Here is a 270,914-nt window from a genome sequence, read left to right as displayed (position 1 = left end):
TTCAATGGGCTCCTGCTGGCTTCCTGGTTGCGTTTCCCCGTCCTGGTTTGGGAGCCTCACGCTTCGGGGCCGTGCACATTTCAGAGCGGGACACGGATCCACATGCTAACTGCCACCCGACCCGCACGAGGACCTTAGGACATGCGTCTGATCCCCTCCCATGTGTCAGGGATCTGAGTTGCCGTGTGGTTATTTCTGGTCTGTGTTCTGCAGGGATCTGTGTCTGTTCTCCTCGGCGCTATTGCTCTGCTCCCCGCCTGCTCGCACCTGTCCCCTCCCCTGAGCACCACGACCCTCCCCCCAGAAGGCGGCCTTGACCCCGTCCCGGGCCGGGCCGTGTCCTGCACAGCTGCTGCCTGGCAGTTCCCTCCAATCCGCTCGCATGGTGCCGGCTCACCACTGACCCCTAGGGGAGGGCTCTGCTCTCACTGGCCGCTCTGCACAGGAGCTGGGCAGCCGGAGCCCCTCGCCTGCGCCCCCGGTCGGAACAGGGTTGGGGTGTGGCCTGGATCAGTGCTTCCCGAGTGGCCATCCTTTTCTATCTGAAAAGACGCTTGCTGCCTCTCACGTTGGCTTTTATTTTGGGGTTCACACCACGTGCACATGACAGTCCAGGGCGTTGGTGGGTGAGCAGGCACACGGGGCCTGGCTTGGCGGGGGGCGGCTGTCGGTGGGAGCAGGGAGGGTGTTTGCAGCCGGGGAAAGGCCTGGGCAGGCGGGCTTTTGTTGCCAAGGAGACTCCTGGGGCCTGAACTTGCCCGTGACATACTCGGTCCTGTGTTTTGTTTTGTTTTTGTGGTGTGTGTGTATGTGTGTGTGTGTGTGTTTGTGGGTGTGTGTGTGTGTTTTAAATATATTTTTATTGATTTCAGAGAGGAAGGGAAAGGGAGAGAGAGGCAGAAACATTAATGATGAGAGAGAATCATGGATCGGCTGCCTCCTGACGCCCCACACTGGGGATCGAGCCCGCCACCTGGGCACGAGCCCTGACTGGGAATTGAACTCTGACCTCCTGGTTCATAGGTCAACGCTCACCACTGGGCCACGCCGGCTGGGCAGGACCAGTCCTGTCCTAAAGGCCCTGCCATCACATGGCCCAGGAGAAAGGCCGTGGGCAGCTCGGCCAAGGGCCTCAGGGTCTGCTCCCCGCCGTCAAGGAGGGAATGAGTCCCGGGCGGTGAATGGTAGTGGGCACCCCACCAGGCCACAGTCTCTCCCCTGACTTGGGGGGTCACCTGTGTCCTGGAACCAGACTGTCCACATGTCCTGCAGGGACCCCTCGTGTGCAGGTGACCGGGACGGAGCTGGTCCGTGTGCTCATACCGGCGGCCCCCGGGCAGGGGGCAGAGTGGGGGCCCCCGGAGGAGTGTGGGGGACCTGCAGCCTGGCCCGGGGCCTGCACCAGCCAGCGGGACCCAGGGTGAATGGTACACAGGCTCTTCGCTGGACCAGAGTGAGGGCACGCCCTGTCCTGCCCCCATCTGACCCCGGCCAGGCCCCTGCGTCCTCTTCTCTTCTCCAAAGGCCTGAGCTCGGCCTGTAGAGACCTGAGCAAACACTTCCCTGGTTCCCAACAGCTCAAGCCGCCTCCCTGGTTGGCCCAGCCCCCTCAAGTCTGCCCTGCCTGGGGCTTGGCTGCTGTCCCAGCCACCCCTGAGGGCAGGCCGTCCCTGGGGAGGGCAGGGGCCTGGCTGGGACAAGGGCCAGTTAGCACCCCCAGATGGGCCTCACGGGGACCCAGGTCCCCTTTGTGTGTGTGTGTGTGTGTGAACTTCAGGGAGGGAGAGAGAGAGAGAACATCCATGATGCCCCCGCTAGGGCATGTGCCCTGACCGGAATCAAACCCTGACCTCATGTTCATAGCTCGATGCTCAACCACTGAGCCACACCGGCCGGGCCCACACCCCCTTTCTAATGCAATAACTTTAAAATTTTTTTATTGAATTTCCTGGAGAATACATTCAGGACTTCCTCACCTCCCACCCCCAGGGGAAGGGGGAGACCTGCATGGGCGTCCGTAGGGAGGGCACCCCTCGGCGGGGGAGGTCCAGGCCGACAGGCGCCTGCACGGGCACCTCCACGGGCACAGGAGATGCCCATCTGTCCTCAGCGGCAGCGACTGGCCGTGTGGAGAGACGGAGAGCAGGCAGTCAGTCACGTCCTCCCGCCCTCCAGGCCCCGCACACCCACGGGCGCCGCCCCGAACACCTGCTCCAGGGTCCCTCACGCTGGGCACAGGGTGGACGGCCAGGCAGGCTCTGGAGGGGGCCTGAGTGGCTGCAGGGGAACCGTTTGTTTTTCGATGGTCTTCCTTTTGTCCCCAGGATGCTGCTGTCAGATTTGGCCTTTTACCTCTGATCCTTCCTGCAGGACCTGAGGATGAGGGCTGGGGCACCTGCGGCCTCCCTCCTCCTTCGAAGGGAAGGGCTGTGAGCAGCTGAGGGGCCCAGGCCGTCCCCATCGGGGCCTCCAGGGTGTTTCTAGGCCCAGGAGGGACTCGCCCAAGTGGAGCACTCGCTGGTTCCGGCAGAGGCAGGCCCAGCCCAGCTCCCCATGCAGGGTTCCGGGCTCCAGGTTCTGGGTTCTGGGCTCTGGGTCCTGGGCTCTGGGCTCTGGATTCTGGGTTCTGGGTTCTGGGCTCTGGGTCCTGGGCTCTGGGTTCTGGGCTCTGGGCTCTGGATTCTGGGCTCTGGGTTCTGGGTTCTGGGCTCTGGGCTCCAGGCTCTGGGTTCTGGGCTCTGGGCTCTGGGCTCCGGGCTCTGGGTTCCGGGCTCCGGGCTCTGGGCTCTGGGTTCTGGGTTCTGGGCTCTGGGCTCCGGGCTCCGGGCTCTGGGCTCTGGGTTCTGGGTCCTGGGCTCTGGGCTCTGGATTCTGGGTTCTGGGTCCTGGGGTCTGGGCTCTGGGCTCTGGATTCTGGGTTCTGGGCTCTGGGCTCTGGATTCTGGGCTCTGGGTTCTGGGTTCTGGGCTCTGGGCTCCAGGCTCTGGGTTCTGGGCTCTGGGCTCTGGGCTCCGGGCTCTGGGTTCTGGGCTCTGGGCTCCGGGCTCTGGGTTCCGGGCTACAGGCTCTGGGCTCTGGGCTCTGGGCTCTGGGTTCTGGGTTCTGGGCTCCGGGCTCTGGGTTTAGGGCTCTGGGCTCCGGGCTCCAGGCTCCGGGCTCTGGGCTCCGGGCTCTGGGTTCTGGGCTCGGGGCTCCGGGCTCCGGGCTCTGGGCTCTGGGCTCCGGGCTCCGGGCTCTGGGTTCTGGGCTCTGGGCTCTGGATTCTGGGCTCTGGGCTCTGGATTCTGGGCTCTGGGCTCTGGGCTCTGGATTCTGGGCTCTGGGCTCTGGGTTCTGGGTTCTGGGCTCTGGATTCTGGGTTCTGGGTTCTGGGCTCTGGGTTCTGGGCTCCGGGCTCTGGGCTCTGGGATCTGGATTCTGGCCTCTGGGCTCTAGGCTCCCGGCTCTGCCTGTCTTTGCTGTTCTCACAGCAGGAGGCTCGTCAAGAATGCGGCTGTGTCCCCTGCATTTCCTGCCCAGAGCCTCCAGGGAGAGCAGCTGGACGGAGTCCCCACAAACAGGGCAGACGAGGGAGGGCGGAGGGCGGCCACCTGCTAGCCAAGCCCGTTTCAGAGACAAACACACTCGCCGAGTTCAAGTGCGGACAGATTTTAATCAGTAATAACTCACGCAGGCGGGTGAGGAACCAGCCCGCAGGGAACTCGGCGGTTTGCTGGGAGGGGACAGGGACCAGGGGAACGTGAGGGGCCGAAGGGCCGGGAAGAGAAAGTGACACGGAGGGGGAGGGGCCCTCCGAAACCCATTCGCTGGCAAAACGCAGGTAAATGGGATGTGACGAGAACTCCGAGCTGCTGGTCAAGGTCCCGCTCCCTGATCCCTGATGCCCGGGGCCCAGGGCAGCGCTGGCCGCCAGCGCGCTCCCTCTTCTAGCCGGTCCACAGGAGAGCACCCTCAACAGGAGCCCTGGACGATGTATACTGCTGGGCCCTGGCCGGTGGCTCAGTGGTTACAGCCTCGGCCGGTGCACCCAAGGGTCTCAGGTTCGATTCCCGGTCAAGGGCACATACTTGGCTTGCAGTTCCGGTCCCCAGCCCCGGTCAGGAGAGAGCGGGAGGCAACCAATCGATGTGTCTCTCTCACATGGATGTTTCTCTCCCTCCCTTCCATGCTCTCTAAAAATGGAAAAATATATCCTCGGGTGAGGATTAACTAAAAAAATAAAAATTTATGCCCAGCCAGGGTGGCTCAGTGGTTGAGCATTGACCCATGAACCAGGAGGTCAGGGTTCAATTCCTGGTCAGGGCACAGGCCCAGGTTTCGGGCTCAATCCCCAGTGTGGGGCGTGCAGGAGGCAGTTGACCAATGATTCTCTCTCATCATTGATGGTTCTATCTCTCTCTCCCTCTCCCTTCCTCCCTGAAATCAGTAAAATTATATTTTAAAATAAATAAATAAAAAGGTATGATTTGGGTCTAGTTTCTTAAGAGGCCAGAGAAGAAAAGAGTGGCAGTTCTCCGGTTTGGGGTATTCTCTGACCTCAGGGCTCAGCTGAGCATTTCATGGCCAGAGGGAACCCTTCTTTCCCCGGGGGGGGGGGGGGTGCAGGGTGGTGTCTGCCCTCCTCCCCCCCCTCCTCCCCTCCGCACCCCTCCTTCCCACACTCAGAGAACCAGGCTCCTACAGGAGGAAGTGGGCACTGCCACCTTCCTGGGCACAGGCCTGAGAGAGGCACAGGTGGCTGGGGCGGGGCCAGGGCAGCGGGGAGGTCCTGGTGACGGGCCTGGCTGGGGACAAGCTCGCATCGCCAAGGCCACCGTGAGTGGGCTGGGGGTCAGCGGGCTGGGGGTGGGGGGCGCTGCTGCCCAGGGAGGTGCTGCCCGGAGGGGAGGTGGCCAAGCGTGGTGCCTGCCCCCGGAGCCCAGGTCAGCAGGCACAGCTGGAGACTGGCAGCTGGAGCAGCTGGAACAGCTGGATTCTAGGAGGTGAGAGCTGCTGCCAGCCCCCGTTTGCAGAGAGGGAACCGAGGCTCAGAGTGCGTCCAACTCACCTCGATGCCCCTGTGTGGGGAGGGGGGTGCTTCCGGGACACAACCAGGAACTCTGCTGGATGAGGGGCTGTAAAGGCCTTATCAGGAGAGCAATCTGCTGATGCAGCCGGAGAACCTCAGAGCTCTAACTGCCGGGGCGAGGACGCAGCCCCACCCTCAGGGCACCTCCGCCAGGGCCCCGAATCACCCAGGAGCGGGGAGCCCGCAGCCTGGGCAGGACACGCAGAATTACCCACAGGCGTCCTGCACTCTCCCACGCACCGAGTCCCACAGCGAACCGCAGACTCCCTGGGGCTCGTCCAGTAGCCAATAGGCAGCCAGGGGCCCGGGGCCCACCAGGGGGTGAGCGGGGCCCCACAGGCAGAGTGTGGGGGACGGTGAGCCTGGTCTGGGGACCACAGGCCGTGGGACAAGCCAAGCGTCTGAGATGGAGCCTCCAGGAGGCAAACACAAAACAAGGAGCAGCCCTCACAGCTGAGAGGTGAGCCTGCAGCCAGGACGCAGTCCCCGTGCCCCTCAGAGCCGTGCCCCGGCCGTCACACGGGGGGCTCCCTCCCGCCTTCCCCGCGGGCCAGGCACTGGCTCTGAACAGGAACATGCGGGGACAGTTTGGGGGACCCGGAGCCCCTCAGCCCCGACGGTGAAGCCACCACTATGCATTGTGCGCGGTGAGTCCTTGACCTCTGACTCCCCCGGGAGCCTCGCCGCGGCCTGACCCCGGGCGGTGGCCCTGCCCCCCTTTGGGCTTCTGGCCTGTGCCCTCACTCCCCATAATCCAGTGTTGGCTTCCCAACCCCAGGGTCACACCCGGGGAAGCAGGAAGCGTGAGGTGCCGCCGGAGGCAGTTGGACAAGCAACGTGTCTGCATCCCACACTTCCTTCTGTCCCTGGTCCCGGCTGGACTCCTGACCCCAAGGTGGGGTGGGGTGGGGAGAGGGGGCGGGAGCCGCCGAGCAGCCGTGAATGGCGGCCTCAGAGGACCCGGAATCCGTGGGGAATCCCACAGCTGTGCGGGGGATGGGGTGGCCTGCCTGAGTCCTGGGCTTTTTCTGTTTTGTTTTGTTTATATTTTTATAGATTTCAGAGAGAGGAAGGGAGAGGGGGAGAGAGACAGAGACATCAGTGATGAGAGAGAATCACGGATCGGCTGCCTCCTGCTCGCCCCCCACTGGGGATGGAGCCCAAAACCCGGACCTGTGCCCTGACTGGGAATCAAACCGTGACCTCCTGGTTCACAGGTCGGCATTCAACCTCAGTGTTTAAGGTAATGACATTACAAGTAGAATCTCTGTTCCCCAAGCCTGGCCCTCCCCCCTAAGGTCAGACCCAGGCCTCCTGTCCGTCCCTAAATGGGAGCTTCACCAGAGGAGCCCGGTGAGGTCAGGGTGGGGCAGGCCCGGCAGGAGGGCAGCCGGAATGTGGAGTCGGTTGCCCCACAGTCCAGGCCCTGGTCTGGGGCGCCCCGAGCACATGCAGCCCTGGCCGGCCTCCCCAGGAGCAAGTGCCCCCCAGCCCCTCTGCTGGGCCGTCACCCTCAGGTCCTGCCCACGGCCAGCCCTGCCCAGGGCGAGGGTCAGAGAGGGTCGGGCCCCCGCAGGGCCACCAGCCTCTACTTGGATGCCCCTCCCTCGGGGCCCCTTCTCCTCCAGACTCCCCTCAGCTCCGAGGTGAGGGAACCCCCCAACCGCCCCCCGGATCGACGCTGTGTCCCCTTCCTCCCAAGTCTGGCATCTGAACCCCTCGTGACAGCAGCCCGACTGGGGACGGTCCCCCATTTAGAGACAGTGTCTGGCAGAGGGGGAGCAGAGGGGGAGGGGAGACAGTGGCTGCCGGGGCCTGGGTGTGGACGGGACAGCCCGCCAGGGTGTGTCCCCACGACGACCTCAGAATCCCGAAACCACGCGGTGACACCCCCCCGCCCCCCAGCTGGGCCGGGGCCCACGGACCTGCCCTTGATTTCGAAAGTCCCGGGGGTTCTGCCAGAGACATTCCTGCCGACTGTGGTGGCTTTTGCTCCTCGGTGGCTGGGAATATGGGGAGATCACCCCCACCCCTCACATCATGGAAACCAGAGCCCCCAGCCCCCGGGCCGGCCAGGCAAGACGGGGTCCTGGGTCTGGGGCGGGTCCCCGGGGAGTGAGGGCCGTGGCAGGCCTCAGGGCCCTGAGGGAAGGGGCCTAGGTGGAACCCCTGAGTCCGTCGCTGACCCTCAGGGACCCTGTGGGCTGAGCAGCAGAGCCCCAGGGACCCAGGGACCCCCCGGAGCCCCGGCACCGAGCCTCCTCCTCCCAGCTCCTCAATCAGCATCCCCCCTGCTGAGATCACCCCCACATCACTGCCCCGGGGACCTCGATTCCTCGTCTCCAACACAGTCCCTGCGGTCCTGCCTGTCCCGGGCCCCGGGCCCGGCCTGCGGGTCGGAGGGAGCCTGAGCCCAGAGGGCCCCACGGAGCCTCGCTTACGTCTGAGAAACTAGAACCAGCTGACATGTGGGAGGCATTAGCCCCTGTCCTGCCTGTGGTGTTGCGAAGGCCCCGGGGGAGTGTTCCCTCAGAGAGGTGGCTCTTCTGTGCAAGGGAAGCTGGCAGCGGGCTCGGGGGAGGGGTGAAACTTGAGAAAAAGAGCAATAAACCCCCACCTTCACTCACGACTGGGGAGCAGAGCGGCCGTGAGGCAGGTTCCAGAGGCCCCTTCCTGCTGCCGGTGAGTCGGGGCTCCCGACGGGGCCGGGGCCTCGGCTCCGTGATCCCCGACCTCCGGAGCCACCGGTGGGAGGGTGCGCCTGTGGGCATCCGTTAGTGGGCACCTGCTGTGTACCCAGTGAAGCCTCTGAGCTTGAACTGGGGGAGACAGGCAGGTGAGTGCATCAGGGGCCGGGGAGGGGGGCCCGCTGGCTGGGTTCCGGGGTTCTCCGGCGATGGATGGAGGGCGGCTGGAGCAGGGGTCACCGGTGCCAGGTCAAGGGCTAAGAGGGTGGCTTCTGGGATTGGGGGAGGCAGCGAGATAAGGCCGGAGCCACCTCCTCCCGGGGGGTCCCTAACGGAGGACCCGCCACTGTGCCGGGTTACAGGGCAGCCAGGCTGTGCGGCCACCCGGGAGAGTGGTCAGGGCCGGACCACCAGGAGGGCGTGGGGAAGCCACCAGCCCCTGAGCTGCACATTCATGGGGGTCTGGGCCTCAGCTGGGAAAGCGGGAGGCAGGCTGGGGCCACCTGAAGGCTCAGGTCTGGCTGGGGCCACGTGGGGGCTGCTGGCAAGACCAGCTAAGCAGCCCTGGCCTGTTCAGCTCAGGGGGTAGAGCGTCAGCCTGCGGAACAAAGGGTCCCGGGTTCGATTCCAGTCACGTGCACGTACCTCAGTTGCAGGCTCCTCCCCAGCCGGGGCCCTGGTAGGGGCGCCCGCAGGAGGCAACCCATCGATGTGTCTCTCACATGGATGCTTCTCTCTGTCTCTCCCTCTCTCTCCCACTCCCTCTAAAAATCAATGGAAAAATACCCTCGGGTGAGGATTAAAAACAAACAAGCGAACAAGAAACTAGCTAAGCCAGGTTCCCAGCAGGGTTCCAGGAGGCAGGCCCAGGTGGTGGACAGCTGTCCCTTGGGCCACCGCCTCCCAAGAGGAGGTCGAAGCTGCACTGTCAGGCGAGCCTGTGGGGGCCAGGCCGCTCCCCCCTGAGCCTCACCTCCAGGTGGCAGGTGACCGCGGGGCAGGAATCAGAATCGGAAGCAGAAGCTCAGGAGTCCAGCTCTGGCACCGGCCCCTCGAAGGCGGGCGGCTCGCCCATTTGCACGGAGCTTGAGCGGGCAGCGTGCACAGCCCCGCCAGCTCCGCCAGCTCCCCCGCGGCTGCAGCCACGTTCCTGACCCTGACGCGGAACGGGGAGGGGTGTGACCGCCCAGACCGCCTGCTGCTGCTCGGAGAGGCTGCAAAGGAAACCCCAGGTCACAACAACAAACAAACGCGGAGAGAGTCCAGCCGCAGAGGACAAACCCCCTGAAGCCCACAGCGCTGTCCCCATCACCAGCGGAGCCGCGGGCATCACAGCCACCGCAGCGCACGCAAAAGCAAAACCGCTCTCGGGCGTGACTATAGAATTCCCAGAAGGAGCCGGGAACAGGACAAACGCAGAAGAGCAGCTAAAACAGGAGAGAAAACACGGGAGCCAGCTCGGGAGGGCGGGTCTCCGAGCGAGGGGCAGCGAGGGCCGGGACGGGGACGCCATGCTTCTCTCGAGAAAGGCAGGGCCTCGGGCTGGGACCGAATGCTGGCGGGCGGCAGGGACACAGCCCGGAGCCCAGGCCTGTCTGGGAGGAGCGCAGCCCCAAGGCTGAGGCAAAGCAGAACGTGGACGGCACTGGGCTCCCGCACCCACCACACCCCCTGCACGGAAGCGGAGCTGAGACCTGCAGAGGCCGGACATCACAGGCACCGCTGCCCACGGGGCTGTGGCCAGGGGAGGGTCGGAGCACCAGCCCCAACAAAAGAAGCACAAGAACAGAAAGGGAGGAAGTCTCCAGGTCTGGAGATCACCCGGAAACTGCAAGTTAAAGCACAGAGTTCCAAACACAAAGGCGACCGACAACTCCAGAGTGAACAGAAAACCTACAGCCGGCCGTTGTGGCTCGGGGGGTGAGCGTCGACCTGTGAACCAAGAGATCGAGGTTCGATTCCCGGTCAGGGCACAGGCCTGGGCTGTGGGCTCGATCCCCAGTGGAGGGCGTGCAGGAGGCAGCCGGTCCATGATTCTCTTTCATCATTGATGTTTCTATCTCTCTCTCTCCCTCTGCCTTCCTCTCTGAAATCAATAAAAAAAACATACTTTAAAAAAATACTACTCGTCATGATGACTGAGGTTTCTGGTGCCCCCAGCTGGTACCTCTGGCCGGTGCCTCGCTCTGTCACCCTCGTGCAGCCCAGCGTCCCCTGAGCTGCAGAGCAGGGCAGGCTGACCGAAAGCCATGTCTGTGGTTCGAGAACAGGACGTCATCCTGGGACCTGGGCTTTGGGTGCAGCCTCCGGGGGAACCACTGACAGTCTGGGTTTCTGGCTCACGCCCCGAAATCCAGCCCACGTGCCTGGAGCCTGGGAGGCCAGCAGCTGCAGGCCAGGAGTTGGGGTGCAGACCCTGGCACTGGTGGGTGTGGTGGGAGCAAAGTTCAAGTGCCTTTTCACTCTTGTTTGTAGACCTGAGACGGGCTCCCCGTCCTGGTGCAGGAGGCAACAGCAGCGCAGCCCTGAGCCGACTGCCTCTGAGCTGCCTCTGTCCTTCCGTCTGGATTCTGGCCCCTGCCCAGGGGTCAGCAGCCTCTTACTACCCCTCAGCCTGGTCCAGACAGCAACGCCCAGCCACCTACCCACCCTTGCCAGGAATGTGCTGATTGCTGATAACGCGGCCCCTCCTGGCAACCACTGCCTGACCAAAGGCCTCTGCCTGTCTTCCAGCCTCAGCTCGTCCCCGGGCACAAGGCAGCCAGGCCGGAGCAGCTGTGGGACCAGGGCCCTGGGGACTGCGTCATGTGGACCTGCTGGTGGCTCTGGCCCCTGGTGGCCGTCTGCACCGCTGACCAGTTTCTGGACCAGGCAAAGAGAATTATGCAGACCACACCTGTCATTGACGGGTAAGTGGCCTCCGTGGGCTGGGGCTGGGGAGCTGGGAGCTGGGAGCCGGGAGCCGGGCCATATGCCCCGGACGTGAGGCAGGCACCGTCCTCCCTCTGCCTGGACTCGTTTCTCCAGCTGTAACATGGCCTTGCCCTTTGCTGGCCTTGGTTCTCTGTGGGGTCTCACAGGGCCCCCAAAGGCCTCCACAGATGGGGGCCCATAGGGAATGGAGCAGGAGGCACGTGGTGAGGTCCCTGGGGCACCCAGGGGCCAGGTCCCAGCGCAGAGTGGGTGCTGGGCTGAGGGACATGCGGGCCTGGCCGGGTTTGCTCACGTGGCCTCAGCTTCCTCACCTGACGCTGCAGATGAGGGTGGGGTCCACCACAGGCCCCGGGAGGCCTTGGCCCTCCTCCCTGAGACTCTTCCTCACGCCCCTTTCTTTTCCTGTGACCCCAGCAGGTGTGGGGTCAGCTTGACCTCACTCGACGCTCAGGGGACCCCCCTAGTTCAAGCCCCCAACCAAGTCCCGGCTGTGCCCACGCCTGCCCCCCAGACCCTGGTGCCACCTGTCACTCTTTCTCTGAGGTCACAGCCAGCTTGGCAGCACCCATGCATCTGCCCCTTCCACCCCACTCCTGAGAGCATCGGCATTTCCCCCCGCCCCCCCTCCCTCACTCCCCTCCCCCCCAAATGCTGGGCACCTCGTGAGCGGGACTCCCCGCTTCCTCCAGCCAAAGTCTGTCAGCACCACGGCCAGAGGGATCTAGTCCCGCTCAACCCCGTCCCCACCCGTGGCTGCAGCTGATCCCAGTGGCCTCCAAGGCTCACGCGGTCCCTGCTCGTCCTGCACCCGCACCCCCCTCAGCCCCCCTGAAAGCAGGGACTGGGTCCCGTGAGTGCACCCTGGGGCCTGGCAGTGCGAGCAGAGCCCCACCCCCACCCCCATGTGCTGGCTGCTCACTAACATGCAGGCCTTACTACTGGGCAGAAGCCTCTGCAAGGTACGCAGAGAACACCCGGGGCGGGCGGTTGCAGAGAAGACAGTGAGCTGTGGGGGCCCCAGAGGCGGAGGGGTGCCAGGTGCCCCACTCTGCCTGCCCCTACCCCCGTCCTCCCTCCATCTCCTTCCTGGACCTCGAGTCCCCTGCTCTCCTCTCTGCCTCTGAGGGTCCTGTGCAAGGTGTCGGCACACACGTGCACCCTGCCCTAGAGGCCCGCAGTCTGGCAGGGGCGGGGGAGGGGGGTGCTGCAGGGCGGGGGGGTGCTGCAGGGGCGGGGGGGTGCTGCAGGGCGGGGGGGTGCTGCAGGGGAGGGGGGTGCTGCAGGGTGGGGGGTGCTGCAGGGCGGGGGGGGGTGCTGCAGGGGAGGGGGGTGCTGCAGGGTGGGGGGTGCTGCAGGGCGGGTGGAAGATGCCCACAGCAGGAGCCGGAGGAGTTGTTCCTTCATTCTGGGGGGCTAGGACTAGGCTGACGGAATCAAAACCAATAATAGCCATTGCAGCCTGGCTGGGGTGGCTCAATGGTTGAGTGTCGACCAATGAACCAGGAGGTCAGTTCAATTCTTGGTCAGGGCATGTGCCCGGGTTGTGGGCTGGATCCCCGGTAGGGGGTGTGCAGGAGGCAGTCAATCCATGATTCTCTCTCATCATTGATGCTTCTATCTCTCCCTCTCTCTTCCTCTCTGAAATCAGCAAAAATATATTTTAAAAAAATAGTGGTACCAAAACCGGTTTGGCTCAGTGGATAGAGCGTCGGCCTGCGGACTGAAGGGTCCCGGGTTCGATTCCGGTCAGGGGCATGTGTCTTGGTTGTGGGCACATCCCCAGTGGGAGATGTGCAGGAGGCAGCTGATCGGCGTTTCTCTCTCATCGATGTTTCTAGCTCTCTATACCTCTCCCTTCCTCTCTGTAAAAAAAATCAATAAAATATATTTTTTACAAAAATAGTGGATTGCAGGTCAGAGACCCAAATAAGTAGCTTCAACATTAGAGAAACCCAGAGGGAGTTCTGAGGGTGTTGTTCCATGTGCCAAGAACTTGGTGTGGCCACCAGTCCCCAGGTCCCCTCATGGTTTAAAGTGGCTGCAGCAGCTCCAGCCCTCACATCTGCCTGCCGTCCTGCAGGAATAAAAGGGAAAGGGGAAAACCACGCCGTCTGTCACAGGCAGCTCTGGGGAGCTGTCACAGGGCAGAGTGAGTGACAGGGCCACCCCAGCTACCAGGGAGTGGGAAGTTTCTATTTCCAATGGCCATGCGCCCCGCGTGCCCATGTCACCAAGGAAAAGGGGGAGAGTGGCCACCAGCAGTGCCTCCAGCAACAGCTGCCCGAGGGTGTGTGCTGTTCGGCACTCGGGAGCCTCACCTTCCCTCGAGTGGTCTCGCCGCCGCTGAGGACCGTGCCCAGACCACTAAGCTAAGGAGGCGGGCGGCGGGCCCCAGGCAGAGGGCTGCCCACGGGCGGAGGCAGCCGCCTCCCCCACTTGGGGTTCCAGCGAAGGGCGGAGAGGCTGAGGGGCGGAGGGGAGACAAAGCCTCCCTCGGGGTGGCAGCGGGAGGTGGGGCTGGGGGTCCCCAGGAAAGGAGCGCTGTCCCCTCCAGAGGTCGTGCCCCAGGGACAGCGCCCAGAGCCCGACGCCCCCACCCCTGCAGGGAGGGAGTGGCCTTGCCCACTCGCCACCACTCCGGCAGCCAAGGTGTCTGAGCCCCAGCCCAGTCCCTGTCATGGCCATTAAACTCACCCTTCACAGAACCCCTTGCTCCTCCCCAGAGAGCGGGGGTGCCGCCAGGGCCTGAGGTGGAGCTTGCAGAGGAAGGGGTGGCTGCGGGGGAGGCCCCCAGGACAAAGCCCCCTCCAGGCCCAGGCTGTCCTCACAGCCCCTTGTTACCAGATTAGGATCCAGAGGGCACCTGCCTAGATGTCCCATGTGTACACAGGCACATGTGTGGGTGTGCATGCACGTGTGTGTGGTGTGTGTGAGCATGCATGTGTGTGAGGTGTGTGCGTGCCCGTGTGTGTGTGGTGTGTGTGAGCATGCATGTGTGTGTGGTGTGTGTGAGCATGCATGTGTGTGAGGTGTGTGCGTGCCCGTGTGTGTGTGGTGTGAGCATGCATGTGTGTGAGGTGTGTGTGCGTGCCCGTGTGTGAGGTGTGTGCATGCCCATGTGTGTGGTGTGTGTGAGCATGCATGTGTGTGGTGTGTGTGAGCATTCATGTGTGTGTGGTGTGTGCGTGCCCGTGTGTGTGTAGTGTGACCATGCACGTGTGTGTGTGGTGTGTGTGAGCATGTGTGTGAGGTGTATGCGTGCCCGTGTGTGTGGTGTGTGTGAGCATGCGTGTGAGGTGTGTGTGCGTGCCCATGTGTGTGTGGTGTGAGCATGCATGTGTGTGAGGTGTGTGTGCGTGCCCATGTGTGAGGTGTGTGCATGCCTGTGTGTGTGTGGTGTGAGCATTCATGTGTGTGTGGTGTGTGCGTGCCCGTGTGTGTGTGGTGTGAGCATGCACGTGTGTGTGTGAGCATGCATGTGTGTGAGGTGTATGCGTGCCCATGTGTGTGGTGTGAGCATGCATGTGTGTGAGGTGTGTGTGCGTGCCCGTGTGTGAGGTGTGTGCATGCCTGTGTGTGTGTGGTGTGAGCATGCATGTGTGTGAGGTGTGTGCGTGCCCGTGTGTGTGTGGTGTGAGCATGCGCGCGTGTGTGTGTGCGTGCACTTGCTCAGAGTGACTGGTGGGTCTGGCTGGGCCTGGCGCTCTGCATGCTAATCAGCTCCCGGGGGCCTGTGCGGCTTGCACAGGAGCATGGGGCACCTCAGACGGAAGGCCTATCCATCTAGGGCTCTCAGCCAGGTTACCTGGCTCAGGTGTGCTCCGGGCATGAGTGATCTGCGTCCCCTGGGGCCAGCCTTGGCCCTGGGTGTGTGAGAAGCAGGCATTAGAGAGGGGACAGAGGCCAGGGAGGGAGCTCGGAGCCCCAGGGTCACGTGGCCACCGGGACCTGCCTCCCATCCCTCCTCCTGCCCCTCCAGGCACAACGACCTGCCCTGGCAGCTGCTGCTCAGGTTCAACAATGAGCTTCGGCAGAAGGACGCCAACCTGACCATCCTGACGGGCACGCACACCAACATCCCCAAGCTGAAGGCTGGTTTTGTGGGGGGCCAGGTACCGTCCGGCCCGCCCTGCGCTCACCCATCTTGGGGTCCACCCTCCTCCTCCTTTGGGTCCTGGCCAGTCTCCTTGGGGCCACAGACCTGGAGGGGACAGGCTGTGGGGACGGCTTCCAAGACTGGGGAGGGGGGACCAGACATTCACATGGGGAGGGGGGCGGCCTGCAGCCTCTGGTCCTAGCCCTGCCCTGTGGCCCCCAGTTCTGGTCTGCGTACACGCCCTGCAACACCCAAAACAAAGACGCTGTGAAGAGGACGCTGGAGCAGATTGACGTCATCCACCGCATGTGCCAGATGTACCCTGAGACCTTCCTGTGTGTCACCAGCAGCCAAGGTAGGTGCCGCCGGCCGCCTCCCTGGCCCCACACCACCCTCTAGTGAGCAGAGGCTGCTGGTGCAGCTCGGCCAGCCGTTCGGGTCGGGTGTATGCTCCCCCTGGACGCCCAGGCACACCTGCCACCAGGTGCCCACAGCCCCGGCCGGTTGCCTCTGCTCACAGGCATCCGACAGGCCTTCCGGGAGGGGAAGGTGGCCAGTCTGATCGGGGTGGAGGGCGGCCACTCCATCGACAGCAGCCTGGGCGTCCTGCGGGCTCTCTACCACCTGGGCATGCGGTACCTGACCCTCACGCACAGCTGCAACACGCCCTGGTGAGTGACACCAGGGAGGCCCGGGCGGGGGTGGGCTAGGCTAGAGGGTGGCTGGGGCAAGCCCCCTGTGGGGGGCGGGGGGGCGGGGACCACTGCGCTCCTCCCTCCAGGGCGGACAACTGGCTGGTGGACACCGGGGACCACGATGCCCAGAGCGGCGGCCTGTCGGACGACTTCGGGAAGGTGGGTGGCAGGGGCAGCACCTCGGTTTCCCTCGCTTGCAAAACGGAGCGTCCCGGGCTGAGCATGTAGCTGGAACCCACTGGTCACCGCACTGGCCCCAACCCTCCAGCCAGGGAGTGTTGGACACCTGGCCAGCAGGGGGCCCTGCCCAAACGCCTCCCCCTGCCTGCACCTCTCAGGGGGCAGCGGTCAGCCCCAGAGGCCTGTGCCAATAAAGTGCACCCAGTGCAGCCCGCCTGGCCCATCGCCCCCTGACCGGGGTCCGGCGCTCCCGGCCCCTGAGCCCCGTGTCCCCTCAGAGCGTGGTGAGGGAGATGAACCGGCTGGGCGTCATCATCGATCTGGCCCACGTGTCTGTGGCCACCATGAAGGCCGCGCTGAACCAGTCCCAGGCCCCCGTCATCTTCAGCCACTCCTCCGCCTTCGCGCTGTGCGAGCACCGGCGGAACGTGCCGGACGACGTGCTCCAGCTGGTGGTGAGGGCGGGGGCTCTGCCCCGGGCGGTCCTCCCGGGCTCCCGTGCTGCCCCCAACCCTGTGCCCACGGCTCCTCTCTCTCTGAGCAGAAGCAGACGGGCAGCCTGGTGATGGTGAACTTCTACAATGACTACGTCGCCTGCAAAAGGGAGGCCAACCTGTCTCAAGTGGCAGGTAGGTGGGTGCGAGCAGACGCATGGCTGGGGGCAGGGCGCCTCTCCCGGGACCCACACCAGCTGCCTCCCCCCAGACCACCTGGACCACATCAAGAAGGTGGCGGGAGCCGGAGCCGTGGGCTTTGGTGGGGACTTCGACGGTGTTACAAGGTGAGGACGGAGACGGTTCTGTGTGTGAGCTGGGGGTCGCGACCCCCGGGATCCTGTCAGGAGGGGCTGGAGGAGGGAAGTGTGTCCTGAGGGCCTTCCCAGCACCTCTCGCTCCGAAGGCCATCCCACGGCACCCCCAGTGCCTCAGGATGGGCAGGTGGCTGGGGGCCCAGAACCCCGACCCCTGGCTGCACAGCCTGGTCCTCTCGGCCTTCATCTCAGGCTCCCGGTGGGGCTTGAGGACGTGTCCAAGTACCCAAACCTGGTCGCCGAGCTGCTCAGGAGGCAATGGACGGAGGCGGAGGTCAGGGGCGCCCTGGCTGACAACCTGCTGAGGGTCTTCGAGGCGGTGGAGCAGGTGAGGCTTGTTGGTGCGCCCGCCCTCCCCAGCCCCTCCCCAGCCCCTCCCCAGCCCCCCCAGTCCCCCAGCCCCCCCAGTCCCCCCAGCCCCTCCCAGCCCCCCCAGCCCCTCCCCAGCCCCCCTAGCCCCTCCCCAGCCCCCCCAGCCCCCTCCCCAGCCCCTCCCCACCCCCCTCCCCAGCCCCCTCCCCGGCCGGCAGCAGCAGGCAGCCAACCCTGTCTGTCCCCAGGCCAGCAACCACGCCCGGGACCCCGAGGAGACGCCCATCGAGCAGAATTACCTGGACAGTTCCTGCCGGACGAGCTATGGCTACTCAGCGGCCCCCGGCCTCCACCTCCAGCCCGCGGCCCTGCTGGCCTCCCTCACCCCCCTCCTCCTCGGCCTGCGTCTCCTGTGACAGCCTGGGGACCAAGCCCCGGCACAGGGGTGACTGGCCGTCGGGGCAGCCGACCGCAGGAACTGCTCCCGCGCACAAGGACGGGCCTGTCCTGCGAGGGCCCTGGGATCCCCTGGGCTGTGCACTGAGGGGGGCTCAGGCCGGGCCCAGAGGCCCCTCAATAAAGGCACCAGCCCTTTGCGTCCTGAGGGTGTCATCCTGGAGGGCTCTCCCGCGTCCCGGGCACATCCTGGGAAAGGGCCCCTGGCTGGACGTCCAGGCACAGGAGGCCCGAGTGGTGGTAGGACAGGCCGGGAAGGGCTCGGGTCTGACAGGGGCTTCGCATGGACACCACGAGGGTCTTTAAACACAGCCCAGGCTGCAGTGCCACCGCCCCCCGCCCCGCACTGTACACTCCCACCTATACCCCACTTCCTCCTAATTATGCCTGCACACACATGCATGCACACACCCACACATGCATGCATATACACACCTACATGCACCCACACACACGTGTGCACACACCCACCCATGCATGCATATACACACACCTACATGCACCCACACACGTGCACGCACCCCCTTGGCTCAGCCTCCTGACAGATTGGAGGCGAGGCCAGCAGACGTCTGCGGGGCCACCTGCAGGGGCTCCTCACAGTGAACTTGGTCCTGCCGCCCCACCCCCACCCCCACCCCCACCCCACCCCCCGCCCCGCCCTGGGCAGTCGGGAGGGGAACAGCACCTCCTGCTGGACATTCGGCGCCTGTGTCTTGAGATGAATATTCTCGTGGGTGACAGATCCCGGTGGGCCACCAGGTCAGAGCCCTCTCCAGGCCCGAGAATGTGCCCTCGACAGGGCGGGCTGTGATGCCGGGCGTGGGGCAACCCGACGGGCAGGAATTCCTCTGCTCGGGCGGCCCTGCCCAGCGTGGCCCCGCGACCCTGGCAGCCACCTGGCAGCCGCTATTCGCTCCCCAGCCCCTGGGGGGAGGCGTGAACCCCCCCAGGCCGTGGGAGCAGCTGGGGGTCTCGTGGGCACGGCCCTGCCTCATCCCCAGCTAGCACCTCCCCCGGAGGACCCAAAGTGACCAGAAGGGACATGTGTGGGTATCTGCTCATCACCCCACTACGCCGGGGCTGTTTCTGGGGGGCTGTCAGGCGGTGGGAGGGGACCCTGGCGGCATGAGAAAGGCTATAATACTCGTCCTGAAATAGTCTCAACCACATTATGTTTAAAATTATTTCAAGGTAAAAACCCCAGATTCTGTCTGTCTGGGGCCTGAGAATCCGATTCCCTGGACCCTGCCTGCTGTCCTCCCAGATCCCTCAGCCTCCTGCGTGGGGGGCCGGACGGCCACTGAGGGGCCCACCTAACCCGCCCCCCCAGCCCCAAAGCCACTGAGGCAAACCTGGAGCAACGTCTCAATCAACTTTTATTTACAGTAGCATTATAGGAAAAGGGCACACACGCCCACTGCCTTCCATGAGCCACGGCCTCCCCGCCCCCCACCCGGGTCCCAGAAACCCACAACCTCTGAACCCCCAGCACGTGGGCGCCCCGAAGGGCACAGCCAGGGAGGAGGCAGGAGAACGCCACGTCTCACCCACAGCCCACGGCCCTTCGGCTGCCCAACGCCGCCCACTGCACAGACACCACGGCTCCCACGTCCAGGAAGAAGCAAGCGCAGGAGCCAAGGTGAAGGTGCGAGGAGACTGGACAGCAGGAGCCTCTGGGAAGGGCTGGCCGGCGGTCAGCTGTGCAGAGCCGGCCTGGCCGCACCCACCGCACAGCACCACGCAGCTCCACAGAGGACGCAGACCCAACGCTCCCCCCTGCCGCCTGCTCCTTGTATTTTGGCAAAAAAGAAACCCCAAAAACACAAAAAACCAAACAAACCAAACAGCTTCAGGCAAACAAAGTGAAGGTCAGGGCCGCGGAGAACAGGAAGCGCAGCCGTCTCCTGGCCGTCCTCGCAGGTCATCGGGACGGCCTGCCGCTGTCCTGGACACGCAGCCACAGCGGGGCCCTCCCCCCAAGGGTGGCTCTCTGGGCTATCAGCCACTCTGGCTTCCACGGTCAAGGGTGTGAGCCCCGGCAGAGGGGCCGCTGGAGGAGGCACTGCAGTTTAGTACCAGGAGATGTGATTGTGTGGCTGACGGCTCCTCAGCCAGGCCTGGCACAGACGGGGCTCCAAGGGGTCACCCCACACCCCAGGCCCTCCACAGGCAGGAGAGTGAGGACGTGCCCCAGAGTGGGCACGCCTGGACCTGGGGCCAGCTACCCCAGGGGCTCAGCCAGCAGCAGAGGGCAGGACCAGGCTGGAGGGGACAGGACCCCACCCCTGGACGTTCTGCAAAGGCCGCAGGAGACGTGTTTGCTGGGTGGCCCTCGAGGGCGTCCCCCACACGTCCTGGGGCCTTGCCCGTGTCTGTCTAGGGGTGGGGGAGGCCTGCCCGCTGCTGGGAGGGCTCCAGGTACCGCCTGGCAAGGGGACCCCAACCCCACTGCTGCTGGTCAGCAGCACACCTGCCATCACAGGGCATCCCCGCAGACCGGGGCACAGGGAGCCCACAGACCCTCCAGCTGCTTGGCCCAAAGTCACAGAAACCACCCACGAAAGTCAGAGGTTTGTGCAAACGCCCCCGCCGCCCAGCCTAGGAGGACAGGAGGGTTCCAGGCCCGGCAGGCGAGTGTGGAGAGCAGTGAGGGCTGACGCTGCTGCAGGGTCGGCACGAAGGCGAGAGGCAGGGCACGCGGGCCTGGAGCTGCCTGCGCGGCTCCTAATTCCTCAGGGCGGCCAACCTGCAAAGCACAGCAGCGCTGCCAGGAGGGAAGGCGGCCTCGGCACCCCGCCCGCCCTCTCTCTCCGCCCTCCTCTCCCCGAGTCCGGCTTCTCAGGGCTATTCTAGCTGACACGCAGGAGAGGCGCTGGAAACAGCCATGTGCAACCCTCTGCACTGTGAGCTGTGGACGGGGAGCAACACGCCTGATGCACAGAGCGGACGTGAACCGGGGCAGGGAGAGCTCAGGGCTTGACGCAGAAAGGGTTTCACTGGAACTTAGGAACTTAGGAAGCTGGGCAGGAGCCACCTCCCTCGGTGCCTGCATCGTGCTGTGGGACGGGGTGGGGGTGGGGGTGGGGGTGGGTTCTGAGCTGGGCATCTCCTCAGAAGGACCGGGGCCCCGCAGCCGAAGCCGCATGTCACACTGTCCTCCAGCCGCCGCCAGCCCTTGCCTCACAGGCAGCCGCAGAGCTCGAGCGATCACCCACCTGCGCGACAGCTGGTCCTCCTGGCTGCGCACGGAGCTCTCGCCCACGGCAGACGCGCCTTCGGGCAGCTGGCTGAGCTGGTCCAGCACCTCCAGGCCGTTCTCCTCTGCGATCTGCACGATGAGGCTGTCCACCTGCTCCTGTGGCGTGGTCAGCGTGGTGGCCGAGCTCATGGAGTCCTCCATCACCTGGGGGCCAGGCACTGGGCAGTCAGGCCAAGCCCGGGAGCCCCCACCGCAGCCTCACAGGGGCCCCGGCCACACCACAGCCACCATCTCATTTCCTGCTGGCTCCCCACACCCACTCTCTCCAGCCTCTGGGTGTCACGCAGGGAGTGTTTCCGGCCACCCCACCGGGAGCTCGCTGGCCCCCCTGGCCCAGGGCTCCTGTGCTCGCGCTGTGTGCTGTCGGGACCCTGACAAGGGGTCAGGGACGCGGAGGCGGCGCCGCGGGGGCTCAGTGCAGAGGACACCTGCTAACGCCAGGGAGGGAGCAACGCGTGGCCGCCACGCAAGCCGCCCTCCCGACGCGCTGGCCGCCTGCCTGGAAGGGGCGACCTACCGAGGTGTGCACGTCCAGGTTCTGCACCTGCTGCTCGAACTTGTCCATCACCGCGGACACCTTCTGCAGGTCCATGCTGCTCAGCGCTCGGTCCAGGGCTTTGGTCACCTGCGCCATGTTCTTGGTCACCTGCCCAGGAGGGAGGAGGAAGCAACAGGACTGAGGAGGGGACATCCCACAGGGACAGGCCCGAGCCCTCCTCCACCCAGGCCGGCGAGACCCAGCCCTCCTCCACTCAGGCCGGCGAGACCCAGGCCGGCCGAGCCAGCAGCCCTCGGGCCACACAGGCCGCCCGCAGGCGCCCAGGAGACGCCGCCACCAGTGGACGCGGAGGCCAGCGCGGCCCGCGGGAGAGCCACGGACACCCGGCTCCGGGCTGCGTGCCCTCCTTGGCAGGCACTTGCTGTGCAGGGACCCCCCCGTCCACCCTGCAGACCCAAAGGCCCTGGCATGACCCCTTCCAGCCCCAGCTAGTCCCCTGGACGTGGCCAGCAGAGGGAGCACCCACAGGTAGGAGGCCGGGGCCAGACACTCACCCCCTTCATGGTCACAGCTGTCTGCACCTTGGAGGCCACGGCGTCCACGCGAGACGCCATGCGCAGCCAGTTCACACCTTCGTTCTTCTTGCGAATGGCGTTCTCCGCGTACACACGGGCACACTCCACGTTCTTCTGCTGCAGGGCCTGAAATGTGGGGCGGTGCCCACCTGCTCAGGGGCCTGGCCTGGCCTGGCCTGGGGTGTGGCTGCTGACATGCCCCTTTCACAACCTCGGCAGGGCGGCGAGCTTCATGGAAATGCAGACACCCAGGTCCCCAGCCTGCTCAGGAGCCAGGGTGTCCAGGGCAGGGCCCAGACCAGCCCGCAGTGGGTCAGATGGGAAAGCCCTGGAAACATGCCACCTGTCCCCACCCTCCACTCCCGCGACTCACTCGGCCTCTTCAGCTCCCTCCCGAACCTCTCACCACCCCCCCTCCCCACACACACACACACACACACACACACACACACACACACGAGGGCTGAAGGCGAGGGCGCAGCCGCAGTGCGAAGGGGGCTCTCTGGCCCCCCTCTGCCCTGGGAGCCAGTGTGGGAGAGACGTCCCCCAATCCAACACCCCCATTCAATAGCTGTCACAGAGGCTCCACCAGGACAGCCAGACCCCCTCCGGCCTTTCCTTCTGTCCCTCCCTAGAGAGGCCCCGAGAGCCTCCAGCCCTGTCCTCGCCCCACAGAGGGGCTGCCTCCCCTCTGCCCGGGCTCTGGTGCCCGAGCTTCGCAGGAAAAAGAGGGCTCAGTGCAGGGGTCAGGGGCGACCGCCAGAAGCCCACTTCCTACACCATTTAGAAAAAACTCAAGTTCAGAATGGCAGAAGTGAATAAAAGGCATGGACAGTCAAGGAAAAGCACAGGCGATGCCTCATCTTTCTGCTCTGGATGCCTGGGGGTGGGGGGCAGAAAGGAGCCACTGTGGCCTTAGCTAGCGGCCCCTCCCCTTCCCTGCGTGGAAGCCACAGCCACGAAGAGAAGATGCCGGGAGCCCAGCTGGTGTGGCTCAGGGGTTAAGCGTCAACCTATGAACCAGGAGGTCGCGGTTCGATTCCCGGTCGGGGCACACGCCTGGGTTGCAGGCTCGATCCCGTGTGGGCGTGCAGGAGGCAGTGATCCATGCTTCTCTCTCATCACTGCCGTTTCCATCTCCCTCCCTCTCCCTCCTCTCTGACGTCAATAACATATATTTAAAAAAGAAAGAACAGGAAGAAGACCCAGGAGCAAGGACGGGGGCAGCGCCTCACCTTCTTCACCTTGGCCTGCTCCGCCTTCGAGTCCTTCTCCGCCTTCTTGGCCAGTTTCTCCAGCTGCTTCGCGGTGAACTGAGCAGAGGCGAGAGCCCTGGTCACACGGCAAAGCCCTGCCCCCCTAACGAGGTGCCTTCCACACGCGTGCTTGTGAACAAGTGCCCGCGGCCGCCCACACCGGCCCCCCCGCCCACGGCAAAGCCCGGGTGACGAGCGACACCAGCAGCCGGCGCACATCACGCTGGCCGCCCCGTTGTTCAGAACTAACCAGGATGTTACGGGGGAGGGGCACTGGAGGGAAGAGCGGCAGAGCTTGCCCCGGATTCACCGGAAGTGCACACGGCACCCAGACAGGAGGACACTCAGATGCCCACACGGCCGCCTTCCATGGGATGTTAAAGGACTTGAGGGCACAGCTTTAAAAGCCCAGTGGAACATCAGGGAGGAGCCTCATGCCCAAGTGTTTCTTCAAGATAACACCTCTTTCACGGGTGAGCCCAAGTGGCCCTTGCCCTCAGCTGCCAGCAGGCAACTCAGTAACCCCCTTGTCCTCAGTCGGGCTGAGCCTGGGCAGCGGTCACCAAGTGACAACCTGTCATTTGGTTGCGATTCACACCCACGTCCCCGCTCCCTAACCAGCAGGGCGGGGCTGGGGCCCAGGGCCCTTCGGTACATACCTTCAGCTGGAACAGGGTATCTGCAAAGAGAGGAGACGGTTTGAGGATTTTAAGAAACGTGACGAGCAATACTGCCAGCAAGCAGAGAGGCTCACTGGACCCTCCCGGCACACAGAGCTGGACCAAGCACCGGAGGGGCCGGCACTGCCGAGGGCTTCCGCCCGCGGGGGACACAGGGCCTGGGCGGCCGCAGGGCCTCCTGAGCCTCCGGTCCCTCTCGGCAACCCCAGGATGGCGCCAGCTGACCCCAAGGGTGAGTGTGCGGGCAGCGGGCATGCGGCCCCGGTGAAAACTCAAGGTGGTGGCTGGTAATGAAAGCAACTGCAAAGGTCCCTTGGGATTCCTTCCGGGTTTCATAAGGCCGAGGGCGTGACAGTCTACTTTTTATAAGATGCTCTTTCCCTGAAAGCAAGTGGATGGAAACAGCAGGGTGACGGCTCCTCCGCCGTCCGAGAGCAGAGCCTTCGAATCCGCCCAGGGGCCTCGCCATCCGCCATCCGCCATCCGCCATCCGCCATCCGCCATCCGCACCGAGGAGCCCAGGAGACCCGGGTGTGTTCTTGGCGAACCCGCTCGGCAGCGGACTTGCTCCTGACGCACCGAAGCCCAAGGGCCAGCCGACGCCAGCGGTCTTAAAGCGACGGCAGCGGTTCAACTGCTCTTCGGGGAGGAACCTCAGAGGGTTCACCGCACCACCTCGGCGTGAAGGCGCCCTCAAACCAGGACGGGCAGACCTGTGGCTCTAGGAACCGCAGGGAACCTGGCCCGGCGCCCTGGGCTTAGAGCAGGAGAGCAGGGTGCCCAGGTGCCCAGCGCCGCCCGCCCCCCCCCCCCCCCCATCTAGCTCATCCAGACTCTGAGAGACCAGAACTTTGTGAAGGCGAAACCTCACCCCGAAGAAAGGGCTACGGGCATCACCAGCTCCCTTGGGAACCGCCTGGAGGAGGGAGTGTGTGTTGGGGGGCGGGGGGGGGGCTCCTCTTCTGAGGCCATTTGTACTCAATTCCTTCACACAGAGACGACATGGTTGCTGGCTCTCGCATGTCACAGAGGGGCCAGCCCTGAGCACCCAGCAGAGGTGGCAGCCCCTCCGTCGGCGTGTCCTGGGGGGGCGGGGGCGGCGCAGGCTGCCCCTCAATGTTCCCGCCTGCAGGGGGTCCCGCCCGGGGGCTGCTGGCCTGAGCTTTCCCATCTCTCTTCGCGGGGTTCGGGGCAGTCCTGCTTCCTTGTCCGGGGCCCTAAATGCCGAGTCCCTCTCCGGGACCGGAGTTGGGGGTGAGGAGGGCGGGGATCGAAGCGCGGGCGCCGGGGGATCGGGAGCCGGGGGCCGGGGTCGGAGCGACGGGCATCGGGGGGTCGGGGGGTGAGGTCGGGGCGACGGGCATCGGGGGGTCGGGGGGTGAGGTCGGGGCGACGGGCATCTGGGGGCCGAGGACGAGGCCTGGGGCGCCCGCCTGGCCCGCCCGGCTCCGAAGGGCGGCGGCCTCTTACCGTCCATGGCCAGGCCGGCAGCGGAGCCCTCGCAGAGGCCCTGAGACGGAATCTCCAGGGAGCGTCGAACGGCGGCGGGTGGGAACTTCCGGGTTGTTCCTCACTTCCGGCGGCCGGCCCCTCTCGCGAGAGGACGGAGGCCCGTCCCGCGAGAGGTGGCGTTGCCGTGGCGACCGCGCCGCGCCGCCTGCCCGCGACGTTTGTGAGTCACCGGCGCTGCGCGCCCGCCGAGGAGCTGGTGCCGGCCGGTTGGGCCGCGGGGCGGCGGGCTCACCGATGAGGCTTTGCCGAGCCAACACCCCGGGAAAGGTAAAGGGCCGCCGGCCCGCGTCTCCGGAGCGGGCCGCACCTGCGGGAGCTGGGGGTGCTGGGCGCCCCCCTCCTGCGCCTGAGTCCCGGTGACCGTGCCTCGGGAACCCTTTCTGCCATAGAAATATACGGTTTAGGGAAATGGAGTCGCCCAGGTCTTCATTCTGAGCCAAAGAAGGCAACTGAAGAAGAACGCATGCATTGCCCAAGAGTCAGTCAATCACGTCCAATTAACTGTCCATATATTCCAGGTGAGGAGCAAATGGGGTGCACCCACTCAGGCCCAAAGCCTAAGCAAAGGTCGGTGGACAGTCTTTCCTCTAAGTCTGCAGCGGGCCGCTTTCGGAAGGAAGGGGCCGCCACGCAGCAGGTGCCGGCACGTGGAGTCAAAGGTACGACCCACCCAAAAGGGAACAGAGCCCAGGTTGCAGCTTCAGGGAGTCTGGGGACGGGGTGATCAGGGATCCTGACAACAGGGTGGGCGGGTTTAGGATCTCTGTGTAAGAGGGGACAGGTTCAGTAAAGGCTGGGGGAGTTGCCAAGTGATAGGCGCCTAACAGTCAGGAGGGGCTCAGCACCCAGACACAGTGCTCCCCGCTCCCGTCCCAGCGGGTGGAGGCACTGTCGTTCCTCAACCCCCGAGACTGGGCCGGCAGCTTGGAAGGCTGCCCCAGGCTGGAGCACAGTCACGTGTCAGAAGAACCTCCGTGGGACAAAGGGCTGCAATCGCTTGGCAAGTTTATCCACTTCGTCACAGTCCAGGGTGGGGGTGGGCAGGGGACTGCCTGTCACACCGTCATTTCAGGGAGGTGGAGGGAGGTTGGACACCCTGGCGGTGTGTCTCGGTGGGGGCGTCTTCCTACACACTGGAAGGTTTTGAGTCTGATTTTCGGTCAGGGCACATACGTATGTTGCAGGTTTGATCTCAGGTACGGGAGGCAACTGATCGCTGTTTCTCTCTCTCTCTTACCTTTCCCCTCTCTCTAAAAACTAATCAATAAACATATCCTTGAGGGAGGATTAAAAAAAAAGGTGAGGCTAGAGTTTCAAGAAAGAAAGTGAAGTGTGTGGTTTCTCCAATAATGAGGCATCTCAGCAACAAGGGTCAAGCTACTGACACGCGGGACCCCGAGGGAGTCTCCACAGCCGGGCACCAGGTGCAGGAGCCACACGTAGAGACGATGGTGTTATCATTCCATTTACATGAAACGCCCAGGAAAGGCCAATGTATAGAGGGAAGCCGGGCTGAGGGTGAGAAAGGGGGTGGGCGCAAATGGGAACAAGAGGTCTTAAAACTGGATCGAGGGTTGCCTACCTCTGAAAGTTTGCTAAAAATCATTGAAGAGTATGTTTTATTTTTTTAAAAGTGTATACTTTAAACAGGTAAATGTTATGGTATGTAAATTATACCACAATAAAGCTGTTAAAAAAGAAAGGAAAATTAGTCAGCAGTGTTCAATGCTGCAGAGACATGGCCGCGTGGAATGAGCGTGGCCGGTCTGCCTCGGTGGCCTGCAGGGAGCGAGTGGAGAGTCTGCCAGGAAGAACATGGAACGAGGGCGCACACCCCTGCTTTTCACTTGAGAGGTAGAGACCTTGTGGAAGTCGGAGTCTCTTTAACTAACCTAACACCGTAACAGCTTCAGGGAAAGGGAGAGTTCCAAGTCAAGAATTCTGTGTATTATCCAAGTATTGAAAGTAGTAAGCTCGACTACTATGGGACAGACACCAAAGGGCCTGCTGGCCTGGGCGTGCTGGCCGACGGGGAACAGGCCTGCGGGAGCTGTGGAGCGACGGAACGTTCTGCATCATGTTTGGGTGGTCACACTGGTGGGTGCAACTGTGAAAACTCACCCAGCTGAGCAGTTGCGAACTGTGCATTTTATCTTGTGTGGTTCACACCCCAAAACACCATGGGACATAGGCGAGTCCTGTCTCTGAGAGCCGCACCCAAATTCTTTAGGTCTCACTGGTGTGATGGATGGACATGGAGTCTGAGGTTTGCTGCAAAGTGAAGGTAGATGCACGGCTGCTGGTGTTTCCCCAAGACAAGCCCAGGTCTCCCACCACGAGTTCTGAGTTCCGTGGTGCGTCCGTGACGCTCCTCCGCCTGGATGTGGCCTTGTCCCTCTCCCTAGATCGCTCTTGTAGCCATCAGACTGTGGCCGAGGTGACCTCTGAGGCTGGGCCAGGACAGGCTCATTGGAAGGCTGGCTGGGGGCTGGAGCCCGGAGCCCCGAGCTGCCCCCTGGTGGAGGTGCTGCAGTCAGCAGTCCCATCTCTGAGCCCTCCAGCCAGAGTCAAGCAGAAGCCAGTGTCAGTTAGCAGCCCTGCGAGTGGCCACCTTGAATGTCCTGCAAGGAGAATCATTCCATATGCAATTCTTAATCAACACATATTACTTTAAATATTCTTAACCTTTTAAGTAGTTGTAATATATGAAACACTTGTATAAAACAATGTGAAAAAATAAATTCCCCACTTGAAACTAAATGGAGAATAGGATGACATGAAGTGCCCAGTGCAGGCTGTGGTCACTTGGTTACAATCATCCAGGCTGTCTGCAGGGTTGAAGTTCGAGGGGGCTCTGGACCTGATACCCGGGCTCCAGCATCTCCCTCTGCCATCAGCCTCGGGCAGGTGACTTAAACGTCCTGTGCCTCAGGTCCTTCATCTGTCAACCGTAGGGACTCGAGGACCTGCTTCAGAAGCTGGTCGTGGGGCATTACTCACAGGCTCATTCCCGTGTGGCTAGGCCCGTGAGATGTGGTGGGAACAGGGTAAACGGCCAAGCCGTCCTGGTGCAGGACGTGACGCTGTGAGTGCTGCTGACGCACACACATCTGCGCAGAGACCTCTGCGGTGCTTTACTGGAGGCGTGAAGGGATGTGCCTCCAGCTGCACCCCCAGGGGTCCAGGCAGGGAAGGGCCTTCTGCTTTTTGTAACATTTGACACACTCGGCTTTTCACAAGTTTCATGTATTCCTTGCAAACTTAACAAGTTTAAGAAAATGTGGCCAACATCAGGAGTGTCCGTTTGTGCAGCGTTCTGACTGATAAAGTTCTGTACAGAGAGCTGTTACCAGCGTTAGAATCCTTTGGAAACTGTGCTCCTGAAACTTCACCTGAGGCACACCTGCCTTTTCGAGGTTGTCTCCTGCCTGAGCCTTTGGCAGCCTGGTCTCCACGGCGGATGGCAGAAGTCTCCTTTCATCCTGGAAAGAAGGTGTCTAGGTGAAGCTTTTGAACGTCGGTGCACAGTTCTGTTTCCAACCTCACCTGTTTCTTTGTCCTGAACCACGAATCTAGTCCCTGTGCTTTGGCCGTCACACAGACGTCGTCTGCTTCGCTGCAGACTTACTAAATACCTGGATGTTTCCTTCCTTCTAGAGAAACGTGGGGCAAAGGTAACGTCAGGCAGGAACAAAGTTGTCATTCCACAGATCGTCATCACTTCGGCCTCAAATGAGACTCTCACCTGTTCCATCGGGAGCCAAGAGCAGAGGACCATTCACGAGGAGATGGAATGGGGCCCCTATGCCCGACACAGGAATCCCAGTACAATAGACGCCTATGCTTTACAGACTAAAGAATAAACGACCACCTGAGTCGCTGTCCTTACTCACTGTGCTCTGAGGCTCAGCCGTGATGGCAGAAGGGCCGCCCTGCCCTGTGGAAAGCTGCAGGTGCCCCTTCGGGAGATGACAGTCCCCCTGCCCCACCCGTGACTACCATGGCCTCACCTTCCCCAGGGCTGCTGGCAGCTTGGCTGAGGGCAAGAGTGACTTAAATTAGTTTGAATAAATCCCCTCCCCCGCCCCCGTTGGAACTGGCTGGCTGTGCAGTGATAGACAGACAGCAGGTGGCACCTCTCCCTTCGGTTCAACTCCCACCCATCCACTCCGAAGGAGCATGGGCTGTGTGGTGAGACGGCCCCGCACGTGGAAAGGTGGGGCTCTGAGCACTCCACCTGAAGGTGTCGCATTCCCTGGAGGGCTCGAGGGCTCAAGGGCTCCCGCCTGGCTGCTCCAGGGCATTAAGAATCCAAAAGGAGAATGTGGAAGGGGGGGGGGGGGCAGCCGTGCAGGTGGAACCTGGGAAGTGGCCCTGTCACAGCTGCCCGGGAAGAGGACAGCTGAGCTGGCACTGCCCATCTTTTTGGCTGTGAGGGCTCCCTATGGGGACGGGCCACCCGGGGGACCCCTCAACTGTCCCACCTCACCAGCAGTGCTCAGGTGCAAAGAATGCCCCTCTGGCTGGGCTCACATTTAGTCTGGTGACACTGTTCGCTTCCTTAGTTCCTGGAACGGTCAGCAGGCTCTGCACACAGTTCCTACTTCTCTGTTGATGAGGACTATGTTCTTTTAGTATTAAATAGTACAACTGACTTCCAACCAACTAATTTTGGTATAATCTGAGAAATCTCATATTGACATCGTTTACTAATACGTTATTAGTGTCACTACTTATATTCAATGTGTTTATGCATTCTGATTGTCACAAGTAAATATACAGAAAAATCAAGTCCATCCAAGTGTGGATTTGACCCCATAGGGTCAGGACGACTGCCCTTCTCCATAAAGTTTCTTGCAACCATTAGATTTGTATTATTGGACCTAGAAATTACCCTCCTTCCCCTGCCCTGAGCATCTCAAGTAATCTGAACACTATTTACCATGGTGCTCATTCCAGCCTCATTATTAGCTTATGAATGAATGAAAAAGAGCTGGGCTGCCCCAGGGGGCTAGGTGGAAAGGTGAAGGGAGTGAGGACAGATGGGGGGCCGCTTCGGGACGAACTCCCGAAAATAAGGGCGACGAGCAGACGCTGAGACGGAGGAAGCCGCGGGGCCTCCGGCTGTGCCCGGGGCGAGTGTCCGGGAAGGCGGGACAGGACGCCGCCCGGGCGACACGGAGCGACCCTGACCCCGCGGGACAGGTGCCCCCGCGGAGAAGCCGCCCAGGCGATGGGAGCGCCTCCGGGATCTCATCCCGTTTTTATAAAACGCGCGCTGTACTCCTGGAACTGCTGCGATGTAAGAAAAAAGCTAGAATGAACTGTTCGTTTAACTGGAAATAAGATGATTCCCACGCATTAATTTCCAAGTTGCACAATGTTCCTGACTTACGTTACGTTACTTTAGCGCCGGCAGCACGGCCCCAGCCCAGGCCTCCCGCTCCCGGTCCCTGACGCGCACGGCGCTCCTGACCACCGTCCCCACGGCCCCGTCCGCCCGCCCCAGCCGGACAGTGAGCCCGCCGGGCAGGGCCGGGCACCGCGCCAGGGACCCCAGGACCCACCGCCGCGTGCGGGCCCGTCCTTCCCCGCAGGCCCTGCCCGCCCGCCCTCCGAGCGCCGAAGCCCGGGCCCCGCGGCCCCTCGCGGCCGCTCCTCCACCAGCCGCCGTCGCTCGGCGCCCCAGCCCGGCCAGGCGCCGGGTAGACAGCGAAGCGCGAACCTCCAGAGCCCGAGCGGGTCCTGGGAGCGCAGGTCCTCCGATGCCCTCGGTTCCCTTGGCAACCGTCGCCAGGGGCAACGCCCCGGAAGTGGGGACGCGCCTGCGCCGAGGGAGCCGTCCGCGCCTGCGCCCCGGGGAGCGGGTGCCGCGCTCGGCATGGCGGAGCCGGAGCCGGAGGCGGAGCAGATCCGCCTCAAGTGCGTCCGCCAGGAGGGCTTCTTCACGGTGCCTCCGGAACACAGGGTGCGTCGGGGCGCTCGGGGGAGAGCCGCGCTCGCTGCGGACGGGCGGCGCCGACGAGCCCGGGCCCTCAGTGTCGCGCTAAGGCGCCGCGGTTTCCGGCAGGGCGGGACGGCAGTCCCAGAGTTCCTCGCGGCCGGCGCGGAAGCCGGCGCCCACCCCGGCGAGGAGGGGCGGTCCGGGCTCGGGCGTCCTCACGGGCGTTTTTTAGAGTTTTGCGCCCCGGAGCACCTTGTGTCGGAGGAGGGTTTGCTCGGGGGCGCGGGCCCGGCCCCGCCTCCCTGTCCCGTTGCCGCCGGCACCATGGCCGCCCCTTTGGTGGAGGAGGAGGGGAACCCTGGCGGCGGGACTGTGGTCTCCCTGGCGCCCCGAAAGGCCCCGTCCGCACCCGGGAGGGTCACCCACGGCCCGCGGCGGAGCGGGCGCTGCACCCCCAGCTGCGCCCAGTGGGGGCGCGTCCCCGGCTCGGGGCGCTGGGCGCGGGGAGCTGAGACGCACCCCGATGAGGACGCAGCCGGGTGCACAGCAGGAGGCGGTTCAGGCAGCTGCCCGCCTCTCGGAGGAGCACCTTCCCGGGGGCGGGGGGAGGACCGGAGGGGGTCAGGGGGAGGAGGGGGAGGCGGGCACCGAGGGGCGTCCCCAGTCCCCGTTTGGCCCCCAGGCGTTAGCCAGCGGCGCGTTGGGGGCAAGGCTTGGTCAGGGAAGAGGCGGGGGCCAGGGAGGAGCTGTTGGAGTCCAGTCCTACCCGGGCGCCCTCGGCCCGCCTGTGGTGCACCCCTAGGAGCGTGTGTTGGGGTACCAGCTCTCCCCTAGGACAGAGACCCCAGAATGTGCTTTACTTCCCTCTCCCCTGACCCTCCGGAGGGGCGGCTGTTTAGCACAAGGTGGGCCAAGCACTCGGGTTGGCCAGGACCTAGTCACATGGGCGCACCCAGCTGCAAGGGAGGCTGGGAAACAGCCACCCACGGGGGCTGCAGGCCCCTGCGCCGCCTTTCACAGCTCGGAGGAGGCAGTGAGGCCCGCGTGCAGGGGCGGGAGCCTCTGCCACAGACACATTCCCTGCCGGGTCGGTATTCCTGACGCTTTGCCATCTGCGGAGCACACCGAGGCTGGCGCCGCGCAGTGGACTTGCTGTGGCGATGGGACTGTTTTCTGATTCGTCCAGTTTGGTCCCCATGAGCCACTTGAGGCCGCTGAACACTTACCATGTGGCTAGTGCAGCTGAGGAGGGGAACTTGTCATTTTGGCCACAGCTGGCCGGTGGCTACCTTGTCAGGCAGGCCCACCTGGGCCGTGGGATCGAAGGGCGCGTTGCCTGCCCAGCATCTCGTCCCCCTTTTCTCATCTCACAAGCCCACGTGTGTGGCTACCTTTCTGTCCGGTGAGTGAGACCTCAGTGGTGCAAAGAAAGTGTGAAATAGCCGTCTTCAGTTCCATCCGCTGCCAAATCCTCGCACTACCAGCCTCTCTCTCACAGCTGGGACGGTGCCGGAGCGTGAAGGAGTTCGAGAAGCTGAACCGCATCGGGGAGGGCACCTACGGCATCGTGTGTGAGTGGCCGAGGTGGGAGGCCGGGCCTGGGACCGTCCCACAGAGGCTGTCAGGGCCGGCAGGAGCCGGATGAAAGCCTGTGCAGGTGATTACCCGCCTGGATTGCCGTCAGGCTGCTCCCGGTAACCACGAGTGGCCCGTTGCAGTAGTTAGTGCAGAACTCGCCAAGAGCGCGCAGCAGCCGGACGCCGGTGTGCTTCCTGCTGCTGAGTATCTCACAGGCTGCACAGTGCTCTGCGGAGCCATCTTTGTGCAAAACAAGGCTTCTTTGTAGATAAAGTACCTGATTTGGTGTGAGAACGTGGGAACAACAGAGCTCCAAGCGGTGATCTGCATACCCACTCAGGGAAACTTGGAGGGAGCTCTTTATAACTAGGCACCCTGTGCCCAGGCAGGCGAGGACTCCCCAGGAGCACGTGTCTAGTGGGGCCACGGGTGTTGGGTTGCAACTGGGCTCCTGGTTGTCAAAGAGAAAGGGAGCCCAGGCGTCAGGAAGAGGCCGTGTGGTTCAAGGGTGTGCGCTCGGGGGCGGGTTGCAGTCCACCATGAGTTTCCTCCCAGATCGGGCCCGGGACACCCAGACGGACGAGATTGTCGCCCTGAAGAAAGTGCGGATGGACAAGGAGAAGGATGGTGAGCAGGGCAGGGACACCAGCTCAGAGTGGGCGGGGCAGAAAGGTGCAGGTTGACTGAGGCTCCCTGAGGACTGGACCCCGGTACTGAGAGTGCCCGGCGGCCCTCCGGGAGCATCTGTGTGGTGGTTGGAGGGGCTGGTCTGTGAGGGCCCCAGCTCGTCACCCCCACCCTCTGGGCTGCAGTCCTCCGTCTCCCTCCTCATCTGTCTCAGCTGCCACCCCCCACAGGGCCTTCCCCTCCCCAGGCCCGGAGGCAGCCCCTGTGCGCACACCCCTCACCTCCCTGGATGCGGCGGGGCAGGGCTCTGGGGTGCTCACAGCTGCTGCTTTGCGTCTGACGCAGAAAGGACGACCTCAGTTCTCCCGCGCGAGCACTGGGGCCCTGACTGGAGGGCGGGGCTCGCTGAGGGCAGGGTGCAGGGGTCCTGTCTGTGGTGGGCTTGCTGAGCGTGTCCGGTTGCAGGGGTCCCCATCAGCAGCCTTCGCGAGATCACACTGCTCCTCCGCCTCCGCCACCCGAATATCGTGGAGCTGAAGGAGGTGGTGGTGGGGAACCACCTGGAGAGGTGAGCGTTCTGGCCTCGCACGGCCCTGCCCCGCCCTCTGCCAGCCCCCCACCCCCGGCGAGGAGGTGGAGGTGGCCTGCGTGCTCCCCTTGCTTCTTCCAGCATTTTCCTGGTGATGGGCTACTGTGAGCAGGACCTGGCCAGTCTTCTGGAGAACATGCCAACGCCCTTCTCAGAGGCCCAGGTGCGAGGGTGGGGCCCTGAGGGCTCTTGACAGGTCCTTGTCCAACACATTGGTGCCCGACAGGGCCCGCCCTGACCTCCTGGCCCTCTGCACAGGTCAAGTGCATCGTGCTGCAGGTGCTGCGGGGTCTCCAGTACCTACACCAGAACTTCATCATCCACAGGTGGGGGCTCTGGGGGGCCAGAGGGGGGCAGGTTCTCAGGTGCTGGGATGGCATCAGCCTGGAGGAGTGTGGAGTCTTGGGCATTTGTGCTGTACTGACCCCGGCTTCCAGTGCGCCGCTGTCCAGGGTCTGAGAGGAGCAGGAGCAGACAGGCTCGGTGCAGTGGAGGTTGTCTTGATGCTCCTGGGGAAGCATCAGGACAAAATAACACCTCCTGCTCTGATGGTGTGAGTGAAGTCAAGGCTCTGAGAAGTCCCGCAGTGGAGAGCCTGCCTGGGGTCTTGTGTCACAGGCCAGGAAAGGCCCAGACTTGGGGGGTGGGGGTGAAGGGGGACCATCTGAGCCCAGAGCAGGACTCTGCAGGCAGCAGCTCCCTGTGCCCTGGGGCAGTTTGTGCTGCCCTGGGCGGGGAGCCAGGGCAAGACTGGAAGTTAGATGTGGGCTCGAGGCCTGGCTCTGCCACTTCTCAGATCCTTGAGAGCTTAGGTGTCCAGCTGCCTTTTCTGCCTGCCCTGCTCATTTAATAAGTTCACGCAGGAGATGTGTGGGAGAGCGTTCCGAGTGTTACCTGATGATGACAAGACTACCAGTGGCGGTCACTTCCTGGGACCCTGACGTTCCCTTTCTGTCACAGGGACCTGAAGGTTTCCAACTTGCTCATGACCGATAAGGGTTGCGTGAAGACAGGTGGGTGCGGGTGCTGGCTCTGAGGTAGGTGTCTCTGTGCCTGCCGCCTTGCTGGGGGGCGGGGAGGGCAGATCTGTCCTTATAAGCTCCCTGAAGGCTATGAGCTGGCCCCTCACTGGGTGACACCCCTCCCTCCTGTCTGCCTGCCTCCGTCACAGCGGATTTCGGCCTGGCCCGGGCCTGTGGCGTCCCCGTGAAGCCAATGACGCCCAAGGTGGTCACTCTGTGGTGAGTCCCTGGGCCGGGGTGTGCCCGGTGGGGGCGTGTCGGGGGGTCCCTGCCGGCCTTTGAGCTGCACACACTGGAGGTTGGGTCTGGGGCAGCTCCCGGCAGCAGGACACCCAGCCTGGCTCTGTGTCGGGAAGGCGGTTGCTACCCTGCCTGCAGGACGGGGTGGCCCACGTGGCTGACTGTAGCTGCTCACTGCGTTTCCAGAGGCAGCTCAGGGGCATGGCTAAAGGGAAGACACTGGAGTCGGATGCCTCCTGCCATGTTACTCAGTCCCGTCTATGAGACGGCGGACAGTAGGCCTGCCCGAGGACCCAGTGCTGTCTGGGATGCACTCAGGAGCTGTCCAGCAAGGGCAGCTGTGTCCAGGTGCTGCTCGCGTGGGCAGAGATTCCCAGGAAGGCGGGCTGGGTGGTGTCAGCAGTCCTGCTGCCTGGGACGTCTCGGGCTCCCAGAAAGACTGGTGGCCGGTGGGTGGGCTGCACAGGTTCGCTGTGCCCTGTGGACGCCCTGGAGCACTGGGCGTGAGGTGGGCGCTTCTGTCTGCAGGTACCGAGCCCCGGAGCTGCTGCTGGGCACCACCACGCAGACCACCAGCATCGACATGTGGTGAGGGCGGAGGTCGTGTGGGCGCCGTCTGGGGCGATGGGGCTGGCATCTGCTCCCAGCTCAGGGAGGTGGCCTGCGCCTGGGATCCCCAAGGGAAGCCCCCAGCACTGAGGTCCACGGGAGGCCCTGCCCTGCAGTCACCAGAGGCCTGCTGGGCCCATCTGTGGCCACCCCATGTGACCTCTGGAGCTCCAGCCCGTCCCAGAGCCGCGTCGGGGTGGTGCTAACGGGTGTGTGAGGTGAGGCACTGCTCTGCTCTGCTCTGCAGGGCCATGGGCTGCGTCTTGGCCGAGCTGCTGGCCCACAAGCCCCTTCTCCCGGGCACATCTGAGATCCACCAGGTGGACCTGATCGTACAGCTGCTGGGGACACCCAGTGAGAACATCTGGCCGGTGAGCACCCAGCTTCTGCCCTCCCCCTCCCTGCACCCCTCCTGCCCCCGCTGGGCCTGCCCCTGCAGCTCCGCTCCCATCCGCAGGGCTTCTCCCGGCTGCCACTGGTCAGCCAGTACAGCCTGCGGAAGCAGCCCTACAACAACCTGAAGCACCGGTTCCCGTGGCTTTCAGAGGCCGGCCTGCGCCTGCTGAACCTGCTCTTCATGTACGACCCCAAGAAAAGGTGCTGACCACGGGCGGGGGCACTGCACCGAGCCCTTTGAAGAGGGCTTCTCAGAACACAGGCCGTGCCGCCACCAAGGGTCCCTCCAGACACGCGTGGCGAGCCAGGTGCCCAGTTCTGTGGTCTCTGTCCACTCAGATCACGGAGGCCACTGTGAGGCTCCCATCACTTTCTGGGCCCCAGCCCCCTTCCCACCCACCTTCTGTTGCTGGGAAATGGGAACCAGGGCTGCCGGGTCGGGCAGCTGTTCGGGGGCCCAGCCTGAGCGAGGGGTGCTCACGGCAGACTGTCCCCCAGGGCGACGGCCGGGGACTGCCTGGAGAGCTCCTACTTCAAGGAGAAGCCCCTGCGTGAGTCCCCAGGACCCTCAGGCTCCGTCTGCAGAGCTCCTGGCTGGTGGCCTTTTTCGGGGGGGGGGGGGGGCTTGGGACGGCCTGAGTTCCTCAAGCCCCAGCCTGTGATGTGGGGGTGGGGGGCACTCCCAGCCCAGACCCATCCAGGTGGCCTGCTGGCCCTGCATGGGCAGCCGCTGGACACTGGGCACACATACTGTCTGCAGGTCATAGGGGAGCAGAGGGAGGTGCAGGGGGGCTCCAGGGACCTGAGGTGAATGCCAAGTGCCGCCAGTGCTGACGCCCCCTCCCCACAGCCTGTGAGCCGGAGCTCATGCCCACCTTCCCTCACCACCGCAACAAGCGGGCTGCTCCCGCCGTGTCTGAGAGCCAGAGCAAGCGCTGCAGGCCCTGATGCAAGGCCCCTGCCGGCCAGGCTGACGGCTCCCGAGATCCAGCTGGACCCTTGGCCAGGACTCACCAGCTGCTTCAGCCGACCGCTCTGATTCCTGCCTCCTCACCCACCACTGCCCCCGACAGCAGGGTGTGCACGGTGGGTGATGTGGATGTGGGCACCCTGAGCCGGGCCCCACCTGAGCTGTGGTGGCCACACCTGGGGCCCTACTAGGTTCTGCCTATTGCCCCGCCCTGGGCTCCTAGCAGCTCTGGAAGCACCCACGGGGCTCATCTTGGGGGTGTTGCTGGCTAGGGGTGTGTGGAGGGGTTGGGTGTGGGTTGGACCTGGGTCTGGGCCATGACCACTTGGAGACAACAGAGCAAATGCCCTCCTGGGGGCAGAGCCCCAGGGGAGGGTACGGTTGGTGCTACAGGAACTGAGATAAAAGCTTTCCTGACAGACGCAGGCGGTTCTGTGTCCTTTAATGTGTGGAGGTTCTGTCCTATGACAAGTACTGGGAAAGGGGTGGGGTGGACAGGGGGTGGCACCTGCACCGAGGGCTGTGGCAGGCACAAATGTTTACCATTGCTCCTGGGGTGGGCTTCATGGGAAGTCTAGGGGCTGTGCCCAGAAGTGACTGACAGCCGGTACAGGCTCCATCGGCCCCCACCTGCTGCTGCCTGCTCTCCAGAGCTCGGGCACCGCCTCTCCAGTTTGAGATCAGATCATCTCTCCTCCATCCATGACCCAGCTTCCTGCACAGCTATGACCAGGGCACATGTCCAGCCAGTGCTGGCCTGTGACACCCACAGTGGGGCCAGGTCAGCCACGCACCTGGCAGAGCCCTCTGGACACCTGGTAGGAGGCAACATGTTCCAAATCGGAACTACAGGGAGCATCGGGGGCTCCAGGCAGACCATGGGGCCCATGGTGGGGAGGGGGAGGTCCTTCATGGGGACAGGCTCGGGTGCCTTGACACGGTCAGGTGGGCTAGACCTACGCAGCACGGTCAGGCGTGGGTCTGAGTGGTGGGGTCTGGGTAAGAGGAACTTTCCATGGGAGGCAAGACCCCAGCCACCTGTGGAGCCTGGGCTCTTCTGTCCCGGGCGCAGTGGCCGAGGCTGGGAAGGGACAAGGGCAGAGAAGCACCACGGAAACACTGGGGAAGCCCTTGACCAGGGGCCTGGCTGGGCCTAAGGCCGGGCCCCAGGGCTGTCGTAGAGCAGGGTGTCCACCTCTGCGCGCTGCAGCCACAGGCGCTGGTGGGCGTCGCCAAGCAGCGCCCGGAGCTCATGGCCCATGCGGCAGGCGGGCAGGGCCGCGCAGTGGGCAGTGTGCAGCTGGCGGCAGGTGTCGCAGCAGCGCGTGGGCAGGACGCCAGGGGCCAGGCAGCTGTGCACCTGGTAGCCAGCGGGCTCGGCGATGGGCCTCTGCACGTGCTGGGGGCTGGGGCTCCCAGGGGCTGGGGGCGCAGCCAGGTCCCCGGGCCGACTCAGCAGCTCTCGGCGCAGGGAGAGAAAGGAGAAGGCCTCGGGCTCGGGCTCCTCCTCCTCCAGGGCCCCGTAGGGCGGACTGCGGGGCGGACTGCTGACCCGCTGCAGTGCCTCCCCCTCCTCCATGGGCTCCCAGGCCTCCCCCTGAGGGCCCCACAGTTTGGCACTCTGCTCCCAAGGCAGAGGCCGGTAGGCCGGCTCCACGGAGGGGGAGCCTGGGCCTGGAGAGGGCCCTCCGTACAGGCTGGCATCGTCTGAGTCCGAGTCCGAGTCCTCCTGCAGGTCCCGGTACAGGTCCAGCTGGGCCCGGAAGACGGCAGGGGAGCCGCGGGGGGGCAGGGGCGGCGGCTCCTCTTGGCGGGCCAGTCGCTGCTGCAGCCAGGCCACGCAGGAGGCCACGTCCCCGCTCGCCCGCCGTGCCTGCAGCAGCTCCTCGGCTGGCAGCACACTGGTGCCCAGCTGTGCCAGCACCTCGCCCAGGATCTCACACTCGAGCCGCAGGGCGAAGCAGCCCAGGGCCACCTGCACCAGCTGGTGGGCGGGGGGCAGGGCAGTCACCGTGAGGCAGTGGTCGTCCCTGGGCACGTAGCCCATCTTCTGGAAGCTCTGGATGAGGAGGTCCTCGGACAGCGCACCCTTCAGCACGTGCACGTAGCCCCCTGAGAACGTCTGCAAAGGAGGCCGGTTAGCAGCAGCCCAGCCCGCACTCCGCCCTGGCCACTCGGCCACACCCGCTCCGATGGCAGCCTGGTGCCAGCGACTGGGGCAGCCCCCTCACCACGGTTTAAGAAACGGTTCGGAGGTCAGAACACACTAGAGCCCGCACACTGAGAAATCCACTGCCTTCCGGGCTCCAGGTGGGTAAGTGCTTCATGGACGGCAGGGTTGTGTGCACGACAAGAAAACCCGCTGGGATGGCGACCTGCTGGATCCCTCTGCAGCTCCAAAACCCACAGCCCTGGGACCATGAGCCCTCCTCGGCTCACAGCGGTGCCAGCTCCTCGCAGCCAGGAGGAGGCAGAACCAGACCTCCCCCAGGTCTGCCCAACACCAAGGCCCAGGAGCGCCTCAAGGGCAGGCCTGTTTTCTGCTCTCAGCCTCCCCTGGGCTCTGCACGCCCCCACCCTCCACCCTACCCTCTGAATGGATGAATGAAAGTCCTAGAACCTCAGACCAGCTTGTGTCCTCTGTGAGCAGTGGGTTCCAGAGCTCCTCTCCCCAGAAAGGCTGCCGCTGCCATGACAACTGTGGAGGCCACTCGCCCACGTGCCCAGTGACATCATCACCTCCCTGCACTTCCGAATTAAGCACCAGCGCCTGCCCCCTTCTGCTGGTGGCTGCACATCTACAGGGGCCAGGCCAGCCCCGAGCACAACCGCCCTACCTGGGCCAGGGGTGAGCTAGGCGCATGCCCAGTCTGCCCCCCCTCCCCCAGCCCCTGCCTGCTTTCCCAGGGCACACCCCCCTGGCTTCATTCTCTATCAAGGGGATCAGCCCACATCCTGGAGGAATGAGGGCGACCATGGAAACTCGAGTCCTTCCCGTGGGCTTGTCCTAGGATTTTTATGGCAGCTTTGGGGAGGGCAGTGATGGAAGCTTTCAGGGGCAGGAGCCACCCAGGACGCAGGCACCCTGGGGTGGTCTCCACCCACCCACCCCCTGTTCTCAGCGCTGGGAGTGCCCACGGGCCCTCGGCCCAGAGCTGACCCAACACACGCAGGACCCCTCAGCGCGCTCTGCACCCCGAGACCAGGGGCCGAGGACCCCAGAAACCCCTCACCCCCACGCCTGGTCAAGAAAGCGCCATCCTCGTCGCTGGCGCCCACCTTGATGGTGGTGAACTCCTTCCTCCAGGGCAGCAGGTACAGGTGCACGGCCGCCAGCTCCAGCAGCTCGAAGGCGCGGGCCAGGCCGCGCAGCGCGGGGGCCAGGTCGGCGCGGCCCCACAGGCCGTCGGAGAGCAGCGCCAGCGCGTCGTCCTGCAGCGCCCCGTGCAGGTCGAAGTCCTCCACCAGGATCTGCCAGAGCACCGCGCGCAGCGACGGGTCCCCGCACACGCCCGCGCGCCCGCGGCGCAGCTCGCGCTCCAGGCACTGGCGGTAGTCCTCGGACAGCGAGCTGCTGCCCATCCTGGGGGCGAGGGCCGGGCTGAGGAACCGGGACCCCTGCCCGCAGCTGTGCGCCCAGAGCCCCCACCCAGCACCCACAGGACCCGTCCAGCCCGGGACCCAGTCCTCGCCGGCCGAGCAGCCCGGGTACCTACTGCAACCCCACCTGGGGCCCCACCCGCCCCGCCCCGCCCCGCCCTCCAGCGGAGGCCCCCCCCCCCCCCCCCCGGAACAGAGGGCCCCTCTCCGGTAGCTCTGCGTGAGCTGCAGGCGACCCCTACCTGTCGGTCCCCAGCGGTCCCCGGGCGCCCACCGCTCAGCTCGGCCTCTCCCCCAGCAAAGCGCTTCCGCCCGGAGCCGGCTCCGCCCACCGGCCTCGGCCGTGACGCGCGGGGCGGGCCTTGCTTGAATCAGTCGCCACCGCCTCTGCTAACACCGGCCGGGCGGGGCCTGTCCGTTCCCGCCGGTCCCCGCGGGGCCCGTCCACCTCGAAGCCGGCGCGGGGCACAGCGGACACTCGGTGAACGAGGGCGTCCCAGCGGCGGTCCCACCGGGCAGGGCGCCGGGCTCAGAGGACCGACGGGCCAGGGTGCAGGAGCGCAGGTTCCTCGCGAACCGCCGGCGGGGATCTCCTCTGGCGGGCGGGCCCCGTCGCCCTCCCCGGCGAGGTGAGTGGGCGGTGCGGGCCCGTCGGTCCTGGGCGCTGGTGGGCAGCGGCCTCCAGCCCGCGGGGATCCTGACAGGACGGCGGCCCCGGGTGCCCACGGGCTTGCTGGGCTCAGACCCAGGCCCCTCGCCATAATATGTGGGCGGCGGAGGGACTGCACTCTCCGTGGCTGGTGCGAACCTGCAGAAGCCCTAGAACACGGTCTGGCCCAATAAATGCCACTGTTCCTGTTTTTGTAAGAGCTTTTCCCAAAGAGCCTAGCACTGCGCCCACGACCAGCACCTGCTGTGCTGGGGCCCTGCCCTCCCCCCCCCCCCCCCCCCCCCGGCCTCCAGGGTGCTGGGGGGGGGTGTCCTCCCTCACTGGCAGGTGCTGCCCATGGCTGGGCCCAGACACCTGCCCTCTCCTCTCCGGGAGTCGGAGGTACCACTGCCCCATGTGCTCCCACCTGGAGTACAAAACAGTGTTCTGCCCAGGTGTGACCTCCAACCCTGTTACCCCACCAGGCCCTGCAGAGCATCCTGTCCCAGGGGCCCACCCCAGGCTGTCCCACTCCTGCAAAGAGGGTGTGGGGGGCAGGCCTGGTGTCGTGGATCTCATCGCTCTCTGGGAGTCTGGCTCTTGCTGGTCAGTAGAGTGGGTGCTGTCCTGCCTATGCCTCTGCCCACAAGAGTGGGGAGCAAGCAAGCTACACGGAGGGAGACATCAGTGACTCTTTATTTTCAGCAGGTCAGTGGCTGCTGGGGGCACGGAGAGTCAGAGCAGGCCTCAGCTTCCCACCCACCCAGAGGGGATGTGCAGGGGCAGGAACTTGCCAGGGGGTGTTGGATGCCCACTGCCATGGGCGGGGGGTGGGGGGGTGGCTCAGAGTCGGCAGGCGTGGGCAGGTCCCTCAGGGCCGCCTGGGCCTCCAGGGGAGAGGAGTGGTCGTGTCCAATAAATAAACAGGCAGTTTCAAACCACTGGGCCCCGGCCTCCAGGGCAGGGGCTGACAGGCTCTCTTCTTGATTCAGACAAGAACTGGCTCAGGGAGCTGTCACAGGGGCAGAAGGCCCACGCCCTGGCTCTGCCCTTGTGCCCCACCGGGGAGCCCACAGCTCTCTGGGGAGAGCGAGAGGGCCTCTCGGAGGCCGAAACAGGAAAGAGAAGGGCCTGGCTCAGCTTGGCCCCGTCCTGCCAGGAGCAGCTCCTCGGGCAGATGTAAGGTAGGATGGGGTGGAAGCTGCAGAGCCCGGTGAGATGTCCCATCTCCTCTACTTGCCCAGGGCCCCCCGGGGCAGCAGCTCCACATAGCTCAGGGCGCTCTGCAGGGACGTCAGGCAGTAGCCCCCCTCTCCAATCAGATACCTGTGGGACAGCGTCTGTCACTGAAGGAGGCCCTGGAGTTCTAGAAGGGCACTTGCCCTCAGGGGGCAGGACCAGGGGCTGTCAGGGAGGCTGGGGGGGGGGGCAGCCCACTCCCCAGGCGGATGCTGCTCAGAGCTTGCCCCACTGTCCCCCACCCCCAATCGAGGGGTGTGCTGAGCGAGGGGTGGCAGAGAGAGGCTGGGGGAGGGGTCGTGGGCCATGTGTGCGGTGCCTGCCCGGCTCCCCAGCCCGGGCCCTACCCCTCATGGATGAACTCCTCCAGAGCAGCGCACTCCGACACCAGCTGGGGGAGGCCGCTTCTCAGCACCACGAAGGACAGGATGGGCAGGAGGTCGTCGGCGCCACTGTTGACAGAAGCACGCTGGCCCGAGGCTCCGGGGCCGTGGGGCTGCTCCATCCCCAAACCTCGAAGCCCCAGCTCAGCCCCGGTGAGGTCCCGCGTTTACTGCCGCTCTCTGCACCCATCCGCCCAGAGCACCCAGGAGTAGCTGGGCCAGCCCCAAACAAGCCCCATGGGGGCAGGTGGGGCAGCTTTAACCGCAGAAGCTTGCCCCAGCCGGGGGAGCAGGAGATGGAGGGGAGGCCCAGGTCCCGGGCAGCCTGCTCACGCCTGAAATCACGTGTCACTCAGCTGAGCACGCTGACCCTGACCCTCGGTGAGAGGAGTCTGAGTGAGCTGAGAGGGGAGTGAGGCCCGGGGGGCTCCCCAGAACCTCAACCCAGGGCCCCGTGACCCATGCTCTCTGGGGAGAGCAAGAGGGCGGACTGTGGCTGGCGTCTGATAGGAAGGCCTCTCACACCATGAGCTCCTGCTCGTGGCCTTGCCCCCATGTCCCGTGGGCACCGCACAGCTGCAGGGACACAGGCCGGTGCCCACAGAGACAGCTGTAGGGCTGCAGCCAGGCTAACACTTCCAGTCCTGGAGCTGAGCCACTGCAGGGACTCGCTTGGAAGCCAGATGACAAACTGGGGAAGGGGCCTGTGGAGCCAGCCGAAAGCCCTGCCGACCCTGCACTGAGGCCCAGCACCTGGCCCGGGGGGGGGGGGGGGCACTGGCTCCCACTTTTCTGCCGACCTCACACTCAGCTCTGATTTCTACCTGCCCGTCACCTGCAGGCCCCTGGGTGTGGGGAGGTGCCACAGCCTGCCCACCAGGCTGCAATGATCGGTGCCTTCAGGGTGACCCTGGTCCCAGGGGCAGGGTGGCAGGAGGCAGTGCCCCTGCAGGGGCTATGGGAATGCCAGCCCCAGATGGACAGCAGAGCAGGAGGCTGCAGGCCACAGGCAGGACCAGGCATGAGCGCCCCCGGCTGCAGCACCTGGGGCGAGGGGCAGGGACGATGCAGGAACCCCAGGGCAGGGAGCAGGCTCTTCACTAAGCTCAGGCAGCTTCCCCCAGGTGTGCATGGAGGGACGAAGCACATACATCTGGGGTGAGCAACCCTGAATATCATCAGATTAGCCAGCGGGTCCCTGGCCATCACGCACCCCAGGCCGTGCCCCCCCGGACTCACATGGCGGCCGCGCCAGGCTGTGGTCTCGCCTCGGGTGCAGGCTCCTGGGCCCAGTAGTAGCCCTCAGCACAGGCACAGATGACCCGCAGGGCCCGCACTGCAGCACAGAAGCGAGGTTTGGGGTGAGGGCAGGGGCAGCCAGAAGAGCCCCAGCACTGCCCCACACCCATCGTGTGGGTGATCCCTCCCGTGGGCATCGCGCTCACACCACTCATGTCCCATGGAACACACCCCGTTAGCCAGGAGGAGACCTGCAGCTCAGACAAGGCACACAGGCCCGGTCGCCAGCTGGGACAGGACCATGGCTAGTGTGACCACGCCCCCTCCTCCCACCTCCCCAAGGCTGGTGTGACCAAGCCTCCCCTCACCAAGGCTGGTGACCACGCCCCCTCTCACCAATGCAGTCCAGCTTCTTCTGGGGACAGCACTCCAGGACCAGCAGCCCCAGCTCCTGGGCAGCAACGCCGTAGGGGTAGGTGCCGGCTCCCAAGGCCTCAGGGTCCCGAGGGAGCAGTTTGGGGGGGATGCCAAGGGCTGCTGGGGTTGCATTACTGTAGAGCTCCATGCTCCTGCTCAGGGCAGCCTCCCGGGGGCGGTACACACTCCTGCGGCGGAGAGAGGCCAGGCTCAGCTGCCCAGGGGACCCTGGCCGGGACAGGCAGGGTGGGGCGAGCTGGCCCTGCCCCCAGTCCCAGGAGGGTGGATGTGCCACCACCACGGGCAAAGCTGAGGATGCCTCGGAGTAAAGCACCGTTAGCAGTCACAGCTCTGGCCGGGATGGGGCGGGTGGTGACACACGGGGAACCTGGAGGGGCCTGGGGCTGGGACGCACCTGTAGAGGGCCAGCAGCAGGGGCCAGAGTGGGGAGAAGAAGGGCTCCTCGATGCAGGCCAGGCAGCGGTCCTTGGAGACGGCTGTGTTGAGGCCTTCGAAAGCCAGGAGGGTCAGCGAGAGCAGCCTGTCTGCCAGGACAGAGCCGACACACGGCACTGTGGGCCAGCTGGCAGCCCCGGACGTCACCCAGACGAGTCCCCACCCACCACCTTCTCTGCCTCCCAGAGCCAGCCTCCGTGTGCTGGGGCCACAGTTAGCATCCTGGCTCAGTGGGGAGGGCTGTCTGCCTGGCCCTCTCTCCACTCCCCTCCCATCACCCCCTTCTGTGTCTAAGTGGCCTAGGGTCAGAGCTGGAGTCTGGGCCCTCATCCCTGGGTGCTCACAGGGTCTTACCCAGCCCCACCCCCGAGGGGCCAAGGAAGCAGCCTGGGAAGGAGAGCAGGAAACAGGCTCTTTCGGGGAAGAAGCCTGGAGAAGCTTTAGAAGCAAATCCAAGGACAAGAAATCTGAGGCCCAGAGAGATGGAGCACCCTCCTGGGGAGGAGGGAGACCTGCTCAAAGAGATGGGGAACCACCTGGGAGAGGGGGACCTCCTGGGATGGGGGACTGCCCGGTCCCTTGGAGAGCATGGCCCACAGTGAGAACAGGGCCCTGTCGGGCTTCGGTTCTGGTTCTGAGAAACCCTGACAGCTCCCTCCTTGGGACTGGGAAGTCACTGGCCACCTGGGCCCACCGCAGGGAGCCCACACACTCTGGGGAGGAGCCACCGTCAGCCTCGGGCTGTGCCTGGCAGCCTTGGTCTGGAAGGACGAGGACGTGAGTCCAGCCCAAGAGACAGCAGGGCCACTGGCGGCGAGGCCCTGAGGATGGACCTTCCCAACCACAGACTGCGGGGGGCCAGGCGTGATCCCCGGGCAGCCCAGACACAGCAGGGACTGAGGGAACCGGACCACAGCCAGACCAGCTGCTCCGGAGCCGGGCGGGGGCCTGCCTGCTGGCAGGATGTGTGGCTCAGAGGAAGGTGGAGGGGAGGGCCCTGCAGGACGGGGCTGGCCTGGCTGCCGTCCCAGCAGCTCCCACCGCCCGCCTGTCCTGCGGAGCCCTCACCGACCGCGTTGTGAACGTCCTTCACGATGCTCCTCAGCGGCTCCAGCAGCGGCTCCTCCTTCACCCCTGAGGCCTGAGGGTCAGCCCCCCGCCCAGGGCCCTGGCCCCCCCTCTCTGAAGTGGCCAGGAACTGTTCCAGGTCCTCAAAGGAGCTGTCCTTGCGCACCAGGGGTGAGGGAGACCCCTTAGGGCTGCTGTCTGCCCCTCTGTTGGGGGGCCCGGGCTGGAGTGGGGGCGTGGGGGGACTGGTGGGGGGGCCGGCAGGGGGATGCGGGGCTGGGCTGGGCTCCGGGGGGGACAGCATGCAGTAGAGACTCTGTGAGGGCCGGAGGCGCCGGCTTCCAGGAGCCAGCAGCCCCTCGGCATCAGGGGGCAGGGAGCAGCCGCCGGGGGCTGGGGCGGCCGCGGCGCCCCTGCTCACGACGTGGTACAGCGCCCGGTACACCGCACACTGGAGCTTCTTCAGGAGCTGCGCGATGGGGTGGTCGGGAACGCTGCCAGCACAAGCGGAGGCCGTGGGTTAGAGGGACTGCGGCCCCTGGCTGGCCTCGGACCTGGGGGCTGAGCAGCCCACCCTCCCCACACCCCTCGTCCAACAAGCATCTCGTATTCCTTCCTCCAGAGTCTGGCCCACCCCTTGGAAGAAGCAGAGAAAGGCCCTGAAAGACCACTGGGCAAAGGGGCCTGGGCAGCACGCCCCCGGCCCATGATCACCTCTTCCCCTCCTAGGCCTTCCAGCAGCCAGAGGGCGGGGCCTGAGGACCCTGTACCTGAGCAGGTGGGACACCAGGCTGGTCACCAGTGACAGGTCCCCAGGGCTCCTCTTGAGCTTGGCCTTCCAGTGCTTTGGCCATTCCTGCAGGACAGGAGACCGTGGAGGAGAGCACGGGACCCCCACTAAGGGAGGTCCCTCCTTCCTCCTCCTCCCCCAGCCCAGACAGGGCTGCACCCCAAAAGGCCAGGCCTCCTTGTTGATACCTACCCTGGGGTGCAGTGAAGATCCAATGCCATCAGGCCCAGGGGACCCTGTGTCCCACAAGGGGGCAGAGGGGTAACCCTGACCCCAAGGACCCCCACCCGGAGCCGCAGCCCGTAGCCCAGGCACCTGCCCCCGGGACTCACGTGATCTTGCTCGTACTCCAGGACGGCGGCGTAGAGGGCCCGCTGCTCCCGCTCCTCGGGGGTCAGGGTGACCTGACTGCAGAACCTCCTGGGGAGGAAGGACGGGGCTGGGCCTCGGGCGCTGGGTGCACCCCCGTCCTCCCAGCTGCCCTGAGGCCACGGCTGGACCGACGGGAGGGGACGCACCTGTTGGCGGCCTCCTGGAGCCGCAGCCGTCGCTCCTCCATCTTCCTTTGCAGCTGGCGCAGAGCTAAGGCCGTGCCCGATGCCCTGCGCCTGCGCTAAGCCCGGCCGGACTCAGGGTCCAGTGGGCAGGGCACTGCCTCGGCCCTTCAGGAGGTCTGGGCTAGTGATGGCGCTGGAGGACGGGCACCCACTAGCCAGGAAGGCAGGTGACTTGAAGGATGGGGAGGAGTTCCTTTGCTGGGGGGCAGGACGGTCTTTGCCAAGGGGGGTGTGCGGACCATTCCCCGAGCACATGGCTCTCCCGAAGCTGAAGAAGGTCGTGCCCACACCCTGACCCTGTCAGCTGCTACTCTCTCCCCCTCCTCCTCCCTCAGCTCAAGGTCACATTCCCGATCCCCCCTCTGGACACAGAGGCTGGTGGACAGAAAGGATACAGTCTCCTCCCGGGCCTTGGCGATCACCAGGTTCTCCATCATCTGCCGCTGCAGGGACAGGGTCTAGGAGGGGAGGGGGGAGTAAGGCCTGCTTCCCTCCCCCAGCAACACAGCCTCCCTAGGGCCTGCTCACCAGCGACGTCTTCTGCAGGGCCTGGCTGGGGTCCAGACGGGCCATCCGGGCTTCATAGGCGGCCTTCAGCTTCTGGTTCTGCAGGGAGGCCTCCTCCAGGGGTGTCAGCTCCCTGGAAACGGGACAAGCTGCTGTCCAGGTCCAGGAAGCCCAGCAATGTTCTGGGGACCCGAGAACCCTTCCCAACCCAGCCCTGAGGCCAGGACGTGAGGGAGTAGCCATGGAGTCGGCAGGAAGGGTAAAGGAGGGAGGGTGTCTGGGGGGCCTGGACCACAGCCCCCTGAAATGCGGGCGTCCTGTTGCCAGGAAGCCAGACCTCAGCCCTTGATGCCATTCAGTCATGTGTGTTCGGCAACAACATGAGACTCAAGGCACCACGGCACCGTGAGCAGCCCAGGAAAGGGACAACCACCTCTACTGGAGAACAGCTCCACAGCCCCCACCACCAAAGCTTCGGTCCCACCTCTTCCTGCTTTCCTGGGTGGGGGATGGGGAGAAAGGCTGCCCCGGGGTGGAAGCGTTGGGCCTGGCCCTGCCCCAGAGCCCCAGGTGGACGAGCCAGGGGCCTGGAGCCTCCGGAGCAGCCTGAGGCATGGTGTTCCGTGCCCCCAAGCCCCAGCCGTTCAAGGATCAACTGTAATTTGTTGTTACTGTTATCACGTCATGTTTAACAATAATGGTGGTGTTATAGTTTTCTACTTGATTCTTTATTTGCTAGGTCAGATTTTATAATTTCTTGTTCCTGCAGGTATTTCTTTTCTCTGCAGGTATTGTCTTTTCTTTTTAAAAAAAGATGTTTTTATTGATTTTAGGGAGAGAGGGAGGGAGGAAGAGAGAAACATCGATGAGAGAAAAACACTTATCAGCTGCCTCCTGCATGCCCCCTACTGGGGATCAGGCCCAAATCCCAGGCATATGCCCTGTGACCTCTTGGTGCACAGGCGACACTCAACTGCTGAGCCACACTGGCCAGGGCAACCTGTGGGCATCGTCACACGTGCTTTTCATTTCTAAACACAGAGAGCACGATTGCTTTACAAGCCGTGCCTGATAACTCGATCCGACAGCTTTGTACTCTGTCCCTGCTGTCGTTCCTTCGGTTCCTTACTTCCTTGTGTGCTTGGTGATCTCGGACCCTGTGCCACTTATTTTACGGAAGTTAAAGGAGCTTTTCTCCAAGGACAGTTTGTATGTGTTTCCGCCAGGCACACGGGCATTTCCATCCTGGGACCCATTTCACCTAAACGAACCATGCCACGGTGAGCTCCCTTCGCAGGCCAAACCCAGGCTCCGCTCACCTTCCTTGTGCCCGCGCCCCCCCCCCCTCCGCCCCCATCTTACTTCTTAGAGCTTTGCGACTCCACCACCTGAAGCCTCTGGAAGATCTCTGGCGGCAGGAACGGGAGCAGCTTCCCCCCTTCGTCCGAGTACACCCGGCGGTGTCGGCTGGTAGGCGAGGGGCCAGCAGCCGCCACGGGCATGGCTGGCTTCAGGCAGGCTTTCCCTGTGAGGCACACAGAGCCACAAATTGGCACAGGGCCCCACAGGCCACAGAGGAGACAAACTTAGGGGGATGGCCCTGCTGGAGACCCACCAAGCTTGGCCACCGTCGACTGGGCTCTCTCCAGACACTGCTCTGCCAGCTTCAGCATCTTCAGGGCATCCGGGGGCACGGGCTCGCCAGCGTCTGGGGCACGGACAGGAAGACTGGTTACCATCACTCATTCACTAACCAGATTCTTGCTGAGATAAACACAAGGGCACGTTGACTGTCTCCTAACCTCTGACTCCCAGGCCAGCCCTCCCACCCCTCACCTCTGACCATCGGCCCTCGGGCTCTGAGCAGGGCCAGCCCAGCATCTGACTGACTGTCCCACTGACTCAGCTGGACCGTCAGAGCCTCTCTCTACCCAGCGGGGCCTTTTCTCCTGAGGACGTCACATGCACCCACAGCCCCTCCAGCAGGTGGGCCACCATTCAGGGACCATTTCACAGAGACAACTTCTTCGCCCACTTCCTGGCCTTCGGCTGTGCTCAGCCCACCCTCACCCTCCCTAGGGCTTCCACTCTATAGACTCTCCTACCAGCAGACACTCACTGTAGGAGCTGCCTCCCCACACCCCTGGACACCACCAGCCCAGGTCCTGACCAACCTCCTGCTCCCTTCACAGCCAGCCCCTCAACACACTCCCACTGAAACTGCCCTCACCCCCACGTCTTCCCTAGTCCCAAGTGCTCCCCAACCTCTCAGGGTCTCTCTCCCCCAGGACACCTCCTGGGCTACTGCCCCAAACTCCTCCCAGTCCTTGTCCTGCAGTCCCCAGACCTCTGCTAAGCTCACTGGCTCCCTAGGGCTGCTCTGACTGTGGTGACTCCCACCTCTCCCCAACCAAGGTGCCCTCAAGCAGAATTCTCCCCCTCCAGCAAGTCTGGTGAAGTCCACCTTCAAAGAACATCCCCCAGGCCATCCACTTCCAGGAGGTCTCACCACTGCTGTCCCCACCATGGGGACCTCCTGGAGGCTCTGCCCCCATGCCGGCCTCTCCATGAGCTAACCCTCCTGTGGGAACCACCCCAGCTCCTTGCCTGCCCCTAATGCACGAACCTGCCCCGGCCTGCCTGCCTTTCCTCACACCCAGCACCCACTCTCAGCTCAGGGCTTTTGTTCACCCCTCTGCTGGCAGGCTGCCCCCAGCCTTTGCTCCGGTCACTCCTCCCTGGTCACGTCCTACTCGACTACCCCCCCCCCCATCACATCACAACACGATAGCTCATGCTGACTGAGTGCCCAGCCATTCACCTTCTGCTAATGACCAAGTGGGTAGGACAGGACACCCCCAGGCCTGAAACCCACCAAGGGCTTAGGTGTCCAAAATCTGACCAGCCCAGGAGCAGCAGTGAGGCTGAGAGCTGTACCTTGGGTGGTTTCCACTTCTTCCAGCAGCACCTGGGAGATGTAGTGGATGCTCCTCAGGTATTCTGCATACGCCTCCTGTGCCCCCGGAAGAGAAACGGCAGGGGTCAGGCGGGACAGGCAAAGGCCTCCATCAGGCCGCCTGCCGCCCTGGTGGGGAGCACAGAAACGGTGTCTGTTTATCTCGGAGAGAGCCCTGAGCATCCAGCCCAAGGTGGTCGGCTGATTGGCTGGTCTGCCTGGGGCACCGGTATATCAGTCTTCTCCAGACCCGAAGGGGAAGGTGCCCAGCTGGATCCCCATCCCTTCTCCCTCGCCTTTCTCCCCAGCACAGGCAGGAAGTGGCAGGGGAAGCAACTTTGAGAGTTGCTGTCATTTTCCACGCTAGGCAACAAGTTTCATTTCTGTGCCCTTCATTCGCTGGCTGGCAAATTTTTTTCTTGGGAGGTTAATGAGGGAGTGCTGCTGCAAATCGTAGAATCTGTTTCCGGCTGGGGTTCTGGGCGATCCCTTTCCTGGACCCCACTGCCCGGTACAGGGGATTCTAGAGCATTGCCAGGTTCAAGGGTGTGGGCATCCTGTCCGGCTGCCTGCACGGAGCCCAGGCGGCACTGGGACTCACAGCATGGTGTGTGTGTGTGTGTGTGTGTGTGTGTGTGTGTGTGCGCGCGCGCGCCCGCTGCATCCCAGTCCCCAAATTATTCATGTTTAAGTCCACACCGCAGAGATGAGGATCCAATGGATGCGGGAAGGGTTTCCGACTTGGGGACAGCAGTGGACGGAGGGCCCGGGATGTTTTTCCTGGGCTCGCCCGCAGCCCGCTCCCTCCCGCGCAGCCCGGGCGGCTCGGCCGGCTTTTCCACCCGGCCGCCAGCCTGGCTGACACCCCTCCCGCCACCGGCGGCGGCGACAGGGAGGGCGCAGCACCGAGAGCCGCACTTAACCTTCTCGGATGCCGCCCCGTGGGAATCTGACCACATCCGCAGCGTCTTCCCGGAGAAGCGCACACACGGAGCGGAGCGGCTGGCGGTCTATGCGGAGGCAGCTGCGCGGACCCTGCAGCATCCCCTTTACAAACGCCGGCGCGGCTCCGGTTCCGACTCGTGGGACAGACGGGAAAACGGGGCGGACAGGCCTGGGAGCTGTCCAAGGTCGGAACCGACACCGCGTCCGGCGCCCCGCAGCCGCCGGGGGTCCCGGCCGGCGCCCACCCCGCGGCCCCGCCCTCGCCCACGCCCACTGAGCCGGCCTCTCGTGGGGGCCGGGCCCGCCGCGCCTCGTCGCGCCTCACCCGGGGCCGATTGCCGGAGTCCAGCTCGATGGCCCCGTTGGCCAGCTTCATAGCGCACTGCAACGGCTTCACCGCGCCGTCCCCGGCCGCAGCGGCCATGGCGCCGGGCGGGGAGGCGGTGCTGGCGGCCCAGGGGCGGGGCGAACGGCCTGAAGCCCGGAACGAAGAATGCGAGGGAGCGGGGACCGCCCGAGCCGCGGACCGCCGGAACACACGGGACCGTTTCGGGCGCACTTCCGGCTGCCCCGCCCGCACCGCCTGCCCGGCGTCCAGGGCGGAAGGGGCGGAGCTGGGGGCGGAGCTCGCCAATAACCTCGGCACAAGCGCTGCCGCGACCGCGGGAGCTCCCCCGCGACCCTCACTCCGCGGCTGTGACAGGCCCTCCTGCCGGCCCGCCCCCCGCCACGCCCTTCGCGCCGACCGACACGCCTCCCTCCTCACGCGGCCCTGCCCCTGCGCGCCCCGCCCGTCCCGCCTCCCGGGAGCCGAGCGGAGCCGAGCGGCGGGTCGGGCGGGACGAGCGAGCACAGTCCGGCCGAGCGGCCGAAAGCTCCGGGCCCGAGCAGGACCCGCGGCGCCGAGCAGCCGAGCCGAGCGGGCCCGAGCGCAGCCGGGTGGAGCCGAGCGGAGCCGAGCGGGGCGCAGCGCAGGGGCGGCCGCCATGAAACGGGACCGGCTCGGACGCTTCCTGTCGCCTGGGGCTGCGGGGCCGCGCAGGGGCTCGGGCGGCAGCTGCGGCGGCGGCCGGACCCGGGGCCGCCCCTCCCGCGGCAGGCCGAGCGGGGACGAGGCGCCCGTGGTGGCCGCCCGGCTGGGCTGGGGGCCGGCGCGGGCCTGCGGGGACGCGGGCGAAGACGGCGCCGACGAGGCAGGTGGGTTCCGCCGGCCCGTGACCGCGGCCCGGGCCTCTTCCCGGCGCCCTTGGGCCGCTGGAGGCGGGCGGAGCCTCCCCGGCGCCCGCGCGGGTGCGGTTTCGCAAGCGCCGACCCCGCCTGCCCGCGGAGCCCGCGGTGGCCGCTCAGCCCTGTGGGCGGAGGGGCCTGGCCTTGGCCCCCGTCCGCGCCGCGTCTGCAGCCCGAGGTCCTTGCAGAGCCCCAGCCTCAGCCGCCGCTCGTTCGCTCAGAACCGGTGGGTGCGGCGCGGCGCGGCGAGGGCCGCTGGCCGGGGTCGGTGCCCGCCTGGCCGGGGCCGGTGCCTTCGCCCTCGCTTCGCCCTCGCGTGGCGGACGGACCCCGCCCGGCGGGAGGAGCTGGGAGCCCCCGTCCTTCCACGCTGGTCGCGGGGTGACGCTTCCAGCTCCCTTTAGGAATTTACACGGCTGTGGAGGCGTTCATTTATTTTAAAAACATTCGTTAAGAGTTTTCTTTGGGAAAAAGTTTTTACTGAGCTACCGCTGATATATCACGTTAGCTCCAGATGCGCAGCGTCACTGACATCTGTCAGTGTTGTGACAGGAGCGCCGTGTCCAGTTGACATCCATCATCTCGCAATGGCAGCTCCTTTTTTATGCGGAGAACTTTCAAGCTCTGCTCTCAGCACGTTCCGCGCGCACAGTGCAGCGCCGTGAATTAGTCACCAGGCCGCACACCATTCCTTCTTTAATCGGTGGGAGTTTGTACTTTTTAAAAGGTTGTTTTTTTATTGGCCTCAGAGAGGACGGGGGAGGGAGGGGAGATGGAGACATCGATGCGGCGTTGCCTTGTGCGTATGGCCGACGATGGTGGTCCGGTGCCATCCTTCGCCTGTGGCTTTCCAGTCCCCCCACCGCTGTGTGTGGGCGCCCTGCTCATACACTGATTGACCCTGTGTGCACGCGTTTGTTTCTGGGTCCTCTGTCCTTCCGTTATGTGTCTGTTCTTATGCCAAAGCTACACTGTTTTGACCACTTTCGCTTTGTAATACAGTTTGAAATAAGGAATTGTGATGCCTCCAGCTTTGGCTCTTTGGGGTCTCTTCTGGTTCCGTGTACATTTGAAGATTGTTAGTTTTATTTAGTTAGCAATGCTGTTGGACCTGGCTGGATAGCTCAGTTGGTTCGAGCGTTGTCGTCCTGAAACATTAGGGTTCAGGTTCAGTCCCCCGTCAGGGTGCTTACAGAAGGCAACTGGCCCGATATTTCTCACGTTGATGTTTCTCTCTCCCCCCTCCCCCTTCCTCTCTCTCTAGAATCAATGAAAAATATTTCATCAGGTGAGGATTTAAAAAAAGGAATCAACCAATGAATGTAAAATAAGCAAAACAACAAATCGATGTTTTTCTCTCTCTGCCGTTCCCCCTTTCCTCTCTCAAAATCAGTTTTTACAATGCTATTTGAATTTTGATAGGGATAGTGTTGACTCTTAGATGGCTTTGGGTAGTGTGAACATTTTAACAATAATGAATTCTTCAAGTTCACAGAATACTTTTCTGTTTATTTGTATCTTCAATTTCTTTCATCAGTGTCATAGTTTTCGGTGTTCAGGTCTTCCACCATCTTGGTTAAATTTATTCCTGGGTATTTACTCTTTTTGATGCAATTGGAAATTGGATTGTTTCCTTAATTTCTCTTTCTGATGGTTTGTTCCGACTGGTTTTTGCACATTGACTTTGTATCCTTCACTGTGACCTGACTGGCCACGGGCTCCCCTCCTGGAGCTGTGTCTGGCCTGGCCTGACTCACGGTCTCCTGTGCTTGCCCAGGAACAGGCCGGGCTCTTGCCATGGGGCACTGCCGCCTCTGCCACGGGAAGTTCTCTGCACGGAGCCTCCGCAGCATCTCCGCCCGGGCACCGGGGCAGATCTCAGAGAGACCACCCCCAGGGGAGCGCGTGTTCGTCAGGGACTTCCAGCACCTGCTGGGGGTGGCCGTCCACCAGGACCCAGCTTTGTCTCAGTTCGTCTGCAAGAACTGCCACGCCCAGTTCTACCAGTGCCACGGCCTCCTCCAGTCCTTCCTGCAGAGAGTCAACGTGTCCCCGATGGGCCCCCGGAAGCCCTGCACACAGTAGGGCTCCCTCCTTTGTTCATTTGGGGGTGCTCAGGTTAAGTCCCCGGTGTACTGTGCGGTTCTCGGCACAGGAAGTGCCTGGTGGGAACCTGTGCAGTGGGGGGCCATGGTGCGGTGGCAGTGGACACGTGGAAGCCCCAGAGCGGCTGGTGTGGGAGGTGAGGGCCGAGAAGGCTCTGAGCGTCAGGAGACAGCATGGCGGGGCAGGGCAGCCCCATGTGGGAGAGCCGGTAAAGGGAGCGAGCCTGCCCCCCGCTTGCTGCGGGCCCCACTCACGTCCATGCTGCTCCTTTGCAGGGTGGGTGCCCAGCCCCCAACAGAGGCCGAGGAGGGAGCGTGTTTGGGTGAGTGTCCCCATCCCTGGAGTGTGGGGTATAGGTGGGCTCCCTGGACTGGGTGCTGACCAGCCAGGGGGCTGCTGTCTGTGCCTTTCCTCAGTGGACCTGATCACGTCAAGCCCGGAAGGTCTGCGTGGCCTGGTGGGGTGGGTGCATGGACACGCGGCCAGCTGTGGGGCCCTGCCCAGCCTCCAGAGGACGCTGTCCTCCGAGTACTGCGGTGTCATCCAGGCCGTGTGGGGCTGCGACCAAGGCCACGACTACACCATGGACGCCGACCCCAGCTGCGGGGCTCTCCTGCTGGACAGTGCATTGTCGGTCAAGTGGACGTGGGACAAGGAGACAGCCCCCCGGCTCACCCAGCATCGGAGGTCCAACCCCACTGGGGCTACCCCTCCACGCTCCCAGGGCGGAGCGACCACAGCCTGGGCTGACACGCAGACGCTGCCCAACACGGACGTGGTCCAGCCCCCTTCAGATGGCAGCCCTGTGGGGCCTGGGCCGAGCCCCCTGCCTCAGTCAAGCCTGCCCCCAAGTGGGGCTCCAGGTAGGAGCGTCTCTGGGCTGTCAGACCAGGATTCCTACCCCTGAGCCAGCAGGGCCCTCGCAGGAAGTGGATGTCTGCACGTGTGGGCAGTGGTGGCGGAGTCTTGTGGGCATCTGGCGGCAGGGAGGGCTGAGACCCGGTGCTGGCCGTGCCTGTGAGGCGCACGTCTCTGCTATCCCGCCTCACTGCCTGCTCCGGCCAGGGGACGAGGGAGGAAGAATGGGGCCTTGTTGCAGGGGGTGGGGGAAGAGGACAGCTGTGCCCGAGGCTGTTTTGGGTCATTTCCTGGGCCTCAGCCAGCACCCTAGTGACACCCCAGTGGGACGTGTGGACAGGCTCCTTCGCTGCGTGGTGAGGAGGCCCTTGGGTGGTGCAGTGGCTCAGGGACATCACGTTGGGCCAGGCCGGCTCCTGCCTGTCAGCTGCCATGTGTGCCCGTCTGCAGTGGGCGCTCGGCCACTCGAGTGCGAGTCCTTTCACTAAGTGCCACTCCCAGGATGGCTCGGAGAGGGCGATGCTCAGGCTGGAGGAAGCGGGGACTGTGCGGAGGGCCCTTAGGGCTGCACGGCTCTTTAAACTGTGCACGCGATCCATTCATGACGTGTGAGTCGTCCCCCCTGAAACAGCTGGATCGGAACCTCTGGGGAGGAGGTCGGCAGCTGTGACTGTCGCTGGGTATTGGGTGCTCGGTGCTGCCTGTGCTAGACACGGTGGCCTGTGAGGTTGGCAGTGTGGGGACCTTGTGGGGGATGGAGCTGGGAGGTGGGTGGGATGTGAGGCTGGAGGACCCCAGGCTCACAAGGAAGGCTCTGTCGTCAGGCGGCCATGCCTCCTTGCTGGGAGCCCTGCCTACGCACCAGTTGGTAACAGGAGCCTTGTTCTTTGTTTCTCAGGGCAGTTGGGTGAGAAGCAGCTTCCATCTTCAACCTCGGATGATCGGGTAAAAGACGAGTTCAGTGACCTTTCTGAGGGGTGAGAGAAGAGTGGGTTTAAACAGCCTAAAATTTCTCCTTGGAAAACCAAACTCTACCATCCTAGGGGCTCGCTGTCCATGTCCTGGCCAGGGGTGCTTCCAGGCTTCTCGGTCCTGATTAGGGGCTTCCTGGGTCCCAGAGGGCACCCCGCTGATGCAGCTACCAGGCAGCGGGACCTGCGTGTGCAGAGCTCCTGGGAGGGTCCCGGGGGCACCCTCTGCTGCTGCCCCTGTCTCCTTCAGGCCTTCGTTCTGTGCTGGGCCCATGCTCCTCCAGCAGAGGACGCAGCCTCTGGCCCTGTCGTGGCACGAGTGTGACGGGGGCTGTCTGCTTCTGGCCCCCTGCCGCTGAGCCAGGCACCTCAGACCCTTCCAGCCTGACCCCACTAGCTGTGGCTGGAAGGCAGATGCACCCTTGCCCGTAGAGTAGGACAGTTTCAGTCCAGCTCCAGTGGGGCACCAGTGGCCGAGGTGCCGGAAGAACCCGAGGGTATGTGCTAGAAACACCCCGGGACCAGGCGTGGCCAGGGGTCTTGCAGCCTCGAGCCGTTCTGTCCGACAGGTGGCGGCCGAAGGGGAAGGCCATGGCGAGCCAACAGAGTGAACAGTGACTCATACTTGAGAGCGAAGGTTACAGGCATAGAGCTTTTTCTGGCCTTTGTGACCTTTGAAATGGCTGTCAGCTGACCTATCAGTTGGACAGGTGGTCACAGGGAGAGGGCTGTTCTGAGCGTCCACTACTCAGAAGCCCACCACCTATGGGGTCTTCACACCCGCCTGGGGCCTCCTTGGAGAGGTTCCTTCTGAGTTTGGGGTCCTGATGTGAGGAGAGCATGGAAGGAGATGGGGTAGATATTGGGGGCTTTTAGGTTTCTTTCAGTCTTTTCAGAACTAAAACATGGACTGTGGGGATCTGTATGGTGTCTGCAGGCAGGAAGTCGCATCGGATCTGTCACCCACCCAGAGCTTTGCTAAAGGCTCTCTCTTCTGTCCTAGGGACTTCCTGAGTGAAGACGACAATGACAAGAAGCAGAACACCCAGTCCTCAGATGAGTCCTTTGAGCCTTACCCAGAAAAGAAGTAAGTGGGTCTTGATGCAAGGCCTGGGGCTGGTGTCCATCGGGGAGCTGGATGCTGGTGTCTGTGCTCCCCGCACATGGTGTTTTGGATCAGCCTGCCAAGCCCAGTGCAGTGTGGCTTCTGAGGGAGCTGAGGCCTCCCCAGGACAGCTCTGGGCCCTGGCCTCAGTCTCATTCATGAGGGAGCTGACGTCCAGGTGAGGACGGCAGGAGCCCGTGGGCATGACCCAGCCTCATTTTGGAGCTCTTTGCCTGCCTTGTGCCAGTCCTGCTCACGGCCACACCACCCGGCCAGCCTCTGATTCCTGCTCTAGGTGCTGAGTCTCTGGGGTTGGACTCAGCCCTGCACTTGTTCACAGCTCTGCCTCGGGCACCGATTTCTGTGCCACTTCCTTGTTGGGGAGTTTTTGTGACCTTGTGTTGATCTTCTCTTTTCAAGGACTTGTCTCTGCAGGTAGAACGTAGGGTCCTGGCAGGAAGGGACGATTTTTATTTGTGTCACTTTCTTCCCAACCCTGTGCCCAGGAACCCCCAAACCCCTGCAGTGTCGATGCCCGACATGGGCACTGTCCTTCAGCATTTCACAGCACAGTGAAACAAGCACACACCATCAGCCAAGGAAACGCAGAGACAGATTGAGAAGCAATCACGAGTTCTTTTCCTTGAAGTTCTGACAGGGGTTACGGAGAACAGGACAATAGGCAGCTCTGGGGAGACACCAGTCAGTGTGCAGCCCTGAGGCTCCCCACCCCCATCCCCAGCTGACCCATCCACCTGTGAAACCCACAGGCTCCCTGAAGCCTCCTGCTCTCTGCAAATGTAGTCCAGGGTGGGAGGGAAATGGCAAATTACCTGTCAGTGCAGCCGACAGGTGCCATGCCACTCAGAAGAGGGTAGAGGCCAGTGATTGGGATACGCAGCCAGGTTCAAAGCACAGTTACTTGAGACAAGGAGAGAAGCCTACGCAGTCATCAAAAAGGTTCTTTTAATCTTCTCATTAAAGGGAGGACAACTATTTATAACCCTTCTTTACAATTTGTGGTAACATACACAGTTTGCCATTTTTAAGTTCAGTGGCATTAAGTACGTTCACAATGTTGTGCAACAATCACCACTATTTACAAACTTGTCACCACCCCGAGCAGAACCTCTGTACACATTAAGCAATGACTTCCCTGTCCTCCCCCGGGCCCTGACAACCTCTAGTCTAGTACTGATTCTAAGGACCTCAGTGGATTATAGTTGTCCTTTGTGACTGGCTCCTTTTGAGATTTACCATGTTATAGCCTGAGTCGGAGCTTAACCACATCTTGGGTTGTTTGCACCTTTGGGTTATTGTGAATAATGCTCTGAACGCTGAGGTACAGTCATCCTAATGGGCGGAACCGGCACCGCACTGTTAATTTGCTTTGCATTTATCTAATGATTAGTGATGTTGAGCATCTTTTCACGTTTTTTTTTAAAAAGAAAAAACATCAATTTGTTCTACTTACCTATGCATTCATTGATTGACTTTTGTATGTGCCCTAACTGGGATAGAACCTGTAAACCTGGATTATCAGGACAACACTCTAACCAACTGAGCTACTCGGCCAGCGCCACGTGTATGCTTATATCTTCTTTGGAGAAATGCCCTCCAAGTCCTTTGCCTATATTTTAATTGGGTTGTCTTTTTGCTATTGAGTTATAAGGTAGTTTTTCCTATTCAGTGGGTCATCTATTTTACTCTCTTGGTCGTGTCATTTGGTGTGCAAAAGTTAGGATTTCGAAGTCCAGTTTACCTATTTTTACTTTTGCTGCCTGTGCTTTTGTGTCATTTTTTTTTTTTAAATATATTTTATTGATTTTTTTACAGAGAGGAAGGGAGAGAGATAGAGAGCTAGAAACATCAATGGGAGAGAAACATCGATCAGCCACCTCCTGCACATCTCCTACTGGGGATGTGCCCGCAACCCAGGTACATGCCGTTGACCGGAATCGAACCTGGGACCTTTTAGTCCGCAGGCCAACACTCCATCCACTGAGCCAAACTGGCTTCGGCTTTGTGTCATATTTAAGAAACCATTGCCAAGTCCAGGATCATGAAGACTTACTGCTGTTTTCTTCCAAGAGCTTTATAATTTTAGCTCATATTCCGGCCTTTGATCTGAGTTAACTTTTGTATGTAGCGTACATTAGGGGTAGTTTCTTTCTGCGTGTAGATGTTGTTTCCCAGCACCTTTGTTGGAGACTGTCTTTTCCCTGTAGAGTAATCTGGGCACTCTTGTTGAAAATAGTTGATTGTACTTTTGAGGGTTTATTTCTATCCTCTTAATTCTATTCAGTTGGTCTACGCATCTGTCTTTATGCAAGCACCACAATTTTGATTATTGTAACTTTGTAGCAAATTTTGTATTCAGGAAGTTGAGTCCTCCCATCAGTTTTTCAAAATTGTTTGGCTATTCGGGTCCCTTGAAATTCAACGTGAAATTTTGGATTTTTTTTTCCCTACTAAAAACACCATTGGGATTTAGATAGAGATTAAATCTGTAGTTTGCTTTGGAAGAAGCATTGCCATCTTAATAGTCTTCTAATCCATGAATATGGGATGCCTTTCCACTTATTTAGGCCTTTCATTTCTTTCATCAGTGTTTTGTAGTTTTCAGTGTATAAGTCATTCACTTCTTTGGTTAAGTTTATTCCTTATTTATTATTTTTGATGTGATTACAAATTAATTTTCTTAATTTCCTTTTTGGGTTGTTGTTGTGTAGAAATAGAACTGGTGTTTGTGTGCTGATTTTGCACCCCGCAACTTTGGAACTCTGTAGGGTTCTTTATATATAAAATCATGTCATCTGTGAATAGAGGTAATTTTCCTTCCTAATTTAGATGGCTTTTATTTTTTCTTGCCTAATCTCTCTGACTAGGATATCCAGCATTATATTCTTGATCTCAGAGGGAACTTTTTAGTCTCTAACCATTGAAGATGATGTCAGCTATGGCTAGTCACATATAGCCCCAGGTGCTCCCTTCTATTTCTTTTTCACTCTATTTTAATTATAACATATTTATTGTTGAAAGTATTACAGCTGTTCCCCCCCCCCCTTTTTTAAAGATTTTTTATTTTTAGGAAGGGAGAGGGAGAAAGAGAAATATCAATTTGAGAGCGAAACATTGATGGGCTGCCTCATACACACCCTTAGGCATGTGTCCTGACCAGGAATCAAACCAGCCACCTTTTGGTGCACAAGAAGATGCCCAAATGAGCCACACCAGCCAGAGCTCCCTCCCATTTCTGACCGAGTTCCTTAAATGTCTGGGTCCAAAAAGGAAGACGTGTGTTCTCTAAACTTTTACTAGACCCTTCTGGTCGCGCACCAAGTCCCATGGCCCACTCTGGCCCGTGGCAGAGCTGAATGGGGTGGCAGCTGGTGGAGCACATAGAGCACTCTTCCCAGAGGCAGCACTTGCCCCTCAAGGACTTCTGGTTGCTGTGAGTCTCCCATCAGGGTCCAAAGTTCCACAGCTGCTGGATCTGATCTTTTTTCTAGCTTAATGGTTGTTTTGGTCCAGGGACTGACCCCTAAAGCTTCTGTATTCCACCTTTTTCCATGGCGTCTTGTGTTTGGTTTTGATATTTAGAATAGGGTGTAAGACTGCAGTCCTAAAAACCCACTTCTGTAGTCATTGTCCCTACACTTGGCCCTCCCATGGGGGCAGTACCGGGCATCTGCCTACTGAGTTGTTCTGGCTTTGGTGGCTGAGGGTCCAGTTCAGGGCACCCAGTTAGCACATAGACTGAAGCAGGCTAGCCCTGGAAGCTGAATCATATCGGAGAACATGAAGGAAAGTGAGACCCATGTACAGAGGTCAGACCTATCACTGCATCTGATTTACCTTTTTATTCCCCCCAGAGTCTCTGGTAAAAAGAATGGGAGCAAAGAGGCCAAGAAGCCTGAAGAACCAAAAATCCGAAAGAAGCCTGGCCCGAAGCCGGGCTGGAAGAACAAGCTGCGCTGTGAGAGGTGAGGCTGGGTGTGGGCTGCACGGCCGGGTGGGCGGCCAGGGCGGCAGCTCCATGGTGCCCTGTGTTTTAGGGAGGAGCTGCCCACCATCTACAAGTGCCCATATCAAGGCTGCACAGCTGTGTACCGAGGGGCTGATGGCATGAAGGTAAGGAAGGTGCTACTGAAGCCAGGGCAGGAGTCTGCAGGAGCAGGGGGAGGTGTCAGGCCCAGACTCACCCAAGGGTGCCCGTGAACCTGGGGAAATGGAGATGTGAAGCGACCCCGCCATTGCCATGCTGCGTGGGGGAGGATGCACCGGCCTTTGCTCTGGGAAAGCACCCGTCTTCAGTGAGGGATGGTGGATCTGTCCCTTCCAGGGTGGTGCACAGGGCTCAGAGGCGGCAGGTGCTGTGTGGTGGGTGAGCTGCTGTCCAGGCCCAGCCCAGCACTCAGGGCCTCACTGTTCCCCTGCAGAAGCACATAAAGGAGCACCATGAAGAAGTCCGCGAGAGGCCCTGTCCCCACCCTGGCTGCAACAAGGTGTTCATGATTGACCGCTACCTACAGCGACATGTGAAGCTCATCCACACAGGTGCATCCCTGACCCCCTCATGGGAACAGCCCCAGGGTCCCCATCTTGGCCTCGTGGGTAGTGTGTTGTTCGTGGGCTGCAGTGTTGACAAGTCAGCTCAGTTGGTCAGTGTGGAACTGGCAGCAAAGAAATCCCTGTGCCTTTCTGTGCATGTATTGTGGTGGGTTTTTTAATTTTTTTTAAAAAGTCATGTTTTTGGGATAAGAGGAAGCCACATGCATTGTAGAAATGGTGAGACAAAGGCTCAGATGCAGCCACCACCGTCAGCTCAAGGGCTACCACTTCTCTATGTCACAACCTGGGCTGATACAGATTCATCATTTTCATGGTGTGACCCACACCACCCACGTCAGGAAACACAAGAACCACACATACACCTACTGTCCAGGATCGGATCGGTCGTATAGTTTGACCATTTGGTTTTTGTTCAAGAGTCTAAGAAACTGACTTCCAGGATGGGGGCTCCCCTGGGGGTCCCATGTGGAGTGGCAGTACCTGAGACCTTGTGATGTGGCTCCTCTGAGAATCTGTGCTCAAGTAGGTAGAGGGCCTTCTAAGACGTTTAAGAAAACTGGCTTCCACCGTGCAGTGGATTTAGAGGAAGCTCCAGACATGGGTTGCAGGGCTCCGCTAATGATTTGTATGAAAATTGTCTCTCATCTGAGTAAAGTCAGGTCAGCAAGGTCCCCTGCTTGGGCACTGAGTGTAGAAAGCCCGGAAGGTGGGCCTTCTGGGGCCTGTGCTCACCTGTCTCTCCTCAGAGGTGCGGAACTACATCTGTGATGAGTGTGGACAGACCTTCAAGCAGCGGAAACACCTCCTCGTCCACCAGATGCGGCACTCGGGAGCCAAGCCTCTGCAGTAAGTGTGACCTGGGGTCTCCTGGTGGCCACACAGGCACCCAGATCCTTGCTCACTCCCCCTGTCCCCTAGGTGTGAAGTCTGTGGGTTCCAGTGCCGGCAGCGGGCATCCCTCAAGTACCACATGACCAAACACAAGGCTGAGACTGAGCTGGACTTTGCCTGTGACCAGTGTGGCCGGCGGTTCGAGAAGGCTCACAATCTTAATGTGCATATGTCCATGGTCCACCCTCTGACGCAGACCCAAGACAAGGCCCTGCCCCTGGAGCCATCGCCCAGGACCACAGAGGGTCAGGCTGTGAAGCCTGAGCCCACCTGAGGGTGCTCAGCACCTGAACTCAACAGGTGGTAGGTGGGATGGAAGGACGCCTTTATAGTTCCTCCCATGAGACCTGGAGGCACAGCTTGGCTCACTCTGAGAGACCCCACGCTGGACCTCACCCCTGTGCTGGAAGGTGGGGGCGCAGTGCAAGGCCGAGGTAGCCTTTCTGCATCCATTCTGGGACCAGCAGTTTATTTTCCTATGAACATGGACTTGGGGCCAGACGCAAATTTTAAAGAGTCCCGTTCCTCACGCAAGCAGCCACGGAGGTTTGTAATCCACTTTTTCGTGCAACAAGAGCTCCACGTCATGCTGGTAATAAATTATTTACAAAGGAACAGTGGGTGTGCGGGTCCAGTCAGAGGAGGCAGGGCTCCCGGGAGAGGCCAGTGTCCCGCACGTCCGCTGCCTGCTCAGGAGGGCAGCGCTCACTTCGGGGTCACAGTCTCCACGAGTGGCCAGCAGCTGCAAGAAAACGCCATGCTCAGTGCAGCACAGCCCCAGCACCAAGGCAGGGGGGAGCTGGTGACCGGAGCTGACCAGAAAGTGGCCATGTGTTGGGCCTCCGCATCCTCACACTTGCATAGTGATTTGGATTATACACAAACACCATGGGGAGAAAACACCATGGGGAACACTTAGGCGTTACCTCTGCCATGTTAGAGAAGCTCTTTCTGGAGCACCGAGGTATTGATTGCAGCAGAAAAAGACGAGCTTTTGTTATCAGGCCGACAGGGCAGCCCTAGAGAGAACAGACAGAGCCACAGTCAGGTGCCCACACGTGTGCCAGGAGGGGTCCTCACCTGAGAGCTTGCCACGTGGGCCCGTGGGATGTGCCCTCTGCCCCTTGGGTTGTAGGAGGTGGGCCCGTGGGATGTGCCAATTGCCCAGACAGCCCACCCTTTCACCTGCCTGGCCCTGGAGCTCCTGAGTCCTGCTGGCCAGAGTCGAGAGTACACCTGTCTCCCCGGCTACGAAGAGGCCAAGCAGCCTGAGATACATGTCCACTGCAATGTGCAGGAAGGCATCATTCTGGGTGAGGGCGTCTTCGTCAAAGTAGGAGAGGAGGCTGATGGTGAGACTAGATGTCAGGTGACACCAAGACCTCCCAGAGAAGGACAGTTGGCACAGGAAGTTCCAGGCCATCTCTGCCATCTGGAGGGAGACCCACTGTGGTCTGACCAGAATAGGGAGTTACCTGTAGAAGGCGACTGGCAGCAGCCTGACATGCTGGTCCGGGGCCAGGAGGAGGAGGAGGTGACCCAGGCCGGCATCTACAACCCAAGGGGCTCAGTCAGCCCTGACTGCCGCCCCCCAGGACCGGTGTCTTCAGAGGACCTTGTGTACCTTTGTGGGCCAGGCAGGTGGACCCCCACATGATAGCTCAGTGCCACCCTGGGGTCCTTGGTGCTCCACTAAATTCTTTTACAGGCTTTTGTCCTGATGAAAATGTAGGGTTTATATGCTTTGCAAGAAGATAACCACTTGAAAGTTGCTTCTGAAGGGACTCAAATGTCAAAAGCCACAGTCGGACTCTGCTGGTCAACTGCGCTCCTAGCCAATGGCGGATGACTAGAGACCATTGGCTCTCAGGTCTCAGTGGATTTCCTACCTGTCTCTGTCAACCGAAAGAGCGGCAGCCAGGGCACCTTCCTCTTCTCCAAACACCCCAAGATCTCGGCACAGACGTCCAGAGCCGTCGGGCAGTTGCCAGCCTGTGACCCACAGGAGAGGAAGAATGACTCAGATGGCGGTGGCTGCAGAGCGGAATGTTCTTGCTGGGTTCAGGCTGGGCATGTGGGGAAGAGGGACGACCCTCTTCACAGAAGGGAGCCTTTCCTTGTTACAGAGTGTGTCGCTCAACGCCTCTGATGGAGGGAACGCCGGCAGGAGGAGGTGGCCAGGGACCCTGGGGCCCAAGTGCTGAAGTAAGACATCAAAACAAAGGCCAAGGCCGAGGAGCTCCTACTCCCGTGAGCACAGGACTCCCCCCACCCCCTCCCCACCCCGACCCAGGAGGGCTGGGCCCCCGAGGACCTGCAGCTTCAAGAACCTGGGGAAGAACCCTGACACATGAGGGATAACATACGTGTGGGGTCAGGTATGTCGACAGCAGGCCCATCAAGGAAAAGAAAAACAGGACAACCAGCAGCTGCAAATACAAACAGGGACACTTGCAACGTGAAGTCATCCGTGCTGTCCCCACAGCACAGTCCTAGGTGTGGAACGCAGCATTCCTCACCACCACTTACAGGCCCAGGACACAAACTTTTCCTCTAAGTGGATCTTCTCAGAAAGAAAAATTCCCACGTTTAAGCAGAAATTAATAGTGTAAAATTATTACTGACTGATCATTTTTATGCTCGTCTTTAAACCAGGCTGTTGCCAGGGGTCTCCCTGGCGTGTGAGTCCCCACCACAGGTGGCTTATCTGTGCAGTGAGCCACCAGCTCAGCCTCGTTCCCTGGCTTTGTGTCCAGAAATGTTTGTAAAACTCAGGTGGTAAACCCACAGGCTACATCCCACTTCTCTGACCCTGACCGCAGGCACACCCAGGCTGGATGGCGCCTCTGTGGACCCTGTCCTGTCCCCTTGGTCAGGCCTGTCACCAGGCCTTCCAACAGAACCACCTGAAAACAATCATGGAAGAATCTTATTTATAGGTTTTTTACTTTATTAATCACCAAAAATAGATTGGCTCAGCAACTGATTTAGTTGTCCAGCAGGTGGACACATGCTGAGCTGACAGGTGGCCTCGAGTGCCCTGGCTACAGACGGTCCCACAACTCCCAGTAGGGACATTTCAAGGTGCCAGCCTGGACTCAGAGCACCTGCCCTCCACCTGCCCTGTCTCTCGGCCTGTGCCTAACTGTGGTGCATGTGAACCGAGGGTGTGGAAATGGACACCAGGTTCCACTGGACAGTTGACAGCCCTGCCCGGGGTTGTGATGTGAATAAGAAAAAGATAAATGAAAGCACTTCAAAAATGAAACTAAGATATTCTTTTTATAATAAACTTGAGAGTCAAAGTCTTATGAAATCTTAAACCCAGCAAATTTTACTTTCAAATAAATTGTCAGAATCTCCAAACTTCCCGTCTGTGCTTGGGAAGGCTCAGTCATTAGGTGAGCTCTGAGAAACACCACTGACCAGAACACTGACAGCGGGCGCTAGGGAGGGAGAGAGGAGCTGTCCTTGCCTCTTCCGTGGGGCAGCGCAGCCTCTCCAGGCCTCTCCTCAGACTCCCTCTCCCAGCTTGTTGAATCGCAAAGTGCAGCGCAGCAGCAGAGACCCAGGCCGGGCCCGAGGTGGGGGACACTGTGTCAGGGGACTCTGTGTCGGGGGACAGGAGGCTGGGAAAAAGAGAGATGTGTGTCATCACAGGAGCCTGTCTGTCAAGTCACCACTGAAAACCTAAGGTCCTTGTTCCCAAAACTGTCACAGTGCAGACCCACCCGCCTAGGGTGAGCCATGAGGGGCTCAGAGTCGGCAGAAACAGCCTGCAGAGCCCAAGCCTGTCATGGGCTCATCCTTGGTTTAGGGTCCAGTTTCTGGTTGCAGCATGCCTGTGCCCTGGACACGAGGCGCGGTAGGGCCTGACCAGGGCACTGGTCCCAGTGCCTGAGCTGAGGCCCATGGCCCACAGTCTGCAGCTCGGACCTACTGACTGTGGTGCTGCTCAGAAAGGTTCTGCGGCAGGTGAAAAACAGGCTGGAAATTCATAATGGGGGGGAACGCACCATCTACTCTGTAGAAGGAGGTGGGTGGGCAGGACTTGCCTGCCTTATTTCCTGAGCAGATTTTGAGCACCCCTGACCCTGCAGGGAGACGGGTGCACATCAGGGATAAAAACGCAAGTCACAGAAATGAAAGGCGGCTAAATGGGGACTTGAGATTCCTTCGATGACCTCACAGCACCCCACATCCAGCAGGATACTGGAGACCATTGGCCCAGCAGTCCCAGGAGAGTGGGTCAACCAGGTCACTCAGGCTCAGAAACCTGAGCAGGGTCTAACTGATTACTTAGGCTGAAATCGGTCTTTCCCAAAACATTCCTGAATTCTCACTCAGGGACCTGTCAGATCAGTTCTGCCGCTGGGTCCTAGAGCACCTGCCCACAGGCACCCTGTGAACACCCTAAGGTACCCATGGAGATAACCCAGAGCACTTTCTCCCCATACCCACTGTCAGCACCCACCTGCTGGCAAACTGCCAGGCGTCACGCAGCCTCTGCAGCTCTCGGGGCAGCGGGCTCTGGAAGCACCTCCACCGACAGAGAAGCTCGGGCTCTAGGCGCAGCCACCAGAACTGCCGGAGAGAAAGGTCACAAATCAATAGATCAGGGCCCTGAGGTTGGGGCAAGAGAGGTATGTCCACTCCACCAGCTGACACCACCCCCGGGCCGGCTCACATCTACCCAGCACTTCAGAAGGTCATGGGCAACATCGCGTGCACTCCATCTCAGGAAGGCTCAGAGCCGTTCCGTGGGGCACCCTCATCTGCCTGTGCCAAGGACATGGATTGGAAACCAGAAGCCTTGCCTAAAGAGGTGCCTGTGCGTGGGGTCGGCCACACTGTCCAATAGCTCAGCCAGTTCCCCAATGTCCCCGCTGAGCAACACGGGACAGGTCACCCACTGAGCTACAGGGGAAATGCCACCATTGCCTGTGAAGTAGCTCAAGTTCCACGCTGTTAGTGTCAGAATCCCACCAGAGATGGAGAAGGGAGAGAGAAAGCTGTGTTGTCAGGGTGCTAAGACAGCCAGCAACGGCACCCAAAGGTCCCACCCAAGGCCTCTGGCAGGGGCTGAGGTAGCCTCTGTTCATCCTGAGACAGCAGCCGAGACGGCAGATGCAGCGAACACAAAGTGACACCCACAGGAGAGCACAGGCCGATACCGCCCAACCTCAGCCAAGGCTGAACAGCAGGTGCTGAGCCAATGCCCAGGCACATGCGGGAAGGCTGCTCCTTCACACTTGCGTGTCCATGCTGCCCGAGGCAGGCGCAGGGTGGCAGCCAGGGGACCTGTCACCCCACCTGTGTCCTGACATATTCTCCCTACCCCCACTTCTCCCCAAGTTTTCTCTTGAATTATAGTAACTGGGATGAGATTTTAGTGGGGAACAGACAACACCTCCAGCAGGAGAGCTGGGCCTACCAGAGCAGAGGTTAAAACCAAGGGGCACTCGGTCTGACAGGTGGTCAGGATCTGGTTGGCTGTCAGGGCGGGGTCTCTGCTTCGTGAGCAGGCCTGGAGGAGCCCCTATAGAAGAGAATGTGCCAGAAGTTTAGCGGTTTGCATGTGAACCCAAGCCCTGAAAGACACTGGCTTCCCAGCAGCACCAGACATGAGGCTCCTGCGCGGCCAGGTGGGAGGTAGAGGGAAAGGGAATTACCCTGAAGAAGTGGACGGTAACGTCGTGCGTCAGGGCACCTCCGTGGGAACCCAAGTTTCTCTGCAAAATAGTACAGGTCAGTGAGAGAGCAGCCAGTGGTGGGAAGATGAGGATGGTGTCTGACAGGTGGAGGTGTGAAGACAGCTGCCTGTTCACAGCACCATCATGGACCCTGGAGGGCTGCCCCTGCTCACTGCCTCTCCACACTTCTCTGAGCAACACGATTTCCCCCCAGCCTGCCCGCTCTGGTGCCAACACGGGGTGGGGGGCCTCCAAGTGTCTGGGTACCCAGTGAGGCAGGGGAGCAGCTCTGTGTACTGGATGGAGCCCTAGTTCAATCTCTAGTCATAGCTGTGCTTTTCCAAAAACTAGAAAAATATCTCCGGGGTAGAAGCTGTTCCCTGAAGGGAGCAGGGGGCACGTTTATTTGTCACCTTACTGACCCTCCAAGTAAGATCAGAGGCCCCTACACTGAGCCACCTGCAAAATGGAAGGAAACGGGGCCACCTGGTGGCAACAGTGTGGTCACAGCATCACTCAGAGTCAAAAATGGAAAGGGAGATGCATGGTGAGCGAATGGTTTGCAGCCTTCATGGGTCCAACAAGGCCGAGACGGTCCTCTGGAGGAGGGAGCGAGCCCCCGCCAGCATTCACTGGCCCGTGTTGGTGGTGGGTGAGGGCCTGCACACCCAGCTCCAGCCAACACGCTCCACATCCCACGTGGTCAGGACCCGCCTGTGGCAATTACTAGTAGCTCCAATTGACCACAGACACACTCATGAATTCAGGACCAGCCCTGAGTGACCAGATCGCGCCTCATCCCTGAGTCCCAAGGTCACTTGCATGGCACTTACCAGCTCAGAGTTGACCAAGTGGAAGAACTCAGCGCAGTCAGGGGTGGCTGGTTGTTCTGCCTGGGGGTTGCCGACAAGGACAGACGGAGGGAGTCCGAGGAGGATTCTTGGAGAAGAGGCAGTGCATCAAGGGTGGAGGCATCACCTAACTTTGCTTCTCGAGAACTTAGATCTCAAGGCTGCAAGGACCCTCCCAATTCACTCTTGGAATCAGAGTGTGGTCTGCAGCCCCCATTGTCCCCAGCCTGTGGCTGGCTGAGCACATGAACCCTATGATAGACACTCAAAAGATGTGACCCAAAACCAAAATGTAAGTTACATAAGAAGCAGGGCACCAGTCTGACTAACTGGAGGGTTCCAGCATTTCATTCTCTGAGCACACAAGGTCTTCCTTCTTTTGATATGAGTTCTTTCCAACATTCTGATCCTGGGTCTGAGCAGAAAGCTTTACTCCCAAGTGTTTTCATATCTCCAGGCCCTGCTTCTCCACGGAACCCCAAGAAGCCACCACCACAGCCTGGGGAGCAGGGGGCTGAAAATGAGTGACAGACTCCAGTGTTGTTACCTTTTGTACATGAGTAGCTCCCGCTGTCTCTGAAGTCGGGAAGCCGTGTCCCACCCGCCTGCCAGAGCCTGGAGCCGGCTGCGGAAGATCCTGAAGAGGAAGTGTCCCCGAGATGGAGCACGGCCGTGGGGCGCCACCGGGCCCTGTTCCAGGTCAGCAGCCATCTCCTAGAGAAAAGCAAGGCTGAGACGCGCATGCATTTTCATCTCTGGTTCCAAGTGGTTCTCTGTCCCCAAATGCGAAGGCAGAGAGTCCCTGGGCTTCCTGTCTGCCCCAGTGAGGAGCCTGAAATGTTCTTGGGAGAGAAGTCTCCACAGGGCTCAGGATAAGTGGGATAAAATCATTAGGAAGTTGAAAAACTTTGCAAAAATAAGACTAGCACAACGAACACCTTTACCCAGATTCACCCACAGTTAATGTTTTACTCCATTTGTCATTTGCTCTTACCCTACACATACAGTGTGGGGGCACACATGTGAGGATGAATTACTCAGGTGAGGACTGTATACAGCAGGCACTTGATAAATGCCTCAGTGCACACGCAGTGTCCTTAATATGCTCAGGTGGCTGCAAAGCAGCAGCCACAAACCCCATCTAATTACTGCCCACCTGACATGTGTACTCGGCTGTGTCTGCCCTCTTCAGTCACATCAGTCATGAAGGATGTGGAGAACAAGAGGTCAAGATGAGGGGGGGTCAGGGGAATCAGGTCTCTTTTTTGTGGAATTTTCACTCATTTGTTAGTAAATTTCCCCAGTGCTCTAAACCACAACCTCCATGTTTATCTTTCCATTCCTATTTCCTAAGTCCAGACATTTTGAGAGGCAGCAGGAATGCCACCAGGAAGCATGAAATCCACACACAGAACCCTACAGAACAGACGCTGTGCATTTCTGCAGGCAGGTTCCCAGGTACACGTGGACGAGGAGGCAGGTGGGCTCAGATCCTGACCCTTACGGCCCAGGAAGGGCTGAGGCTGGCAGGCATGGTGAGTACACCTGCTCTCGCTCTCGCTCTCTCCGTGCTGCACAGGAGACAGAGTCCGCTGCCTGCAAGGTGCCAGCTGACCCTGTGACACTCCGTGAACTGTTGATCCTCTGAAGGGATTGACATCACTTCTCAGAGCCCGACACCCAAACAGAACAGCCCAGAGTAAAGCAGAAAGCAGTGGGGTAGCACCTGTGTTATCATCGAAGTTGGAATTTTCTTAATCGCCTCTATTTTCAGAAATGTCCCAAAGCCTGGAGGCGAGGCCAGCATCACAGCTTTGGTTTGTGTTTCCATGATGTGCACCGGACTCGTTCACAGAGGACCTGTCACCCTGCGTCTCAGCCACTGTGTGTGTGATGCGAATTTTCATTCTGCTCAGTTGCCTTAGGACCCATTATGGATATTCATAATAAATAGCTTAGTAACAGAGGCTTAATGCAGTGAACACACTGAATTCTGCACCTTCTAACTCACCTGCAATCTTGAAAAAATATCTCGATTTCCCATGTAGCCACCAAGAACCAAATCAGAATTCTCTGAGTAGTCACAACTCCTTGAACTGAAACAAAAACGCAGTAAAAGCCTCCTGAGTATCTCCTAATTGTGCTGGAGCTCCTGCTTCCCCTGCCTCCAGAGTGGTGTGTGGTCACAGGAACTAACAAACAACAAAATACCAGGAACCCAAACCCAATAACACATAAAAACAGTTATGCACCAGACCCACTGGGACTTATCCCAAGGACACAAGGCTGGTTCAACATCCATAAATCAATTAATATAACACACATCCCATATAACAAAAGGCTAATATGCAAATTGTCCCCTCGACTGGGTGTTCGACCAGGGGGCGGGGCCAGCTGGCCAACCAAATTTGTGCACAGATGGGGGTGGGGGGTGGGGTGAGGAGAGAGGTAGAAGAGGGTAAAGGGGGGACAAATGGTGATGGAGACTTGACTTGGGGTGGAGAACCCGCAATACAACATATAGATATGTACTATAGAACTGTACCCCCGAAACCTACATAATGTTATTAACCAATGTCACCCTGATAAATTCAGTAATAAAGAAAAAAAGATAGTAAAATACTACTCAAATTCATCTACAAAGAGTGCAATCCTTATCAGAATCCTATATCATTTTGTAGAAAGTGGCAAGCTGATGCTAAAACTCAGATGGAATTGCAAAGGACCCAGTCAAAACAGTCAAAACAACCGTGAAAAAGAACAAAGTCAGCCCTGGCTGGTGTGTCTCGGTTGGTTGGGGCATCATCCCATACACCAAAGGGTATGGGTTTGATTCCCCGTCAGGGCACATACCTAGGTTGTGGGTTTGATCCCAGTTGGGGTGCCTACAGGAGGCAACCCATAGATGTTTCTCTCTCTCTCCCCAAAGGTCAATGAATGTGCCCTTAGTTATGGATAAAAAAATTAAGTGGCTTGGTCTATATTTTTTAAAATATATTTTGTTGATTTTTTTACAGAGAGGAAGGGAGAGGGATAGAGAGTTAGAAACATCGATGAGAGAGAAACATCAATCAGCTGCCTCCTGCACACCCCCCACTTGGAATGTGTCCGCAACCATGGTACATGCCCTTGACCGGAATCGAACCTGGGACCTTTCAGTCCACAGGCTGACGCTCTATCCACTGAGCCAAACCAGTCAGGGCGGTCTATATTATTTAAAAAATAAAAATAACAAAGTTAGAGGACTAACATTTCCCAATTTAAAACTTAGTACAAACTATAGTAATCAAAACAGTGTGAGGCTGGCAATAAGGATGGACCTGCAGCTCAACAGAAGAGAGTCCAGGAAAAAAACCCTCACAAGTACAATCGACTGATTTTTGACAAGGGCACCAAGACCATTCGATCAGGAGGAGACACTCTCCCCAACAAAGGTGCTGGGGAACTGGACATCCACAAGCAGAAGAAGAAAGTTGGATTCCTAACATACACCACATACAAAATTTAACTCAAATGGATCAAAGGCCTAACCATAAAAGCTGAAACTGAAAATAGATAACTTGGGCTTCATAAAAATGTAAAACTCTTGCTGAAACCGGTGTGGCTCAGTGGATAGAGCGTCGGCGTGCGGACTGAAAGGTCCCAGGTTCGATTCCGGTCAAGGGCATGTACCTGGGTTGCGGGCACATCCCCAGTAGGAGGTGTGCAGGAGGCAGCTGATCGATGTTTCTAACTCTCTATCTCTCTCCCTTCCTCTCTGTAAAAAATCAATAAAATATATTTAAAAAAAAATGTAAAACTCTTATGCATCAAAGTACTCCACTGAGGAGTGAAAACATGACTTACAGAATGAGAGAAAGTATGTGCAACTCATATGTCTGAAAAGGATCTGGCATCTAGCACATATGAAGAACTCTTACAGCCCAATAAAACAAATAACTCAATTTTAAAATGGGCAAAGGATCTGAACAGACATTTCTCCAAGGAAGATACACTAATGGCCAACAAGCTAATAAAAAGATATTCAACATCATTAGCCATCAAGGAAAAGCAAATCAAAATCATAATGCAATATATCACCAGGATAAATATTATCAAAAAGTCAGGTAACAACAGTGTTGGTGAGAATGTGGGGAAACTGGAGGGAAATAAAAATATTCCTAGAACTACCCAAACTAAAAGATGCTTTCTGGCATCAGCATTCCTGACCTTTGACAGAAGTCCATCAGAACGTTGACAAGGACAGTGCACGCTGTCTCCAGGTCTCCATCGCAGCCCCCTGCAGCGGCGGGCATGGGGACGAAATGCTCACGGATGGCCCACTGGTGGAAGTCCCGCCTGCAAGCACATACCAAGTCTGTGCTGTAATGTCTGCAAGCAGGAGCTCCCATAGTGAGAAATGAACCCCAGTGAGGGGCACAGCAACACGGGTGGGATCAAGGGGTCTGGGGCTACGGAAGGCTCTTGACCACCTATGAAGAACCCCTCAGGGGCCACCCGCACATGCTGAGCTGGGGACAGAGGCTGAGGACTCCTCCCAGGGTGCCTGTGAGCTGCCCCAGATCCACAGCACAGGTATGCAGATGTGGACAGCTGCCCTTGGAAAGGTCTGAGGACAAACTACCAAAAGCACCAAGCCACCAGCACTGCCATCTGTGAAGGAGCCAAACCCGAGCATGAGTGGGCAAGGAGCCATGATCATCTCGTGCTTCTCCTTCTGAAACCTGTGCAGACATAGCTGAGGACGGAAACCCCAGGACAGGTGCAAGTACAGTGTCCACATACGGTGGGCTCAGGGACACTGAATGGCCATGGGCCCTCACACCAGAAAGCTAACCCCTTCTCCTCCTGCTGGAAAGAGGTCAGGAAGGGCACAGACCCCAGGGCACTTGAGCACAGGTGCAAAGCCCTCCCAAAGCTGGCCTGGCACAAGGAAACAAAACCCATTTTGTTGGAAAACGTTGCTGTTTTCATTGCCACAGCCTTTTCCTTTTCTCATTATTTCTGTTAGTTCTGTCCAGAATCTGACATCACAAGACAAGTTTGGGGACAGACATTACTCCATGTGACTGGGGTCTCTGATTTCACAAAGCTCAGTGGGACTCCAGGACCCTGTTCCTTGCCCTCAGCTGCTCCCTTGGGCTCCCGTGCCCTCCCTGACCTCTGTGCCCCCAAACCCATGGGCCCTGTCAGCACCTCACCTGCATGCCCAGAACAACACATTGGACCTCCCAGTGGTCTCAGTAATCAGCCTTCACACCTGATTGACTTCTCTTGGAATCATCCCCTCACAGCCAGCGCTCTGTGGGGCACACGCCCAGCCCTCTGCCTCCTCAATGGGCTGCATGTGCTCTTCCCACATGGACAGTGGACGCAGGGCCAGCAGATACCAGCTGAGCACATGATCGGTCAGGCCCCACCTGGGGAACATGTTTGCTGTCCCGCTGCCCCTTCTCTGGGCACTTGCTCTCACAGCCCTGCCTGGTGCCTTCCGAGAGCATGTCCCTGCCTCTATCCACTGTCTACAGGCCTGTCCCAGGCCACACAGGGGTCAACTCTGTGTGGTGCCTTTGCCAGACCGCCCTGTCAGGAGTGTCAGGGGCGAGGTGCCACATGGGCAGGAGGGTCTCATTTACGAGGCATCCCAGCTGCTAGAACATTCTAGAAGTGTCTAGCAAAGAGCTCAATGTTTCTTGAGTAAAGGAGTGAATGAAATTGTGCTCACAGATATGTTAAACTGAACATTAAGGATATAATGACAAAACTCAAGACTTTAAGACAATGTAGAAAACCATAAAACATGTTGAGGGCAGGACCCGTTGAACACCTACCTTTCTATGTCTGAGAGAGAGTCCACTTCCGGGTGAGTCTCCAGTTCCAGCTGCACCCAGTCTCTGTAAGTTAACTGAGAGGAGCACCAGCTGAGAGGCGGCCACAGCGAGGATGGAGCCCAGGAGCCACAGGCCGTTCCCCAAGAGTCCCACAGGCCAGCCCCTCACGTGGTCAGAGTAACCTCCACCTCACACCTCCCCGCTGGACGGCGGTGCCGGCCCCAGGTCCTGATGAAGAACTGCTCTGTTGCTTTGTTTAACTGCATGGGAAGCTACTAAGACGGGAAAACTGGACTGCTAAGCGGCGCGCTCCAGCACACCGCAGGTGTGAGCAGTGGCCTGTGGCATCTGCAAACCTGAGGCTGCCGCTCAGCAACTCCGGGAAAGAGGTCATTCTTTAGTCCCGGGCGCTGGGTAGCAGCCAATAAACTTAGTAACTGCTTCAAACATTCATCGTGGCATATTTCCTGTTTTCAAATTCCTGGAACAATTTCATACATCAACCCAGACTCATCTCAGAACCTAACACTGCATGTAAAAGAGCACGTCACAGAAACATGCGTACAGCACGTCCCAACAGAGTGAGGGCCAAACCCGGTGACAGGCAGCAGTGCGGTGCTCAGGGCTGCGCTAGCCCAGGGCTTGGAAAGCACCCTGGAGTGCGGGGGAGGCATCTGCTAAGCGTCATTGTTCCTTGCCTTACACACCATCAGGCCTACTCTTGCATAAATGATATAGTTAACAATAAAACTGAAAAATATTTTTCTCTAAAGACCAAAACAAACAGGCAAGTATCCCAGAAATAAATGCAAGTTATGAAAAGGAAGCAGAGATGAGTAACAGGGGCATACTGGCCCAGGGGCCAAGGCTCCCAGGGATTATGCTCAGAGAAGCCCAGCCCCAAACCAAAGCCTGGCAGATGTTTAAGATACATTTTTATCCACTCTTAAAATCTCTGCAAAATATTACTGTTGGGGGAAACTGGGCGGAGTAGAAGGCATCTTTCGACTGGTTTCTTAAACCTCGGTGTGAATCTGCAATGATCCCAGGAACAGTCTCAACCAAAGCCAAGTCTATGCTGCTCCAACGTCACTGGGTCAGGCCCACCCGCCTGCCCACATCCTCAGGCCCCAGATCTGCACCTGCAAACCCGGGCGTTGGGGCGAGGTGAGAAACAAGGGGAGGGACAGTAGGACCTACATGAAACTCCTTCTCCTTCAGTAGTTCCCGGAAGGCCCTCTGTCTCCACAGACAGAGGGCAGCTCGCTGCCAGTCTGCAGACGGCAGGCACAAGGGCCTCCAGGGAAGGCTGGCTGTGTCCTCCACAGAGAGAGGGTATCGGGCTTCTGGGAACAATCTGAGCACAGTGAACTGAAACTGAAGAGAGACAGCAATGCATCTGTGAGACTCAGAACATACTCACGTAGCCTGGCCACATCCAGCAGGCAGCGAAGACCCTGCGTCGCCTGCAGCGTCGCCTTCCCCTGTGGGGCACCCTGGGCATCGTGACCAGTTACATGCAGCACCTCTGTGAGCAGCCTGTATGTAAACCTCGGTGCACACAGGATCGTTTCCCTGGGTGGATGCTTAGAAGCTGAATGGCTGGGTCTGACCTGCCCTTCAGAGGGTGGTGCCATCTTCCCAGGCCTCGGCTGGCACGGCTGTCTTCCCCAGGAAGTGCGCACTGGGCAAGCAAAGCCTACCAGGGGGGTGTTCCTTTGTACCCCTTTGCACCTGAGGAGGTCAGCCGTTTCCCTGTGTTTCTCGTGTAGGCTGCACCATATGGGAATCGGGACTGGACAGTGTGACTGGGGACTTCCTTGCTGGGGCCACTCCTCCTGCTCTTCATTCCATCCTTACATTTTGGCAGCTGGGACTAAGCTCCTCGAAACCAACCACAGGGGCCCAGCTGCTCCCAACACCAATCTACCTGTCAGGCCAGGAGGCTGGGCTTTTAAAGCTCCATTGATCCCAAGGGTGAGCCTGGACTGAGAACCAAGTTTAAACCTCACAAGGGAGGCTCCCTAAATCTCTGCAAAAGGAGCAGCAACCTCACCTGCCTGGCTGACACATAATGTTTCTCACACACTTTAAATTTCTCATCTCCTAACAATCTAAAAAGCATTCACAAGAAGACAGAACTCTCTAGAGGAAATAGATTCTCTGAATGGGAAGGTTCTTACACCCCCTCATTCAACTTGGAACAGGAGGAAAAGGCCGCGTCCAGCCCAAGCAGACAGCCTGATAAACAAGGGGCATGGGCATCGGACTCCTGCATAAAACCGGAGACTCGGGAGGACAGAAGAAAGGAACCTAAGAAACCCACCTTTTTTATTAGGCCTGGAGATAAACAGCTGTACCAAGCATCACATGACTGGGGAGAAAACTTACACAAAGCGTAAGAAATGGTTGCGGTACAAAATCTGAAAATAGAAAATGGAATTGTAACACAGAAATGCGGTCCATGGAAATAAGGGAGAGAGAATTAAGCATGAGTCCTGAGTCCCTGTCCTCAGCCTCCACTCCTGAGCACTGGGGAGTGGCCCCCACGTCATACCCTTAGGGTCTGAGCTCTGTCCCTGCTGCTCGGGGGAGAGAGAGACCAACCAGAAGAGACTCACCCAGGGGCCCAGAGAAAGTCAGGAAGGTGGTGAGGGGTGGGGGAGGGGGATCGGGGCACCTACAGGACTGACTCCCAATGGGGACTGTTTGGTGTTGCCAAAAGCCCATGAGAGGGATGGGGATGGGCAATCTACCTCCAGTGTGGACAACACACACATCAGGTGGGCAGTAGGCAGAGACAGGCTTTCCTGCACTTATCCTTTCTGCTGATTACATCCCTCAGGCCTTTTGTCAACTGTCAGTAAACTACGAACACAGTCCCAGCCAACAGCTCCACTTCAGACCCACCACACAGGACTCCTCAGCACAGGCCAGCCCCTCTCACCCCACCCACCCACCTGCCCCTAGCACCTGCCACCCCGCATGCTGCACGCTGTTGAGTTAGCAGGTGTCCCCACACAGAAGGGTAGGAATGGGCTCAGTGGTGCATGATGGGGCGCGTGGGGTGTACACTGGCCCAGACTTACAGGATGATGGGTCTCAAAGCCCTTTAAGAGTCTACCTTTGGATGGACGGGCTGTTCCACAGGTAGGGGTTTACCCTAGAGAAACAGCTGCCGCAGCTGCTCAGCACAGGGAACCAGGGACCTAACCAGAAGTCAGGACCCTGAGCCAAAATGGAGCAGCTCTGACAGGCCCAAAGGACGTTGAGTGACATGCAAGGGCACCACCGTCTAGTGCCAACATCTTACATGCAGTTTAGTGCAGCATGTGATCCCATTTTTATAAACAAACCAACCAACACTCTCACATAAATACATGGAAACAAGATTCTGGAAGGACAGACACCAAGAGGTTAACCAGTGATTATCTGAGGGGCACATCTGTGACTTGCTAACAGAGGACACAAGTATTGAAGGACCAGGGGGAGAACTCACTTGAGGCAGAAGAGTGAAGACTCCTTGGACCTGCACGTCAGAAGGCTGCTGAAGAACTCAGGGATGGAGAGGCCCCTGGCAGGGACAGGAGGGCCCATGTGAATCTCCGGGAGCGCAGACCTGGACTCGCCGAGGTGGACGGCCAGGGCAGCCAACCCCAGCACGTGCGAGGCACTCAGGCTCGGGCCCTGAAATGGGACGAGAACTAGTTGAGCAGGAGGAAGGGTGCAGAGCCCCCTTCCCAGCTGGAGGGAGGCAGCAGCCCTACCTGGTGACGGAGGAGCTGGCAGAGCCTGGTGAGCACAGCGGGGAGGAGCGAGCGTCCACACGTGGTCGTCACAAAGCGGGCTGCCCAGGAGCCCTGCCTGCAGAGACAATGGCCAGTCCCAGTCCTGCACAGCCCTCCCAGGGTCTGGGGTGCCAACACTCAGGCACAGGAGGTCTCAGCAAGAAGCAGGCAGTTCCCCAAATAGTGGCGTCTCCTGTGCAATGCTCACTCCTGCCCTATCCCCACTGGATAAAGTCAGCATAGACCCCACCAGTAGCCAGAGGACCAGGAACTGATGGCCACGGTCGTCATGGAACCAGGGAGAAGCTCTGCTCCACAAGGGGGCCAACCAGAGCAGCAGGCCACCTGCAGACAAACTGCCCAGATACCTGTCCGGTGGGGCAAAGCTGGAGGCTGCCATTAGGTTCTGACAGAAAGAGGTCAGCAGAAGGTCCACGACCTGGGGAGACACCAGGGGAACCTGCCTGAGTCGGATCTTGTATTGTTTACACACATTTGACAGGTTTACATTCGGAGAGGAAACCCCAAAGCAAACGGGTACAAGAATCCCCACTCCCAAGCCCTGGGAACGTGACAGGCCACGTGCTGTCCCGTACTCTCCTCTGGTGAGACGTTAAGCAGAGAGCAGGCCAGAGAGTGAATATTGTGGACTCTCAGGCCACAGAGGCCTCTGCTGCATGTTCTTTGCGCACACAAGTGGGGTGCTGACCCTGGCACTAAGGACTCTGACCGTCCTGGCTCTACGTACACACTTTATATAGCAGGACAAGGGTGAAGAGAAGGGCTTCGGTTCTCTAGCACAACCCAGCAGGCGCAACAGCTGTGCTCTCTGGCGTCCCACACTCACCTGCTGCTCCCGCAGCTCCAGTTTGGGAGCAAGAGCACTGAGCTGGATCTCCGAGACCTTGGAGCTGCCATCGTCCTCACTGAGGCCCAGGGCAGAGTGCAGCCTTTCAGAAACCACCGCAATCTGAGCAGACAAAACTGCAAATGGCAGAGTCCAGCCAGGTGAACAGGGGTGCGGGGAGGAGGTGCACAGAGGGGCTGATGAGGGTGCAGAAACTACCCAACACTACCCTGACTTCAGCCCAGGGCCAACTCCCTGAAGGCGGCAGCAACTGGGCGTGGAGAGCAGGTGACACGGCTGAGGGGGGTCACCACTCACACTGTACTGCACGTGTGAGGAGGACGCACTCTGTCACCACCACAAACCTCACCACTTATTTAAGTTCTTCATCTGAATCACATACCAACTCCCCCACACGTGACATCTGCTGGAGGCTTGCGTCCCAGCTGTCATCATGTTTGCCGATGGCCAAGAGCCACAGCCTCGGGGCACCAGAGGTTGGGTGGTTGCTGAGTGGGCCAACCATACTGTGTGGAAATGGAACCTCTGCTGCTTTGGAACAAGGCTGACCTAACCTTTCAGCAACCTTGCTAGAGCCTTTGGGTCCTGCCTGGCCCCAAGATCCTCAGATGCCATGTTCTGAAGGCCACGCTCCCACCCCATGGCACACTCAGCAGGATCACAGCTAAGGCCCTGCAGGCACCCAGCAAGCAGAAGAACTAAGATAGTTTTGTTAGTATTTCCTCTGTGAGGCTCTCTCAGGATATTCTTTCCTAGCAGGAATAAAAGGAATTCATAATAGCCCTGGACGAGTGGCTTGGCTGGTTGGAGCATCATCCCATGCACCAAAAGGGTGCAGGTTCCATTCCTGGTCAGGGCACATACCTAGGCTGCAGTTCGATTACCAGTCAGGGCACATACAGGAGGCAACTGATAGATGTTTTTCTCTCTTCTCTCTCTTCCTTCCTCTCTCTAAAAATCAACGAATGTATCCTTAGGTAATGATAAAAATAAAATAAAATAAAATCTGTACAGTTACTAGGTAAAAATATGGCCTACTAATTTTGTTTTAATATATTTTTATTGATTTCAGAAAGGAAGGGAAAGGGAAAGAAGAGAGAGAGAGAGAGAGAGAGAGAGAGAGAGAGAGAGAGAGAGAGACATCAATGATGAGAATCATTGATTGGTTGCTTCCTGCATGCCCACACTGGAGATTGAGCCTGCAACTCAGGCATGTGCCCTGACCAGGAATCAAACTGTGACCTCCTGGTTCATAGATCAACACTCAACCACTGAGCCATGCCGGCGCAAGCTAGCCTACTATTTTGGATTCTGCATTTTCCGTAAGTAAAGTCTGAAAGTTAGGATTTATTTCATAAATTGCTGTGCACCACTGCTAAGTCTGAACTGTCTGGGCTCCAATCCAGAGAAACACTCATAACTCATACAGCAGCAGAGGTTCAGGCGTGAGGAAAAGAAAGAAAACCCCAACCTACTAAAGTCGCCCAGCCTCCTCTCCACCACCTGTCCAACTGGGATACCAAACAGCAGCAGTCACCTTCTGTCAAGGGTCTGTGACAGCTGGAGTGACTGGTCTCCCATCCTATCTAAAGAGGACCACATCCTGATACCAGCCAGCACCAGGGTCAGGCTTAACTACCAAACACTGAACCACAGGAATAAGAACCAGCCACTACCACCTTGAGGGAGTGGACCAGCCACTAAGCCCCATCCATGACCGCACACGGCTCCTGAGCCTGCCCAATGCCCGTCCTCACCATCATACTGGGCGGGGTCTGTCATGGCGGCCCTGAGCTCTTGAAGTGCAGCTGTGAGCAGTCCCAAGGAGCCTTCCACACAGCCAGGTTCCGCCTCCACCTCCATTCCCGGGGCTGCATCTGCGAGACGGGAAAGAGCGGTTCTAACACGTAAGCCATCGGGAAACACATGCAGCTGAATATGGACCTGCTCATTCCCATGGGTTCCCTGCCCAAAACGGGAGGAAACAAAACCCTCCTGCGGCTGGATGCTGTCACATCAAAAATCAAAACATTCATAAACAAGCTGAAGAACAAGCAGGGTCTACCCGCCCCACTGCCACAAGTGCGAAAAGCATGTGCCTAATGAAAAAAGATGAGGCCCAGCCAGTGTGGCTCAGTGGTTGAGCATTGACCCATGAACCAAGAAGTCACTGGTTCAATTCCTGGTCAGGACATATGCTCAGGCTGTGGGCTCAATGCTCAGTAGGGGGCATGCAGGAGATAGTCGATTGATGTTCCTATCTCTCTATCCCTCTCCCTTCCCTTCTCTCTCTCTAAAAAAAAAAAAGAAAGAAAGAAAAAGATAAGAAGCACAGCAAAGGAGGCCGGGCAGGAGACACTCATGAATGACTTATTCCCTGCTTCTCAAACTTCTAAGTTGTTTATCATAGGATGTTAAAAAAAATAAAACAAAGGAAAAAGACAGAATCAGTGTTTTAAAAGCAAAATCAGTTCATTTCTGGTGTCACTGGAGAAAACACGGTGTGCAGCAAGCCTCACAGGTCTCCGGTGACACCAGGAGTCAGAGCCTAAGGCTTCTCCTGATGATTCCATTGCATCAAGTTCTACAGCAGAAGACACTCTGAAAGCCCCCAAAAGTGGGACCTGGGGCTGGGCGAGGAGGACCAGCACCACACATGGCATCCCCAGCAGAGCTGCCGACTCACTGGCCGTAACAGCGGTGAGCTCTGGGACCTTCATTCTTTGTCCGCTTAGAGGCTGGGTGTCCACTGTTATAAGTTATCCAGGCTAGTGAAAGGGGTTTCTGGCTGCGGAGGTGAAACCAGCAAACACAAGCTGCTTCATCAGCGTGGCTCCTGCCCTCTGTCCAATGACATTGCTGAGAAAACAGCCTGACAGCACTGCTGACTGTCAGCCGCCTTATTAGTGGCCAGGTAGGGTGGGCAGGAACACACCGAGTCTGCCCAGCTGCTCCCAGCACAGCCGTCCCACCTCTACATCCTTTCAGATGTGACCTAGGTCCATGTCACTGTTCCCCAGAAGCAGAAAGACCCTCCCCCCGGCCAATCCACCACAGAACTTAACCGCCATCCAAATGGTCAGTCAGAAAGCTGTCCACAGACCAGCCCTACAGCAGGCTTCAGAAACGAGATAGTCCTGGAGCCCGGCTGCTGAGTCTGAGAGGTCACCCGAATTTAAAGCTTGAACCCAGGACAGGCAAGCAGAAGCCTCATCACCCTCAGTGGGGCTACAAACAGCAGAGCGGATATTGTGCGCATGCACTGCTTTAAGAACGTGCTATTTCAGGTACATCAGCATCTCCAGGCTCAGAGCCTGTGAGCTGACAGCATCACATCCTGGTCCATGACTGGGGCTAGTGGTGGGCAGTCTCTGAACCCAGAGCCCTGGCCAGACCCAGCGCGACCTAACCAGACAGCACTGACCAAGGCGCCACTACCACAGCTCATGGCCAAGAACCCTTACTTGTCGGTTTCTTCTCTCCAGCAGCAGAGCAGGCTTGGCGGTAGGTGGAATACAGAGACGAGGGGATTTTATCTGCTCTGGATCAGAACAAAACATTAAAATCAGGTCAACTATAACTCAAGCTAATAATTCCAAAAACTTTAATAAAACAAAAGTATGTGACAGAGTAAATGTAATTACACAACACGGTACATTACGACCCGTTCAGAAAAACCACTCTGCATCACGCCCTCACTGGTGCACAGTGCTGTGTGCTCACATCTGCCAGCAGTGGTTTCACTGGGCACAGAGATTACACATGTTTTTTACTTCTCTCATTCAAGTTTCAGAAACTTACAAATTTTAAAAGGGAACTTATACTACTTTAATTAATACTAACAAAAACACCCAAATGTGATTAAAAACACAAAGAATTAGAGAGTAGGTCCTGTGGTAAGGAGAGAGGCGTTTACAAAGCACGGCTGGCACTGTCTCAGGGCACAGTGCCAAGCCCAGGGACAGTAGCCATGGAGTCACCCTCAGAGGAGCCACAAGGGGCAGCTCAGGTTTGGGACGCATGGACATTGGCATGGCCTGCAGGACAAGAAGCCTCCACATGAGCCATGAGGCAGGAGGGCATCTGACCTTCCAGTGCTGCAAACCATGACGATACAAACAGGAGGAGGACACAGCTGAGCTCCAGAGTGAGGTCCCGTCAGGGGACCTGAAGTGAGGCAGGGAACACAGCCTGGAAAGTAGGAACCCACCACCAACCAATTGGGAAGTGGAAAGCTTTTAGCTTAAGAAATAGAAACCAGCCCAGCTGGTGTGGCTCGGTGGTTGAGCACTGACCCAGGAACCAAAGGTCACTGGTTCAATTCCTGGTCAGGGCACATGCATAGGTTTTGGGCTCGATCCCCAGTGGGGGGCACGCAGGAGGTAGCCAAACAATATTTCCATCTACCCCTCTCCCTTCCTCCCTAAAAACTCAATAAAAGTACTTTTTAAAAAGTAGAAATCAATGCAAACAAAAGAAAATGGAGAAATTCACTGAAAACCCTCAGGCACCACTATCATTACTACTCTGAGAGGGAAGGCAAACACTGCAGCTGTTCAGTAAGAACAGATTGACATAAAAAGAGCGTCTGGTGGCAGAAGTGAAACTCACTAAAGGACAGGCAGGTAAACCTGAAGAAAGAAGAGGGGAAAAAATCCCCAAACACCAGACATGTAAAATATGTCAGAAGAGAAAAAACATCAGAAAAAAATCCAAGAACTCTAATATCTGATATCAAGGGCTCCAAAAAACCACGCCGAGGGCAGCAAGCCTGTAATGAAATAAGCTAAGGTGGAACAATAGTCTGGATTTGCTCCAAAATAACCCAGAAGGGTGGGTAAGTAGGTGAATTGAGGGCTACACATGAAACAAGACTGGCCATTTGTTGATAACTATGAAAGCTGGGTTATACATACTCTTATCTGTAGTTTTCTGTCTTAAATTTCTCATAACAAAAGGTTTTAAAATAGACAAAATTTCTTAGCACTGAAGGACATGGATTTCCAGATTTAAAGGCCCACCATCTGCCCGGTCAAGAAATGAAATCAGACCCACAGCAATCCACATTACTATGAAGTTTCAGAACACAGAGGAAAAATAAGACTACAGGCCTCCAGAGAGAGAAACACAGGGCAGAGAACCAGAAACCATAAGTTTATAACATCTCAACCACAAGAGGCTCAAAGTCAATGGAGGAATATTTTCTAAGACTGAAAGGAAAACAAGCTCCAGCCTAGATTTCTATACTCAACCAAACTATCTGTTGAACTTGAAGGCTCAGTAAGGTGTCAAACTTTTTTTTTTTAATCTCCCATCCATCTTTTTTTTTTTTTTTTTAAAGTAGTGTACTTTTTTTTTATTTTTTTTATTGAGTTTTTACAGAGAGGAAGGGAGAGAGATAGAGAGTTAGAAACATCGATGAGAGAGAAACATCGATCAGCTGCCTCCTGCACATCACCCACCGGGGATGTGCCCGCAACCCAGGTACATGCCCTTGACCGGAATCGAACCCGGGACCCTTCAGTCCGCAGGCCGACACTCTATCCACTGAGCCAAACCGGTTCTGGCGATCCATCCTTTCTTAATGCTAACAATTCAGACTGGAGGAGGTCGGAGGGAGGCTCTGCAAGAGGTGTCTCCAGATGTAACTGTTGGACACTCGACTCTGAATGAGCGGACTCTAGGTCACTGGCAGAATCTGCAGGTGATTCATGATATGTACAAGGAAAATGGGGAAAAGACAAATATGAACTCCAGAGAAAACAAAAGAAAAACAACCCAATTCCTAAGGTCAAATCTGAACAGTGTTTATACAGACAGCCTTCAAAAATGAAAGTAAAAACTGAGTTTTTAAAACTATTATACGAAGGACAGCTAATTGTATTGATGGAAGAAAGGTAAAGACTTTCTTCCACAGTGGATTATCAATTGACATTTCCTGAAATAGAAAAAGTGATAAGCAGCAAAATAAAAATGCTATTTAGATATGGAGAGAAATAAAATCAGCTAAGAGTTGAAAACAGTTGCGTCCAGAAAGAAAGAAGTGGCAGGGAGGGGTGAGTGGTGGCTGTTTTTCTTAAAAATTTCAGAACTATAATTCTTTTTTCTAAACCATATTTAACTTTGACAAAACATTTTTTAAGACTAGAAATAAATGTCAAAAAATTAAGCTATATCACGCAAATGCAAAAAAAGCTGGCATTAATTTTCCTCCTTTCGTGATTTTGTATCAATAACACTACTTAATTGATAGCCACTTGGCCTGGAGGTCAAACCCTCCCTGGTATTAGCTACAACAATCAAGGTTTAACTATAAGACTGCACACAAAGACCACTAGGAGGTGCACCAAGGAAGCATAACAAAATGCGGAGACAAAGAAACAGGACAAAATTGTCAATGGAAGATATAGAGTTCAGAACCACACTTTTAAGGTCTCTCAAGAACTGTTTAGAAGCCGCCGATAAACTTAATGAGATCTACAAGAAAACTAATGAGACCCTCGATGTTATATTGGGGAACCAACTAGAAATTAAGCATACACGGACTGAAATAACGAATATTATACAGACTCCCGACAGCAGACCAGAGGAGCGCAAGAATCAAGTCAAAGATTTGAAATGCGAGGAAGCAAAAAACACCCAACTGGAAAAGCAAAATGAAAAAAGAATCCAAAAATGCGAGGATAGTGTAAGGAGCCTCTGGGACAGCTTCAAGCGTACCAACATCAGAATTATAGGAGTGCCAGTGCCAGAAGATGAGAGAGAGCAAGATATTGAAAACCTATTTGAAGAAATAATGACAGAAAACTTCCCCCACCTGGTGAAAGAAATGGACTTACAGGTCCAAGAAGCACGGAGAACCCCAAACAAAAGGAATCCAAAGAGGACCACACCAAGACACATCATAATTAAAATGCCAAGAGCAAAAGATAAAGAGAGAATCTTAAAAACAGCAAGAGAAAGAAACCCAGTTACCTACAAGGGAATACCCATACGACTGTCAGCTGATTTCTCAACAGAAACTTTGCAGGCCAGAAGGGAGTGGCAAGAAATATTCAAAGTGATGAATACCAAGAACCTACAACCAAGATTACTTTATCCAGCAAAGCTATCATTCAGAATTGAAGGTCAGATAAAGAGCTTCACAGATAAGGAAAAGCTAAAGGAGTTCATCACCACCAAACCAGGATTATATGAAATGCTGAAAGGTATCCTTTAAGAAGAGGAAGAGGAAGAAAAAGGTAAAGATACAAATTATGAACAACAAATATACATCTATCAACAAGTGAATCTAAGAATCAAGTGAATAAATAATCTGATGAACAGAATGAACTGGTGATTATAATAGAATCAGGGACATAGAAAGGGAATGGACTGACCATTCTTGGGGGGGAAAGGGGTGTGGGAGATGCGGGAAGAGACTGGACAATAATCGTGCACCTATGGATGAGGACAGTGGGTGGGGAGTGAGGGCGGAGGGTGGGGCGGGAACTGGGAGGAGGGGAGTTATGGGGGGAAAAAAGAGGAACAAATGTAATAATCTGAACAATAAAGATTTAATTAAAAAAAAAAAAAGAGCTCATAAAACTCAACACCAAACAAATAATCTAATCAAAAAGTGGGCAGAGGACCTGAAAATACACCTCTCCCAAGAAGACATACAACAGCCAATAGATATATGAAAAGATGTTCAACCTCACTGGCAATCAGGGAAATGCAAATTAAAACTACGAGATACCACCGTACACCAGTTAGAGGGCCACTATCAACAAGACAAGCAACAGCAAGTGTTAGAGAGGTTGTGGAAAAAAGGGAACCCTCATTCACTACCAATGGGAATGTAGACTGATACAACTCTATTTACAGTTGAAGAAGAATATGGAGTACTACACGGCCATAAGAAACAATGAAATAGCATTATTTACAACAACACGGATGGACATTGAGAACATTATGCAAAGTGAAATAAGTCAAACAGAGAAAGCTAAGAACTATATGATTTAACTCATATGTGGACTATAAAACTGAAACTTATGTACACAAACAGTAGTGTGGTGATTACCAGAGGGAGGGGGTCAGAGGAGAAAGGCGTCCTAACATGAGGTGACATGAGAAGATCTGACTATGGGTGGTGGGCACATGGTCATATATACAGATTTTGTAAATTAGTAATTCATACACGTAACCTATATGTTCACATAGACTAATGTCACCCCAATAAATTTTAAAATGAAAAAAAATAAATAACACTACTTAATTCCCAGACCAATCAATCTCCTACACGTTCATTGAAAAATGATGCTTAGTGGCGATGCTCAGAATCAAAGAAATTTTTTTTAAAATCTTTTGAGCCAATATTTTATAAATAAAACATACATGTGATAAAACATCTCTACAAAAGAACCAGAATTCTCCGCATTGTCAAAAGCCCTGCTAGAGCCGAACCGGTTTGGCTCAGTGGATAGAGCATCAGCCTGCGGACTCAAGGGTCCCAGGTTCGATTCCGGTCAAGGGCATGTACCTTGGTTGCGGGCACATCCCCAGTGTGGGGCGTGCAGGAGGCAGCTGATCGATGTTTCTCTCTCATCGATGTTTCTAACTCTCTATCCCTCTCCCTTCTTCTCTGTAAAAAATCAATAAAATATATTTAAAAAAAAAAAAAAAAAAAAAAAGCCCTGCTAGAAACAGACTGTCCTTGCGCACCTCTTCAGGGACTCGATGAAGGCCACCCGGGAGTCAGGGGCACTCGGGATCTGCGAGAGGAAACACGAGACTCCAGTGAGAGCCACACAGGAACGGCCTTGCTCTCCGCCACCTCCGTCCCGAGCTCGTGAAGATAGATGTGTACTGACCACTCGAGGCGTGAGCAGGGCGGGCAGAAAGTGGGAGACATAGTAGGGCCTCCTGAATATGCTGCAACACAAAAGAGTGGGCTCAGACAACAGAAGCGTCAGGACGCCTCAGTGAACACAAAACATCAGCTTCCAGAGGGGCACCCGGTGGGCCGTCTCTCATGGCTATGACGTTCCATCACATTTTTAAAGTCCCAGTTCATGCAAAGGGTAGTCATGCTGGTGACCTGTGTCCTGAGGAACCTGGATAACACTGCCCCCCTGGCGTGACCATATTTGGGTCAATCCAAGGCCACAAGGGTCACTTCAAGTTCAATGTGGGCTTTCTCCTTGGAGCTTATCTGGAAATCCCAGAAGTGGGACCACATTTTCAGAAGCAATACCTTAACAAAGCTACCCCACCCTGGTATCAACCAGAATTTAACAACTTTGGGGAATCACATAAAATTCAACACAATTTTGGTATTTGACTACCTATACTAGCTTCACACTGGTCACCAATGAAGTATTAATTAAAACCATCGTCCCTCTGAACAGTGTGGGTTCCACTCAGTCCCACCTGTTGGCTGTTTTGGGGGTGCCCTGTGCTTTTCTAAAGAAAGCGCATGTCACGTCAAGGACCTCGCACCCGCAAGCTGCAAGACCATCGCTGGGACATTTACATTGACTCCTGGGTCTCCCCACAAACACGCCCTCCCTGCTGCTCATGGCTCTGAGAACAGATGAGGGACAAACCCAGCATGGCCCTACCTGGCCTCCATGACGGCAATGGGAATTTTCCCTGTGTGTTCAAACACCTGGAGGGCCTTCTCCACATCCTGGGATGCCTGGCTGTGGGGCTGACTCCGTGGAGGGAGGAAGGAAAAGAACAGGAGACTTAAAAGAAGGCTTGTCATTTGAGCTAAAAGGCGCGGAGTCGATGCGTGGCACACTGGGAATTCAGAACCACAAAAAGGCATAGTGGCTTTCTCTCTGCCCTCAGCAAGTCAGACCAATGAGCAGCCGGTAAGAACACCAGGCCCCTGTGGGAAGCCACTGCCACCCTCCCGTCTCCTTTCTACCTCTCCTCTCTGCTGCCCCCATAGGACAGTCAAGGGCTCCAACTAAACCAGCGATCCTCAACCTGTGGGTCGTGACCCCTTCGGCGGTCAAACGACCCTTTCACAGGGGTCGCCTAAGACCGTCCTGCATATCAGATATTTACATGACGATTCATAAGAGCAGCAACATTAGTTGTGAAGTAGCAACGAAAATAATTTTATGGTTGGGTCACAACATGAGGAACTGTATTTAAAGGGCCAGAAGGTTGAGAACCACTGAACTGAAGGTTTTCAGGTGAGAAGGAGCAGAGATTAAGTTTGATACTAAGGACAGCAGTAAATCATAAACAGAAAAAGGAATTAAGTATTTCATAATATTCACTTTAACAGCATCTGTAACAGTTCTCCGGCAACTCACAACTTTTAAGTAAAATGGTCTTAAAAAAGATAAGCATACCACATGGACACCTGACATGTGTTTTACATACATGCAGTTAACCTCTTTGTCTGTAATTCCTAGAAAAACATGACACCTCCCTGCAGTTTCACAGACACTTTGTCCACTCAGCCCACGTGGACAGTGATCTCCTAAAAGACAACCTTTCCACACACAGTGACTCTGCTGCTTCTGTTCTCAACAGAGAGACGTGACAGAACGAGCACTTGGGGCAACCGTCACGGCCCACCTGCACCAGGCACCCCAGGTCCCAGACAGAAAAGGCTCAAAGGCTCAACCCCATCACAGGAAACAAGAGTGTGCCTGGTGAGCAGGGGGGAGGGACAGGAGGGACGGGGGGCGGGGGGGAAACACCCCGAGGCAGCAGCACCAAGGTGAGTTACCTCTGTGACGTCCCTGGCTGTAGACAAATCCTCATAGAGCCCCATGTTCTCCACAGAAACCTGCAGAGAAGACAGGAGCGAGAATGCTGAGGACCAGATAGGTGTGGGCAGCTGGAGGTCGAGGGGAGGAGGGAAGAGGGGAGGCCAGGACTTGCCTTCAGGTCGGCCAGCCGCGTCTTGGCCAGCGAGATGTAGTCTGTGAGGAGGGAGCGGTACTTGCTGGGGACCAGGGGCGGGTGGAGAATATGCACCTGCAGCAGACGACACAACAGGACATCAGCTTGCCAGCTGTTCCTGACGTTCGGGACGGGAAAGTCAGAGAATTAGCCAAAGACCACGAGGGCAGAAGCTGGGGGAGACACGGACGGAATGGAATCCTGGTGAGGGTTTCCATGTGCTCCTGAAGGTTGCGCCTTCAGAAGTGGGCGGCCAGAGTCCTGCGGGAGGACCCGGGCTCTCTGCACACCTCTCCTCAGATGGAAGGCACCCCTGCCGCTGCCAGTGTCCAAGCTTCTAATCACCAGGCACCTTTCCACCTCAAAAGCCAGGGGTCAAGCATTCAGACAGGCAGGGGAGGCCCTGGAGGCATGAGCAGTGCTCTGGGCTTCACCCTGTGATGGGTACACGGCTTAATCTATTCCTCTACCTATTCTCTCACCTGGATTCTATGAAATCTGAGTTTCTAGGTGCCCAACCCCCCAAAACAAAGGCTGGGTATAGTTATCTAATTAAATAAAAGGCTTACAGAAAACACTTTACTCATGAGATTGATACAGACCTGTTATAAAAACTATGGTTTCCCACGCCCAGACGTAACGACCCCTGGCAGTTTGGGGTATGTCCTTCCAGGTTCTTCTCCTCCAACATAAAAACGTATTGTTCTTGAATATAAAACATGGGTCGTGCAACACTCCAGTTCTCCCCGTCTCAGCTCTCTGAGCTGCTCCAAGGAAGACCTGGGACAGCTCCCTGCATGGCCACCGGCCAGCGGGTGGTTTCTGGCCTTTCACCATCACCAACACTTTCACTGAGGGCATGCCTACACCCTAGCTGTTGGGTTTGCAGTGTTTAACCGGCACCTGCTCAGGAAGACCATCCTTGGACTGAGGAGGACGTGAGCAAAGGCGCCGGCAGCCGGCTTCTCACCTGCAGGTACCGGGGGGCCTCAAAGGGCACGAGGTCAGACAGGAACTTGAAGAGGAAGACCAGTGCCTTCTTGCTGCCGCAGTGGTGGCCCCTCGAGCTCCCAAAGGAGGCCTGGAAGGAGGTGGGTGTGAGGCACGGACAGCACGTGCCCTACTGTCCACGCAGGGACCTGTCAACGCAGCGCCTCAAAAACAGAAAACTGCTACTGGAAAGAGAAACCACAGAGCCAGCTGGTTCATACAATCCTGGAGGTCATGGCGAAGCGTTGGCTAACGTAGGCTGAAACATAACCATGGTGTCTTGTGAACTTCAGAGGCACAATTTACTGCCTAACAAGGACTCTCCTCGGCAAGTTGGGGGACATGCCAACTACCTACTGGGAGCACCAGCAGGTCAGCAAAGGTAACACACCTGGAACCAGTCTGCATAAGATGGGAACACGGGGGGGCCCTCCAGCGCAGCCTGACGCACAACCAGGAACACAGTGACCATGCAGTCCAGGTCGAAGCTCTCAAACGCACGGGCCAGCAAGCAGGTTACCCAGTCTAGGCAAGAATAACCATAGAAATAAAATGCGTATGTTCTGCTGGGGAGTAAGTGCTCCCCTACGACTTGCATACCCAATGCCAATTTCAAGGGACTGGAAACTGATAAGAGGAACCCAAACAGCAACTACGGAAGGCTGACGAGCAGCAGGCAGAGCCCGAGAGGGCACAGTGCACAGGATGCAGGGCACCTTCAGGGCATCTTCGCTGAGATGGGCACCATGATCCTCCTATTTTCCAACAATACTGCGCATACTGCACACAGACACACGCACACTCGCACACCCAGAACGCCCCCGGAAGCGCACCGGTCACCAGCCGCTGGGCTCCAGGGAAGCAGATCACCATTGTGGACACACAGGACAGCACGTGCTGCCAGTTCACCTCATGCGTCTCCAGAACCTCTTGTAAGTGGCCCAGCAGCTCCTCAGGACTCAGGAGCACGAAGAGCTGAAACAAAGTGCCTGGGCTGTCAGAGCAGGGCAGGAGCCAGACCCCACCCCCTTCCTGTAGGCACAACTCAGGGCTGAAAGGGGACCCTGCTGTGTCTCTCCTCGCTGCAGTGGTCAGTACTGGCTGGAACTCCAGAGCTCCGAGGGAGATCTCTATGGCCCTCGTCCTGCCCCGTGACTCACCCTGCGGTACAGGCCGGTGAGCAGAGGGTGGGTCCTGGCGAAGCTCCAGTCCCTTTGCATTTGAACGGCATCAGAGACTTCACCAGGAGGAAGAACAGACAAAAACATCACGTCAGCAATCATCAGAAAGCTGGGTTTTAAAGCCGCAATGTCAAAGAACTACCTTGTTTTAACTTGCATTTTTTCAATTAGTGAAGATCACCATTTCCCTGCTTGTTAACCATTTCTAGGTTATAAAATGTCTCTCTTTGGCCCAGATACCTGCTGGTGATCCTGTATCATATTTGCTGTTTCCTAATCCATCATTTGCACTTGAGTCTGGATGCTTTTAAACTTTAACTGTCAACACACGATCAATGAGGATGCTGTGGAAATGAAAAGGGCTGACACAGGTCCTCGGGGGCAGGACAGCAGCCTGTCAGGAGCGACCGTATCCCACCTGCGGACCCTCCTGGGGATGCACCGAAGCACAGAGCTGGCTCAGCGGGCAGGGTGTGCATTCAGCCACATCACTAAGAGTGAACGCTTGTCACTGGTAGTGACAGCAGCCAAAGGACACTCATTAGGAAAAGATGACATGAATATTAAACACTTAAGAAAACCATGGAACTACATAGAAAAATACTTAAGTTAATGACATATGGAAAAAAAACACCTTGAAATTTAAAAGTATGACTGCATCTTCAAAAATCTATTTAGAAAAAAAACGAGATTCTGTGTTAAAGCTACTTCTACTTTGGTGACGAGAAGGATGAGTTTTTCTTTCCATGCTTCTTTAATTGTAAATTTTATTAATGAGAATGTTATTTTCAAATGAAAGGATGGTTAATGATAAAACGTCCTTCATGATCTCAAGGGTCTGAAGCATTAACAGGGGCCCAGGCTCCTGTCCAGGGAGGCAACGGTCCCCAAACAAACGGGTCTGGAACCCACCTTTCAGCACCGGCTGGTGAGTGAGTATCTGAGTCAGCGTGTGCCTGGAAAACCTCTTTGGAGAATCTGTCGAAATTATACTGCGAAATGTGTGTCCACTGAATCCACTGAACCTGCAAATGGAGCAGAAAGAGGATCTCAAGAAGAGAGATGCCCGCGCTTTCCAGCAGTGACAACCTCCCACAACAATATGCCTCTCGTCAAAGATCTCCTCCACCCTCTCCAGAAGAAAAGAGGAGGCAGGAGAAGCACCTGGTGCAGAGCCCCAGCCCCTACTTCATGGATGCAACATGCCCAGCAGGCTATGCAATCACCACCCTCTTCAGCCAGGCACAAACGGTGGTTTTGTGTGTTGGTGGCTCCACTGTCCTCTTTCAGCCAACAGGAGGAACAGCAAGGCTTACAGAAGGATGCTCCTTCAGAAGGAAGCAGCACTAAAAGCACCCCAAATCAAGATGAATGGGAAACCATCCCAGTAAACACATCTTGAATAAAAAAAATAAAAAGACACCATACTGTCAAGCAAAACAGACCTGGACGCCGAGGCCTCCACTCCCAGCTCAGGGGCTCACAAGCTTGCCCTGTGACCTTGAAATTCTCTCTGCCAGGCCACCATGCCACTGGCTTAAAATGGAACCCAGGGAAGTATAGCTTCCACAAGAGGGAAGTATAGTTTCAAGGAGAGAGAAAACCACAAGCAGGCAACAAAGACCCCTGCCAAGCCAAGGAGAGGGAGGAGGTCAGACAGAAATCAGCAAGGGCTGGGCCTACAGAACCGGGGGGTGGAGGATGGGGAGTGTGTGATGAAGGCCCAGAAATCAGGGGCCTGGGCCCGATGGAGGACTAGGGCCCAGCAAACTGCCAGGGTTACAAAGCCTCGGTATCCCTGTCTGAGGTGGGAATCAGACAGCGGGGTTGTGCCAAGCCTTGCGCAGAGACTGGCACATGTAGGTGGCTCAAACTCACTGTCCCTAAAACCAACAGTGACCTGTGGAAGGGAAAGCAGGGAAAGAAACAGCGATCCCTCAGAGGGAGCAAGACACCACTGACAGGGCAGGAGGGATGAAGGGTGACCAGGGTTGAAGTGGGGCGTGCGCCAAGGTCAGCCCCACTGATTCCTCATGAGAGAAAACCAAGTATTCCAGCAGTTACATGTCCCAGCAGTTCAGCAGTTACATGTGCTGCCCAGGGTCATGAATACGAGGGCACCGGGCAGAGGGAGGACACAGGGGTCCCAGTGTGCCACCCAGACTGTTAGGGAATATCTGATATCTGATTTTACTGTAAGTATTGGCAACTAATTTAAAAATTTAAAAAGAAGCAAACACACTGACGATCATTATTTGATTCCTGGGACATGAGTTTGAGCAATCTAGGCATACTACAAAATTGCATAAAATTTAGAGAACAAAACAGTGTTTTCACTGTTTAAATAAAGCACTGAATTATACAGCACAGTTGAGGACCATGGAATATTTGTGGAGCACCAGAGCAAAAGCATTAGCGTAGAGCAACGCTGAGAAATTCTCTGGGTTTCCCAGGAGAGAGCCAACTTCCAAGGTCAGCCTCGCCCATGTGACTCTGAAGTGAATGCAGACATGTCCAAGCCAGCATGTCTACGTGCAGCTCCCGCCACAGAGAGAGAAAGCCAGCACGACAAAGCCAGGCTTACTGTAGGCTCGGCGGGAGCTGGAGCCAGCTGTGTGCTCCAGAAAGCCCTGCGGGGGGCCGAGAGGGCCACACGAGGGAAAGAGCACGGCAGTGAACCGGTCACTCTGGTGGGAAGAGGGGTGCACCACAACCAGCAGGAGTCTGGGCCTGGAGGAATGAGGGGCCCAGAGAGGGGGTGCCTAGCCTCCTGCCTCATCTCAGAGAAAGCAGGCACACCAGGGGGTTTCCAGTGCTTCCCAGCTGTCATCTCTCCTGACACTGACACGATGGCAGGGGTGAGCTCAGGAGTCACCTGTTGGTATTTAGTGTCTAAAATACCTGGGGCCTCTAACCTAGTGAGCACCGCCCCCAGGATCCCCCAGGAACGTACCAGCACCTCACGGCCTTGTACGCTGAGGACTCCTCCTGCACGCCAGCAGCCAAGGTTTCAAGTGCAACTGATGCCAGAACATGGGAGCAGAAAACAGCACATCATCACAGTCCATTAAAAACAACCCCTGACTGAGTGTTTCTAGATAAGGCAGGCATTTCATCCTTGGTAAGAGCCCCTCACTGCCAAGTTACAGACCTCCCAGGCCACCTAAACCCCCAGAGGGCACAAGGCCTTTAGGGTTCCAAATGCCTCAGTGAAGCCTTTAAAACCAATCAGAATATGTACAGTAGACAATGAAACGTCCCCAAATTCACCCTTAAACATAATCATTCAACAGCTCTGGAGGAGCTGAGCCAGGAGAAAAAGTGAAGGCTAAGTTTATACCAAAGTACAACCAAAAAAGGGATTTTCTGGTACAAGGACTCCACAGGGAGATATATACAAACAGGTAAAATACTTGAAACCGAAAGGCAGAATCTGAGAAAATTCCTGGTAAACAAACTGAGTCCTTTACAGTCTGGGGCACAGAGCAGTGCACTCACAGAGCAGCATTCTCTGCAACACAGCCACAGCAATCTGTGAACACAAAAGGAGTTACCGTGACTCAGTCACATCCGTGAACCACACAAGAAAGGTAGTTGTTACTCTGGAGTCAAATACAAAACTGACTTTTCAAAGAGGAACACTGCTAAGATTTCCTCTTAGGTCCACATATCATCCCAACACCGAGGAGACTAGAAGAGTGAAAGGCAGACTTTGTGGAAGTATCTGTTGTGATGCCCCAGAATGCCCAGGCCCTGGTCACATCCCGCTGAGCCCGGCCCCGATTCCCACGTCTGTACCACCCAGGTGCTGTCCGTGCAGAGTCCTGCTGACACTGTCTGGACTGGAGCTGGGAGAGTGCCCCCTCCCCTCCTCTGAAAGCACAGGCTGCATTCTGGGCCATGAAGACCTTTGCCGCCGAGCACTTTGGGAACCAGAAGACATGGGGAAATGACAACCTGTTCCCACTTCCCACACCTACTGGATGAGGGAGGGACAGTATGGGGGCAACTCATGAGCACAGCAAGGTCAGCCACTGGTCCAGGGATGTCCAAGGAAGGACCCCATGGTGGGTGGAGGTGTAGGGGGGCTTATTCAACAATCCTATAATGCTTCACCTTTGTTTTTCCTCCTACCTGGGGCATCTGTTCAGCCTCCACATTTCTTCTCGGACCTGAGATTTTCTGAAATCCCCTCAAAACAAACATTTGCACAAAATCTGAAAACCACAAAAGCAAAGTATTTACATACACTGCAGTCCCCGAGCAGCCAGGAGGCCAGGAGTCACACAAGATCACCCTCCTCAGGGGCTAGGAGGGCAGACCCTCAGGTAGCTGTGAGGACACCCTTGCTCCTGGCCCTGGGAGCCCTGCAGGTCACTACCCACCAGACGCCACACATAGTACTCACCAGACCCAAGCTAAAGCTCTGACCGAACTAGACTCTTCTTGCCATTTGGTTCAAAAGGAAAACACAGCTGACCCTTGAGCAACACAGGTTTGCACTGTGCTGGTTCACTTATCCACCATTTTTTTCAATAAACATACAGTCAGCATCCAGTCAACCTACCTCAGATCAAATCCGAGCCTGGGAACCCACATATGCACAGGGCCAACCTAAGTTTTCAGATTTCCGGATGGGTGAGGCATTGGTGCACCTAACCTCCATGTTATTCAAGGGTCAACTGTACTTATAATGAATCGAGTTTATATGTAAGGGATTTTATCTTAAAGTAGCTTCCAAGGGTTTCTTGGGGACTTTCAGTCCATCTCTTACACCAACACAAGAACCTTTACAGAAGACCCCAGAAGCATTACATTCTGGAGAATGAGGCAGGAAGGGGACTCAAATCTTCTGGAAAGGTTAGAGTCGAAGAGGGCTAAAATGAAAGATTTTCTACCTAATCTTCAATTTAAACTTAAACTGTCTGGAGCCAGGTTAAGGATTCAGGAATCATAGAGAGTTATAGGAAATCATGTGTGTAGATTTCACTCCTCGGAGATTACTGGCTCCCAGAGCAGCAGGAGAGGGCCCACTCCAAGGGAGAGATGCCCAGGAAAACATGGGTGACCAGCTCATGCCAGTTTGGACTTAGATAAGGATTCCCACCCCAAGTTCCCACTTGGCCTTTCCTGCGCATTTTAAAATAAATTATAGCCGAAACCGGTTTGGCTCAGTGGATGGAGCGTCAGCCTGCGGACTCAAGGGTCCCAGGTTCGATTCCGGTCGGGGGCATGTACCTGGGTTGCGGGCACATCCCCAGTGGGAGATGTGCAGGAGGCAGCTGATTGATGTTTCTCTCTCATCGATGTTTCTAACTCTCTATCCCTCTCCCTTCCTCTCTGTAAAAAAATCAATAAAATATATTTAAATAAATAAATAAATAAATTATAATTAAGCCCCCAAAAAGTTAGCGGCCCCATCCCTAACCACCTTGTAATCGGTGCTCCTACCCTGTTGTTTCCTACAACACGTTCTCTGTGGGGGTGAAACCGAGCCTCAATTAGCATAGCCCTCCTCCAACTGGGATGCTGAAGGACATTCCCTGCCAACCCCCCGTGAGGGCTTGTCCCTCCTCATTCAGCAGGTCATAATCCACAAATACTTAACACACTAGCTATAGGCCCCATAACATCATGGGTCAACAGGCTGACTTACCAAAATTGCCACACAATTCAAGTTAAATGCAACAGGTATGGCCCAAGATGACTTGATGCTAGATTTCCACACAGTGGGTGTAAGGGCCTTTTCTGCATCCCACAGATCTTCATAGCAGAAAACGGACCTAAATGAATCCCCCCACCCCAAGAACCTGCCTGTGATGAACTTACCAGAGAGCATAGCCCTGGTGGTGTTGACGTGCTGACAGGTGTCTTCTGTCTGCTCACACAGGCAGCGCAGGTTCCTGAAGAGCCACGCCACCACCGCCTGCATGTCCGAGTGGCTGGGGACAAGCAGACAGCATACCTGAACCCCTGCCTCACAGCCACCAGGCCATTTTCTTCTCACTCATTTTACTCAGCAGCTTAGGCCACTGAGAATAAGCTAGCAACCACCTGAGCCTTCTGTACCAAGAAGTTAGGGACACCTGCTACTAACATCAAAAATAATAATCTTCAAGTAGTTTACTAATACTTATTTGGAATAGCTTACTATTGTTGGGAAGGGGGGAAGGAAGTTCAGTAATAAGATAATCATACAAATAAAACAGACAGCAGCAATTACAGGCTGTAGGTTGTCACCAAGGGATCAGCCATGCAGCACAATCTGTGTGAGAATCGTGTGGTTTGCAAAGCCCTGATGGGAGAGCCCTCACCTGCCCCGCCTATCACATGTCATCTCCCTGATAACAATGTTTATGTGCTTAGCCACCTGTATATCTTCTATGGGGAACTGGCAACTGAAATCCTTTGTCCACTTTTAATTAGAGCAGTCAGGCCTTCCCCACTTCAAGATTACAAAAACATCCTTCCAGGATTCCCTCCAGTCCTTTTATAATTTCTTTTTTTTTTCCTTCTTTGATTCATCAACAATGTTTTTGGTATAAAGTTCCAACTTAAATCACTGTTTCTCGCTCTCTCTGTCTCTCCCACCTCCATTCGACTCTCTGTAAAAATCAATGGAAAAATATCCTTAGGTGAGAATTAACAACAAAAAGATCCAACTTAAAAATCCAGATGTGGCCCTAGCTGGTTTGGCTTAGTGGATAGAACGTCAGCCTGAAGACAAAAGGGTCCCGGGTTTGATTATGGTCAAGGGCACATGCCCAGGTTGTGGGCTCGATCCCCAGTAGGGGGCGTGCAGGAGGCAGCCGATCTATGATTCTCTCATCATTGATGTTTCTCTCTCTCCACTCTCCCTTCCTCTCTGAAATCAATAAAAATATATTTTAAAAAAATACAGATGTGGCCCACATGTACCACCACCAGTGTTTTAATATGGCATTTTCACCTCTGCTTGGCAATCCCCCAAACAAGATGCCGTTTTTCTTGAGCAGAGGACAAACATGCCGACCCCCAGCCTCCTGCTCGGCTAGGGGAGGAGCAACTGCCTGGCTGCCTAGAGCAGGAAGCTGCCATCTGAGCTTCCCAGTGCTTCTGGCACCTGCTTTCAATCAGTCTCTCTTCCTCTCCCCTAGATCCAGTGGCACTGGGGACACCAATCCAGAGTCTTCTAGGGAGAAAGAAGACACGGGACTGGTCCCCACTTCTTTCCACACTGCTGGTTTGCACAAGCCCATCTCAAGTGTGCTCAGTCGTCTCCCACTGGTCCATCTGCCTCCTGCTTCCAAACTCTGTTCTGCTACTAGTATGCCCTCTCCCACACCCTCCCATCTCCATGGGTTGCACCTTTTTACAAAATCCCCTTTCTGAGGGTTGGTGGGATTTCAGGAGGAAATAAAAGCACTTGCACGCATATATATTAACCATGTTTACCTGAACATCGTGTTAGTTTTTAAAATATTTTATCACATAATATATCTTCTGCAAAGAAAACATTACCAAGCCTGTGCACGATAAGGCTTCAATTAAAATAAAAAGTTCTCTTTAAATAATAAGTTATAGTTGACCCCTGAACAAAACAGGGGTCAAAAATCTGTATATAACTTGATCCCCCAAGTTTAATATAGTCATCACCCCTCAGTATGTGCAGGGGACTGGTTCCAGGACCCCCATCAACACCAAAATCTGCAATGCTCAAGTCCAGTCTGTAAAATGGCAGAACAACACATACAGCTGACCCTCTGCATCAGCAGACTCCCAACTACAGACCAAAATTACTGGTTTTTGTTTGTTTTTTAATATATTTTATTGATTTTTTACAGAGAGGAAGGGAGAGGGATAGAGAGTTAGAAACATCGATGAGAGAGAAACATCGACCAGCTGCCTCCTGCACATCCCCCACTGGGGAAGCGCCCGCAACCCAGGCACATACCCCTGACCGGAATCGAACCTGGGACCTTTCAGTCCGCAGGCCGACGCTCTATCCGCTGAGCCACACCGGCTTTGGCAAATTACTAGTTTTAAACCTCTCAGTTGGCTGAGTCTGAAGATGCAAAACCCATGAGGGGGGGCGGGGGGGGGATTGTGTGTCAGTAGGCCTGCACAGTTCAAACCCATATTCTCCAAAGGTCAGCTGTAATAGTTTCTCCAGGCAATTTTTGGCTCTGATACATGAGACGTACAAGACTAGGTTACAATGTAAATCACGTAGTCTTAAGGTAACATTATATTATCACTACCTTTCCAGTAGCTCCTGGAGGCTCACAATGTTTTGTATTTGAAGCTGCCACACAGCTTCCAACAACAAAGAATCCTGAAAAAAATAACAGCATTGTGAGTCCTTCAGGATGCATTTTCATAGAGTGTTCAGTCTGTGTTCTTAACCACCACGCTCTATTTAAAATCCAAGTGGAATAACAGCATAGCCTAAACTATTTTATCCACTAGTTTTAACACTCACCAAGCCTCAGACACGCCCACTACCATCTTTCCCCTCCTCCTGCCCATCCTCACCACTCGTCCTGCAGGCTCCGCTAGGACCCTGCCCTGTCTCTAGCTTGACCCACTTCTAGACCTTTCTCCACTGTGGCCTACCCAAGATTCCAAAATATAAAGGAACATGCCAATATCTTTTTAGAATCCTTCGTGGCTTCTCACAGCCTTGAGGATAAAGTTCACTCTTGGACATAGCACAGCCCTTTGTGATCTGCCCCCCCCCCTTCTGTCCTCTCCCAGGGAGGCCCTCCCTCCTGCAGCACGGACACACACCATCCCTCAGTCACCCTGCTCCAATCACATCTGTCTCCCAGAAACCACACTCCCACACTTCCTGCACCCCCAGCACTCCTAGGAAGCCCTCGCCAACCATCCAGATACAGTCGCCCCCCTTCTCTGTACCCCATCAACAGTTGCACAGTGTTTGCGGGTACCTCCTTCCCATCCAGCGCATTTACTGAACACTTTCCCCTACTCTCTGCAACTGAGATGCTTGGTGAGATTCCAAAAGCAGCGTAGGGGTCCTGTGGGCTCCCCCCAGACAACAGGACACTGCTTGGAAAAACCCTGGAGTCAGGACTACAGTCTCAGGTTTACCTGTACTTTCCACAATTCTTGACAGAAGGTGAGACGGGAGAACATACTGTGTGCCAGTAAATGCCCAGTGATCTCTAACAGGGAAGACAGTTTCTTCTGAAAAGAGAGGTTAAACCTTTTTTAAAAAATGGGCAAATACCTGAAGCAATATTAAAGAAACATCCCATTTTCCCAACAGCTTAAAAAATAAGAGCAGCACAGTTACCACATCGTGCCGTGCCTTACTCTTTGCCCTGGGTCGAGCAGCACCCCACGGGAGGGCTCCGCGTGCGCCTCACAGATCTGCACAAAGCTGGAGGCCACCGTGTGGCTGGACAGCACTGCCACTGGAACCCCCAGCCGAGAGGCTCGGTCCCGCAAAGCAGAGCCTTAGGAAAACACAAAACGTGGAAGAAAACACTACAGCATCTAAAACAGGAAACTTAAGAGATTAAAACACCTTCTTTTAAGCTGCAGCAGCCCAGAAATCAGCCTTTTGAAGGTCAGAACAGATCTCCAGGGAAAACACAAGTCATCGAGTGAAGATAATTTCATGACTGAAGCAGCTCACGGACAAGCAGAGCAGCCACTGGAGCCTGCAGCTGCATGTACATGCTCGTGTTTTGGCAGAGACATTCTGTTAAGAATGTTATCAACGTTTCCAAAGGAGCACAACAAACTGAGAACCACAGCAGGCTCTTTTCTAATGACTTCAACGTCAAAGACAGACGGGCTCTCGCCAACGGTACAGTGACGTCCGGTGGCAAGCGGGTCTGCTTTCCCAAGGCTGTGCCTCACACCTGTGGGCAGCCCCGGTTCAGGAGTGCTCCATCCTGGGGCTGCTGCCAAGGGGAACCTGGGTGCGGGGTGTGCAGGCAGCCACCAGCCTCTGGTCTGCACTCAATAAAGTGAGAAAGGCCAGGCAGTCTGAAAACACAGGGTGCCTACAAGCACGTTGTTTTCTAAGTGACTTGACTTCCATAGCTAATTTATTAGTTTCAGTGTAGCAGTCACTATCTTTAGCAGGAAAAAAACTAAAAAAGTTCGTGAGTTAAGGGTTTCTATATTTCTGTGGTCAAAGCTAAGAGCTTCTTGTATAAGTTCTCATTCCTTGGTCTAAAGTCCGTAAAAGAAAACTGTGCGGCCGAATTCCGCTCCCTGGAACGATGATGCGTAACTTGTGAAATTCAAACACGACAGGACAGCGAAAAGCAATAAGCGTCCCTGAGCTTGCTGTTTCAGGTCATTTCAATGGAAATCTAAAACAAATCCATCAGTTAACAACCCTGGCTTCCCACCCGCAAATTCCCATGGCTCCCTGAATGGGCACCACTGTCCCCCTTTCCCAGGGACTGGCCCTTCCTCCTGCTTCTGCCCCTCGTGAGGCAAACCCTGCTTTTTTGTTCGTTTGTTTGGGGTTTTTTTAAAATATATTTTTGTTGATTTCAGAGAGGAAGGGAGAGGGAGAGATAGGAGCATCCATGATGAGAGGGAATCACGGATCGGCTGCCTCCTGCGCGCTCCGCGCTGAGGATGGAGCCCACACCCCGGGCTGTGCCCGGATCGGGACTGGAACCCTGACCCTCCAGTCCGCAGGCCGACGCGCTATCCACTGAGCCAACCGGCCAGGGCCCAGGCCCCGTTTTTAAGTAACAGTCGCAGAACACGCCCCACGCAGGGCGCAAACACCCGACCCGACCCGGCGAGGAGCAGCCGCCATCGTGGGTCTGGACCTCCGCTTCCGGGAACACACAGCGGGGGCCTCACAGGGCGCCGGGGCCGCAGAGGGGGCTGTGACTCACCGACCAGCGCGCCCGGGCTGCCGCGGTCCATCCACCCGTCCGTCCCTCGGCTCCGAGGCGGCTCTGCGGGCGCCGGGCCTTCCACCTGGAACCCAGCACAGGGCCTGGCAGCGGGCGCATGCCACCCCCCCCCCCCGTCCCGGAGCGCCCGCCTGCCGCCCTGCGCGCGGGGGCTTTGTTTGCAGAAGCGAAGCTCCCCCATGGTCACTAAGCTCACCCCCGAGAGGGTAAACGCCCCCCGTCTTCTCCTCCCCCGTCAGCACCGAGGGCCTCCTCACCTCCAGCAGCAGCTGGCTCAGGTCCACATGGCGCCTCAGCAGCTGCACGGCGGCCGCCAGCACCTGCGGGCCGCGCTCAGGACCGGGCTTCTGCCTCCGGGCCCTGCCCGCTGCGGGACCCGGTTCGGACAACGGGAAAGCCGGTCAGTGACCCCGCTCAGGCCCGGGTCCCACCGACAACAAGGGCCACGGTCACGGGCGCTCCTGGGCCCGCACCCCCCTCCCACAGCCGCCTGTCCCACCACGGCGACCCGGGGACAGGACGCGGAGGGGCCGGAGAGGGCAGGGGTCGGGGTCACGGGGGCAGCGGTCAGACCGGAGAGGACCGAAGGCCACTCCTGCGCGCAGGCCCCTGACCTCCCCGGGTCGGGCCGGCGGAGGCTCGGGCGGGAAGGGGGGCGGCCCCACACCCACTTACCCAGCAGCTCGGCCCACGTCCTCCTGCGGCCCCCGGACCCGGGGTCTGAGGCGGCGGCCAGCGCTCGGGAACCCGACATGGTGAGCACCGGCAGCCGGCGGCAGCTCCAGACGTCCGGCCCGCGCTGCCTTCCCATTGGCTGAAGGTCCGCGCTGCCTTCCCATTGGCTGAAGGTCCGCGCTGCCTTCCCATTGGCTGGAGGCCCGCGCTGCCCTCCCATTGGCTGGCGGCCAGCTCCTCCTTCCCATTGGATGGCTGACCATTGGCTGGCGGCTTCCAGGCCACACCCCCACCTGGGCGGGGCCTCGTGCGGCAGCCATCTTGGTGGCCGGAGCTGGGCGTGGAGTTGGCGGTGAGCAGGGCATCACCTACGAGGAAAGGGCGGCATCCCTAATGCATTGTTCCTGCAAACAGGACGCACAGCCGGCCATGAAGACACAACCTGACAAACACAAATCCCAAAAGCCGCGCGCGGCGTCCTGCGGACCATGGAGAAATCAGCCCGCGGAGCGCTGCCCGGTACGACCTGCAATGACGGACGTGGTTGGTGTCCCTCCGCCCAAGACGGTAGTGAGACGGCCAGTGACACCAAGGAACTAAATGCTTGATGTCGCTTGACTTTACATTTCAATGGCCACACGTGCCCAGCTCCGGAGTGGACAGCACAGCGCCCTCCTCTGTCCTCAAGCACAGGTCAGACTCCAGAGTAGGGCGCCCTCCCCAGGCGCGGAGCCCCACTGCAGTCTGGCGGCTGGTGCCTTTCCCATTGACGTTGTGCAAAGCTGAAGTTCGTCCGTGTTCTTAGCTGCATGAATACAGGATTTGCATTTAATATTTTTATATGCTTATGTTTTATTTTCTGGATACTGTAGTATGATCTTAAAAGGCCTTTCTGGCTGGGAAGAGACCGCCAATTCTTCAAGGCAGCAAAGGGCCTGGCGGGTGGGCATGCCTGTGATCTGCAAACTGACCAGTCCAAAGCCAGACCCAGGAGGCAACAGTCCTCCCATCGCGGCGCCAGGTGCCAGGCATCTTGGAAGCGCTGCTACAGCCCAAAGACCCCGAAATTATTCAAACTAGCTAATCCTGACTGTTCACCCTGCCCAGCCTTGCCTTTCCCGTGGAAACTCCAAAAGGCAATGACCTAAACCTTCCCCTTGTTCCTGTCCTCTGCCTCCTGGCCACTCTGGTGCTGCCCCACGTGGCCCTAGGACTCATGAATGTAATAAACTCCCCCCACCCCACCCCGAGCCTCTTGTGACCATCTCATCCACAACATTTTCTAAATTAAAGTGAGGGCAGCTTAGGGGTAGAAGGGTTAAGGCCTCCAAGCCTCACCTGGGACTGGGGAGCCAGCCCTGGACCTAGGGCCACGGGCTTCACTGACGAGCCACTCTGGGCTGGCTGGCTCACTCGGGCCGAGAACAAACTAGAAGGCCCATCAGGTAATGACACAGGCTTTCTCATCACCTCAAATGGAAAAGGCTCTTTAATTTGTTGCGACAGATTTTTACCAGTCGTAAGTTCTATGCACACGTGCAAAGACAGGTGAGAGCCTGTTGGAGGGCCGAGGCCTCTGGCCCTTCTGAAAGTGAATCAGAAGCCAGTCCAGTGTCCTGAGTAGGAAAACCCCCAGTTCTTCCAGCCTGTGTGGGTCTTTCTTCCATGTCTCCTTAACTTTCACACAGAACACTTCACTCCTGCCACTTCTGGTCACCGAATATGTGGAGGTTTTCCCCTTAACAAGCAATTCTGACACCAGCCGAGTGCCCTACCATTTAACTCAGTTCGAACACTGTCCACACGGAGACAGATCCCACTGGTTAAGGGCTCAGTCCCATAGGACGGCCCGCACTTCAGAGGCCAATTCTAAGTCTTTTTTAAAAAAATATATTTTATTGATTTTTTACAGAGAGGAAGGGAGAGGGATAGAGAGTTAGAAACATCGATCAGCTGCCTCCTGCACACTCTCCACTGGGGATGTGCCTGAAACCAAGGTACATGCCCTTGACTGGAATCGACCCTGGGACCCTTGAGTCTGCAGGCCGATGCTCTATCCACTGAGCCAAACCGCTCAGGGCCAATTCTAAGTCTTGTGTCCCCAGGTTACCCACAACTTCTGCCTGATTTGGCAACAAATTGGGGAGTCCCACGACCCCTTCCTCGGATTCAATTACTTTGCTAGAGTGACTCACAGAATTCAAGGAAACACGTTTACCAATTTTTTAAACGATAGAGGTGACCGGCCAGATGAAGATACACAGGTCAAGGTCCAGGAGGGTCCCAAGTGCCACAGAGCTGAGATGGGTCACCCCTCGGGGTTGGACATGTCCCCCCAAATGGAAGCTTCCCACCCCAGAGCACAGGACAGGGTGGAGAGCATTCTGCCCTCAGTGTACAAAGGGGACCTGTGTGTTTGTAAGAAGTAGACCACAAAAGACCAGCGACAGGGACTGTATCTGGGGCCAGTGTGCACACATCAAACCACGTCAAATCAGCCAACACAGATTGGTAGTGACTTCTATAACTTCACAGAGATGTCGGCTGTGATGGGAACAGGCATGACTGCAGGCTGTGAGGCCTTAGGACGGCACACTTGAAAGTGTACCACTCATTTTAGCCACCCTGCACTCCCTGTTCAAAACAGACATTCGGACTCTGTAAATGACCTCCAATGTCTTCAACGGGAAGAACACCGTATCCTCTGTATTTTCTCCACTCCCTCCCCATCAGGAACTCCAGGGCGAGCAGCCCCCCTCTCCCACTCGTGCCCACACAGGACGCCCCGTCTGTGGTGGTCGTCTGGGGGTTCCCCTCGTCATCCTGGCCGAGTTCTGGGACCCGTGTCCCGTCCTGTCCGGTGCTCTGTGTCTCCTCTCCCTCCTCACCTTCTCTACCACCCGCCTGGAAACGTTCCCTGGGAGCTGTTCTGGGCTCCCATTCAGACATCGAACACGGCCTGGCTTTATTAGCATCCCTTGGGATTCATGTCCTTTATCATTATCCCAAAATAAACCTAAAGCACAAAAGCTCGGCCTCTCACATTTCAGCTTTTCCTCCCGGACCCCTGAACCATGCCTGGCTGTAAGGAGCCAGACAAAGAGGGCATTCAGGGGCCTCTGAGCCATGGCAACAGGGGCCTGGCCACTCACTCTGCTTGGATCCCTTGGGGGAAGCCGACCTGTTTTTTTTTTTATCTGACGTGGAATCAGCGAGGGGATGAGAGAGAACCTTGGCACCCCACTCTCCACAGCTGAAGCTGTCTGCCTGCATCTAGGGGAGTCCACGGGCTCAAATTGTCTTTGATCTTAAACCCAATTGCCCATGTACTGACTCACTCTGACCTTTGTCTCAGTACACACAGTGCCCTCACTGTGCCACCTTGCATGCTGGAGCCCGGCATTCCCCTCCTAGAATCCTGTAGCTGCCGGTCCACAACGCCCCTGGGATCCAGCCCGATTGATCCTTTTGGCATCCAGGAGCCACCAAACACCAAACACAGAGCATGGGAAAAACCACCAGTGGGTTCCTTCACATGGAGCACCTGTAGCTCTCACCCAGCCCTAGGGAAGGTACTCCGTGTGCGGTTTCCCCCTCAGAATGGGGGGGTTGGGTTGGGTTTTCACTGGTCTTTCCCAGGCATAGGACATCAATGCCCAGGGCTCAGCAAGTATGTGTGACTGGACATCCTACACCATCAGGTGAATATTTGGGGACTGTGTCTGCTAATGTGATAACTTGATAAAAGTGACTCCAGTTTCAAGCACTAAACGTTTCTCTTCTGTCCCCAAGCACAGCCCACTGTGAGGGTCATGTCCGGCCCCTGGGATTTCCTCATGGACTGGAAATGAAGTATGGAGAACACATTTTTAGGCTGCAGGGGATCCCGTAACTGTAGAAACGACCTTGCTCCAAAGCTGTCCAAGCTGAGTTAATGATTGACCTCGATCAATTCTACCGTGCTTCTCAGTCACAGCCGGAAATACACTGTTTATTTCTAAAATCCAAGTGGCATGTTCAAGTTATGGAAGAACTAACATATCCCTAATTCTGATCATACTTCGTGGGCAACTAGCCCCATGTTTTAACCCTAGTGCCATTTTCGACAGGAATAAACCCATTTCCCTCCCTACCAGGTGCCTATGCCGTGCTCCAGGGTAAGAAGCTGGCATCAGCACTCCCCTTGGTGTGCAGCCCAGACAACTGCCAGCTTACACACACAAGTTCCTCATGGCAGAGCCCTCAGTCTGAACAATCACAAATGTGGGCAGTGCTTGGGACCCAGCCAGACGGAAAGGATTATCTCGACTTTGTGACTAGTGGGAGCAACTTATCACTGTGCCCAAAGCTCCCACCAGCCAGCCAGAACCTGGGTATGTCTAGTGGCCAGAGACATGGGCCAATCGGACCGGTTTTCTCTTCCAGTGGAGTCCAGTGTGCCAGGTTGGAATCCCTCTCACCGCCCCACCCTTAGGCCATGCCGGCTTCCCTCTCTCCTTCAGACTACTTCTAGGTCTCCTGTGGTACTTTCTGGGGGAGATGTGTGGGTAAGGGACCTAGGAGGGAAATATAGGGTTGCCAGGCGCATCTAGGGAGCCGACTGATGCTTCTGCTTTCTCCTTTTGATCACAACCAGGAGGACAAACCTTCAGATACCAAGAGATAAGTAAAAACTAATTTTTAAAACCTTTTATTAAAACCCAGTGTTCTAAACCTCACTAGCTGATGTCTTGCAACATGCACAGGGATCCCTAAAAAGTGATCAATGCCAGATCAGAAAGGGTACTGTACCCCTTACACAGGTGACCTCAAGGGCCTCTGGGTCAGCCAGGTGTGACTTGTCACCAGGTCTTTAATGAAGCCCCTGCTCATCAAATGAGATCCTAAAACCATGTGGCCAGGGAAATAGGAGGCCCTTAGAGCAGTGGTTCTCAACCTTGGCTGCACATCAGAATCACCTGGGAATCTTTTTAAAATCCTGATTTCTGGGCCTCATCCTCCGGAAATTCTGTTTCTTTGTTACTAATGTTGTGGCCCCACCCCATAACAAAGAGACAGAATTTCTGGAGGATGAGGCCCAGAAATCAGGATTTTAAAAAGATTCCCAGGTGATTCTAACGTGCAGCCAAGGTTGAGAACCACTGCCTTAGAGGAACAGGGAAGGCACTTTGTGTGGTGCCGAAACCCAGGGCCAAAGGGGAGGTACTTCTTGCTATGACCCAAGCAGCTTCCAGTCACCTTCTCTGTCCAGTCACTCAGTGTGGCAGGTGCCTCATTCAAGGTGCTCCAGACACCCAGGGGGGAGGGTGGCCCGGCCTGCCTGCCGTGGGGCCGGGAGTGCCCCCTCCACCAGAGGTGATGCAGATGGAAGTCTTGACTCCCACGGTGTCGAAAGCAGAAACCACTTGTGGAGCGGGCCCATCAGGAATGAGCTCCCAGTGCAGGGAAGCCAGTGCCCCAGATCACACACTCCTGGCATTGTGTGACAGGCGTCAGGGGGGACTTTCCTTAAACCACCGAGCAGCACTGAGGGGTCCTTACTGTTGCCATCCCAAAGCAGACCTTGAAACTTCTTCCTTCCCTCTATTGACAAGTGTGTGTGTGTGTGTGTGTGTGTGTGTGTGAGAGAGCGAGATTCTTTGCACCCTTTTTTCAGGAGGTAGCATAGGTCCCACCTGACCCCTCTCCCGAGTGCTAACACGGTTATTTTGGCAGCATGTGCTTAGAACTGAAAGTTATCCAGCTGCTGAATGTAGAAACTTTGGGCACAGGCTGTCTTTATCAAACTCCTTTTCATTTTAAGATTGAAACTCCAGATGGCATTATTTGACAGCAGGGCCCCAGGCAACAGCCCACCCCCCACCCCAAGTCTCCTTCAAATGAGATGAAATCACGGCGCTGCTGTGACTGTTCAGAACAACCAGGGAACTTCAGAACCCAGTTTCCCCCGATTCGGAGAGAAATCTCCAGGAATCTGCATGTTGTGTGCTCCCCAGGGAATCCCGGCTGGGACTCACTGCCTTATTGCCATTTATTCTCCAGTTGCATTTGGCTGTTACTCTGACCATGTAAAACTATGGCTGCAGCCCTGGCTGGTTTCCCAATGGTTAGAGCATCTGCCCATGCACCGAAGGGTCAAGGGTTCGACTCCTGGCCAAGTTCACGTACCTAGGTTGCAGGTTCAATCCCCAGCCCCCTCGGGTGCGTGCATGAGGCAACCAATTGATATGTCTCTCACATCGATGTTTCTCTTCCCCATCCCTCCCTCCCTTCCACTCTCTCTAAGAATCAATGGGGGAGTGCGGGGGAGAATATCCTCAGGTGAGGATTAACAAAATACAAAACAAAACAACTCTGGCCGCAGAGGTCTCGGATTGGCCTGGATAAAGCTGCCTGGGTGCCACTCTTCCCACGCGGTGAGTGAGCTGGCGGGGAATGAAGGCACAGTCTCGGTTTGAGGGCGTGCAGCTCACCCACCGGGGACCTGAGACTATTTTTCCTGGAGACAGTGGAGCATTTATCGCAGACTGGGCCGTCTCCCTCGCCCTCATCACGCTAAGGTAACCTCCTGAGGTCACCTTGCCAGCAGGCCCGCCACAAGCGCGCGCGTGTGTATGAGAGTGTGTATGAGTGTGTGTGTGTGTGTGTGTGTGTGTGTGTGTGTGTTGGCAGGATGATTCACAGTCCTCCCGGCTCCCCCGCATTCCAGCGTAAACGCGCCCAGGCCCCGCAATCACTGCAGTGTGTTTGGGGCTGGATGCCGGGCGAGTACGCGAGTGAGAGCCGCGCGTGGGTGCCCGCCGTCTGGCTTTCCCGGGAGCTCCGGGCGGGAAGAACCGCGTCTGGGTGCGCGCCTCCTCTGGGCCGGCCCCGCGCCCCCTACTACCGGCCCCCCCACTCCCGACTCCCCGCCCCGCTCCCTCCCCAGGCCCCTCCCGCCCCGCGCCTCTTCCTCTGCCCTCACCTGCGCCGCGCGCCCGGGGCGGGGCCGCCGGGGATGACAAAGCAGCGGCAGGAGGCGCGGGACCCGCCCCCCGCGCTCGGCGGGTGCGTCGGCCGCTCCGGCGCGGCTGTTATGGAAACCGGCTGGGCGCGCAGGCGGCGATGATGGGGCGGCCATGGCCCGGGCCGGCAGCTCCAGCGTGGACGCGGCGGCCACGGAGCGGGCGGCGGGCGGCGGGCGGCCCGAGCCGTGGGAGCTGTCCCTGGAGGAGGTGCTGAAGGCGTACGAGCAGCCCATCAACGAGGAGCAGGCGTGGGCCGTGTGCTTCCAGGGCTGCCGCGGGCTGCGGGGCGCGCCTGGCGGCCGGCGGCGCATCCGGGACACGGCGGACATCCTCCTGCGCAGGGACGGCTCGGTCGGCGCGAGGCCGGAGCCCGGCGACGCGGGTGAGGCTGGCGGGGGTGTGGCCGGGCCCAGGAGCGCGGAGGGTGGGGAGCGCCGCGGGCATGGGCGGGCGGGCGGGCGGGCATGGGCGGGCGGGCGGGCGGGCTCCTCCTGGGGCTGCGGCGGCGACCCCTCCTCTCTCCCTCCCTCCTTCTCTGCTGGGTCCGCTCTCCCTGTCCCACCCTCTTCTGGACCCGGCGCCCCTTTGGACCCCTCTCTGCTGGATCGGGGGCCCTTCGCCTTCTCTCTGCGCATGGAAGTCCCCTGCGCCTCCCCATGCTTCCCTCTCTCCACCTGCAAGCCTCCCTCCCCCAGTCTAGGGCACCCCCTGCCTTTCCTGGACCCTTCCCCCAACCTGGACCCCCTCTGCTAACTCAGTGCCAGGCGCTTTGTGCGGTTGGGCCTGTTTGCCTCGGAGGAGAGGAACTGGATGGCTGAGCACCTTGCATGGGGCTGAGTTTCCCCACCTGGGCCAGGGCCTTGTCTCAGGCTGTGGCCTCTTCCTCCCGGTGGTTCCTGGTGTGGCATCCACCCTGGGCCTTGGGCCGGAAAGGAACTAAAGTCCTCCTGGGGTCTTTTTCGTTGGTTGGAGGCTGAGAGGAGGAGGGACCGTGCCTCCCTGGATTCCCACCCATTTCCTGGGTTCATTAGAGAGCAGGGAGCATGTGTACAACTTGGGGGACAACTTGTGTAGTTTTTCTGCTCTTAATCATCAATAAGAACCAACAGTTAAGCCCTTGAAAGGTATTTGAAGTCCATTCAGAGTGCTGAATTTGGGTGACTTTTTGCCTCTTTAAAGAAAAAAATTGTTTTCTTCCCTGGGGAACCGGAATACCGGTATGGAGTGTATGATGCTATTACCCGAAGCTGATACCCTGCGGGAAGCACAAAGGCCGCTGTGTGTGCCGGAGGGGCTGGACACTCTCCAGCCCGAGAGCTGTGGGTTTGCAGAGATCCTTACGGGCAGGGCAGCCGCCGTCGAGGCAGAGCCGCTGTCGAAGGGCCGGGGCAAAGCTAGAGGGAAGAGGCAGCTGCTTGTAACAGGGAGGGTCTGCTGAACCCTGCCTGGAATGATGGCTCTATTTCTCCTGGTCCCTGTGCCCTGCTTCCGTCCCCCTCTGCTGTGGGACACTGTGCGCTGCTTTATTCTGCACTGAAAGCGCCGAGTCAGGTGAAGTTTGCCAGGGGAACATTGTAAGCCTTGTCATTCCCATTTTCCTGTCAGGGAGCTGAGGCACAGGCCCACTCACGGTCACACAGAAAGCGGCCGGGCTGGGGTTCAGCACTCAGTCCACTGTCCTCAGAGGTTGGGCTAGGCCCGGCCAGTGTGGCTCAGTGGTTGAGCATCCACCCATGAACCTGGAGGTCACGCTCAGGGCATATGCCCTGGTTGCAGGCTCGATTCCCAGTAGGGGGTGTGCAGGAGGCAGCGATCAATGATTCTCTCTCATCATTGATGTTTCTCTCTCTCCCTTCCTCTCTGACATCAATAAAAACACATTAAAAAAAAAAAGGCTTGGGCTAAGAGCCCGGTGCACCACAGCCTCCTCGCCAGCAGAGCCCTGGGGTTACCTATTCACAAAGATCGTTTCTCCTGCAGCTCTAGTTTCCTTATTAAAACACCACCCCCGTGCCCGCCCCCCCCCCCCCCGAGACAATATAACTCGGGGTCTGGCTCCTGGCACCACAGGACAGGACTGCTGGTCCTGACCCTCTGATTGTAATGATGGGGAAACTGAGGCACAGAGTAGGAGATAGTTTGCCCAAAATCGCAGCAGCTGGTTAGAACGGAGATGCGCCCTGCATCCCTCTAACGGTGAGAGTCACACTGGGTTTCTTATTGGTACTCTCCAAAGTGTACCAAGAGGGCAGGCCTCCAGGGAGTGGTCAGGGACTGTCCATCTCTCCAGCCCCTTCTTCCTGGTCATTGCAGACCCAATAGCATGTCCCGCTGTCTCCATGCTCACAAGTCAACTGGAAATCTGGGCTGGGGTTCAAAGCTCACGAGTGGCCACCTAGGTTGACCTCTATGGGGAGGTACCAGCCCATGCCATCGAGGAGCCCAATTTCATTTTCCAGTCCATACGATCTTTGGTTTCTGATCATAAACATGCCTCATAAAGGTGGAGTCGGTTAGTGACAGGCTGCCTTTTCAAGATTAAGGAAAATGGATCATCTAACTTTCTGTCCTGTTGACCTCTCGTGAATCAGCTGGAACTTTAGACCAACTGCCCGCTGGCCTCCGGGGCCTGAGTGATGATAAGGGAGTGGCCCCGCGGGGAGCTGCGTGGTTATTCCTCGCTGTAAACAGCAATCAGGAGAAGGTCCTCAGGTTAAGTAAATGTTTACAATAATTTTCAAGAAATCAACCACAAAACTTAGCCACCCTGGGGGAACAACTAATAGTGTCTTCACTTGCCCATGGGACCCTTCTCCCCTCGGCTGCATGGGGGAGCCGGGACAATCCCCTTCCTAATCTTTAGTCTGAAGACATCTTCGTAACTGCTTAGAAGCCCCTTTTTTTAAAAGTGGGAAAAGGAAAGCAAGGTGACACGTGGAGTTATTTTAAGAGGCCATTATGGAGCCTCCTGATGGGAAAGGCTTCCTTTTTTATTTTTATTTTTTAATGGAGGCAGGAAGCTTCCTGTGCAGTGCTGTGCTGAGCCATGGCCCCAGGCAAAGCTCGCTTCTTAACCGCAGCAGCTGTCGGAGATCAGGTGGCCCTGGGATGCTTGCAGTGGCACTTGTCCACCTGGTGCAGGGCTTGGCTGTCACCGTGATGTGAGACCCCACCTTCATGGTCTGTATCTGCCAGTGAAACGTACTTCTCTCCAGGCCCTGGGCTCTCCACAGCTGGGTGCCCATCCCCTCCTCTCTTTCCCCTCCCCATACCTTCTCCATTTTCCCCCCGCTAATTTGCACACTGCCCTACTTTTCTGATATTTTTTCTTGTCAGTTTTGATGCTAAAACTTTTTCTGGGCCTCACTCCTCAGCACTTGAGTGCTTCACATGACCTGTCCGCCAGGTCACACCTGCCTTTTCTCATGTGACCTGTCTGCCAGGTCGCACCTGTCCCTCCAGGTCCCTCCTACTCCTTCCTCTCTGCCTGTGGACCTGAGGCGCTGACCCTCAAGCGCTGCAGTCTCCAGGGTAAAGCTGCAGGCAGCTCCCCGTACAACCCGTGCTGTGTGGACGAGGCTTCCAAACCCAGAAACTCAGTCTGCCCTGCACTGGATAGGATATCCCTGTGTCATTAGCTCCATGGGGCTGGGGTTCTCTTGCCACCCTTTACCTCCAGCCAGGGCTCGGCATCTCACCGGTACCCCCACTCCTCCTCCATAAACTGGGGTGATGGTGGAATATGCCTGGGAGGGAAGGACTGTGGAGGGAGCATCAGTAGAGAGTCTGCACCCACCCTGGACTCAGGAAGCACATGTGGACACACGCACACACAGGTACGCACCATATGTGCACATGCACACAGAGACAGACACACACATACACAGTCACAGATACACACTGACACATGCACACACAGACACGGAGACAGACACACAGACATGCACACACAGAGAGACACAGCCACATGCATGAACACACACAGATGTGCACACGCCAATACAAACATTGCACACACAGACACATTCGCACACGCGCGTGCACACAGACACATACATGAACACAAATGTGCACACGCCAATACAAAGATATGCACACAGAGACACATTCTCACACACACGGAGAGAGACAGACACACATACACACACACGTAGAGACAGACACACGCACACATGCATGCTCATGTGCACACTTTTGATGATGTAAAACGTTCTCCATGCAGAGGACACCCGCTCCCCCTCAGAGATGGGCATGGAGGCTGAAGGTGCTGCATGAGCAGCTAGCCAGGTGAGGGCCCCGCTGGCCGCTGTGTGTGTGGGAGTGTGCAGCTCTGGGAAGGGCGCTGGTCTGGGTGTGACCGAGCTGGGTGTATTTGCAGATGGCATTCCCGGTGTAGTCTCACCTCTGAGCAAGCATGACCTCACAGGAAGGCAGTCCCTGGCCAGCTGGGATCTCTGGGAGACATGGGTAACACTGCCTGTGCACCGACGACCCCAGGAGACGCTGAGCCTGCGAGGCCGCCTCAGCCGGGCCCACCCCCACGTGCAAACCTGCCCTGTGCTCCTAGGAGAGGCTTCGACTCCTGAGGAGGGGCCCTTGGGGTTTGGCTCCAGCCCCTCTGCCACCCTCAGGGCCCTGGTCCTCCCACTCTCCCGACCCGGGCATGGTGGCCCCACAGAGGCAGCTGTGTAGCACTGGTTGGTCTGGTTGAGGGATGTAGGCATTTAAGCAGATACTCTAGTGAGTATCACCCACAGGAAGACACTGGGGTTTCGCTCTGATCCTGTTAGACACCTCAGAGGGAGTTGGGCCTCCAGGAAGGCTGCCTGGAGGCGGTGAACAGCAATCCGTCAATCAGCCTGAGGTGAGCCAGGCGTGTGGGGAAGCGCCCCTCACTGTCTCCAGCTCCGTCTGGCACCGCCATCCATCCAGCGTGGGCACTGCTGTCCCCACTGGAGGGCACTGGCATTGTGGCCTCTCCCCAGGGACTGGACAGTGGGAGACGGTGGGATAGGGTGTAAGAGTTCCCTCTGGGTGCGGTAACAAACTACACATATTTACTCCTTGAAACAACACAGGTTCATTCTCTTACCGTCAGAGGTGAGAAATCCAGATGCTCTGCCTTAAGGTCCAATGGTTAGCAACCTCGCTTCCGCTGCTGCCCAGCCCCTGCAGTGTCACAGGCTGTGTGCACAGGGCCTGGGAGGGGGCACGGACAGGCTGCGACAGTGTCCTGCCCACCACGGAGCGGAAAAGCCAGCCGGTGGGAGGGGCACTTCCTCCAGCAGCAGCAACGGCAGCACTGGGTCCAGGAATTATAGTTCCGACGCTTTTGGGGGGCGGTTTTCACGCTGGTGGACGTGCTAAATGCAGGCACACAGATCACGGGCTACCCTGAAGCATCCGTTCCGCCCAGTCTGGAGTGGCCCGAGAATACACATTTCTGACACGTTCCCCCCATGCTGATGCCATGGGGCCCAGGGCCCACTGTGGGACCGCCTGTCTGTGCACAGTCCCTGGGGCCATCCCTTGAGAAGGGGTTCCCCTGCCATTGCTGGGACACCTCCAGCACCAGGATGACTGTCATCAAAGGGGACATGTCAGGGTCTGGGAAGCGAGGCCAGCAGCTGGGGGCGGGGGGTGAATCAGCCAGGTGACCCTGGGCACGTCTCACCCTCTCTGGGCTGCACAGTGGGGCGACAGTGAGGACTAAAGGAGAAGCTCACTTGAGCCGTCCCTAGCCGAGTGGAATGTCAGGCATCGCTTCCGGCTGCTGCCTGTCGGTGTGACCATCGGCGGGTCTCCCTGGGCTCTCCCTGAGAGACGCCGGCAGGTCTTGGGAGCGGAGGGTCTGTAGGAACGGAGGCCCCAGAACTTTGTGAAGATGCAGAGACAGCTGTGGCTGGTGTTGCTCAGTGATTAGAGCATCGGCCCGAGTACCAAAGGGTCACAGGTTGCATTCCCGGTCCGGGCACCCAGGGCACGTACCTGGGATGCAGGTTCAATCCCCGGCCCGGTTGGGGCGTGTGCAGGAGGCAACCAATCGATGTGTCTCTCCCTCGCTCCCTCTCTCTGAAATCAATGGTAAAATCCTCGGGTGAGGATTTAAAAAAAAAAAAGATGCAAGACTGAGCGTGTATTGCTTAGGGCGCTGCCAGCACACATCTCCCAACTCGGTCTCCACTGAACTGACTTGGCTCCTGGGGGTCCTGGGCTCCTGCTCGCGGGGGGAAACCTGTGGGTGACTCTGAGTTCCTGGCGAAGCACGTTGACCTCACCCACCCTGAGGCACTGGCGGAAGTGAAGTGGGGAACACGGGCCACACCACACACACACACAGAGCCTTTGGCCCAGAGAGCTGTTTGCTAAACAAACACACGACTTCCGTGGTTTCGGGCAGGCGTCTTCCCTCCCCGCCTTCGCCAGCTCCTTCCTCGGGAGCGTGCGGGGTCTCGGTGTCCCTTCCCTGAAGCTTCAGTCTGCTTCCTGATGAGGAGCAAGCATGTGTGGGTGCCGGGCGATACCAGGCCCAGGGTGTTTGTTCCGTCTCACACTGACCTGGACGGCGGAGCTCTGCTTTCTAAGAGCAGGCCCAGGAGGCGGCTGCTCAGCGACACAGGTTGTCTGACTCCGCGCTCTGCTCTCCCGCAGACCCCGCTCCGAGCGAGGCGGCGAGGTTGGCTCGCCCCTTCTCACACCCGCACACAGATTTGTTTCTTGACCCCAGTGTGTCAATGCTCCAAGTTCAGAGAGTGTGACCGAACGCAGTCCGAGCCTCCTCGCAGCGGAAGGCCCAGCACACCCCCCCCCCAAACACGGGGTTCCCTCCGCTACTTCCCTTAAAAGGGGGCTCGGCCTGTCTCATTACAACAGACACCTCCCTCTCTTTGGTGGCTGTCCAGGGTCCCCTGGCGGGTGTGGCTGTTAGGGTGGGTGGTCGGCGGGGGCATGCTACCTGGGCGTGCCTTCTACGCTAGCCAGGAGGCCAGCAGGTGCGGTTCTCGGAGGTGTGTGTCTTTGGGGTGTTTGTCATCTCCCACCAGCGCGGAATGGGGGCCAGTCCCACAGCCAGCACGGCCTCGGTCTGTCCCAGGGCCACGCGGCTGCTCCAGGCCTGCGATGTGAAAGGCAGGAGCCTTCTGGGCTGGGAGTCCCCTCTGCTGTGTCGTCTTCGGTAACTGTCAGTATTTAAGGCCCCTGGGGTCCAGCCTCAGGGGGCCCAGGCATAGCCTGCCTCCCCCCAGATGGGTGGGGTCTCCTCCACGCCATTCCCTGACCTGACCCCAAGACTACCAGTCCTGGGCCGGAGTCCCCGGAGGTAGGAGGCCCCCTGCCGTTGCTGGGACAGTGTATCACGCTGGTCCCAACCTCCACGTCCTTGCAGGCCATCTGATCCAGGAAGTGTCTGCCCTCCTTCCCTCTGGTTCTTTGAGTTAGTTTGGCAGGTGTCTTCTCCATCTGCAGGTGAGGAGAGGAGGTCAGAGAGGCAAGACCCCAGGTCAGACCACAGGTGGCAGAGGTGGGTAGGGATCCGGCCTGAACAATGCTTCTTATGCCCCTGCCCCCCCTCCCCCTCCACACACACCCCAGGCTGCAGGGGCCACGGCTGCCAGGTAGCCTCCTCCCGCCACCCACCTGGCGGCAGGTGAAGCACTTCCTCTTGAAGCTGCTCCAGGGAACTCCAGGCTGCAGTCCCCACAGACTCTTCTTCAAACGACACCTTTCATCTCTTCCTACTACGCCGGGATCACTTCAAAGAGAACTCGTGGCTTCTCGATTCCGCCTCACCTGTGACTTCACACAGCGGAACCGGAGAGCCTTCCTTTCTAGTCGGTCTTGGCGAGGGCGTGCTTCCCTCCGGGACGAGAAGCCCTGGCTGGTAGTTACGCCTGCGTATTCTGGGGGGTGAGGTCTCTACACTTTGGGGTCTGGCAGGGTGCGGTGTGGGCGTCCCAGCCCAGCCACTGATTAGTTCTGTGGTCTTGGGTACATTTCTTCACCTACCTGAGCCTCAGTTTCCTCATCTGTGAGGAGGGAGTCATGGCACCAGCCTCCGTCAGGTGGCGATGCCGCTGGAGCCGTAACAAATCACGGGTCCGTTGGGTAGCCAGGGGCTCTGTGTGGAGAGCTGGGCACGGCCTCCATTGCCCCGAACCTCACCGAGGGGCAGCTTGCTCATCCCAACCCGAAGTCCCCCCAAGTTCACAGTTAGATTCCTGAGCACTTACTTTGGTTAACACATGGATTATTTCAGCCATGGATGTAAGCATTAAAATTATTTCCACCAGAGCCCTAGCCAGTTTGGCTCAGTGGATAGAGCGTCGGCCTGTGGACTGAAGGGTCCCAGGTTTGAACCCAGTCAAGGGCATGTACATGGTTGCAGGCTTGACACCCTGCCCTGGTCAGGGCATGTGCAGGAGGCAACAAATCAATGTGTCTCTCTCACATTGATGTTTCTCTCTGTCTCTCCCCCCTCCCCCCCACTCTCTTTAAAAATCGGAGACAGGCTCAGTCAGTGAGGAGCCCTGAAGGCTGGCTGCACCCCCTTCTTGGTCAGGGGGCACCTTTGTTCTGAGTCCGATTTCTCCCTCGGCCTCCACCCCGCCCAGCCGCAGACTTTGACTGGAGCCCAGCACAGCCACAGGGCCACTGGCTCTCACTGGTTCAGCTCCGCTGGTGCTGGGTTTTCTGTTATTTTACTGAATCTGTCCGACACGGAGTCCCTTTATCTTGGCGATCTTCCTGGCGCTTGACGGCATCTTGAAAATATTTGCGTAGTTAGCAGGTTCACTTAGCAGACAGCTTCACGGTTGGTGCGTTTACATCCCCCTCACTCCAGAAGGAATGTCAGGCAGCTGACCTCCGTCTAATGCAGCTCTACCTGCCGAGTTCAGGGAAGGCTGTGGGAGCATTGGGTCCGGTCCCATCCAGCCGGTATCCTGGGAGGCCCTGCGGGGAGAGGGAGAGGAGCGGCTGCAGCTCCCCCTGCACCTCCACTTCCTAGCGGGGACAGCTTGGGGCAAACAAGCCCCCCTCTGCCCCCTGCCCCCGGGTCTCCATCCCAGATCGAGTGGTGACTGATGCCCTTACCCAGCTCGGCAGCCAGGGAGCTCTGCTGTGATTTGGGGGCGTTCGGCTCGGCTCCACACCTGGAGTGGGCAGGGGCTGCCCTGCTGTCCTGGCCCCTCACCTGGGCATCCAGCTCATGGCTGGGTCTTACAGGGTCTTTCCAAATGGCCAAATGGCCATGGCCCTGCCCACTGTGAGCTCCCTGCTGTGGGAACGGAGGGTTTGGGCTGTCTGCTCCCCAGGGGAAGGTGGCTGGGCCCCCGTTCCTCGTTCCTGGGTCGGAGGGGTGAGGCCTGTCCTGACTGCCTGTTCTCTCTTGCAGGGCCCACAATGATGGTGGTGTCACCGGCCAGTTCGGAAGCCCAGGTATTTTCAGAACAATTTTAACGTTTACTTGATACATATTAAAGCGTACGTGCATTGTTTAGTATGAATTAGAAAACATACACCATTGATTTGGGGGACAGGACACAGACACAGTTCTCTAAGGGCTTCATTGAAGGGACCTGAGGAAGAGATTTCCCCAGAGGTTTGGGGGACGGGAGGAGCCCACGTGGGTGGTGTGGGCCCCCGAGCCTCGATGGCCCTAAAGGGAGGGGGAGCCATGATAGCCTACCCCCCTCTCCTTCCACCTCCTGAGAAAGCGAGGGTGGCATGATGTTTGGGGGCCCAGAGAGTCTGGCAGGGTGTGGGTCAGGGGGCCATGGAGGAAAACTGCATGAGCAATGCCCAGGAGCCCCTACACCCCCCCCCCCCCCAGAACTCACACCTCAGCAGTAGGACTTCTCCCTGTGGCCCCCAGTGACCTGCCCCCAGGTAATTTGTCCTGAATTTGATGTTTATCATTCCACTGCCTTTTAAAAACCAGTTTTATGCAAATATACAATCTATTAAACACAGCTTTATACTAAGCGGAGGGGGGTGGTAGCTCAGGCCGAAAGAGGCTGCATCCTCTGTTGTGGAGAATTTAAAAACAATAACAAAACCATCCCAAAGCTGCTGGCAGCTCTCAGTAATGTGGGTTCAGTGAGCAGGTCCGCCCTTGGCTGCGTAAACAGTGTGGCTGGGGCTGCTCTGAGTTCTGTGCTGCCTCCGTACCAGGTGGGCAAAAGTGGGTTTACCGTTGTAAGGACACACAGTTTATCCTTGTGTTATTACTTATTAATTGTTGTATTATTTCCCATACGAACAACTGTAAACCTACCTTGCCCCATCCTGTATAGTTTTCTGGAGTTTGGGGGGGAAAACAACAATCTGTTTTCAAGACTCATCTCCACTGCTTCGCGTGGCTCTCGGGCCCCTTCGCGCCCCATGGTGCTCTGTATAAGGTGCTTATCTGCAGCCCAGGAACAGGGCGCCCCTCAGCCCTCAGCCCTCAGCCGTGTCCCCAGGGCTGTCCCTCCGGTCCACACCGGCCCCTGCAAAGGAGACCTATGGTTATCAATTCTGCAGCTTTTTACAAGGGACTTTAGGGGGTGCCTAATCTGGAGGGTTGTGCGTGGGGCCCACAGGTTAACCTGATACCCACCCAGGAAACGCGGCCAGGGGCACGCTTGTCATGTTGGCCCTGATTTTCACTGCGGCTCCCGGAGCCGACCTGCAGCATCAGCTCCTTCTCTCCGTGGCTCCTTCCATTACTGGGCTGCCCCCCACCCCCACCCCCGCTGGCCCGCCGCCCGCAGGCAGGGCTGGAGGTCCTGGGACTCTGGCTGGCTGCCCAGATTTCTCCTTATGGGAAAGCAAGTGCCTGCCTTCCAGGTGCATGGGGCACAGAGAAGCTTTTAGGAGCAGCTCTCATTTGAGTGCTCTGATGGAGTTAACCCTTCCAGTGACGTGGTGCTAGCGGAGGCCGCCGCCTGGACAGTGAGGGGGAGGCCCCATGGCGGGGCGCTGTGCTGTGTTGGGGTGAGGGCCTTTCTGTTTTGCCTCTGTCTGTCCTGTCCCCTGTGGCAGAGTGGTCCCCATTGGACAGACCTGGTCAGAGCCACCACTAGGGTCAGCAGGGCCCGGGGGTCAGACCCAGAGTGGACAGACATGAAGTTTATTCCTGGCACCTACCTCCAGGCCAGGAAAGACTTGATGGGAATTGGTGTGAGCGGTGGCTTCTGGCCCAGCCGGTGTGGCTCAGTGCTTGAGCATTGACCCATGAACCAAGAGGTCACCGATTCGATTCCCAGTCCGGGCACATGGCCGGGTTTCAGGCTTGGTTCCCAGTAGGGAGCGTGCAGGAGGCAGCCACTCAATGATGTTTCTCTCTCATTGATGTTTCTCTCTCTCTCTCCCTCTCCCTTCCTCTCTCTCTAAAAAATAAATAAATAAATGGTGGCTCCTGCCCACCAAGTCATCCTGAGGGGCACAAGGGGGTCCTCTGGCCTACTGCCCTGGGGGCTCCCCTGGCCAGGGCCCTGCAGTTACCTGTCAGGTGTCAGCAGCCTGTAGGCCTTGGGCTCTACCCTTTGACTCGTGATTCTCGGGTGTGACTCAAGCTGGGTCTGTGACCCCGCCTGCCTAAAGCAGAGGTGAGACAGCCTCCAGGACTGGCTGGGCGGCCGATCCGTGATCCTCTGGGCTGGAGCCTTCCCTTCCACCAGTCCCTGAGCCTGGCTGACCTCCCAGGCACCCTCCGGGTTCAGGGTGCTCTCTAAGGCCAGTCTGCAGGACAGAGAGCCCTGTTCTCGCACCCGTCCCCTGCTCGATGCTGGCGCTCACCGTCTGCCCTCCTTAGCTCAGCTCTGCTCAGCTCCTGGGTGCTGGGTGGTGGGAAGGCAGGAAGTGAGAGGAGAGCCAGGGGGTCCTCTGAGGCCAGATGGTCGGGGAGTGGAAGGTGCCCTGGTGAGGGCCAGGCTCCACCTGCCACCACGCAGCCTCCCTCCAGGCCACGGGCAGACCAGAGTCTCAAGTCCAGCTCGGCCAGCTGCTAGCTGCAGGCAAGGGACCTGGCCTCTGTGCCTCTGTGCCCGCCCTGTGGCACGGGAGGTTACCGGTGCTTTGTTGCAAAGTTAGGTGGCAGCCAGATCAGCACAGTGCCCAGCATAAGCAGAGCTATTGTCCTTTTTTTTTTTTTCAATTGATTTTCTTTAGAGAGAGAGGAAGGAGAGGGATAGATAGATAGAAACATCAATGGTGGAAGAGAATCATTGATTGGCTGCCTCCTGCACACCCCCTACTGGGGATGGAGCCCACAACCCCAATCTGGGCATGTGCCCCGACCAGGAATCCAACCGTGACCTCCTGGTTCATAGGAGGTCAACCTCTGAGCCACACCTTAGCTTACAGATTTTTAATGTGCTAATTGCACTTTAAAAAGCAAAAAGCTTGCCCTAACTGGTTTGGCTCGGTGGATAGAGCGTTGGCCTGTGGCCTGAAGGGTCCCAGGTTCGATTCCAGTCAAGGGCATGTACCTTGGTTGCGGGCACATTCCCAGTAGAGGGTGTGCAGGAGGCAGCTGATTGATGTTTCTCTCTCATCGATGCTTCTAACTCTCTATCCCTCTCCCTTCCTCTCTGTAAAAAACCAGTAAAATATATTTAAAAACAAACAAACAAACAAAAAAACAACAAAAAACAGAAAGCTTTGTGAATCCCAGCTAGGGTCCTGACAGTTATAACCAGTTACAAATACGATTATTTCTTAGGTTTTTCTTTTTCAGGCAAAATTTACACACATTGACATTTACATGCAGTTTAAAATACTTAAATGAGGAGGTCATCTCTTATCAGTTCAAGTGTCAGGCTTTATCATGCAGAGTTAAGGGGTTTATTCCAGCAGCGTGTATCAATAAGCTGGTCTTGCTCAGACTTACAGTGTCTGTCATGTTACATGAAAGGAATAGCACTTAATTAGGATGCCACTGTCTTTTGTAATCGAATTTTTGGGGGTGTACTTTACACTCGAGTTTGACGGGTTCTGACAGATGTGGTTTCACACAAGGACACAGACCTCTTCCATCGCCCGAGCTTCCTGCCCCCCTCCAGCCCCCAGCCCAGCCCGGCTCAGAACCACCGGCCTGCTTTTTGTGGCTACAGAGGAAACTTATCTTGCCTCGAGTTTGACATCAGGGAACCACGCCCGGCGGGGATTTGGGCCGGCCCCCCTCTGCGTGTGGGGTGTGAGGGGCGCAGTGGTCTCTGCTTTCACTCTGAGAAGGGGCCACACTGTGTGCCGTCCACCAGGGGAGACGGTTGGACCCAGGCGTGGGCGCTGTGGGCATCCCAGGACGAGGCGTTGTGGATGCTTGTTCTTCCTTCTCTTGGTTAAACATCTGGGAGACGGGTGGCCGATCACGTGGTAAATGCGTGTTCGGTTGTAAGAGCTGGCCAATGTTTTCCCAGTGGCTGAGCTACTTGGGGGCCAGGGTCTTGTTCTGGCGGCCCCATGGTACACCACCCGTGGAGGACAGGCTGCTTCCATCGCACTGTCAGCCTGTGATCAGGCCCAGCCCCGTCCCTCTCCGGTGGTGCCCTCCCCCCACCCCCCTACTGCCCCTGATGGTCTGGACCCCGTCCCACAGATGGTGCAGTCACTGGGCTTCGCCATCTACCGCGCACTGGACTGGGGCCTGGACGAGAGCGAGGAGCGGGAGCTCAGCCCGCAGCTGGAGCGGCTCATCGACCTGATGGCCAACAGCGACTGCGAGGACGGAGGCTGCAGCGCGGCGGACGAGGGCTACGGGGGCCCGGAGGAGGAGGAGGAGGCGGAGGGCGGCCCCCGCGCCGTGCGCACCTTCACGCAAGCCATGCGGCTGTGCGCCGCGCGCCTGACCGACCCCAGGGGCGCGCAGGCCCACTACCAGGCCGTGTGCCGCGCGCTCTTCGTGGAGACGCTGGAGCTGCGGGCCTTCCTGGCCAGGGTCCGCGAGGCCAAGGAGGTGAGCAGAGAGGCGGGTGGGGAGGGACAGGGTGGACGGAGGCAGGAGGGGGAAGGGGCCAAGGACAGGGTGGGGGACCCCGTGCGCCGGTGGTGAGCAAAAGGGAGGGGTCTCAGGAGGAGGCAGGAGGGGGAGGGGACGGGAGGGATCGAGGGAACGGGAGGCTTGGAGAGGCCTCTCAGTTAGGTATCAGCCTCCTGCCTCCAGCTCACCTGGGCAGGTGCTGTTCCTCCTCAAGATGAGGTGCTAAAGGCAGCCGCTGCTCCCTGCCCCCAGGACCCACAGAGGTGCTGGGGTGCCTGGAGCCTTGGGGCAGAGGGTAACCAAGTCCCGTGTGGTTGTCGCCTGTTTTAGGGAAGAGCGGTTGGAGGCTCGAGCGGCCGTGTCCCTCTCCTAGTCCCAGAGCTCGCACAGGGCCCAGCTGGGCCTCCGCTGGTGGTCTCCCCAGGGCTGCCCTGCCCCTGGGTGGTCTCAGAGTTAGGAGCTGACAGTCTGCCCCTCAACTCTCCGGGTCTTGGAGGAAACTGAAGTGGGGAGCTCGGCTTCCCGTTCACACCTCACAGAGGAGAACGTGGACCCTGGAGAAGTCGGGGGCATGTGCCCCCTTCTCCTGCGAGTGCAGGAGGTATTCTTTCAACGGTGCTGATCCCTGCTTGCACCCTGAGCCCTCACGGGCACTGTCTCTCGTGTCCTCTAACCAAGAAGGGTTCCGGGCAGCTTCCCTGACCCTCTGGCCCGAGCAGGCTCTCAGGGTTGTTCTGACTGGCGGGGCTGGGACCCAGCTCAGGACTAAGCCAGTCGATGAGCCTCTTGGCTTGTCTGCAGCCCATCAATACTCCAAGGGGGGTGGCTCCTCGGCCCCTGCCCGTCTCCCACAGACCATCCCTCCCCACTCCTCCGCTGCATCTTGGAGATGTCCTGCTAACGCTCCAGTTAGTGGGTGCTCAGAAGTCATCGTTCCATGGCTGGGATTGATTTCTGACCCAGAGGACAGACGCTCTTTCTTTTAAAAAGCTCTAGATTTCAAGCAGTTGACCCATGAGAACGTCAGGGAATTGGTGGTGAAGGGAGTGCAAGGCGGTTCTCTCGGGGGTGGGGTGGGGGGCGGGGGGGACACCGGCTGCTCAGGGACAAGTGTGCTGCTCCAGGAAGGATGGGAGACACACCTCTGCCCTTTGCCCACAGGGACCACCAGGTCACACACAGGCCTATTTTTAGAATCACTACCTTGTGCTTCTCAGACCTGACAGCCTTTTCTAGAGCAGTTTGGCAAGTGGCTTGGGGCTAAAGCCAGGGAAACCGGTTCTGTCTTAGTTGGCAGGGGGGGGGGGGGGGGGCTGTGTGCTGAAGGGCAGATTCTTCTCCAGGTGGGGGAGCTGGTGAGAACAGACACCCCAGATGCTGCCAAGACCCAGGACAATGGAGGCAGCAAACCTAGCAGCTTCTTCTCAAATTCTCAGCGTAGTGGTTACCCAACAATCCCTGATGCCCTCCTATGGCCCTGAACATGCTGGTGGCATTTCCCCAGCCCATAAAATACATACCTGACTGTTTTCCAGGACTTGCTGAGTAACTCACCCTCTCACCCATCCATCCATCCATCCATCCATCCATCCATCCATCCATCCATCCATCCATGTATCTATCCACCCACCCACCTGCCCATCATCCATCATTCATCACCCATATACCCATCCATCCATTCATTCATTCAACCAACATTTAAGGCCTAGCATGTGCCACTCTGTGCTAAGGAGACAGGAATACCAACATGAGGAAAAAAACAAAGACAGAAAATGTGGTTCTGGCCTCATGGAGTCACTAGCGCAGACTACCATTGAAGAGGCAGATGAATGCAGAACTGTAGCTGGGTCTGCAGGCGGAGGTGTGGTCGTGGGTGTGCTGAGCGGGTGGGCGGGTGTGGTCCAGGTGAAGAGGCTGAGAAAGGCCTTCCTGGGGACGGGCTGTGAGCTGGGATCTGAGGGAAAATGCTTCCGACGCGGGGGAGCGGCTCCGTGCCCTCTTCGGGGGCCCCACGCCTCGCTGGGGCACGCAGACCAGGCAGGAGAGGCTCTCTGTGGGTGCTGGGCTCTTGTCCCCGCCCTTGCCAAGGAGAAGCTGCCAGGGATGGCGATGGGGCACCAGGTGTCCCATGTGGCTCCGTGGCCGATGGCTTAGTTCTCCCAGATACCTTTCTGCGCCCGAGCCTGGGCCCTAGTCTTGCTGGTGGAATAGTAGCCCGTGTGGTAAAGACAGGCCACAGTGACGGCCCGGCAGGCGCCCACACCCTGAGCTGCCATTTCCCACCTTCTCTTGGACCCACAGATGCTGCAGAAGCTTCGTGAGGACGAGCCACAGGCGGAGCAGCCCCTGGTGGAGCTTGACAACCTGAGGCACACGGACTGGGTAAGACGCGGCTCCCTGACCCGGGACCCCGAGGACCTGTGCCTGGAAGGCCCCGGGAGTCCTGGCCAGGGCTCAGGGCCATTCTCACCTTCTCGGGGCCCAGGCCCGACTCTGGGTCCAGCTCATGCGTGAGCTTCGCCACGGAGTGAAGCTCAAGAAGGTGCAGGAGCAGGAGTTCAACCCGCTGCCCACCGAGTTCCAGCTCACCCCCTTCGAGATGCTGATGCAGGACATCCGCGCCAGGAACTACAAGCTGCGCAAGGTCATGGTGAGCTGGCTGGGCGCCTGCCGCGCCTCCCCTCCCCACCTGTGTGCTGGCCACCGCTGCTGGGCGTCCCGTGGGAGCAGGCAGCCGTGGCCCCGATTCCTAGTGTGACCGGGGGCAGATGCGGAGGCTGCAGGATGGTCCAGTGGAATCCCCTGTGGCCGCTGCCGCTGTCACCCTAAGAATATTCTTGTGACGACCCCGGGAGGTGGTGCCACGGCCCCGTTTTCCCACGAAGAACCCCAGACGCAGGGAAGTGTGGGGCGGCGCCAATGTGGGCACCGTGAGCAGGACCCTGGGCCACACTGACGGCCAGAGGGAGGAGGACATGAGGACCAGGCCCTGAGCCGCCGCCCGCCCCCACAGGTCGATGGGGACATCCCTCCCAGGGTGAAGAAGGACGCCCACGAGCTCATCCTCGACTTCATCCGCTCCAGGCCGCCGCTGAAGCAGGTGCCAGCTCGGTGCCCTCACCTCTGGGCCCCCTTCCCGGACCGGCGGACAGCGTGGCATTTGTGCAGAGGGAGGTGCTGAGGGTTGGTCTCGATGGACGCGTCCCCGGGAGCTCACTGGACACCGTCTGCTCCCCGCTGTGCAGGGCTCCTGGTGGGTCTCCCTAACTGCCCCCTGTGCGGCCACGCCCCTGCAGGTCTCAGAGAGAAGGCTCCGCCCCCTGCCCCAGAAGCAGAGGACCCTGCACGAGAAGATCCTGGAGGAGATCAAGCAGGAGCGGAGGCTGCGCCCCGTGGGGGCCCAGCGCTGGGGTGGCCGGGGTGAGCCAGGGACCCCCTTCCTTGCCGCTCCTCCCCCCTCCCTGCACTCTTCCCCCCTGACATCCTGTCCTGCCCCCGCCACCCGGGTTTGACTCCCCCAGGGTTTGGCTCTCTGCCCTGTATCCTCAACGCCTGCTCCGGGGACGTCAAGTCCACTTCCTGCATCAACCTGTCCGTCGCGGATGCCGGGAGCTGTGCCCAACGCCCACGGCCCCGGGTCCTGCTCAAGGCGCCCACCTTGGCGGAGATGGAGGAGATGAACACGTCTGAGGTCAGACTCACAGGCTCCTGAGAGAGACCAGGGGGGGCAGGAAGTGAGGAGGGGCTGAGCAAGTCCAGGCGCAGCCTCCAGTGTGGGGCGCCCGCTGCTCAGAGCCTCGGGCAGTGCCCTCTGCCGACGCAGGTGTCCTTCCCTGGGCGCGAGCATGGTGGACTCCGGGGTGACAGGGACAGTGGCCTTGCACCCCCACCCCGTTCCCGTAGCACAAGAGGGCTGCCATCCTGGGGCCGGAGGCTGAGCAGCCCCTGGTTGATGTGAAAAGCCAGCGTGTCCCAGCGTGGCTCCTGTCCGTCCTCCCTGCCTCAGGGCCAGGAAGGCCAGGTGGAGGACAGGTCAGTGGGCTCCACCTGACACCAGACCTTCCAGAGGCTGCAGGGAATTGCCTGGTTTGGGGGGCACTTGCCTTCCACTGTCCAGAGGACAGTCAGGCTGGGCAGTGGCTGGAGGACGGCCCTATGGCTTCCATGGACCCGGCAGTACCGCGTGTCTTGTGCCTCAGTCCAGGGACGGGCAGGAGGTGCTGGTGGGCAAAAGGTGAGGGTCAGGCTGGGTCTGGTGTGTCCGCAGGAGGAAGAGTCTCCGTGTGGGGATGTGACCCTGAAGCGGGACCGCTCTTTCTCAGAGCACGACCTTGTCCAGCTGCGGAGTGAAGTGGCCTCTGGCCTGCAGCCGGCCACCCAGCCCCCAGGAGGCTTGGAGCCGTGCCGGGCCCGCGCGGGCAGCATGCACACCTGGCGGCCGAGCACCCAGGAGCAGGGCAAGTGCCGCCTCTCACCCCCTTTCCCTCGCCCTCGCCCTGTCCTGTGGGTACGTGTCCCTTGGCCCACACTGTCTGCACCAGCTCAGGCAGGCGCACCCCACTTTTTTTAACTTGACAACTTACTAACCCATATTCACTGCAAAACCTTTTTAAAAACTAAAAACATGCTCACAAACCCATTACCTACAGGTAATCACTCTTAGTCTATTGGTACACAGAAAGAAAGCTGGGCGGATGGACAGATGACTGTCGGAAGATGGATAGAGGGGTGGACGGATGGGCAGATGGATGGAGAGGGGAGCTGAGTGATAGGTCCTGCTGGCTGTGTTTCTGTCGGTGGGCCTGTGTCCTCAGTGAACCAGACGGGGGCGGGGTGCCTCCTCCTCCTTGTCGGTCAGCACAGACGACAGATCGGTCCTTGTGGCCGTGAGGTTAGTCCCACCCTTGTACAGGCTGTGCTCCACGAAATGCCAGCAGGACAGACATGGCCAGGCCCCTTCGCTGCCCTCGGGGTCACCGTAGCATGTGACGGTCCTCTTTCAGGACAGTCCCATTTGGTAGTTATGACTCACTCTCTGGCGTGAAGAGGTCCAGGCCAGGCCAGGTGACACCTCACTGTCCCCCCAAACTCTGCTCAAAACTCAGACCCCATGGTGGGCTAGCCTGCCTTCTGCGCTTCCTTCCTCCAGTATGAAATGCAGTGGGCGGGGCCCCCAGCAGGAAGGCCCTGTGTGGCCAGCACGTCTGGTTTGCGTGGCCAGCACCGTGGCTGCCGTGGCTCCATCATCGCGTTGGCTCATTCATGGGCTCAGACTCCCTCAAGGATCCCTTGGGCCCCTGCACTGCATGGGCTGTGATGGGGTGACATGCTCTCTCTCTGACCCTCTGCCTGAGGATTCCCGCCTCTGCCATGAAACCACCCACTGGCTCCCGCTGCCCATCTGGCGTCTCCCTCGGCCCCTGGCAGCCCTCCCACACCAGGATTCTGCCGGGTTGTTCTGACGTGGCTTCCAAACTCTTCCTCCAGGTTCCTTCCCTGTGAGCGTCCAGTCCCAGGCTGACCCCAGCTCCCCCCGACCCAGTGACCTGCGCTCAGCGAAGGACAGGCCAGAGGCCTCTGCGGCCGCCGACCCCAGTCACCTGTGGCTGGTGAGTGAGGGGCCTGGCTGTCCAGGGCAGCTGGGTGAGTGCACCCTTCATCCCGACAAGGCTCCAGGCAGAGGGTAGGCATGGTCGGGGTCTGTGGCTGCTCTTTGCTTGGGCCGCCATCTGGGCAGGTTGGTCTCTGCTGCCACCTCCTGGGCCTTGTGAGCACTGCGGCCCCCGCGGAAGGCCCTCGCCAAGGGGCAGCCGCATGTGGAGTCTTGTCCCAGCTCTGTGGTTAGGAAGCAGGAGAAACCCTGTGCCTTGAGGGCTTCGTGAGGCGACAGGGGAGCGTTTTATTGGGGTGAGGCGGTCCTGACTCGGCCTCTAAGATGCTGGCCCTCCCTGCACCTCAGTCTCATCAGGTGAAATTTTGTGACTTGTCTTGTGAAGAGCTACTGGCTGACGTTTGGAGGCCCCCGTTTGGACCTGAGCCGTGGAGTGAGGTTTTATCAAAGGGGCCGCTGGCTGGCATGTGGAGAGATGTCAGGGGTGTGGTCTCTATCACTTACTTGACGTTCTATCAAGAGGCTCAGGGGAGCCCTGGCCAGTTTGGCTCAATGGATAGAGCATCAGCCTGCGGACTAAAGGGTTCCAGGTTCCATTCACAGTCAGGGCACATGCCCGGGTTGCCGGCTAGGTCCCTGATAGGGGACGTGCAGAAGGCAGCCGATCAATGGTTCTCTTCATCATTGATGTTTCTCTCTCTCTCTCCTTTCCTCTCTGAAGTAAATTTTAAAAATATTTTTTAAAAGAGTCTCAAAGGAGAACAGATGTTAAAATGCTTTGAAAAGTGTAAGAGCTGTGTGAAGGCAAGGTAGTGTTGTTCTTAATATTCCCCCGCGACAGGTAATGCTTCCCGAGTTCTGTATGTTACCATTTGCTGTATGGAAACTTGCCCCAGACTCAGCAGCGTAAAACAACGAACATGTACTGTCTCTCTCAGTTGCTGAGGGTCAGGGATCCAGATGTGGCTCAGGGTCCGGCTCAGCCCCTGGGGGGCGTCCGCAGGGCTCGGGTAGACTGAGGCCAGGAGGACGGACGTCAGGGTCCTTGGGGAAGGGCACTTGTAGAGAGGGCCTGAGGGAGCCCCACCCTGGACCCTCCCGCCCCAGGAGTTCAGCCACCCCGTGGAGAGCCTGGCGCTGACCGTGGAGGAGGTGATGGACGTGCGCCGTGTGCTGGTGAAGGCGGAGATGGAGAAGTTCCTGCAGAACAAGGAGCTCTTCAGCAGCCTGAAGAAGGGCAAGGTGAGGGCCCGCACCCCGCCCTGTCCCTTGCCCGCCGGAGCCCTGGGTGGGGGTCTGGGGGGGACAGGACTGGATCCAGTGAGTTTTGGACTAAACTGGGCTCTAACAAGGCCTTTTCTTATAGATCTGCTGCTGTTGCCGAACCAAGTTCCCGCTGTTCTCCTGGCCGTCCACCTGTCTCTTTTGCAAGAGGTGAGCCTTCTGTAAGCACCAGGCTTGGCTGTGAATCACCATGGGAGGCGGGGTGAGAAGGCTCTAGGTCAGCTCTGTCCAGTGGAACTTCCTGTGGTGGTGGGGGTCCTGTCCTGCACCGTGGATATTGCAACTAAGGAACCGAACTTAACATTTTTTATTTTAATTCTAATAGCTAAGGGGTTCCCACTTTCAGCCAAGGTGGGGTAACAGGCACCTTCACAACAAACACAAGAACAAAAACAAAAGCCAAAATATGTGAAGCAATGGCTTTTAAGACAGTGGATATCAGGCAGCAAACAGGAAGAATATGGGTTAGCCCTGTGACTGCCTCAACTGCCGAGAGCTGCTAGGTCATGAGTCAGAAAATGGTTGGCTCCTTGAGCCTAGAGAACCCAGGGAGACCAGGGCTCCAGAGTCCCCCAGCAAGGAGTCCAGAGAGGAGCGAGCTGTCTGGAGAGCAAGCTCAGACATGCAGAAGTATTCAGCAGAGTACTTAGAGTATTCAGCAGAGTATCGATCAGCACATACATGCAAGGAAATGACTGAAGGCTTTTTTTATATGTATTTATTAATTTCAGAGAAGAGGGCAGAGGGAAAGAAATAGAAACATCAATGATGAGAGAGAATCATCCATCGGCTGCCTCCTGCACGCCCCCAACTGGAGATCGAGGCCACAACCGGGCATGTGCCCTTGACCGGAATTGAAGCCGGGACCCTTCAGTCCGCAGGCCGATGTCCTATCCCCTGGCTAGGGCAGGACTGGAGGCTTTGAAAGAATCATCCTAGAGCAGGGATTGGCAAACTATAGCCCATGGGCCAACACAGCCACTGCCTGTTTTGTAAATAGAGTTTTACCGGGACACAGCCACTCCCATTTGTTTACTGATTATTCATTATTTAGTCACACCTAGACATTTACTACATAACCCTTTAAAGGAAAAGTTTACTGACCCTCCCCTAAAGGTTTAAAGGGACAGTTCCATGAATAGTGTCTGCTCCCACCGGCCATGGTGGAAATGTAATTCATGGGCCAGAGTGGGATAATAATTTAAAATTTTTTACTATATATTTTTTATTGATTTCAGAGAGGAAGGAGGAGATAGAAACATCAATGATGAGAGAGAATCATTGATTGGCTGCCTCCTGCACATCCCCCTATTGGGGATCGAGCCCAAAACCTGGGCATGTGCCCTGATTGGGAATCGAACTGCGACCTCCTGGTTCATAGGTCGATGCTCAAACCCTGAGCCTCACTGGCTGGGCATAAAAAATGAATTTGGACAATTTGTACTAATGTGGAGGAGCCCCTGATGCATCTTTATAAAACAGTATTTTTATTGAAGTGTACTTTTTGTTAACATACACTTACATCAGGAGAATGAAGACTGTATTGCTAGCAGGGATCACCTCTGAGGAGTGGGGCTTTAGAGGAGAGGATTCCATCCTCTAAATTACAATTCTTATGTTCACATTTTCACAAGAAAGTGTTTATTTTTGAAGTCAGGTGCGGGGAATGAGATGTCCATCACTGCTTAAAACGGAAGGCCCTCTGGTCGCCTCAGTACTCATTGGACTCCCAAATCTTGCTTCTCTTTTTACTTAGTATTACACCCACAATTGTTCTGCCCCTCTTGGTTCTTCTGTAGAATATCGGGTCTGGAGTGTTCTCATTCCCTCCAGACCCGATATTCTAAAGAAGAACCAATGAGTACGGAAGCGACCAGGGGCCCAGCAGGCGGCCAGGGCAGCTGACCGGCAGGGGTGCTGGTGGGACATCTACGCGGAAGCAGCTGTCCTTCCCGGGCCTCTTCAGCACTGACGCTTTTCCTCTTCCCTTCCAGAGCCGTCTGCACTTCCTGCAGCATAAAGGTGAGGCTCACCTGGGGTCTGAGCAAGGCCTCTAGGCATCCAGGTATTCTGCTGCTTGACAAGGGGTGGTGTGTGTGTGTGTGTGTGTGTGTGGCTGCAGTCTCCTGTCAGATGACACCATTCATCTTTCATCTCTCACCTCCTCCTCCCAGGCAGAATCCATTCCTACCCTTTCCGAGACTGTAGTTTTAAAAGACCCTAGTAGGTGCTTTTTGTTAACATTCCATGTTAGTAGGACAGTGCCAAGAAACCCTTCACTTCCCCTCGAGAGTCCTAGCTTCTGACCCTGCAACTTCCTTGAGTGTGTTTGGAGGCTCTTTATAGCAGTTCAGGTGTCTGCGTACACACGTGTGCACTGAGGTAAGCGGGCAATGACATGTATAAGTGTGTCACCCCGTTACGCCTCAGCCCAGAAACAGGAACCTGCTTAAGAGGGATTTTCATCACCAGTTTTCAGACCCTGACTCTATATCCGGCCACTTGGCCATGGAAAAGTGTCCACCTTGTCCTGCGTTAGGTATTTGCTATACACGGGGCCCGACACTAGACCCTGCATGGTGTAAAACGCACAGTGCCTGCTCCGTGCCTGTATATGGGCAGCCGTGCTGGGTGTGTGGAAGGAGGCAGGTGCCAGGCGGGGGGGGGGGGGGGGGGGGATTGAGAGAGCTGCAGGGGCGAGTGTGCCTAGATTGTCTCTAGGGAAGCCTTTGTCCACCCACAACCCTGTTTGCAGATGAAGATGCCCTCCAAGAAGTTTGCACACATCCCTGTCTACACGCTGGGCTTTGAGAATCCTCAGAGGGTGACAGCTGCCAGAGCCACAGCCACACAGCGGAGAGACGCCTTCCAGTGCGTGCCTTTGCCAACCCTGTGTGTCAGGCAATGCGGTGACGCAGGAGCTGGAGTGGGAGGTGTCCCGTTTCCTGGGACGCCCCAAGGAAACAAGATGCAGACGTCTGGGGGCTGAGTAGCATGAGATGGAAACCATGCTGGGTGGTGAGGGCCCAGGACTCAGGTTCCTCTCGAGGAAGAGCTTTTTCCAGGGTGCACTTCGTTCGGCATGTTCATTCCAAACACCTTGCGTGCCTGATGCAGGGGGAGGGGGTGTGGACGTGGAGAAACGGTGGGGGGCCTCCCTGACGCCCCTGTCCCTCCCTAGGTCCCTGCAGAGGCCCCAGTGGCAGAGTGTGGAGGAGGAGTTCCCTCACATGTACACCCACGGCTGTGTCCTGAAGGACGTCTGCAGCGACTGCACCAGCTTCGTGGCTGACGTGGTGTGCTCCAGCCGCAAGAGCGTGGATGCCCTCAACACCACCCCTCGCCGTGCCCGCCAGACCCAGTCCCTCTACATCCCCAACACCTGGACTCTGGACTTCAAGTGACAGCCCTTGCTACCCCAGGCTACCTGGCCCGAGGCTTTGCAAGGTGGCCAGGCCTCTGGGGAGGAGCCGGGCCAGTTCTGGATGAGGCTGAGCGCTCCCCATCCTGGGGCACAGCTGCTAGCTGCCTCCGGAATGTGCATGTACATATATATATATATATATATATATACATATACATTTATATAACATATACACAGCCGATATATTTATATATGTTTCCTGGCCCCAAGCCCATTTGGGGTCAGGCTTATTTCCAGGATCCTCCCCAGGGAGGCTGTTTCCTCTCAAGACTCCGTGGGTGGAGTGGGGATGGCATAGGATAGAAAGGGGGGCAGGCTGGAGGCAAGGGATGGTGGGGCTCTGGGGAGGACCCTGCCCCTGTGTGTGTGCTCCATCCCTCCTTGGGCAGATGTCCAGGCATGGAAGGGCGTCTTGGTCCACAGGTGAACTAGAGCGTCCCACTTGCATCTGTGCTCCCCTCTCAGGATATGGGCTGTGGGGGCACCTGGGGAGCTTGAGTGGGCCGAGATTCTCCCAGGCAGGTGTCCCAGGGCCACCCCCTTGGAAGCCTGGAGCAAAACTCACTCCCTTCCCGACACCATGCCCTGCAATGCTTTCGGTCTGGTTACCGGGAGGAGCCCTGTAAGTGTGTCTTCACGGCCACTCTGGCCCAATAAAGGTGGTCTCACAATCTCCCGTCTGGGGCGTGGACTAAGGACTACCCAGCCACAGCAGTGGGTGTGTTCTCCAAGCGCAGAAGCTGGGCTGAGGGGCCACCTGTCCCGCATCCCCCGCCGCCCCAGGCAGAGTCAGGATGCCCATCATGAGATGAGGGCATTCAGGCCCACTCCCGTTCTCTACCCTCAACTTCGTAATCTGGCACTTTAGTCCTATGTGGAACCAAGGGCTGCATGTGGGACAGCAGCTTAGCCTGCTGCCTGTCACCGGCCAGCCTGTGGCACCCTTTGTCCTCATCCCCCAGATACCTTGGGGTTCGCAGGGTAGGGGCACCTCCGCCCTGCTCTTCAGGATAATGGCTGGAGGGATACCTGTGCCCTGCCTGCCCGTATGTGCCTGGGAGGCGACTTCTGTTGGCATCCCGCCCTGTGGGTGAGGACATTGCTTCCCTGGGATGTCAACCGAGGTCTACTGGACACCAGGCTCTAATGCCTGCCCCATGGACACGGGTCCTGGAGGCCCCACTTGGGCTGCGCACATCCCTTTAGTAGCTGGATTGCAGGCAGCGGGGATTCTAGGAGACTGGGGAGCTTGAGGCAGCAGCTCTGTGCCAGCTGGTGTGAAGTGTTTCAGATCCAAGTGACCTGCACAGGCTGCCAGACCAGCCAGGCGGTGCAGGCATGCGCGCGCGCACCCGGTCCTGCCTCCCCTTCTCCGTCCTTGCCAGTAGCCTTCCTCAAACGAACTCTGGAACCACAGGCGCGAATGCAAATCCAGATTCTACCTGTGCCCGTTAGAGTCCCGCTTTACCTGTAAAAGGGGACTCGCAGGATGAGGTACTTGGTAGGGTGCTGCCCTGACTCCACAGGGGACCATCGTCCGTCACCCCACTCCCGCTCATCTTGGCCTTGCACTTGGGTGGCAGGGCAGGGGTTCTCAATCCTGCCTGCACACTGTAATTCCCCAGAGAGCTTTAAAAATAACAATGCTGCCCCTCGGGATTGCTTGGCCTGGGCCCTCCATCTTTATTGTAAAAGCCTCCCAGGAGGCTATGACGCACAGGACCAGCTTTCCCAAACCTAGAGGAGCAGGAGGCCACCCGGCGCGGCAACAGCAAAAGGCAAACAGCAGAGCGGATCGGTTTCGGTCGATCCCGCCCGAGGGTGGTCCGTGGGGGTGTCCGGAAGTCCGCAGCTTTGGGGAGCTACTCGGTTGGATGAGCCGATCGCTAACGAGGGGCCCGTCCCGCGGGCAGCCTCGGACTCGGGCCGAGGAGTCACAGGCCGGGCGCGCAGAGCGGGCCGGGCCCTCCCGACCCCCAGCTCTCACCTGCGCGCCCTCAGCGAAACAGGGTGCAGGTCCCGGTGCGGGAGGCTCGGAGCCCGGGCGCCCGCTCCCCCAGCCCTGCCCCACAGCCGTCGCGGACACGTCTCCCGAAGACGCGGAGAAGCCGCGATCCGGGTACGCAACTCGCGCGAGAACACGTCCGGGCTAGCCCGCACCTTCGTAGGTGACACCGGAAAAGAGCGGAAGTTCCGGAGCGCGCAACGCGCAGGCGCGACACGCAGGTCCAGCCAGCCCCGCGCCAGCGCCGTCAGTGCGCAGGCGCGCGGCCGCTCTGCTTACTGCCGGTCTGCTCCCCGTCCCCGCACGTCAGCGGCCGTTGGGTCCTATGTCACGCCGGGCCCTCCGGAGGCTGAGGGGGGAACAGCGCGGACAGGAGCCCCTCGGACCCGGCGACCTCCAGTTTGGCTTCCGTGATGACGATGATGCGGAAGAAGAAGGACCAAAGCGGGGGCCAGGTGGCCGGCGCCCCCGGAGCCCAGGGAAGGAAGGAGTCCGAGTCAACAACCGGTTCGAGCTGGTGAGCCGGGTGGCCTGGGGTGGGGGTGACGGGGGCGCGGTGTGTGAGGCGGGTCTGCGCGGGGCGAGGCCGTGACGTCAGGGGGCGGCGCCACCTGGGGTCCGGGCTGCAGTGGGGAGGGCGGGACGAAGGGAGTGGGCGGTGCATGAAGTCATGGGGGCGGGGCCACGCCCGGTTCCGGCCGCAGCTGGGAGTGGGGCCGTGGTGTCCAGGGGCGGGGCAGTGGGGGTCTGGGCTGCAGCGGAGTGGGCGTGGTCGTCAAGTCGAGGGGCGGGGCATCAGTTGGTGGGCGGGGCTTCCCTTCTCAGAGTCTTGGGGGCGGGGGGGGGTGGGTCCCTTGATTTCGATCTCCACCCCGGCACTTGCAGGGTCTTTACAGACATTCACCTTTACTCCTCACAACGTGGAACATGGTGTGCTGCCTATCGTCGCGTCCCCGCAGCCAGGCGTCCAGCACAGCGTGGTCTCAGTGCTGGCCTCAGGCTGTAATCTTGCATGTGGGAGCCTTATCTTGTTCTTGCTTCCTTGACCTTGTGTGGGCAGGTGACATCTATTTTGCTCACCTGTGTTTCCTGCATCCTACCGGTGCCCAGCATAGGCATAGAGTCTGCACTGTTCTTTCTGTTGAGGTTGAACTTGGCATAGAGGTCGTTACAAATTTGAATTCCTTAAAACACCTCAGTTTCCCAAAAGGGACTCAAAAAATAGGATTTTTTTTAAAGGAAGGGAGCATGACTTCATAATAGGAAGTCAGCACCCACTGTCACCGAGAGGCATTGGTGGCACCGTTAGTTGAATGCTGGGGAAAGGGTAGGTGCCAGTTTGGAGGAAATGTCCACTAGAGGCCTCATTCCAGCTTCCTCCCTTTGCTGCAAGATCTTAACCAGCCCCTGGCGTCCCAGTGCTGCTGCACAAGAGAAGGCGCCCGAGGTAGGAATTGCCGTGTTACTGGTGGAGACAGACCCCGTTTGGTAAAATTCCAGCATCTTCACATCAGGTGCTCTTTTTATGAACAAAGACTTAAGGACTTGCTAGACAGAGAAATGGCGCTCAGAGCGGGAAATAAGTTGTGATGCTCTGGGATTCTGCATTATGCCAGCTCTGAAGACAGGACACCAGGGCCACCTGTGCCCCAGCACTTTCTGTGGCTCATCAACTGAAGGAGCCCTGAACCAGGACTTGTTCAGACGGTTGGCACTGGGGGCTTTGAGGCATAACATGTTCCTGTTCCTCCTCCACAATCTCAGAGTGGCCTTGAAGGTGCCCCCCAGCACCTCCTCTCTGCTCTTGCTACTGACATGCCTCTCAGTACCTCCAGGATGTACTTGTAACGGGATGGTCCGTGACGCCCTCTTCTTTCCTCTCTGTTCCTGCAGATTAACATTGAGGATCTTGAGGAAGGACCTGTGGTGAACGGGGAGAGGTCCGATGGTCTGCGCACAGAAGCTGTGGTGTCGGGGAGCAAAAGAAAGTCCCAGAGTGGAAGTGCCGAGCCCAGGAAGGATGGAGAGGTGGATGACAGGACAGGGTCCCTGGAGCAGGTGTGGGGACAAGGGTGCCCAGCCACACACACTCTGCTGTCATTTTCTGAATTTCGTCGTGTTAATGCCCAGTTGCCCCCAGATTTCCTTGGGAGTTGTGATCAGATGTGCATGAAATCTTGAAGACTGGTGGACGTCACGGGTGCTATATCCGGGGTCCCCTAAACAAGTTTCCACAGTAGGAGATCCTTTTGGGAGAGTCCCCCTGCTCAGCGGTGTGCGCTCTTCATGACTGTGCATCTGGGGCTCAGGCAGGTGGACAGGGCCCTGGGTGGATGTGCCTTGAAGAAATGTGTAGGCCAGGTTAGTTCTGTGTTCTCCATGGCACACGGGAGGGTCCCACCTGACACCTTTTGCTCATTTACTCGACACATGCTTTTGGGAGCCTCCTGGGCTCTAGGGACAAGTCTTTGCCCTCCAGGAGCCTCTGGTCGAGAGGGTGACATGGATGGACTGACAGCTACAGTTGGGGAGACCTGATAAGTGTGGGGGTGGGGCAGACGGACCTAACGGGCAGGGGGGCTTCCCGAGGAGTCTTCACCCTATGATGGGAGGAGAGGCCAGGTGAAGGTGTGACAGGTGTTGAGGCAGAGAGGCATGGGTGTGGGGACTGTGGTGTGGAGCCTGGTCTCCAGGTGGCTGATTGTGGCAGGGAGAGTGGGTGACAAAGTGAATGATGAAAGCAAAACGCTGCTGGGTGGATATCAGAACCCTGTGAGCGTTGTCAGGTCACAAGGACCTCTGAGGTGTGTCAGGAAGAGGTGTGAGAGGAAGGTGGAGGCTGCACGGAGTCAGGAGACTAGTGGGAGGCATTTGTTGTCTGAGAGAAGTCGGTGAGGTCACAGGACATTCATGAAGTGGGAGGGAGGGGACAGCAAGCCTGTGTCCGGTGTTGCTGTGTCCCTCTGCAGCTTCTGCTTTGATTCTCAGGGTTTAAGATCTCATTCTCTCTTTACATTGACTAAGATGTGCTTCTTTTATTAGTCGAATGTGAGTGGCAAACTCCGAAAGAAGAAAAAGAAACAGAAAAATAAGAAAAGTTCTACAGGAGAAACTTCGGTATGTCTGGCTGCTGCCCTGTCGTCTTCTGGCTGTTTCTCAGGGGGCTGTTGGAAGCTGTTTGTTTGCGTATCTGTTTGTGGCAAACCTGTCCTCCAGGTTCTATGGTCACATGATTATGAAGCTTAGATCCCTTGGCCTTTCTCTTCCTATCTGCTCCCAGTTCAGAACGCTCACAGGCCTTAGCTCTGCAGTTGGGCTCCATGCATTCAAGCCTCAGCACAGTCTTTAGGGGAAAATCGGCTTAGCCACTGCGTCCTGTCCTCACACCGCTTTCCCTGCATATCAGCAAGTCCTTGCCCTTCTTGTCCCGTGCCACCCTGTGGGGTTGGTGCCTGCCACGCTTCTTACAGAAAGTCGGGAAGGTTTCTGGGATGTCACCATGTTTTCGAGAGCACAGTTGGCACGGACAGGAAAGCAGGTTGTTTTTATTTGGTATTTCGATTCCTTCCTGCTAGGAGTGTAACGAATTCAGAAGTCAGAGACATGAAAAGGGGAGATTACCTACCAGATTTCGCTTGTTGGTTCGCTCCATTCCGTGAGGGTTAGAGCCCCACTCTGCCTCCGAAACGCTGCTCTTGGGCAGCAGAGCCCTCAGCCTGCTGCACCTGTGCCCTGACCGATACCGGGTACTGAGGTGTAAATGTCCCCGGGAGCCGTGTGTCAGAAAGAATATTTCCATATTGCCCCTGTGCCTCGTTGCCCCTGTGTTTGTTCCGAAAAGAGGTTGTGTCTTTGTGGCTGTTCAGTCAGAATCTCAAGTCCCAGCTCAGTTACCTGAGCAGGTGAGTGCACCTGTGAGACCAGAAATGTAGCCTGTGGTTCAGAATCTTGAGGGCTCTTCTGGCCCTGTGATTCTGTCTGTTCTGCGCTGCTTCTTATGAAGAATCTGTTATATGCCTGTTGTCTTTCAGGAAGCAAACATGATTGCAAATGAGTGCTTCGTAAAAATGAGTCAGTTATTGGCTGTTGTAACATGTAAAATAAAGTGAGGGTGGGGATTAATATGTTGCTGTTTGGGGCCTTTAGGAAAATGGGCTGGAAGACATTGATCGCATCTTGGAGAGGATTGAGGACAGCAGTGGCCCTCACCACCCCAGCCCACCTCCCCTGAGCTCGAGGAAGCACGTCCTGTATGTGGAGCACAGGTACCCTCTCCCGCGCCTGCAGACTGCGTGCCGAGGAAGGTCCTATTGGGAGCAGAAGAAACTAACTGTACTTAAAAGTGATACAAGCGCATGATCAGACATTCAGGAAACAGGACAAGGAGAAAGGGGATAAGGGGAATGCCTCCATTTCCACTTCTAGCTGACAGTGTGGGAACATTATTGACATAAGATGTTTTCCTGGATTGTAGATGCTGGAACCTGTCCCCATGTAGAGGTTGGTCCTGAGTTGGTGGGAATCCCGATGAGTCCAGGTCTTTCCCTGCCCTCACTCGGCGGAGAGTAGTGGCCAGCCTCAGGTCACCGCCTGGGGGCCTTGGTGTTAGGGAAAGCAGGCCCACTCGTCTTGGACACCAGAATAGCTGTTTTCCTCACTGGGTTTTTATGTGACTTTCTAAAATTCTCAGAATTGTTATTAGAACTCAATTTCATTTTTCTTTTAAAATTTTCAATTCTCTAGACACTTAAATCCAGACACAGAACTGAAAAGGTATTTCGGTGCCCGAGCTGTCCTAGGGGAACAAAGGTGAGACCCACACGGGCATGTTCTCAATTAAAGGTGGGGTTCTCAACGCCACAGTGAAAAAACGAGACCCTCAGGGTGCCCCGTTGTGAGGGGCCTGAGGGTGGGTCAGGGAGGAGCTGGAGTGTGGCTGTCTGTGCTGCTGGCTCGGGGCCTCTGTGGCCAACGTTCCAAAACCCTTAACTTCCAGTGTGAACTTCCAGCCTGAACCCTCAGCAGGTTCCTTCTTGCAGCTCAGTCAGCATCACCACTAACATGAAGTTTCGGTTCTAGGACAAGTCTGACCTTTGTTAATTTAACAGTTCTTTTTTTAAAAGAATGTTTTTATTGATTTTTAGATAGGAAGAGAGACGGGGAGAGAGAAACGTGTGTCCCTGTCCTTGTGGCCTCACCCCCTGCCCCCGCCCTGAGGTTTTGCTCCCACAGCCCAGCAGGGGTCGGGCAGTGTAGGTGAACGGTGCCGTGTCCTGTTCTCCGCAGGCCGCGGCAGAGACAGCGCGTGTACCCCAAGTGTACGTGGCTGACGACCCCTAAGAGTACTTGGCCCCGGTACGCCAAGCCAGGTGAGAGGCTTCAGAGGTGCGGGGTTGTGCGTTGGCCGACGCTGGGCACTATTGGTGTCTGAGCCCATTGGGCCAGGTCAGTCCTCTGCAAAGCTATGTGCAGGTGTGTGATCGGGTGCCCGGCGTGTTGCCACCAGTGTTGGGGCACAGATCCCATGCCAACGGTGTGTCTTTTCGACCATGGTTTTGTGTGTGTATGTGTGTGTGTTTATATTTTTCTTGATTTTAGAGAGGAAGGGACAGGGAGAGAGAGATAGAAACATCAATGGTGAGAGAGAATCATGGATCAGCTGCCTCCTGCACACCCACAACTGGGCATCAAGCCCACAACCCCAGCATGTGCCCTGACCAGGAATCGAACCATCACCTCTTGGTTCCTGGGTTGAAGCTCAACCACTGAGCCACATTGGCCAGGCTTGACCATGTTTTAATGCAGCTTTTTATCTTCCTTATTGCTTTTCCCTGTTGGTATTATATCATAGGAAGCAATCAAGTTCATTTTTGAAGTGTCACATTTTATATTTTGTTGCAAACTAGTAAGTACACATAATTGAAAGAAAAATAGCAATCGTGCAGAAAGGCATGGGGTGTGGGTAAGTGTCCTGTCGGGGCCGCTTGGCTACAGGGCCTGGAGGAGCACCTGGGAGCCCTCGGGCCAAGGCGGGGGGTAGGGAAGGGAGGCCCCGAGCATGGGCAGAGATGGGGGGCATCAGCTGTGTGTGCTGCAATAAGTGCCTTAGTGCTAGTAAAGTAAGCCAGGGGTGACCGGGAACCCCTGACCTATTTCATGAAGGCGCTGAAGGGAGATGGGAGTTTCCAGGTTCATCAACAGAAATGACCCTGTACCCCTGAAGTTGAGCACGAGAAGCAGCCAGAAAGGGCATCTGGTCGTGAGTTGCAGTCATGTCTCCTCCATGCCTGCCCGGCCCCTGCACGTTGTCCTGGGTGTTGGTCCTCTGTCCACACTCGGAGGAGAAACGTCTGTAGGAAAAGAGCAGGGAGGGTGCAGGCAGTCAGCAGGCACCTGGGACCACGCTCAGCGGCAGAACCAATGCTTCGATGCGGCAGCTCGCACTCTGCACACAGAGGTTCCTCGCCAAGAGCACCTGAGGAGCCTGCCCTGGTGTCCTCCCCAGGCTTGTCGATGCGGCTGCTGGAGTCCAAGAAAGGCCTGTCCTGCTTTGCATTCGAGCACAGCGAGGAGTACCAGCAGACGCAGCACAAGTTCCTGGCTGCCGTGGAGTCGATGGAGCCCAACAACATCGTGGTGCGTGAGTCCCACAGCAGGACTGGGTCCCGGGAGCCGTGCTCAGGCGCTGCTGCTGGGGCTTGCTGCTCCCCCCCCAGTGTGGGGACCCGGCTGGGGGAGGGTGAAGGTGGAGACACCTGGGCACAGAGTTTTGAACACCGTGTTGAACACTGTTTGGGCTGGAGGATGCCGTGACTCACCCCGTGATGCTTTCCCTGAGGCTCAGATGCCTGAGAGAAACAAGTGCCCGGGGGCTGCCTCCCTTGTCCCTGGAGGCCCCGACCGTAGCCACGGCAGCTTCCCTTCTTGCCTCGAAGGTTCTGCTGCAGACGAGCCCATATCACGTCGACTCACTGCTGCAGCTCAGCGACGCCTGCCGATTCCAGGACGATCAGGAGATGGCGCGAGACCTCGTGGGTAAGAGCTGCTCGCACTGGCCCTGCTGCAGCGCCCACGTCCCCTCCCACAAGTGTCTCAGAGGCTGCGGCATAGATGCCACTCGATAAAGGAACTGGGGTACAAATGGGTTTCCCAGGATATTGTTAAAAGCGTTGGAGTTGTACAGCCTCGTAGATCCTAGACCGGGGGTCCTCAAACTACGGCCCGCGGGCCACATGCAAATACAAATATTGTATTTGTTCCCATTTTGTTTTTTACTTCAAAATAAGATATGTGCAGTGTGCATAGGAATTTGTTCATAGTTGTTTTTTTTTAAACTATAGTCCAGCCCTCCAGCGGTCTGAGGGACAGTGAACTGGCCCCCTGTTTAAAAAGTTTGAGGACCCCTGTCCTAGACCATTTTTGTTACTTAAAAAGAAACCTCAGCTCTTCAGTCACCTCCCAGTCCCCAGCCCCTGGTAACCACCAGTCTGCTTTTTGCCTCTGGATTTGCCTGTTGACGTTTCTGATCATGTCTGTCTGGCTTCTTCATACACCGCAGTGTCTCTCAAGCTGGGTGATGTTCCAGTGGGTAATGGGCCCCATTGGTGTGCCCACCAGCATGTGACACCCTGGGTTGTCCCCACACTGTGGCCCTCGTGAGTGAGCTGCTGGGCCTGTGTGTGAGTTTTGTGAGGACGTGTGTTTGCATTTCTTTGTCTGGAATTGGTGTTGCCAGCTTGGTGATCCCTAGGGTCACGTTGGTGCAGTCACTTCCCCTAAATCCTAGTGACCTGACTCCTTCCAGAGCTTTCCTTGTTGTGAGCCACAGAGGACGGGGTTGCAGCTGCCACACAGTGGCTGTGATGCCCTCCCCTGGTGTTTGTGTGCCCCACAGAGAGAGCGCTGTACAGCATGGAGTGTGCCTTCCACCCCCTGTTCAGCCTCACCAGTGGGACCTGCCGGCTGGACTACCGCAGACCTGAGAACAGGTGAGCCGGCCTCCCCGAAGGGCTTTGCTTGCACTCACTGCTCTTTTTCTTGTGTGTTGGAGCTTTCAAAGGTGACATGAGACCCAGGCAAGGGAGTGGGAGCAGGTGGCGTGAGCTGTCCACAAGGGGTCCCACCAGGTGGCTTGAGCCAGGCATCTCACTGGGTTTAAAGCTTGAATGCAAGAGGGCTGGGGTAACATGTGTTTGTGTTAGAAGTGAGCCTGCTAAGCCACTTCGCCGTGATGGGGTCTGTCACCGTGTTTCCTTGTATCTTTGGGCAAAAGGATCCGTGCCCGAGAGTGTAGGAAGCTTTGCAGTGCCCTGTACGCGGGGGGTGGTTCTGGAGTGAGTAGCTGGAGTTCAGCCAGACCCTGGTGCTCTGCAGTGAGCAGTTGTGTGCATGGGCCCTCTTGTCTTACAGAGACTCTGCCATCCTGACCTTCCACCCCCACTCAGGCCCTGATGGCCACAACAGCCTCCCCGCTGCCCTCACCCTGGTCTTCAGGGCCCTGGCGGGGTGGGCATGCCCTCTGTCCTGGGGCGTTCCCCCGCCCTGGAGGCTGTCCTGAGTCCCAGGCATGCTGACCCACTGCACCGTCTGCACTGGGGACTGCATCTGAGCTTCCTCCACTGCTTGTATTTGTTAGCCTGGCTGCTCCAGTTAAATTCCTAGTTCTTTAAGACAGGCTACAAGATACTCACATTCCAGGCGTTACCCAGGCAGTAGGTGTTGATAAAAATAATGGCCTGCTGGGATCATTGCAGTCACAGACGTGGTGCATCAACATCAGAGCTACTTTGACTGTGGAAATGTGAGGAAAGATGAAGGTTGTAATGACAGATTTTAACTCTCTTCCCATAAGTAATAACTGCAATCCTGCTTTTCACCAATTTTAGGGACTGAGACATAAGATTGTCCTGGGGCCTCACAGACAACCTTCCCGTGGGTGTTGGGGTGCAAAAAAAAAACACCCAAGATAAAGGTTTGAACTAAGAAGCTTGGTTTTATGTAATGGTTGCACATGAAACTCAAACAGCAAGCAGAGCGTCACCTTCTCTGCAGACACAGGAACACTCTCGAACATTCACAGTGATTAGGCCACACAGGAAACGCGACGACGCGGCAGGCGCGAGGGGCCGTGCTGGATGAGGATCCCGGGCGACGTGGCTTTTCCACCTGCTGTCGCTCTGGCTCACGAGGAACTGTCTTGGGTCTAGGAGCTTCTACCTGGCCCTCTACAAGCAGATGAGCTTCCTGGAAAAGCGGGGCTGCCCGCGCACGGCGCTGGAGTACTGCAAGCTCATCCTGAGGTGAGTGTCCAGCTGGGCTGCATGCTCGGGGGCGCAGGCCCGCGACACACGGGGGCCCACTCTGGGTTTTCTCTCCCTCTGCCTCCCTGCTCGCGTGCTGCTTCCGGAAGCCTGGAGCCCGACGAGGACCCCCTGTGCATGCTGCTGCTGGTCGACCACCTGGCCCTGCGGGCACGTGACTACGAGTACCTGATCCGCCTGTTCCAGGAGTGGGAGGTATGTGGGGGCGTGCCGACGGCCTGCACAGTCCTGTCCTCCAGGGACGCTGAGGACACCGTGGCGAAGGTCCCGGGAGACCCCGCCTGCTCTGCTCCGTGTCAGAGGATAGGAGCGCTGAGGAGCCTTCTTGGCTACCAGGTCGACTGTGGGAGTGTCACAGTGCTTGTGCTCAGGTCGCCCGCTTTCACTTCATCACGGCCTCAAACCACAAGCCTCCTGATGCAGGTCATATACTGAGGTTGCTAAGATCTGTGGCTGGAAGGAATCGACTCTTCGTGAAATTGTGAAAGAAAAAGTCACGTTATTTTTGCTGTCATACTTCAAACGACCGTTCTGTTTCACTGCTATTAACCACTCTGCCTGGTGTATAAGTGGAACTTGAGCACAGGTGCTCGTGTGCAGAAGAGAACCGTGCAGGGCTCAGGATAAGGGGAACCACTGTCTGTCGCTTCTGCGAAGGGAAAACCCCCGGAGTGCGGTTGTCATCGCACATTGTGCTCCCTGAGAACTCTGCCTCTGGTCTTCACCTCGTAGGCTCATCGGAACCTGTCCCAGCTCCCAAACTTTGCCTTCTCCGTGCCGTTGGCGTATTTCCTGCTGAGTCAGCAGGCAGACCTCCCAGAACAGGAGCTCAGCTCCGCGAGGGAAAAGGCCTCTCTCTTGGTGCGACAGGCCCTCATCATGTTCCCTGGAGGTGGGTGCGGCCAGGCCTGCCCGTGGCAGTGAAGCTGAGTCTGAGGGGTTGGGTGTTAGGGTGTCTTTTGACGTTGGTAGTTTGAGAAGTTACCTTCGGAAGGAAGGTGGCATTTTCTGAGGGGCAGGAAGTGAGCGCCTGGACTGGGGAAGTGGGGATGGGAGGGGCAGCCAGCCAGCCGGGCTGTGCTTTCTTGTTGCAAAGCTGCTGCTCACCAGTGTGAGGGACTGAGACAGATCATCCTGGGGCCTCCCGGACAAGCTCCCCATGGGCATCGTGTGCAGAGGTCTGCGGGCTCGTCCCTGGGTGCAGTCAGCAGCTTCCCGCACATCCTGAAAGGGAGTGTGGCCTGGGAAAGGAGCACGCTGCTGTACCCCTCCCCCCGGACCCGCGTCCTTACGCCACATGCAGCTTTACAAGGAGGCAGCAGCCAGGATTCCCGCCTCTGGGGCTGATGTTCCAGGGCAGGGAGACAGACAGTGGGATGGTGTGTGAGGTGGTGCCAGAGGGGAGATGGGGCTCTGGGGTGGGAGGAGGCCAAGCTGCTCAGGCTCCCAGCACACTGCACCCTCAGCCACCCCAGCCCTGCATGCACACCTTAGCCTGGCCGTTCTGAATACTGGCTGCCCAGCAGGCTCAGGGAGCCAACCCTCCCATCCATCTGCTGGAGCTGTGGCTCTTAGTGTGGAGGAGGGTGGTCTGCAGCCAGGCCCCCTGCCTGGGGCTGTTGACACACAGCAGGGGTTCTGGTCGGGTTGGAGCCCTGCACCACAGAACTGCCAGCGGTGCCCCTGCTCCCTGGGCTGCAGAGGTCCGTGTCCTTCTGTGAAGCTGCTTCTGTGTCAGAACGGAGCTTGATGCTACTTTAGCCCATTCCTGGGGAGTCACTGGGAAGACGGGGTTCTCCCTTGTGAGGGGGCTGCCGAGGGTGGAGTGTGTGGTCTTTAGGATGAGAACGTCTGGCATCCATGCTTGGGGATCACAGGTGGGTCCCCTTAGATGCAGACGGGGCCCCTGGGAAACAGCAGGACTGAGGACCCTCCTTCAGAGTTGGCTCCTTGTGCGTGAGTACCCCATCCGGCCTCTGCCTCCTCCCGCAGTTCTAATGCCCTTGCTCGAGTGCTGCAGCGTTCGGCCGGATGCCGCCGTCGCCTGTCACCCCTTCTTTGGACCCAATTCCGAAATAAGGTAAAGACTGGAAGACCCCCCAAGGGGCACAGATGTGACATGTGCATAGTACAGGCTGTCTGCATGTCTGCGGGGGCCTGGCCTGTTGGACATGGAGCTGGCAGGGTGTGAGCAACCTGCAGCCCAAAGCACAAGGTTTCCCGATGGGGGGGGGAGGGGGCAGGGCATGGGTGCCTTATGTTCTTTTTGTATTTTTCGTTCCTGTTAAGGAACTCATACTTGGTAATGACCACGTGCGATGTTCAGAAGTGAGCACCTGCGCCCCACCTCTGGGCAGTGGCATATCCCAGTTGGCAGCCCTCTGGGCAGCCTCCGCTCACTTCAGGCTTTGGGCACACCCTGGCTGTGCCCAGTATGTGCCAGCAGGCACCTGGAGGCCTGGACCTGGGTGGGGGGATATGCTTACAGGCCCTGCCTTCCCGCAGCCAGCCCCCTGCGCTGAGCCAGCTGGTGAGCCTGTACCTCGGGCGGTCCCACTTCCTCTGGAAGGAGCCTGCCATCATGAGTTGGCTGGAGGAGAATGTCCGTGAGGTCCTACAGGCAGTGGATGCTGGGGACCCCGCCGTGGAAGAGTGTGAGAACAGGTGAGACTGGGGCTGGGGCAGCTGGACAGCTTTTGGCCTGATGGGTCCACAGGAGAAAAATGAGGGCGCTCTACTCGGCAATCTCGATCGTGAATGTGGGTTTGAGGAGGGCTCCATTCCATGACTGTGCTTTTTCTCCCTGGGCCCAGGCGGAAGGTGATCTACCAGCATGCGCCCAGAAATATCCACCGTCACGTGGTCCTCTCTGAGATCAAAGAAGCTGTTGCTGCCCTGCCCCCGGTAAGGAGCGCGGCTGCAGTGGGAGCTGGGGGAGCTGGGGGAGCTGGCCCCTCCCCTCAGGGCCTCGCAACCTGCAGTCTACTGCTCTGAGCTGCTGACACCCTGGGCAGAGATTGCGGCGTTGTGTGATGGTGATGGTGTGTCCCACCCTCACCCAAAGCCTGGGGCACAGTAAACACAGCTTGGCCGCGGGGGCCACTCCAGCAGAAAGGCCCGACCCAGACCAGAATCTGCTGACAGGCTGTGGAGGGTGGAGCAGAGGCACAGCGCAGGGCTCGGCTGCATCTCCGTTCTCTGTCTCATTCTACAGGATGTGACCACGCAGTCTGTGATGGGCTTTGACCCTCTGCCTCCCTCAGATACCATCTACTCCTACACCAGGCCAGAAAGGTACCTGTCCACCGCTCCTGGTGCCTTTGCATTCTGGCTCTCAGATCAGTGCTTCGGGCCGGGGACTTGCTGCCTCCTCCAGACACAGGCTCTCAGAGCCGAGTGATTTGGGGTCGTGGGTCAGCGTTTCCAGGCATGGGTGCTTTCCCTGTCTTTGTCTGACTAGGAGCATCGCTCTGTCAGGTTCTGTGGCAGGTGCTGCACATACAGTGGGAAGCAGTAAGGACACCTCTGCCCTGGAGGCATGTCCAGTGCAGTGGGGGAAACACGTCAGGTATAGAATCTGGAAACTGCCACCAGGAACTGCTGAGAGTGGAGGGTACACTGAGATTTGGGGTGCCCTAGCCAGGTAAAGAGGTGACATCCGAAGGTAGCGGGGCCAGGAGAAGCAGGGCCACGTCCACAGCTGCTGGGTGTGTGTGGACGGCTCCCTTTCTCCTTCTGGCCTTTAAAGCTGAGGAATTGCCTTGCCCAGAGCCCTCACCATGTCCTAGATCTGGAAGAGGCACCAACAAATGGTCCCACTTAAGGGAGCATGAGCTTTCAGATCTCAAAAGAGCACGTTTTGTAGAAATCCTTCTTTCCTCACCAAAGTATAAGAGTTGGATTGCTTATTCCTAGGTAACAGTTCCCAGTAAACTGCTCCAGTGGAAATTATTGCCAGTGTCACAGGCGCAGGCCGGACCCTTAGCACTGAGGAGTGGCTGTAGGGCTTCAGTGACTCAGCATTGTCCCCCACCCCCAGCCGTGTAGACCCGGAGCTTTCAGAGCAAATTAAGGTCACTGCCGAGCAGCACCTCAGTGTCTCCTAGAGCTGGGTCGGGCACCTCATTTCACCAGGAGGGGCCTTCCCTTAACACTTGCCCTGGAATCGCTTTTTTTTTTTAAAGATATAGTATTTTTACTCATTTCAGAGAGGAAAGGAGAGGGGGGGGAGAGAAAGAGAAACATCAGTGATGAGAGAGAATCGTTGGTCAGCTACCTCCTGCACACCCGTACTGGGGATCGAGTCTGCAACCCAGGCATGTGCCCTTGACCAGAATCAAACCCAGGACCCCTTCAGGCCACAGGCTGAGGCTCTATCCACTGAGTCAAACCGGCTAGGGCCGCCTTTTTTTTTTAATTGTTAGAGAGAAACATCAATGTGAAAGTGAAACATCAGTCACCTGCCTCCTCCACGCACCCCACTAGGAATGGAGCCTGCTGCTATCTGGTCATGTGTCCTGACTGGGAATCAAACTGGCAGCCGTTTAGTGCACAAGGCAACACCCAGCCAACTGAGCCACCCTGGCCAGGGCCGGATCTCTCTATGACCAGTTGCCTAGACTCCCTCGCTTGAGTGCTGAAGAACACTTTGCAACAAAATCTTCGCTGATAAGCAGGGCACCTGGCTATGGTGGGCTATGCTTTCCACTTGGTCCAAGAAGCCAGGCTGTAAAGGGCCAGCCCCTGGCTCTGGAACAGTCTCCCCGTGGCTCTGGGTGCCGGCAGCACCCCCTGAGCTGACTGAGTTGTGGCTGCCTGCCCCTGGGGCTCCAGGCCCCAGCTCAGCCCCGTCTCCAGCTGCTGCCTTTCTGTCTCTGCTTCGTTTCCTCACTGTTCTTTCTCTTTCAGGCTGAGCCCTGTCAGCCATGGGAACACAATCGCCCTCTTCTTTCGGTCACTTCTGCCCAGTTACACCATGGAGGTAGGTGAGCTCACCTGGCCTCTGCTGGCCACCGGGTCAACAGGTCCCTTCAGGTGTGACTGTCCAGAGCCAGCACTGCCAGCAGCAGGGGCACCCAGTCTGCCTAGGAAGCTGGCGTGGCTGCCGATGGGACAGAACACCCCTCAGTCAGCGGGGCTGCTGGATCCCACTCTGGTGGCCTGGCCTTGTTAGGTAGACGCATGTATATGGCTTCCAGGAGCTGCTGCCTCGACAGGCCCTGAGTGAGCTGCGTGGGCGTGCTGGGGCCCAGAGAGCCCTGCTCAGATGGGTCTCATTGCCACAGGGGGAGAGGCAAGAGGACGGAGGGGCCGAGGGCCTGGACCACAACCAGGGCTTGAACAGGCTGATGCTGGCTGTGCGAGACATGATGGCCACCTTTCACTTCCATGACCCAGAGGCTCCGCATGAGGACCACGCCGAGGGGGACGGGGAGTGGGACTGAGCGCACAGCTGCCACGCCCACACTGTACAATTATGTTCCTGATTTGTCTGGTCAGAATTGACCAGCTCCCTGAAGTAAAAATGCCATGTCCGTCTGCCTCCCTGTCTCTCCTGTACACGTGAACGTTATGCCTGCGCATGTGAGCTCTTTCCCAAGCTGGGTCAGTGCCCAGCGTGAGGCAGGGGCCCTGTGTGCTTCTGTCGGCCCTGGGGCAGGTCCAGGGCGGGAGGGCAGGCACCAGGTCCCCGGGCTGGGCACACAGGCGGGTCTTTCCAGTCCGACATAATGTTTTTTATTGGAAAACACTGAGTCAGGGGAACCTGCGAGACGATGGCTCAGGAATGGACGGCAGAGATTGGGGGCATTTGATCTGCAGCATGACCAGAACATGGAGGCAGGCTTGTTGGCAGGTTGGCAGCTGAGAACCACACCAGGCTGCTGAGGATCCAGGGCACTGAGGTTGTGAGCTGGAAGCATCCTGTCTGCAGGGCACCCTCCCGGCCCTGACCTCCCCAAGTTCAAGGGAAACCAGACCACCTTTGAACCAAGACACTGACCCAGCTCTGGGCCAGCCCTTCCTGAGATCCCACTGCGCAAGAGCCACGAGGCAGGCTGCACACTGCACGGCTGTGACCCTACCCCGCTGGTGTGGCTGGCTGGACACATGCACCCCTTCTTGAGCTGTCCGTGCCCCCGTTTCCCTGGAGAGCTCACTCGCATACTGAATGCTCACATGTTGCGTGCCCACTGTGTGCCTCTTGGTGCTGGGGAGACACGGTAACAAGACTGAGGGACTTCCTGTTCTCACAGCCTCCTCACGTGGGAGTCAGGCTCGTCGTCTCGTGGTGGGACGCGCCCTTGTGTCCATTGCCATTCCTCACGCCATCTCCCAGGGGCACCAGAGAGCGAGTGATTCAAATGGCCTCGGGATTATCTGTGATTTCCGTAGACATTTCCCCCATGACTGTAACTAATCACAAAGTTGATTTTTCCCAACTCAGCTGTATCTGCTGTCTCCCTCCCACAGAGTCCCCAACAGGCGAGTGCAGTTAGAACCAATGGGGTCCTGAGGCCTCCCGGAAAGAAGGCTGTGGTCACCTGCCAGCGGCTGCCCAGTCTCATGCCCTTTGAAGTCTCAGGCTGGGGTGGGGGCACTGGCCACCTCAAAGGCCTCATTTATAGAGCCGGATATGATAGCATCCCTGAAATGTGGTGGGCAGGGCCCTGCTCACCCAGCGGGCACCATCAGTGCCCAGGGCTAGAAGGCAGCTCTTGGGGACGTGGAGCTGCAGTGGACCCCTGGGAGGTGTGGCAGGGACCGTGGACCCTCACAGCTGCTGAGACCACCTTCCTGCCACAGCACAGCCTCATGTTCCTATCCTGGGGCCCTCTGGTGTCCTCCACCAAAGGGTGGGAGGGGGTGTGCGGTGGGGCCCGTCCTGTGCTGCTGCCTGTGGAGCTTGGAGAGGCCCGTCATTCCATCCACACCTGGGAAGTGGGGGCTGCCACCTCCAGAAACGCACCTGGTCCCCTTTTGGAAAGTTGTTTGGCTGAGTCTACCAAAGCGGAGATCTGCCTCGGCCACGGAATTCCTGTGTCACCCAGAGGGACACCTGACTGGTCACCAGACACGGGGCAGGAGCGCCCAGCAGCACTGTGATGTGTTGGGAGCTGCCCCGATGACCAGTGTGGTTGGGGCATCTCCACGCTGAGGAGGCACAAACCTGGCTCGGGGCGTCCGCCACCCTGCGTATTTATAAGGTGTGTGCTGTACCTGTGACGTGCTTCAAAAAAGGGGGGGAGAGCTCTGTACCATAAGTTGTGTGCTGGAAGGAGTGATTAATGTCGATAAGTGACATCAGTGTGTGCTCATATGGGCCCGTCAAGCCATCTGGCAGCCAGTGGACGGGAAGGAATGAGCAGGAATATCATAGATACAACTCAAAACACAGACCTGCTCGGCCGGGTATCTCAGTTGGTTAGAGCATCATCCCCATACGCCAAGGTTGTGGGTTCGATCCCCTGGTCAGGGCACGTACAAGAATCACCCAGTATCTGTAATGCTTTCAACAATAAAAATAAAAATTTTAAAAAGCAACCAGTGAATGTCTAAATAAGTGAAACAACAAATTGGTGTTTCTTTCTCTTCCTTCCTCTCTAAAAATCAATTAAAAAGAGAAAAAACACAGACCTCCCCAACTCCCTCCCGGCCCCATCTCCGCCACCAGCCACTTATCTTTCTGGTCGCCTCACTGTCCCCTTCCCCTTCTGCCTCGGCCTCCAGAGCAGGGTTTGTGGTCACAGGTGCCATCTTCAGTGAGGAAGTGCCGGGGTGGCATGAGGCCAGCATGGTGCCCACGGGCACTCTGGGCCCGTGTTCCCACAGCGGCCCCGTGGCTGGAGACTGAGGTCTGTCTGGAAGTGGCTCCTGGCTTGGAGCCTGTGGCATCCTTCCCCAGAGCAAGGGGGCTCCCGGCAGCTCTGTCCGAGGGCCCCCCCCTCAGGATGACACAGCGTATCTTCCAGCCCATGGGCCAGGCTGTCCTCGGGCAGCACTCAGCAAAGGGCCTGGGGGGCCTGGGGATGAGCTGTCCTCAGTGAACATCTAACGGAGCGGGGGTGGACGGCCAAAGGCCAAAGACGCTTCCGGGCAGACAGCACGGGCTGGCCTCAGGAACCGGAGGCTTCCAGGAAGTGGTGTTTGCCTCTCTGGCAGGTCGAGAGGACACCCCACACAGGCACCTGGAGCCGAGGCCTGACTGGGCACTGGCTGGCAGAACACTGGTGATGCCGCAGTGGCTGTGAGCAGGAAGGGGAATGTCGGCTGTGCCCGGAGTTGGCGCCTGGGAAGCCAGACGGCCCTGGGTGCCAGGTACGCCGCCTGGTGGCAGCAGGGGCGCCCAGGGTGCTCTCTGATGAATCCCCGGGCACACGCCCATCATGTGGCACCCCTCAGGAGGAGGGGCTGAGCGGACGATGTGAAGCATGTAGAGAAAGGCTCCATTCTTCCTGGACCGCAGTCCTGCCTGGCCTGGGAGGCAGGAGGCATAGAAATGTGAGGGCCTGAGCGACCACACCCCAGGAGAGAGGTGGGCAGTAGACCGAGGGCCAGAGGGTTGGTGCTGTGGAGCTTGGGGTCCTGGCTGGGAAGTGACCAGATTGGTCGAGAAGCGGGGGCACCTGGGCTAGCATCTGCCAGCCAGGGAGAGGGTGAGTGTGAGAGGGCCCCGGGGGTGCATAGGGCCCCACTGGGGACACCATGAGCTGAGCGGATGCCCGTCGCGGAAGGCCCCTTCCTGCTTCCTGGGGGGACTGACTATGCTGGCACAGGGCCCCCAGAGGAGGCTGCTGGGTATCTTCAACTCCACCTCCCCAGCCACCCCCCACCTCGGGCTGGCCCCCAACCAGACGGGCACCTGGTGCCTGGAGGTGTCTATTCCCAACGGGCTCTTCCTCAGCCTGGGGCTGGTGAGCCTGGTGGAGAACGTGCTGGTGGTGGCCGCCATCGCCAAGAACCGCAACCTGCACTCGCCCATGTACTTCTTCATCTGCTGCCTGGCCATATCGGACCTGCTGGTGAGCGTGAGCAACGTGCTGGGCACAGCCGTTGTGCTGCTGCTGGAGGCGGGCGCGCTGGCGGCCCAGGCCACCGCGGTGCAGCAGCTGGATGACGTCCTGGACGTGTTCATCTGTGGCTCCATGGTGTCCAGCCTCTGCTTCCTGGCTGCCATCGCCGTGGACCGGTACATCTCCATCTTCTATGCGCTGCGCTACCACAGCATCGTGACGCTGCCCCGGGTGTGGCGGGCCATCGCGGGCATCTGGGTGGCCAGCGTCGTCTCCAGCACCCTCTTCATCGCCTACTACGACCACACGGCCGTCCTGCTCTGTCTGGTCAGCTTCTTTGTGGCCCTGCTGGCGCTCATGGCGGTGCTGTATGTCCGCATGCTGGTGCAGGCGTGCCAGCACACCCGCGGCATCGCCCGGCTGCACAAGAGGCAGCGCCCTGCCCCTCAGGGCTTCGGCCTCAAAGGGGCTGCCACTCTCACCACCCTGCTGGGCATCTTCTTCCTCTGCTGGGGCCCCTTCTTCCTGCACCTCTTGCTCATCGTCCTCTGTCCTCAACACCCCACCTGCCACTGCATCTTCAGGAACTTCAACCTCTTCCTGGCCCTTATCATCTGCAACACCATCGTGGACCCGCTCATCTATGCCTTCCGAAGCCCGGAGCTCCGGAAGACGCTCCAAGAGGTGCTGCAGTGCTCCTGGTGAGGGAGGTGCCCGAGGGCTCAGGCCAGGTGCTGGGCAGAGGGGCTGGCAGTCACTTGCCAGAAAGGACGGACTAGATGATCTCCGAAGGTGTGGGCGCACAGACCCTCTGGGCCAGAGAGGCATCAGCAGAAAGTCTCCAGGAGTTGTGGGGGATGCAGGAGGCTGGGGAGATGGGGCCACAGGCACAGGGCAGGCCTGGGCTCCTGGACAGACACAGCCCACTCGGGGAGACATCCACCTGCACCCAGAGATAGGCGAGGACCCACTGTGCCCCCGCCCATGGGGAGGTGAAGTCTGCGGGCTGGCAGAGCGCCGCTCTCTCGATGAGGACCTCAGGAGAAGGGACTGTAATGAGCAGGACCCAGCCTCACAGGGAAGGAGTGAGGTCCTGTCCCCGGCAGAGAGACGTGTCTGCAGGAGCCGTAGTGGGCATGGGGCTGATCTCTTCTCGGGCTCATGGTGCTGGAGAGCTGGGGGCTTGGCCCATTTGTTTGCACCACACATGCCCCTCAGATAGTGCCTGCCACTGCCTGCTCAGGCCGAGGCACAGCCATTAGTTCGAGTCAGTGACCAGCACCCAGGGTCACAGGGCCGGGAAGCATCTGGGAATAAATGGTGTGCTTGGCGCAGCTCCACTGCCATCTACACTGGCTCATTCCAAAGGCGCTTGAAGCTTGAGGGTGGAGGAGCCACGGAGGGGCCTGGTGGGAGTGATGAAGGGGGAGGGGAATATTCCAGAACCCCCGGAGGACCCAGCATGCCTGAAGCCCCAGCCCAGTTGCACCTGCTCTGATGCTGTGTCTGCCTTCTCCGTGTCTGCGAACCCGGCCCCAGGCAGCTGGAGGGCGGAGTCCTGCCCCGGGGCACCTCCATGGAGAGGAGGCTGAATGGTCCAGGCTGCCCTCAGCTGCAGCAGAAGCAGGACCTCTGTGACCCACTGTGACCTTGTTCAGAGCACAGCAGGCCTCACCTGCTCTGGGTCACCCCAGGGGGTCCAAGGTGCAGGGTGGATCAGGACTGGGGTTCTCGTTCCTCCAGCACTTCCAGCCCTGGCAGATATTTGAGGCAAGGCCGCCCAGAATGGGGCGAGGCTGTCCAGTGGTTGCGGGCGGTGTCCCTGGGATTGGTATCTGGGGTGGCCCTTGCTACACGGTGTTGAGGGCCCTTGGGTCCTCCCTGTGCTAAAACCCTGGGCCTCTTTCTGGGGAGCCACTGGTTCCTCCAGACGCTGAGCATGCAGTCAGCCCTATTCCTGGTACAGGCTCAATGGAGGTGAAAGTGATGGCATCAGCCAACTCCCAGGTAGTTCTAGATGCGTCTGCAGCCGCCTGACCAGTCCCCACCTCACCCGTGCTGGCAGCTCCAGCCCTGACTGTTGGCCTTGGTGCTGGGAACTGGTTCCTGGCAGGCCCAGCCTTTGCTGGAAAATGGACAGGATGGTGAGTCAGCCTTGAGCCCTCTGGGGATGGAGGGGGAGCCAGCCTGGTCCGATGCCATTCCACAGGGAGGCCAGCCGGTGACGGGTCCTGGCCTACGGGATGCTGCAAAGCTTCTGCTGCTCAGACAGGGAGGCACAGCTGGCTCCAAGGAAGAGCCAAATGCTCACCAAGGACCCCCTGAATGGGGCAGGGCGGAGCCCCAGTGGCCAGAAGCCAACCACAGGAAGCCACCTCATGGACACTGTGGGGGAGGGGCTTCTCTTAAGAACAAAAGACCCACTTCTAGGCTTGCCAAACTAGGGAGCTTCGGGAGGGCGGAGAGAGGGGCCTGGACATGGCCACACCCCGCCAGGGCCCCCTGGCACACACTTGGGACACAAGTGTGCCCACAAGCTCGCTCAGCCGACTGGGTGCCCTCCTGGAGGATTTGTCCCTGAAACATCAGAAGGACCTGTTCTAAGGCGTCTTCACGTGGTGTCTGAGCCCCGAAGAACAGGAAGCCGTGGGTCTGTGTGTGTTGTGTGAAGGTGTCTGTGTTCAGGGGAGGGGCCCTGCACCTGGTGCACACACAGCTCCTACACGCGCCCCTCCCCCCACTGCCTTGGCCCCACGTGGACCAAGGGTCCAGACCCACAGGTGACATCAGGGAGTAAGAAAGGACTGCACACCCCCACTCTGTCGGCCCCTCGCCTAGTGTGTCCTCATGACAGTTCCCGGCACAATATTCCCTGAGCAGTGCTACCTGCGGGGGGTGGGGGGAGGGGCGCACACAGCAAGGCCCGTGTGTAATCTGCGGCGGCAGCGGGGGCGGAGGGGGTGGCTCCCCCACTGCAGAGGGGGTCAGCGAAACTCGCAGCCACAGCCGCCGCCGCCGCCGCCGCACCCACAGCCACTCCGACTCCGGATTTCTCAGCGCTGCGCTGGCTGTTGGGCCTTTACCTGCCCCCCACCCCCCTCCCCATCCCAGCCCCTACGGGGCCCAGAAGAGCTCAGAGTACCTTGTCGGCCCCTCGTGCACAGACAGGAGCGGGGAGGCGTCCACCTCACCCATTGGGGTGGGAAGAGGGGTCGGTCCCTAAGCGGGTGTGGGGAGGTGAGACCCTCCTGGCAAAGCCGTGGATCGGAGGGGGAGCGGGGCGGGGTCCAAGGACCCAGCGCCTTCTATTGTCCTCCCTGGAGCCCGCCAGCCCCTCCTTTCGGGTGAGCGGGTCCCCAGCCCCGCGCCAGCCGCGCGGAGACGGTGCAGATGCGGCGGCGGCCGTGCCGCAGCGGCGGCGGCGCCCCCATTGGCCGCGCGGTGACGCCGAGGGCGCGGCGGGCGGGGCCGGCCTATAAGAGCGGCGGGCGAGCCGCCCGGCCCGTCAGCTTCCCGCAGTCGCCTGCCGCCGCCATGAGGGAGATCGTGCACATCCAGGCCGGCCAGTGCGGCAACCAGATCGGGGCCAAGGTGAGGCCGCGCCGCCCCGCGCGCCTGCTGCGTCCCCGTCCGAGCCAGCCCCTGGGAGGGAAGCGGGGAGCCCCTGGGAGGGAGGCGGGGAGCACCGCGTACCTCTAGCCGCAGTCGCCCCTGAAAACCGAGAACAAAGTGCCGGGCCGCCCTGACGCCCCCGCGCGCTCCCGGACCCCAGCGGCACCAGGGCCTCGCTGAGCGCAGCGCCATCGCCGCCTCGCGCCCTCCACCCCGGCCCCGCGGAGGCAGCTGGGCGTGGCCCTCACGGGGGTCGCTGCTCAGCCCGGGCTGGACGGCGGGTGGGCTGGTACGAGAGAGGCTCACCTTCCAGGTCCTGACGCCCCCGCCCCCGGAACGCGCGGTCCTCCGAGCAGCTGGAGCCGCCGGGTGCCCCCGATTTGGCTGCGATCACCCTCGGCTGCCCGGCCCCACCCTGTTCTTTGTTGGGTGAGGGTTGGGCCCCGACTCGTGGTGACCTTGGTCCAGGACCAGCCCCTCCCTCAGCTCAGCCCACCGGGGCGACCCCCGAGGGATGGCACCGCCGCGTCTGGGGGTTGGACGTGGGAACAAAGCCGGCCTCCGGGCGTGGGGAGCTCCGCGCCGCGCGGCCCGGCCCGTCCATTGTGAGCCCACCTCTCCGATGTGGGGACTGAGGCGGGAGAGGATGGCAGCACCCAGGAGGCGATGTCAGGTCCCCGAGCCCGGGAGGCCGTCCCGGGCCCAAGGTCACCCCGCCTGGGCGAGACCCAGCCGCGCCGCCCCCGGCTCAGTCCCTGCGGGGCCCAGGGCGGGGCCCAGGCGGCGAGCGCAGCCCGATGCCCGCCCGGGTCCCAGGACCATGAGCGGGAGGAGCGTGGCTTAGTCAGGACCACGGCCAGGGACCCAGCGGGGGAAGTCGTCGAGCGGATTCCCCAAGGAGGCGGGGGTTGGAGGCAGGTCTTGGAAGGAAAGGGGCCCAGGAAAAGCTTCCTCTGGAGGCTGTTGCCATGGAAACGGCGAGAACAAAAAGCTAATTTCTACAGGGCTGGGCACCCACGTGGTTGACATGTAAATTGCAACTTGGGCTCTAGGGTGGAGGCCCTGGATGGGGTCCGGAGGCGGAATCCGAGACTCCCAATCACGGAGGAGACAGCTGTGCTGCCCGGGGCCGAGCTGGGGGAGGAGAGGCCGAGGGGATGGTGGCCTCCAATCAAATCCGAGCTCCAGGGGCCGTCTTGACAGCTGCCGGACCGGGTGGGAGGGGCGGGGGCTCCTTAATGCAGTCACAAGGTCCAGGCCCGCTCCGAACATCTGCTCCTCAGGGGGTCAGGGGTCACGGGGGCGGGGGGAGCGGCCCTGAGTCCCGCCGGGCCTGGGGGCGGGGGAGGGGTCCATGCCCCTCCCTCCACAGCCAGGACAGCCTCCTCTCTGGGGAAGGTGGGGTGCACCTGCCGGCTGCTGGCGACAGTGTCCTCTGCAGACAGCGTTTGCTCATGACTTTTCATTCCTTTCGCATTGATTTTACATTTGTGTTAGTTTTAAATTTAATATTTGATCATTTTAAACACATCGAACAAGAGAGAAGTGCATTTGCGGGAGAGTAATTGTTACTTCCTTTTCGGTCTGCCGCCTCCCTGCCTAGAAAGTCTACAGAGACCAACCCTGGAGAAAGTGCTTAGAGCCCCCGCTCCCCGTACCCCCGCTCCCCCCGGTCCCCCACTTTTCCCCGGTCTCCCACTTCCCCCAGGTCCTCCCATCTGCCCACCACCGGCAGCTGCTGACTGGGGTGGCCTGGGGGCTCCTTTCCTGCCTACCGTCCTGAGTGGAGTCTGGATCAGGCTGCTGGCTCTGGGGAGGGAGTGGGGGGATGGAGGGAATTCGGGGCGATCCGGGACTGGGGGCTCCGCCTCCCCTGAGGTAGTGATGGGGCATCATCAGTCCTGACTGGGACCACTACATGCTGGGCTCCGTGTCAGTTTTACTCGAATCCCCTCCAGGGGGCGGTGACAGGGTGTGGCCCTTCCCCAAGGGCGAGGAAGCCGCGCTCCCGGAACGAGGCAGGAGTTTGCATTTATTACATCAGGATGTTCGGGGTACCCGACCCCCCACAACGGGGGCGAGAAGCCAGAGGCCCTTCCCTCCGCCCCTCCGGAGGCAGGGCCGCCCTGGAGCCTTTGTCTGGGCCCTTTTCTCCGCAGGCCGCTGGGTGGGGCCGCGGAGGGGTGGGGCCCCAAGAACCAACCAAAGGAGAGGTTTCCCGTTTCCTTGTCCCGCCCCCTTCCCTGCGCCTCCCTGATAGGTTACAGTTGGGCTGGTTGGGCGGGGTGGGGGCGGGGGGGGGGAGGTTTGGGGTCTCGGAGGGGCTTAAAGCCCGTGAATCGGCCAGTCCTCGCCGCCCCCCCGCCCCGCCCCCGTGCTGCCCGCCTCCAGCCCCTCATCGGCGCGCAAAGGATCAGCACCTCGGACAGCGCCGCGGGCCCAGGACGACCGGCCAGACTCCAGGCAAAAACGGGGCTGAAATAGGAGCTTGGCCTGGACCCTGGGGTCTGCGGCCACCTGGCCGTTTTCTCACCTGTAGTGACCATAATTATTCCTTATTTAATGTAAAAATTGTACTTTATTATTTATTAAATGTTACATAATCCAATTAGATCTATTTAATATTTTAAATTATAATCTCTATTAGTTTTAATCACAAACGCAGTTATTAACATATTCCCCCCTTAACAAATGGAAACATTGCAGATAAGGCTGTGCCCATGTAACCGCCGCACCCCCCAGGTCCCCCTCCAGCGGGAGTCATGGTTCCAGGCCCTGATCTGTGCACCTAGATCTTTGTGGAAAATATGGCATCTGTCCTGAGATTTGCTTTTACACTCTGTTACTTCTGAGTGTGCCTTTTCCCCAAGGATATGTCTTTTTTTGTTAATCCTCACCTGAGGATATTTTCCCATTGATTTTTAGAGAGAGTGGAAGAGAGAGGGAGAGACAGAGAGAACCGTCCATGTGAGAGAGACACGCCCTTTGGTCTGCAGGCCAGTACTCTGTCCACGGAGCCAGACCGGCTAGGGCCCAAGGACATGTTTTGGAGATCTCTTACCAGTGACAGCCTTTCACTGGGCCACAGGATTCCAAAGCATATGGATATTTCAAAACTATGTTTTCTTTTTATTTAAACTATCCATGCATATGGTTTCACCAATTTAAATAGCATCTAAGACATTTTTAGCTCATCAAAGCCAGCGTTTGCTGAATGCTTTTCTGTCAGGCCTTGTGCTAACCCCTGTGTGTGGGTACTATTATCGTGTCTGCTTCACAGCTGAGAAAGCTAAGGTCTCTCCCCAGAGGTGGGATGACTGGCAGACACTAGCTGGACCTGGGACCCGCCCCCACTCTGCTCCACTCCCTCCTGGAGACCATCAATATGTTGGTGGCCTGGTGACTGGGCCTCCCATTTGCCCTGTTGAAATCATCCCTCCTCTACAGAAGCTGCAGGTGTCCCTGAGGCCAAAGGTTTGGGGTGTCTAAGGGTTGTGGGGACCAGGGCCCTGGGCTCAGCCTATTGGTAATTACAAAATTAACACACACACAAAGTAAAAAGAGGAGAACTTGTCAGTGACAAAAGTACACAACAAGGGGAAGAGGTCGCCTCTGATAACAGTCGCTCTGAATTGCCAAGATGCTTGTATACATTTTACAATAAGGACACTCTTTATACTTTTTAGGTTTTTTAAAATATATTTTTATTGATTTCAGAGAAGCAGGGAGAGGGAGAGAGAGAGCGAGACATCAATGATGAGAGAAAGAATTATTGATCGGCTGCCTCCTGCATGCCCCCATTGGTGATTGAGCTCCCAACCCGGGCATGTGCCCTTGACCGGAATAGAACCTGAGATTCTTCAGTCGGCAGGCCAACGCTCTATCCACTGAGCAACACTGGCTAGGGCTACTCTTCCGGTTTTTAAACAATTTAATCTTTATTATTATTATTTGTGTGTGTGTGTGAAGTTAACATGTGCATGTGACAAAGAACTCCGAAAGAACCAAAGGGCATGCTGTGATCAGAGGTCTCTCCCCCAACCCAGGAACACAGGCCTTGGCACCGTGTCTGTGCGTCTGTCTGAGGCGTCTAAATATAGATACTAGTAAGCACATGCAAACTGATTTGTAATTGATTTTTTAACTGGACAGCCTTTTCACTGTACATGACTCCTATGGAGGGGACTGTTGTTTCTTGATGACTTCACACCCATTCAGCTTCTGAAAGGAACCCTGAGGAGCAAAAGGGAGGGGCACTGGACCAGTGGCCATAGCATATGACCTCCTGCCTGCAGGGCCCACTGGCAGTGCCCCTGGGGGAGGGCAGAGCCCTGTGCAGCGGGCTATTTGTCCTGTGCAGACACACGTGCTCATAATTCCACGCAGCACTCAGGCCTCACCACACACCGTCACCTGCTCCCACAGATCACTCCGCTCTCACAGTGACCTGTTTTCATCATCAGACCCATTAAACAGATGTGGACACTGAGGCACAGAGCATCTTCAGGACCTGCCCAAGGTCACATGGCTAGGAAACGGCGGTCCAGCTCTGAGTCGGGTCCTGGGCTGCTCCCTGCCTGCTGCAGTCGGGGGAGCAGAGTGTGAGACGCACTGTGGGTTCCTGCCCAAGGGGGAGTATGAGCCCCGGGAATTAGGGCTGTGCCAGCGGTGGATGGACAGGCTGGGCGACCCTGGGCACGTCACTCCCCACAGGGGCCCCTGTGTTTCCTGTGGCTAAGGCTGACGGTGTTCCGGACACTGCTGGGCCCTGTCGCTGGATGTCTTCTGCCCTGAGGACACAGCATCTTGGACTCTGTCCGCTTTCTGTGCCTCAGTCTCCTCGTCTGAAAATGGAATAATACCACCCAAAGGGGGTGCTTAGTACTAACTCTGGTCGGCAGGTGCAGAGCTGGTCTGTGTCAGCTGAGTCTCGAACCCCTCTGAGGGCTCTGACCACCGTGGACGTGCAGATGGTGAACGGACATTTTTTACACTTACCTGACAGACGACGGAGCGTCGGGCTCTCCAGAGTCTCCCAGGGGCTATGGCAGGCTTTGGGGCCAAGCCTGCCATGGCCTCTGCTGACCCCGTTTCCCCTGCAGTTCTGGGAGGTCATCAGTGATGAGCACGGAATAGACCCCAGTGGCAACTACGTGGGGGACTCGGACCTGCAGTTGGAGCGCATCAGCGTCTACTACAACGAGGCCTCCTGTGAGCACCCTCCCTCCCTGGGGCCCTGGACCTGCCCTCCCATTGCTGGGCTGGCAGGTGAAGTGGAGCCTGGGACTCACCACAGTGAGACTCAACGTCCTCGGCCACAGACATGTGCACAGTCCAGGGGCAGACAGGTCTGGGCAGGACCTGAAGGTCCCCTCAGAGTCCTCCTGCGGGTCCAGAGCAGGGGCTCCTGGAGGACTCAGGCAGGGGATGCTTAGGGCTGATGTGGGATGATGTCCGTGTCGAACTGAGAAATTTGGTCTGGGCCGTCCAGCGTCAGTCCCCCAGCCCCCATATCACACTTGGTTCCAGCCCTCTGACCCAGAGTCTAAGGGGGGTGGGGACAGGATTTAGAGGAAGGAGGAGCCCTGAGCCTCGGTGATGCCCATCACCCTCTCCCCTCAGCTCACAAATATGTGCCTCGGGCCATCCTCGTGGACCTGGAGCCCGGAACCATGGACAGCGTCCGGTCTGGGGCCTTCGGGCACCTCTTCAGGCCTGACAACTTCATCTTCGGTAAGTTTCCCGTCAGGCAGACCCTTCACCGCAAACCCAGGTCAACGGGAACGAAAGGGCACAGCCCCCCCTTCCACACACTCGCAGGCAGAGCCGACCCCCACTCTGCAGCTGGCACTGGAGGCCCAGAGAGAGGGCTCTGTGCAGGGAACAGAAGTCACTGTGCATTTCAGCCAGAGCTCGTGCAACACAGAACTACGGGGACAGGACCCTGAAGGACTGGTGGCCCCAGAGGCGGGAGCTCACGAGCACAGTGTCCCTGGGACCCAGAGGTGGGGTGATCCTGTGCCCTCGACTCTGGTGGCAGGGCATCCCTCACTTCTGCCTTCCAGAGCTTAGCACCCCAACCGACGGGCACCAGTCCAATCCAGACCTCTGGGCTTGTAGTTGACGCTTCCCGCACTGCCCAGGAGGGTGGGTGGGCTGGAGGGAGGGGCTGATGGGTTCACCCAGGACCCCCAAGCGAGACAGAGCAGCTGCATCTCCAGGTTCTCAGTTTCTGACCAAAGCCCTTCACACGGTGCCGGGCAGCAGGGACCCCCACACAGCACAGCTGGTGGGGAGAGCCACGGGGAGAGGAGGGGTGGGCCCCCACTTTGTGGAGGGAAAGCAGGCACAGGGCTGCCACAGTTGCCCTTTGGGTTGGGACGCTCAGGCACTGGAGGCCTGACCCTGTCGTGTCACCTTCTGACTCCCCACAGGTCAGAGTGGGGCCGGCAACAACTGGGCCAAGGGTCACTACACGGAGGGCGCCGAGCTGGTGGACTCCGTCCTGGACGTGGTGCGGAAGGAGTGTGAGAACTGCGACTGCCTGCAGGGCTTCCAGCTGACGCACTCGCTGGGCGGGGGCACGGGGTCCGGGATGGGCACGCTGCTCATCAGCAAGGTGAGGGAGGAGTACCCCGACCGCATCATGAACACCTTCAGCGTGGTGCCCTCGCCCAAGGTGTCGGACACGGTGGTGGAGCCCTACAACGCCACGCTGTCCATCCACCAGCTGGTGGAGAACACGGACGAGACCTACTGCATCGACAACGAGGCCCTCTACGACATCTGCTTCCGCACCCTCAAGCTGGCCACGCCCACCTACGGGGACCTCAACCACCTGGTGTCGGCCACCATGAGCGGGGTCACCACTTCCCTCCGCTTCCCCGGCCAGCTGAACGCTGACCTGCGCAAGCTGGCGGTGAACATGGTGCCCTTCCCCCGCCTGCACTTCTTCATGCCCGGCTTCGCCCCCCTCACTGCCCGGGGCAGCCAGCAGTACCGGGCCCTGACGGTGCCCGAGCTCACCCAGCAGATGTTCGACGCCAAGAACATGATGGCTGCCTGCGACCCCCGCCACGGCCGCTACCTGACGGTGGCCGCTATCTTCCGCGGCCGCATGTCCATGAAGGAGGTGGACGAGCAGATGCTGGCCATTCAGAGCAAGAACAGCAGCTACTTCGTGGAGTGGATCCCCAACAACGTGAAGGTGGCCGTGTGCGACATCCCGCCCCGGGGGCTCAAGATGTCCTCCACCTTCATCGGCAACAGCACGGCCATCCAGGAGCTGTTCAAGCGCATCTCCGAGCAGTTCACGGCCATGTTCCGGCGCAAGGCCTTCCTGCACTGGTACACGGGCGAGGGCATGGACGAGATGGAGTTCACCGAGGCCGAGAGCAACATGAACGACCTGGTGTCCGAGTACCAGCAGTACCAGGACGCCACGGCCGAGGAAGAGGGGGAGATGTATGAAGACGATGAGGAGGAGTCGGAGGCCCAGGGCCCCAAGTGAGGCAGCCGGGGACCAGGGCCAAGAGGGCTGTCCCCAGAGCCACACAGTCGCTGACGCCGCCCCAGCCTCGCCCCACAGCACATCACCCTAGGCCCCCGAGTGTCTGTCCTTCGTATTTGCAGCACTCCATTCTGTCTTCCCTCCATAGGTCCTTCCCATTTTTGTGTTTCGTTTGTCTCTGCTTTGTCAGCTCTGGGTCTGAAGTCTCATGTGTGTTTTTTTTAACTTGTTTGTGTTCATATTTGGGGGGATACTTAATAAATTTATTGCTGTCAGATTCCCCTCCCTGGTGCTGGAGATTTCTTTTTATTCTGGAGAGTTGGGCCCGAGGATTGAGGAGGGACAGGTGGAACCTGGGGCAGGGCAGGGGCCCTCTGTCTCCCAGGCTGGTGGCTGGGACAGGCCTTTGCTTGGAGCCTGAGGGTATCTCGAGGCACAGCCCCAAGAGGCTCCTGGAAGTGACGGTGGGGAAATGGGCCATGTTTGGATGAAGCGTCATCTCAGAGCCCCAGTCAAGCTCTCCATGATTTGGAAACAATCCCTAGTCCTACAGGTGACGCCCATCCAGAGCTTCCCTCTGGCTCACCTGTGTGCTGTGTCAGAGGCAGGAAGGCCAAGATCCAAGGGAGAGGCCGGAAGGGAGGACTCCAGCACCCCCTGGGAAAAGGCGTGCTGAAGGGTTGGGGCTTGCTGGCAGGGGCTGGGGGGTGGGGGGTTAGGGGCTGGTGGTGGCCACAGCACCCAGCAGGCTGGCAGGGAGTGATGTTGGCCCCTCTGCCCTGAAAAGAAGTGGAAGCCCACCAGGTGCTGAGTGCCCCGGGCCCACGCTGATGGTGTGCAGAGCTGCGCTGGGCCCAGGTACCTCCTCCCTCAGCCCGGGGTGTCACCAAACCCGGCTCCCTCCCAGCAGGAGAGCAGCTGTTCTGTGTGGGGATCTGTGTGGAAGGAGGGAGCCAGCGGGACTGAGGGCCTGATCCAGACAAGGGCACTGAAGCCGGGAAAGGGCCAAGGCTGTGGCTGGAGCCACAGAGAAGCGTGTTCTTGCAACTGACGCTTGGAGACGCCTGCACTGTGCCCGGCGGCTCTGAGACGCTCCCATCTGCTCAGCACCCCACATGAGGCTGCAGGGAGGGGGTGGTCTTGAGCCCTGTGCTGGGTTCTCACCGCCGCATGATGACGGGAACTGGGCAGCAGCAGGGCTCCCCCACAGCCAGGGGGGGCTTCGCAGGCCTGCCAGCCTCCACAAAGTTGGGGCATCCACAGCTCAGGTTCTCAGAGGGTTCTGTGACCTAAAAGGAGTTGAGACACCTGCTCAGGGCGGGCCTCGGGCTTCCCAGCTCCTGACAGCCACAGGAGCTCGTGCTGGGCCCAGGCCACGGCTTCAGGGGCTCCTCGCACGGAACCTTCGCATTATTGTCCGCCTTTCGCTGCAAAGGAATGGAGCTCAGAGGAGTGGGGGCATTTGCTAGCTGCAAATGGCAGAACCAGGTGTTCGGCCCAAGGCTGTGCCTCCCTCGACTTTGCTTTAAATGGCCCCAAAGCACACGTCCCTCCTGAGCACCTGTGCCCACAGAACCTCATTCTGCTCACATCACTCAGTCCCCCCTCCTTCGGCCACCCTGCCTTTGAGGAGCTGGCTCTGAAGCACACACAGAAAGTGGTGAGAGCAGCAGGTGGCCCACGATAAGGGTCCCAAGTGTCAGCTCCTCTATGTATCTGTTCTTCTTCTTCTTTTTTTAAATATATTTTTATTGATTTCAGAGAGGAAGGGAGAGGGAGAGAGAGATAGAAACTTCAACGATGAGAATCACTGATCTGCTGCCTCCTGCACGCCCCCCACTGGGGATGGAGCCCACAACCCGGGCATGTGCCCTGACCAGGAATGGAACCCTGACCTCCTGGCTCCTAGGTCGACGCTCAGTCACTGAGCCCTGCCAGCCGGGCTGTGTCTGTTGTTATTAATGAGGAGAGTTTTTTGCAGGAGCACACGGGCAGGAGGGGCAGGAGAGCCAGCTCAGCAGCTGCTTTGTCTCAGAACCTTCTAGAAGGCCCGACACCACCCAGTGTGGGTGACCCTCTTGCAGGTGATTTGGGTCAGCCACCTCATTCGCTGTTTGTCCAGGTCCACCTGTCCATTGCAGTCCGGGTGAAGGGCCAGGGCGTTCCTACCTGGGCACACTCCAGCCCCAACTCTCTCCGTGCCCTGTGCCCTGTGCCCTCTGCCTGGCCAAGTACAGGGGCTGCTTGGGAGCTAGGAGATGACCTCACGACTGGGTGGGCCTGCCAGACAAATACAGGATGCCCAGCGACACTGGAATTTCAGATAAACAGCACTCCGCCTGGACATGTTCATCTAAGCAATGGCTTCTGAGTTGCTAACTCCAATAATCCCAGACTGGGGGCTCCTGGCAGCACCCTTGGTGGTGAGCTCTTCACTCCGCCACAACCCTGACAGGCAGATGCTTACAGATCCAGCGCAGCTTTCGCTGCAGACAGGCGAAACGGCCCAAAGGCACAGCTGCAAGCAGCAGGGCCACAGCCTGTGGCCAGGTCCCTTCTCCCTGTAGGAAGCTTTCCCAGTTACAAAGAACAAGTCCCTGACCGGGGATCGAACCCACCACCTTTTGGTGGATGGGACGATGCTCTAACCAACGGAGGCACCTGGCCAAGGCAGGTTTACTAAGTTAATTATGGCGATAGTTTCTCAGGTGCCTGCGCATGGCAAAGCTCTCAGATGGAGCACTTCCACGCGTGCAGTTTATTGTGTGCACACGATACTTCAATAAGCTGCTAAGAAAAAGGAGACTTTCAATGCCTCCTATCTCAGCCCAAATCAAAGCCGTGTGTGTACAAATGGCCCCACCTCTCCCATCTCAGTCCTCCCCCTTCCCCTGCAGCCGCACTGACCTGCTTTCTGTTTCACAGGCACAGCAGCCTCTTTCGCTTCCTCGGGCCTTTGCACTTGCACTTTCCCCGTCGGGATCTCCAGACAACTGCTGCTAACACGCGTCTGCGCAGTGCGCCCGGCGCCAGGTGGACATTCCCCCGGCAGGGCCAGCCTCTCCGGACTCTTCTTCCTCCGACCATGTAACCCAGTGCCCCTGTGCTCACTGCTGTAGGCCCAGCAGCAGTGAAGAAAGCAGACAAAACCCTTGCCCACAGCCCTTAGTTTCTGGTGGTGGTGGTGCTGGGGGTGAGTGGGCGGGGAACACTGGCTTCTGCACCACCCGCTCCATCCTCCCGAGCCCCAGCTTCCTCCTCTGTAAAGCGGGTAGGTCGACGGCTCTGAACACCACCTAGGGTCCGGCCGGCAGGTGGACCTGCGCGCCGGGAGCCGCTTGCCCCTCATTCCCTACTCCTTCTTCCTCCGTCTCAACCCCTGGGGTTTAACAAAAAGAAAAAGCACCAGTTTTTTCCAAAGTGTGGATTAGACTAATGCGGCCCCTCCCCGCCCTCGCCTGGCCACACCATCGCCAACCGGCGAGACCAAATATCACCATTTCCCGCGGACGCGGCGAGGGCGGGCGCGCGTGCCATGAGCCTCCGGGCCGCAGGCGGCAGCAGCGGGCGGCGGCCGGATACAGCAGCGCGGAGGGCGGCGGGACACAATGTAGCCGGGGCGGCGGCGGTCAGGTGAGCGGCGGAGGGGGAGCCCGGGAGGGTCGGGGCGGGCGGGGGTGCCGGTGGTGGAGGGACCCGGGGCTCCCGGCCCTCGGGGCCCACTCGGCCTGCCGCGCTCGGAGCTGGGGCGCCCTCTCCCCGACGCGGTCACCGAGGGCGCAGGGGTGCGGGATCGGGGTGCCCGGGAGGGCTCAGACCCGCCGGGTCGGGGCGCCTGCCTTCCGGTCCTCACCGGGCGCGGGGCGTGTTGGTGCTCGGCCGTCCCTCACCCGCCGGGCGGGGTTAGCCCTCCAGACGGGGGTGCCCTCCCCACGGTCACTGCTTCCGGCTGTCAGCACTCGCGGTCCGCGGACCCGTAAGGCCCCAGGGACCCGCATGGCGGTGCCACCCGCCGCGGAGGCCGGGCCGCTCCGAGCCTCAGTTTCCTCGCCTGTCAGATGGGTGGGGCGGTGGCAGGAAACAGACCTGCCCCCCCCCGGGCGCTGGCAGTGCGGGTGCCCGAGCGGATGCCTGTTGTTTGGAGGGAAAGTGGAGGAGGTACCGGTGGGGGGTGGCCACCCCACCGGGCTTCAGGGACAAACAATCCTTAAAGGGACAGTGACCTGCGGCTGCTCCCTGCTGCTCCTCCTGCTGCTCCTGGCAGCCTCCTTCAAGGTGTGAGCAGATGGGATGGATGGGGAGCCTGCCTCTCCAGGAGGAATGCTGGGGACCTGCGGGGTGGAGGTGGGGGGGGGGGGCGGGGGTGATGAGGGCCTGGTGTTCCAGCCACAGGCAGGACATGTCCAGTCACGGTGAGGGCGTCTGAGTCTCAGCCCCCCCCAGCTCCCGGGAGCCCTGGGCCGTATCCCTGGGTTTCCTTTCACTGCTAGTCAGGGAGCCCTCTGCCCCCACGGGAGGGGCGCTCTCCGGAGGAGGCAGGCTCTGGTGGCCGGTTTTCTTTATTCCTCCCAGTCTCTGTTCCTCTGGGAGGCCTGGACTCTGTGGGGTGACCCTGGTGGGCAGGGGGGGGTGGTAGCTGGTATGCCTGGGTCCCTGTGTGAGAACAGCATCTGTCCACCCCTGGCCGCCCAGAGGAAAATATGATTCTCCAACTTGTCAGGAGGGCAATGGAGGCCGAGAGGTGAGGTCACTCCGCTCATGTATCCAGGCCTCTGTGCCAGGCCTGGGGCTGGCACCGCCCACGGAGGTGAGTGAGAGCTTTTTGCAGGGGAGCTAGCTGGCAGCGACGAGAGCTGCTGGGCAGAGCTGAGTTGTTCCTGCCTCTGATTCCTCTCGCCATAGATTTTTACATATGTTTTTGTTGTTGCTTTTAGAGAGAGAGGAAGGGAGCAGTAGAGAGAGAGAGAAAAATATTGATCTGCTGCCTCCCGGCACGTGCCCTGACCCATGGCCAGGGCTCCTCTGGCCATATTTTAGATGCCGTGAGGATTCCAGGCAGAGACCCGGGGGCGGGCTGTCTGTGATGGCAGTGTCCGTCTGATCAGCAGCAATTCTGGACAGCACTTCACCGCCGTGTACAAGTGCTCAGTCCCCCACCCACCTGGGAGGTAGGATGCTCCCTCATTTATTTATGACAAGAAAATGGGGTCACATAGCTCATCACTGGGCGAGGCAGGGTGTCAGTCAGGTCTGTCTGCTTCTCGATGGTGGCAGCCGTGGTGAGTGTCACCCAGTGTCTGCGGGATGCCTACTCCGTGTGACTAGGGTGCTCAGAACTGGATCTAACTGATGCCGTCGGAACAATAACACCACACAGTTGGCACCATTATTAGCCCCATTTAAAACATGAGAACTTGGAAGCAAAGGAAGTGTTAGTGTAAAAAAACCATTGAAACCTGTAAAGAATCTTTGTGAGTTTATTGGAGCCAAACTGTCAACATAGGCCAGGAAGCAGAACCTAAACGGATTGATTGAGATAATGCTCTGGAGAATGGCGGGGTTACATCTGCATTTATACATTCCAATCAAAGGAGGAACATAGGTGGGTTACATGAAATTCATTGGTGATAGATTAAGGAGGAGGGATAAGCAAAGCAGGGAAACCCCTGGGATTGGATAAAAAGTAAAATGATGGACACATACTTAGGTGGGTGCAGGAACAATTAACATGACAAATGAAAGAATCTGCTGCATCTGTCCTGGGCCCAGCACACCTGGCCATGCCCCAGGGGCTCCAGATACAGGGAAATCACAAGGTACCCACCCAGACATCTCAAGGGTGTGTTGTCATAGATGCAAAAAGACAGTAGGCTCAGTGAAGGTAAAGGCTGACCTTGTCAGTGAAGATACCGGCCCAGGACGTAACTGCCCCCCATCACTGCTTTTAATTAAAGTTTAATTTCAGACCGTCCTTTGTGGTGACTTTAGGTCTCTGAGTTTGCAGGACCGCCATGCGGCCTCCCCTGAGCTTGTCAGGTCAGCATGGCCCCTTTCACCCACAGAAGGTTTAGGACACACAGTGAGGCGCTCACGGAGCTGGGATCTGAATAAGGCCAATTTCTGTGATTTCCAGGAGGATGCTGGGGTGATAGGTTAAGATCTGTTCTGGCCACAAAAGACAGAACTCCCCCTCCCAATAGCAGTGCTTGAAACAGGTTTCTTTCTTTCTCATTTTAAGCAAGACCCAGGGTGAGCAACACAGGGCTTCTATGTCACAACCCAAGTGGCTCTTCCAGCTCCACCCCTCACATCTGCATCCCAGACAGCAAGAGGCAGGAAGAGATGGAGAGGGGCACCCCTCCTTTTAAGAACAATTCCCAGAAGTCTCAGGAGAGCTTTCTGTTTACATCCTATTGGTCAGAACATGGTCACATGACAGCATCTAGCTGCTGGGAAATCATGTGATAAGATGAAAACCAGGGTTCCCACCCAAGTCAGTTTGGCTCAGTGGATAGAGCGTCAGCCTGTAGACTGAAGGGTCCCAGGTTCGATTCCGGTCAGAGCACATGCCTGGGTTGCGGGCTCGATCCCCAGTGTGGGGCGTGCAGGAAGCAGCTGATCCGTGATTCTCTTTCATCATTGATGGTTCTCTCCCTTCCTCTCTGAAATCAATACAAATAAAAAAAGTTAAAAAACACACCAGGGTTCCTCACTATCAACATAAAACCAGACCTGTGCTGTTGCTAAAGCAGTAAAAACGTATTTTATTCAGGAGGATGGCAGTAGGGGATAGAAACCTCTGTATGGAATGAACTCCGAATACAGCATTGGCCACTGGATTTATAGCCAGGGGCAGGATGGGGTCAGTGGATGGAAAACTGCTAAGCGGTAAAGTCAAGTGTGCAGGGGATTCTGGCTAAACAGACCTAACATCTCTGAAAGCTGAGGCGGGGGCAGGGGCAGGAGAGGAACGAGGAACCCAATCAGGATGAGGGTGAGGGAGGGACTCTTGCCCAAATGACTGACTGACTTAGCAGGATATTTGCTAAAGCTGATTTCACCAGGAAGGCACAGATGGGCTGGGAGAAGGTCCAGGGCCTGAATGGAGGCTGTTCCAGCAAAGACTCCTCACCAAGGAAGGAGGGTTAGGGTACTTCCCAGGACACTGGCACCTGCCATGGGGGGGGGTCACTGGGCATCAGGGTCTATACACCCTGTGTGAGCTGCTTAAAGCCGTCAGGGAGTAAGAGGGGCTTGAGCCCAGCGCCTGGGCCTCCCCTGTCCTGACCTGGGGCGGACAGTCCGTGGTGCCAGGCTCTGCCCGACTGGAGCTGCCGGCCCACTTTCCACCAGAGGTCGGACAGGAGAACAGGTCCCGGGGGGGTGGGGGTTCCTCACGGTGCGGTGGGCAGGGTGGGGGCGACCCTGGGTAGGGCTGTTCCTCTGGGCTCAGTTCTCTTTCTTGGGGGAGGGCAGGTAAGAATCATGGGATTGTCTTTTTTTTTAAAAAAAAATATATATATATTTTTAATTGATTTCAAAGAGGAATTGAGAGGGAGAGAGAGATAGAAACATCAGTGATTAGAAGGATAGAAACATCAGTGATTAGAAGGAATCATTGATCAGCTGCCTCCTGCACACCCCCTACTGAGGATCGAGCCCGCAGCCTGGGCATGTGCCCTGACTGGACTTGAACCCGGGATCCTACAGTCTTCAGGCTGATGCTCTATCCACTGAGCCGAACAGGCCAGGGCGGATTGTCTTTGGTAGTTAGGAATTACCTCTGACTGTAAACATGTAGAGAAAGCATAGCCCACACCCAGGCACTTAGTACAAATCCTTTTTTTTTCAAACACCCTACTTCCTATAGATCCCTTTCTCCCTGGAGGCTAAGGAATGTGGCCCAGCCAGTTAGGTGTGGGGACCGGGATGTAAACTGCCCCCAGCCACAGCCCCTGCCTCTGTGGGAGCCAGCAGCAGCCCTGTGTGCAGTTTGCTGAGCCCTCAGGAGGGGAAGCAGTGCAGGCAGTGACGTAGGCGCTTCCTGCCTCTTTCCTGGGATCCCAAGGTATGAGGTCACTGACGCAGGCCACGGGGAGTGTCCGCGGGAGCCCAGGCCACGGGGAGGGCCCTGCCCAAGGCCTCGTGCAGGTGGCAGCGATGGCCTGGGCCCGGCATTGGCTCCAGGGGCTCCAGGACTGCGCTCTGGCGGTCGTCACTGAGTTGTGGTCGGGCTGTGATTTGGGGTGGTCCGATGGGGAAGGAGTCCCTGTTTGTGGGCCAGGAGTGAGGAACTGAGTCCTGGTGGGTGTGTGGGTGTCATGGGGGCAGTGAGCCCTCAGTGGGCAGTGAGGGCGGGGCTGGACTAGAACTAAATGAGGAACCTGGGACCTGCAGACCCTGTGCTGGGAGGCCGTCCTGCAGGGCACCCTGGGGTAGGTCAAGTCCTCCTTCTGTCCCTGCCTGTGAGTGTTGGATGTCTTCACTCCTCCTGAGGGGACCACCAGGAGGCCTGGGTGAGGGGCTGAGCTGGTTGGGGACTAGCCGGGGGTGGAGGCTGTGGTGTGTGGGCCTCCAGCCGGACCCCCATGGAGAGTGAGCGAGACCAGGCATCCCCCCGAAACCCCGAAATGCAGAGCGGGGCGGGACGGGTGAGCTGGACGCTGTCTGCTCACCTCTGCCCCTCCTTGCCCTGCCCCGCAGGTGGGATGCTATGGAATATGATGAGAAGTTGGCCCGGTTCCGGCAGGCCCACCTCAACCCCTTCAACAAGCAGCTCAGGGCCGGGCAGCATGAGCAGAGGGCTGGCGAGGAGGCCCCAGACGTCGCTTCAGAAGGTGGGTGCCGGGGGCGGGTGGGCCATGTGACCCTCACAGCAGCGCCCACCCGCCCTTCCTGGTTCCTGCGGTGCGGGGTGCCGGCTTTCCCCCGGAGCTTCCCTCTCTCCACACGTTCCTTTGCAAATGGGACAGGGCTAGGCTCCCCTCAGCACCTCCTGTGGGCTCCCTGAGTCTCAGGGGCCCTTCTGACCCCCAGCTACCCAGCTTTCCACTGGGAAAAGGCAGACTGACTTCTCTCTGTTGCCTTCCACACCTGCACACGCTCACTCCAGAGACCCTGCCTGAGCTGGCCCCTGGGGAGCCGGAGTTCCACTGTGCTGAGCGTGTGATGGATCTCGGTCTGTCTGAGGACCACTTCTCCCGCCCTGTGGTAAGGTCCAGGGTCTGTGTGTGTGTGTGTGGGGGGGGGGAGCGGGGGACCCACTGGTGAGCACCCAAGGCGTAAGGAGCCAGATATTTTCTTGTCCCCTGACCCTCAGGCAGAGGGGTCATGTGCATCTCAGCTAAGGTTCTTTAAATCTGAGGCCCACGGGACACCTAACACCCATCAGCAGAACCAATTCAAGGGCTGGACCTGGGAAATGGGTTTGGGGGCTGCTGTTCTCGTGTAGGGCTGTTCCTCTCCCTACACTTTGGCTTCTTGTGAAGCAAATGTGAGGACTGACTTCATCTGGGCTTCCACGGGCATGCTGCAGGGGGAGGGGGGGAGGGGGAGGCAGGAAGAGAGGGAAACTCCCTGCCCACAACCCCCACCAGCCACCCAGTGGGACGGCCACTCTTGTCTGTTGTAGATTTTGTTGCGTGGTTTGCTTGGTCACTGTGAGGTGCTGGACTTGGGGGGCGGGGCGGGGATGGGGGGACTGAGCCGTCGCTGGGCCTGGCGATTAAGCCAGAGGCCACTTCCTCTCCTTGATGACAGGCGAGTGTCTTTTCCCCAGCTTTAGTGAAATAACATGGCCAGAAAAGCGAGCAAATTTCTTTAGAAATTTAGGAAGTTGTGTTTTGAAAAACATCCTGAATGAGGTCTTCAGAGGCCTGTGGGTAGGCGGGTGCAGCTGGGGGGCAGGTGGTGTGGGGTGGTTCCTGCCTGGGCTGCTACCTTCCCTGGGCCTTGCGCCAGGTCTGCTCTGGGCCTAACTGTCCATGAGGATGGGTCTGGCATGGACGGGAGACCGTGAGCGGCCATGCGACCGGTGTGTCCCCCCAGGGTCTGTTCCTGGCCTCTGACATCCAGCAGCTGCGGCAGGCCATCGAGGAGTGCAAGCAGGTGATCCTGGAGCTGCCCGAGCAGTCAGAGCGGCAGAAGGACGCCGTCGTGCAGCTCATCCACCTGCGGCTGAAGCTCCAGGAACTGAAGGCAGGTGCTGGGCCAGCCCACCGGGGAGGCAGCTGGGACTGAGTGGAAGCCTGGAGGCCTGGGCTGAGGCAGAGGCCAGCCAGAGAGGCAGGTGGAGAGATGGGCTCTCGGTCCATGGGCAGACGCCTTCTCCATCAGTCTGATCTTAAGTGGCCAGTCCTGGGTCATGTGTCCACCCACTGTCACAAGCGGGTGAAGTAAGCCCCCCCTTGAACCACAGGACTCAGATTGGGAGGTGGGGCTTCCTGAAGGTCGGGGTGATGGGTCCTGGCAGCCAAAAACCACATCTCTATAATGTCGTCCTGGATCTGTGCCTCTGGCTTGGCTGCACTGGCCCATGAGTCCCTGGGAATTTGGAAAGTGCTGTACTCATTAGGATGTAGATAAGGCTGTGGTAACAAAGCTGCCAAAATATAGCGGCTTAAAGGACTTAGATGTGTCATTTTACTCTAGAAATGCCATAGGTGGTCCAGGCCCCGTGGCAGGTAATGGTGATGGGGACCCCAGGTCCTCCCTTCCTGTTGCTCTGACAGTCCCTGGGTGGCTACACTCCCATCTGGGCTGCACTGAGTCAGCAGAAAAGAAGGGAGGAAGGGCAGAGAAGGTCATGTCCCTCCTGCTCGCATATCCTTGGCCCGCATATCCTGGTGCAGCACCCAGGTGCAAGGGGTGCTGAAAAGGTGGTCCAGGCCTGACTGATCACAGGGGTGTTCCATTGCTAAAGAGAAAAGTGGTGACATTGGGAGAAATTCCATCTGTTATGAGAGATGCCTGGAAGAAGTAAGTCAAGGGGTGACCTGTGACCCCCGGTTCACCTGTGACCCCTCCCTGGGCTCTCTCCAGGACCCCAATGAAGATGAGCCCAACATCCGAGTCCTCCTGGAGCATCGCTTCTACAAGGAGAAGAGCAAGAGTGTCAAGCAGACGTGCGACAAATGTAACACCATCATCTGGGGGCTCATTCAGACCTGGTACACCTGTACAGGTGGGCAGGGACCCAGACCGGCTCCTCTGGGTGGGCAGTCAGGTCCCCGGGGCAGGGCAGAGACCTCGCAGATGTGCTGCTGTATCTAGTACTCAGGTTCTCGACCATGTGCTTGGTGTTCACTGAGCCCTGGGCATGAATAAGGGTGGAATGAAAAGGCATCATGTGACATTTAAGCAAAAACCGGGAGGTCAGGGACAAGCCAGGTACATGTCTGGGGAAGAAGGTTCCTGCCAGGAGGTGTCCGCAAAGGCCCTGTGGTCTGTGTGTGCAGTGTCTGCAGTGAAGAGCAGGGAGCAGTGTGGCTGCAGCATTGTGTCTGAGGGGAGGTGTGGTCGATGTGGGCTCAGAGGTGTGGGCCCGAGTGAGCTGTGGCCTCAGCAGGTGCTGCACACACTTAAGTTGTAACAGGGTCACTCTGGCTGCTGAGCTGAGCATGGACTAAAGGAGGGATGCAAGGTGGAGGGGGAGGCGGTGGCACTCTGACCAGGGTGGGGCGGTTGGGGTGAGAAGTGGTCACTAGAAGAACAAGCTGAAGGACTAGAAACGGGTGCGTGAGAGAACCATCGGCTTCATAGTGTTCAGTCTCAGCAGGTGGAAGGATGGGGTTTCTGAGGTCTGAGATGGGAACCCTGGGGTGGGTTTGGTGAAGGAGAGCCCGAGTTCCACTCAGAGTGGGTGTAAAGCCCGTTAGGTGTCCAGGTGGGAATGGCAGGTTCAAATCGGAGTTCAGGGGCAGAGTGCACACTCCTTCAGGCCAAGGGACCTGCAGTGAGAAGCTCTTGGATTGGCCTGGGAATCTGAGTAGCCCCTCTGGGGCTCCTGGCGGCTGAAGGTCAGCCTGGGCCGCAGGATCCCCCCGACCTCTAAGAGGCGTATCCCTGGCCCTCCACCCCCAGGGTGTTATTATCGCTGTCACAGCAAGTGCTTGAACCTCATCTCCAAGCCCTGCGTGCGTTCCAAAGTCAGCCACCAAGCCGAGTACGAGCTCAACATCTGCCCAGAGGCGGGGCTGGACAGCCAGGACTACCGGTGTGCCGAGTGCCGGGCGCCCATCTCTCTGCGTGAGTGCCCAGGAAGGGGCAGGTGGAGGCAGCTGTCCTGGGCAGGGTAACAGGCCAACATCTGGATGAGAGCACTGGATACATCAGGTGGCTAAGGCCAGCATGGCTCCTGCAGGTGCCGTCTCTCTCTCTCGGGGAAGCGACCCGGGGCTGCTATGGCACCTTTCCACGTGGTGCAGGCAGACTGGGGTTCCAGCGCAGGTCGCCTAGGAGTGCCGTGCGGCTGGTGGGCCTGCGCTCAGCCTCCCGTGTGCAGCCCTGTTGTCACAGAAAGCCCATGGTCGGCACGCACTGTGTCAGGCCTTGGAGACAGCAGTGTTAATCCACTGGGCCCCCTCTGCAGTCCTGGCGGGCACTCCTGTTATTGTCCCATTTTACTGGTGAGAAAATTGAGGGCAGTGAGACACCCTGAGCTGCCTGATGTCCCACGGCTCTTTCTCCTGTGTGTCGTGGGTTTAGCTGGACCATGGGACCAGCGCCATGTGCGGCAGAAGCCCTGTGCGCATGCGTATGGCTGGGACCCTAAAAGTAGCCGGGACTTGGTAACAACCTACCCCTCTGCAGGGGGTGTGCCCAGCGAGGCGCGGCAGTGTGACTACACGGGCCAGTACTACTGCAGCCACTGCCACTGGAACGACCTGGCTGTCATCCCGGCGCGCGTGGTGCACAACTGGGACTTCGAGCCACGCAAGGTGAGGGTGGGAGGGCTGGGGTGCAGCCCTGGGGTGTGTGAGGGGGCATGGCTCCAGGAGGCCTGGGGGGAGGTGGGAGGGGGCGTGGTCAGTGCTGCCTGGCGGTGGGGCGTGGCTGGGCCTGGGGGGCCGGTGTGTGCTGGAGGGGCCACTCCCTGACGTTCCCCCAGGTGTCCCGCTGCAGCTTGCGTTATTTGGCGCTGATGGTGTCGCGGCCAGTGCTCAGGCTTCGGGAGATCAACCCTCTGCTGTTCAACTACGTGGAGGAGCTGGTGGAGATCCGGGTGAGGGGGGCGGGGGCGGCTACCTGTGTTGTGGGAGCAGAGGAGAGACACACCTGCTGAGGTTACTGGCCCATCAGCTGTCCTCTAGGCCCAGAGGAAATTTGAAAATGTCTAGTAGCCACATTAAAAAAGTAAGAAGAAGCCAGTAAAGTTATTTTGAATGACATATTTATTTCACCCAATATACCAAAAGATTGTTTGAATATAATCACTATACCTTATTAAGACACTAGAGGCCTGGTGCATGAAATTCGTGCATGGGTGGAGTCTCTAGGCCTGGCTGGAGATCTGGGCCTATTGGGGCAGTGGCACCCAGTCTCATTCGGGGCCAGGCGGGCTGGAGCCTGCTGGCTGCCAGCTGCCAGTCAGGGCCTTCCGGCTGCGGGGAGGGACCTGCTGGCAGGGGGGAGGTTGGCTGTGGGAGCACACTGACTACCATGGAGCAGCTCCTGTGTTGAGCATCTGCCCCCTGGTGGTCAGTGTGCGTCATAGCAACTGGTCGTTTCAGTTGTAATGGTCGCTTAGGCTTTTATATATATAGATTACATTCTTTTTATTTTTTCTCCTCCGTCTTTTAATTCCCTGTGCCTTTTACACGTGTGGCAATCTGGTCAGCCCAGCCAGCTCCAGTGTCAGGAGGGACGTGGCTGGTGGGACGGCCGGGAGAGGGGCCAGGCATCTCCCTCGCCCAGTGGTGCCAGGCCCGGAGGTCGTCAGAAAGGATCAGATTGCATTTACAGGGCAGGTGACTCCGGCAGAGCCCAGGCCACCTGGGCTGCGGAGGGCTCTGCATCCCTCTCGGACGTGAGGGTAGAGCCACAGGGTGACGGAGCCTCAGCGTTCTGCCTGGCCTAGAAGCTGTGCTTTGCCCTTGAGCCTGGTGGGAGCACTCACAACAAGGCCCTTCCTGGGGGGTGTCAGGTGACATAACTCCCTCCAGGGCAGCCCCCACCGCCACACAGAAGTGCCAGGGGCAGCCCTGCCCTGGCCTCGGGGCCCACCTGCCTCTCTTGTCCACAGAAGCTGCGCCAGGACATCCTGCTCATGAAGCCATACTTCATCACCTGCAAGGAGGCCATGGAAGCGCGTCTGCTCCTGCAGGTGAGACGCCTGCCCAGGGAGGTGTGAGGGCAGGTGGGAAACAGCCAGACAGAGGAGGACCCGTCACGTGCAGGTCTTTTCAGATGGCTCGGCAATTTGTGTTGGCACAACAGCCTCTAGCAGAGGGTCTTCCACACTGTCCCAGGCAACAGCAGGTCTGTCATGAGCAAACAGGCACTCTACCCAAAATGTTCTCTGATCACACCAGTGTGTAGGGCGCTGTGAGGAGCAGGCAGCGTCCCTGCAGCCTCTGCGTGACTCTCCATGACGGGCCAGGCACAGGCCTGCCGGGCTGGGTGGACCACGAAGCACACTTTTCAAGGCTGCCCTCTTCGTTCCGCCAATATTCACTGAGTGCCTGCTGTGGGCAAACACTGTTGTAGATACTGGGGCGCCTGGCCTCATCTCAGAGGGGGCCCTTCAGAGGGGAAGATAGAAAAATTAGCTGTTCATGAGGTCGGTGAGGTCTGTGGACAAGAGGAGGCAGAGAAGGGGATGGGAATGTTGGGGTCAGGACGGGAGGAAGAGCTGTGTGCCAGGCAGAGGTGGGGTGCACGGGCAGAAGCAAGGTGGCCAGTGTGGCTGGAGGGGCTGACGCCTGTTTCTTCCATGAGCTCCCAGGACCCGGACGGTGGGGGGGCAGGGGGAGGGGCCCTCCTGGGGCTTGGAGTCATGGCTGCTGGCCCCGTAGCTCCAGGACCGGCAGCATTTTGTGGAGAACGATGAGATGTACTCAGTCCAGGACCTCCTGGATGCCCACACTGGCCGCCTGGGATGCTCGCTCACCGAGACCCACACGCTCTTCGCCAAGCACATCAAGCTGGATTGTGAGGTGGGTGCCCCACTGAGGACCAGCCATCTCTCCTCGCCCAGCCCCCAGGGCAGGGAGGGTGGTGCGTCCTGGCTTCAGGTGCCCTCTGGAGCAGCACTGACTTGCTCCCACCCCCACCTCCACCCCCACCCCCAGCGGTGCCAGGCCAAGGGTTTCGTATGTGAGCTCTGCAGAGAGGGTGACGTGCTGTTCCCCTTCGACAGCCACACATCCGTGTGCAGTGACTGCTCCGCCGTCTTCCACAGGTGGGTGTGGCCCCACCCCACCCCCAGCCACAGGGCGAGGGATGGGGGAAGATGTTTGGGGCTTGGTCTTCGCTGCCTGGTTTTCAAAGCCCTTTGCCTTGATCCTGAGACAGGGAGTTAGGCCCTGATGTGTGTGCCTGAATCGCAAGACCCACTGGGACAAGCACCTGTGGGGCTGGGGAGGGCCCAGTGTGAGCCCCAGGCTGTCCTGCTTCCCTATCCCCAGGACTGAGGTGGGCCTCTCGGGGTTAGCATAGGCCATGGTGTCCTAAACCTAGTTCCTGCACTTCTAATGTCCGAGTGATATTTTTTCCAACTTCTCTAGGCTGAAAGAAATACCTAACATTTTGTTCATTAAGTATTTAGGTTAAGCAACGTAAGCATTTATGAACTAAAGACTTGCTGAATGTTTGGGAAAATAATACACATAAATTGGAAGAAAGTATTTTAACTGTTTAAGAAGCATAATTACTAATAATAGGAGTCTGCCTGCTGGGCCCTGCACAGCTTCTCACAGTGGCCTCAGATGGGACAGCGTCCCCCGCTTCTGCCCACACTGGGTGTTTCCTGCCCCTGGCTGTTGGTCATTGCAGCAGCTGACATCACAGCTTTGAGAACTGGGGTTGCTGTCACAGGAAGGGTTCATGTTGAAGCTGTGAAGTCCCTTGAGCTAGCAGTTTGCATGGTGTGTGACATGTCAAATGCTGCTGTGCCCCCTTCAGAAATTTAGCCCATGGGCCCCTGTGCCTCCACAGTGCCTGGGGCAGAGTGCACAGTGGTGATGGGGCAGGTAGGGTTACCGAGACTCGAAGAGATCCAAGCCAGACTGTCCTTGTCAGGCATTGATAGGTGCCAATCACAGGCCCAGCAGGCACTTGTGGTACAAACCCTGCTGTGCCCTTTGGAAGACACTGCCTCAGTTTCCCCAACTATAGAGGGAGCCTGGTTAGGAAGCTGGAGGACTCACTGCTAACATCTTCTATGCAGAGGCCGTGCCCTGTCCCCAGGGTCTGACCCTGTCTGCCTGTCACTGTCCCCAGGGATTGCTACTATGACAACTCCACCACGTGCCCCAAGTGTGCCCGGCTCATGTTGCGGAAGCAGTCTCTCTTCCAGGAGCCTGGTCCGGACGTGGATGCCTAGAGCCACGGGCACCCCTCCCAAGCCTTTCTGGAGCCCACCCTACTGGTCATTGCCAAAGTCAAGGTGTTTCTTGTGCTCTGGACACCCCTGGGATGCTTGCTGGGACGGAGGGCTGTGCCTGGCTGTCCCTGCGTGTGCTGCTGTGAGGGCCAGAGTGTGCCCCTGCCACTGCAGGGCTCCATGGTCAGGGGCGTGGGGGAGGGTTTCCGTCTTCCCCATGGTGAAGAGCCCCCCCATGTCCTTGGAGCCAGGCTGCTGGGTCTTGGCTACCCTAAAAACCCTGGAGGGCTTCCAGGGAGTGGCTAAGACCTGAGGACGCCGGCTGCACACCCTCAGCCTTGGCCTGAGACTCATCTGTAGTGGATGGTTGGGATCTCCCTGGAGGCTCCCATCCCGCACCCCTTGTCTCTTTGGGGTCTCCTGCCTGTTCCTGGCTGAGGCTCTTACAGGTGTCCCCCAAGGGCCTGGCCCTGCCTCTGCGGTTCTCTCCTATAGATTAGAGGTCGACAGGGCCAGTCCAGGGGTTACTGGTTCTTTCTACGCACCATGGAGGGAAGGGGCCATGGCTCTTTCCCCTGGGGGACCAGCTGTGGCTCCTGACTCGGCCTAGCCCGGCTCACTCTGGTGCTCTGAGCTGGGTGGCTGGGGGTCCTGCCTCCAGGTGTGGCTCTGGGAGAGGTTCCAGAGGTTTGAGTGGCATTTCTGGGGACAAGATTTGCCCTGAGATGGTCTGTCCTGCTACAGTGTCTGCGGAGGATCCGGACAGCTCAAGGACCACCAGCCAGGGCCTTGTTAGGGACCCTGAGGTCAAGTGCTGGGAATATTTGCTCCAGTGAGTTCACGCAGGAAGCCTAGAGTCCATGAAGGAAGATGAGCACGAGGTGTGTGACGCCCCATCTGACCAAGGACCCCGGACGGAGGATGAGGCCCACAGCTCTTCATGGAGGAGCTGCAGGCAACCTCGACATTTGCAGGGATGTTTCCTGCATCAGAGACCCTGCCTTTGAGGGGGCGGCCTGGGGGCAGTCTTTCCTGCCCTGCCCTGGACTGTGATTGGCTGTCACGTTCAGGTAGTGGTGGTGGGCAGGGAACACAGCCACTGGGTTCCCCATCACCTTTGACTGGGAAGCCCAAGAGGAGAGGCTGCAGCCAGCAGAAGGGTCAGCTCAGCTTGTTGGCCATTGGCCGACGCAGGGGTGCTGAAGACTGTCATGGGGCGGCTTTAGGCTATCCTCTTGCTGTCTGCTCTGACCTGCCTCTGTGACAGCGAGAAGGGGGTCGACAGCAGGTCCTCAGCCTGCCTCTCTTGTAGGGTTGCAGAGGGTTTAACCAGTTAACTACCACGCGTCCAAAACGGAAGCCAGCCCCACACGCCACAGTATTTTGAATTTAAAAAAATCAATTTGCAATGAATATTATAAAAATAAATATATTACAATTTGAGTGTTCTTGAATATTTTCAGCTGAAAATTCTCACCAAAAAATGATTTTAAAGTTGGTCAGAGCTGCCACTTAGGGAAAACATTTTTTATAGACGCGTGTGGCGTGTGGGGAAGGTCCGCCGCTTGTGTCTGTAGATGCTTACGGCGTACAGGGGTTAAGGGCAGGTGCTCGGATCTGCACCTTTTCACAGCTGCACGTCTGTCTGGGGACAGAAGCCATTCCTGCGTTCATGTGTTAGGGTCAGTGTCCAGAAGAAACGCTAGCATGCTGGCATTTGTCGGACAGAATTGGCTTTTTTAATTTATTTTTTTAGCTCCCTCAATTACCTCCTGCCCTAACACCTCTTCCCCACCTATCCCTTCTGGATGACAAAGTCTCCAGACAGAATCACATGTGGTCTTTCTGAGTCCACAGCACTCTAACAAGAACCCACAGAGGAACCAGTTTGCACAGCCAGCACCTTACAGAGGAGCAACGAGGGGCACCCAGCTGGAACGATGCTGCAGCCACTGTCTTATTAAATCTGTGATCTCTAGACTTTGCTGTGTGTGGTGAATCAAGGACAGGTCAGGGTTTGTTGACAGGCAAACCAATTGTGGGTTCTAGGAAAAGCCTACAACCTGCCCCACCCAATTGAGTCTCATTAATCTGGTTTGGGGAGAAGCACTCTTGATGGGTGATGAGCTCGGGCATGGGTGTCAGACATAGGCCTGAGTGCTCCGATTCCCTTCAGCCTCCATTATCCTATGAGATGGATGAGAATGCGGACTGTCTCGTGGGCTGTTTGGGGGTTAGGAGTCACTGATCACTGAGCGGGGCATGCAGAGAATGCTCAGTGTCCTAATGGAAGGACTGTCTCATTGACCCAGCATCACAAGAACGTCACAGGTCCTGTGTCTGTCACATCTCGTTAGGGCCCACTACAAGGCTCTCACTGAAACTCAAGGCTATTCCCATTACCCTTGGACTACAGGAAACCATACATCCCTACTGCAAGTTATGTCCAAACCGCTGTAGATGTCCATTTTCCTACAGAGATATCATCTGCAGATCTGACCAGGACCTCAAAGGGGCTGTGACCCAGAGAACCTCGGAAATCTCTGCTCATCACCTATGTCCAGTTGCAATCCAGATAAGCTGTCAGCAACCCTATTCCTAAAGGTTTGAACGGCACCTAAGCTACAAATAACTAAAGCTCTACTTTGGATATCAGGGGGAGGATGCAATCTTTTTCCCCTTTCAGGTTATGAAATAGTAATTAACATTTTGACTTTGACTTAGACTTACAGAAACGTTGCAGAAACATTCCCATGTACCTGTCTCCTGGATGGCCTACATGTAAACAATTTGCTCCATTTGGTTCATTCTTTTCTTCTCTGAACCATCTGACTGTAGGTTGCAGAGGATGCCACTTTGCCTCTCAATACTTGTGTATATTCCTCCCAACCAAGGAAATTACCTTATATGGCCTCGGTGCAATTATCGGAAGACAACAAGAAATTAACATTGCTTAAGTTGTCATGCGTTATTTTTTAAAAAGTTACCTTTATCTATTTCTGGACTTTCTAATTCCAGTTCTGACTACTAAAGTGCTTTAATTACAGACCCAATGTGTTTTAATGTCTAGACGTGCTAGTCGCATCATAGGTTTTTTTTTTCATGAGTATTCTAGAATGCAATCTTTTTTCTTTTTTTACAAAAAAATGTTTTTATTGATTTTAGAGAAGAAGGGAGAGGGAGAGAGAGAGAGAAGCATTGATTGGTTGCTTCCCATAGGGCCTGGGACTGATGAACCCAAAACCTGGGAATGTGACCTGACTGGAAATTGAACCAGTGACCCTTCAATGCAAGAGATGACACTCAACCGAGGCACACTGTCCAGGGCTCATGCAAATTTTTTAGAGCACATATTTAAATAAAATTTTAATGACAAAGTTTGATACTCAAGTCTCAAAATTAAAATATCAGAAGTAGGTTTTTCAGGGATGTTAAATCTCTGGAAGCAGAGAGACGTGGCTGAGCCTCATCCATTGAGGTCATTTTGTTGCTTCTGGCTTTACTTTAACTTTTGGTTACACACACTGAAAAACAACCTAAGATAGTTGCTTTAAGCGTCGCTTTTTCTCATTGTACAATTCCCTGTAGCAATTTATGGCACCACTGATGGCTCTCGAAGCTTTCAGTTTCCACTCATCATTGGGACTGCTACTGGTAAGGATCTGTAAGCCAGCCTCAAAATGTGAGAGGGCTGCCGAGAGTTCTCCTGTGGTTAGTTGACGAAGAACCGGTTGAGTGTCTCCTCTCCTGCTGGCTCCTGTTCCAGCTGCATCAGCTCCTCACTAGAGAGAGCTCCTCCTGTGACTGTAGCAACTGGTCCACGTCAGCTCCACAAGCTCTTCAAAAGCCAGAGTCCTGGCAAGGGTCATAATGCTTTTTTTGAAGTTGTGCAATGTTATCTGTTTGGGAAAAATTCTGGAATTGAACACACTGGGGCTACATTTTCTTCCACACACTGTTCATTGTTGCTGGCCTGAGTGCCTCCCAAGCTACTGCAATGTTGTCTACAGCATCCAAGATGTTGTAGTTTCTCCAAAACTCCCTGATCGTAGCTGTATCCTCCCCATCTGTTGCTTCTAGCTGGCATGTGCTCAAAAGTCCTTCTCAGGTAGTGAGCTTTGAAGGTGGAGGCTACGCCTGGACCCATGGGCTGGATGGAGTCAGCTGTACTGTCATGAGGATATTCCGCTCTTACATTATCAGACAGGTCACTCAAACTGACCGGGTGGCATGGTGCATTGTCCAGGATGAGCAATGCTTTGTTGCTTAGGTTATTTTTGGCACAGTATTTTCCAACAGCAGGACGAAAAAAGTACCTGAACCATTCAAGAAAAATGCTCCTGGTTGCCCAGGCCTTTCTGTTTGAGCGCCAAATCACAGGCAGCTTGGGCTTGGAGTACCCCTTCAGCGCCGGGGGTTTTCTGGGTGGTACGCCAGTAAGGGCTTCAACTTCAAGTTGCCACCAGCAGCAGCATCAAGCGGTCTTTGGACGATTGAAATCCCGGCTGAGCTTTTTCCTCCACAGAAAAAAACGTTCCTTCAGGCATTCTCTTCCAATAAAGCCCTATCTCATCGACATTAAAAACTTGCTGGGGGGTGTGCTCACCGTCTTCGATGATGCTTTTCAGCGCTTCCCGGTATGTGTCCCGGGTGCTAGCAGCTGTGCCCTTCATCTGGAAGTGGGGCAAACGATGGCGCTCTTTGAACCTCACAAACCACCCTTTACTGGCACTAAAGGTTTCTTTTGAGAGCTTTCCCCCAGGTCACGCTGTAAGTCATCAAACAAGCTCTTAGCCTTCTCCTGGATCATGGCAACACTCCGCGGCAGGTTCCGCTGGCTCTGGTCTTCCAGCCACAGGCGCAGCCGCCGCTCCATAGCCTCCATGGCTGCACTTCGATGGCGAGTCAACCGAGCGGCCCTTGAGGGAGTAGCTACTTGGGAACTCACTGTTATTTTTTCTTTATTATCTCGGATCGTCGCCACTGTAGAGACAGCAAGGTCCAAAGCCTTTGCGATCTGGCTGAGCTTCTCGCCCACTTCAAGCCGTCGTAACACTTCTAATTTTATGTCCAGGGGAATTGCTTTCCGTTCCCTCTTGGCATTTGGGACGGCCTTTGGGGCCCTTCTCCCGGGCATGATTGCCTCCAGAATGCAGGGAAACCACAGCAGTCCCCGGGGGAGAGGCTTGTGGACCCGGCTCGCTGGCAGGGCTGGCGGAAGGGAACCCGCTGGCGGAGGCGCAGGGGGGCCTCCCGGGGACGTGGGTCACCACAAGGCTGCCCAGCTCGCTGGCCCAGCAACAGGCTGCGCATCCTCGACGCGAAGGCGGCAGCCAGGGCTTTGGGGTCCGTCAGTGTCCAAACCCGGGACTGCACAGCTGCAGGCGCATCCAAACTGGCCGGGGTCTCCGTGTCCAGAGAACAAACAGAAAGTCGTGCCGGGGAGTCACGCTGCGCAGCACCCGCCGAGTCAGCTCCTTCGTTCTGAGGGCTCCCGGGCGCAGTCACACGTGTGCCCGGCACCCCCGCGCGCCGGTCGCAGCGGCCGACGCGGTGGGGCGGGTGGCGTTCGCTTAAGCGGCCGCGGCCCACGGAGGACCCGGAAGTGCGTGTCCTTGTCTGTGCCAGATTCAGAGTCGGTCTAAAGCACTCCTCCCGGCACCGAGTCCGCCTCGTTCGCTGGTTCCTGTGCTCCGCTGTCTGGTAGGGGAAGGCGGCGCTCACGGTCACTCCTTACAGTCAGGCGAGAAGCAGGCTCCTAAAGAGGTCCCGGCGCCGGCTCCGCGGCCTCGCTGCGCATGCGCACAGCTCCCGAGCCTGTCGGCGGCCTCTGCATTGCGCGCGCGCGCCCCCCAGCGGCGTGTGGTCGCGGCTAATGGCGCAGCGGCTGGTGGCGGCCGCTCGCCGAGCTGTGGAGATGCCGCGCGGCCCGGGACCCGGCAGAACGGCCGGGTCTGGCGTCAGAGCCTCCGAAATAGCTGCGCAGGTGAGCGGGGAGGCGCTGCCCGCCGGTTCCGGGAGGCGGGTGACGCCATCGGGGTGCGCCGGCCAGCGCGGGGGACGGGGGCGGCGGTGGATGGTGTTGGGGGGCCAGGATGAGGAGGTGAGAAACGCAGCAAGAGCAGCTTCAGCTCCGCCCCGCTGCCGCCTCGGCTGCCCCTGGTCCTAACCCGTCGCCCTCCGAGCCCCGAGGGCCCTCCACGCTTCTCAGCGGTTCCCACCGCGGGCTCCCTGGGCAACCTCAGCAGGTGCCCCGCCTCCTTTTTTGGCTGCAAAGAGCCCAGGTTGAGCGTCTTGCGTTCGAGTCCCGCTCCTCCCGGCACCGCGCTCCGACGCGAGGGCGTTTCTGCCCGGGCTCCACGGATGTTCTTCCGCCCGATCCGCCTCGCAGAGTTGCTCTCCGCACCGGTGGAGATAATGGGCGCGAAAGAGTTTTGTGAATCGTTAGAGTTTCTAATTCAGCCGCCTCTCGTGGAGCCCTAGGGCCTCGGTGCTGCGCCTCGCAGACTCTCGCTGAGCCCACACCTGGCCTGCAGGTGGGCGCCTTGCAACCTCCAGTCCAAGAGCCGGCCGGCGGCTGCCCGCGCCTTGCAGTTCCCGTCCTCCTGCTCCAGCTCCTCCACTTTTAACTTCTGTGTCGCACCCCTTCCCCTGGCTTAGAATCTGAAATGTTACTCCACGATTAGGTTGTTTTATTTTTTTATTGATACACCCCAGAGGGCAGTAATCACATTGATTCTTTTTTCCCCTAATGCACCTATGTGCAGTTTTTGGGTTTTGATACAAGAAAGATACCTTGATTTCTGATTTTTTTTGGGGGGGCGGGGGCGGTTATGGTGGCTCTTATTGTGATTGTTTTTACTATATTGGCTTTTGACCTACTGTAGCGAAAAACCTAAATTACCTCTCGTTCTTCCCTGGCCGGGTTACTCAGTTGGGTAGAGCGTTGTCCTGACGCACCAAGGTTGCAGGTACGAACTCCAGTCAAGGCACATATAAGAAGCAGCCACTGAATGTGTAAAGAAGTGGAACAACAAATTGATGTCTCCCTCTTTCGCTCAATTAAAATTTTTTTTAATTGTATCTAGTTCTGTCTTTAACTGATGCAGGTATTAGCAGCTTATGGTAAAAACGAGTTTTCCTCTTTGAGGACTGAAGAAACGGTACACAAGAGGGTTTGCTCTCCTTGGCCTGACAAAAACACTAATCTTTGGTTGATCATATATAAATTATGTAGTATCCTTTGGTTTTTAAGTTTCACATAATTTTAGTCTTAGAATTGTGTTTGTTTTTGAGGCTGCAGTAGTTTCAGTTGCCAAAAATGCCTCGGTCAAGAAACGGTGAGTTTTCTTTGACAGCTGCAGCAATAAAAGTATTATATGTCTTTCTGCAGTAAAGTTCCTGTTGGAATAATTTTTAAAAGGGATATTTAAGCAGACAAATAAAGGCAGCAAGCTTACCCCTCGGGCTTGATCCCTGTCCCTGCACACCTGTAAGGGCCACTGTGAGCAAATGCAGTCCAGTTCAGAAGCGAATCCTCTTTCCCATCTTCCTTTCAGTGCCTCCAAGGCAGCTGCTTTCAGCTGCTGGTTCTGCCCACATAACTGCTGTCATTTTCCCAGCGGCTGTTCCAAACCACCCAGAGGTAACTAACTACCTATTATTGGCAGCGCAAGGTTCCCAGGAACCCAGTGCGGCTTCCCCAGTGTCTTCCCCACAGTGTGTGTGTGTGGGGGGGGGTGCGGGGGGTGAACCAGGGAACAGGTGTGTGATGACTCTGATGCTCATGCCTCCCCCCTTTTGCAGCTTCCATATTGAGCCACTCTAAGCTCTTACCATTCTGGCTCACACAGCCCCTCCACATCTTCACAGATTCCATACTCAGTAAAGACGGTGAAAGGAAACTCTTTCAGAAGGAAGCTGCCTCTGTTGGGAGGCGTGGGAACAAACCTCTTTTTCTGCACATCCAAGGACCCACCAGGCTGAGCCTCGTATTTGGAAAGCAGAACTGAGACAGTGTAGAAACCGCAGTTAGCTTGGCGCACACCTGCCCTTCACACAGGCAGCCCTGTGCTCAGTCCTGCAGTGCTTGGTGGGGGCAGCCTCTTGCTCAGTGAGACTAAGTACCTGGTCTTGCTCACTTAGAGGATCTGTGAGCTGGAAACGCTTAGCATGTGACTGAGGGCTGAGTCCTCTCCCCGCCCCCCCTGAATGGTTCCGAGAAGGTCACCTGATGCTGCCTAGGGTATCCCAGAAAGAAGGAGACTTGTGCATAGACACCCTTGAGCTCCAAATGCATTTCCAGGTCTTGGCCTGGAACAGCCATTCTTTAGTGGAGAGCCTATTTGGGAATAAAAGGCTGGAGCATCCCAAAACCTCAGTAGCGATCGTTCAGACACCTCGTTGTTTCCTGTGAGTGTAAACATGAGACATGCTTCCTGCAGAGAAGTCATTGGGAAGTCACGGTCTCCAGAAGGCGATCCCCATTGCGTGCTGACCACGGCTGGCTTGTCACGGGGCCTCCTGGCCTGTGTTGAGTGCATGAGCTCACTGTCTCATAGTTTGCATCCCTTCGCTGTGTCCTTGGGTTGCTTTCCAGAGGGCTTTTCTCCCAGATGGCTGGGTACAGAGGCACAGCAGCCTGTGGGCCACTGGTGCTGCGTCTTTATTCTCACTGGCATCATTCTCCTGTGGTCTCTGCAGCCACGTCGCTGGGTGGTAAGAGTGTTACTGAATGGGCTCTGGATGTAAGACTTCCCTGTGTCGTCAGTAGAAGACTTTCGCTCCTGGTCCTTTTGTGTTTTAGAGCCAGGGTGGGATGTTAGTGCTCTGATGTCTCAAATTCTAATTCCTCTTCTTGAATTAGATCCTGTTTATTAAAATGGAAATAGGTACATACATACCCCAGGTTAAAACTGTCCATGTCAGTAGGAAAACAACCCTTAGATGTATTTGGAGAGTGTTAGCTGTCTTGGGTACAGTTCAGTCTGTGTGGGGAGAACATGTCCGAGGCCCTTGGTAGCTGCTGAGCATCCTGTCAGCACCTCAGCTCTTCTGACTGGGTTTCTCTTCTCTGCTAGGTGGACTGGCTGGGAGTTGTGAACAGTTTGTGGGTCTTATTCTTGCCCCTGGTACATCACCCGAGGTGAGGGCTGGGTTCAAGACTGATTCCAGTTGTTTTAATGTAAAGAGTAGCTTTGTATTTTTCAGAGAAATGCCTCTTTTGATTTACCCCCCCACAGTAACCCCTGTTCATGTGATAGGCATCATTAGCAGCCTTCCAAGCAGACAGGATTGAGTTTGCCAAGTCATATGTGAGGACCACCAGGCGAGGTTTGTGAGGAGAGAAGAATAAAAAGGCAAAAGCAAGCGACAAGGACAGAATATTCTATTTCCGTCTAAAACCTAAGACCCGTGGTTATTGGTCAGGACAGGGGACCCTCCTGTCGTGAGCAGACTCACCTGCAGAACTAGGCTCTGCTTTGCAGGAAGTGGAGTTGGCGAGTGAGGCGGTGGCTGTGGGGAGGGCACCTCACACTGCTCGCATCTCGATTCCACAGAGGTTTGTGTGGTTTAACATCGGCAGCGTTGACACCTTTGAGCGGAACCTGGAGACTGCTCATGTGGATTTGGCATCAAGCCTCCCAACTAGGCGGCAATGGTCTACACCCGGGAGAGTGACGGGCGAGTGACAGGGCTCCAGCACGGGCGCCTGGTTCCGGGCAGAGTGGTGTGGACTTCTTTCTTCAGGCGCGTCCGGCGTCTGCTAATAATTTTTTAAAAATACGTTTTATTGATTTTTTACGGGATAGAGAGCTAGAAGCATCGATGAGAGAGAAACATCGATCAGCTGCCTCCTGCACGCTCCCCACTGGGGATGTGCCCGCAACCCAGGTACATGCCCTTGACCGGAATCGAACCTGGGACCCTTCAGTCCGCAGGCCGACACTCTATCCACTGAGCCACACCGGCTCGGGCATCTGCTAATAATTTTAACGTCTGTAGTAGGAAAATAGTTCGTTAGCTCTGTTTTCATTGAGGAAAGAATTGATCCGGTAGGCTAGAAAAGTGGAACAGTAGGCTGGGCAGGACGCGTCTGTGACAAAGCCGTTCTGGGTCTGCGGGGCGTGCTCCCCGCCCGCCACACGGCCAACCATAGGCGAAGCCCGGCAGGCCCACGTGGGTGGGATGAAAAGCCTTCAGAATTGGGGGAAGGTTTGGTGCCAGGGACAGACTTTGACACTTTTTTGTTGTTGTTAATCTTCACCCAGGGACATTTTCTTCATTGATTTTTAGAACGAGTGTAAAAGAGGGAGGGAAGAAGAGAAGAGATAGAAACATTGATGTGAGAGAGAAACATCCATCAGCTGCCCCTCACACGTGCCCCTACCAGGGTCCAGAGATCAAACCTGCAACCGAGGTACCTGCCCTTGGCCGGGAATTGAACCCGAGATTCTTGGTCTGCTGAGTGACGCTCTAACCACTGAGTAAACCCGGCCAGGGCTTCCCCCATTTTTAAAGAAACCCCTCCCTTTTGTGTATCAGAACAGTTCCAGCCGCTCAGTGGTTGAGTGTGGGCCTATGGAGGTCACGTTTCGATTCCCAGTCAGGGCACATACCTGGATTGTGGGTTGATCCCCAGTGAGGGGCATGTCGGAGGCAGCCGATCAGTGATTCTCTCTCATCATGGATATTTCTTTTTTTTTCTTTCTTTTTTTTTTTAAAAAAAAATATATTTTATTGATTTTTTACAGAGTGGAAGGGAGAGAGAGATAGAAACATCGATGAGAGAGAAACATCGATCATCTGCCTCCTGCACATCTCCTACTGGGGATATGCCCGCAACCCAGGTACATGCCCTTGACCGGAATCGAACCTGGGACCCCTCAGTCCGTAGGCCGACGCTCTATCCACTGAGCCAAACCGGTTTCGGCGATATTTCTATCTCTCCCTCTCCCTTCCGCTCTGAAATCAATAAAAATAAATTATATGAAAAAAGCAGTCCCAGAACTGTTGACTCTCCCTGGCCTGAGGTAATATTTATGGCCTTTCTTCTGATGAGTGGTTTTCTTGGGTTTTCTAGCTCTTTCTTGCAAAGCCTGCTGCCCACCCTTCTCCTGGTTGGCATCCTCTGTGCTGCGAGTAGGGGCGCAATGGGGACTGGGCGTGGCGGATGAGGAAGGGACCTCTTCAGTGCTGGTGAGACCCCGGCCAAGATCCTAAAGAACAGCATCGACATGCGGTTTGCAGATGGAGCTGGTTGCGAAGAAGCCAAATTGGAGAATCCTAAACAGTACCAGGACTTAGGAGCCAAAATTCCAAAGGTATCGATTTCAGAAAACGCAGTACTGCTCCAGCATCACAGAGGTCCCTGTGGTCCAGGGTTGACAGGTAGTTGACAACAGCTTTCTGTGATGCTGATGTATTTTACTAATCACATTAGAGAGTGTAAATAGCATTTGCAGAGTTGAACAGTGACAATCTTCTCACCTGATCGACCTGAGACCACAGTGAGTTATTTTTACACTGTAAGGCAGTGGAACATACCCCTGTGTGGTGTGTTTATTTTTAACTTAATTGCACGTTCTGTGTTGTCTCTCTTCCTGTGAGTTTGGTCCCAGTGGCCATGATCCTCTGTTGAATGTCCTGCATGAACCATGTGTTGGTGACAGTTTTGTTTCTCTGAATTGAAGTGAGGACTTTAAAGCCATCTGAGTGCAGAATCTATGTTTTCATGAATTTTTCTTACCCATTTATAGTTTTCTCACCTGCCCAATTTTTAAAAATTATTTTTATTGATTTCAGAGAGGAAGGGAGAGAGCTACATAGGTAGAAACATCAATGATGAGAGAGAATCACTGATTGACTGCCTCCTGCATGTCCCCTACCAGGGGGGATCGAGCCTGCAACCCGGGCATGTGCCCTTGGCCGGAATTGAACCTGGGACCTTTTGGTCCACTGGCCAACGCTCTATCCACTGAGCCAAACCGGCTAGGGCTCACCTACCCAATTGGACACATTTCTTTTTTCAGCAATAAGCCTTCAAATTAGGTTTTGAAGAAACAACTTTCTTTACTCCTCTTTTATTAGTTTACATAACGTCAACTTATATAATTAAAACAAGTGCAACTCAAACAGGTTTGGGGTCAGATGCAGCCGCCTCTTTGAAGCCCAGGGCCAGCAGGGGGAACAGGCATGGTGTGGGCTTGGGTGTGGCTCAGGGTGTCCTTTAGAGGAAGCTGAGCCTTGGCCATTCTGGCTGCGGGTCTGTCTGCTGGTGCCTTTTTGTGTCATGGACCCTTTGAGGACCGGACAGAAGCTATGAGTCTTTTTTCCAGAAAGAGTTGCATCTCATAAGAAATTGACTCACAGACCTTCAGGTCTTGGGCTCTGGACCAGGCTTCGAGCTCTACTGTGGGCAGTGCCCAGCAGAGACCTTTGAGTAGCCCCAGCTTCACCCACTTGGGCACCACTGTCAGCCTGAGGGTTAGAGGGCAGGAGGTGACATTTCTCTTGGACAGTTTGGTGAGTGTGAGCTGAGAAGCACGTGGTGTGACAGGCGCACAGGCTGATGAGCAGAGAGAAGCCTACAGCTCGCTGGTCAGTGAGTTTGTCCAGCGTGTGAAGACCATTCCGTGGGGAAAGAACAGGCTCTTCAACAAATGGGGCTGGGACAGTCGGATGTTCACACACCAGGAATGAAATTGGACCCTACCACCTTCTATATGTTAACTCACTGTGAAGCTCTTAGAAGGAAACAAGGGGGAAGCTTTCTGACCTCTTTTGGTAATGGTTTCCTAGTTAGTATGATGCTGAAAGTATAAGCAACAAATGAAAAAATAAATTAGACTCCTTCAAAATTAAAATTTTGTGTATCGCCCTAGCCGGTTTGGCTCAGTGGATAGAGCGTTGGCCTGCGGACTGAAGGGTCCCGGGTTTGATTCTGGTCAAGGGCATGTACCTGGGTTGCGGGCACATCCCCAGTGGGGAGCATGCAGGAGGCGGCTGATCAATGTTTCTAACTCTCTATCCCTCTCTCTTCCTCTCTGTAAAAAATCAATAAAATACATTAAAAAAAAATTTTGTGTATCAGTGGACATTGTCTAGTGAGTGAAAGGCCAGCCAACAGACTGGAAGAAAACGCTCGGAAATCATGCCTCTGATAAAGGTATGAGATCCAGAATCTGTAAAGAACTGTCACAAGTCAGCACAATAAAGAACTCAGTCTAAAATGGGCAGAGGATCGGGGCAGACACTTTTTCATGGACACACAAATGGCCAGAAAGCACATGGGAAGGCGCTGAGTGCCGTTCGTCACTAGGAAAGTGCAACTCGAGAGCACGGGGAGGTAGCGCCTCACTCCCACCCGCTGGCTGTAAAGGACGGACAAAAGGGGGAGCTGGCCAGGGTTGGAGACACGCTGTGGGGCGTGCAGTAGTGCAGGTGAGGGAAGCAGTGTGGTGGTTCTCCAAAGAGTAGACTAGTCACCATATGACCCAGCAGTTCCTCGGTATCCATACAGATGTTCATGGCAGCATTCGTCAGAACCGCCCACGTGTCCATCAGCGCGTGATGGATGAACCAGATGTATTATACGTGTAATGGGATGTGCATTTTGTGTTAAATAACTTGCACCTTAATAAGATGTTTAACCAGAAAGCTAGTTAAAAACAGTGGTCATGACAAGGTAGTTCCTGTGTCCTTCAGGTGCTCACCTGCTTTCCCTCTGGTCTCTCGGCTGGAGGCTTTCCTGGGATGAAGCCCGCTGGGCACCAGTGGCAGCCGTCTCTCCTTTCCCGGGTCAGGCGCTGATATTCCAATGTTTGCAATGAAGCAACCCTGATCGCCGCTCACCACCTGAGTCCTTTTGTGCAACAGAAGCACTTTGAGCAGGCCATTGAGAGGGTCATCGGAGGTGAGCAGATGTCCCTTCGGGGGCCCCCACCCTGGGGCGCAGTTCACTTCAGCACACAGAAGCCATGGACTGTTTTCCAAACCAAAATTTGGGACTTTGGGTCCTCCAACAACCTCCGTGTTTTTTCTAGAGCTACGTTTAGAATCTCAAAGAGATGGGACCCTCGGGGCACTGGCGTAGAGGCAGATGTGGGTGCTGCGTGTGGTTGAGAGGAACAGGGTTTCCTGGACGCGTCCTGCTGGGACATGCTCTGTGAGCAGCTGTGCTGTGTGCTGCGTGTGCGAGTGTGTACGTGTGTACGTGTGCGTGCAGGGTCACCGCCTGGCTTTCCATCCTCAGCTCAGCTGCTTGGGAAACTAGTCAGTTGGTTGAAGGTGTCCAGAGTGCCTTCCCAAGGATGGACATCAGGTGTCCACATGGCGAGCAGCTGTCCATGGTCAGGTTAGCAGGCTGGTGTCGCTGATCTGTCCTTGTTGAACTTTTTACTAACGTGTGACATGTTTAGAGAAGCACGTAGAGAAATTCATGCAAGAGTAGGCCTTCCTTCCCCCAGATGCTGGCACCTGGGCTTCCCTCCTGGCCCCGGCTTCGTCTGGAAGGAAGTCTGGTCTAATTAGCATATTACGCGTTATTATTATAGATTGGCAGTTGAGGTGTCCAGAGCCTGGAGCGTAGCGCCTCTTCCCGGGGTTGCGGGCCCAGCGCCTGGCACCCCTACTGCTGCACCCTCCCTCTCCTCTCTGGGCCATCGCGCCCGCCCCCCTTCCCATGAGCTCTGTTGTCAGCTCCTGGGCCTGTGCACAGGACACCTGGCCAGGAACCTTCCAGGGGCTCAGGGTTTGAGGAACCACCTGCCATGCACTTGGCGCCTGTTCTCTCGGCCCTTGATTCACAGGTGAATAAAATGGCTGGGGTTTCAGCCTCATGGTGGCCTCTGCTCACAAGTGGGGCCATCCCTGCCGGCTGCCTCCCTGTGAGGACCTGCTGCTCTGGGCCTGGAGCTCCTGGAAACCTGCTCTTGGCTGGGGGAGGCTCACACAGGAGGGCCAGGCCTCTGTGGGGGCAGGATCTTCACTGTAATGACTAAAGGTCCAGGGCACTTGTCACTGATGGGTGATCCAAATAAGCCGCCCTGAGTGTAGCACAGCAGGCCCCAGGGGCTTAGGCTGGAGAAAACGGAGCCCCCTGGCTCGCACCCTCCCCGCACTGCACTGTGGGACGGCTACAAAGGAAGAGACGGTGGTTGGGCCTTAGGGCTTAGGACGGGTGATGTTTTAATGCCACTGCTGTAATTAGCTCCGCAGCAGCAGGAAGGATGGATGTGTGTGGGGGGAGACCCGGGGTGGTGGTGCAGGCAGGCCACCCTTACAGGATTGGGTTTTAAGGGGCATTCTTGACTGTGCCTGGTCAGTCAATGTCCCCGTGCTGTTGTTGATCATGTGGCAGGAGAGGGAGTCTCCTGCCCCTACGTGGAAGGCAACCACCTGCATTTCTCAGGCCAATTTGCCTGGGGGACCTTCCTCCAACCAAGCACAGTGGGCCCATTGCCCAGGGCTCCTATGGAAGAGCACATTTCAGTGGGGTGTCAGTGGGGAACAGATCAGGGCAGGTTTCCGTGGGAACAAAAAGCAAGCTCACACATTTATTTTAAAACCAATCTTGGACTTGCAATCAGACCAGAAGCCTGTCCTGTCCTTTAGCACATAAAAAGCAGTGTTGGGAGCAGCTGAGCCTGGTGGCCTGATTTGGGGGCCAGGGGCTGTGCCCACGTTCTCCCACACCTCCAACCCCTTGGGCTAGGATGTGCATCGACAGGGTATGGGGGCCGCATGGGCAAGGGACTGGAAGAAGGTGGCCCACCCCCAAGCAGTCTGAGGCATCATGCCGTATTTGGTGTGCTGAGCTAAGGAGGGTGGGCCCGCTGTCTTGCAGGGACCAGGACGAGCAGGGTCTTAGGGCTTGGGAGGAACCCCATTGCTGGCATTGCTCCCTGGGTGGCTGGAAGGGGACAGGATTGAAATAAAGGTGGAAATGTTCAGGATTGACTCTTCCACCCACGTATTTGGCTAGAACCCAGGGGCTTTGCAGAGCGGCAGTCATCTGCTCAGATCCCCCCATCACCCAGCATCCACTCGGGAACCTTGTGACAGATGAGAGCACCAGTCCTGTGGACAGAAGGTTCCAGAAGGCCCAGTCTACTCCTGTCTCATCCCCGGGCATTGTCAGCCCTGATCCAGGGACCAGGAAGGAATTGGACATCAGGCCACTGGGCTGTGCTTGTGCTGGGTGCCTTGAGACCCTGACCTGGCGCCATGTGGGGTGGGCAGAGTCCACGGAGCCGCAATGTCACATTTCCTCTGCCTGGGTCCCGGGGCTGCCTGGCCTAGTTCTCCTTGGGCCTCTCCACCGTGAGAAACGTGTCCACAATCGCTGGCTGCCGCTCAGGGTCGCCGAGGTGCTGCTTCTCGCGGTTCTGCTCTGCCCGGGCCCGAGTCCAGGATGGGGACCGCAGACAGCCGGCCCGGGGCAGTGGGTGCAGGCCTGGTGGGAACACGGGTAGGGTCGGCATGGCCTGGGCCTGCGTCTCTCCTGAAGACCCCGGGCTGGGCCCTGTGTGCGTCCCAACACGTGTCGGCCACACATTGGGATCCCTGGCACTGAGGAAATGTGAGTGCCAGCAACGAGGACGTGTGGGCCTGAACCCCCGACCCCGGGCCCCGCCTGCATGTGGTTTGAGCAGGGAGAGAGCAATGTCCCTGGTCCCACTCACCCCACTGGCTGCCTTGCCGTTTCTGAGGCTTTTGGGGTCTTGGGCCCAGGACAACGCTTCCGTGGGAACCAAAGTGGACACCACGTCAGGCTGCGCTGAGGCGGGGCCAGGTTGGGTGAATGGTACCTCCTCTGTGTTCAGCTTAACTTGTGACTTTTTTAGATTTTTGTTTTTTTTTTAATCCTTACCTGAGGACATTCTCATTCATTTTAGAGGGGAAGGGAGAGAGAGAAACATTGATCAGCTGTCTCTCCCACCCGCCCCAACCAGGCTGGGGATCGAACTCGCAACCTAGGTATGTACCCTGATCAGGAAGGAAACGGTGACCCTTCGGTGTGCTGGACGGTGCTCCAGGCAACTGAGCTCCAACCAACGGGGCTTAACTAGGGAGCCATTTAGTAAATGCTTCCTTCAGGGGGTCTGTGCCTTTGGCCTTTGGTGCTGTTTGAAAAGCAGAACTGAGGAGGGGGAGCAGGAACAGGAGGCACATAGATATGTAGAAGGCAGAAATGTTGAATAAAATGGTGCTGTGGTGCAAATACATAAACACAATTGAGATAAGCTTATTTTTAAAAACGATTTCAGGAAGCAGTGTTTAGTGGTCTCGGGCCCCAGGACCTCCCCCAATGCCCATCGTGTGCCAGTGCCAGCCTCACCTGCTGGTGATTCACCCGTCAGGTTCTCATCATCGGAGTCAGCAAAGACCTCGGCCAGTTCCTGGTCGGACATGTCGGTCAGCTCGGTGAGGTCCAGGAGGTCAAAGTGCACCTCGAGGGAGGACACACTGCTGAGTGGCTCTGGGAGCAGGGGGCGTGTCACTGGCGCAGTCGTCCGTGGGGCCCCCTGCCCCCACGAGGTCCAGGGGAGACCCAGAGCTCTGGGTAAAGCCCAGCACGGCCCCCAACTCTGCTCCCCACACTCAGGACCAAACGCCTTCTGGGGAGCCCTACTTATAGATGCTACAGCTGAGGCCCCGCGAGCCAAAAGCTTGAAAAGCTGTGCTCGCCACACTGGGGGAGTGTGTGGACAGGATGTGGCCCCTGGTCCCCACTCCCCGTAGGTCACAGGTCCCCATGGAACATGCCAGGCAGCTCCCTGTACTTACGCCTCCGTTCTGTGACCTGCAGGAGCCCTGGTGCTGGTATTGGGACTCCCACCTCCTCCTGCTCGGCCACAGGCAAGTGGCCGCTGTCCCCTGTCCCAAGGGCCGGGGCATCCAGGGCAGCCAGAGGCACCTCAATCTCCTTAACTATTTCTGCAAAAGACAGAATGCTTTACCCGCAGGACACAGGCAGGAGGACTTGCAAAGTTGCCTCATGGGTGCTGGGCAGTGAGCAGGGTGCTCAGGGTCGCCTCGGGCCAGGACCCCAGACGAGGTGGGGGCTTCTCTGAGGAGGCTCCTCGTTTTCCATATTTAAGTTTGTTGTGAGGTGAGGGCAGGAGGCCCCTTGAGGGCGGTGCTTGGTGGAGGTGGGACCGCAGGAACACAGGCTCCCACATGTTCCCCTGGGACCCCACAGCCGAGCAGGTAGACTCCAGGGACCGACCCGGGGCCCCCCAGCAGGGCTCTGCGATGCCTCGGGTGGATGCCAGAGTCAGAGTGGATGAAGCCCCAGGAGCAGCTGCGGCCGTCGCGACGAGGGGCCCCACTGGGGCTCTCGGTGCCAACAGCTGCTTGTGAGGGTGGGCCTGTCCTCCCCACTGTGGTTAGCAGCCTGGACGCCACCATGTGGGACATGTGGGTCTGGAGGGTCCCGGCTTACAGCTGCAGAGCTGGGCGGTGCGCCTGACCTCGGGATGGGTACCACCTGTCCTGGATGGGGCTGAGGGAAGGCGTACCTGCTGCCCGCGGGCGGCCTGGCCAGCTTTGCACCCTGCTGCCCTCACGTGGGCAGGCCAGGCTGGACAGGCTCGAGATCCGGTTTCTACCTCTGGTGCCTCAGGAGTGTGGCTTCTGAGCATCCTTAGAGGGTAGAGTTACACCCACCCCTGTCCTGGCCCCCACAGCCTGGCAAGGACACCTTCCCGCCCAGAGGCCATGAGAGATGAGATTCGGATCCTGCTCTGTGCTGGGGGTGTTGGGCCAAGGGAGCCCTTGGGGGCCTTGGTCTGCAGGACACTTTGCTTTGTGTCCTCAAGGGGAGGGTGGCACCGGGTGTAAGTGTCCTGGGGTGTGACACCTGGCCTGTGGGGGGTGACTGGGCTGGAGCCTCTGGCATGATAACTAGTAACAATGCCTCTTGGTTTTCAGACTTGCTCTGTGCCAGGCACTGCCCAGTGCTCTGCTCTCTAACTGGACGTCGCAACCAGCCATGAGGGCGGAGCGCTGAGCGCTGTGCTTTAGAGAGTGGCTCAGCTCCCTGCAGGCACCACACGGGGGACCATGGAGTCTGAGCTCTCGGCCTCCATTCCCAGGTCATGGTGCAGGGCTGGGAGCAGGGGCGGAGGAGGGAGGAGACTCCTGCCTGTGCCCGCAGGGAAGCTGGAATATGTTTCCTGGGCCCGCCCCAGGCGGAAGTGGACTTCTGAACGATGGAAGGATAGAGGCAGGGGTCTGTCCCTCGGTTGCTGGGTGGGGCCCCCTTCTAGCAAGAAAGCATCCATTCATTCATTCTTCAACCCAACAAAGGTTTCCTGAGTGCACACTCTGTGCCGGGGCCATAGCATGAACCAAGTGGATGATCCTACCCTCGAGGACAGGCAGTTCTGTTGGGGGCATGGGTCTGAAGGTGGGTGGGAGCTGCGTCACATCTGAGGGACAGGGCAAGGCCCAGGGGACAGGGGTGGGGTACATCCCGTAGATGCTGACTGCTACTCCGAGGGAGCGAGCTGTGCAGTGCTGGAGGGTCTGCGCTGAGAGGGGCACCCGCTAGTTGCACCTTTAAGGGACGCAGTCCAGGTGGGAAGGATGAAGACGACAGGGGCTAAGATGGGCGCTGGGGGGACCCAGCAGGACCTCAACCAAAGAGCACACTCCTGGCCCATCTAGCAGGGAAGGGGGACTGGGAGCATCCACGTGCCTCTTTACAGAGAGAGGGAGGCAGGAGCCTCGGACAGCCCCTGGGACAGACTCCACAAGCACCGTGGCCTGTGGCACTGACTGTAAGGAGCACATTTTACAAAATTCCAACATCCCAGAAACAGCAAAGTGTCTGTGTGCTGTGGAGTCAATGGCATATAGTGTGTGTCTGGTCTTTTGAGTCATTTTCATCGCCTTTTGGCAGTGCCTGGTCTCTGTGAATCCTGGTGCCCTGATCTGTCTCAAAGCTGTGGGGGAAGAAGATGTAGCTTCTGCCATCAAGGACACTGGTCCTGGGCTAGAAGAATGTGAGGGAAAGGGAGATGAAGAGTTGATGTGCCACTGCAGATGCCAGGGACAGAGCAGCCCAGGAAGGTCAGGGTTGATCTTGTCAGGTAAAGCATGTGGCCATGATGCAAGACAGTCCAGCTGTTAAGTGCGGAGTCACCGCACAGTCCAGCCATTCCACTCTGACGCTCAAACCCGAGAGAACCAAAGCACATGTGCACACAAACACTGTACGCAAATGTTCACAGCGGCACTGAGCGCCACAGAAGGCAAAAGTGAAAGCAAACCCCAATGTCCATCAGTGGATGACGGATGCACAGAATGGGGTCCATCCATCACTGGATACTACTCAGCCACAGAAAGGAACGGCGCTCTGACACCGGCTATCACGTGGATGAACCTTGAAGACATGGTGAGTGCAAGAAGCCAGACACAAAAAGGCCACATATTATGGCACCATTTATGCAGATGTCCGGAACAGGCAAATCCATAGAGTAGAAAAGTAAATCAGAGAAGACACAGAGTAGATTGGTGGGTGGGGTGTGTGTAACTGCTGATGTGTACAGGGTTTCTTTCCTGAAAAGCTAAAATTAGACGTTGGTGATGGTTGTACAACTTTGTGAATACAGATGCTCCCTAACTTATGATGGGGTTATACCCTGATAAACTTGTCGTAAGTTGAAAATATTTTAAGTGTCCCTAGCCAGTGTGGCTCATTGGGTAGAGCATCAGCCTGTGGACTGAAGGCTCCTGGGTTTGATTCTGGTCAGGGGCATGTACCTCAGTTGCAGGCTCCTGGCCCTGGTCGGGGGCATGTGGGAGGCAACCAATTGATGTGTCTCTCTCACATGGGTGATTCCTACCTTCCACTCTCTCTAAAAATCAATGGAAAAAATATCCTCGGGTGAGGATTAAAAGAGAAAAGAAAGTATTGTAATTAAAAAATGCATTTAAGACTCCTAATGTACTGAACATCGTAGCTTAGTCCAGACATCTCAAATGTGCTCAGAAGACCATGTACATTAGCCGACAGCTGCCCAACACCACAAGAGACAGTAGCGTATTGCTAGTCTGGAAAAGACCAAAACTGAAGATTCAAAGTTACAGTTTCCACTGGATGCTTATCACTGATTGCCATCGTAAAGTAAAAAAAATCATTGTTGAACCATTTTAAGTTCAACTTAAGTACTAACAATACTAAATTGGAAACTGTAAAAGGCTGAATTTTAGGACATGTGACTTATATCTCAATTTTTGAAATCGTCAATGGAAACAAAGGTGATTTTTGGCTGGCATTAAAGGGCAAAGCCAGGATGACTTAGGACATGAACCATATACTGTACACCTACTTACTATGTGCCAGGCACCTGGCTCAGGGGCTGGTCTGGGTGTGAGCTCCAGGATCTGGGCTTGCCCTAGTGCACAGTAGGTGCACCATAAATGTTTGTGGAATGACTGAGCCCAAAAACCCATATCCTATTTAATAAAGAGCTAATATGCTAATTAGACCAAACAGCAGAATGACCTTCCAGATGAAGCTGGGAGTTCGAGGGGCTGCGAGGGGGCTGTGAGGGCTGGTTGAGGCTGCGAGGGCCAAGCCCCTTGCATGAATTTCATGCATCGGGCCTCTAGTATATATATATATTTGTCTAAGCGACCATTACGACCAGTTGACTGACTAGTCGACCAGTTGCTATGACACGCACTGACCACCAGGGGGCAGATGCTCAATGCAGGAGCTGCCCCCTGGTGGTCAGGGCCCTCCCACAGCCATCCTCCTGCAGCTGGCCCACCTCCTGTGGTCTCTCCCCCCAGGACTGGACGAGATGGCCCTGATCGCAGGTCAGGCTGAGACCCCATCTGTGCACGAATCCATGCACCGGGCCTCTAGTAGTTAGTAAGAGGCTCTCTGATCTATCAGTCTGATCTCTGGAGGACAAAGGGACACATGTCCCACAGGTCAGACCCACTGCTCTTCCTGGGGCACAGCAGAGCAGGGAGCGCCCTGGCAGGCGTGGGCAGGGTGGTTGCCAGCCTGATGGAGCCACAAGCGGGGGTCATGCAAGCCAGGGCTGAGGCCAGCAGATGTTTCTGATGCCCAGGACACACCCTGTGGGGAGACTGAAGTTGGGGTGCCACAGTCTGCCCCCTCCCCCAGGCCTGATTGCTAATGTGAGTAGAGTAGATAGGGTTACCTTGTGCTATGCCGCTGACCTATTTTCCAGCACAACTGTGCTGAGAACGGCCCAAATTTCAAGTGCCCTTCTGTGTGTCCAGGGCCTTGCCCCAGCATAAACGAGAAAGCCCTCTGTGCGCACCCACGAGCAAACGCAGTAATGAAATGATTAAAAGAATGTCATAAAGAAGGCTGCAGCGAGGGAGAGATGTCACAGAAGTGGGGCACCGGCACCCTATTTCCCCAGCCCTGGTCCCTAGACTCAGTGCCCCTCCTCCTCATCCCGTCCAGGCTCAGCCTCTCTCTTTCCCTGTGGGTGGGCTAGTTTTCCAGAGTCAACAGTTGAGGCCCTTCAGGAAGTACACTACCCACCACAGCCCCTAATCTTTTCAGCTCTGATCTGCACTCTTGGATGATTCAGATATTAATTCACTTAAGTCCTCCGAGATGAGATGAGTGATGCTCTATAAACACCTTATCTTTTCGAGATAATTGCAGAGACAGTTGTGGGTGAAATAATGTGTCTGGGTTTGCTACCAGTGACTGCTGAAGGGAGGGGCTTGGGGGGGTCTGGGTGAGCAGCAGGAGGTGGCAGTCAGGGCTTTCCCACAGTTTTCTCTCCTTGTGTGTGCTCTACACTCTCCACAGTAAAGTTTACAGAAGTTAGTGAACTGAGAGGATGACAGTCACAGCACCCACATGTGACCTACCTGGTGAGACCCCACGGAGTGGACACACCAGCCGCGTGCAGCCAGCCCAGCCCCCCGGCACAGAACAGGCCCCGTAAACACGTCTGTGCACCGATGACTTAATCTTGGGCTTCCAGTAGCTGAGACTCCAAGACTGAAGGGTGGCCAGGCTCCTCTGCCCCCGCCCCGCAGGCCCGGAGGCTCTGCCCTCACCTCGCAGCCCTTGCTTGCTCTCAAGCTGCCCCTGGGAAGTGTGTGTGTGTGGGGGGGGGGGGGGAGCTGTCAGTTGTGAGAAAAGGCTGGATCCCTCCCAGAAGTGACAAAACAAAGGACCCGGCACCGCGAGCCCCTGGTGTGCGGTGCTGGCAGGGAGGGTCACGGGCCAGGCCACCCTCTGGCATGGACCTGCCCAACAAGGGCTGCAGACGAGCACGGAACGGACCCACGTCTCCGGGACACTTCCGGGCCAGCAGTTTGGTTCCAGGGGAGGCCGACCCCCAGCGGGTCCCTGTGTGGTCAGGGAGGGGCTCCTGGAATGGGACCTCCAGGGAACGATTGCACCCCGGCCTGGTCAGGCGGGCTGGAGCCCTGCGTTTGCATCCTGGCTCCCAGGCGGATGAACGGCACCCACAAATCCTTTCTGAACGGGCTTGAGAGGGGGTTCCCCAGTTTTTCTCTCATTCCGTCAGGACAGCGGACCGGCTGGAGGAGGGTCCCTCCGTGCACACCTGCCCGCCCAGACGCGTGGTCCCTGGGGCTCGCACAGCCCCCCCCCCCCGCAGGCAGCACCCCTCCCAGACCCCCTCTGGGCCCAGGGGCTGCAGGGTCCCCGCTGCGCCCCGGCAGCCGCTGCTGGAGCGAACAAAGCAGACGCGGCCGAGGCGCTGCGCCCCCCGGACCCCAAACTCCGGCCGGCGCGCCCCACCCCCTGACTCCCGGACCCACGGCTCGGCTGGGAGGGGTTGGGGGAAACTCTGGTCCCCCACCCAGAAGCAGGCAGGCGCGGCTGCCCGAGCGCCAAGGACCGGGGATCAGGATGGGTCTGGGAGCCCCCGCAGGGCGGCGGGCGATCGCGGAGAAGCCCCATCGCGGGCGGCCGGACCCGGCGCGGCCAGAGGTCTTCGCGGCCCGGCTGCTGCGTCCCCGGGACAAGGGGTGCGGCTGCTGCGGGGAAGCGCGGCTTGGGGTCCTGGGGCTGGGGCCGCACTCACCTCCCGGGCGGGCGCCCTCCAGAGGCTCCATGCAGCCGCGGCCTCACGGACCAGGCGGCCCTGCAGCGGCGGCGGCGACTCGGCCCGTCTCCCGGCTCCCGGCTCCCGGCTCCCGGCTCCCGGCTCCCGGCGCAGCGCATCGGGCAGCAGCCGGGGGGCCGCTGCGGCGGGGAGGAGCCCGCGGGGCGGGGCACGCAGCTGCTCCGGGGCCCCTGCCACCCCATCCTCCCTCAGCCCCGCGCACAGGTGCGGCCCCGCCCGGCCCGCGCGCGCCCCCTGTCGGACCCGGGCCCGCGGACCCTCCCGCACCTGACCGCGCCCTCCCAGCCCCGCGCGCACACTCGTCCCGCAGCTGCGCTGAATTCCGTTCATTGCTCACCCCCAGATATTTATGGGGCGCCAGCTACGACCCCGCGCTTCGCGCAAGGAGAGGCAGACGTGGGGCCGACACCCTAGGACTGTGGATGTGGTCCCTGTTATGAAGAAGCCCGGGGTGGGGGGAGGGGGGCGATGCTGGAGGGGTCGTGGGTGGGGGATGGGAGATAAGGAGGCGTTGGCCTCCGGGGGGTGGGGGTGGGGGCGGGGTGCTCCCGGGGATGGAGGCAGGCCGGCTCGCTGAAAGCAGAGATTGGTTAGCTCAAGTCCCACCTCCAAACGCAGACTGCGGCGCTGGGACCTCACACAAGCCCTTGGGGCCCAGCCTCTCATTAACTCTCCCAGTGACCTGAGAACACGGTACCCTCGCTTTTCAGGGGAAAAAACTCAGCGGAGAGGGTAAGTAACCTGACAAGACTGCAAAGCCAGGGGCCTGAATCCAAGCCCAAGGTCTGCACTTTTACAAAAACAAACCAAACCAAAGAAAAGCTTCGGGGAGAAAGGGTTTGTTCCCAGCTGAGAGCGGAAAATGCTCCCAGAGGAGGGAGGTGGGTCTGAACTTGGGGCTTCCAGGCAAATCATCCACTCAAAGGCAGGGCAGTGCATGCAACTCCAGCTCCCCAAAACCTCACTGCACAGCCCAGCTCCTGCCTCCCAGAGCCCAAGGCCTTGGAGACACTGGCAGTCAGTGATCCAGGCTGTTAAAAACCCTTTGCAACGATGTAATGACCCACTGGAACTAACCCTTGTAGTTTGTAAGCCACTGACTGGTCTCTGTGCCCCCCAAGAGGCAGAGAATTTGGCGTCTCAGGTACAAAGCTGAGCCACGGGGGTGGTGTGGGCATTGGTTGCTCAAAGTCAGCTGGGGTGGCAGATTGCAGTTTTCTCAGAATGGTCCAGGCAATATTTTTCATTTCACACGTCTTCTAGAACCTCCTACTCTAATCAAGACTCTCCCCATCTTACTCCTCCTGCTTGAAGCATGGCCAGTGGCATGTGTCTGCAGGATGCTCTGTGGCTTCCAAGGCTGGGTCAGAAGGAGGACCTCCGAAAGCTGCACTGGAGCCCAGCCACCCGGCGAGGAAGCCCAAGCCGCTCGGGAGGTCACGTGTTTCCTTTACGCCCATCCCCTGTGGGCTCGTATGTGGAGCCAGGAGCTGCACTCTCTCCATGTAGTCCTTGCTAAGTGGCAGATTCATGAGCAAAACAGATATGTCACTATATTAAGCCACTGTGTTTTGGGTATAACTTGTTATGCAGCCACAGTAACTGTAACAGTAAGTGCATAATAATTCCTGCTTGAGAGATGAATAAATGTATACAGAGAGTCTTTTCAAAGGCCTCCAGAGACCAGTATATATTTTTAACTTGTTTCCTTTTTTTGGTTAGTCTTCACTGGAGGATATTTTTCCATCGATTTCAGAGAGAGTGGAAGGGAGGGAGGAGAGAGAGAGAGAGAGAGAGAGAGACATCAGTGTGAGAGACCCACATCAATTGGTTGCCTCCCAGGCACGTACCCATGACCAGAATCAAACCAATGACCCTTTGATTCTCAGGCTACGCTCTAACCACTGAGCAACCGACCAGGGCTTTTAACTTTTTATTAAGAACATTTTCAAACCAAAGTAGAGAGAAAAACACAATTATCCAGCGAGTACCCATCACACGATTCAGTGATTACCAGCTCTTGACTGATCTTGTTTTTTTAACTCTTAAAAAATCTTTATTGTTGAGAGTATTACAGATGCCCCCCCTTTTCCCCTTATTGCCCCCTCCACCTGGTTCCCGCCCCACCCCAGGCCTTCACCACTCTATTGTCTGTGTCCATAGGTAATATATATATATGTGCATATAAGATCTTTGGTTAATCTCTTCCCAATCCCCACCCCCCGTTCTCTCTGGGACTCCGTGAATCCATGCTGATGTGACAAATGAACACCCTGTCTGGTTATCCTGAGCTAACCTTCCTATTCTTGCCCTTTTTACTGAAAGGAATTATTGTTAATGTATTTATTTAATCCAGGAACTCTGAGCCAGACTTCTAAAGGAAAATACAGTCAGCATGAGGCACCTAGCATATGGATCTGTAAAGTAAATGCTAATTAATAATAATTACTGCGCTGTGTTACCCAGCTGCATTGTTTTGCCTGACAATTCCCTCAAGGAGGCCTGGCCTTGGGAGAGGAGGCTCCTATCAGGCCAGTGGTGTCTGGCACAGGGGCCTTGGCTGCCCAGGCACAGTGGCAGGACCGGACCTCACAAAGGCCTCAGGGCCTGCTATAAATAAATCACAGCTCAGTGCAAGCTAGCTCAATGCAGCCCTTTCAACCGGCTGCTCCACTCCAAGAACAATCAGGGCTTGGCTGTGCAAACAGGAAGCCCCTCCGGTTCCTCACTGTGGTTCTCAGATCCCTGACACTGGGTGGTGTCTGAAGCCCAGGGAGCAAAGAAGGCATCTCCCTCCAAGGCAGGGACAGACAGATCCAAGCCTGTCTTCATGGCTCACCCTGTGTTCCTGATGCAACTCTGCAGGGGAAGATTGTGGACTCTTTATCCCCAAACAGATGAAAAAACCTGCTGCCAAACCATGAGTTAGGAGGATGCTAAATTGAGAGTGCAGGAAATAAAGACCATAAATGGTGTGTAAAGATGGGCACCAGCTTATGACAAACACTCAGCCTTCTGGGTGACACAGAGTGATACATGCAGGTAACAGTGTAGTGTCAGGCATCGGAAATTCCCTCAGAAACTGTAACATGGTTAGGAAAGGAAGGGATAGCTCACTTTTTCTGCCCGTCTGGAGTCTTCCGGCAGAGTTTCTAGTTTTTCCTCCCGGGTGAGCGGGGGAGGAGGGGACAGGGTGCTACAGAAGAGGCTTCTTCAGGCTGAGCGGTTTGCTTCTGTGACGGGGACACTTGGTGATTTCTAAACTTTGGAGCTTTCTTACATTTTTTTATTCAGATGGTTTGTGGAAACTATTTTGCATCCTCACCAGACCAGCAGGGAAGGAATCTTCAGAGGTGGACAGGGTGAGGTCAGGCTCACGGGGAGAGTCTCAGCCCAAATTTTGAATCTAATTTGGATAATTCCTCCCTCCCTCCTTCATTAAAGGCATTTTTATCAAGCACCGATATGTGCTTTTCTGGGCATTGTAGGTTAAAGTGGACGAACCAGCGGGCGAGGGCGGCAGTGTACACGTATATCCAGCAATGGAAACGCGTTTCGCTGTCGGGGAGATCACGGGTGTGGATGGTGCCCAGCTGCAGACAAAACCTACCAACTTCCGCAACACTGGACTGGGCCCAGCGCGCGTTGGTAGGGACGCGCTCCCACCGTTGCCAGGCCTTGTGGCTGCGTGCGGAGTCTCGCGAGGATCTTCGATACTTCTCGCGAGACCGCCCAGCGGTTGCTGGGAGACAGCGCAGCCTCTGCGGAGTGTGAGCTTTTGTCGGCGGGTCGCGGCGGTCGCTGCGGGTCCGGACGCCGGGAGCCATGGTGAGGACGACGCGGAGCCGGCCTCCGGGAGCCGGCCCTGCCGCAGAGACCCCGAGGGATGCCCTACCTGGACCGGAAGGCTCAGCCCGTCATAGCCTTGGGCTCTCCCAGGGGCCTGGGGCACACGTGTCCCCAAACAGGACAGTGGGGCGCAGGGGATAACCTAGGACCCCCAGTCTCCGGGATGGAGAAACCAGGGCGCCAGGGCGGTTGCAGGTCCCTGTACAGCACGGGGTCCTGGGCAGAATGTCCATCTTCATGGACGCCCAGGGCAAGGCCAGCGGTGCAGAACTGCTGGTTCCTCGGAGAGGCCATCAGTCTCTCTCACGTGACAGGGCCGTCCGCTGTCCCCACCGCCGCCCCAACCCATAGAGGCGTTGTGCGTAGCGCAGTTCCCAGGCAGATGCATGGGGCAGGTAGCTGGTGGAGAGGAGTCTGGTGGGAGCCGCTGCATTTGGCGGTGAATGTCCCAGAAGCTAAGGGTGAGGGACCTCTGATGGCGGACTTCTTGGAGTAGAGGGATTAATTAGTACATTAGGAGGGAAGGTGTCAGTGGATGGGTGTTTGAATATCAACTGGATGAAGGCCACCAAAATACTTATACTTATTACTAGCTTTAGGGACATGATATTCTTTTTGTTTCTCTATGTTTATAAGACTTACACATAATTGTTTTGTAATCAGATATAGACACAAAAAGTGTTACAGACACATATAGACACACACAAGTGTGGGCCACAGACAGTTGAGAGAAGTGAGGGCAGAGGATAAGGACTTGGAAATTCAGTGTCTGCTCAGGAAGGGAGTGGCCTGGAAGGTTCTGTCATCTGGTCAAAGCCGGTAAAGGAGGCGTGACGGCTGAGCAGGTCCCGTGGTGAACCATGTAGGGCCCCTCGGTGGGTGGGTGCTGTCGTCCCCCAGACCAGGTTCTCGGAGGAGTTTCGTATTTGGAACAAAGACAGTCTCATATTATCGTCCTGATCATTGCTATCAAGGCATTTCTGCCAACACATGTCGAAAGTTTCTTGCGTGATTCTCTGTGGTGGTTACCAAACATAGCCAACACGGTCATATCTGATGCTGGTATTGGGGTTCTCCCTTTTGAGGCCCAGTACATTTTGCATCCACACCAAGGCAGTCTCTGCCATGTATTAAGGAGTGGATTTGGTCCAGTTTCCTTCCCTTAATCTCTGAGGGGAAAAAATGTTCTCTTCTGAAAAGGAAGATTTGTCCTTCTTGCTGCTCCAAAGGTGTGAGCAGAGAATGTGCGTGTGGTTAAGGGTGGGAGCTTAGGGTAGAGTGATGTGCTGCAGGGGGGTGGGCACAAGACAGTGAGCAGGAGAGGGAGGCTCCAGTCAGGTACTCCTCACCCCCCCAAATGCCCAGGAGGGGATCCGAGCCAACCTGAAAGGGAAGCCATTACCCAACGCCTCCCTCCCTTACCCAGGCCTCTCTTTTTAACCACAGGCGCCCAAAAAGAAAGGGAAGGGCAAAGGCACCCCGGTTGTGGACGGGCTGGCTCCGGAGGACATGACCAAGGAGCAGGTGAGCGGGCTGGCCCTGTGCATTGGTCTAGTCCTGGGCGGAGTGGGTGGGTGGGTGCTGTTCCGTCTCATCCCTCTGGCTGTTTGTCTGCATGAACCTCTGTCAGACCAGTGCACCCCTCATCCTGCCCTCTACTCTGTGCCCGCCTCCCCCATTCTGGCTCCTGCAGCTCTGTTCAAACCAGCATATCCTTCCCCATCTCCATAATCCCCGTCAGCTCCAAAGCTCTCAGGCACAGTATTGAAGAACTTTTTTATAGGGTGGTAAGAATTTGGAAGCAAATTTTTTTTTCTGGTATAAAAGCCGTTTTTCATTTTTTTGTATTCCCTTTCAGTTTTACCCCTTCATGCATCTGATGCTACGGAGCTGTTTTCATAGTACATGCATTATAGTCGTCTTGTTTATTTACCGTGAAACGTTAGGAATTATTGTATCCACGTGTCCTTGTTGATGAAGGCAGGGGCTAGATAACATAACTGTGTAATGACAATTTTAACTAAAAGGCCCCTGAAAACTGCAGCACATGGCAAACCACGAGAGGAAACTGGTGCCCACTCCAGCCTCCGTGTTCTGACGACGGGACTGCCTGTGTGCATCTGCCACGGACCTGCGGGGTCTGTGTCAACTGGTGTTGCTGTCAGAACCCTGACTGTCTTTGCATAGTTTTAAGATAAAGTAAATACAAAGCAGACTAACGGAGTCATATGAGCTGAAGCTGGATGTTGAGCAAGGGCCCTTGATGGTAAGAGGGACTTTGTGTTACAGCCGGTCCTTAAATAACGTAGCGTTACAACGGTGATGAGACGCCAGGGGAACTTAGCTCTCGTGTCACTTAGCCGGTGGTGCCATTGGTCTCCTTACGCGTCACATGTCTTCACAGCTTCAGGGCCTGTGGGTGACATTAAGTGAGAACTGGCCCTGCAGGGAAACCGGTTGAAGCAGAGGGTGGTGGGGCCAGTCTGTGTTCTGGAGAGCTCACTGGCTGCACACTGCATCGCCCCAGCAGTTGAGCTGTTTCTTACCTCCCCGTGTACTTCCGGTCCCTGTGGAGACAGCCCTGACCTGCAGTGGTGTGTCTGCAGTGGCATGGACACCTCGGCAGCGTCTGGTGCCAGGGCCCAGGGCCCAGGGTCCAGGTGGCAGTGACAGCCAGGCAGCTGCAGACAGGCCCCTGAACAGCCACCTTTTGTGCGTCCAACTCCGGGGCTATTTTCTAATTTTTTAATATAGACTGTTATTGATTTCAGAGAGGAAGGTGGAGGGAGAGGAGAGAGAGAAACATCAATGATGAGAGAGAATCATCAATTGGCTGCCTCCTGCACGTCTACAGTGGGATTGAGCCTGCAACCTGGGGCCTGTACCTTGACCTGGAATCAAACTGACCTTCTGGTTCATTGGTCGACGCTCAACCACTGAGCCACACCTGCTGGGCTATTTTCTGATTTTTTTTAAGAAAAGCTGGAAATGTGCGTGTTTCTAAGAAATGTATTTATTGAGTCATGGCAAGCTCTAACTGTGAGACAGTCACAGTGGGTGGGAGCCTGTCGCACTCTGCGTGGCACCAAAGGCCATGACATGGGGATGTTGTCTTCTGTGGAGGCCTGAGCCCCATGCACTGTGTTTTACCTACTTTCAGCTCTGAAGGATTTTTAGATGAGAGTGGCCCCTCCCTCTCGCTTGCCTTTCTCCTCCATGTGCCCCTCGGGTGGGTGGGCCCTGCTGGGTCCTTCACAGTCTGCTCGGCCTGCAGGTGGAGGGGCACATCGGCCGCATCCGCGAGGAGCTGGACCGAGAGCGGGAGGAGCGCAACTACTTCCAGCTGGAGCGGGACAAGATCCACACCTTCTGGGAGATCACCCGGAGGCAGCTGGAGGAGAAGAAGGCTGAGCTGCGGAACAAAGACCGGGAGATGGAGGAGGCCGAGGAGCGGCACCAGGTGGAGATCAAGGTGAGTGGGCCGCCCGCCTGTCCCGCTGGGGGCACTCCTGCAGTGCTGGTCAGGGTGAGAGGCATTTCATCTCCTTGTTATGGGTTTACAGCCCTTTGTTGGTGTCTTTCACCCTGGGAACCTAAAGGTATTCTTTGTGAAAGATGATGTGCATACCGGCAAGCATGGGTGCGCAGGAGTGTGTGCGGGTGAGCATGGGTGCGCAGGGTGTGTGTGTGTGTGTGTGTGTGTGCCGGTGAGCAAGTGGCCGTTCTCCCGCCCGCAGGTCTACAAGCAGAAGGTGAAGCACCTGCTGTACGAGCATCAGAACAACCTGACGGAGATGAAGGCTGAGGGCACCGTGGCCATGAAGCTGGCCCAGAAGGAGCACCGCACGCAGGAGGGCACGCTGCGCAAGGACATGCGGGCCCTGAAGGTGGAGCTCAAGGAGCAGGAGCTGGCCAACGAGGTGGTGGTGAAGAACCTGCGGCTGGTGGGTACATCCATGGGCAGCTGGGTGTTGAACAGCAACTGGGAATTCACATTTTTTGTTTAAAAACTCCCGCATTTTGGCAATTAATTGAAATATTTTTTAAAAACGTGCAGCTAGGCAGATCCGCTTTGGTGTCAAGTACAGAATTCTGTCTCCGACTTGAGCAACAAACTGACATGAGGAAAACCAGTCAGGGTTCCTCTGCATGTGCTTCTGACACCTGACACCCAGCTGCGCTCCCAGGCTGTCTGTCAGGTGCATTGGGAAACACACAGTCATTGAAGTGTCCAGCACCCCAGTCCACAGGCACACAGCAGCTTGTCATACAAGCTGGGCCCATGGGCACCTGACTGCCTTTTGAGAGCTTTTGGTCAATTCTGAGGGAGGATGGTGGGGGTGCCCGGAAGGTGCCAGGCCTCGTTCTGATCTCTGGGAGGACTGATAAAATGCCTTTCCACGTGTGGCACGTGGTCTGCAAAGGAGAAACTACACACAACAGAGAAGGCAAAATCATGTGTCAGATCCGCACAGCACATCCCTCAGCTATAAGGAAGGACAGAGTGAGTGGGGCAATGGGAATGAGAGTGGGTTGCATTTTCCTACATGGAGTTCTGGGAATGGCTCACTGAGAAGGTGACGTTTGGGTAAAGGCAGTAAGATCTAATCCAGGCTGGGGAGACCAGGCCAGGAGAAGAGGCAGGGGATGAGCTGCATGAAGGCCAGAGTAACAAGTAGGTCCTAGCTCGTTGGCCTCAGAAACCACGGGGAGGCCCAGGCTGGGGCCCTGGCTGAGTCGGGCCTGTGGGGCATTTGGGCAGAGAGAGTGCATCTGACTTTGGTTTTCAGAGGCTCCTCCTGGCGGCAGGTTGAGAAGACTTTGTCAGCACATTTGTCTCCTGTGAAGGGAGCCAGGCTCCACTGGATCTGGAAAACACAGAAACTACAGAGTTTGCAGCCACGGCTGAGGGTGTGAAAGAGTTGGACCGCCAAGAATGGCCCCAGCCGGTTTGTTTCAATGGTTAGAGTGTCGATCTGCAGACTGAAGGGTCAAGGGTTTGATTCTGGTTCAAGGGCATGTTCCTCGGTTGTAGGCTCGATCCCCGGCCATGCTAGAGGCAACCAGTCAATGTGTCTCTCTCATATTGATGTTTCTCTCTGACTCTCCCTGTCCCTTCCACTCTCTCTAAAAATCAATGGGGAAAAAATATCCTTGACTGAGGATTAAGTAAATACATAAATAAAAACGAATGGTCTGATCTCTCCTGACACAGGCACACAGTAGGCTGGTTTCCAATTAATTCAGTGACGAGAGGCTATCGGCTTACCCGAGGCCTGTATAAAGATTGGTTATGTGGTCAGAGTTCCCTTTTGTGTAAAAATACTGCTCTAGAAATAATTACCACTTTATATTCAGAATTGATGCAATAGCCGTCTATTGGAAAAAGTTCTTACGGTTGCTCTAAGCCACAGCAGAGGATGTGGCAGGCCCCTGGGGGAGCCTGCAGGTCTGGACAGTGTGGCCATGGCTCCACCCGCAGGCAGGCCAGCAAGGGGCCGCCGGCTGCTGTCAGTCCTTAGAATCTCTGAGAACATTTTCTCAGGCTCAGAGCTGACTTTAGCCAAGTGAGTTTTGAAATGTGGAAGTTACCAAAACCATGTTGTTCTGGATGTGGTGTGTGCGCCGGGAGCCAGGGACCCGCCAGAACAGCAGAGGGTTTGCCGAGCGGCTTCTAGAGGGTTTGCCGAGCAGCTTCTGTCTGTCGTCTCGTAACGGCCGCTTCCGCCTTCGCAGAAACACACCGAGGAGATCACCAAGCTTCGCAACGACTTTGAGAGGCAAGTGCGAGGTCAGTGTCTTCTTCCGGCGCCGTCCCAGCCGAGCATGACTCCCCCCAGGGCTTACCTCCCAGGCTGGCACACCAGGCCAACACAGCCCGGACCTGCGAGGAGAGAGAATGTGGTCATTTTTAAGGCTGACGGACCTCTCAGCATCCCAGAACCAGGAGTTTTCTATGTCAGTTGGGGGAGGCTGTGGTCACCACCCACTTCCCCACTCCCGTCAGCAGTGGTGGCTCGGGGCAGGGGGTGGTCGTCAGTCTCGCGGGCAGTGTTCTTAGTCTGTCCCCTGGCTCCTGGCCCGAGGCGGTCTGTGGTTTGAGTCACACGGCCCTGTGTTGTGACTGGATGGCACATGGGTCATGGCTGGGGACCACGGGATGGGCTGGCGCGTCGCTAGCGAGCCCCTGCAGGGGTGGAGTCGCGGCGCCTGCACGGGCAGAGGACATCATGCGTGGTGTGTGCCTCACGTGCCTCTGAGCGTCAGCGGGAAAACCCAGGGAAGCTCCGTCCTGTAACCGGTGAGCATGCGCAGCGTTGGCACTGCCGGCTGCTCTCTGCTCAGCTGCCGCGTGTGCCGCTGCCTTTCAGAAATTGAGGCCAAGTATGACAAGAAGATGAAGATGCTTAGGGATGAGCTCGACCTGCGGAGAAAGACGGAGATCCACGAGGTGGAGGAGAGGAAGAACGGCCAGATCAGCACGCTGATGCAGCGGCACGAGGAGGCGTTCACAGACATGAAGAACTACTACAACGACATCACCCTCAACAACCTGGCCCTCATCAACTCCCTCAAGGTGCTGGGGCCACGCCGGGTCCACACGCAGCTCTTCGCCCCCAGACGCACGATCCCTTATGAGACTCTGATAATGCCCTTCCCTGTCCTTGATTGGAATTCACAGGGAATGTAACCTCCCTATACCTGTAGCTGAAAACAGGCTGTTGCCCTCATGTCGGGCAGGAGAATGAGTAGGACAGTGTCTGTTCTGAGAGTAAAGGCTCAGGCAGGACTGTGGTTGGAGCCTAGCTTAGAGTCATGGGCAGGTGTCATTGCCACCCAGGTGCTGGCAGGGATGGGGTTTCCACAAAGCAGAATGCCCTTCATGGTGCACTGAACAAACCTGATTTCATGAAAACCTCGTTCCTAGAACAGTCAGAGTAGGTGTGTGTTTGTGCATAAAACAGGTCTCATTGGCCTGTGTGCCCACAGCAGCAGGACATGCCTGTGGCAGGTGAGCTCGCAGCCCTGGCACTGCCTGCTGAGCCCTCCTGCACACGACTGTGCCCACAGGAGCAGATGGAAGACATGCGGAAGAAGGAGGAGCACCTCGAGAAGGAGATGCTGGAGGTGTCTGCGCAGAACCGGCGCCTGGCGGAACCGCTGCAGAAGGCTCGGGAGGAGATGAGCGAGATGCAGAAGAAACTGGGCGACCACGAAAGGGACAAGCAGATCCTGGTTGTGAGTGTCACCGCCTTCACCCCCGCCCTTGGCTCCTGGGCTCAGGAGAGAAGGGACATCCATGAGATGCCTCCTGGGGCCTGTGCAGGGCTTGGCCCTTAGGGCAGGAGCGTGTCTGAATCTCTGTTTTCTGTGACTGGAGATGGGGGGAGGGGGGGAGGGGGAGGGGGATGTAGAGTTGGTGCCCATTACCGCCCTGGTGGGGATGAGCCACTTGCGTCTTTGAGCCAGTTCTTCCTGGCGAGTGTTCCTGGCCTTGCCATCTCCAGCAGCCTCCTGTGTGCATGCCTCAATCCTGAGTGCCTGCTGTGCCCACCCTCTGCTCTCTGCAGTGCACAAAGGCTCGTTTGAAAGTTTCGGAGAAAGAGCTCAAGAGCCTGCGGTGGGAGCACGAGGTGCTGGAGCAGCGGTTTACCCAGGTGAGCAGCCAGCAGCCGGCCAGGACCGGTTCCGGGAGGTCCTGTCGCTGCTCCTCACCCTGCGCAGCCTTCGAGGAAGCCGGGGCACGTTCTGGGGAGGCCTGGGTCTCACACAGCAGATCCCTGTGGGGAGCAGTTTGCCCACCTGTCCCCTCGGCTCACTTCTGAAACACACAGAGGCAGCCTGGCCTCTCCAGCCGGCACCTTCTTCCTCTACATCCATGACTCTAGTACCCGATTAGTATGTGCACACTGGAAGGACCTCACGGAGTCCTGAGTCTCAGGAAAAAGGGGGTTCCCCTGCTGCTCAGCGCTGATCCTCACGAGTGATAACAGCTTCCGAGTCTCCTCCCAGCTCCTCCTGTGTGTCCAGCGTGGGTGGGACTTCCTGCCTTAGACGCAGCACCTTCCATCTCGCAGGTCTGTCCCGCGGCTTCCAGATTGCACCTGCATAGCAGCTCATTCTGGTGTTGCCCATGCCCCCACCCCCTCCGCCCCCCGCCAGTGCTGCCATATGCAGCTGGTGCCCCGAGGCACGCCCTTACTTGTCCCCTAGTGTCAGCTCATCTTGTGCACCTGTGGGAGCCTCCTTAGGAAAGTCAGTTCCTGGTGGTGGAAGGTTTGCATTCAGATTTCAGAGAGAGTCTGCCCAGAGGGCTGTCCTTTGGGGTGATCTCACCCAAAGTGCCCAAGGGGCCACTTCCTGCTGCATCAGCTCTCCGGAATTCCACTCTGCTGATGTATAATTGGCAGAGAATGTCTTATTGAATGTGCTTTTCTTAGATTTCCATGAGCCTGAGAGGTCCTCCTTGCAGTGTCGGTGGTCTGCCCAGGGCAGAGCATTGCCACCTGTGCCCTGTTTGTTAGTGCAGGGTTCTCCGTGGCCAGTGCATGGTGTGCCATGGGCCAGAGCAGGGCACACCATGGGCCAGGTTCAGGTCCACTGGCGTCTCCTCCTGCCTCCCATGGTGTGTACAGCTGCACACCTTTACTTCTGTCGCAGAGAGTGGGGGTGCAGGCAGTGTAGACGCCACAGGTTTCCCTGGCTGTGGGTGGGCACGGTGCAGACAGCACAGTGAGAGGTGTGTTCTGGCCCAGGGGCAGAAGTGGGAGGGCTTCTTGCCAGCGAGATGGCCCAGCGGAGGCGTCCCTTCAGGTGCAGCGGGAGCGGGATGAGCTCTACAGCAAGTTCACGGCGGCCATCCTGGAGGTGCAGCAGAAGACGGGCTTCAAGAACCTGCTCCTGGAGCGCAAGCTGCAGGCCCTCAGTGCTGCCATGGAGAAGAAGGAGCTGCAGCTCAATGAGGTGCTGACAGCCTCCAACCTGGATCCTGCCACCCTGACCCTGTTGTCCCACAAGCTGGAGGTAGGTCCCAGATGGGCTCCGGGTGGCAGCTGGACGGTGCCCATGCTCCTGCCCTGGCAGGTGGCCTGCAGGGGCTCTGGCTGGGGGTCACTTGTCTCCTGTTGACACCCCAAGCATGTGCAGCCTGCATCATTCCAGTGAACAACATCATTAGTCCTGGGGAGAGGCTCCCCACACTTTCTCTCACTCAGACCTCAGCTCACTGCTACTACTTCTTAGGATGGGTTCAGCTTAGCCTGTGAGGCTCTAGGTCTTAGCTGTTCTGGAACTTGTGGGCCTGAGTTCTTGGGCATCTGGCAGCCGACTCAGACATAGGCCTGGGGGCAGCTGAGTCTCCTGTATCGCAGGGAAGCTGCTCAGCTGTGTCCCAGCTGGGCATTTAGGCAGGGCTTCCCGGAGGGAGTTACGTCTGGGCAGAGGCTAGAGCATCTGCTGACCTGAATCCAGTTGTTCATGGCCCCCTCTGTGCTGGGATGGACCGGCGCCGGGTGCAGCAGTGGTCAGGGCAGGTGAGACCTCCGCGCCCTCAGGCCAGCAGGTCAGCTGAGGCGTCAGGGTCGCTCCTGCCTCGCAGGCGGAGCCCCACAGCACCTGCGGGTGGGCCTTGCCCCTCTGCTCCCCGACCTGATTTGGGAGTGGGGTTGTCACACACAGAACGGGTGATGTGAGGTAAGGGGTCTTGGTGCTGCCAGGGTAGTGTGGCTGATGCTCAGCTCCCAGCCAACTGGGCTACCTGCTCCTGCCAGGCCGGGGACCTGGGAGACAGAGCCAGGTGTGCAGCTGCCTGCATGTCTCCCCCCAGACGCCTGTCCCAGAAGCAGATCCCTCCAGGCTGGACGGGGTCTTCATGGAGAAAGAGACCTGGGGCATCGGCTTAAGGCCTCCTCACCATCCGGGTGCGGTGTGTTTTATCCTGAGAGGTAGCATAGGCAGCATTGAAAAAAACATTTATTTTTTATGTATTTTTATTATATTTATTTTTTGGTAATCCTCACCCGACAATATTTTTCTATTGATTTTTAGAGAGTGTGGAAGGGAGGGGGAGAGACACACAGAGAGAAACATCCATGTGAGAGAGACACATCAGTTGGTTGCCTCCTGCACACACCCCGACCAGGGCCAGGGATCAAACTCACAACCTGGGTGTGTGCTCTGACTGGGAACCGAACCCGAGACCCTTCGGTGTGCGGGCCAGGGCTCCATCCAACCAGTGAGTCATGTCTGCAGTTCAGGTGAACATGAAACCCCTTGGGCTCACACCACCCCGAGGCCCAGAGGCTGAGCCTGTCAGGTCACATCTGTATGTAAAGCATTGCAGCCACTCCCGCACCCAGCCTGCCCCTGGGCCTGCAGCTGGCACTTGGTGCTGCCAGCTGGGGGGGGGGGGGGGGGGATTCTGAAGCTGTCAGCTGTGCCCCTGAGTTTGGGGCTGGGGAGGACTGTGGAAGGTTCTGGGGAGGACAGACTGGATCCAAGAGCCCACAGGGACCTGCAGGAAAGGCTGAGCAGGATGGACTTGTCACGATTGGGGAGGGGCTGGGGAAGCCAAGGTGAGGTCGTTCCTGTGTCCTGGCTCAGTGGGCCACCCGTGTCCCCTGGGACCGGCTTGGGGCAGGGGGCTGGGGCAGTGCAGGCACATAGGAGGGGCCTTGTCTGGGTAGGCAGCACTGGGATCCTGGGTCTGGGGCTCATCTCTGACTGTGCCCCTGTCCCTGTGGATCACCAGTGATGTGATGAGGGGGATAAAAAACAGGCTCACCCATGAGGGTCACCGCAGCTGCACCAGTGGCCAGGGTGGGTGTGGGTCAGCTCTTGGCTGTCCTGGTTGGAACCCACCAGGCCTGCGCCTCTCACTTCTCAGCACCCATCTCCTTCCAGAGGCAGGCGCTGTCTCCCTTTCTTCCTGGGGGATCTTTCTGCACAGCCTGCTCCCCGTGTGGACACACAGGAATGGGGCCAGGCCACTATTCCCTGGACATCTGGGGTCACCGTTAGAGTCCCAGATGCCAGACCTACAGCTGCCCAGTCTGTCTTGGCCCAAAGACAGGTCTCAAACTCAGGCCTGCATTTCTCTCCTCAGGACGTTCTGGAATCGAAGAACAGCACCATCAAGGACCTCCAGTACGAGCTGGCCCGGGTCTGCAAGGTGCGAGGAGCCCCCCCTGCCTTAGTGCATGCCCCCACCCAGGACCCTGCGATTCCTACCTTAGCCTGAGGGTCCAGCTGCCTGTGGCTTAGGGCAGCCCCGCCTGCCTTGGTGCTCCTCCAGGGCCAGCCTCTGGGAAAGGAGGGGGCTCGGCTCTTCCAGCAGCTCTTCCCGACCCCCACATCCCTGTCGTCTGACCCTCCCTCTCCCACCCTCCTGGCCTCTGGGGCGATGCGAGGGGCTTCCTCCGCACCTGCAAGCGGGGAGCAGACACAGGTCTACCCTTTCTCCTCTGTGAGTCCAATGATCGCTGCACACCATTTCTGTGCCCAAAGTGCGCATTGGCGTTGAGGCCTGTTTGACCTTCCCTCCCCCCACTATTGTCTGTCCCATGAGTCCCAGCAGCCTGGGCCCTGCACCCAGCGCCCCTGGCTTTGCCTGTGGTCATGCAGACACATAGCTGCCTGGGCACGCATTTACCAAGGGCAGCACCTCACGGGTGACTCAGACGTGCCCATAATTCTTTTTTCTGCTGCTTCTGTTACGTGCAAGCCCCGGGCTGTGCAGCCTCAAGATGAAGGCGTGTGAGGTGCTGGGCCTTCCCTCGACCCTCCCAGCCTCACCTGCCCATCCGACCCTTCTCTGGATGCCCCGACACCCTGAAACTTGTACACACAAAATCGGTGGCAACTACTGGCCTGTGCAGCTCTGGGGAGGATTTGCATAAGTTGTATCTGGTTGTCAGGAGGCCTGTGCCCCATGAAGGGCAGAGCCAGGCCCAGCCCTCAGTTCTCTCTGGAGCTCCACTCAGTTCGCCTCTAACTCTTGACCCCAGTCCCTGCACTGGGGTGTGAGGACGGTGCGGGTACTGTGCCCTCTGCAGTGTTAGCTCTGAGTCAGCCACGCTCCAAGCATTTCTCAGGCATCGCCTCTTCAGACCCTACAGCCACCGACGACATTCACCCTTTTAAAAACGCCTGTTTTCCAGAGGGGACAGAACCATGTCCATGGACCTGGCAGCACTGGTGCCCATACCTGAGCTCTTCTGGGATGTGGGGGTCACCTGTGCTCCCCATCAGTCTTCTTTGTGGTCCCTCCTTCCCACCCTCCACAGAGCTGGGTGTCCTAAGTGAGGGCTAGCCTTGGCATTGCCCTTGCCCAGGGGGGAGCCCTCGCTGGGCTTCTGGCCCCTCCCAACATGCGCTGTCCCCACAGGCCCACAGCGACCTGCTGCGCACCTACGAGGCGAAGCTCCTGGCCTTCGGGATCCCTCTGGACAACGTGGGCTTCAAGCCCCTGGAGACGGCCGTAGTTGGGCAGACCCTGGGCCAGGGCCCTGCGGGACTTGTGAGCACCCCAACATAGTCCCCACCCAGGACTTCTCCCTGCATGACACCCCCTTTTACACCCACGGACAGCAGGTGTGTTTTTTTGATTTGTTGGGTCAGCAAATGAAGGCTTTCATGTTTGCTGCGTGTCCTGGTGCACGACTGTGGCAGAAGCAGCACCAGGGCCAGGGCCAGTCTGTTTCCCTCCCAGCTGTCCCCCTGCCACCATACACACACCTCAGGCTGGGCAGCACCAGCATGGCTCTGCCCAGTGACCGCAGCCGCCTGCAGGTGCCACATGACTTTATTGATGCCCAAGTCACAGTGCCACTAGGAATTGGGGGCCAGAACCTCCCCCAGGAAATGGGACCTGAGGCCCCATGAGGAACATGGAGCCCTGTGCAGGGCTGGGGGCGGCTCGGGCCATGGTAAGGGCGTTGGTGCTCTCGGGCCAGTTGGCAGTCAGCTCCCTCGGTAGGTGGTGTAGGACCATGGGCTCAGCAGCAGGGGGACGTGGAACTTGTGGGTTTCGTTTGTGATGGTGAAAACGACCTGAGAACAGAAGGCACCAGGAGGGAGCCAGGGCCTGTCCCCAGTGCTCCCAGGGAGAAGCCGGACTGTGGGCCTAGGGCTGGTTCCCAGGGAGCCCCAGACCAGCCAGCGCCTGATGGTGAACTGGAGACCAAGGCTGTTGACAAGGCTGAATCTGCTCTAGATACAGCTCTTGGCTTAAGGGCCCCTGGGCCTGCCAGGCTTCCCAAGGGGTCCACCCTGAAATCGGGTCAGGTGAAGGGGGAGGCAGCAAGATTAGGCCCGGTGAATTGGGCAGGGCTTGTTCAACTCCTGTGTCCACAGGGGCTGAGTCACTCTGGACCCTGCCCCCCACAGCCTGACCCAGGGCCAGGGCAGCGACACCTTTCTCCTGGGAGTTCAAAGCAGGTGAACTCACAGCCTGCACTGCCCTGGGAGAGGGGGGAGGGGCACTGCCTACTGCAGGACCTCAGGGTCATGGTGAACCACAGGACTCCCCCTCCATGCCAGCCTGCGGCCCTCACCTCCACGTACGGGTAGAAGCTGTCCTGCCCCCGTTCCTTCCAGTAACCCTCGGTGTCGAAGGTCAGCTTGTAGGTGCCCGCCTTCATCTGGCCTGGCAGCAGGAGCCCAGGGCAGCGTCCATCGGGGTTGGTGTAGCTGGGGGGAGAGGGGATGAGGTGCACCCCTGCCTGGCTGTCTGGGTCTCCACACCTCGCATCCTCAGACGCCCCTGCAGCCTGACTTGGGAGAGACTCTGGTGCCCGGGGTTCCGGAACAGCTGTTGCTTAGCACAGAGAAGCAGGAAAGGGGAAAACCTCCCACAGTCTACCCCTGGAGCAATCGTCACTTCATTTGACCTATATTTTTCCAGATACTCTCTATTTTTAAGTATGCTTATTTATAAACGGAAAAAAATGTCAGATGGGTTATATTATTCCTATTGTTTTATAACCTGGATGAGTCATGTCGTCTGTGTGTGTGGCTTTCTGGGTCAGTTCCTGCTCCTGTCTCCATGTCCCCAGCTGTGCAGGCCGCTGAGCGTGCACTGTGGCCACAGAGAGCATCACTCACCAGCACTTGTGGGCATTGGGAAGGGGTCCTGTGACCCCCCAGGGGACTCCATGTGTTCTTCCAAGACCAAGCTGACCTTCAGATGGGACCTGGGCCTGCAGCCTTTGTGAGGGGCTGAACAGGGAGGGGACAAGCTCCACACCCTCAGGCCCTGAACTTTTGGGGCCCAGCTCCCCACTGCCACCTCAGGAAGAGTCTGCTCCCTGCTCACAGGGCCACCAAGTGCAGAAATGCCAGCCCAGGCTGGGCCTCCCCCAGCAGAGCTGAGCGTGGGGTAGAAGCCAGGGCCACGGAGAGCGCAGCTGCCAGGTGTGGTGCGGGTGGGCCCTGTCTCTGTGGAAGGGCCATTAGGCTGCAGTGAGAATAAAAGAGGAGAAAGTGCTGTCTGGTGACAGGGGAGCCTTCCGGATTCCTCCTCAGGCCTTAACCAGCCGAGCCTGACCCCTGACCCCTGACGGGAGAGGCTCCAGGATACAGCAGGGGCCCTGGGGCAGGGGGGGGGTCTTGGGGGGCCCTGTGCTGAGGGAGGAGCTCTGGACTCAGTGCTACCCCAAACCTACCTTCTCCTCAGTTCTGTCCACTGCTGGCCGTGGTTCTCGAGTCTCGACAGACAGAGGCAGAGGCCCTGGGCCGGGAGCCCTGAGGCAGTGTCCAGCACATGTGTGGTCAGCGGGCTGCTGACTGGCTCCATGCCTCTGCCCTGGGCCAGGAGAGAGGGACAGGACAAGCCTTGTGTCCACACCAGCCTCAAGGAGGCAGCAGTTAGAGAACAGCCTGGGGGCCAAGACCCCAGAATGCCCCTGGGGTGGGGATCCCGGAGGCTGTGGGGACACACTGAAGTGCAGTTCGTCAACCACGCTGACCTGTCCCCCATCCGTCCCCACTGGGCCCTCCCCTCCACCCACCATTGCCTTGTGCGCCCTGTTTTCCCAGCTCAGTGTCCCCGGCTTCCAGGTCGGAGCCCCGGCCGTAGGGACGGAACCGGCCCTACCTCCCGGGAGCCCAGGTGTCGCTGGAGCGCGCGCAGCCGTGGGGCGGACCCCGAGCTCATGCCCAGTGGACGGGACACGGCGCGAGCTGAGGTCACCCGCTCCCGCCTCCACCTGAGGGCGCCTCCCCGGCCTCCCTGTCCCGCTGTCACCTCCCTGGACCGGGAGCCGAGTTTCTGACCCAACGGGGCGGGGTGTGGGGGGAGGCCCATCTCGGTGCCACCACTAGGGCCCCAGGGACTTCGCCGGGGAGGGGCCCAGGTGGGCCATTGGGGCGCACAGACCTGCGGCTGCGGAGGCGACTCCCACCGGAAGTGAAATCCAGGGGACTTGCCGGGATGGGCGGCGCTCGAGGGAACGGGCGGGGCGGGGCGGGGCGGGGCCGGGCGGGTGGAGGTGGGAGGGTGGTTCCTCCGAGATCCGCAGGGGCTGCTGGCTCTGGGCCTGGAGGTGGCTAACGAGCCGGACCCCCACCAGGAGTCCCAGAAGTAACGTGGGTTTTTTAGCTTGTGGGACAGTCAGTATATTTTTAATATATATATATATATATTTTTATTGATTTCAGAGAGGAAGGGAGAGGGAGATAGAAATATGCATGATGAGAGAGAATCATGGATCTGCTACCTTCTGCACGCCCCACACGGGGGACCCAGCCCGCAACCCGGGCCTGTGCCCCCACCGGGAATCGAACCTGGGACCCTTCAGTCCAAGGTTTGACGCTCTATTCACTGAGCACCACCGGCTAGGGCGGGACAGTCAGCATTTTGATGGAAGCCTCTCAAAGGTCAGGTGAGGTGTTGAACTCTGTCCCAACAGGCCCTGTGATGATGCCTGTTTCCCCATCTGTGAAAAGGGGGGCAGTAATGACTCGGGATTGAGAGGGTTCCACCGGAGGAGACAGATGAGCCTGCGCTCTGGCCTCCTGGGGCCCCTCTGGCCTCTTCTGTCCCCCTCCAGCCCCACTCTGCCCCCCTCCACCCCGTGCCCCCTCTCTGGCCCCCGTTCCACACACTGACTGGCAGGTGCTGCAGAAAGGAGACGGAGCGGTGGATCTGCAGCTGTGACTCCCTCGCTGGGCGTGTTGCTCTGGACGCAGGAACGGCTGCTGCTTACCAACGTGCGTTTCTCATTCTTCAGTCGTGAGCATGGACTCCCTGTCGGGTTAGAACCAGGCCCCGCAGGCAGGGGTGCTGGCCCTTGTAGCAAAGGTTGAGCGTGAGCTGTTTACAACCCTTGGGAGGTGATGAGGAAATATCCATTTGAGATGTGAGCACATGACATTTGGCAGGGCTTATGTTTACAGGAGATAACCCCAAAGACATGCTGCGGACAAGAGACTAGAAACAACCAGAATGTCCCCACTCTGCACAGACAGTGACTTCTGTCACACCCCAGTATACTCTGCTGCTCTCTGAGAAAAATTAGTTTGTTGGTAAGACGAGGTCTCCACAGGCATCACACTGGGGAGGAATGGAACATGGTTAGTGACTCAGAGTCCTACACCATCACAGACATCTCAATGATAAGGTCCGTGGTGGCTGCCTGATTGTATTTCCACAGCATCAAAAATGAGTCATCCCTTACAGGATCTTAGTAAATTCCAATATTGCTTCATATTTTTTCAGGTTACTTCTGTGACATTAGGTTATTATTATTGAGTACTTTTTTCTGCTAGTAAATTAGTTGTGAACACATTTCTTTCCCCTGAATAAAAGATTCTAGTTAATACTTTGGCATATAAACACAGTGGTTTTGAAACATATTCTTATAAGTCAAAGGATTTTGCTCAATATCTATGCCTGCCTCTTTCAGAATGAAAGATAAAATAATCCTGTAGAAATGTACTAAGAATAAGCATCCCTTATTTTGTGATTTATCAGAATGTAAACAGAGCAGACTTATACACTGCTTTTATAGGATAAACGCTTGTATTTTGCTTCTAGTACGGTAATGATTATATCGTTCATGTGTAGAGAACTATGTACTTACTAGAGGCCCAGTGCACAAAAATTTGTGCACTCGGGGGGGGAGGGGGGGGTCCCCTCAGCCCAGCCTGTGCCCTCTTGCAGTCTGGGACCCCTCGGGAGATAACAACCTGCTGGCTTAGGCCTGCTTCCGGGTGGCAGAGGGCAGGCCCAATCCCTAGGTGCAGCCCCTGGTCAGGCTCAGAGCAGGGCCGATTGGGGAGTTGGGGCGCCGTCCCCTGTCATGCACAGAGCAAGGAGGATTGGTAGGTTGCGATGCCACCCTCAGTCACGCTCAGGGTAGGGTCGATTGGGGGGTTGGGGCACCGCCCCCTGTCACACTCAAGGCAGGGTCGTCGATGGGGAGGTTGTGGTGCCACCCCCTGTCATGCACAGAGCAGGGTCAATCAGGGGGTTGGGGAGCTCCCCCCTGTCACGCACAGAGCAGGGCCGATCAGGGGGTTGAGGAGCTCCCCCCTGTCACTCACAGAGTAGGGCCGATAGGGGAGTTGGGGCACCGCCCCCTGTCGCACACAGAGCAGGGCGGATCAGGGGGTTGGGGCGCTGCCACTGTCACACTCAGGGCAGGGCCGATGGGGAGGTTATGGCTCTACCCCGTCACACACAGAGCAGAGCCTGTGTGTGTGTGTGTGTGTGGGGGGGAGGGGTTGGGGCACCGCACCCTGTCACAACAGAGCCGCAGGGTGATCAGGGTTTTTGGGTGCTGCCCCCTGTCATGCTGATCCCGGTGCTGGGAGGCCTCACGGCTCCGCTGATCCCAGTGCTGAGAGGCACATTACCCTTTTATTATATAGGATGACACTAGACCTCAAAGGACTCTGACAGTGACAGCCAATTCCTGCGCAAGAATGATCCTCTGCTGCCGCTCTGTGGACATTCAAGGAATAACAGCATCCACTACCAGCTGTCACAGGGAAAACCTATGCTGTATTGGAAGACTTTTTTTAGAAAAGATGATAACAAATAGTAAAAAAAAAAGGGGGGGGGGCTCTATGATTAAACTTACCAAGGGCTCAAGACGACTCAATGGTAGAGTCTGGCTTTGCACTTAAGTCATTTCAAAACTGTGATTTCCACTGATGACGAAAGTCTGCATGGAGTGTAGACAATTACACACACATGTTTTTCTGCAAGTGAAGACGGCACAGGCCACAGACGGTGTTCGGGTGACAGTGCGGAGTGTGTGGGTCCCGGCGTGGTCCCGGCAGAGCTCGCCCTCTAGAAATTTCTTCCTTGCCTGCTGTGCTTTTCTGCACAAGAGACCCTGCGACTTGCTCTTCTGCTCAACCCCAACCCACACACTGTCCTCAGAATCCTCTCTGTAAACACAGACCTAGCTGCTTCCCTCCCCCACAGACTCCACCACAGACTCCCACTCTCCCTCCACCTCGTCTTTCACCAGAGGTGCGGGTCAGCGCTCTAACCAGTGAGCAACACCAGGTACGGATTCTATACACTAATAAAATATAAATTTGTGCCAGGTCAAGGGTCAGAGGTAAAGTGTGGGGATGGGGCTAGGGCTGGGGGGGGGGGTTAGGGTTTTAGGGCGAAGTGTCAGTTTCAGGGCCGGAGTCAGGGTCAGAAGTGTAAAAGGTGAATTTGCTTTGGAGATGAGTTTGCTTTGCAAAAGGTGAATTTTTCTGATTGTATTTCAGCAGCATCAAAATTAGTCTACCCTTCTAGGATGTTAGCAAATTCCAATATTGCTTCATATCTTTTCAAGTTACTTCTGTGACATTAGGTTATTATGAGTACTTTTGTCTGCTAGTAAATTAGTTGTAAACACTTTTTTTTTCTGAGTAAAATATTCTAGTTAATGGTTTGGTGTTGCAACACAGTGGGTTTGAAACGTGTTCTTGTAAGTGAAAGGGTTCTGCTCAATACCTATGCCTGTCCCTTGCAGAATGAAAGATGAAACAGTCCTGCAGAAATGTGCTAAGAACAAGGATTCCTTATTTGCCATTTATGAGAATGTAATCCTAGAGCAGACTGACACTCTGGTTTTATAGGATAAACGCCTTTGTGTACCTTCAAGTAAGTTACCGCTTATACTGTCCACGTCTATGCAGCTGTGTGCTTATGACAGCAACCTCAAAGGAAGCTGTCTGCCAGTTCCTGTGCAAAAACGATCCTCTGCTGCCCTCTTGTGGCCGTTCAAGGAATACCACCGTGTGCTTCTGTCCGTGGTGCTGAAATCCCAGCTAATGCCCTGTGAACAAGACGAAAAATTATACCCAGAAACAAAACAAAAAAAGCACACACACAAAATCATCGAGCCTGTACATGGCTGCAATCATTCCGTCCCTGGATGGACTGAAGTCACGGGTTTGGATTTTGCACCTCTTCCCGACCCAGCCCTGCCAAGGGAGGTCTTGGCTGATGCACTGATATCGTGAGTGAACCTGTGCGTTCACGATGTCAGCCTGAAACCGGGAGGCTGCCATTATTGAGGCAGCCAGGACCTTGGAGGCCGCCGTCCTTGAGGCAGCCAGTAACCTGGAGTCCGCTATGATTGTGGCAGTCCTTTGCCTGGAGGCCACCATTATTGAGACAGGCAGTCCGTACAGCGAGGTGTGGAGTATCCCAAGACCCAGCGACCTCGCCAGAGCCCGCTGTTACTGAGGCATTCCATACCCGGGAGGCCGTCATTACTGAGGCCACCCATACAGCGCAGGCCTCTGCGAATGTAGAAGCCCGTACTGGACAGGTGGTCTTTGCTGAGGCAGCCAGCAACCTGCAGCCGCCTTTACTAAGGCAGCCAGTACCTTGGAAGCTGCCGTCCTTGTAACCTGGAGTCTGCTATGATTGCGGCATTCCGTAACCTGGAGGCCGCCCTTACTGAGGCAGGCAGTCCGTACAGTGAGGTGTGGAATATCCGGAGACCCAGAGACCTCGAGAGAGTCCGCCGTTATTGAGGCATTCCCTAAGCTGGAGGCTGCCCTTACTGAGGCTGTCCGTACTGAGGAGGCCTTCGCTAATGAGTCAGGCAGTATGGGACATGTCGCCTTTACTGAAGTTATTTGTTCCTAGCTACTAGGTTACTGGTTACTAGTTACTGGGTTACTGGTTACTAATTACCAGGTTACTAGGTTAAAAAGGTTACTAGTTGCTTGGTTACTGGCTACTAGTTACTAGGTTGCTGGATACTAGTTACCAGGTTAATGGTTACTGGTTACCAGATTGCTGGTTACCAGTTTACTAGGTTAAGTATCACGTGTATGCATCTATATACTTATTACGCAAAGGAAGCGGTCAGCCAATACCTAAGCAAAATAGATCCTCTGCTGCCCTCTTGTGGTCATTCAAAGAATAACACCTTGTGATTCTGTCCGTGGTGCTGAAATTTCGGCATATGCCCTGTGTACTTGATTGAAAATTCTACCCAAACAAAGACAAGAGCAACCAAAAACACAAAGGAAAAGCCACGAAATCATCGATGCTGTCCAGGGCGCAATCATTCCTTTCCTGGATGGACTGAAGTCACAGGTCTGGATTTTACACCCCTTCCCACTCCAGCCCTGCAAAAGGTGACCTTGGCTGCTGCACCAACATCGTGAACCTGTGCGTTCACTATGCCAATCTATAACCTAGAGGCTGCCATTATTGAATCAGTCAGTCCTGGGGAGGCCGCCATTAACAAGGCAGCCAGTACCAGACAGGTCACCTTTCCTGAGGCATCCAGTCAGCCAGAGGCCGTTGTGATTGCGGCAGCCAGTCCCTTGGATAACCCCATTATGGAGGCAGCCAGTCCAGTGAGGTGCAGGGATGTTGGGAGAACGTGTTATTCCCGCTTGACCCAGCGGCCCCTGGAGAGGCCTCCTTTACTGAGGCTACAATGATCGATGCAATGAGTAGCCTAGAGGTGAGCATTCCTGAGGCAGTCCTCCCCCTGTAGGCTGCTATTATTGATGCAATCAGTACCAGGGAGGCTGTCATTGTTGATGGCACCTCCAGATGCAGGGTTATCATGGGAACGTGTTAGTACCGTGAGAAAAAAATTCAATTTAAAGTTTTTTGTTGAAACACATTGAGTTTTTAAAAACCATTTTTTAAATTGATTTCAGAGATGAAGGGAGAGAAAGGGAGGGAGGAGGAGGAGGAGGAGAGAGAGAGAGGTGTAAACATCCATGATAAGAGAGAATCATGGATCAGCTGCTTCCTGTATTCCCCCCCCCCCCCACTGGGGATCGAGCCTGCAACCTGGACATGTGCCCTGACTGGGAATCGAATCAGGGAACCTTTAGTTTGCAGGCTGTCGCTCTACCCACTGAGCAACAGCGGCCAGGGCCAAGTGGGTTTTTTAGAGATATTTCTACTATTTCAGAAAGGAAGAGAGAAACATGAATGATGAGTGATCATCATAGATTGGCTGCCTTCTGCAAGAAGAAAGAGGGACATTTGTTCTCATCTGCTAAGTGGAAGGAATAGGCCCTGGTCAGTCTTCCATTGGATACCCAGGGAAGGGTCGCTGGTAGGATTCCTGGTCCAGAGCACATACCTGGGATGCAAGTTTCATTGCCTACCCCTGTTTGGGTTCCTTTGGGAGCCAAAGATCCATGTGTCTCTTGCATATTCATGTTTGCTTGTTTGTTTTCTCTCCCCCCCCTTCCACTTTATATAAAAAAAAGAATGGGGAAAACATATCCTCTGGAAAGAATTAACCAAAACATACACAAGAAAAAAGTACAAAGAAGGAAAAGGTTTTGAGGGCGTGAAAAAGCAGCATACCCCTAAAGAAAGGCACCATCATGAGCAGAGCATTTAGCGACGCTGTTTTTCCATGCGATGTGTCTATAAGATAAAAATAAAATGTCCGAGTGTCCCTCACCTGCCAAGGTCCTGACACAACAGGATGAGGCCACTCTAGCACGGTCCTTGCAGGGTCTCCAAAGCCACCACATCAAGGGCGAGGCTCTCAGGGGCGAGGCTGGGAGGAGCAGGGGAAAGTGAGGTGTGAAGGAGGCGGGAAATGGACAGAGGAGGGGACAGCACATGCTCCCCTGCTCCCAGAGTCACCTACACTGAGAAGATGCGAGCAGACTCACCTGTGTCAGTGATCTAGGGACGCAGAGACCTAGGCACACAGAGACCGAGGAACAGACAATCGAGGCCGCAGTGGCCTGGAGAGGTGACTTCTGGGAACCTGTGGCCACTGTGCTGGTTCCTTCTATCCTCCCGGAGGTACCTTCTTGGTGATCGAGGACTCCAGAACCCTGGATTTGATTTCCACACACTGCACCTACTTCAGTGATGGCGAACCTTTTGCACTCGGCGTGCCAGCATTTTGAAAAACCCTAACTTAACTCTGGTGCCGTGCCACATATATAAATTTTTTGATATTTGCTACCATAGTAAAACAAAGATTTATATTTTTGGTATTTATTTTATGTAGTTAAAATACATAAAGAAAAATCAACCAAAAAAATGAGTTCACGTGTCAGAGGTTCGCCATCACTGATCTACTTCATGGTGACTCTGTCCAAGACACAAGACCTGTTTGGACATCCATTTACACAACAGTTGCATGGAAAGTGATCTCAGACTTATTCTATATAGTTATTATATGGATAATAAATCAGAGCAAAGCAGTTATCTGATGTAGTATACATTTGTATTGTACGTACATTTTATTTTAGAAAATGATATTTCTGCTATAAAGTTGGCTTCCTAAGTGTAATTAAATGATCATGTAAAAAACTTCATAAGTGTGAATGTTTTACTTGGCAAATGTTTGGAAACTTGGTAAATAGTACTGTGTATCGCTTGCCAATGAACTGTTGGGAGTCATGTGTTGTTACCAAAGTAGAATCTTTGCTAAATTACTGGCTCCCTTCTAAGACATAGCCTGCATGGTTTTACCTTCATTCTATGTTATGAACCATTAGGCAGAAGCTAGAAGTAGACTTGTACTGATGCAACACCTCCCACTTGCTGTCATGATGGAAACAGGCCTGATGCTCAAAGCAACCTTCGAACACCAGCAATGTAAAGCTTGTCATCACCGTAGCATGTAATCTACCCAGCCAGGGCCCATTCTCTTTCTAGTAAACAGGTCATCCAAATAGCAACACACAGCCCAGTGAGTGAGCCTCAATGATTGAGTGTTGACTTATGAACCAAGAAGTCACATCGATTCCTGGTAAGGGTACACACATCACATCACTTGATTTTTTTGTCTCTCACATCAATGCTTCTCTTTGTCTCCCTATCCCTCTCTGTCTCAGATCAATAACAACAGATCTACTTATATAAAAACCATGGGTGGTGTTCATCACGACCACAACCGCTGTGACCAAGCGGAAGGAAGTCAGTCCTGCAGGGGTTGTCTTGGCAATGGCTGCACTCTTCCCCGAGCTGTTTCCTGGAGCTGTTTCCTGTGAGGGCAGGGTTTGAGGCAGGAACCCACCCTGGGAGCGAGGAGGCATATCTTTCTAAAGTGTGCTGCACCAGCACGGCCAGGGGTGAACTTGAGTGGGGGTGGCTGAAAGGCTTAGAAAAGACAGACAAGAGAATGAAAGTGTGGTCTCGGTGGGACGCTGCTTCCCTGAGAGAGAGCTACCACAGCCACAGCCATGCGTTTATTTTATAGCAGATGCTACCAGGCAAAGTAAGGGCGTGACCAAGATGTTTACAACATTCTCTTGGGTTTCAATCCTACTCAACTACATGCACCTGAACTCTATGAAGCCTATATCACTCAGGCAGGTGGGGCCACGTGTTCAGACCATAGGTTCAAGCTTACAACTACAGCTGTTGGCTGTAATTGTGCTGGGAGGGCTCCTGCACTCCTAGCTGGGACTTGCATGTGGCAATGAGAAGACTGTGCCCTCTCATCAGTCCAAGGCTTGAACCTGTCCAAAACACTGTAGCTCCCCACAATAAAGTTTTAATTCTGCTTCTTTGTTACTAATGTTGTGGCCCCACCCCATATCAAATAAACAAATTCCGGAGGATGAGGCCCAGAAATCAGCATTTTAAAAGGATTCCCAGGTGATTCTAAGGTGCAGCCAAGGTTGAAAACCACTGCTATAGATAATATTAAAAATATATGTAAACGTGCAATTCTTTGCCCAAAAAATGAGCATGTTTAAAAATTAAATTAAGAAAATTTGGATATACTCGATGGAGATTTTCACACATATTTGAGTGATGATTCCATTGATTCCACAGATGATGCTGAAAAGGAAAATTTTCCCATTGAATTTCTTAACAGTATTACTCCTTCGGGAATGCCATGTCATAAGTTAGAATTTAAAGTGGGTGCAATCATCATGCTATTGAGAAATCTCAGTAGTAAATGGGGCCTTTGTAATGGCACCAGATTTATTATCAAAAGATTATGACCTAACATTATCGAAGCTGAAGTATTAATGGATCTGAAGAGGGAGAGGCTGTTCTGATTCCAAGAATTAATTTGTCCCCATCTGTCACTGGCCTTCCATTGAAATTGATTCAAGGATGGTTTCCCGAGATGCCAGCATTTGTGATGACTATTAATAAATCACAAGGACAAACTCTAGACAAAATAGGCGTATTCCTACTTGAATCCATTTTCGCATATGGTCAGTTATCTGTTGCTTTCTCTCGAGTTTGAAGAGCATGTGATGTTACCGTTAAAGTTCTAAGTACTTCATCACAAGGGAAATTAGTCAAGCACTCTGAAAGTGTTTTCACTCTTAATGTGGTGTACAGGGAGATATTATAATAAGTTTAATCACTTTATCAGTCATTGTTTGCATCACTGTTGTTTTTCTATCATGTTTTTGTCGTTTTCATACCATGTTTTTGTCATTTTTATATCATGCCTTTGTTGTTGTTATATCTTTTTGTTACTGTTTATTTAGTAATAAATTTATATATGATTTTCATATGCATTTTACTAATTTCCTTTCATCTCCCACACTTCTATTATAGAGATAGGGCAAATAGCAATATTAAAATATCTCTGCTAGTTAATTCCCTTTTTTAAAAAAATGTATTTTATTGATTTTTTACAGAGAGGAAGGGAGAGGGATAGAGAGTTAGAAACATCGATGAGAGAGAAACATCGATCAGCTGCCTCCTGCACACTCCCCACTGGGGATGTGCCCACAACCAAGGTACATGCTCTTGACCGGAATCGAACCTGGGACCCTTGAGTCCGCAGGCCGATGCTCTATCCACTGAGCCAAACCGGTTAAGGCAATTAATTCCCTTTTAATGTGCATGAATTTTGTGCACCGGGCTACTAGTAATATAAATAAGAACCATTTGAGAAATTCACAGCCCTTTTTAAAAAAATATATTTTTATTGATTTGAGAGAGGAAGGGAGAGGGAGAGAGAGATAGAAACATCCATGATGAGAGAGAATCATGTATCGGCTGCCTCCTGCAGCCCCCTACTGGGGATTGAGCCCACAACCCAGGCATGTGCCCTTGACTGGAATCAAACCCTGGCAAAAGATGAATTTAAAGCGGAACAGGTGAATTTGCTTTTCAAAAGATGAATTTTCCCCTAGCTGATTTGGCTCAGTGAATAGAGCGTTGGACTGCATACTGAAGTGCCCCCGGTTTGATTCTGGGCAAGGGCACATGCCTGGGTTGCAGGCTTGATCCTCAGTTGTGGGCTTGCAGGAGGCAGCCAATCCATGATTCTCTCTCGTCATGGATGTTTCTATCTCTCTCTCCCTCTCCGAAATCAATAAAAAAAAATATTTAAAAAATACTTTTAAAAAAAGATGACTTTGCTTTGCAAATGGTGAATTTTGTCTGAATTTCAGCAGCATGAAAATGTTAGTAAACTTCAATAGTGCGTCATATTTTTTCAAGTTACTTGTGTGACATTAGGTTATTATTACTAAGTACTTTTTTCTCCTAGTACATTAGTTGTAAAAACATTTTTTTTTTGTGAACATAAGATTCTAGTTAACAGTTTAGTGTTGAAACACAGTGGTTTCAAAAAATGTTCTTGTAACTCAAAGGGCTCTGCTTGATCCCTGTGTCGGTCTCTTTCAGAATGAAAAATAAAATAAACTGTAGAAATGTGCTAAGACCAAGCATCCTGCTGTCAGTCAATTCCTGCGCAAAAATCATCCCCTGCTGCCCTCCTGTGGCCATTTAAAGAATAGCACATTGTGCCTCTGACCATGGTGCTGAAATTCTCGCTAAGGCCCTGTGCACACAACCAAAAATTCTACCCAGAAAAAAATGAAAAGAAAAACCCACAAAATCATCGAGGCTGTCCCTGGCGGCAATCATTCCTTCCCTGGTTGGACAGAAGTCACGGCTCCTGGGTCTGCAACTCTTCCCACCCCAGCTTTGCAAAGGGAGGCCCTGGAGACTGCTGCACTGAGGTTCCCTTTAAGGTGACCCACCACCCTGCCTAATATGTTCCTTGATTCCTCTTTTAACTAGAGAGTAGTGAGTGTATGTTTTGCAAGCCGATGGTCTAACCAGTGAGCAACACCAGCTACGTATTTTATTCACTGTTAAAAATCTAAATCGGAGTGTGGGTCAAGGGTCAGAGATCAAGGCTGGGGCTGAGGCTAAGGCTGGGGTTGTGGTTAGGGTTTTCGGGTGAGGATGAGTTTTAGGGGGTAGGGATAGCCAGGGTCAGAGGTGGAAAAGGTGAACTTTCTTTGGAAATAGAGAATTTGCCTGAATATATTTCAGCAGCATTAAAATGAGTCGCCTTTTCCAGGATCCTAGTCAATTCCAATATTGGTTCACATTTTTTCAAGTTACTGCAGTGACATTAGGTTATTAAGACTGAGCGCTTTTTTCTTCTAGTAAATTAGTTATAAACACATTTATTCCTGAATAAAAGATCCTAGTTAATACTTTGGTTTTGAAACAAAGTGGTTTTGAACCGTGTTCTTGTAACTCAAGGGGTTCTGCTCAATATCTATGCCTGTCTCTTTCAGAATGAAAGATAAAATAATCCTGTAGAAATGTGCTAAGACCAAGCATCTCTGATTTTGTGATTTATCAGAATGTATTCATAGAGCAGACTTATACTCTGGTTTTATAGTATAAACGCTTATATTTTTCCTTCAAGTAAGTTACTGATTATACTGTGCACGTCTATGGGATCTAGATATTTATTATGCTAGCAGCTAGCCCTTAAAGGACGCTGCCAGCCAATTCCTGCGCAAAAATAATCCTCTGGTGCCCTCCTGTGGCCATTCAAGGAATAACAACTTGTGCCTCTGTCCATGGTGCTGCAATTCCAGGCAAAGCCCTGTGAACACGACTGAAAATTCTAATCAGAAAAAAACACACACCCACCAAATAATCAAAGCTGTCCAGGGCGGCAATCATTCTGTAGTCACGGCCCTGTGTTTTTCACCTCTCCTCGCCCCAGCTCTGCAAAGGGAGGGCCCTGTAGACTGCTGCACTGAGGTTCCCCTGATGTGACCCACCCACCCTGCCTCATATGTTCGTTGGTGCTGTTTTTAACTAGAGTGGTGAGTGTATGCTTGGCAAGAAAATGCTCTAACCAGTGAACAACATCAGCTATGGATTCTATTAACTTTTAAAAACTTAAATTTTAGCTTGGTCTAGGGTTAGACTTCAAAGGTAGGGCTGGGGCTAGGGCTGGGTTTGGTGTTAGGGTTTTAGGTTGAGGGTTCATGGTCAGGGTTGGGGTTGGGGTCAGGGTCATAAGTGGAAAAGGTGAATTTGCTGTGGACATGGAGAATTTGCTTTGCAAAAGTTGAATTAAGTTTGCAAAAGGTGAATTTCCTCTACAAAAGGTGTATTTGTTTTGGAAATGGTGAATTTGCTAGCAAAAGATGAATTTGGGTTGCAAAATGTGAATTTGTTTGATAGTATTTCAGAAGCATCCAAATGAGTCGTCCTTTTCAGGATTCTAGTAAATTCCAACATTGCTTCCTATTTTTTCAAGTTACTTTAGTGACATTACGGTCATTATTACTGAGTATTTTCTTCACCTAGTGAATTAGTTGTAAACACATTTTTTTCTGAATAAAAATTCTAGTTAATAGCTTGGTGCCTTAGCACAGTGGGTTTGAAACCTGTTCTTGTAACTTGATACCTATGCCTGTCTCTTTCAGAATGAAAGATGAAACAGTCCTGTAGAAATGTGCTAAGAACAAGGATTCCTTATTTTGCGATATATGAGAATGCAATCCTAGAGCAGACTTATACTCTTGTTTTATAGGATAAACGTTGTTATTTCTCCTTCAAGGAAGTTACTGCTTATACTGTCCACGTCTATACATCTATGTACTTATTACAGAAACCTCAAAGGATGCTGTTAGCCAATTCCTGTGCAAAAATGATCCTCTGCTGCCCTCTTGTGGCCACTCAAGGAATCACACCTTGTTCTTCTGTCCGTGGTGCTGAAATCCCAGCTAATGCCCTGTAAACCAAAGGAAAAATTATACCCAGAAAAAAAAATAAAAAAAGAACCCCCCCGACACAAAATCATCGAGCCTGTACAGGGCTGCAATCATTCCGTCCCTGGATGGACTGAAGTCACGGGCCTGGCTTTTGCACTTCTTCCCGTCCCAACCCCGGAGAGGGAGGCCTTGGCTGTTGCACTGACATGGTGAACTTATGCCTTCACGCTGTCATTCCGAAACCTAGAGGCTGCCGTTATTGAGACACCCAGAACCTTGGAAGCCGTCGAATTTGCTACAGCCAGTAACCTAGAGTCCGCTATGATTGAAGCGTTCAGTACCCTGGAGGCCGCCATTACTAAGTCAGCCAATGCCCTGGATGCCACCATTCCTGAGGCAGGCAGTCCGTACAGCGAGACTAAGCGGCCTTTCGAGAGTACGCCGTTACAGAGGCATTCGGTACCCTGGAGTCCGCAATTACTGAGTCCTTCCGTACAGCGGTGCCTCCGGGACCGAGGCGGCCCGTACGGGGCAGCTGGCGTTTACAGAGACGGCCGGCAGTCTGAAGCGGCGTATACTGAGGCAGCGAGTTGGCTGTAGGCCGCCGTCCGTGTGACCTGGAGCCCGCTATGAGTGCGGCATTCCGTCCGTTGGCGGCTGCCATTATTGAGGCAGGCCTGGCCGGAAGCCGCCATTGCTGAGGCCGGAAGTCCATACAGCGAGGGTGTCAAGTACCGCGAGGGCAGGCGACGTGGCGAGAGTGCGCCGCTACGTCGGTGCAGCTTACGTTGGAGTCCGCCAGTACGGAGTTCTTCCGTACGGCAGTGTGTTTGGGGCCGAGGCGGCCCGTACGGGGCAGGTGGCGTTCACGGAGGCAGCCAGCAGGCTGCAGCAACGTATACTGAAGCAGCTAGTATGCTGCAGGCCGCCGCTCGTGTGCCCTGGAGCCCGCTATGAGTGCGGCATTCCGTCCGGTTGCGGCCGCCATTAGTGAGGCATGCCGGGCGGAAGCCGCCATTGCTGAGGCCGGAAGTCCGTACAGCGAGGGTGTCAAATACCGCGAGACCAGGCGACGTGGCGGGAGTGCGCCGCTACGTCGGTGCAGCTTACGTTGGAGTTCGCCAGTACGGAGTCCTTCCGTACAGCAGTGTGTCCGGGTCCGAGGCGACCCGTACGGGGCAGGTGGCGTTTACTGAGACAGCCAGCAGGCTGCAGCGGCGTATACTGAGGCAGCGAGTTGGCTGTAGGCAGCCGTCCGTGTGACCTGGAGTGCGCTTTGAGTGCGACATTCCGTACGGTGGCGGCCGCCATTAGTGAGGCAGGAAGTCCGTACATCGAGGGTGTAAAGTCCCGCGAGACCAGGCGACCTCTCGAGAGTGCGCCCGACGTTCGCTGGAGTTCGCCATGACTGAGTCAGGAAGTTTGTACAGCGCCGTCATAAAGCCTCAGGAGTGCAGGCGACCTCGGGGGAGTTTGCCGTTGTGGAGGCATTCATTGCCCTGGTCGCTTATACTGCCTGTCCTCCGTGAACGTTGCAGCAAGGATGGCACAGGTCACCTTTACTGAGGTCACTGGTTACTAGCTACCAGGTTACTGGTTACTAGTTACCGGTGTACTGGTAACCAGTGCACTAGGTTAAGGATGACCACTTACTAGTTTCTAGGTCAGTAATTAGCAGGTACTGGTTGCCAGGTCAGTAGGTTCCAAAGGTTCCCAGTTGGCAGTTATTAGGTTACGAGGTACTGATTTTCTAGTTATGAGCTACTAGGTTGCTTGATAGTATTTACTAGGCTAATGGTTATTGGTTCGTATGTTCCTGGTTACCCGTTTCCAGGTGACTGTTTCCCAGTTGTTTAGGTTAAGTATTTCATCTATGCACGCCTATACTTATGAGACACACCTTTGAAGAAGCTGTCAGGCAATTCCTTTGGAAAAAGTATCCACTGCTGCCCTCTAGCGGCCTTTTAAAGAATAACACCATCTTCTGTCCGTGGTGCTGAAGTGTTAGCTAATGTTGTTTGAATTTGATGAAGACTTGTACCCCAAAAACCACAACCAGCCCTGACCGGTTGACTGAGTGGATAGAGCGTCGGACTGCGTACTGAAGGGTCCCCGGCTCGATTCCAGTGAAGGCATGTACGTTGGTTGCGGGCCCATCCCCAGTAGGGGGTGTGCAGGAGGCAGCTGATGGATGTTTTTCTGTGATGGATGTTTTTCTGTGATGAATATTTCTCTGTCTATCCCTCTCCCTTCTTTTGTGTATTAAAATCAATAAAAATATTTTTAAGAAAATACAAACTAACAAAGAAAGACCACAGAAAACCTTAGAAAATCATCGATGCTGTCCAGGGTGCCATTATTTTTCCCCGTGATGGACTGAAGTCAGTGGTCTGGATTTTGCACCCCTTCCGGTCCCATCCATGGAAAGGGAGGCCTTGGCTGCTGCAGTGACAAGGGTAAGATGTGCGTTCACTAATTCAGTCCGTAACCTAGAGGCTGCCATTATTGAAGCAGTCAATCCTGGGGAGGCCGCCATTCACAAGGCAGCCAGTATTGGACAGGTCACCTTTCCTGAGGCATCCAGTCACCTGGAGGCTGTTGTGATTGCGGCAGTCAGCCAGTCCCTTGGATGACCCCATTATGGAGGCAGCCGTTCTATGCAGCGAGGTGCAGGGGTATCGGGATAAGGTGTTATTCCTGCTCGACTGAGCGGCCCCTGGAGAGGCCTCCTTTACTGAGTCAGCCAGTCCCCTTGCGGCTGCAGTGATGGATGCAATGAGTAGCCTAGACGTGGGCATTCCGGAGGCAGTGCTTCCCCTGTAGGCTGCTCTTATTGATGCCATCAGTAGTAGGGAGGCTGTGATTGTTGATGGCACCTCCAGATGCAGGGTTCTCATGAGAATGTGTTGTTACCTATCATGAGAAAAAAATTGAATGTAAAGTTTTTTGTAGAAACATAGTGAGTCTTTTAAAACTCTCTTTTATTGATTTCAGAGATGAAGGCAGAGGGAGGGAGGGAGGGAGGAAGGGAGGGAGATGGAAATATTAATTATGAGAGAGAATTGTGGATCTGATGCCTCCTGTACACCCCCCCCCCCCAACTGGGGATCGAGCTCACAAGCAGGCCATGTGCCCTGATTGGGAATCGAACCAGGGATCTTTCATTTCTTAGGCCGTCGCTCTACGCACTGAGCGACAGTGGTCAGGGCTACAGTGTGTTCTTTCGAAATGTTTATTTGTCGTATTTCAGAAAGGAAGAGAGAAGCATGAGTGATGAGTGATCATCGTCGATTGTCTGCCTTCCTTGTGCAAGAAGAAAGAGTGACGTGTGTAGCAGTCAAGCGGAAAGAAGTTAACTAGAAGAGGACGCTCTGCCGGGAGAAGGTGTAAGCCTGCAAGCAGGCCACGTCAGAACAAAGTCTTGCACACGAGACTTATTGTTGGGAGGCAGAACTTTCCTTGACGTGATGAATAGTCCATAAGGGCATAGAAAGTTCAGGGGAGGGTGCACGGCTGCAGGTGGAAAGAGTGTTTGTATAACATAGGAAATGAATAGTGTAATGTCTAACTTATCTCAGATGATCTCATAAGCATGCCTGCTAATCATTGTCACTTGCTGTAGTCCATTGTGATTTGCTGTATATCCTGAATAAAAGCCATGAGGGCTTTGGGGGCCTTTGCTCCTTGCCTGAGTAGCAATAGCCCTCTGCTTCTCTAAACTTAATCGTGCACGCCGAGCTCATCTCAGAGTCACTGTTCACAGAGAACATCAACATCCATGTGTGTGTTGCATACTCATGTTTGCTTGTTTGTTTTGTCTCTCTCCTCCTGCTCCCTCCCTTCCACACTCTCTAAAAAAATGAATGGTGAAAACATGTCCTGTGTCAAGAATTAAGCAAAAGGTACACACGAAAAAAGTACAAAGCAGGAAAAGATTTGGATTGTGTGAAGAAGCACCATATCCGCCAAGAAAGGCACCATGATGCGCATAGCATTCAGCTCTGCTGATGTTTTTCCACGCGATGTGTGTAATAGATAAAAGTAAAATGTTTGAGTGTCCCTGAGCTGCCAATTTCCTGACACAAGAGGATGAGGCCACTTTAGCAGGGTCCTTGCAGGGTCTCCCAAGCCAATATGTCAGGGGCGAGGCTGTGGGGGGATGGGGGTGAGGCCGGGAGGAGCAGGGGAAAGTGAGGTGCGAAGGAGGTGTGAAATGGACAGAGGAGGGTCGTGCAGGTGTTCCCGTCTGCTGCGTTGTGTTGCTGCTCCCAGAGTCCCTCCCACTGAGAGCTGGTTTTGGTGACCATGGGACACACAGACCTAGGGTGAGACAGAGCGAGGGCCAGACACACCATGGAAGCCGCAGTGGCCAGGAGAGGTGATATCTGGGAACGTGTGTCCACTGTGCTGGTTCCTCGTATCCTCCCGGAGGTACCTTGTCAGTGTTTTTGGACTCCAGAACCGTGTATTTCATTTCCCCACACAGCCCTTACTTGATGGTGACTCTGTCTAAGACACAAGACCTGTGTGGACATCCATGTACACAACAGTTGTTTGGAAAGTGATGTCCAACTTGTTTTGTGTAGTTATTATCTGCCAAATCAATGAGAGGCAAGCAGTTATGTGTTTGATGTATTATACATTTGTATTTTAGATAGATTTTACTTTAGAAAATGACATTTCTCATACAAAGTTGCCTTTGTAAGTGTCATTAAATGAGCATATTAAAAACTTTGTAAGTTGTAGCTGGTCAAGTGGATTGAAGTGAACTAGAAGAGGACGTTCTGCCCAGAAAAGTCGGGAGCCTGCAAGCGGGCCACGTCAGGACAAAGTCTTGCAAGCAAGACATATTGTTCAGAGGCAGAACTTTCGTTGAGGTGATAAATAGTCCATGAGGGCATGGAAAGTTCAAGGGAGGGTGCACGGCTGCAGGTGGAAAGAGTTTTTGTATAACATAGGAAATGACTAGTTTAATGTATAACTTAGTTCAGATGATCTCATAAGCATGCTTGTTAATCACTGTCACTTGCTGTAGTCCATTGTTCTTTGTTGTAGTCCCTAAATAAAAGCCATGAGAGCTTTGGGTGCTTTTGCTACTTGCCTGACTAGCAATAGCCCTCTGGTCCTCTAAAGTCAATCCTGCACACCGAACGTATCTCAGTGTCACCGTTCCTAAAGAATATCAATAGTAAGTGTGGATGTTTTCCTTGGGCAATGTTTAGAAAGTTGGTATGAGTGTGTATTGCTGCCCAGTGAACTGTTGTGGGTCATGTGTTGTGAGCCAAGCCGAATCTTTGCTAGGGAAATGACTATCCCCATTGTGGAGACAGCCTGCATGGTTTTCCCTTCAGTGTATGTGATGAAGCATTAGGCAGAAGGTAGAAGTAGCATTGTGCCGGGCTCCAGGCCCAGCGGTGCAGAGGTCCTCCAAGGCGTGGACGGCATGGGCGAAGAATGAAGGCCACGGAGACAGCGTTGAGCTGATGAGTATGATCAGTTTCTGTGTTTATTGCCCTGTTCCAAGTGTGTTTCTAGTATTTGATTGTATAAGCATGCATGCATAGTTCCATCATGGCATGTTTTGTCTCCTCCTTTGAGGTGTGAAAGTTTCTTGTTTTATGTTTACTGTTTGTTATGTGACCTTTGTTAAAAATCTCCTTTCTATTTAGCTGTGCTGATTTTAATCTTATTTAGTGTGTATGTTTGTCCATTCTGTTGTAAAGGTTATTGTCTGTGTTCCATGATCAGGGCTAGCTTGTTATTTGTATTGTATGGTTCCTATTGTATCACTCCACTGTGAAGCTATAAGGCCAAACCGGCAGGAGGTTTTCGTATTGTACGTCGTAAGTCAAGGTTGTGTAGCTTAAGTATGATTGTTGTTAGGCAGGGGTCCCCAAAGTTTTTAAACAGGGGGCCAGTTCACTGTCCCTCAGACCGTTGGAGGGGCAGAGTATAGTTTAAAAAAAAGCTATGAACAAATTCCTATGCATACTGCACATATCTTATTTTGAAGTAAAAAAACCAAACGGTAACAAAGAAATATTTAAAATGAAGAACAAGTGAAATCAACAAACCGACTAGTATTTCAATGGGAATATCAGTTTTAATATTTTATCTTTTCTGACTTCTCTGAGCAAACAAGCATATTTATCTTTCTGTTGAGTTTGATCGTGTCGATGCAAATTGTATTCTTTGAACACAGACACTGTATTGTGCATATCAAACACACATCTCTTTCCTTGTACTGCATGAAAAAGTAATGCTAAGTCCACTGTTGTTTGAATATCCTACACTTGGAGTCAATTTTTCTCTTTCTTGACATCATTGCTTCCTAGGGATTTCAAATTGCTATTATATTATTAAAATACCAATATATATACACAGCGCCACAAAAACAATATACCATCAATAACTTTGCCCACATAGAGACATACAGATTGCACAGCCCATCAATGCAGTGTGATCAGTGTCCATCAATGCAGCCTTCCAAGTCCACATCATTTCAGCCTCAGCAGTGCCCATAGTGGTGGAAGTCCACTTTTACCTCAGGCTCAGAGTGGTGCGGTGCGGGAACCGGCACGATTCCAGAGCCGGCTCCTCCCCCACCTTTCCAGCTGACACCACCCTGTGCGAACCGCACTGCGACCTGCGAACTCTCACAGGAATCTGATCGCCTGGGTGAGAAGACGCATGCGATCAGATTCCGCTGCAGGAGAGAAGACGGCACGTATGCCTTTTTCCTTCCAAATGTAATGCAAGTTCAGCCATCCAAGCATACGGCTGAACTCTTACTGCTCAGAGATCGCAACAGTGTGACCCAGGGCTTACACAGCACACAACATACAACATCATCCAGAACTGAATATCAATGAAAATATAAATGCACTTACTGTCAATTCAATTGTGGTTCCTACTCCTCCCTCGGCTGTCTGCAGAGCCGGAATAAGTTCCCATAGGGCCCTAGGCAGATGACCATTTTAGGGCCCCCATGTGATAACACTGAGCACTGACCATCTGCATTAACACTGACTGCTGACAATTTGCATTAATACTGAGCACTTACAATCGTCATGACCACTGAGCACTGACTATTGGCATGACCTCTGAGTGCTGACCATTTGCGTTATCACTGTGATGCAACCCCCCTAGAAACCACCCCCAACCAAGTAACCAAATTTTTAAAAAAAGGCTCTCCCAACTTCAGAAAAAAGGTCCTACTAACTGCAAAATAAATAAATAAAAATAGACCTCCTAACTTCCAAAAAAAAATAAATCCTAACTTGTTCTTACCTCGGTCCTCAGGTAGCAGCAGGCTCTGCACAGGCAAGCTCGTGACTCATCCAATCACACCCGAGACTGAAAGCAGGAATTGAGAGACAGAGAGAAGGAGGGGAGTCTGAGAGTGCGGCGCACATTCCACACATGCGCACTGCGGGCCGGGACGAGTTGTCTGCTAAGCAACAGGCAGCGGTGGCAAAAACACCCGGCGGGCTGGATCAATGTTTTCAGCGGGCCGCATGTGGCCCGGGGGCCATAGTTTGAGGACCCCTGCTTTAATGTCTAACTTAGCTCAGATGATGTCATAGGCATGCCTGTTAATCATTGTCGCTTGCTGGACTCCCCAATCAAAGCCATGAGAAGTTTGTAGGTTTTGCTACTTGCCAGAGCGAGCAGTAGCCCTCTGCTTCTGTACAACTGAATCCTGCTTGCTGATGTCAAGTCTGCGTCAGCATTTACCTGCAGATCACCTGCACGGTGTGTGAAATAAAGTGTGGAAACACAACACATCTTTCACGATCAGAACATGAGGGCATCCTAGTTCTTCTTTTCACTATGTTTGGGACATGGATGCTACAAGAAATGGGTACAAGAACAACATTGGGTGTTTCCGTCTCTAAAACAGTCATTCCGAGTGTGCATACGCCCATTAGAATTGAAATATGGACAAGAGCATTAGACTATTATCAAACTTTTTCATCAGGAACCTCGACTAGAGCCCTTGTGTCTCTGTCCGTCTTTCCGTCCGTCTGTCTGTCTGTCTGTCTGTCTGTGCTGCTTCTGAGATAAATGCAGGTGCAAACACCTGGACCTGCTTCCAGACCAGGGGTAGCTGAGTCCACATGGAGGACCAAGGTGTGCATAGCTCATGCTCTGTGATACACTTTCCTCTGGCACAGGATGTTATGGCACTCACTGGGCACTGACACAACAAGAGCACCTTTGTAGGCTGTGCACCAAACGGGGGATCCACTGACCTGCTCTTCCACACAAACATGTTCTCCTTTCCACAATGTCCCCTGAAAACCCTCACCACCCTCTCGACTGTCTTGGGGACTTGAGCATTCCCCACAAGTCTCTTCCAGCTGATGCCAGCACTCGCAAGTCTTCAGCCCAGCTGCTTGTGTGAGGGTTTTTTTGCAGATGGCAAAGGACATGGCATCCATTGTGATGTGGAACAGTCCTATGCACAGAGTCCTTGAAAAAAACGATGGCCTCAGCATGTCAAGAATGGGAACCTCTTTTCCTACAGTGATTGAGGACTTGGAGGGAGGGAGTGACCTGAACACCTCAGAACCAAGCATTGAGCCACAGGTTCACACTCGCCTTTTCCCACATTGCCCGAATCCTGGCACAGCACCTGGGTAGCAGGTGAAACCTGGCCTTTGAAATCCTCTTTTCTGTGGGTCTGAGCTGACTCTGGAGGAGCCATCCCTGACTCCTAGAGCTGATGACGCCCAGGCGGGGGCCCCATGTGCACGCTGGGAGCTGGGCTCTGTTTCCCAGGTCCCGAAGGGTACCCCAGCCCCGAGCCTCGCCTTGGAAGATCACCCATTGTCAAGTGGCTCAGCACCTCTGCTCACTATGTCTCAGTGGGTGAACAAAAGGTTTTTCAGAATCAAGTCCTCATTCACACGACAAATGCTGCTGCCCCTTGGCCCCAAACGTCCACATACAGGATCTGCTTGCAATGATCACGCCTTCATGTGTTCCATAGATGTTTTCCAGCTCACAATCATTAGCCTTCATCTTCAGGCACAGCTTTTTCTCCCATGTCTTTCCATTTACAATGGGAGGAATCTGAGTTCCTTTGCAAGGAACGGGCAAATTTTCCAGGATGGGATGGTCAGCTCTTTGTATGGATGTGTGTTGACAGGTTTGCATGGGACATAGTGTGAACATTCAGGAAGCAGAATTCTCCCCATGATTAAGGAAGAAAAGGGGTGGGTGGTTGCAATAAACTCGGATACCTTTTGTGGGGAGGCTACGAGGAAAATGGACACGTTGCTGGTTTACTTTGAATGTGTTCTGTATCTGAGACACACAGGGAGAGGGGCAGGGAGAGGGAAAGAAAGAGAAACCTGGATGTGCCAGACCAAAAACCAATCTGCTGATAGGCGTGCCCTTACCAGGAATCAAGGAGACTTGTTGCTTCATGCCCCCACACTGAATCATTGAGTCTCACTCGCTGACCTGTGTGTTGCTATTTGCATGACCTCTTGACTACAAACAGAAGGCGGCCCTGGGCTGGGGACACGACACGGTATGGTGATGACAAGGTTTCCATTTCTGCTGTTGTAAGGTTGCTTTGAGCATCAAGCCTGGCCTGTTTGCATCAGCACAGCAACTGACAGGTGTGGCATCAGTCCAAGTCTGCCACAAGCCGTGCCATCCTTGGTGCTCCACACAGTCGCTGCAGGGAACAAACACCTGCACAGCAGATCTTCCCAGGGACCTGGCGTGTAGGGCATGCTGTTTTGGACAGGTTTGCTCCCCTTGTTAGCGCTCTGTGTTGTGAGCACGGCCACCTTCCCGGGCAAGGTGGTTTCCCCAGCTGGGTATGTTTCCGTACAGTTAGGGCTGAATGGGACTGACTCCGTAAGGGAAGAAAGTCACGACAACCGCCTCATGGGACAGCAATACACCAGGACACTTAGGAGGAACTGACACTTAGACTCTTAGCAATACATTGATGCCTTGCTAGGCCCACATCCTCAGGACTGTACCAACCCGAGAAAGGACCCAAGCCTCCACCCTGAGAAAACCGACAAGGCAGGGCACTCCAAAGGAAGACCACCAGAAAGGCTAAAAGTCAAAGTGTCACTTAAAGAAAGAACACTGCAAACAATGCAGGCAGTATGTGTCTGCCAGCAAGGTCCATGGCCCTGATGGCTGAATGGTTAGAGCGCTGGCTGTGTGGGAGGCTGAGAGTGAGGTTCTGTGTGCTTTCATGATGTGAGGAGAGTCCCCCCCATCCCCCCCCAGGTGTGATGCGGGATGTGCCAGAGTGTCCTGTAGGAGTGGTGGGGTCCCAGGTGCGTCCGCTGTGGCTTGGGTGCCGTTTGTTGGTGTGACTTTTGTTTGTGAGGCGGGAGGCAGAGCCACGTGGTCCGTGTGTCCTGTGTGTTGTTGTGTCCTGAGCGGGTTTGTGTGTCCCATGGTCCAGGTAGAGTGAAGGCTGTTGTAGAATGCCGGGAGCCGGTCCATCCTTGCTGTTTCAAGGGACCTGGCATATATAGCATACTGTTCTTAATATGTTTGCTCCCCTTAGCGCTGTGTGTTTTAACCAAGGTCACCTCTCCGAGAAAGGTTGTTTCCCCAGGTAGGAATTTTTCCCTGAAGTTAGGGAGGGAATAAAACCCCTCAACTAAGTGCCAGGCGGGTAATTAATCACTTTAACTATGAACAATCATGCTTAAGCTACATAATCTTTACTCCCTGGAATGGAGATAAGAAAAGCCCTAACCTTTGTAATAGAGATTGACAGGATTAAAATCAACTGGTATAAATACAGATGTAATAAGACAGCAAGAGACAGAACTTAGGAGACAGAAAGAAGACAGCACCTACACAGAACCTACAGACAGAAGAACTTCGCTGGAGAGAACATGGCAAAAGATCCTGGACTGAACCTGACTACAGAAATTGGCAAGAGAACCTGACTAGAACCTGGTGACTGAACTTAACTGGAGAACCTGGACAGAACCTGGCTGGAGAACCTAGCGAGGGAACATGGCTACAGAACCTGTCTGGAGAACCTGGAGAACCTGGCTGGAGAACCTAGCAAGAGAACATGGACACAGAACCTGGCTGGAGATCCTAAGCATAACTTCGCTGGAGATCCAGACCAGAACTTGGCAGGAGACCCTGACAAGAGAACCCGGCTATGATGATCAACTGAACGCTGCCTCCGTGTCATTCCTTCTTCGCCGACTCCGTCTACACCTTTGGGGACCCCTGGACCCGCTGGGGTTGGACCCCGGCAGTAGAAATGATGTGCTTGAGGTGTCCTCCTATGTCCTCGTGAGCCGTGTTGCGTCTGTGAGGTTAGGTCCGATCCTGGTGTTTGTGGGGTTCTGCTGCGTCGTTCACTTTGTGTGAAGTGAGTGCAGATGAAAGGGTGGAAAGATGTGTGGGTGTTTGAAGCTTGTGAGTTTGTGAAGAGTGCAGATGGAGCTTGTGGATGTGAAAGTTGTATGGAGCGTTGGCAGGGTGGGTGTGAGTGTGGAGGAGCCGAGGTTTTTGAGTTTGCATGTTGGTGTGCAAGTGCTTTTGAAGTTCGGAATGAAGCTGTCGTTGTCTGCCATGTGTTTGTAAGCTTTGTGCCTGGTGGTACGTGGTTGTAGGAGGGGAACGTGATCCTGCAGGAAGGCGTCAGGGTGAGGTGTGAAGGCTGTTCACAGGAGCCTGTGGAGCCCCCGAGGCATCCATGTTGCCTAGAAAGTGTTGTTTGAAATGTGAAGCCTGGTATTTGTGGTTTTTGTCCATGCTTGCTGGATTCACTAATCCTGACAATCAGACGACTCCCATTTGAGAGAGGCCAAGAAATGTTGTCCAGATGAAGTTTTCAGTGCTGGTGTCAGGGCAAATGATGGGTGGAGATGTGCAAGTGGCAGCATCTAGTGCCCTTGAAGAAGTTGCACAGGGACCCGTAAAAACCCTTGTTGGGGAGAGAAAGAGGGTAAGATAGTGTGAATATGGGCAAGTTTGTGTGGGATGTAAGGCAGAATTTGAGAGACCTTTTCCTGTGTGCCCGCCCGCACATCATGACTGTAAGTCCATTTGTGTTAGCGTTGCTTTGTTCTTGTTTTTTTTTTTTTGTTTTTTTTGTTTTGTTTTTTTTTCATAACAGAACAGCTTAGAAGTTTTATTGAATGATGGCAAAGCATGTCTGGATTGTGTCTGATGAGGAAGATGTGTCGTTGGATGATTTGCGTGGCCATGCATTGTGAAGAAGTGGTGATGTGACCCGGAGAAAGAGTAGGTGATGGCAAGGTGGCAAGCAGTGTGAATGTTTGCCAATGGTAGAGGTGTGTGGGGTGTCCCTTGGTGAGGCTTTTTTGTGGGCAGCCTTTTGAGGAGGCAGCACGTGGTGCAGGCTGAAGAGTAGCATCGTGGAGTGTAGCAGTTGCCTGTGAGTGTCCCGAAGTGCGTGGTCCCTTGCAGTGCGTGTGGAGGCAGAGACTAGGCATGGTGTTTTGCTGTTGCCACCATGAATGTGGTGAGGTCGGAAGCAGGCATGTTTGTGTGTCGGCACGGTGATCGGTTCGAGTGTGTGGCTGCGTGTGTCAGGTTCCCTTGTGTGATATTTAGTGAAGGGCATGTTTGTGGGCTAGGGGTTTGGTCCCCTGTGATTGCAGGAGGCAAGTGATCGTGGAGTTGTCTCTGTGGGGTGGATGTTTGTATGTGTGTTTTCTGTTGTTTCTGCCTCCCTTGGACGATTTGTGAAAGATGGAAGAAGAAAATGTGCTTGTTTGAGGATGAAGCCCCCAAAGGGGGTCATTGTGTGAATGCAGTATTTTCTCGAGAGAAGGCGCGGAGAGGTGTTGTTGAAAAGAGAAAAGGCTGTGCATGTTGTGGCCTGGGCCCGTTGCATTCGAGGAAGGGAGCGAAAGGTCGTAATTTCCCTGTGTGCTTCGTTGGTGCATTGCGCATGCGAAGGCGGCGATTTCGAAAGGAGCCCTTTTTTGTTGAGGCCTTTTGAAGCGTTTTTCTTTTCTTTGGACTGCCAAGACAGCAGGTTGTAGGGGCCAACCCGACAAGACGCTGCCTGTGAGAGCCTTGGTGAGGCGAAGCGATCGTCTGCTGCCCTCTTGTGGCCGTTGTAGAAAAACACAGTGCGCCTTTGTCCTTGGTGCTGAAATGTGAGGTCCCAGCCAATGTGCCGGAAAAAAAGGGGCCCAAGAAATGTCAGAAAGTGTTGTCGGCTGTCCAGGGGGGCCATGATTCCGTGGTTGAATAGAGTGAAGTGACGGTTGTCTACTTGTGAGGTTTTTGTGTCCAGGCTGGCAGGCCTGCCGAGGGAGGCCGCGGAGAGCGCTGCCGTGGGTTGGTGTGAGCAGGTGCGTTGAGGATGTGAGTTGTTCCCCTGTGTGCAGGCATGGTTGATGCAAGGAGTCGTTGTCCAGGAGTCGGCGATGGTGGAGCCTGCAGTCCGTCGTTGGAGTGTTTTGTGTATTGTGAGAAGCTATTGTTGGCGCCGTGGTCCTGGAGAGGCAAGCATTGTGGAGTCCCTCCGTGACCTGGGGGCCGCTGTGATTGCTGCAGACATCTGTGGTGACCGTGTGGAAGCTGCTGTTTTTGTGCCGTTTTTCCAGAAAGCAGAGAGTGTTGGTTGTAGCAGGTGTATGTGTGAAGCTGATGCAGCGAGCAGCATGGGCCCTTGCTGGTGTTCCCTGTGAAAGATGTGCATTTGCAACCTTCGCAGGCACCGTCAGCGGAAAGAAAGATGCCTCGTTGTGCCTATTTTGAGCCCGTGGCATGCGTAGGCATTGCTGTTGAAGTGGGCATGTGCTCCAGGAGGATGGTTGTGTTGTTTTCCCCGTGGTCATTTTGAATGTGATGATCACGCATCCGTGTGTCCTGGTTTGTGAATGTTGTGAATCGTTTGAAGTTGCCAGGGCAAGCTGAGTGTGTTTGAACTGAGGTGGGGCAAGAGAAGCCATGTGTGTGTAAAGGTCCATGCATGTTTGTCTGTCCTTTTTTTGTTGCAGTCCTTGTGCGAGTAGGACGCTCCAGAAATAAGCTGTGTGGGAGCCCATGTGGTTTTGGTGAGAGGACTGCAGTTGTGAATGCGTGTCCCCGGTTGTCCAGCAGGTGGAGCCAAGAGCTCGGCGAGGAGGAATGTGTGTGTGTGTGTGTGTGTGTTTGTGTGTGTTGGAGAGAATTTGTTGTGATCATCCGTGCAGGATGTGAGTGGGCCGTTCGGGTCGAGGTGTCCCTTTGCAGCGGGTGCCTGAAAGGGGGGTGTGTGGTGGGTCCGTCCTTTTTGTCGTGGAAGCCGTGTTTGTTGTCGGCTGGAATGGCAGAATGAATTTTCGGTCAGAAAGTGCTGTAGGCAGTGTGGAGGTGTGTTTCAGAAGAAGTGCAGACTGGCAGGTAGGGAGAGTGTCCAGGGTCCGAGTGTGTTCCTTTTTTGTGTGTGTTGTGAAGGGTGCCGATGGTGGTGGCTGGTGTTCCTCCTGGTCTCGGAGTTGTTTCCCGTCGTGCAGTGATGGTGAAGCTCTTATACGCGTGTGAGAGGTGATGTGCGAACTCGTATTTTCGGTTGTTTTTTCTTTGTTTCATGGTATTTAAAAACCAAGAGAAATCACCAGAAATAGAAGTGTCTGTTTTCCTATGGTTGCAAATATCGAAAAATCTGTGTATGTGACACGGCGCCGGAGTTGAGTGACGGGTTTTGGAAATGCCGAGTGGATACAGCGAGCTGAAGTGGCTCGCCATCACTGCGCCCAGGAAGTCCTGGTCTCCAAGGCTGACCTTGCCATGGGCCTTGTGAGGTCGTCCCCCCCCCCCCCCCCCGCTTCCCTGTGGGCTTGGTTGTTTTGCACGTGAATGCAGGGCTTCCCTGTCTTTGTTTTGCAAATCGTGACCTTTGTGGGGTATTTATTTGCATATCTTTTGTGTTATGCAAATGGAGTGTTGGCATTCCATTGTGTTGTGGAGATGGGAGCGCCCCCGGGTTGTTTGTGTTGTGGGCACGTCCCTTCCCCCAGTGTGTGGCCCTGTCTTTTTTGCATGGAGCCCAATGTTCCAAAATGCCTAAGCCGGGCTGCATGTGCCCTGAAAAGGTTGTTTGAGTGTGAGCGTGTGGCAGGTGAGCTGGTGTTAGGGAAAAAGGTGTTTTGCCATTTGTTAGGTGCCTTGAGTCCCACGGTCCCCCTGTCCATTGTGCTGTGCGTTTTTCTTGCTCCCCCCGCCCCCCCCCCCCCGAGTGTTTTAAGTGAGGCCAGCCCCCCATGTTGCGAGGAGCTGGTTTTGTGGAGGGTTGGCTTGTCGTTGGGGTATGGAATGGTGTGATGTGTTACGGTGGCAAAGGGTTTGTGTGTGAGTGGTTGAGTGAAGGATGGGCTTCCCAGTGGAAGCCTGCGAAGGTGTTTTTGTGTTGTTGTGGGGGAGGTGAGGGCCCCCATCCATGAGAGGAGTGAGGGTCCGTGCCCCCCCCCCACCCCCAGCTGTGTCCCTGAGCCCGTGCAGGCTGGAGTTTGTGAGCTCACAGTCGTGCCGGTGTTTGAGCCTGTTGGGTGAGTCCCTGTGATGGGGTGGGTGTTGGATGTCAGGTTTTTGCCATGAATGGGTGGGTGCGATTGGAGAAGCTGTCATGTGGCATGTGGCATTTCCCTCCCGTCCTCGGATGTGGTTTGAAGGGCAGGATGGAGTGTTGATGCCATGGGAGTGGTTTGAACAGTGTCGTCGTAGGAGCAAGCGGATGGGATGTTTGTGGTCGGTGTGTTTGTTTGTTGAATGTGTTTTCCTGTGGCTTTTTCAGGTTTGCGTTTGTCCGTGAGGGAAGCGGAGCGCAGCGGCATCAGCAAGGGAAGAGGCGGAAGTGCCCGGTGGGGATGTCCTGGGAAGGCAAGCGTTGAATTGCAAAGGAGTTTGTGGTGGTTGTTCCTGTCCTCAGGCCCTGTGTTCCCTGCGGAAGATGGATTTGCATGTGGCTGGAGGCTTTTGTGGTTTTGTGTTTGAGCGTGGGTGGTTGTGAAATGTATTGTCTGTTTGAAGTGGCGTTTGTTGGTCCCCCTGCGGGCACAGTTGCGGCCCGTGTCTCGGAGCAGAAGTCACAGTCTTGTGATGGTTTCAATGGCACGCCTGAGTGTCCTGCAGTTATATCCATTAATGTTTTCGCCTCCAAGCGTCGAGGTTTGGTCGTTTAGGTTTGTCGTTGGTCCCCGATGTGTTCTGCAGGCGTGGATTTGAAGTGACGCATGGAGCTTTGTTGGTGTGATTTCGTTTGTGTGGCGAGAGCAAGGGCAGCGTCGGGTGTCAAGTCCTTGAGTCGACTTTGGTAGGATTTGGAAGGAGGAAGTGGATGTGGGTATTTGAAATGGCTGGTCGTGTCGTTGCTGGAAGGGAGGGAGGGAGGGAGGGAGGAAGGGGTATAGGTTTGTTTCGGAGCAAGGCAATGTTTGTGTTGCAGAAGGTCTGCGTTTGTGGCGTGATTGTGTATTTTGCCCCGCTGCGTGTCGTTGTTGAGATTCGGCAGAGGTTCCGTTTGCCTGCATGCAAGGCCGTTTTCCCTGAGTGTTCCTTGTGCATGTGGTGGAGCTGGTTCCGTGGGTTTGTTGTGGTTGTGTGTTTCTCACGGTCCTTGTATGCATTTGTAGCAGAATGGTCTTATGAGCTAGGTTTCGTGGCCCTATTGGTCGAGTGTGTGTTTTGTGTGTGTTGTTTGCAGGATTTTTCCTGGTGATGCATCTGTGAAGCTTCCATCGCTGGTCCAAAGGTGTTGGTGTTGTTGCGAGGGAGGGCAGAGGCGATGTGGGGGTGTAGGGGAGAGGCGGGAGTGTGTTTGAAGGAGTTGTGCCGTGTGCTTTCGAGGCCAAGCCGTGGTCTTCCTTTTGTAGGAGAATGTGTTTGAGGCGAGCCTTGTGAGTCGGCTGGAAGTGTAAGTGGGAGTATGGCAGTGGCAGGTCCTGGTGGTGAGACGTGATGTGTGGTATGGGCCTCAGTGAGTGTGCCATTTTGTGAGCTTGTGCGATTGTTTGGCCCCGGCAGGCTGTGAGCGATGAGGCAGTGAGAGAGAGGTGTCGGGCAAGTGGTTTGTTTTGAAGTGATGTTCATGTCCTTTCCTTGGGAAGTGGCTGAGTGTTGTGTGGCATGGTCTGTGTGGCAGGCAGTGTCCAGTGTGTCCGTGTTCGCTGATGGAGAGATAGAGATAGAGAGAGAGAGAGAGAGAGAGAGAGAGAGAGAGAGGTGTTGTGTGAAGATGTGATTATTTTGAGTGCATGTTGGATGGTGAGCGTTTTGTCTTGTTGGTTAAGGAAGTGAGTGTCATCCATGTGTGTCCTGTGATTGTTGTGCAGGCATTGTCGTGTGGAGTGGAGCAGAAGGCATCCGTTTGTAAAGTGAAAGAGAAGAGGCCATTGTCGATTTTGGGCAGAAATGTGTTTGGCAAGGTGTTGTTGCTTGCAAGTGCTGGGTTTCCTAGGGCTAAAGGTTGATGGAGGTGTGGATGGGCCATTGTGGAGGGGATGAGGGCGGAGGTGGCTCCCTGTAGGCGTGGCCATGTGTGTGTGTCTGCGGAAAGGGCAGGCGATGGTGCCGTGTGGCTGGAAGTGTTGTTTTTTGGATGGCATTCGGTTTGGCATGGGGAGGAAGGGTGAGGCTTTGTGTTTGTTGCGGGAGCCGGGTGTTGTTTCGGGCGTCGTTTCGGTGGCAGTGTGTGTGGAGAGGGTGCAGCGGTCGTGTGTGTTGTGTGGGAGGGAGGCTGTCCGGTGGGGCGAGGTGCGTGTGGCTGTGAGCGTGGGCTGAGTGCGGTGGGACAGGTGGTGTGTGTGTGTGTGTGTGTGTGTGTTTGTCCCAGGGCACATAAACATCATCCTGTGTTCCACTCGGGGCAGGGTGTGGTGAGCGGCCACCGTTTCTGCGGGAGCATGGATGAAGACGGGCAGGCGTGGTGGGGCAAGGGAGATGGGAGTGTGTCGGAGTGAGGAGGCGTGTGTCCCAGGCACTGCAGCTGTTTGTGAGCAGCAGGGGATGCATTGTGTTTTTTGCGAGGCTGAGAGGCCGTGTCGTTGGAGAGTGCAGGTGGTGCATAGCGATCCCAGCGGGTCCATGTGGTGATGAGGCAAGGGAGGCCGTGCGAGGCGCCTCTTGTCCCCTAGGTGGAGGTCTAGATGCCGTTTGGCTGGATGGAGTCGTGGCGTCGGTCCCCGTTTGTCCCGAAGTGGCTTTGGAGGCGATTGGAGTGCGGGTAGTGATTTTGCTGCCGGGCACTGTTGAGTTTTGGTGAGGCCATTGGAATGTGTCCCCTCCGGGCATGCGCGATGAAGTCTCCGCCCCGCAAGGTTCCCGCGGTTGGAAATCCCGCCGAAAGGTCTTTAAAAGCCGGCTCCTGCCCTGCCTGGTTTTTGTCGGCATCGCGGGTGAGGCAGGCGTTGTGCGGCTGATGGAATGGATGCGGAAGTCCTGAGCCGTGTGTCACGGTGCGTTGTTCGTTGGGCAAGGTCGTCCCCCGCTGTCGGCTGAGGTAAGTGGTGGAGTTGTGTGTTGATTGTGTGGTTCCGTTGGTGTGGGAGTGGGCGCGTGTGTTGTGTTTGGGTGGTTCCTTGTGCACACGGTGGCGTTTTTGGAGGGTGGTTTTCGCGGGTGGTGAGGGAGAGTAATGTGTGTACGTGTGTATGTTGTGGAGCATGTAGGTGGTGGGTGGTTGCCGTGTTGGTGAGTCCTCGCGTGTGTCTGAGCAGACCGGGATGTTGCTTGTCATGTGAGCGTGTTGCCATGGGTCTTCCGTTGTGCTTGTGCAAGTGTCCCTGACGCAGTGGAATGGTCAGAGCGTGCGATGCTGGTTTTGTAAAAGGTGTTTCAGACTCCCCCCCCCGCCCCCCGTCAGTTTTCCGTCTCTCTGTCCCTTCATTCCTGCCCGTGCTTCGAAGGTGTTTCCTGCGAGAAGGCTGAGGGAAGGGCGGTGTCCCCGCTGGCTGTCGGGTGTGATGGACGAGGCCAGGTGGGTGCTGTGGTAGTGTCCCTGGCGAAATTTGTTTTGATGTGGGTGGGTGGGAGGGAGGGAGGGAGGGAGGGAGGGAGGGAGGAAGGAAGGAAGGAAGGAAGGAAGGGTTGCAGAGAAAGAAAGATGGATGGATGGATGTGAGAGGTCGTTGAATTGTGATTGTTAGTTTTCTAGAGTTGCGTTGAGTGTTGCATGTGTTTGTTTTGAATGGTTGTAGGTGGAAGCCGTTTGTCCGATGCAGGTCGTGTCTGTTTGTGTGGGTGTGTTTGGGGTGTTCCTGGCATGATGGGTGCTGTTCCGTGTGTTTATTGATCCTTGGTGATGTGGCATGTGGACGGTCGTCGTCTGTTCCCATTGTTTGCACAGGCCTCGTGTGGGCAGCTGTTGGAGGGAGCCGCGACGGACCGGTGGAGGGGGTGGTGAGTTGTGCCAGCCCTGTGGTGGGTGCTGTGCAGGCGTGTGAGGGTCTCCTCCCCGTCCCCCGCAACAGTGTGCGTGGTGCGGTTTGGGTTCCTTGCCAGTTTGTGTGGTGAAGGCCGGTGTCGAAATGTTTGTTGTTTTTCTTTTTCAGGGGAAGTGATTTATGGAAGGTGGACATTCCTGTTTGGCCATCCCGGCGAGGTCGTTGTTTGGAGCTTCCCTGGGCAGTGTCCCAGGGTGTCCTGGAGCGGACGTCTTTCTGCCGTGAAGAGGTAAGAAGGTGTTCTGGTGGAGAAGGGTGAGATTCGGTTGTAGTGACAGGAGGTGCAGAGAGCAGGAGCGTTTGCTGAGAAGGCCATGTCGCGTTGTGGAAGAGCTGAGCGTCCTGGCCTTGTTGTGGAGGCGCATGTCTGAGAAGAAGGCCACCAGGTCCGCTGAGGTCTTAAAGGGCAAGCGAGGATTTCTTGAGCTGGCCATCGACCGCAGGGACAGCCCCCTGCCGCAGCAGGCCCAAGTGCAGTGCCAAGTACAGGGGTTACAGTTTACTATGAAATGTTGTTGAGGCCCAGAGAAACATGTGTCTTTGAATTTTTGTGCCCCTAGTATGGAGGAAAGTGTGTGTATGTATAGTTTTTGCAGTCCTTTGTGTCCCAAATGTGGGATGAGATTTTCGGGGCTCTGGAGAAAGAAGGCTTGCGTGCTGGGAAGGGGCTCTGAGACCGTCTGTGAAGGCCCGTCCTGATGTGAGTCCCTTGCTATGCATGTGTTGTAGGAACCTCCAGCACAGCATGATCCCTCTGGCCAAAGCAGGAGATATGCAGCAGAGTCCAGCATGTGTGTCAGGATCTTCCTGAGCTAGTCTCTGAGAGAGTGACAGGTGAGCCCATGGTTATGTGTCTTGTGTTTTTTGTGAAAAAGGCTGCGTCCTGTCGTGTTTTTGAGTGATTTGCATTCCGTGTTTGTGTTTGTGGATGTGCCCGTGTCGCATGTTGAGTCTTTGAAGCATTGCTGCTCATTTTTGTAGGTGAAAAGGAAGCGTGGATGTGAGGGCGATCTTGCTGCGACATCTGTCACCCCATTGATCGCCAGGGTTGATTCAGCTGATGTGGCTGGCTAGGCGGGTGTCCCCCTCCTCCCTCACCGATCCATGTGCGTCCCTCCCGAAGCTGCGCGCTTGGTCGAAGAGGACGACCTTCCCCCCCGGGGAGAGGACCGGTCTTCGGTCAAGGGTATACGAGTAGCTGCGCTCCCCTGCTAGAACCTCCAAACAAGCTCTCAAGGAAGCAGGTACGTGTTTCTGTTGGATGGCTCAGAGCAGGAGGTTGTTGTGCTTTGCGTGTGGTCCCGAATTGCATGTGTGTGTGGAGTGTTGTAGGGGATGGAGATGCTGGGGCACGGAGGACCATGCTCTTCTCTGAAGTTTTGACCCATGCAGTGAAAGTGAGGAATTGTGGAGGCTGGCTTTGTGTTTGCTGAGTTGGGACAGGTAGATAGGATTCGTGTGTGTGTGAGTGAGTGTGTGATGTTGTATGTGTTGTCCCTGATGTTGTGTGAAACGGTGCAGTCATTTAGTATTTGTGCAGACGATTGGAATGTTGTGCTTGGATCCCTGTGGTTCTTGTCTGTTGAGCTGGTTCCTGAGGAAGACGGTGTGTGTTTTCCTCTTTGCCGAGTGTGTTCCAGCCTAAGAGTGTGTTGTCCAACCCCTGGGTGAGTGTGGCTTTTTTTTTTTTATCGCTGGAAGGTTGAGTTGATGTGTGTTAGGCGTCGTTGGTGTTTTCTGTTCGTTTCCTGGGTCATGAGGAGCGTAGTCCGTGGGTTGTGTTTGGAAGCAACAGGAAGAATACATGTTGTGTGGCACGCCCATGCGCAAGAAAGCGCCGTGTGGATGCGTCGTATTTTGATTGTAGCCTCCGTGTCCCTGTGTTGCCTGTGAGTCCTCGGTGTACTGCCGTGGAGGCAGGGTGACACAAGAGAGGAGCGGTCAGCCTGTTCCCTTTGGTAGTCGTTTGGAAGCAGAGGTCCATGTCTTTCATGTGGTGTCTATGTGTGTCCTCCCAAGCGATTTTTTCACGCAGGCTGTTTGAAAAGGACAAGTATGTTGTGAATTTGGTGTTGGACTAGGGGTTGTGAAAGGCTGTCTCTTGTTCTGCAGAGGTTTGAGTCATGTGGGGCAGGAGGGCCAGGGAGTTTTGGTTGGGCCGTGAAGGTTCCAGGACAGTGCAGGCTGGGAGGCGTTTGGGTGAAGCCCTCTTGGGGAGGGCCCTTGCATGTTATGGCGTCCTTGTGTGTTGTTGCGTGGTGGGTGGTGCTTGTGTGATGGAGTCCCATGTTGGAGGGAGAGCAAGTGTGTGAGAAAGGGAGTGTCATGCCATGTGAAGAGCGGTGTTTGTGCTTGGAGGTAGGGGAGCCTTGTGAGACCATTTGTCTTGGTTGTGTGAGAAATGTGCATTTTCTCCTTGTCGTCATGCAATCTATGTGTGAATTTTTCTGGCGGAGTGGGCTATCCACATGGTTTCCTTGTATGTCAATTTTTTTTTAGTATCTGCCTTCTTTATTTTAGAAGACAAAGTGTCTTCTCGATTGCCCTAAAAGCTGGCCATGTATATTTTTAGCATAGTGGCCTTTTTTTTGTGCTGTGTCTCTTGAGCGGTGCATGTGTGCTTTCCTTCTGTGGTATGTGAACGGTCTGCTGTCTGTGGCTGGTTCTTTGTGAAAGCTGCAGCGGTGGTTGAGTTCCCATGTTTTTTTTTGGGGGGGGGTGTGGCTGGGTGGGTGGGTGGGTGGGTGGGTGGGTGTGTGTGTGTGTGATGGATGACGATGATCCTGTTTTCAAAGTGTCTGGGGATGTGTGTTGCATGGATGTCCCCGAATGAAAGAGTGGTGAACGATGCGGTTGTCCTCGTTCAGATGGCTTTATGTTGCCGTGGTTTTTTTCTGTCATTCGTCCGTGCACAGCGTCTTTCAAAATGCTGTGTGTTTCCTAAGGCAGTGGAATCCATGGGAACTGCACGGAGCTTTTGCAGAGTGACTCTGAAAGGGGAATGTCCATGGAAAAGCAGGGAGGGTGAGAGGCTGAAGTGAATTTTCTGATGTTGTTGATGTCTATCATGGCAGGCTTTTCCATGACAGTCTATGTTGTGTATCGTTTGACAGAGAGGAACGGAGAGGGAGAGGCACGGGATGCAGAGGCGGAACCATGGATCGTCTGCTTTCTTCACAGGTTGAAGTGGCGATGGCTGTCCCTACCTGAGAGGTACCCATGTTTGGCTGTTATGGAACCTGGGGCATTTCATGGTGCAGGCGGATGCTCTGTCCAGGGATCCCAAGCGGTTTGTGGACATGTCCGTGTTTGCAGTGGCATGGGCATGTTCCTGAACTTGAGTGATTTTGAGATGAGGTCTATGTGTGTTGGTTCTGGGAATTGTCTGTTAGCCAAGCATGTGTGTGAATCTGTAAAGGTTGGATGAGCATTGCCGTTGTAGAAGTGTGCAGGTGAGAGACACGGAGAGGACGAATAGGGGTGTGAGTGATGTGTGTGTAGCAGAGTGAGCCTTTGATGGGTCATGGTCTGAAGATGTTTTTTCTGTGTCCAGTGTTTCTCCTTGTTCCCATGAGTGGCGTGTGGACCGAAGAGTCTTGTGTTTTAAACGGGTGTGGTGCACGTCCCCATGCTGTAGGTGTGATCTGTGTGCCTATTTGTGTGTCCTGTAGGAGAGGAGGGAAGATCCTTCGTAGGTGTTGTTTTCTTGCACGGACCTGTTTTTCTTTGTGTGTTTTCTTTGTGTTGTGCCGTCAAGGTGCATGGGAAGCCATCATCCTCAGCTTTGAAAGAAAAGATGGATGTACAATAGGTGTAGGTGTGTCTATTGTAAAGAATGGCTTTGTTTGTAGGTGAAAAAAATATTATTTAAAGGATATACTGTTGATTGCAAGTGATTTGGTGGTAGGACATGTGGAGTAGATGGAAAGATTGTGGAGGAGGAGGAGGAGGAGGAGGAGGAGGAGGAGGAGGAGGAGGAGGAAGCAGGTGAGTGCCCTGTATGTGTGGTTTTGGAATGTGGGGAGGTGATATTGTGTAGCAATGTATGCGAGCAGTGGCTTTTATATACTGTTTGTGTTTGATTTCTGTTATTTTGAGCCTGCCATGTGTTTTTTTTCGGGCTGCCTGCCTGCTGTTTCCATGTCTTTTTTCCACACCAATGTTGTAATCTGTGTCATGGCCAGCAATGGGAGTGTGTGTGTGTGTGTGTGTGTGTGTGCAGTTCAGTATCTGTTGTTTGTATGTTCTCTGGCTTGTTATAAGAGTGGAGTGTTTCGGTTCTGTTGTTGGGTGTGCATGTCATGTCAGCGCTGGAGAGTGTGATGTTGGAGCCATGCATTGTACTGTACAGATAGAGGGTCTGTCTGTGCACTTGTTCCTGGTGATAGCTAGCTGCAGGGAAGCTTGCGGATGGAGGTCTGATGATGGCCAGGTTAGGGCAGAGTGTTTGTTTCTGTCCCCTTGCAGCAAACATGGTTGTAGAAGAGAGCATGTCTGTGTTTCCTGGGTTTTTTTTTGTGGATGGTCCTTGCAGGTTTTGAACGTGTAGCCACTGTGAGAGGTTGAGTTGGAAGAGTTATGGATAGCATGAACGTGTCCCAGAATGCCTATGGTTGGACAGGTCACGGTTTTGGGACCCCGTGTGATGGTTGTCTCTGTGACTTGAGAGGGATATGCCTTGGTTGGGTGGAGAATCTCTGAGAAGATGTAGGAAGGAAGATGTGTAAGATGGTGGTACCTGAGTAGGAAGCCATCCTTGGCAGACAGGTGGCAGGGATGGGAGCTGTTGCTACCGTCTGGGAAACTGTTGCTGAGATTTTTGTATGTAAGCTTGTGTTTTCCCAGAAACTGTTGCCTAGGTGTGAAAAGTCATCGTTCTTGCCACGAGTCCAGGGTAGGCAGTTTTTTCGTGTGCCATGTCATCGTCTTAGGTGAAGTCTGTTAGAAAGGGATCGTTGTTTTCCAGAAGAGGTCCTTGTTGTATCCAGGATGTTAAAGTAGGGTTCAGTGTTGTCGTCCATGTTGAAATCCATGGTAGTGATAGTTGATAAGTTGTAGGGGTATAGAGCAGGCTATCGTGTTTGGGGCATTGTTGTGGTCTGTATGTCTTTGGAGCCTCCTGAACTCCATGTTGGGTGGGTGGGTGGGTGGGTGGGTGGGTGGGTGGTTGAGTGAGTGAGTGAGTGAGTGAGTGAGTGAGTAGGTGGGAGTGTGGTTGGGTTGGTGGCTTGGGTATGGGTAAGGAATGGGCTTTTTGTGGAGCAACTGCTGTTAACATGCTGTACCTGGATTTCACTACTAGACGTTTTTGTTTTCTAGGTGCGTGTGCCTTTCCTGGTGGCCATGTCCGGACGACCGAGGTTGCTGTTGTGATGGAGGGTCCTGTGCCTTGTTTGGGAGGGGCCCGTGCTCCTGCCGCCACCTGGCTAGCGTGGAGCGATGCTTTGTGCTTGTGATGATGCCCCAGTGCCCCCTCATGGTGTGGCTTCCCAGAGAACGAAGCTGTGCCTGTGTGTGCTCACTACCACCTATCTGTTTAGCTTGTCCTTGTGGGGAGCTGCTATGTGTCCCAGAGGACCTGTGAGCACAGTGTTGTTTGTGATTGAATTGTGTCCTTTCTTATGGTTCTAGTGACCACATGAGTGTATACACACACACACGCACACACACACAGACACACACACACACAGTGTATTGGTTGGGTGGGTTGTCAAGATGATTGGTTTACTTCCATGATGGGAGAGAGAGCCATAGAAGACAGAGACTGGGAGAGTATTTTGTGGTGCCCATGGAGTTGTGTGTTTATAGCATTTCTTTGCAAGTGTGGGTCTTTCTTGAGTTCGAATGGAGGGGTTGGTTGGCGCCTATATGGGTGTTGCTGTTTGAGAATGTGACTTGTAAGCAGTCCACTTTCCCCTGCACTGCATCTCCCATGAGGTGCTCCATGGTGTGTCCCCAGCAGCCATTTTTTAGTTGTACTTCATGCTCCTCATGTCATGTTGTGCCTGAGCTGGATCAGGTTGAATGTATGTTTGCATTAGGAAGCATCCATCATACACCCATCACCCTGTGTGAAGGTGGGCCACATCCTTTCAAGTCCTTGTCTGTTTCCTTGCCCCCGCCTCTGCCTGTTTCTTGGAAGTCAAGAATGGAGGGGAAGGCTCTGTGGAGTCACCCATGGATGATCTCAAGGTGGTTGGCATGGTTTGTTGGAAGCAGTGGACACGTACGGCATGCCTAGCCTTCTTCCCTGTGTCCGATCAGCGTCTCCCCTCTCACACCTAGTTTTGTTCACAGGGTGCTCTCCCCTGCCCCTGTGTCCATTGAAGTTGTAAGGAGGCATTCGTGCACTGCCCTATTGTGTCAAGGGTGGGTCAGCATGCACAGGGGGAGCAGGATTTTCACCTGTGCTTCATGGTGGCATGAATTCCTGTGAAAGTGGCACCCCCCTCACTGTGTCAACTGAAGTGAACTGGTTTGTAAAAGTAGGTGAGCACACACCCGCTCATGCTCTTTATTGCGGATCCATGAATGCATAGTACATTGTGGTGTCCAAATCGCACTTGGCCCAGTTCTTCACCGCACTGCAATTTGTGACTCACCTGGGCTTCACATGATAATTTCTTTACATGTCCAACATTTGTCCACCCCGCCCCCCTGCTTTCCGCCCCCACTGTATGCTGTTCAGTGCCAGCATATGCTTGCTGCAGTTCCTGTGTCAAGGCAGTGTGTGTCATGGCAATGTGTAGGAGGGAGTTCCAGGGCAGCGGCACTGTCTTCATGTCTCCATACCACCCCCGCTTTGAAAACTTAGTTCGTCCTTTTTGGTTGTTAAGTGCCCATGTTCTTGCCCTGCTTCCAGATGAGTGGCAGTCTTTGTTCCGATACCGGTTTATGGGGTGAATGGGTTGTTAACCAGGCAGTTTTTAGTTGATGAAAATTTGTCAGTGAAGACCCACCCCCGCCTATGCCGCCCCCCCCATCGGAGGATGGCTGAGAACCGCGGTGCCAGGTGGTAGCCCTCAGGCGCCCCCGCCCCCCTCCGCGCTGCGAAAGTGCGATGGCCGGTGGTTCTCGCGTGGCTTCTTGGGTAGATGTGTTGGGCTTGTCGTTTCGGATTGCCCATCCGCAGTCCCTCCCTCCCTCCCTCCTTCCCACCCACCCACCCACCCACATTTCCTGTCGCCGGGAGTTTCTAAGCGGGAATCGGATGACCGTTCTGGGTGGGAGAAAAAAAAAAAAAATCAAAAATCGGCATGTGCTTTAGGCGAAAAGAAAGGTGAGACTCTGACATGCTGTCCACGCCTCGCCAGTAGCGGCAACCATCTTTGAAAAAAGAAACAAACCAACCCCCCCCCCCCAAAAAAAATCATCGTTGCTCTCTTCCCCCCCCCCCGCCCCCTTCCCACAAGCGCAAGTGTCCCTCCCCCCTCCCCATTCCTCTGGTGACCACCGCTAGAGACCTATTCGGCCCTTCGTTGAGGCGCGCTACGCAACCGCCCCCGCCCCCGCCCCCGCCCCCGCCCCCACGCAGCCGTATGGGTATGTCTCAACGCCGCGATTACGGTGTATGCATGCGGGGGTGGGGAGAGAAAGAAAACACGAGATGCACGTTATTTCATGGTTATAGCTTGGCAGGTCGTGCCGCTCGGCTTCATGCCCACGATTACACAAATGAACGCTGCTGGTCCCCGCCGAAAAAGCCTGTTGCTCGCCCCTATTCTATTTGAGACTGCTGATCTATCTTGCGGTGCTGCATTGTCCGTGGGGCTTTTGCGGGTTCTCTTGGAGCCGCAATAAACTTTCGTGTACCCAACTGAGTGTCGTTGGATGTCCTTAATATCTTCCGCTGCTGTGGCCCCCACCTGGCAGTGTTTGCATGGAGAATGTGGTGGAGCCCAGGGAGCAAAGTGCAACCTCCCTTCCCGCCCGGTGGTGTCATGTGTTCGTTCCTCTGTAAGTGGAAGGATCCTGTGTCTCCCCCTGTATTGGCAAGCATGCGCCGCCTTGTGTTCATTCTCCCCGCCAGCAGCTCCCCTCCCCGTGCCACCGCCAGTTCGATGCTTGTGACTGAAGGTTCCAGAGTCGTCTGCGCGTCAGTGCAATCGCGATCCCATTCTTGAAAACAGTGACCCTGGCCGTTTTGGATGCTGTTGGCCATCACAGGGACCAGCTGTTTGTCTCCAAGCCCCCAGAAATCACTCCGGTCCCCCCCCCCGTTTCCCGATAATGCACCTGTGCCCACTCAGTGCACCCCCTGATCTAGTGCCCTCCCTCTCAGAAATGCCAGTTTCCCATTGGTGCCATTTGGGGTTTTCGTTGGCCCTTCACACCCCTCAAAGAAATCAAGTCAACGTTTTGAGGCCCAGTGAGTGTGCTTCTCTGTGCCCACACCCCTCGTTTCCCTCAGGTCCCTTCAATCTGTCAAGTGGAGCCCAACCTCTAGGGGATGCAGTGTGTGCCCCATGTGGCACATCAGCCCCCCCTGCCAAAAGCGTGAGCATCATGGGTTTGTGAGCCCTATGCACCAGTGTTGTGTCTCATAGCCGCCCCCCACCTTGTGCATGTCTCAGTAGGGGTTCTGTGTTGGATCTTGGCGTGTTACCCTGTGCGTGAACGAGCATGTCTCCCCCCCCCTTGCCTCTTGCTTTATTCCACCACTTCAGCGTGCTTTGCTCAGTAACAGAATGGCTGTGTTGGTGTCCTCCCCCCCCCCCCCCCCCCCCCGGTGTTCCTGGAATCTTTCTTGCTCAGCCCACTCCTGCCCTGTGACCTGCACCTCCACCTTCACCACTGGCATGGCAGCAGTGCTTCTCCAGGGAGTCATGTCCCGCTGTACACCCCACCCCAGAGCTTGTGCTGCTCTTGTACCTTTTCCCCAGTTCCCACCCTCACAGGGTCTCGTCCCCAACGTTCAATGGAGTCACTCAGCCACAGTCAACAGGGTTGTGTCCAGAGCCACAAGGACAGGGGCAGGCAAGCAAGCGAGTGCGGCGCAAGCTGGGCTGAGGGGTTCATGGCAGGTGCGTGGACAGCAACGGATTGGTGTGAGTGTAGGCTGGGAGTGCTAGTGCACAGTCTTTGGGTGCGTCCAGTCCAGGGTGCCCAGTGCAGTGTCTTGGCAACGGAGGCCGCAGTTCAGCTAATTGCTTCCTGTGCTTGCTCTTCGATGGTCATGTGTGCTTGTCCCCGTGCCCCTTGGCATCTATGGCTGTGGGTGAAGGTGCCCAGTGGTGCCTCAGGGTGTTCCATCCAAGGAAGGTGCCACGCAGCAGCGTGTCTTGCATCCGCTTCTCTGAAGGTGCCTTGTCACGCTTCCTTGAGCCTGGTCCCCTGTGTGGTGGAAAGGGATGGATGGATGGATGGATGGATGGATGGGCCTTGGTCACTATGTCTGCCTTTAGGGTTATATGTAACTTGTGTGTTCTGCACCCTTTTTCATCGGCAGCAACTCTTGGCTCCCCCCCCCCACCCCCAGCAGTTTCTGAAACGGTTCTCTATCTCCCGCTTTCCAGCCTCAGCGACTGCCTGCATAAAAGCCACCCATGAGCCTCCCCGCCTCCCTGGAGACTTGCAGCTCAGCCCTCCACCTCTTTGGAGCCAACCCTCACCACTCACCTCTGTTTCTCTTTTCTGTTCCTTTCTTCCCAGGAAATGCTTTGCCTTTCTGGCGATCCTCCACAATCCTGCTCTCTCTTGCAGCACCACCTCTACCCACTCAGTCTCCAGGGCTAGGCAGTGGTTCCCTCTGTGGTCAGGCACGGGCACTCACCTCCTTGCGTGGCAGCGCATGGATGTCAAGTCAGCAATGGCCCCTCCTCTCCCTCGTCACAGTGGATCGCCAAGTAAGCCATCGCCTCGTCCCTGTCTGCCAAATCTGCGGTCATCCTCAGTTGGCCCATGTACCTGTGAAATCAAGTAGGTTAGCACCATCCCTGAAGACTGCCTGCCTGTGCACACTTTTCGCTGCCAGCAAGGTGATCCTGGAGGATGGCAAAGTGTCTGTTGTCTGTGGCCCATTTTCTCGCCTCACTGGTCATCTGCTGCGTGCCTTTCCAGAGGGCTCTAGTGTAGCGAGCGTGGTTTTCGCCTGTTGTGTTTGCAGATTTCTGCAAGCCCAACAGGTTTCACCAGGAACTGCTGGCAGGCCTAGCACTTGCCTTGCGGATGCCTGTCTGCTGCTGGTTCCAGCATGTGTTCCATTGCTGGGTCCCTGTACCTCATCGTGGCTCTTTCCCCAATGCAGCTGTTGGCATCCCGGAGAAATATGTGTCAGGACTGTTAACCCTCTTCACCATCGCATCGCCTGGGAGTGTTTGGGCAGCAGGTGCCCAGCCTGTCCAGAAACGGGTGGGTGTGGTGAGAATCAGCTGCAGTCATTTCTGGCAGCACACAGAGGGAGCAGTTGGGGCAGCATTTCGGGCTTCTTACTTACTTCAGGTACTTGCTTCTCAGGCTTGTCTCCTCCACGTGTGGCGCTAGCTGAGGGTTTCCTGGTACTCCACAGGGGTCTTTAGGTCCGAATCCATTCCGGTCCCCATTTATGGGGTGTATTATGTAGGAGATGGGAGTTTCGGTGTCCAGGTGCCTGATGCTGGCCTTTCTTTCTTTTTTTTTCTTTTC

The 270,914-nt window shown here is 56.5% G+C and overlaps 16 protein-coding genes and 4 long non-coding RNA genes across 41 annotated transcripts; 13 read left to right on the top strand and 7 right to left on the bottom strand.

Moving 5' to 3' along the window:
* Positions 1 to 10,253: 10,253 nt before the first annotated feature.
* DPEP1 (dipeptidase 1) lies at positions 10,254 to 17,386 on the top strand. The gene is made up of 10 exons (XM_081107985.1): positions 10,254 to 10,664; positions 14,669 to 14,801; positions 15,008 to 15,140; positions 15,306 to 15,456; positions 15,567 to 15,639; positions 15,939 to 16,115; positions 16,205 to 16,289; positions 16,366 to 16,441; positions 16,664 to 16,799; positions 17,032 to 17,386. Exons 1-10 carry the CDS (start codon positions 10,561 to 10,563, stop codon positions 17,197 to 17,199), a joined length of 1,236 nt encoding a protein of 411 aa, XP_080964111.1. The 5' UTR covers positions 10,254 to 10,560; the 3' UTR covers positions 17,200 to 17,386.
* A 1,212-nt stretch (positions 17,387 to 18,598) lies between these two features.
* Positions 18,599 to 25,074, bottom strand: CHMP1A (charged multivesicular body protein 1A). Its single transcript, XM_081107818.1, has 7 exons — positions 24,979 to 25,074; positions 23,488 to 23,507; positions 22,808 to 22,885; positions 21,552 to 21,698; positions 21,016 to 21,144; positions 20,455 to 20,642; positions 18,599 to 19,985 (listed from the first exon to the last, which is right to left on the bottom strand). The coding sequence occupies exons 1-7, from the start codon at positions 24,983 to 24,985 to the stop codon at positions 19,964 to 19,966; spliced, it is 591 nt and encodes a 196-aa protein (XP_080963944.1). The 5' UTR covers positions 24,986 to 25,074; the 3' UTR covers positions 18,599 to 19,963.
* A 5,773-nt stretch (positions 25,075 to 30,847) lies between these two features.
* CDK10 (cyclin dependent kinase 10) lies at positions 30,848 to 37,421 on the top strand. 10 transcript variants are annotated; one of them, XM_081108634.1, is made up of 13 exons: positions 30,848 to 30,988; positions 32,463 to 32,535; positions 33,098 to 33,169; positions 33,635 to 33,737; positions 33,840 to 33,921; positions 34,017 to 34,084; positions 34,719 to 34,771; positions 34,930 to 34,999; positions 35,549 to 35,608; positions 35,877 to 36,000; positions 36,087 to 36,226; positions 36,524 to 36,576; positions 36,876 to 37,412. In XM_081108634.1, the coding sequence occupies exons 1-13, from the start codon at positions 30,902 to 30,904 to the stop codon at positions 36,971 to 36,973; spliced, it is 1,083 nt and encodes a 360-aa protein (XP_080964760.1). In that variant the 5' UTR covers positions 30,848 to 30,901; the 3' UTR covers positions 36,974 to 37,412. The 10 variants fall into 10 exon arrangements, 9 of the variants coding, with proteins under 9 accessions (XP_080964760.1, XP_080964762.1, XP_080964761.1 ...); XR_013996933.1 differs by having other exon boundaries at positions 30,852 to 30,988; positions 36,087 to 36,333; positions 36,876 to 37,419; XM_081108636.1 differs by having other exon boundaries at positions 30,852 to 30,988; positions 36,087 to 36,208; positions 36,876 to 37,421.
* Positions 37,414 to 41,277, bottom strand: SPATA2L (spermatogenesis associated 2 like). Its single transcript, XM_081108633.1, has 3 exons — positions 40,838 to 41,277; positions 40,275 to 40,578; positions 37,414 to 39,117 (listed from the first exon to the last, which is right to left on the bottom strand). Exons 2-3 carry the CDS (start codon positions 40,575 to 40,577, stop codon positions 38,149 to 38,151), a joined length of 1,272 nt encoding a protein of 423 aa, XP_080964759.1. The 5' UTR covers position 40,578; positions 40,838 to 41,277; the 3' UTR covers positions 37,414 to 38,148.
* A 638-nt stretch (positions 41,278 to 41,915) lies between these two features.
* On the bottom strand, positions 41,916 to 52,346 carry VPS9D1 (VPS9 domain containing 1). Its single transcript, XM_081106848.1, has 15 exons — positions 52,127 to 52,346; positions 50,838 to 50,913; positions 49,516 to 49,608; positions 49,263 to 49,425; positions 47,922 to 48,033; positions 47,789 to 47,851; positions 47,355 to 47,407; positions 47,169 to 47,256; positions 46,817 to 46,902; positions 46,047 to 46,540; positions 44,938 to 45,067; positions 44,502 to 44,710; positions 44,106 to 44,202; positions 42,831 to 42,935; positions 41,916 to 42,570 (listed from the first exon to the last, which is right to left on the bottom strand). The coding sequence occupies exons 1-15, from the start codon at positions 52,223 to 52,225 to the stop codon at positions 42,477 to 42,479; spliced, it is 1,962 nt and encodes a 653-aa protein (XP_080962974.1). The 5' UTR covers positions 52,226 to 52,346; the 3' UTR covers positions 41,916 to 42,476.
* Positions 42,859 to 48,587, top strand: LOC308530292. Its single transcript, XR_013996836.1, has 5 exons — positions 42,859 to 43,019; positions 44,510 to 44,577; positions 46,776 to 46,824; positions 47,408 to 47,560; positions 48,228 to 48,587. It is a non-coding gene; the product is annotated as an uncharacterized lncRNA (long non-coding RNA).
* Positions 52,347 to 52,787: 441 nt separating the features above from the next.
* Positions 52,788 to 66,144, top strand: ZNF276 (zinc finger protein 276; the record flags this gene model as incomplete). Its single annotated transcript, XM_081107847.1, has 11 exons — positions 52,788 to 52,998; positions 54,806 to 55,109; positions 55,410 to 55,456; positions 55,551 to 55,997; positions 56,891 to 56,969; positions 57,967 to 58,050; positions 61,944 to 62,054; positions 62,127 to 62,202; positions 62,511 to 62,628; positions 63,390 to 63,489; positions 63,562 to 66,144. 11 exons carry the CDS (start codon positions 52,788 to 52,790, stop codon positions 63,806 to 63,808), a joined length of 1,824 nt encoding a protein of 607 aa, XP_080963973.1. The 3' UTR covers positions 63,809 to 66,144.
* FANCA (FA complementation group A) lies at positions 64,170 to 105,293 on the bottom strand (the record flags this gene model as incomplete). Its single annotated transcript, XM_081108338.1, is given in 44 exon segments — positions 64,170 to 64,216; positions 64,219 to 64,325; positions 64,327 to 64,553; positions 64,724 to 64,880; positions 65,010 to 65,085; positions 65,424 to 65,526; positions 65,901 to 65,963; positions 67,010 to 67,163; positions 68,009 to 68,118; positions 68,969 to 69,073; positions 69,207 to 69,266; positions 70,061 to 70,166; positions 70,626 to 70,792; positions 72,090 to 72,174; positions 74,288 to 74,416; positions 75,910 to 75,983; positions 77,110 to 77,286; positions 78,236 to 78,332; positions 79,409 to 79,596; positions 79,677 to 79,773; positions 80,066 to 80,136; positions 80,545 to 80,681; positions 82,323 to 82,442; positions 84,030 to 84,106; positions 89,269 to 89,318; positions 89,418 to 89,478; positions 90,168 to 90,256; positions 91,298 to 91,357; positions 91,453 to 91,548; positions 92,444 to 92,554; positions 92,855 to 92,988; positions 93,297 to 93,438; positions 93,624 to 93,700; positions 94,557 to 94,669; positions 96,598 to 96,664; positions 97,143 to 97,176; positions 97,779 to 97,861; positions 99,474 to 99,586; positions 101,885 to 101,958; positions 102,738 to 102,833; positions 102,963 to 103,105; positions 104,519 to 104,603; positions 104,797 to 104,906; positions 105,215 to 105,293. Coding segments are annotated over 44 exon segments (4,551 nt in total).
* A 7,008-nt stretch (positions 105,294 to 112,301) lies between these two features.
* On the top strand, positions 112,302 to 137,159 carry SPIRE2 (spire type actin nucleation factor 2). The gene is made up of 15 exons (XM_081108602.1): positions 112,302 to 112,603; positions 121,613 to 121,656; positions 125,801 to 126,157; positions 128,483 to 128,563; positions 128,667 to 128,831; positions 129,195 to 129,281; positions 129,478 to 129,601; positions 129,703 to 129,872; positions 130,449 to 130,638; positions 131,669 to 131,790; positions 132,900 to 133,034; positions 133,159 to 133,226; positions 135,071 to 135,098; positions 135,832 to 135,947; positions 136,258 to 137,159. The coding sequence occupies exons 1-15, from the start codon at positions 112,333 to 112,335 to the stop codon at positions 136,478 to 136,480; spliced, it is 2,181 nt and encodes a 726-aa protein (XP_080964728.1). The 5' UTR covers positions 112,302 to 112,332; the 3' UTR covers positions 136,481 to 137,159.
* A 392-nt stretch (positions 137,160 to 137,551) lies between these two features.
* TCF25 (TCF25 ribosome quality control complex subunit) lies at positions 137,552 to 153,366 on the top strand. 4 transcript variants are annotated; one of them, XM_081107000.1, is made up of 18 exons: positions 137,552 to 139,022; positions 140,399 to 140,563; positions 141,548 to 141,622; positions 142,652 to 142,770; positions 143,249 to 143,314; positions 143,792 to 143,874; positions 145,011 to 145,141; positions 145,441 to 145,540; positions 146,400 to 146,493; positions 147,712 to 147,804; positions 147,915 to 148,020; positions 148,558 to 148,717; positions 149,818 to 149,905; positions 150,331 to 150,489; positions 150,639 to 150,729; positions 151,040 to 151,119; positions 152,734 to 152,806; positions 153,111 to 153,366. In XM_081107000.1, the coding sequence occupies exons 1-18, from the start codon at positions 138,831 to 138,833 to the stop codon at positions 153,267 to 153,269; spliced, it is 2,034 nt and encodes a 677-aa protein (XP_080963126.1). In that variant the 5' UTR covers positions 137,552 to 138,830; the 3' UTR covers positions 153,270 to 153,366. The 4 variants fall into 4 exon arrangements, with proteins under 4 accessions (XP_080963126.1, XP_080963128.1, XP_080963127.1 ...); XM_081107001.1 differs by having other exon boundaries at positions 137,800 to 139,022; positions 140,399 to 140,533; XM_081107002.1 differs by lacking the exon at positions 143,249 to 143,314.
* A 1,971-nt stretch (positions 153,367 to 155,337) lies between these two features.
* MC1R (melanocortin 1 receptor) lies at positions 155,338 to 157,541 on the top strand (the record flags this gene model as incomplete). The annotated part of the gene is made up of 1 exon (XM_081107006.1): positions 155,338 to 157,541. Exon 1 carries the CDS (start codon positions 156,588 to 156,590, stop codon positions 157,539 to 157,541), a length of 954 nt encoding a protein of 317 aa, XP_080963132.1. The 5' UTR covers positions 155,338 to 156,587.
* A 2,643-nt stretch (positions 157,542 to 160,184) lies between these two features.
* Positions 160,185 to 168,240, top strand: TUBB3 (tubulin beta 3 class III). Its single transcript, XM_081106971.1, has 4 exons — positions 160,185 to 160,427; positions 165,551 to 165,659; positions 166,071 to 166,181; positions 166,883 to 168,240. Exons 1-4 carry the CDS (start codon positions 160,227 to 160,229, stop codon positions 167,956 to 167,958), a joined length of 1,497 nt encoding a protein of 498 aa, XP_080963097.1. The 5' UTR covers positions 160,185 to 160,226; the 3' UTR covers positions 167,959 to 168,240.
* A 3,289-nt stretch (positions 168,241 to 171,529) lies between these two features.
* On the top strand, positions 171,530 to 186,482 carry DEF8 (differentially expressed in FDCP 8 homolog). Of its 7 annotated transcripts, XR_013996823.1 has the most exons (13): positions 171,530 to 171,591; positions 176,662 to 176,795; positions 177,071 to 177,168; positions 178,006 to 178,155; positions 178,999 to 179,140; positions 180,040 to 180,204; positions 180,769 to 180,896; positions 181,067 to 181,180; positions 182,201 to 182,281; positions 182,973 to 183,113; positions 183,249 to 183,358; positions 184,399 to 184,564; positions 185,246 to 186,482. XR_013996823.1 is itself a non-coding variant. In XM_081106644.1 (12 exons), the coding sequence occupies exons 2-12, from the start codon at positions 176,672 to 176,674 to the stop codon at positions 185,295 to 185,297; spliced, it is 1,305 nt and encodes a 434-aa protein (XP_080962770.1). In that variant the 5' UTR covers positions 171,530 to 171,591; positions 176,662 to 176,671; the 3' UTR covers positions 185,298 to 186,482. The 7 variants fall into 7 exon arrangements, 6 of the variants coding, with proteins under 6 accessions (XP_080962770.1, XP_080962769.1, XP_080962771.1 ...); XM_081106644.1 differs by lacking the exon at positions 184,399 to 184,564; XM_081106643.1 differs by having other exon boundaries at positions 184,399 to 186,482.
* A 2,470-nt stretch (positions 186,483 to 188,952) lies between these two features.
* Positions 188,953 to 189,638, bottom strand: LOC308531394 (putative CENPB DNA-binding domain-containing protein 1; the record flags this gene model as incomplete). The annotated part of the gene is made up of 2 exons (XM_081108336.1): positions 188,953 to 189,174; positions 189,228 to 189,638. The coding sequence occupies 2 exons, from the start codon at positions 189,636 to 189,638 to the stop codon at positions 188,953 to 188,955; spliced, it is 633 nt and encodes a 210-aa protein (XP_080964462.1).
* A 717-nt stretch (positions 189,639 to 190,355) lies between these two features.
* On the top strand, positions 190,356 to 196,224 carry LOC308530166. The gene is made up of 2 exons (XR_013996822.1): positions 190,356 to 190,487; positions 195,585 to 196,224. It is a non-coding gene; the product is annotated as an uncharacterized lncRNA (long non-coding RNA).
* A 3,802-nt stretch (positions 196,225 to 200,026) lies between these two features.
* On the bottom strand, positions 200,027 to 208,717 carry DBNDD1 (dysbindin domain containing 1). Of its 3 annotated transcripts, none has more exons than XM_081106638.1 (4): positions 208,570 to 208,717; positions 202,292 to 202,441; positions 201,843 to 201,983; positions 200,027 to 200,957 (listed from the first exon to the last, which is right to left on the bottom strand). In XM_081106638.1, the coding sequence occupies exons 1-4, from the start codon at positions 208,598 to 208,600 to the stop codon at positions 200,800 to 200,802; spliced, it is 480 nt and encodes a 159-aa protein (XP_080962764.1). In that variant the 5' UTR covers positions 208,601 to 208,717; the 3' UTR covers positions 200,027 to 200,799. The 3 variants fall into 3 exon arrangements, with proteins under 3 accessions (XP_080962764.1, XP_080962765.1, XP_080962766.1); XM_081106639.1 differs by having other exon boundaries at positions 201,843 to 201,954; positions 208,570 to 208,712; XM_081106640.1 differs by lacking the exon at positions 202,292 to 202,441 and having other exon boundaries at positions 201,843 to 201,954; positions 208,570 to 208,697.
* A 50-nt stretch (positions 208,718 to 208,767) lies between these two features.
* On the top strand, positions 208,768 to 210,277 carry LOC308530165. Its single transcript, XR_013996821.1, has 3 exons — positions 208,768 to 208,815; positions 209,230 to 209,343; positions 209,875 to 210,277. It is a non-coding gene; the product is annotated as an uncharacterized lncRNA (long non-coding RNA).
* Positions 210,278 to 212,355: 2,078 nt separating this feature from the next.
* DRC4 (dynein regulatory complex subunit 4) lies at positions 212,356 to 226,447 on the top strand. The gene is made up of 11 exons (XM_081106635.1): positions 212,356 to 212,439; positions 213,907 to 213,984; positions 215,735 to 215,932; positions 216,198 to 216,404; positions 218,197 to 218,251; positions 218,832 to 219,037; positions 219,532 to 219,699; positions 220,032 to 220,118; positions 221,275 to 221,484; positions 223,565 to 223,630; positions 224,846 to 226,447. The coding sequence occupies exons 1-11, from the start codon at positions 212,437 to 212,439 to the stop codon at positions 224,993 to 224,995; spliced, it is 1,428 nt and encodes a 475-aa protein (XP_080962761.1). The 5' UTR covers positions 212,356 to 212,436; the 3' UTR covers positions 224,996 to 226,447.
* LOC308530162 (5-hydroxyisourate hydrolase-like) lies at positions 225,246 to 227,903 on the bottom strand. 2 transcript variants are annotated; one of them, XM_081106637.1, is made up of 4 exons: positions 227,837 to 227,903; positions 227,124 to 227,263; positions 226,014 to 226,149; positions 225,246 to 225,510 (listed from the first exon to the last, which is right to left on the bottom strand). In XM_081106637.1, the coding sequence occupies exons 2-4, from the start codon at positions 227,252 to 227,254 to the stop codon at positions 225,421 to 225,423; spliced, it is 357 nt and encodes a 118-aa protein (XP_080962763.1). In that variant the 5' UTR covers positions 227,255 to 227,263; positions 227,837 to 227,903; the 3' UTR covers positions 225,246 to 225,420. The 2 variants fall into 2 exon arrangements, with proteins under 2 accessions (XP_080962763.1, XP_080962762.1); XM_081106636.1 differs by having other exon boundaries at positions 227,555 to 227,840.
* Positions 227,904 to 257,682: 29,779 nt separating this feature from the next.
* Positions 257,683 to 264,145, top strand: LOC308531319. Its single transcript, XR_013996916.1, has 7 exons — positions 257,683 to 259,348; positions 259,755 to 259,825; positions 260,195 to 260,247; positions 260,400 to 260,520; positions 261,021 to 261,125; positions 261,273 to 261,535; positions 263,472 to 264,145. It is a non-coding gene; the product is annotated as an uncharacterized lncRNA (long non-coding RNA).
* The last annotated feature ends 6,769 nt before the right edge of the window (positions 264,146 to 270,914 follow it).

The sequence above is a fragment of the Myotis nattereri genome (genome assembly GCF_964212035.1).
Source record: "Myotis nattereri genome assembly, chromosome: 15".
Taxonomy (NCBI): Eukaryota; Metazoa; Chordata; class Mammalia; order Chiroptera; family Vespertilionidae; genus Myotis; species Myotis nattereri.
The sequence above is the reverse complement of the archived record's forward strand: the minus strand, read 5'-3'. Positions and strand labels throughout refer to the sequence as shown.

Coding starts and splice junctions, on each gene's coding strand:
- DPEP1 (XM_081107985.1), top strand. CDS start 10,561: ATGTGGACCTGCTGGTGGCTCTGGCCCCTGGTGGCCGTCTGCACCGCT. Junction 14,802..15,007: donor CTGGTTTTGTGGGGGGCCAG/GTACCGTCCGGC, acceptor TGTGGCCCCCAG/TTCTGGTCTGCGTACACGCC. Junction 15,640..15,938: donor TGTCGGACGACTTCGGGAAG/GTGGGTGGCAGG, acceptor GTGTCCCCTCAG/AGCGTGGTGAGGGAGATGAA.
- CHMP1A (XM_081107818.1), bottom strand. Junction 21,145..21,551: donor CAGCTGTGACCATGAAGGGG/GTGAGTGTCTGG, acceptor CCTCCTGGGCAG/GTGACCAAGAACATGGCGCA. Junction 19,986..20,454: donor GAGGACCAGCTGTCGCGCAG/GTGGGTGATCGC, acceptor TGTGCTTTGCAG/GTTGGCCGCCCTGAGGAATT.
- CDK10 (XM_081108634.1), top strand. CDS start 30,902: ATGGCGGAGCCGGAGCCGGAGGCGGAGCAGATCCGCCTCAAGTGCGTC. Junction 35,000..35,548: donor CCCAAGGTGGTCACTCTGTG/GTGAGTCCCTGG, acceptor TTCTGTCTGCAG/GTACCGAGCCCCGGAGCTGC. Junction 36,227..36,523: donor ATGTACGACCCCAAGAAAAG/GTGCTGACCACG, acceptor ACTGTCCCCCAG/GGCGACGGCCGGGGACTGCC.
- SPATA2L (XM_081108633.1), bottom strand. CDS start 40,577: ATGGGCAGCAGCTCGCTGTCCGAGGACTACCGCCAGTGCCTGGAGCGC. Junction 39,118..40,274: donor AGGAGTTCACCACCATCAAG/GTGGGCGCCAGC, acceptor CCTCCTTTGCAG/ACGTTCTCAGGGGGCTACGT.
- VPS9D1 (XM_081106848.1), bottom strand. CDS start 52,225: ATGGCCGCTGCGGCCGGGGACGGCGCGGTGAAGCCGTTGCAGTGCGCT. Junction 44,711..44,937: donor CTGCTGCTGGCCCTCTACAG/GTGCGTCCCAGC, acceptor TCTCCGCCGCAG/GAGTGTGTACCGCCCCCGGG. Junction 42,936..44,105: donor CAGCCTGGCGCGGCCGCCAT/GTGAGTCCGGGG, acceptor TTCTGTCAACAG/TGGCGCCGACGACCTCCTGC.
- SPIRE2 (XM_081108602.1), top strand. CDS start 112,333: ATGGCCCGGGCCGGCAGCTCCAGCGTGGACGCGGCGGCCACGGAGCGG. Junction 129,282..129,477: donor CCAGGCCGCCGCTGAAGCAG/GTGCCAGCTCGG, acceptor ACGCCCCTGCAG/GTCTCAGAGAGAAGGCTCCG. Junction 133,035..133,158: donor GCAGCCTGAAGAAGGGCAAG/GTGAGGGCCCGC, acceptor CTTTTCTTATAG/ATCTGCTGCTGTTGCCGAAC.
- TCF25 (XM_081107000.1), top strand. CDS start 138,831: ATGTCACGCCGGGCCCTCCGGAGGCTGAGGGGGGAACAGCGCGGACAG. Junction 139,023..140,398: donor TCAACAACCGGTTCGAGCTG/GTGAGCCGGGTG, acceptor CTGTTCCTGCAG/ATTAACATTGAGGATCTTGA. Junction 150,490..150,638: donor GTGGAAGAGTGTGAGAACAG/GTGAGACTGGGG, acceptor CCCTGGGCCCAG/GCGGAAGGTGATCTACCAGC.
- TUBB3 (XM_081106971.1), top strand. CDS start 160,227: ATGCGGCGGCGGCCGTGCCGCAGCGGCGGCGGCGCCCCCATTGGCCGC. Junction 160,428..165,550: donor GCAACCAGATCGGGGCCAAG/GTGAGGCCGCGC, acceptor TTTCCCCTGCAG/TTCTGGGAGGTCATCAGTGA. Junction 165,660..166,070: donor CTACTACAACGAGGCCTCCT/GTGAGCACCCTC, acceptor CTCTCCCCTCAG/CTCACAAATATGTGCCTCGG.
- DEF8 (XM_081106642.1), top strand. CDS start 176,672: ATGGAATATGATGAGAAGTTGGCCCGGTTCCGGCAGGCCCACCTCAAC. Junction 180,897..181,066: donor GGGACTTCGAGCCACGCAAG/GTGAGGGTGGGA, acceptor ACGTTCCCCCAG/GTGTCCCGCTGCAGCTTGCG. Junction 182,282..182,972: donor AAGCGCGTCTGCTCCTGCAG/GTGAGACGCCTG, acceptor CTGGCCCCGTAG/CTCCAGGACCGGCAGCATTT.
- DBNDD1 (XM_081106638.1), bottom strand. CDS start 208,600: ATGGAGCCTCTGGAGGGCGCCCGCCCGGGAG. Junction 201,984..202,291: donor GCAGGTCACAGAACGGAGGC/GTAAGTACAGGG, acceptor CCCTGCTCCCAG/AGCCACTCAGCAGTGTGTCC. Junction 200,958..201,842: donor GACGGGTGAATCACCAGCAG/GTGAGGCTGGCA, acceptor TGTTCCCACCAG/GCCTGCACCCACTGCCCCGG.
- DRC4 (XM_081106635.1), top strand. Junction 219,038..219,531: donor CCCTCATCAACTCCCTCAAG/GTGCTGGGGCCA, acceptor CTGTGCCCACAG/GAGCAGATGGAAGACATGCG. Junction 223,631..224,845: donor AGCTGGCCCGGGTCTGCAAG/GTGCGAGGAGCC, acceptor CTGTCCCCACAG/GCCCACAGCGACCTGCTGCG.
- LOC308530162 (XM_081106636.1), bottom strand. CDS start 227,764: ATGGGCCTCCCCCCACACCCCGCCCCGTTGGGTCAGAAACTCGGCTCC. Junction 226,150..227,123: donor TGGACAGAACTGAGGAGAAG/GTAGGTTTGGGG, acceptor CTCTCCCCCCAG/CTACACCAACCCCGATGGAC. Junction 225,511..226,013: donor GCTTCTACCCGTACGTGGAG/GTGAGGGCCGCA, acceptor TTCTGTTCTCAG/GTCGTTTTCACCATCACAAA.